At 39.2% G+C, this 288,358-nt stretch overlaps 7 protein-coding genes across 17 annotated transcripts; 4 read left to right on the top strand and 3 right to left on the bottom strand.

Annotated features, from left to right (window-relative positions):
* Nucleotides 1-109,500: 109,500 nt before the first annotated feature.
* On the bottom strand, nt 109,501-152,840 carry IFTAP (intraflagellar transport associated protein). 4 transcript variants are annotated; one of them, XM_015864233.2, is made up of 7 exons: nt 152,731-152,840; nt 143,472-143,629; nt 130,655-130,809; nt 129,159-129,230; nt 128,181-128,226; nt 121,372-121,502; nt 109,501-115,163 (listed from the first exon to the last, which is right to left on the bottom strand). In XM_015864233.2, exons 2-7 carry the CDS (start codon nt 143,572-143,574, stop codon nt 115,023-115,025), a joined length of 648 nt encoding a protein of 215 aa, XP_015719719.1. In that variant the 5' UTR covers nt 143,575-143,629; nt 152,731-152,840; the 3' UTR covers nt 109,501-115,022. The 4 variants fall into 4 exon arrangements, with proteins under 4 accessions (XP_015719719.1, XP_015719720.1, XP_015719721.1 ...); XM_015864234.2 differs by having other exon boundaries at nt 121,372-121,499; XM_015864235.2 differs by having other exon boundaries at nt 121,372-121,481.
* Nucleotides 152,542-156,318, top strand: RAG2 (recombination activating 2). Its single transcript, XM_015864232.2, has one exon. The coding sequence runs from the start codon at nt 152,988-152,990 to the stop codon at nt 154,701-154,703; it is 1,716 nt and encodes a 571-aa protein (XP_015719718.1). The 5' UTR covers nt 152,542-152,987; the 3' UTR covers nt 154,704-156,318.
* Nucleotides 156,319-162,484: 6,166 nt separating this feature from the next.
* Nucleotides 162,485-167,328, bottom strand: RAG1 (recombination activating 1). The gene has a single exon (XM_015864150.2). It carries the CDS (start codon nt 166,446-166,448, stop codon nt 163,338-163,340), a length of 3,111 nt encoding a protein of 1,036 aa, XP_015719636.1. The 5' UTR covers nt 166,449-167,328; the 3' UTR covers nt 162,485-163,337.
* A 5,494-nt stretch (nt 167,329-172,822) lies between these two features.
* On the top strand, nt 172,823-192,843 carry TRAF6 (TNF receptor associated factor 6). Of its 4 annotated transcripts, none has more exons than XM_015864210.2 (7): nt 172,823-172,935; nt 178,905-179,230; nt 184,042-184,192; nt 184,620-184,778; nt 185,251-185,322; nt 186,265-186,342; nt 188,246-192,843. In XM_015864210.2, exons 2-7 carry the CDS (start codon nt 178,935-178,937, stop codon nt 189,125-189,127), a joined length of 1,638 nt encoding a protein of 545 aa, XP_015719696.1. In that variant the 5' UTR covers nt 172,823-172,935; nt 178,905-178,934; the 3' UTR covers nt 189,128-192,843. The 4 variants fall into 4 exon arrangements, with proteins under 4 accessions (XP_015719696.1, XP_015719697.1, XP_015719695.1 ...); XM_015864211.2 differs by having other exon boundaries at nt 172,859-172,945; XM_015864209.2 differs by lacking the exon at nt 172,823-172,935 and adding an exon at nt 173,146-173,278.
* An 879-nt stretch (nt 192,844-193,722) lies between these two features.
* Nucleotides 193,723-245,107, top strand: PRR5L (proline rich 5 like). Of its 4 annotated transcripts, XM_032445096.1 has the most exons (11): nt 193,724-194,989; nt 195,378-195,455; nt 205,522-205,615; nt 218,445-218,719; nt 220,066-220,146; nt 223,294-223,342; nt 230,727-230,784; nt 233,961-234,052; nt 235,002-235,011; nt 239,656-239,796; nt 240,956-241,073. In XM_032445096.1, the coding sequence occupies exons 4-11, from the start codon at nt 218,550-218,552 to the stop codon at nt 240,964-240,966; spliced, it is 612 nt and encodes a 203-aa protein (XP_032300987.1). In that variant the 5' UTR covers nt 193,724-194,989; nt 195,378-195,455; nt 205,522-205,615; nt 218,445-218,549; the 3' UTR covers nt 240,967-241,073. The 4 variants fall into 4 exon arrangements, with proteins under 4 accessions (XP_032300986.1, XP_032300987.1, XP_015719703.1 ...); XM_032445095.1 differs by lacking the exon at nt 235,002-235,011 and having other exon boundaries at nt 193,723-194,989; nt 240,956-245,107; XM_015864217.2 differs by lacking the exons at nt 193,724-194,989; nt 195,378-195,455; nt 235,002-235,011 and adding an exon at nt 196,650-203,466 and having other exon boundaries at nt 240,956-245,107.
* A 9,813-nt stretch (nt 245,108-254,920) lies between these two features.
* Nucleotides 254,921-274,398, top strand: DYTN (dystrotelin). Its single transcript, XM_015864238.2, has 14 exons — nt 254,921-255,698; nt 257,226-257,300; nt 258,990-259,191; nt 260,229-260,314; nt 261,163-261,251; nt 261,929-262,000; nt 262,348-262,511; nt 263,385-263,496; nt 265,158-265,303; nt 265,996-266,164; nt 267,819-267,889; nt 269,491-269,650; nt 271,204-271,687; nt 272,256-274,398. The coding sequence occupies exons 1-14, from the start codon at nt 255,551-255,553 to the stop codon at nt 272,396-272,398; spliced, it is 2,121 nt and encodes a 706-aa protein (XP_015719724.1). The 5' UTR covers nt 254,921-255,550; the 3' UTR covers nt 272,399-274,398.
* Nucleotides 274,399-274,440: 42 nt separating this feature from the next.
* Nucleotides 274,441-280,602, bottom strand: LOC116653516 (protein FAM237A-like). 2 transcript variants are annotated; one of them, XM_032445097.1, is made up of 3 exons: nt 280,517-280,602; nt 277,871-278,286; nt 274,441-274,801 (listed from the first exon to the last, which is right to left on the bottom strand). In XM_032445097.1, the coding sequence occupies exons 2-3, from the start codon at nt 278,277-278,279 to the stop codon at nt 274,653-274,655; spliced, it is 558 nt and encodes a 185-aa protein (XP_032300988.1). In that variant the 5' UTR covers nt 278,280-278,286; nt 280,517-280,602; the 3' UTR covers nt 274,441-274,652. The 2 variants fall into 2 exon arrangements, with proteins under 2 accessions (XP_032300988.1, XP_032300989.1); XM_032445098.1 differs by lacking the exon at nt 280,517-280,602 and adding an exon at nt 280,143-280,456.
* Nucleotides 280,603-288,358: the final 7,756 nt, after the last annotated feature.

Genomic DNA, 288,358 nt, shown 5'->3' with positions numbered 1-288,358 from the left:
AGAATCTAAACATTTCTGTCCCCTTACAGAAGCACTTCAGCATGTTTTAAAATTATAAGAGGAACTGATGTGAAAATGTGCCCTTGCATCAGCTGCAGAAACACATCTCAGTGCTGAGTGGTATCCAATGGAACTATACAGCAAATAAGTGTCATTTAAGGGTGGCAGACACCTCTTCTCTTTAATTAGCATAAACCAAGTTCCTGTCTGATCCTATAACAAAGATTTACCTTTAAGAAATTTAAATTAATCATCTATTATTCATTACAACTCCATATAGATACTTTTAATTAGCCCATTTCCCCTTGTCTCTTCTCCTTTAAACTTCTCAACATGTTCTTGACGGAACAATTGGTCTTTATTAATGTCTGACAGCTTAGAGCTGCAGTGAGCTGTTTGCCAGATGTTTGAACTCTGGTGAACTGCTGTTCACTTGTCAGACTGGCAATGAGGAGCGAACAAATATCGCGCTATTCAGCCTCCATCCTGAGCTGCCAGAGAATTTCAAACAACTTCAAATGTCAGAGCCAAAGTATCTGCTGAGAAAGAATAGGGTATGTTCCTAAGGAGATCAGTGAGCCATGACTTTTCTAGAAAGGCAACTTGATTTTTTATTATCTTCTGTGCATATGTGACAGAGTAAAGGGCTAAAGCATCAGAGGAACCCATGCCACAGGGAGAAAGAGGCTTCAGAAGGACACAGTTTTCACAGATTCTCAAGTTCTTTATGGACTGTTAAGTAGAGCAGAGAATAGAAGTAAGCAGACTATTACAAAGCATCTCCAGACAGGGACATTTGACTCTGAAGCTGTTCATATCTGTGAGATGAAGGAGAGAGGTCCTCCATGAAGTATGAACATATTAATCACTTATTCAAGGAGAAGGAAAGAAACATGTTTCATTTCTCCTTTTTGTCATAATTTCTTTCTCAGTGTTAGACTAAAAAGAAGAGATAGATGCTAAAATGTGTCTCACCTTTTCCTTGAATAAGCCCTACATACATGCCTGCTGCACTGGCTGCAGGAGCACGGCTATATCCCACTAGCACATGCTTACTATGCCATGCAAGGAATGTCCTTCTGACTTAAGTGACCTCCACTGCCTACTAGAAGAAAACTTTTTGACTCCACACTCACATTTAAAAAACACCTCTTTTGAGAGCTGCATCTGTTCGAAAGCGCTGGCATTTTAATATACGGAAAAGAGTAGTGTGTTTTGGATAGTCCCTGGCTCCACATTTTATTGCAAACAACATTGAACATTGTGTGACATGTGGCCTTGGAAAACCTCAAAATTGTTTAAAAGATTCGAAACACAACAGTTTAATGTTGCTGTTCTGTAATAAAACTCTTGCATTACAGTTTTTACACTGCACTGAAGGATGCTTATATGGGCTTATATGGTAGCTGTCCCACAGGATGTTTTTGGAAACAATATGCACATCTCCTGAGGCTATGACAGTAAACACAAATTTTCATCAGTATTTAGCATTGATAGAAGTCCAAAGAATGTAAAATGGATTAAATATCTATGCTGGCTTTTTTTTCTTTGTTTGTTTGATTTGTTTGTTTGTTTTTTGTTGTTTTTTTTTTTTACTTTTTGGAAGATCTCTCTGCAGGATCCACATAAAACCATATTCTCTATTTCTGAATTTATTCCAGAGTAGAAGTCTATATAGCAAAAAAAGTAACAGCTCTTTTTACTTCTGTGTGCAAGTATATGAAAATAAAGGGAAGATGGGCAGATATTATAGAAAGGGCTCTGCAGAAGATTTTTTTATTGTCCAACTTTGTTCCTTAGTACAAATTAAGAATCTTTTGTATAGGAATCACATTATGCCATGTAAACTACAAACCTGAGAATATGGGAGCTGTAGAAAAGTATGGGGAGTGTAGACTTTAAGTATAACTGTAAACTTGAAGCAAATGGAACAAGGAAGATGGCTTAATTGTGATTACATGACTAGCACTTTGCTCTAGCTGCCAGTCTTAATATTTAAAGCAGGTGTAACATTTGGGAATATTTTTCATACAGCTTTGAAGGAACAAGAAGGATTAGCAGTAACCCCTTGTAATTCTGTCATGTCTAAAAGCCCAACCTGCAGAAAAGCAGAATAAGTGTGAAAAGACAGGGCTAAGACACATCTTTTCAGACTTTCACAATGAAATTAAATATGTATACATTTGAGTCCAGCATGTTTTCCACTGTGTTACTACTCAGTCCCCAGACCAATGTTTTTGAGCCCTCACTCTTCAGGCTTTATAAACCAACCACTAAAGCTACCTACAGATGTTTAAAGTGTCACTTATGGTGGATAAATTACTTTCACAGCTTTCTGAAAACATTCTGTGCTGTTTAACAGTGCATAAAATTCCATTCAGTTACATCAAATACCACTGAGAGGTTTTGCCTGTTTCCTCATAAAGTGGACTGCTACTATGAGCTCACTTAATCCTGTAAACTCAATTTTTTTAATTTCCCAAGTGATAACAAGAAAAATTGCAAATGATGCCACATTTCCACTCATCTTTTGTCATTATACCAGGCTCAATAAACTTGAGTTATCTTTTCCCAAGTTCTCTCTGAGCTGAAATATTATTTCCTTATTTGTAATTCACAGCTCCTCTTGAAATGAGCAATGGCATTTGCAGTTCTGAGCACCCAGAGTTTCGCATCATAATTCTCTGTTACTTTGTACTGATTCATTCATTTCCATTTCTGTCATGGCATTATTAAGTAAAAATAAATATTTTAAAAAATATATAATAATAATTAAAAATCCTCCATTTTTACCATTATTAAATTAAAGACAGATCTTTAAAAACATTTTTTCTCTCTTGCATAATGATTTGAAGCCTGGTTAGCAGCAAAACACAGCAGAGAGGAGATGTACCAGGGTAAATAAATCAGCAGACGGCATCTTCTTCTGAATTTTCCTCGATTTTTATTAGATGTCCTTTGGTACTTAAATTCGGTTATAATACATTGAACCTTGTTATCTGTGCTGTAATTGAAGGTCCCCCTACATATGTTCATAGCAAATCAGATGAAACTGTGTGTGGTAAATGAAGTAATTATGGTCTGCTTAGCTCAGTCTTGTTTTGATAGAGTTTAAAGGAGTTCAAAGACAATAATATGTTTTCCAAGGCTTCATTTGAAAGCAAAGAAAAAAATAGTTCTTTTTATCTAGTAGTTGTCCTGCAGCAATAGTAAAGGCAAAACTCAGCCTGTTTTTTCCTCAGTAATTATACCTATTATTTCAGATAGGGTTTGTGCATACAGTATACACTACACATTGAGAAAACTTGGGACTAATACTTCCTCTATATATTGAGAATTCAGATGTCTGAGATATTAAAGACTGTCTTCTGTGCTAAGGGATAGTGACAATAATTCAGCTTCGTTGACACTTCCTCCTAAAAAATAGCTGCAAAACATTCTGCTGAGTGTCATTATGAACATCACTACTTTTCTTTTATGTTCTTGTCTTATTACTAATGCATTTCCCTAGAACACTTTCTTGTACAGTTTTAGACTAGTGATAAACTGATGTCATCTTGGAAGCAAACCCCAGAAAATGTGTTGCGGATTAGAAAGTGACAGTAACTTGCCATTAACTTAACACCTTTGGACAATACAAAAATAAAATGAATAAACATGTAATTATGTTTGGGGATCTTATTAATGTTTTATATATCTTAATTGTGGGAGTCAAAGGGATGTGACCAAACTCTTTTCAGAGGTCTATGAGGACAGGAGAAGGGGAAATAGCCAAAAACTTGAGCATAGGAAGTTCCACACCAATATGCAAAGGAACTTTGGCATGGTAAGGGTGACACAGTACTGGAATGGGCTGCCCGGGGAGATAAAGTCTCCTTCTGTGGACATATTCAAGATCTGCCTGGATGCCTACCTGTGCAGCCTGCTGTAGAGAGTCTGCTGTGTCAGGGGGGTTGGACTCAATGATCTCTAGAGGTCCTTTTCAACCCCTACAATTCTGTGATTCTGTGATATACATTTATGCTATTTTCTCTACAACTTGAGAGAGTGCTTCATGGCTACTAGTATGCACATAAAGCATAAGTATTTATTATGTTTTATTTATTAACCTTCATCCTTCTCTTTCTTTCAGGCTTGTGTTATGTACAACCTCAACTATGCCTTCCATTTCAATCTTCATTAAAGTGATCTGCCACCAACCTGTAATGGTATAGAATGGTAAGGTAAGAGTGATGACTTTGTCAGCAATTACAGTCTGATTCTGAAGCTTATTTTCCACTGTGTTGCTAGAACCAGAAATGATATAAATGTGTTTGATTTCAGTAGGTGTGATAAGCAATTCAATATTTCAGCACAGTCGCCTAGGTAAGAGAATGTTTTAGGAATATTTCAAGTCAAAACACCTAAAAGTTTATTCCAAAACCAGATCAAGTGGAACACATTTGACCCACAAGCATGTCTAAGGCAAATAATACCTCTCACAGTTCTTTGTCTACAAAATATTTGCTTTTATATGGAAAAGCCTCTAATCCAGACTTCGGTACTGCATCTCCCTGTGAGAAGCATTGTGCTCTCTTTCTTTGGCTGTTTTGGCCAGAGTGAAAGTATGTTGTGCCTTAGTAAATAACAGAGTTGTTTTGCAAGTGGTAATTAGAGAAGCAATGGTATTAAAAATAAATAACTGGATAATTAGGATTATGTGATTACGTGACAAAAGTAAAAAATGAGCAAAAGTAGGATTGCTAGACCAATTAAAAAAAAAAAAAAAAAAAGCACTCTAGTGGTGGTCAGGGTTGATTTCTTTTAATCACATTTTGAGACATAGCTGCTTTGAGGATTTTGTGTCTCAGTTGCATCAGAGGCTGGGACAAAAGCGTCACTACAGGAGAAAAGACTTTGAAAACAATAAAATCTTAGGATTGGGAGCTAAAGGAAACCAAAAGCTGTAGGGAACAGTTATCAAGATGTATAAGAGTATACAAATCAGTCAGAATCTACATTAGAATACAGGAATATTTACACAACTAGCCCAACAGGCAATTGGGGTGATAAGGGAAGTTACACAGCAGAAAGTAATTAAATTACACCAGTTTAATTAGTTGAAATGTCAGCTAAAGGTAAAACTGTACATTACTTAAGTGAGTATGTCAACAACAACAACAACAATGGCTACAAGTAAATCAAGTAATAGAATTCACGGTAGTCTTTGATGAAGTCCTTTGTAAGACATGGAGTGACTTCAACACAAAAATCACCAGTGCAAAATCAGAGTGCTAAATCAGATCAGATGCATTCTGCCTTGAAATTACAAAACAAACTAGTTTGAGGATGAAAAGTGAACATTCAATATGACACTGAAAATTATTATAATTAGAATAACACAACTGATTTTCAACAATGGAAAGCACACACTACAACAATGTTTAATATACACAATATGTTTTCTACACTTATGTTAGACAAAAACTACAAAAAAACTGAGAACTTCAGGTGAACTCTAATCAACACATTAAATGGTCAGGAGAACATAATCTACCTCTATGCCATATCAAAAGTTAGTGCAAATCAATAGAAAAAGAAACATTTCAGAAAGTACTGTCGGAATGCATCTTGAACTTGAATAGTTTCTACATTAACTCTGTCTCCTTAGAAGAAAAAAAAAGGGATCAGTGAAGAAAGAATAGTGAGTCTCTGCTTATTCTGTTACCTGCTAAAAAAATAACTACACCAATAATACTAATTTAAGATAAAAGGATCAGGACTGAAAATAAAGCAGTAGTGACTTCATTGTGTTCATCAATGCTGTTACTTCATGTTAATATAGCTGGTGTTCAGTCTGATTATTCTACCTGGAGCAAAAACTTAAAAATAGGTGCATCCCAAGAGCAAACAATGTGATTTAAGTCACTGATAAGGTCTTGAATTAGTAAACTTCATAGGAGATTTATAGGATTTATATAGATCTATAGGAGAAGTCACATAGGAGGATTATGCATGAAAGAGTTGGTTGTTCTCAGGACTTTCATAATTCAGGCCACTTAGACCTAGCCACATGACACATGTTGCCAGCTTTCAGTATTTACACACTTTTAGCCATTATTATGGCCTTTTTCTATCTCCTAGTTATTATTTCACCGTATGTTGCTTGTGTCATGTGAAAGTTTGAATTGAAAGTTTTTTGCCTGTCAGCCGCAACTGCCTTTATATTACCTTGAATACAAGTGCACACTAATAGCAACAGAAGCAAACCATAGGTTTTTCTCAGCCGTTCTTGGTCTCTTCACTCTAGCTTTCATTTTAGCCTATACTTCCTGCCAATCTTAATGGCCACACTCTGGCACCAAGGGAAGAGAAAACCTGGCAGAGCAAGAAGCTGTAGGAGCCAGTTTACCAGCAGGGCAGAGAATCTGCTGCAGTTCTAATTGAAAAAAACAGCCTCATTTGGGCTTTTGCCTTCCCCATCACTCTCTCCCTCTCTGCTAGCTTCCTGTTAAGTTCTATTGTATTTCTCCAATGCAGTCATTATATTCTCTAGATATTTGATTTACATAATTGAAGCAGTCCAGCTTATTTTAGGAAAATTACAACTTTGTGGAAAAAAAATAAGTTATACAGTAATTATGGCAAAGATGTTCTGCTTTGTGTCAGACACAATGAAATTAGTGGGTTTAAAAATTAAGAACAAGGGTCTTTAAGCTCTCAGTGTCATTTTTAAAATAAGAATGAATACTGTTAAGAAACAGCTTTGCATGTTAATCACAGTGGCTGAGAACATTTCTTGCTAAAGATATATGATGTTCAAAATTATTAAAAAAATACTGAAGGAAGGAAATTGATTTTTATTTTATTTTATTTATTTACTGTAAAAATTACCCGTCATTCTGCAAGATAAGTTACAACCATATCTGGCCATTTAAGAAGACTATTGTATGAAAAGTCACCTACTATAGAAAAAGGAATATTGAGTGCAAGTTGATTTCAGCCAGGGTTTATGCAACATACTTTATATCAGGAAAGCAAGATTTTGAGTGCTTTGGTTCTCATTATTGCATAGTTCCTTTGCATGTAGGGTCCATTTCCAAAACAGAAGGTACTATAGCAACTGTCAAATATATGTAATGGAATAAGAAAGACAGATATTGAGAGTGGCTTGGTAACTACATCAGCCAGTTCCCTCAGGACTCTGGGATGCATATATTTGGGATCCACAGACTTACTGATGTTCAGGTTCTTCAGGTGGTCTTGAGCCTGATCTTCATGTGTAGTAAGAGGGACACTGATCCCCCCAGTGATCAAACCTTCTCACCCATTCACTCAAAGGATGTATGAAGAGCTGTTGCTAGTGAAGTTTGAGGCAAAAAGTTGTTGAGTACCTCAGCCTTCCTCTTGTCTGTTGTTAATAGCCTTGTCTATATTGCTCACTAGGAGGGTATGCCCTCCTGGATTTTTCCAGTTGATGTACTTTTAGAAGCCTTTCTTGTTCTTTTTTGCACCCCTTGCTATTTCCAGTTCCAGTTGGGCCTTCCTGAATCCATCCCTACATAGCCTAGCAGCATTCCTGTATTCCTTATAGGGCACCTGTTCCTGTTTACACTGTATGTTCATTTTCTTCTTGGTCTCCTGTTTGACCAGCAGATCCCAGTTCAGATATTAGTCTGGAACAAAGTCTTGCCTTTCTTTCCTGATTAGCTATACCTGGAGATGGAGAGCTCTTATGCCCTAAGGAAAGGTTTTTTTAAAGATCTCCCAGCTCTGCTCCACTCCCTCAGCCCTGAGAATAATTTCCCAGGGGTTCTTGTTGACTGACACCCTGAAGAGCTGAAATTTGGCTTGTCTTAAAATTTAGCACTCTGATTTTAGTCTCTATCTGTTTGGTATGTCACAGGTGCTCCACCTTTGTATGATCTCTGCAGCCTAGGCAGCCTTCAATCCTGTTGTCATTAATAGTTCACTCACACTGGTGAGCAACAAATCCAACATTGTGTCTCCTCCTAGTGGAGCTGTCTATTACTTGGCTCAAGAAATTATTTTCAATGCATTCCAGAATGTAAATGCTACCTTTTAAGCTGTTGTTAAAGTTGACACATTTTACATATTGTTGGCATTTCTTTTTTTTAACAGTTTTTGCTCCGCATGTAAAATCATCCTTGGTCCTGTTAACAAGCATCTTTCCAGCTTTTTGTTCTGTGATAGACCTGAAACTAGCATATTCCAGTTCATGTTTATCTTTCCCAGGCTCTGGAATGATAGACAGGTAGATTTTACTTTGATTAGGTAAATGACTCAAAAAGCGTCATCTCTTTCCCATAAGAAGGAAGGTGAATCCACTAGTTAAAATTGTTCACTGCTCCCACCAGACTTTTCTCCCTCCAGCTACAGTTTCCATCTTAAATCAGCCTGCACTCAAGCCATCTCATGAAGGCATTAGCAGAAATAGTTGGCCTCATGCACTGATCATTGAAAGCTCCATGTTATACTCAGTTAAGCATCAGAATTAATTCCACATTTGAGAAACTCTCTCAAAGAATATCCATATATTACATGGGGGTTTGAATGTCTCAGATGAACTGCCAATTAAAAACGTTCTGTTAATCACCACTGAATCTCATTAAAACTGTCTCCAAAGATGAGTCTAGAGGCTGGAAGGTCAGTTCATGTCAGACAGGAATTTTCATGTCATGTGCATATTCCTTCTGACATCAAAAGTGACACAGTCAGTAACATTGAACAGTACTGTGTATTATACTAGCATGGCATGCAGTAGCTACCACTTCCAGCAAAAAAGCTTCCTCTCTTCATTTCTGAAATTTTCATTGCAAAACCTGCTAAAAAATACAGTCTTGTAAGTAGTCTTCATCTGAATTAAAACACAAAACCCAAAACTAGAATGAAACTTAATTTCAAACACATTAATTCCTGCAAGTCTATATTTTACCTCCCTTATGACTCTCATTTCCTCTTGGAAAATGGATATATCTTCTATTGGGTTTTTCCCCACTTTTGACAGCAGAGGTGATTTTTGAGAGGTGTAGGAAAGTCTTTGTGCCAAACAGCACTCTGTTCTTTCAGTGGCTTTTAGGTGTCAAATTCAATCCAAACAACACAAATGGCTTTCAATGGTATTGGATACCTCTGTATCTAACTGTATGCAACATACTCAGCCTCGTATTGCCTGTTGTCTTTCTTTTCACCGTCAGCCATTCTGAAGCCTGTGAAGAACCGTCTGTCTGCAGACAGAGGTTACATATAAAATATACCAGAATCTAGCCTAAATATAATAACCCCATGTTTTTTTCCATTTAATACAATTTACGATTTATTTTATCTCCCATTTAATATGATTCAGTTATTTTTATGATGAATAATGCAATGTTCACCCTTTAATTATACCATTACCTAATTAGCTTATTGGCTAGACAAAGATGCTACATTTTAATTAATTAAGAAGAGACCGCATATCTGTCTGAAATGAAGGCCAAAAGGTGTTCTGCTCACAGCGGCTAAGCAGGCATCTGTTGACCTTACAGGTACTACTGCATAATGTACAAGCTGCAAAACACATGCCATTTCAGCACACTAATGCAATCACAAACTTAATGCAAATTGAATGGAATGGATTTGCTCCAAATAAAACCAAAGATGCTTTGTTTCGTACACACTCCGAGGCTTATAATATGCTGCAAGTTTTGAAATGTGTCTGGACAATAAATACAGTTCACTTGAAGGGCAGCACTCAGAAATGAATAACATGTGAAGAGAGATAGTAAAAGAAAAAAAAAAAAAAAAGACGAGGTAAAGCTGTTCACTTTTTCTCTCTGCCTGTAAGACCATAGAAACAAAGGTGGTACCTCAGGAATGGATTGCCTATGTGTCATGGCACCCTGTGCTACACATGTAATTTGGCACTATTTTATCCCAAAACAGCTAAGCTGTGGAAGTTAGTGTTTCCAGTTAGAATACATTAGGAAAAAAAAAATCAAACTCAAATAATTTACTAAAAAATATATCAACTGAAACTTTAGAAAAATAATGTTAAGGTACTGCTGAAAATTCAGTGTCACATGGCAGAAATAAGGATGCTCAGAATGACATGAAGGTTATAAAAGTAAACTTGGATTGGCTGAATACTATAGAATATTTACCAGCAGTATTAGTAAACTGTGTCCATTTCAATTTGAACATTGGTGACTGCAGCCAAAACAGAAACCATCACTCCTTAGCTAATGTCTTCTATTAACTATCAAGAGGAAGTAAATAGCAGATAGTTTGACCTCCACCACTGCACAACCTTGTCCTTGCTTGCCCTGCTAAACACTGATTTTGTTATTTGGACTAATAATTGATCCTGGAAATTAGTTTTTTCATTTCTCTATATGTAGGCTACTGAATATATTTGGGAAAATTCCACTGAACTGTTGTTCTCCTGGTGTACAGATATTCTTTTTCCTGATAATTCAATTAGCAAAATGCAAAGGCAGCATACGTTATAGATCAGCTTTTGTTATTAGTAGGTAGTGACAGATAACCTTATCCTGCCCTATTTGGTAAAAATTCATTTCATGCAAGTGTTGTGCACAGCGTACAGGCATCTACAATCAGTCTTAATGTATTTTATGTGAGTGGGTACAACCTGGTAACATATGGTTTAAGGCCTTTTTACATAACCTCCTTCTTGCTGATGCTTTTTGAAAATAGCTCAAGGGGGACAATCTGGCTTTGCTAGGAAGTAAGTGCTGCAGTTTGATACAAATCCTCATGTTTACCCCCTGAGCACTAAGCAGTTTGATTTCCTGTCTATCTAGTGTTGATTAGTGTTGCAAACTGAAAACAATGATAACACAACATTGCAGGAAAAAAAAGCTTCCAAACTAAAAGGGTTATTTATCCAAATTTACTCATCATGCATGCTGATGTCTCTTTTTACACTGATGTGACTTTATCAGCAGCAGTGCTGGGGGTAGGTGGCCTTTAATAAAGGTATAAGAAAGGATACCACTGTACAGTGTGTTACCTATCTAGCAATAAATTACAAGGGATGAAAGGCATGTCTGCATGTGATTCTTCTACCTGTAGAGCATACAGCACCTGATTGTGTGTATGTTTTTGAGCCAGATTACTTTTACAGATGCACTTACATAAATTGTGAAAGAATAATTATATTCTAAGAAACCTGAAGACTTCCTTATATCCTTTCTATCATCCCCTCTTTTGGGCTACTATTTCAGTACATCAATGTTTTCTTGATAGACTAGCAAATTTTAAGCTGTAATTTGGAAAACACTGTAAGTGCTTTTGCCCTTCCAGACTTTAAACTGTTTACTTGCTAGGAGTTTAGAAGCTGCCTAGCATTTAGGTTTGCTATCCAAAAGAAATCAGTGTCACTCAGCTAGGTGTTTGATTATAGGTCTTTTCGGTGTAGTAACCCATTCCCATGTGCAAAAGAGAAAACAAAAAGGAGTGCAGCAGGGCCACATGGCACCAACCTGGCCAAGGACCTTTATCTCATTTTGGGCATTACTTCCCTTCACTCTCTGATTTCAGACTGGTCTAACATTCTTGGTACTGCCTTTTAGCTTCAAGCTTTCAGCTTTAGTTCGCAGCACCTCCCTTTGAAACATCAGGTTCTTAAAAAAAAGGTGACCATTCACCTTCTGCTCTGTTTCTTTACAACACAAAGAAACCTTGAAACTTTAGATGCCAGAACAAGAAGAATGCTTTAATCTGAGCAGCATCTTCCACCAAGGTCTGAATGCTTATAAATCAGCAGCCCTGGCATTTACCATTAACACTTCTCAGTGTAAAACATCATTTCTATTTAACTTTCATACTATCAATGCCAGCAAAAATGCCCTTAAAAACATCTTTTGAGCCACAGCAAAGACAGTACTTTATTTCACAGCACAGTTTACTGGAGGCAATATGTGTTTCCCAGTTTTCAGCTTTCAGGTTACTGCAGTGAAGAAAATGAGTCTAAGTCTCCTTTAACAAATCCAGAATTGAAAAGCATTACAGATTTCTGATACAGTTAACATGCAGTGGTAATCAAAGCCACACGTGAAGTCACCACAGATCAGGGCCAGTATGGAGGTAATTTAGCATACAGATAATTTACAGGATTGTTGTATTTTACCACATATTTGGTTCAAGCCTATTTCCCTCAAGTTGTGTGCACAAGATGAAGGTGAAAATTACAGGATTTTTAAGGATTTAAATTTGATTTTTATTGTGTTAGGATTTATAATAGAATTCATTACCAAAATGATTCTCTGATTTGAATATTCTTATAATGGAGGGATTTCCTTCCAGCCACAAATCCACATGGCACCCATGTCCGCTCACAGCTGTAATATTAAATATTTATGAAGATTCTGTAATTCATAAAATGTGGTTCTCGTCAGTTAAATTTAAATTTTTGAATTAATTTGATAGTGGGAAATCCAAACTCCTAATGCTTAACAAGCTCTCCAACATGGTTAAAGTGAATTTTCCTCACTGAATCCAGACTTAGTGGAAAGTTTACATTATTAAATTCAACTAAGCTACCTGACAGGAAATTCAAATGTCTAAAATTCTGGAGCAAAATATTAATTACAACATGAGGGGCTTTGTACCTACCGTTTTTTTTTCATTTTCTTTTTTTTTTTAAAGAAAGCAATAATTAGGTCTACCTGACTAACCATTCCCCAGGTTCTTCGGTGCTAAAATAAGAGTATGCCTCAAAAGGAGTTGAAAAGATGTCTGCAGAAAGATGGAAAAAAGAGATTTCAGATGAAAGTTGCCATAGACAAACAAGTGGCTATTATTAATTGGTTTTTTCTGGTACAAAGACTTGTACCAATTGCGTTTGGAAACCTTTCTACTGAGCAAACTCCAAGCAAGCTACAAACTGACTCCAGTCATTGTTCATAGACTGAAACTATTCTCTTCTTCCATAATCAAAGGTAGTGCTGCCATGAGTCATAGCCTACCCTCTGACAGTTTCACTGGAAGGTAGTTTTGAAGAATGATGAGATTTTGACTTGCAACCATGCTTTAAAAACCTCTTAAACCATTCAGCCCCTCTTGGGATTCATCTTTCCTGCAATAAAGATGTGTTTCTAGTATTCAGATAATTATCTTGATATAGAAGCCAATTGGAAACAAAACATAGGTACCTTTTACTTTTAGTAGACTTTGAGCAGCTATATCAATATAAGAAACTACAGTTCCTTCCTTCAGCCAGGATTTTTATAGTTCACTATTTTGATGTAGGAAAGCATGTAAAAAGTTTGATGCAAAGGTAAGTTTTTACTTTTCTCCCGCAGAGACAGGGCTTTAGATGTTTTGTTGCTGTTGCTGTTACTAGGCCTTGATGAATATCATTCCACAACTCAAATGGATGATCAACCTGTCCTACTACAAATGTGAAAATAATTGGAATTATATTTTTCTAAAATCTTTCTAATGCCTGTAACCCCTCTAAGTCAGTAACTGAAAAATTCTCTAATGCTGTGTTGCCATGTTAATTAAAAGCAACATCATAGTATCTTTTCTCATATCTTTCCCTTCTCTTTTCAAAAGAAAATATGTAATGGTATGAAAGAACTAGGAGAGAAAAAAGGAAAAAAAAATGTTCAGGAAAAAAATAATGTATCCACTTGGCTAATATAGTACAGAAGAATTGCAACTCAACATTCAGATGTCATTAAGTATCAAAGGTAATATATAAATTATCTGGGACCAAAGCCATTTTATGTGTTTAGTAACCCTACAATCAGAGGACACACTACTTGAAACAATTCAGGTTTTTTTCCTTACTCTTCTCCTACAGTGTTCATCACCCCTATAGTTAGTGTAAACTACTTCAGTTGCCCTGAAAGTAGTTTTCTTTTCATGGAAACTGGAGGAGATACAAGGAGCACAATAACACTGCTTGATAGAGCTAATCTCAGTTATAGTTGTCACCATCATTAGCTATGCAGTTTCACCAGCCCGCATAACACACTCCTAAAAATCTGCACTAGCAGAGGTGATGCACAGTTTCAGAGCTGTTAGGTTGGCATCAATGCAGGGAAAATGCTGCTCGTGCTATCTCTCCTTCATCATCTCAAACAGATGAAAGTCAGATGGCATCAAATCCAGACTATGTGGTGGGTGTGGTGGGACAATCCAATCAAGATTGTCTATATCCTCCATGGTCTTCAAACTGCTTTGGGACCTAGAGTTATTGTGTTGCAAGAGAAAGTGTCTCCACTTTCCAGTCCTCCAATCCTCCAGTTGTTTTCTATGACACAACTCTGGAAGTTTGAGCCTTCAATTTAGTCAGTGTTACAATGTAGTGATCAGAGTTGAAGATTTGGTTCAGGTTCCAGCAAATCCAGCAGGATCATATCTTTCCTATCTTGAAAGGTAGTGTACATCAATTTACCTACTGAGGGCTATGTCTTGAATGTTTTCTTTGATGGGGAATTCACGTCGCCTCTCCATAGACTGCCATTGTGATTCCAGCTCCAAAATGTGTAACAACACATTTTGTCACCAGTAATGGTGTGATCCATGAAACTGCTACTTTCAGCCTCATAATTGTTCAATAGGTCATGACACACTTGCATACAGTTATTTCTGTTCCTGTCTGTGCATTCATGGGACCTACCTGGCACAATATGATATTCCAACACTGCAGCCATTATTTCCAACTAATTGAAGCTGATATTCAGCTCTGTACACAGTTCCCTCGTCATAATTTCTCAATTCTTGCAGATAAGCTGATCAAAATGCTCATCATTTCGTGATGTGACAGCTGTGCGTTGCCATGAGGAATGTGGCTTCTCTTTCATGTCAATGTCACCAATTTTGAAATGTGCCGCCCACTGCCTCACTGTGCTCACATCCACTCCTTGGTCTCTGTAAACACTCAGCAACTGTCAATGAATGTCAGTGTGTCCTTTTTTTTTACATGAAGGTATTCATTTCTACACCTTTGCTTCATACATACTATTTTGTCAGACTGCCCCTCCACTGACATCTGTTGCACAGCAACAGAATGTAATGGAGTATTGGTGAGAAGGTTCAACCTCTACTGCTATACCACTGACATCCACCTCTGATGTGGGCCAGCATTATAAAGTAGGAGGCACTACTTTTTGAGCAGTGCTTGTAATATCACAATAGACTGCCAAAATTTAAGCTAAAACATTTCCCTTCAGAACTGTCTAATAAAGAGATAACAAGTGATCATTCTGGAGAAAAGGGACAAGTATAAGTCGTAACAATTTTAAAAGAATATTTTCATTAATTATATTAGAACAAAAAAATGTGCTAATGAAATTCACTGCCAGTACTACTTGGGAGATAATGTCAATACAGAGAAAAATTGGAATATTGCAAAAAAACTGAAAGACCTATGGGACCCAAGTATGAGATAAAAGGACAGTACAAAGTCATGCATGTAGAAACAAAGAAGGATTTCTGCTATATACTTTTTGCTATATGCTAGAAATGCATTGTCTATAGATAACTGAGTGACAATGAGACACAAAACTGATTCATCCATAATAAAAGTAAAAGCTATCAAGACTGCTTTAGGACAAGTATTTCCAGTAGGATCACAGAAATTTTTTGCAGTAAAAGCACCAAGAGTCTCATTTATTAAATGCAGTTTTGGACACTGAGGTTAAAAAAAGACAAGCTCAATCTGAAGCAAATAATGAAAGACTAGGAGAGGGAAGAGATGGATGCTTCTGATTCTGGCTAGATTGGCTTGGATAAAACAAAAACAAGCAAGAACATTTCTAGCCAGCAGAAGAGTAAAACTCTGGAATAGCCTACTTTACTGATAGTAGCAGAAGTATTTTGCTGTCAGATAAAACTGGAAAATGTTTTGGATGGATTTTGAGACCGTGCCTATCCATAGTGGGAAATTCACATGAATCTGTGTGTCTGTTAGCAAAAACCAATGCGGGTAAAGCTTAATCTACACTGCAGTGCCACACATCTGTAAGAATAAGGACAAATTCATCCTTGCCTAAGAGGCAGCTGTTTCTGGCAACCTTCAAGCACCTGTGTTGAAGCTCTCACCCCCATTGAGCAGGCAGCAAAGCATGGGCACCTCCTGGCCTATTTCAGGCAAAAACAGCCTGGCCACTTCTTGTATATTCTTGTACTGACACGCACTGCCTGATTTTGCCTAAAGCAATCCAGGGGACTTCCCTGAAATACACTTCGCTTGCAGATCCCAGTGACTAGCAGCAAGATGTGGTAATTTCCTCCACCAACACAGGTGGATCTGAAACAAGATATTTTTCCCTATCTTGTTATACAGTTCTGCAGCACTGTACAGCTGCTTATTTTGGACCCAATTATATTGGTTTAAGCACATCTATGCTAATACAGTTCATTCCAACAAGGTTCTTAATTCTAATAGGGTTTGTGGTGATATAAATATTTCAGTAAAATACAGAATTCCTAATCTAAATGGTTATACTGGTATGAATTGTATCTGTAAATAAGGCCTAGAAGAATCAAGCACTATCAACTTACTGGATTTTCTTGTTCTGATGAGACCAAAGTGATGGTAATCACATAACACTAATGTCCTGACACAATTAGCAAACATGCTGAAATGAAAAAGAATTCACTTTAGTGCCCCTGAAAGCTTTACTGTAGTTAGCAAGTGTTCATTTTCATAATAATATAATTGCAGGGATGGGAAATTGCAGGTAATTACTGTTGTTGTGACCTTGATCCTTTGCTAATGAAATTAACGTAATTGATACCATTTTGATTCCTACTCATTTATGGGAAGCTTCAAAGTTTTTGAGGAGAGCAGCGAGGGCAAAAGGGATTTATTTATTTATTTATTCACATCTCAGCTATCATAGAGAAAATATTTCTTATTTCACTGAAGTTCTGTTTGAGGGTTGGGATTTTTCTCCTTCATTTTGTGGTGATGGCTGTTAAATCTTTACAGAGTTCTCTGACTGAGCAGCGTTGACAATCTTGACAATCAATGTTAATGAAAATGAAAAACATATCATTTTATTAGATCATTGATTGACATCTTCTTACTTTCTGAGCAGCCTTAGAGGATTAAGGAGTACCTCAGATATGAATTTCTTAAACAAGACAAAAATGCCTAAAAAGCATATCTGTCCATCTGTCTGTGTATAGGTTTGCCTTTTCACACAGAGAGTGGAAGGTCCACTGTTGTTAAAACAGCATGATGGCCTTATCTACAGGTCCTTACAACTCAGTAAGATGTAGGTCTTTAAATGCAGCCAGAAGTAAATGCATGTGGAAGAGCTTAAAGTCGGTACTAAGCATATCAATACTACACCCTGTCGAACTTTACAAATTCCCTCTTGTGACTACTTCATCTACCTGTTTTTACTGTTAGCCATTTTTACAGATTTTATGTTTTACAAACTATTCATTCAGTTTTTGAACCTACATAAAAATTCAGCATCCACCACAACTTAGAAAAATATTTGTTCACATTTCAAGTATATTTTTATTTACTCTCTGTCTTGAAAGTTCCACTCCACTTTCCCTAACTTCTGCATCAAAGGAAACAGAGAGGACCCTCTGGACCTCCTTGACATCACCTCAGCTAATGTTTTCTTCATATGTACAAAGATCAGAACCAAAGGCTGAGAACATTGACCTCCATGTCATAGTGACAACATACTCATGCCTGGAATAAAATATTAATTATTTGACTTTAAATTTTTTTCTTTCCTTTATCTCTGATTTTAGATTTCTTATTTCTTTTATGCCTTGCCTCTTCAGGTTAAGATCTTTTTCATCTTCATGACAGTTTTTTCCATTTCTCTGTCACAGTGTCAACAATAACACTGAATCTCCAATCTCCTGGAATGCTGATTCTTATAGACAGATCCCTTGACCTTACCTCACCAGATTACATGATTATAACACCTCAGGTGAAAGAAAATTGAGATCTATTTTGTACTGCCTATGTACTCATTCATTTGTTGTCAATGTGGATTCCTTCTCTTTAAAGGCTTTTTTTTGCCTTTTGCTGCAGCAAAAAAGCTCGTTTTTGTCGCTTTATTTCTCTTTGGCGAGCCTTCCTCGTAATATAAAACTGTTCAGAGATAGTCAAAACTCATATAGCCATGGAGATAGGTTAATTAAGGAACAAATGACAAAAGCATATTGGATGTACAAATAAACCTTAGTTGGCTACCTGCCCAAAACTCATCCTCTGAAATGTCAATGAATTCAGTGGGACTCCGACACATAATAGAGATCTGGCCTCCATTCTACGCATTTTCCAGAGGACTGATGTCAAGAAGGGTGCAGGAAACCAGACTAACCAACCTGCCAAGTTATCCCAGCATGAAATAATCATCGAACAATAAAAAGCTAATAACTTGTTCTTTGGTAGACAAGAAAGTCTTGCTCATTGTATCCAGTCAGTTTCTATGGGCTACTGTAAGTTCACTGGGGATCTTAAAATCTCAGTTAAACTGCCTGGTAAAAGTACTTTATAGTCCGTTACTTGTCCCTCTGCAAACAGATGCAACCATTTGAATATCTCAGGGACAAAAATCATTATTTTTCTCTTTATGTGTTCGTATTGTATGTATTTCCTTATAAATTGAGGAACATATAGGAGTATATTAGTGAGTAAATATGATTTTCCTATGTGTATATTTAAGTAACTGCATGTGTTTGCTCATCTGCATGCATATGTTCACAGTCTGAATTTGCAATCTTAGCCAGGCTTCCTTCTCTGCAATAGCTTACTTGCTGCATATGGAAAGGGTGCAGACAGAATGCACACATAATAATATTAATGCTAATTATCTTTTACTTCTAAGTTTCAATTGAAAATTGTTCCATAAACAGATGGAAAGCTCTGAAAATATCCTGAATACACACTCCAGCCCAAGGGAAGCATTTAAGAAAAAAAAAAAAAAAATCAAGAAAGAAAATAGTCACAACACATAGAATAGTAAAGCATTTGTAGACTTCCATCAAGTAAATAGTTAAAAATGAATTAACTTTTCAAAATGAAAGGTTATTAAATTGACTATACATTACTATGATGGCAGCCACATCCTTCTCCTGGTCTTGCTTTCTACCTTGTATCTGCTGAAAGTCTGTTTTAAGATCATCCTCAGTAAAATGTCACACAGACTCTGCTTTTTTCTGTCCTGTTAAGTTCCAACTCCTCGACTTTCTCAGCTCCCTTTTCTCCCCATGTTCCCACTGTTCTTTCACCTTCCTTCACTCCTCTCATTTCTATCAAAGCTAATAGGTTTTTGTCTTTCCCAACTCTTATTTCCAAGCCTTCTCCTGATCACCTCACATGCATTGAATTTTACCTTCTCCAAGCAATTTTTTGCAATTTTTTGCTCCAAGCAATTTATTGTCAAGCAGTATCCTTCTGCAGTTTCAGTGACCAAGATCAAACACAATCCTGTCAGCTCCACAGAGTGTTATTCTTCTCAGACAGCAGAATAGGCACAAGAATGGAGCTAGGTCTCCTTTTTGCATATTTGTTATTTTTTTTAAGGGTGCGCTGCAGAGCAGCGGTTGAATAGCACATGATAAGGGTCCAGCTTCCCAAAGCCCTCCCTTAGTCTCTGGCTCAGACTGAGTTCCCTTTGAAAAATTATGCTTCTGTTGACACACGTGGAAGATTTCCAAGAATCATTCTGAACTCAATCAGTTATAAATGGCAGCAGACTTTGGTTCCAATGAGTGCAAGCAAGTTTTAATTCATCTTGGAATTGTCACCATAAAATCATATTGTTAACAGAGGGATAAGATATGTCCTAAGTCTTGAGATGAGTGATCAGCACAAAAAAAAATTCAGCATAACAGACCTTGGAGATACAGCTGGATTTCTCACACATGCACGACATCAGCTAGTGCTCTTAAATCATGAGGTTTTATGGTACCCTCCTGAGCAAGAAGGTAAATCTACTGATCAGAATTGATTTGCTGCTGCCTTGTCACAGAAGAAAAATCTCAAATTATTTTGCTGCTGAAAATAGACAAAAGAGTAACTGCACTGATTTTCAATTAATTCTATGCTAACTGGAAAACAGCAAGAAATTTTGTTTTCAATGTATTTCAATCCATAATGTCTAGAGTTTCAACATGCCTCAGCTAAGACTGTATTAAAGGGTGATGTGGATTTTAATAGTTGCTATTACATAAAAAGAGGTGTGTGTGTGGGCACTGAGTCCTTACTCCATCTTACTCCATTCTGGCTGTGGGCAATTTATTTTTTGTCCTTTTGAGCATTTTTATACACATCAGGTATTAATGAAAATAAACTTCTTAGCTAATCTTACATTCCAACTGGGGTTTTTTTGGATTGTTTTGTTTTTTCGTGGTACAAATGTTTCCTGGTCTGCATGCACCTGCCAAGCAGCATGTTCTGAATTGATGGGAGAAAAACATGTCAGGTACTCCCTGATGGCTCTATGATCCCTGCATGTGCTGTTTGCCCAAGGCAGTATTCTTTATGTCAGCAAAAAAATGCCAAGCAATGGCTTTCAAGAGATGTGGAGCAAGAAGGAGGGTACAGTGTGAGCATTGCTATGTGTTTAAATATGCAAAGAGAATTGGGAAGAAGTACTTATGATTTTTACAATCTGAATTAGACAAATATGAAAAAATGGGTAGATGCCTCCAGGTTATTCTCCAGTTCTTATTCCGATATTAGAAACCTGTGCCTAGAGGACTCTAGACCCTTCTTGTAATAACAACTTCCTGATTGACACTGGACAAACTGCATGGATTTTTTTTTAGTGTTTACACAAATTAGCATTTTAAAATACCTCCACTGATGATATTTTGTCCATTTGTGTAGCAGCACTTAATCAATACTGTTATACCGTAGGATCCAAAACACTGTCACCTTCAAAATCCTTGCATAACTAGAGGCAAGGGACCAAACATTCAGCTCTGACTCCTTTCATATGCAGCTTAAATATGCATCTCCACAGTTAATTGCAGAGCTATCCAAAAGAGCCTGACCTGCCAAGCTAAATGCTGTAGAAAAATGTGACAAAAACCCAAATACTTCCCAGAGGACATGCGATGTGAGGTGAAATACAAGATATAAGCAAAAAGAAAAAGAAGTGACAGGAAATAAATCTCCAGGTAAAAGTGTAATCACTACCTGTGTTGTAAGTGGTTTATCATACCAGCTTCATGATTAAATTTAGAACAGAAACAGCTGCCAGCTAACTACATTCACTGCAGTTGTGTGTAAGAGCTGCTGCTACATATTCTTTGCAGTGTTTTGTCTGTTCCTTACCCTCCTGCATTTTACATTTTCCAAAATAAGAGTTCTGTGAACAGTGCGATGATACACAACATTATCATTCAGATTCATTATGCAACCAAATATTTGCATAAATTAGCAAATGATACAGACACATACTTTGCTTCAATTTTGATTTTGATTCTAACTGAGAGGCTTTTTCCAATGAAATATGGTCTTCTCTTTCTTTGCAGCTTTGCTCATAACATTTAGAAATGTGGTAGGCTTAAATTCCTGATGTTCTAAGAATGTTCACCTTGACGGCAGGACAAGGTCTTACGTTCTTATATATTCAGAGCCATGACACTAATCCGTATTCATGGAGAGAATAAAGCCCAAAAACATTATGAAAATTTAAAAAAAAAAAAAAAAAAGAGTGAGAGAGAGAGAAAAGGGGGAGGGAGATGTTTAATTTGAATCCATTCAGTAATTCTTCATCTATATGCTTGGCTTCTACTTACAACAATGCAAGGATGTGCAGAAACATTCCTTAAGAATTTTACATGCCATTTATACTAATCAGAATTAAAGTTCACTCGAATACTAACAATGTCTTTCTTCAGGAAGAGAAATAGCTAATAAAAGCCTATAGGAAGCGCATGAAAGTAAACAAACCCATTTTTAAAGCAACAAAATAGTTTTAGAAAATCTGAAAAATGAAACTGACTGTCATAAAACTGAGGATTTGCCTGCCACAAAACCTAACTTCCAGTTCGAATATGCTATTTAAATGACATCTATCTGCATTTTAATCCTTGTTTGAAAGTCTGCTGGCAGAATTAATAATTATGATCAAAACCCATGAAAGTCCATGCTAATGATAAGATAAAGAACTTACTCCCACCACCTACAGTGAGAAGCTAATCTTCCTCAGTGTCCTAATCCACTGACATACAGGTTTTGATCTGAAATAAGCTCTTAATAATGAACAATCTGGATATGAATATGATTCTGCTGAGCAGAAAATTGAAGATTAAAGAAGCTCTGTAGAAAAATTTCTCTCGTTCTTTCCTATTTCAAGGCTCCTTCTTTAGTGTATCCTCTCCCACTTTACCTACATGGGGAAAAAAAAAATGCAAAACACTTTTTTGACAGTTGCTGCCACCTTAAGGACATACACTGCCAGAGCTGGTGCAAGTAAGTGTCCAAAGTGTCTGACTTGCCAGGGCTTATGAAGGCACCACTTTGCATTTTTCTGAGATTAGGAAACAAAATCTGAAAGCTGACATTTCCTTCAATGCACAGGCTCTTTAATGGAGAGATGTCTGAAAGCCAAGTGTATTCTTTTGACACACAGTCAAGGAGCTTGGATTTGGCACTTAAGGGAGCCAGCTTCCTGCCTGTTCAGTTTAACAAAATTAATCTTTGCTTGCATGTACTTTACAAAGCACAGGGAGGCAAAACAAATTACAATTAATATTTATTTACTTCTGTATGAAACCTGCAAGCAGAGCAGAGGCATTCCTGCAGCTTAGCAGACATCTCAACACTACAACCAACTCCCTCAACAAGATAAGGAAGACTTGAATAAAACATGGAGGAGCAATGAATTTCAAAAGTTCTGAGTTTCGGAAGCAGCAGGCACCTCCATGTTTGGATGCCACAGATATTCCATGCCTGGAATACCTTGAGGGAAGGTATACCCTCATGGAAATTCACAGTGTGGAAAATCAGGGCTATTTTATTCTGTCTTTAATTGAGCATCCAGACTTTTCTGACAGGTGATCTTACTGATATCATCTGACCTGCAACTTAGTCTCTTCACTGGCATATCAGATATCTAAGGACAGTTTTTTGTTTTTTTGTTTGTTTGTTTGTTTTTTGTTTTTTTAAACAGTTTTGATTAAACAGGTATGTCCAGAAAATCAAAGATGCAAACATACCCCCAACCATACGGAACGCTAAACAGTTCAATGAGTCTTTGAAGTATAAATACATAAATGGAAGCATGTGTAGTTTAGTGATAGACACCCAGGGCCACCAGGGTGCAGGCAGGGCAGGAAGAAAAGCTCACCCTGTGCAGGTGAAGCAGCACAGGGCCTGATAGCCGTGGTGCAGACAGACGTCTCCTCCTGCAGTAGGGCTCACCACAGAATTGACCCCACAGCAAAGCAGGGGCCTGAGTGGGACTGCTGACAAGCAAAGCTTCTCTTCATAATTTTCAGATTAACATCAGATATTTTTTCAGCAGTTTATTGATGTAGTCTTAATTTAGTTTGTTTGAAGTCCTGTTGCAGAGATTTTAAAAATATCTTTTCTACAGCTTTTCTCAGCTTAGAGAGTGGTTTTTAAAATATCTACTGCAGACACTGGAGTGTGGTGTTTTTTCTTAAATGGCCATCTTCAAAGACTTTCAGTTTAATTTTAATCCTAAGGTGCTTTACTCTTCTGAAACTTTAGTAGGTTTGCTTTCCGAGAAGAATGATTGTTTAAAGTGCAATTTGCTCAGCTGAGTAAATTTGCATAGAAGTATTACCTACTACTGAGGCCTGCCTTGCTCCTCCTCTTTGGTTTCTGTCCCCCTATGACTTCTAAGAGGTGTTTGTTCACTATTTGCTGTAAATTTTCAATCTTTTGTGTGGTTAAATATGACTGCAAAAGTTTTTGTGAAATGCTAGTCTTGACTATAAAAGGAGTCTTTTCAAGCAGAGTACACATAGAATGGTTTTTTTAGCTCGTTGGTGTTTTTTTAGTTTCAGAAAATGCTAGATACGTTTTAACCCATGGGACTTATTCCTACAGACTGTGGGAAAGTGTTTTTATGCATGGTGAGAAGTTCCACCATTCAGTCATTCTTGACAATGAGGCTAGGGCACTTGAATGTAGACTTAGTGCGGGAATATAAATAGCAGGTAGGATGTATTTTTCCTTCACCTTGAACATGTGATTTAATCTGTGGTGCTCTCGAGCTATTCTTCTGTCCCTGAAAATATCCTTCCCCTAAGAACTGTGTAACTGAGGCAGGAATGGTTATCTATGAGATGTGTAGTGCTGAAGTATAGTTTAATTAAATCCAGCTGGAGCACCACATTTCAAAGCAGTGTCTTTTTGGTAGATCCATCTGTTGATGGAGTGGTAGATAAAGGCAAGTGAGTTCCTGCCTGAAAAGACAGGGGGGCTCTTTATGGGGTCCAGGATAGATCTGAGGTAGGTCAGCAACCCAGGCTGCCTGCACTGGGAGGGTATAGGGAGAGTTGAGGGCAGGCTGCCTTCTGCTGTGTACTGGCACTCTGGGCACAGGAGGGAGTGACTGTAGGAATTCATACATTACAAACCTGTTTCAGCTGTCTTAGCTTTGTTCAAATTGATTTCAAGCTATTCGTACCAATGGTAAGTGGTACTACATTAGGAAACCTTGAAGTAATGTTCTGCCCAGTACAAACAAACCCCCTAGGAATACATCCATAATGACTGTTTGGGACTTGTCTTTCTCTGAGGGATTACTTGTTTTTTTGTTTGCAGCAACTTGAAAAAGAAGCCAGGCTTGAAGTCTAGCCCAGAGCTTTCAGATAAGCTTTTCTAATAGTTCCCTAATTTACTAAATGCATCTTACTAAGTCATCCCCTAGTTGTTTATAAATGGAATTAATTAAAACTTGTAATAATCAATGGAATATGTAAGTATAGCATAAAACAAAGTAAAAAACTTGGGGAAGAAAAATAACTGTTTCAGGTGACAGAACAAAGGCTGAGTGTAGATCTCAGCAATTCTAGTTCACCACTGTATTTCAAGTTATGCAAATCATCAGCTAATGTGTTGTGATAATGCCCACTCACTTAAAACCTTCAGTTTTTCCAAGGAGCAGCTTGGAGAAGAAAAATCAGCTTTATTTTCAAATCAACATAAGAGTGAATTTGGAGGTTGAATTTCAAACAAGGAAATAAGTAAGGAAGAAAGTGTGAACAGGCAAGCAGTGTCAAACAGCAAGTGAATAAAAAAGCATAAGGGTAACGCCTGCCCATCAAAGAACTCTGTAGGGCATGGGAAGATCAGCATCAGTCACTCAGTGTTTGCCCAGTATAATGCAAGGGATGGCCATTAAGTCAGCAGGTGAACAGGGGAACTGAAAGGCTGAGACAAGTGCTGAGTTCTTTGATGCTCACTGCCCCTGTTGGGATCATGCAGATTGTCTTAAACCATTCTGTGAGAATATCAGCCAACTCAGCATGGCACTTGCTTCTGGCTCTTTACTTGAGAAATTTGGAGAGGGGAGAATGATACTTGTTTCTCTTCATTTTGAATTACAGACACGCAACGTTGAACATAGTATGCTGTGGATTACAAAAATACAGCACCAAAGGTGCTCTGCTATACTGCAGCCATAGCATATATTCAGGACTGAAGTCTCAGGAATGTATGGCTTGATTGCAGCTCTCTTAGCTTCTCTGTGCTGTTTAAGACACTAAAGTGGTGTTTTTTGAACAACTCAAATGTTCAGCTGAGAGTTCATGACATAAGCAATTCTGTCAGTTACACTGGGTAGTTAGCAAAAAGGATTGGGATACCTGTAACTGATATCTAAGTGACCTACCTAGACTTGTGGTTTTCCTAACTACGTTGAATAGTTATGGTAGTAGGCATATAAACAGATCAGATTATGGTGTTAATTCTATTAAATATCTCCATAGTTTTTAGGTGGTATGTTTTGAAAAGTAGTAGAATATTACATGAAAGACCAGATTTTCTGTGTCCAAACAGCATCATTGTGCTTAAATTATACCAGTTTTTGGGGAATGCTGAAGGAAAACAGTTTTGCATGAGGTTTTTTTATAAGCCACACTTGAAGCTTTGTTAAATGGCTGTGTGGATGTGTTCTGCCATGTTATTCCATCCTACCTAACATTGCTGCAGTGTAATGAAGAGGACCCTATCTGCAAAGCAGCCTGAAATGAAACAACTTTATCCAGTGAAACACCTACATCCAGAAGCTTTACTAAACTGCAGGCTGTCTTATTCTGGAACTGCAGGTGTGCTAAGCTGTGGAAGGCAGTGGTCTAGGCTTTAGCCCACAAGCCGCGTGGATACCTACAGTGTGTATGTATAAATCTAGCTGTAGAATTCTTCTTTCAATTTATTTCCAGAATTGGATGAATCTCATAAGGCTGTGTTTTATTTGAATAGAGCATTTGATTTTTGTTCTGTAGTACCTGTGAAAAATGAAAACATTGCCAGATATGATTTGAACTCCACAACTGTTAACTTTGCCTTATAAGGCCTTAGTGCAGACATAAACAAAAAGGCTAACCTTGCAAAACATTGATTGAAACTATATGTATAGATGTGGTGCTCAATGTTATTTGCTGGTGCTGAGTCCTGGCAATTGAAGCACAAAATGTTTCAAGAGATGTCATTTCTGTGGCAACATTGTCCTCTTGAGGAGAGGAAAACCATGAAGAAAAGTCAATGGTATTGACAGATCACTAGACTATGGAACTGATTTATTTAATTTTGCTTTAAAAAGCACCAGAATTATTCATACAGTTGTGGGGAAGAAGTTTACAAGTTCAGTCCGGTAGCACTCAGGAGCAGTATTCAGGCAACTTCAAGTTGCTTGGCCAAAGAAAAAAAATTGTGAAAGTGAAGAGTTCTGAGCACACTGTATAGACCTAGCTTTTAGTAAGAGGAAAAGAGAAATGCAGGGGAGACAGCAGTCTGGGCAGTGTTTTTCATGATGTGATTTGCATGCAAGCTAGAGCAGCATTAAAGCCAGGACTTTGACATGGAAGGAAGCAGTTGAGATTTGTTTGTTGTTTCTAGAAGAGAAAGTATTGCTCTAATTATGCAAGCATTTGCAAATACTGTTTGGAAGATGTCAGAATAGAATTTGAATCACTGGAGCTATTAACTGTAGTGCCAAGCAGTTTTCCTTACAGATGCTTGCACTACAAAGCTAACGCAGAAGTCCTTTAGTGAAAGCCAGGGCTCTTTGGAGAATGTCAAATCAGATTAGATCAGGATGGTTGTAGGGTCCTTATTTAAATGAATAGGAAATGTCTGTGAGTGTTGGCTACACGAACTGTATCAATTGTGTGTCTTCACAGACAAAATAGCTTTCTTTCAGCTTTCTTGCAGGGTCTGGTATTCTTCAGAATATCAGCAGCTATTTCAGTAGTACCAGATTGAGAAGTGGAAACACTTAATTTAGATCAAACATCATAGTAGTTTGTGATATAAATTTGAGGATAGTTTCTAGTCTAGACAACCTGCTGCGCTCCACCTTCTTGACCCTGTACAGCCAAGCCTTGAATTGCCTTCTAAATACCCTACTGATGTCAAATGTTCTAGCTGCACTGTTTTCAATGAAATGTATTTATAGCAGTGCTTTCCCTGGATGTGCTGAGAGTGCTGTGATCTAATTTCCTTATTGTAGGGTTATATGCAGCTTCAGACACAGGGTAAGAAGAATAAAACTCAAAATATTTCTATAATAAAACAGACTACAGATGAGTTACAGAAACTTGTCTTGCATAAACTGTTTTTCATACTTCAGAATCTGAAACAGAGTTCTGTAAATGCTTTTATAGTCCAAGAATGCTAACTTTATGAATATTCCAAACCTGAGGTTAAGAGTTGTAGGTACCAGGAGCCTGGATAATGCAACAACTAGTGGTGATATTTTAGGTTACTGAGAAACAGAGTCATGTTTCTGGTTTAATCTTGTTCATTTTGCATTTTTGTCAAAATTGTGTGAATCAAATTCACATCTGACCACCAAAAAAGGGGGGGGGGGCGGGGAGGTAAATGCTGAACCATATAATCTGAAGTAAAGACAAACTCAGACATACGCCACAAGCTTCATTATTTCTACAAGTACAACTATCTAAGGACTACAAGCAATTGCCTAGCTGAGAACAGTGACTTACAAGGCTGTTTCACACTGTTTCCTAGGCAATACTTACTCATCTGGAAAATAACTGCTTGTGAAGGCACTACACAGACTTCTGTTGGTTACTTCAATTGTAGAATGGTAACTGTTATGAGTGCTCTCAGATACTGCTGTTGCTCTTTATATTTAGACTAACTTGTGTCAGATTCTATCTAGTCAATGGAGTTAAACCCACACAAAAAAACCATGAGGTTGGGCACCAAACAATATTCATGCTGCAGCATCATTTTGAATGTAATTGGAAAAACAAAAATGTAGGCTAGGAAGATTTCCATGTTGGGTGGATTAGGGTACCATGCATATGGAAGATAATCCTATGGACAGCGTTCATCTCCAATGCAAGATGCGAACTGTTTGAAGGCTGATCATAAGTGATTAATAGATCTTGATTCTAGATCTTAATATCTATATGAGTGGGCCCTCAGGACAGACAAAGAAGCTACTTCATCTGCATTATATATCTTTCATGCGCTTTGTAAAATATGAGTAAAATTGTAAGCAACATTTTATTTCAAATATTACCCTTTTGGCATGGTTGAATTTTGGAAAAGGATGCTTTCTTGTTTTCCTTCTTGTTTGTATCACCTCTAGTAGAAAAGCTGCTTGATCACCTCTTTATCTTATGTTGTATGAGCTTCATTGGCTTTTCTTATTCTTTCCAATGTGCATATGTGATAGACACACTTGACCAGATGTGCTGTTGGAGGAAAACAGCTTTAGATGAGCAGCTGTTCCTTGGCTTCAGTGAAGTAGTGTGGATTTGTGGAAGATTTAGATTTTGTGAAGATTTGTGGATAGTGGAAGATTTAGGTTGGATGTTAGGGGAAGTTCTTTACCTAGGAGAGTGGTTAGGCTGGAAGAGCTGCCCAGGGCGGGCTTGTGTGGATGCCCCGTCCTTGGAGGTGTTCAAGACCAGGTTGGACATGGCCCTGGGCAACCTGATCTAGTAAAGGTGTATGTTTGGTGGCCCTGCTAGGCAGGGGGGTTGGAACTACATGATCCTTGAGGTCCCTTCCAACCTGGGTCATTCTGTGATTCTGTGATTTTAAGCAGTTAAATTTGTGTATGTTGGTACTCTTATCCAGGGGCTATCTAAGTTAACAATACAAATAATATCAATTTGTCATAAGATAATAGAAGAATATGGCTAGTGGTCATCAGGTGCCTCTGTGCTCATCATGACTGCTCATGTCTGTGGCAGTAATTAGAGATGGCAGCAGGAATTGTTTATCTCTTCTTGCATTGTGACAGCTCTTCAGGTGAGGTGGTTTGCATGAAATTGCCCTGGACAGTGACATATGAAGGCTATATTCAGTGCCCTTCATGTGATTAGGTTGCCAGATGTTCAAGGTTTTGAACATGTTTGTGACAATATATGTCTCCAAATGGATGTAGCCTTCTATACTTGCACACTGGAAAAAAGGGTTTTTCTTCAAGTACCCTGAGCTGGAATTAGGTGAGGGTTGGGAAATGAGATTACTTTCTCAAGGGTTAATGTGGCAGCACAAGTTTAAATGTACTCTGAATTTTTTGGCTAATAGCTGATACTTTTTTTAATGATTAGTTTTAAAATCCATCATTTAATTATTAGCTTGAAGGACACTGCAAATGAACGCCATAGGTACCACATTTACATGTTTAATTGGATTAGTCTCCTGACTTTCAGATTCTAGTAATTAATTTGTCTGGACATTTTTTCCAGATAGCTAAATGATTAATCGTTTGTATTTCAGTGCATGGATTCACATCTTACATTTTTACATTGAAGTATTAATTGTTCTTCATCAATATCGTTCTGCTGTTGCTGCATGACCTATCACTAGAGCAAACATTGGAGCAAGTAGGAGTTATTACTTAACATAACTATGCTTTAATTTTATGAGTTATTGAATATATTATATAAATGTTCATCAAATTATGAATTAGTTTCAGAATTTGATGCCTAATGTTGTGTGAGCAGAGTCAGTAAACAAACATTTCCTATGTTCAATTTTATTCATGTTTGATAGAGGTCATAGGTATTGGGGCAAAATTAGATGTGTTGATGTGGTTGTCATGATTGTATGTTGAAAGCCAACTGACTTCCAAATTTAACAGCCTGTGTTTCCTATTGGGCATCCCTTTTACATACATGGTTTTGTATGCTTATAATGTATCTCACAGAATGAATCCTTGATTCATTTGACTTCTGGCATGACAGTATCTCAATCTGTCATTTTCATTACTAATAAATACTGATATGTTTTCAGAACCTTCCATAACTTAGGCCACTTATCACCCATGATGCTTGTCAACTCGGGTCTGTGGTTGGAAGCAGCAGGTAGGAGGCAGGTCACATTTTGAAGACCAAGCAGCTGCTGTTAATTACATATTTACTGTGAGTCTTACAGGGGTGGTTTCTTATAAGAAAAAAGCTCTATTTTTAAACTAAAACCTTACTGTGTGAAAATATTTGTGCTTTTAACTATAGGAACTGCACTGATGTGAACTCCCAAATGCTGTTACACTATCCATAAGGCTACGAATTAGCAAAGCCATCAGTAAGTGACTACTGTATGGCTATTGCTGTAACTTGTTTTTATTTTAGAGTTCATTTCCTTGTAAATTTTTGTTAGTATGTTTTTCCACTAATAGTGTATACTTAGGATACAGTCATCCAAAATAATACTTGGCAGCTTCAATGGAGATGCCAGCTTTACCTCTCCCAAGTCTCTTCCAGGCCCTTTATGTCTCTGGGTAATTACATGAGTAAAACAGAAATGAAATCAACAGCTTGCATATTAGGAGTATATATTCAACAGACTAAATACTTCTCTGGCAAATATTAGGATTCTTTATCTAATTGTTTTTTACATTTATTATTGGTGAACAGGAGACAGACAATGGTGATGAGTCAAAACAGTTTGTTTTAATAGTGACAGAAAGGAAGATAATAGAACCCAAAGCATAGAACTTGAAAAATGATGTCTCTTCAGACACAATGAGGCCATAAGCTTTCCTAGCCAGATCTTAATTCTTTATTTAAAAAAAAAAAAAAAAAAAAAACACCTCAACATAAAACAAACATTAGACAGTCCCTCTGGCAAAAGGCCAAAGCTGAACTGCTAGAAGAATATGAGAAATCCTGTTACACAGGTTTCATGGGACTTCAGGCTTCAACTCTTAATATATTGCTATTTCCAAGTTCATTTCCTTAGGGGAGGGTTCTAGTGTCTTTACCAGTAGAAAATGCCTGTTTCAAAAAAGATTTGCAATGGATTTGATTCTCCACAATCATAACTGAACAAGATAATCCCTACAGGATATTTCAGGGCAAGAGCCATGACAACACACCCAAGAGCAGTGACTAACAGAAAATTCAACAGATATTAATAATCTCCTATTGCAGACATTACTATCTTATTCCACTTGCAAGGAAGTAAGGCAATGAGTCTGTATGAAGCAGTGCCAGCAGGGTATATAGGGATCCCTTTTTCATGATTTATCACTGAGCATGCCTATTAGGATTACTTGGTGTGCAAGTTCTTTCCTTTCATCTCTTGCTTCTGTAGCTGAACCTACTAGACCACATTGGCCCTTTCTTCTTTCAAGTGACACATTATAATTTCAGTTAAATACATCTGGAGTTGTTTTGTAAATGGAGACACTGGTCTAATGTGAGTGAAACTGCTCACTACCCCCAAATTCCACTAAGTTGGAGCATGAAGCAGAAAGGGAGCACTGCTGTGATGCTCTCAGCCTCCTTGGCAGAAGTAGTCCTAGGAAGGTCTGCCCTGCAGGGGAACTTTAACAAGCCTCTATATGCCACTTGCAGCAATTTCTCCTGGGTAAAGCAAGAAATGTGTGAGCATCAGAATGAGGATCACAATAATTGTACAGAAAGAAGCTGTGACCTCATCCTCTGAGTGTCCGTGCTCAAGCTCAAATTTTATTGCATTTTCATTTTTTATGGTGTCCCTTTTATTGCAGTAAAGCACATTGAAAGCTGGGCTGTGACTTGAAAAATCTGATTATTGTGGTTTATTGATAGAAATCATAAGTAGTCATGCCTGGACTGGTTCTGGGTTCAGAAAATGTATTCTAATTGATTTAACTTCCTAATTCCTCACTGATTCTGGAGGACTGTTAAGTATTTCAGGAAATACCTATTTAAATAACTGTTCTTAAGCAACAGAGTATAGAAAGCAGCTGTCAACTCCTTGAGTTCTGGGTTTGCTGAAGCAGGAGACTTGATGACCTCTTCAACAGGACTAAAGCAGGGCTTGGACTAGGTGGAGCAGAGAAACTGTAGGCTGAATATCATTTGTGAAGCAATGAATTGGCACTGGTTGGTGGCACACAAGTTCTCATTAACTTTAAAGAATGAGTTAATGATTTGAATATATTACTCCTTTGTTTCCCTCTTCAGGAGGGCAGTCTGCTGCTATGTGGACGTGAGAGTTAAACTATGTTGGAATCCTTAAGTAGTACTGCTCTGTTAGTTATCTAGCTATGCTTATTGGCTTGGGCACAATGCCATGCTGATGCGGCTGTGTTGCTTCCTATTACCAGGCATAGACCACTTGGCTCGCTACCTGTGGAATCTGGTACGCTCATGTAGATTTTAAGAGCTGCTTAAAATATATAAGAGGAAATGAACAGCACTGAATTCTTCAGACCCAGTCTGCTGTTTCAGTATTTTCTTCATTGCTTCCTTCAGTATTCATTCCTGGGTATTACATGGTTCTGCTGGGATAATCAAAAGGAAAAAAATCTGCTGCAATAAATACTATTTGCTTGAGTGAGAAGATGACTGAAATCTGTGTTACTGAAGTCCTTGTGTTTTGGGCATGCTTGGTATACTTCAAAGTTAGGGGTTGCAAAAACTTCTGAAATATTAGAAGATAAAAAGGATGTCTCAGCTTGGGATTTGTCTTGTACCAGCTGGAGGAAGATGAAGATTCTCTCCCTTGCACTCTCTCCCAAGCAGGCAACTTGGATCACTTCCTCATGCCTATGTGACCAATGGAAAAAGTTCAAAAGAGGTCCTCTAAGGACTTGGGCATGTCCTTGGTTACAATTACAGGTAGATGCATTAGAAAAAAAAAAAAAATCCCAGCTTAATGTATTTATGGCATCTTGATACTGTGCTCTCTGCTTTTTGTGTCTTCCAAATCTTGTATGCTGCAATGCACTGACTAAACCAAACTTTATTACCGTCAGCACTTCAGAATCAATATCATTGCAGAAGAGCAAGCTGAAATCCCCTGAGACTCACGAATCAGAACTTAAATTGTCAATTGGGTTATGATCCTGCATCCTCTGTAGTGGATGATACCTGATAATGACAAAAGAAGAGTACAGCTTGATTTATAACTACCAAAATGAATGAGCTTGCTGTGCTGACAGATCAGAAATGTTAATTCTGACCTGAAATGAGAGAGTATGACAGTGTGGCTAAGCCTCTTAAACATAACTTTTTCTCTTGTGAATTGCCTTTCACAAACAATGCATTTGTTTACTTGCTGATAAGATTTGTAACCTGAATCAATATTACTCCAGCCTTTGCTCGATGCAAGGATGTAAATACTAGTTACAACAGTGAATCACTTTCATGCTCAGAGCTCAAATAATATAAATTTATTAAGAGAATATGACCTTCACCATTTCAAACCTAATCCTACTCAGTTATGAGAATTGCATTTTGACAACTGTATGACCATCTGTCTGAAATGAGTGATGCGAGCTCCCTGTGCAGTCACTGAAGTTTAGTTCCTAGGCTACTATGAAAAACCATAGCTATTGAGCACTTCATTTCCCAGCCTCAGGAGATGGGAATTACTGCAAGTGGGCACTGAGCCCAGCCCCTGCCTTGCTCCTGCAGATGGGTTATACTCTTAAAGAACTGAGTCCTTGGCAAAGAAAGGAAGGACCTACAGTATAATATTATAAACCAAGGAATCATCTGCTGAATAGTGCAGAAATTGAGGACTTTGGTCATTGTAAAATCGTATCTATAGTATTTTTTCTGCATATATACCACTCAGTCTGCCTAGGTGCTTTTTGTTGTACAGTCTTTGGAAGGTATACTTTTGCATTTCTCTTTTCCTATACAATGTATCTGTCTCAGGTTAGATGTGATGATTTTATAGTTGGTTTATAACTGGATTTGAGAATTGTTGCAATTAGGTTGCACACATTACACCATTCCTAGATTAAACAACACTGAAAAGAAAGTATTTCCCCTTTTGCAGAATTCATCACATGCACAAAGCTCAGAGTTGTATAGGATACAAGAGAAATTTCCCTTTGTCTTTCTGTCCCTACAAGGTTTTTCTTGAATAATTTCTCCAGAACAATGTTGCTGTGCTGTGATTTGTGCACATAGCCGAGCTCCTACAAGAACACTGTATCTCTACCCTAAGGTGAGCAGAGAGCTATATACTTCACGCTTACACTTAAGGTTCAGTGCTGGTATTTTCACACATTATTAATGCGAGTCAGGAGAACTAAAACCTTGGATGACAGTGCTGTCCTCTTCTGTCCCTGTAAGCCCATAAGTTGCATGTAGTTTAGAAAGAAGCGAACACAAAAAGGCAAGAGCAATAATACACCAGAGAGCTGGAAACTGCAAAGACTGAGAACTTTTATATAAAGAGAAAATGAGTCTTCCACTGTAAGCCTTAATACAGACCAGCTTCATCCTATAAGAAAAGAACTATTGCTGGTGTGAGTTTCCATCCTTATTCCTTAGGGCTGGGTTATGAAGAAAGGTTACAATATACATCTATAAATAAGGAATGTTCTTTCTATCTGTATGCATTTGCTAGCATTATTTTATAGCTTAGTACAGAAAATATTTTCCTAATGATGAAAAACATGAAATTTGAAAATGTGTATACAGAACATTGGGTCACTCTGCTGGACTTTCCAGTGAGGTTGTGCCTGAAGAGTTAGACATGCAATAACTCATGAGGGGATGAAGAAGGAGAAAACTCATTAGGTTATTTCTACCCACAAAAAGTGTATTCTCCTAGCCTTCGCTTTACAGATCCTGATGGAAACTACAGTATGAAAATTAGGAGAGAGGACTGCAAAACCAAGTGGACAACATCCATCAGATCTGAGATGTCTGTCTTCCAAGATTTTCATCTCAGTGGTGTGGATCAACAGAATGAGGCAGAGGCTTGTTTCCACTGCAGGTAATGTTTGATCATTACCTGGGTGTTGCTTCTCACTTGAATCCTCACTGTACGTGAAAATCCTTGCCTGACGAAGCTTCAAATAGAGCTTGACTTTCTAATGTGATGGGTGCAGTGTATAGATGTAGTGACTGCAAACTGTTACTATCCAAGCACTGTCAGTAGCCCCAGTACTATTTTGCTGTGTGGTTATTTTCCTAGTTTATGGAACTAGCTTCATTTGATGTTCATGTGATGCCACAGACCCCAAAAAATACTCTCAAAGCTTTAACTGTGGTTCCTAACCAATGAACAAATTTAGAGCTTTGTTAGGTATTAGTGTTGACAGTCCTTAGGAAAAGGAAATCTTAAAGTATTTCATTAGTAAATTTAATTGCAACATAATACAAAATAGTGTAATCATAGATAATTCAATAATTCAGAGACCTCAGATCTTCTTGAATTTAATATTTAGCCTGGCTTCTCCATGTTCAAGTCTAACCTCTCAGGTAATATGAAGGGTAATGTGCAAAAGATTTGGAAAGATACTTAAAATTGTTTGCTTGGCACTCTGAGTGGCAACATCAACAGAGCTGTCAGGAGCAAAACAGGCCTAGATTTAACCATGCTTTTATCCAGACTTCATCATTCAGACTTCAGATTCTGAGGTCCAAATAGCACAAACTAACTTGTGGGAGGCTTAGTTTCCAAGGTTAAACTCAATTGGAGGGCTATGTGAGAAGTCGTCCTAATAAAAGTAATGGATCTCATTCTTTTATGGTAATGTTTTAAATCTTTATTCAGAAAGCTCACCCTGTAGGGGTATTCTATGTGCAAAGCCTTTTAAATGTTTTTATCTGATCTTTATTTTTTAAAAGAACCTTGCACTCTGTGCTGCTGTGTGTATTATATTTGATCAATGCTTTCCTTGTGCATGAAAGGCAGAAATTATATTTTTGTCATTTTATTATTGTAATCTGCTATGCTGTCAGAATGTAACACCAAAAAGTATTGTTATAACTTATATTTAAAACGACACTATTATTGATGGTTTAAGTTAATTTATTGCTGATGAAAAGTGTTAGACTGGCAGCATCAGGTCATAATCTAAGCCTTGCTCAGTTTACCCCCTCATTACTACTGAAATCCCAATGAATAATAATTGAATATATAGTGAGCAGTGCACTCAGTGCGTCTGGCTAGGGGCCATTATTCCCAATCTGGCTGATGGAAAGGTTATAGTTAACAACAGAAGGGATTTCCAGAGTTCTGCTCAGCATTCATCAAGTAATGTTAAATCAAGTTTCCTGACAGCATAGGTAAATGGTATCTGTCTTCTGTTATGCTGCATGCTTTGCAATTCTCTTTTCCCAAAAGAATTAATGAAGCCATACTGTAGGTGCATTTAAGAGGAGAGCTTGGTAGATGCATGGAAGAGGTCTGAATGGGCATCTGAAGAGGAAAATTGGATGGTTTAAAAACTCTATATGTACATAAAATCTTCCTTAGTAACTGCAAATGAAGTAAGCTTCTGACACTCAGTTCAGGTATTTTTTTGCCCATATGCAATTTGTCACTGTGGACAATCTCCTCAGGGAAGAAGTGATGATTGATAGTCTATAAATAATGCTGCTGATCTCTCAGATATGAAGATATGGATGGCTTGGTAAGCTAGGGACTGGCAAATATGCAATTCTTCAACATGGTCAAACCTAAATGTGTCCAGGATCAAACACACAACAACAAAAGGAAAATACACTATAGATTGTTCTGGGCAGCAGTGACAATGAGAAGCAGGGCAGTCCTTCAGGAAGTAATTGGCTGGTAGACAAACTTCTCTGAGATGCTGTGGCTGGAAGGGCTACTCTAATTCCTGTACTTGTTGGTAAGTGGGGTTCATTTCTCTGCTGACAGCAATGGTCTTGCTACAGAACTGCATTGATAGTTTGGAAAAAGTAATTCTTAAACAGTTGCTGACAATATTCCTTGCAATGTAGGTCTGAGTGTGCTCTCTGCTTACCTTGTTAAGTAAAGAACTTCAGAGCTGAACTTATCATGGTTAGTATGTATCCACATGTGAGGTAAAAATGGATACTACAGAGCTTTCTGCCCTAAGTAATGAAAGTTTTTCATTGAGGCTGGAAAAGTTCAGATGAATTATTCTTTTGGGTATTTATATTTGCAATAATAACATTTGGAAGAGAGTTCCATCTTTTGTAGATTTTTACATCTGCAGAAAACTTAGAGGCTAGATTTAGCTTTAATGTGTTTCTCTACTTCAAGAAGGAAATAAGTGATTACTCTGAGTTGTCTAGCTCAGAGGTTCAGAAGAAATGTCCATTTGTGGATTTGCAATTAAAGGACTTCTGAGTTTGCTGAGGATAAAAGAACTACTTAACTACAATTATAAAAATAAAACTGAGAAGAGGGAGAACAAATTAGTTTAAATAGAAGTTTTGATTTCATCATTGTATGCAAAATCAGGTAGTTGAACTTCATTTCTAACTGCTAGACTGTTAACATCTCTATTTTAGTTAATGTTTAGCTAACACATTCGTGGGGTTTTTGTGTACATCTGTCTACTCTGTGGAGTTGATCCCTGACCGCCAGTAATTTTTGTTGAGCCTTTTAATGTATTTGTCAATAACTTTCCAGCACTGGGATTCCCAGGAGCTAATGAGATATTCCATGCACACTCCCGTTCAATGGCATAATGCCTCCAGTTATGCAAACCAAAAGCACTCATTTGACTCTAATTAACTATTAAATAGTCCACTTCAGCTTTTCTAATCTTCTTGCTGTGCTCCTGCTGTTTCTTATACCCTCAGTTTTCAAAGAAAATTTACTGATATCCACTGATTTCTGCATATCTGTAAACAGTTTTTAATCAAATTGTCATCATGGACCAGAATTCCATTTATTTTACATGAACAAAACCAACCATTAACTACTTGCCGAAGGTTGTTTCCACCCACCCAGCCAGAGTCTATTGGCTTCATGGCACCATTTAATAAAATCTACAGCCCCATGATTGGAAACAAGCTTCTGAAATTCTTGTGCAACTCCTTAACAGATCCTGTTACCATTTGAGTCAGAGTTTTGCTCTTTTCAGTATGAACAGAATGAGTCCTTGTGGACAGTGTGCCTGTCTTATATAAAGTAACTGGATGCATTTGTCTCTGTGAGAAAAAATGTGCAATAAGAAGCGTGCTCCAAAAGATAACTTCATGGTGTTGTAAATTCCAGAGGAAACATGATGTGAATTCTTTCAACAGTTCTCTAAAAGAAAAGCTCAGAGTGAACACTTACTGTTCTAATGGTTTAATTAAGTTGAAAGATTAGCATGGTTTGTAGAATACTTTTTCTGTCTTTTAGAAAGAATAGTGAGCTAATAAAATCATTAATCTGCTGTGTGTGAATAGATGTTAAGGTCAGAGCACAGTGCCTGGCATCTGCACAGTGAATTCTTTGTGGCAAGTTCTTTTTCCTCTGAATGTCAGTTGGTTCTGTATGCAACTACATTCTTCAAGAGTCTTTTCTTTCATCTGATAAGATAGACTGCCACAGCTGTTCAATCAGGGATTTACACTGCAAGCCAGAAAAGCGCATCAGTACATTTAGAGATACAATTTGTTTTGTGGCCATCAACTGAACTGACTATGTACATGTGTAAAGTTAAGCTCCTGTCTTTCTGGATCAGAGCCTTAACAACACTCAGAAAAGCCTCTGCTCCATGACTATACTTTTATTAAACAGAAAGTAACTTAAGCCCTTTGAACACTCAGGTATTTCACTCTCCTCAAAGAGCAAGCAACAAAACAAAACTTATATGTAACAGCAGAAAGGATAAGTTCCTTTATTTCTTGGTTCCAAATGACTTTTTTTCTTTTTTCTTTTTTTTTTTTTTTTATGTGTGAAAATTTTAAATTAATGTGGTTTTCAGTGGGAAAAGTGGAAGGACTGCCTGACTTCTAGCCATCCTGCTGCCTCCAGGGAATCCAGAAAGGCAAACAAGGATCTTGTTCAGCTCCTAAGGGAAGCTGGCAGCTGGGAGCAGGATGCCCAGCTTGAGCACAGGCTATCAGAAGCATAAAGCAGAAGGGGAGAGAATGCCTTAAGGTTTGACTACACTTTGGCGGCAGATGGCACAGGAGATGGCAGGGACAGAGCTGTTGCTTCACCTTGTTCTTTCTCAGTTTATTTCCTCCGGACCCAATATGGCTAAGACCAGGTGCTGGGAGAAGTCCTGTATTCCTTTGCTGCACACTCCAAAAAGATGAGGTGCTGACCCAGGATTTTAAATGTCTGTATTGGATTTAGGAGATTAGAGATGCAGGCTGGGGAGAGGATATAAATCCTTGTGAGGATCTATTTGAGGACACAACTAAGCCCAAAGCAGTGGAGAGCCAAAACATTTTATTGAAGGTATTTCCTTTTTGTGAAGAGTCTTACAGTATCTTTACCTGATAAGGGACAGATGCTTCAGAATCAAATGTACTGAAACTTGGAAAGAGAAAATGTGGTGACCTGTTGAAAACCTTGCATTTCTTGTTGACTCACAACTAGGGCCTTTCCAGTTTTTTATTACAGTTCTTATTCAACAAAGTTGTTAGCCATTATGCCAAAGTAAAGAGTGACAGTTGTGAGTCCATACCAAAATATCTCATGTTTTCCAGCATTCTTCAATTCTTTATGCAAATTGACTGAGCTTTCTGAAGGAATAATTGGCTTGTGCTGCTTGTGTTTATAAACCCGAACTTAAGGTTTCTTCAGAGGAACTAATTTTTAATCTGTGAAGGATAATAAATAAATAAAACTGCTATTTAATGAACACCTGGCAAGTTCCTGGTGAAAGATGATGTATCAAAAATAGCTGTTTATTGATTTTTTTTTCAATTAATTGAAACAAAACAATGCACTCTTCTGGAGCAGTACAATATTTCACTAGATCTGATTCTATCCAAAAGCTTATACAGAATAAATTATGCTGTTAACAGCTTCCACAAAAAATAGTTCATAGCATTCTTTTTGCCCAAGCTACTTGTGGCAGGGAGGTAGGAGAGGATTTCCAAAGCTCTCCCTTTTGTCTTGCAGAATAAATTTCACCCTCGAGACTTACAGATTGTATTTTTTTCCCTGCATTTTATCACTTTGAACATATCCTAAAAACATCTGTGTTTCTCTAACTCTTACTTTACCTAATTAAGCAAATGCTCCTCCAGAAAAATGAGATCTCCTGCTGAGAAAATAAGCATACAATATAGCATTAAGCAACTGAATACATGCAGAAGTGGTCACAACAGCAATTCATAGGAATTGCATGTCCTTGCAGGATTTTGCTACAAGGTAGTGTTCTTTAAATTTTCCTGGCACTTAAAATGCTCACTTATTGTAACGAGCTTTTTATAATATGAAATCATTCATTTGTTCCTGAGACTTACTGGGAAGACTTTGGGCTGCAGCTAATGAATTGCTCCAGGCCCCAAAGCAGCATTTTAAATTAGTTGACTAAACTCAGGTATTCACATTTTCTGATTCTTATGCTGCCTTTTCACTTCAAGAAACACTTATATTCCTCTGTGTCCAACAATGCCTTCAAACCCTGCTGCATGCTGTCACTAAGCCTTGCTGCTAAGAGGTTAATTATGCTCCTCTTCAGGCTGGTTTGTGCTTATAGAGTTGTATCTTCATACAAGGTGAGTATTGTGTAGGCATTCCCTGGGCTACTCCCTGTCTTATCACTCCTGAGGAGGCTTGAAGTGACTTATATGCTGTGTCAGGGTAGCAGGCAGTGTTTGTGCCCTGTTGAGAGCATGAAATCCTCAGCTGTGAGGATGGTCAGCCCTGTCTGGTTTTGCCAGTCAACTAATTTTGCTCTTAACTTACAAGATGTGAACCATGGCGTTAAGGACGTTTTGCTGATTACAATCTTCCTCTAGGCACAGAACCTATAAATTGTCAAATCAAGCATATCGTTTGGTCTCAGCTGCCTTGGAGAAGCGTAGGAGAGGAAACTGAGCATTTCAGTCGTGTAATTTGTAGCCACAATGGCTGTAGAGTTTAAAGTCAGAGGCTTGGGTAAAACTGTACACAATTAGGTCTGCTAGTTGCTGGCAGTGCGTGTATTTGATATGCACTGCACAGAGCCTGTGGACATTGTGTTTTTTCAAATATCCTATTCAGAATCTATAATTAGCCATTTTCATAACAAAACTCTAATAGCCATTTTTTCCTTTTCATATTTTCTCAGGGGTATGAATAGCTACATTGACACTATGAAAGAATGTTCCATTTTTGCATATTTTGGTCAGTCTTAAACCAAATCAATTATTTCAAATCATTCTGAGTAGATCCTAATTTTATTTCCCGCTTGTCAAGTACATCAATCAGATGTGAAATTTTGGAACATATTTTCCTTTCTGGTGAGCTGTTTTGCAATTACCCTTCCTTTAAAGAACAAATTTCTGTACTGAAAATGGCTGTACATGCTAATGTCTTTCTGTCAGTAAAGAGGAATTATCTTATTCTTACCCATTTTTCAATTTTAACATACAAATTCTTTCGGTTAGAGCATACTGTATATAAAAAGGACAAGTGGTAATTTACCCTACAACAAGCTTGTGCTGTTTTGCAAAGCTAGACTGGATTATTTTTTTTTTCACCATTAGTTTTTAAAGCTCAGGAAGGCATACATTCCAAAAGTAGAAACTACAAAAGGCATTGCATTATATTTCTGTATGAAACCTGAATGCAAGAGAAATATGTCAATTGAGTAAGACACTTATGTATACACAAACCATCAATAAATCATGTTTTTCTCCAAGCTAAGCTAATTATCCAGGACTGTGCTAATTATCCAAGAGTCCATATATCTGAGAAAGCAAATCCATTGCTGCTCTTAAGGGTACATGACTTAACAAAATTTGTGATGCAAGCAGAGGCTTCTAACTCTAGTCCTTTCAGAAAGCCGGACTAATTGCAGTCAGTGGCAGCTGTAAAATACTTTAATCTAATAACCATTGAGAACTAAGAAATAATTTTATTTCCTTGCTTCTCCCCTCCTAGGATTTGATAGGCAAGTTTTTACTTCACAGTTTTTGCTAAAATTGTCAGGGTTTTGTCTAAGTCAGAGGCTGAGGCAATATCTCCAGATCTCCAGTAAACTCCATGTGATTATCTCTGTTCCAGAATCTTCATTCTGGGATAAGTGCTATATGTCTCAGTCTTTGTCATCCTTTGTGAAAATAAGATATGTAAAGTAAAAATTATTTTGTGGAGTAGGGCCTCGGAGTCCTGGAAGAATAACAGATCTGCAGTCTGTATTTCTTTGTGGGATTTGTGTTCTCTAATCACAGCTTTACATATTACGCAGGTCACATGTATCATGTAGTTGCATTGCTAGTGATCAGAGTGGGAGATTGAATGTTGTGCTCTGTGTCACCTCTGCAGCATCTCTAGGTGCCACTTGGAAGACATAACCTTTTGCAATTGCAAGGAAGAGATTGCCTGGGTTTGGCTCTAGCCATGCAGTTTACATGATCTGTAATAATACACAAAGCTTTATTTTTAGAAGCAGTTCTAGGAATAGCGTTTCCACATCAGTGTGTATGAAGGAACTGAGACACACAGAGAAATACGTGCAGCAGAGGGAAGTCTGGTTTTAGTGCTGGGGTTGATTTGGAGATTGCCTCCACTGCACTGAGCTGAGTGAGTGTGCAGTGTGCCAAGTGCTGCACAACCAGGAACCAGAACTGCTGGGTATAGAAGCTGAGGATTTCTTAAGTTCTGGTTGTCAGCAGTGTTACTCTTGAGTATTGTGAGAAGCCTGGTTACTGCAGTTAGGCCTTTTCTAGCTCCAGATAAGTCAGCTCAGGATGCAGATCAGATTTTTCAAAAGGAATAACATAAATGATCAAATCTTCTATCATCACCCAGTATCACCCAGTGGGGAGAAGTATGTTCTTTAACATTATGCTTTGACTTTGCCTTTCTCGCCTTCTTTTCCTTATGGTGACTTTTTAGGTTCTTACGTCATCTTGTGGGTGTTATAACATAACACAGCATCACGGAAGTGACAGCTAACCACTACCTCAACTTTCCATATGAGAAAAGGCAGAGAGCAGACTACAGATTTATCTGTGGAAATGCCAAAAACACTCATTTACGAGTATTTCATAATGAACAGATGGATGCCTGACTCTAACGAATATATATTGTCATTTACTGTGATGTTGTCTGTCACTAGAGATGACTTTCAGAGTTGTTCTGCTGCTGGTGTTTCCATTTGATTTCAGTAAACCTCAACTCTTTAAGCTGTTTTTCATCAAGTATAGCTTGTAATCAGCCTCAAGACTAGACTCATCACTGCCACTAGACTCATCAAAGTTTGTGTGGGGGTAAAAGAGTAGTAGACTCTTAACCTTTCACCCAGAGCAGTCTGCTCCTGGTGTAGCTTGAATAAGTAGGACAAAAAATTAATCTTTTGCCTGCTCAGCAAGCTAGCAGGTGATTTTGGTGATTTGGTAGCTGCGTAATAGATGTGTCCATCATGTATCTGTTGTTGTAGCTGTTATTCTTAACAAAGTCAAGAACCGACTTTATATATGGGTTGTTTTCTTTTCTGCTACATGTAATCACAAGGCTTGCCTGCTTTATTCTTGGAAGTTGCTCAGGGATAGCTCTTTTCTCCATTTTAGAGATGTAATCAAAGCACAAGCACACTTGGGTAAAAGCAAGGAACAGAGCTTTTGCTGGTGTGGGCCATGGTAAAATTAAAAACAAAAACAAAACCTTTTTTTCTCCATTTATAACTACAATATCTTTATAAATGTAACCATGCAATGTTACTTAATTTATGTAGTCATAGAAGAGACATCAGAACCAAAATTATAACCCAGGAGAAAATATTGCATCTTCTGTTATGTTAGCCCAAATTATGTTGTTAATCAGATATGAATGCTATCTACTTCTAGTTGAACAAGACAAGAAGTTGATGATTTGTGCTTACTGCCTTCTGTAAAGCTCTGCATTTGCACTGGATGATTCCCCATATTTCTCCCTCTGGTACCATGTACTGGAGTTCCATATTAAATGAAATTCATATGTTTGAACTTCCAAGGTATAAAATACTAAGTGAAAAATACAAGCTCCTTGTCCTCACTTCCTCCCACTGCTTTAACTTTCTTTTGCTTTTTAAAATTCTTTCTGTCTCTAATTCATAGACTCCAGTATGAAAGGTTCCTCCTAAATTCATCAGCTTTGTGACTTATCTGTGCTCTTGATGGTGTTTGTGCAGTTCAACTTTACTGATATCCACCTTCATGTATATAGATCTAAAGGATCTGAAGCACTTTACAGCCTACCAGCTAAATCCCAGATGATAGAAATCTTTCATCCTAGGAAAGCCTCCCTTCATTTGATTTGTATCCCTGCACATGACCTGGAGAGGAAGCTACTGCTATTAGTTGGATGGCAGCCGTGGGTGGGCAGGAAAACCTCAAGCTTCCTCTTTGCATCCATTCTCAGTTGCAGGGCTGTCTTTCTGCAGCAAAATATAGTAATAATCCTGAGAATGTAGTTAACTAAGCTGTCATTCTCAGTGCCGCCCTCGTACGTAAGCCATATGGTCCATTCTCTGCATCCCTTTCCCCTTCCTTTCTTTCACTGCACAAAAATAAGTGTTTTGGCCCAAGAGGGATTTTGTCCATTTCTTGTGCTGTGGGAATATGAGGCAGAAAGTTTAAAAAACAATAACATAAGAATACAAGGGATTCTTCAAACCCAGAAAAGAGAAAATATTTTGCAAGTATATGCAATTGTTTATGTATCGTTGCTTAAGTCACTGGTGGCAGTGGTATACCATAGGTTCTACATCATCCATCTCTGATGATGCAAAATGTGAAAGACGTGTTTAAGTAAGTAGCTGTGCACATGTAACACATGCAGAACAGCTGTGATTCTAACACAGCCCCAATTAATTTAATAGGGGAAAATTAATTCAGTTGTTAAATGTTCATGTGTTGGGGAAAAAAACTTTTACCATTTACATTGCAAATTTTATTTTGCTTTCATAGGGAAAAACTTGGAAATACTGAATGGCTTCAGTATAACAAAACATAAGCCCTATTGTCTAGGATTTTCTGTACTGAAAACCTCTACAAAATGCAGCCCAAGTCAGCAGAGATGGGAGCAGTGAACCATACCTCTCTATTTCTCTATATATACTTCAGCAGTATCTTTATTTTCACCCCAAAATTGAACAAGCAGATTTTTCCTCTTATCCTCCTTAAGTTAGAGGGCTAAAGTTTGCTTCCAAGGATATCTTAGACATGGGAGTGCTTTCACAGTCTGAAGTATGTGGAATTACAAGGCGGGGTTTTGCTTCTCATTTGACAAACACTGAATGCGTGCAGGAACTTTACCGAGCCAAATTGAACCTGACTAAGCTATTCATAGATGCTGTCATGAATCTGACTGTGAACTTCAAGAGAATGCTTCTGGTACCTTGTAAAGCTGTCCAAACAAGGCATTTGCTAAGTGGTGATTCTTTAGAGAACCACAAATATGTGTAAAAGGTGCCATAGCCTATTTACTTTGATACTGTGTAGTTACAGTGACATTCCTGTAATGATTTGAAGCACTGTTGTCAAATCAGTGAATGAAGAGAAAGAACAGCTCTGTGCTATATCCCTAACAGTTACTGACGATCTCACTGCCTGCCATCTGTCAAGTTTTGATATTAATACCATGAAATAAGACTTTTGGAATTACGCAATATTTATTGTTCCTTACAAGCAATCTTTTTTTGTCTTAGTGCCCCAGCAAGGTGGGAGCAGTGAGGGGAAAAGGAAGAGGAACAGCTGACCTGAAAAGCAGAGCCAAAGAGTTACTGCATTTTTGTTGGAATAAATCACCCTGACTCTGTGGCTATACTGGCAAATGCCAGAGTCTCAGATGCTGTCAGTCTGGTAAATAGCAAGAAGAAATGTTTGTGGACAGCTTTGGCTGCATTATTAAGAAAACTTATCTTGTAAAATAGATCTATTTTGTTAAGGGATGGTGTTGAGCTGCAGCTGTGCTGCAATTAGTCCACCTCCCCGGGTGGGAAGAATGAGCAAGGAAGGAACAAACATCTCATGTGGCAGGAATTTAGTCTGTGAAAATGCTGGAATGGTTGTTGAGTTGTATGGAGCTGGGGAGAGATTGCAGAGGTAGAGGAACAGTGTTGGTGGGAGTAAGCACTGGGAGTCTGTCATTTGCAAGATGATAAAAGAGAGCAGCCAGGCTGTCTGTGAGAAGGCTCAAGGGGTAGAGTGGGCTTTGGGAACAAAATGATCCCAATTCTCAAGTCTTCTAGAGCTGAAGGGCTCATAAGAGAAACCTGTGAGTATATGTTGCTGGTTAACAGAAGGAGCAGAGAAATAAGCTAGCTCTAGCTGAAGAGGCTGACAGCAAATTTGGGAGATTTAGTTTCAATAGATTGTCTGGTTTGTGTTTGAGGAGGGAAGGCATTCCTGTCAACTCAGCATTTTCTTTCTGTCTGGCCAGGTTGCAAGAGGCTCCATCTTTTCTGTGTTATCAATTCTAATTTTTCCCATTTAACAAGATTCTATAAAAAGTTTTCTTTTTGTTTTGGCTTTTTTTTTTTTTTTTTTTTTTTTTTTTTTTTTTTTTTTTTTTTTTTTTTTTTTTTTTTTTTTTTTTTTGCTCTTTTATTTCTTTTATTTCTTTCTTTTTCTTTTTTTATTTAATTGCTGAAATCCCATTTCTGGTATTCTCAGCTGCCTAGTAGGAGGTAGAAAGCTGTGACTGTCCACAGTCCCATTCGTGGTCTCAAGATCTAATGTAAGATGAAGATAGCTGCTCTTCTACCAAGTTTCAGAGATGTAATAAAGCTTCTAAAACCTGTTCTGTACTGATCTAAATGTGAAGGTGATGCAGAAGGATGCAACGGAGTTGTGGCATTCACAGTGGTTAGTAGCTTGAGGACTACTAGTAAGTGCAATTAAAATAACATAATCGGTGATTCTCCACTGGAAAAAAAAAATAGCTGCCCAGGAAGCTTATCCTCCAATTACTAGTGTGAAACAGAGTGTTGTAGTATAGGAATAGAATGAATGTGAAGCTGTGTATCAGCATAATGCTGTGACACATTCCTAGCCCGATTGTAACAGTCTATAGAATTTTATAGGTTAATTCCAGACCTGTTTAATGGAGAATGAACTGCTTATTTTTACCAGGAAATAAAAATTTGAAAATGATATTCTCATGGTTAGGAGTTAAAATGTGGCATCAATGTGATTTGTGTTCCACTGAGAGGGAGACTTGCATCAGTTCATTTAGTGTTTTTTCTCAAGGCACGGGCTAGAGCAAAGGATGCTGTAGCCACCAGGAATACAGAATGAAAACCATAGATTTGCAGTCTAATCATAACCGCAACAAATAATTTAAGCAGCAGAGCTGAAAGAAGTCTGGTATTATTTTTACCTAGGGGAAATGGATTTTGGTTTATAGCCTTTGGAAAGGAAAACATTAGGAAAATGTTAGGAGAGGCATTCTCTGTTTACCTTCACTTGTCCACGGTTACTGTTTCTGAAGACTGGTGTGCATTGTATATGTCAGACAGTGATACTTGAGAGCTGCTGCAGCAAGTAAAAAAGATCATTTATGATGTGTGTATATACAATTTAAGACTTTACTTGCTAGCAATCACAGAAATAAGCAACTAAACCTGTACTTGAAAACAAATGAAAAGTCTGTAGAATATTTTGTGCTGTTTATGATGACTTCATTCTGATTTGGAAAGTCTCAAGATCTGTGACAGTTATATTAAAAGAAAGTCATCAGCCTTTCAACTTGTTGGAACATCAGTGACTTGTCTTCTCTGACTACTAGAAGACTCTGCAGTTAAGCCTATATAAACTGATGACAGACTTGGGAGTTGTGCCTGCTTTTGAGTAAAACTGAAAAAGAAAGCACCTACATGATAAATTCAAGGTTAACAGAGCATGAGAAAAATATTTTTCCTTGTGTTAAATTATTTCATTAGACACTTGTTTATATTGTTAACTTCCTATCTGTGGTGCCTTTAAGTACTTGCATTAGTAGCAAATGGCCAGTTTAGGAGGACTTGAACTAAAAGTTTTCATTCTCCAACAGAAGAAAGAAAAAAAAAAAAAAGGAAGAAAAAAAAAAAAGCAACACTGAAAATAGTCTTTACAGTGCATTCTAACAAAAACAGCCCTCAATAAAATCAAAGGTATTACATGGAAACTGCAGATACATCATTAAGAACTTCAGTATCGACACAAATACTGCAATTAAAATGCTATGCAGACAATACAGAGAATACATTGAGAACCCATGTTCCCAATTTAAAAAAAAAAAAATTCTACTTATTTTACTCCAGAAATACATTCTGGGTCTAGAAAGTAAAACTCTACCTCTTCCACTGAGGTTGAATCAAAACTCATAGATAATAAGCCATTTATATCTGTAAATCAATAAGTAATATCAAACCAATATTTGATATAGCTTTGGTCAGTCTAGCCTGACTTTCATTTATACCAAGGAAAGGCAGTGATACTTTCAGTATGTGGAAACAATATCTTTTTGCTGATAAGTATCCATGTGCAGGATTAATAGCATGGTTCATCTTTCTCATTCAAGTAGCTATATAGAGCTACTATTATGTATGACTTAAATTTGGAATCGTCATTTGCAAAACTAAGGGTAGTTTTTCATGTCTGCCTTCAAATGTGCATCTCGGAAATGTGGAGTACAAAGAATGAGTTAAAAGGAGTCTAAACACTTCTTATTGATGTTAGCTTTAATAACAGAAGTATTTATTGCAATCCATAGCACAAAATAGAATGAAAGCTTAAGTTGAACTCTGAGATCTTCTCTGTTATGATACAAGCCTAACAAATAGGGGTTTTTTGCATATGATTTGTATTTTTCTTCATCTGCTAAATAGTAGTACACAGATCTGTCTGCTCACAAATCTAAAACATGCAGCAGAAGAGTGTAACCTGAATGTGGACCATATACATATACATGGGACCTGAGAGAGTACTTGAAGTGTAATAGTAAGTCTTGCTAGATAACCCAGAACCATTACCAGTGATCCTGAGTTTTGGTACAGACCAGGGAAGATTTCCTTTCTTCTCCATACTCGCTGCATGTTAGTCATCATATACCAAGAAATGGCAGGAAAGAACAGTGGATGCAAATATAAGTAGATATTAGCACTGAAACTACTGATTGTTTAAAAATGTATCATTTCTATGTGTTGTTTTTAATTTTAAAATGTATATATGCAGAACCAGTAACAGATGTGATAGCATAGATTGGTTTGGTGATACAATATTCTTCCCTAAGGCATTATGTTCTTCCTTTTCACCATTACAGAAAAGCAGCATTTCAGTGTGTGTGCATATAGCTGACCATATAGCATATAGGTAGACAAATGTTCATTTACATTTGTGAAATACTTCTTAAAAAGACACAGCAAGGATTCAAAATAGGGCTATTATCATAGAATCATTTGAATTGTAAAGGATACTTAAAGGTCATCCAATCCAACCTCCCTGCAGTGAACAGGGACACCTACTGTTAGATCAGGTGTTCACAGCATGGTCCAACCTGACCTTGAACATCTCCAGGGATGGGGCATCCTCTGCCTCTCTGGGCAGCCTGTGCCAGTCCTTCAGTGACAAAACAAGAGTCAGCAGGCAGAAGGTTTAAAACAGGGGCATTCCATCTGAATGCATGGAAATGTATTTTTTTATTACGCGTGGTTAAACACTAGCATGAATTACCTTGAAAGCCTGTGGAGTCTCTATCCTTTGAGGTATTCAAAATCTGATGGGACAGGATCCTGAGCAGGATCCTGAGCAACCTCCTGTTACTGGTTCTGCATGAAGTAGAGGAGTGTAGAATGAGGTTCTAAATGATTCTGTGGTTCTGTGAATATAATTATCTACACCTATGTATGTGTATGTATGTGTATCTTTTAAAGAGAAACAAAAAAAAATATCAGTGGTAGTGAAGAGATGCAATTGAATTATTCCCTTTCTCTCTCACACATGTGTGCACGCGCACACAAAATTGTGACCAAGGATAAATATTAGTAAGTGGCATTCTAAGAGGAGAAAAACACTCTCCAACCAGTTCTGTGCCAATTGACAAACTGAAGAATCCCAAAATGCTATTTTTCCTGCAAAAAGATGTACATGTACTTTAACCTTTCTTTCCAAAGAAAGAAAGGAAGAACTATGTATGAGTAATATTAATAAGATGACGTGTTGCACTAGTGACTTGATTGTGTGGATGGAGAGTCACATAAGAGCATCATAGATAACTTTCATTCCTAGTGATAGGATACTTACATACACAGTAGATTTCCATAACCTCTGTGCAGTTCTTGAGAGGGATGAACTTCCATTCAAATGCTGTAATCAGCAAGATGTGACCCTGTGAGCCCACAACTGCTTTTAGCTCAAAGTCTGTTGTTGAGAGGGCAAATAGCATAGCAAGAAAAGATTTTCTACATTGCAGCAATTGGTTGAAAATGTAATACTTCAAAGCAGAGCAGAGATGCAATCGTGCAGCAAGCTATTTAAAAAAATTTAATGAACCGTTTAAAATAAACTCATTGCAAGGTAATTTAACACCACCACTTTTACAATTAAATATACTATTTTAGCATGCAAATGCAGCACATTAATCGCATGTCAGGATAGAAAATGAAGTGAAACTGAGGGGATTCTGATACATGAAAGCCATCTCAGTAATTTCTCATCACTTCATGGCGCTCTTAAGCAGCATAATGAAAGAGTGAATTGATTTAAACAACACTTTGTTGGAGCAGTGGGGTTTGTGGAATTAAATTAACTTGATGGTTTGCTGTAAGAGCAGGCCTGCATGGCATTATGTTGTTCTTGAAATTAATTTCTTTTCGTCTCTAGAGTTATTTTTGTTTTGGTTTGAAGTTGATATTTTCTTTCTTATTTACTTCCACAACACTCACTAAGGAATTCTGTGCTCTTCTTTACAACATTCATCACTTCATTAAAGAGAATTTTTAAAAATGCTTATTCAGTTCCTCGTTATTGGGTTCTTGAAGATAGGAATCAGCAAGAATTCTGCAAGCAGTTTTGTTTCTTAAAAAATAATATACCATTCCCTATTTATGGTATGCATCTCTTTGTTATGGGATATGGTTCAGTGAAGGAAGGAAAGTAAGAATATTAAACAGAAAAACACAAATTCAACTTACACAGATCTACTGAAGAGAAAATTTCTCCTATAGCAAAGCACAATGGTTGTGGACAATTGTAGTAGGTGTTGCAGTAGATTGTAAGTCTAAGTGAGACTCCTGTATTTGTCTAGATGTGACTTTAGTTTAGTAAGGTACTGACAGCATTTAGAGAATGTAAAGCTCAGAGTGCTAAGAACCAGGTGATAAACAGTGTTATTTCCGTTGCCAGTATTCAGCTCATGCAACTTTTTATATTACAGTCTATGTCATACACTACTCCTTACTTTCCTGTGTGAAGCTCCCATTAATGCAAATAGAAGATATATGGGCAATTCCAAGGACCATAAATCACCAAGTGCCTTCCCCTTGAGATTGTAACTTCCAACGTATATTGTTTGGAGGTAGAGAGAGGCTAGGCAGGTCAGTTCTCAGGTTGAAAAGAATTTGCATTTGCTCTGAATAGAGAGCAATATTATGAGAAATGTCAGGATATGCTTGTGAGGAGTACACATAAGTACTTAATCCTGGTGTGGTTATTACTTGTATTATAAAAATAAACTGACCAAAATTGTTGCATTTAACAATGATTCTTAGGAATCTGACCTTTCACTGAGACTTGAAGATTTATTATTCCTAATGCTTCTGGAGAAGTAGATTTAACACTTGAGATGATAATGAGTATTACACCAATATTGCTGTTTCCTTAGCTCAATATCAAGTGTTTTTTTCTGAGTTTCTTCAATAAGGGCAGGCATTTCATGGAGTTCACAACCAAGTGCAAGGTCATGCACTTTCCTTAGTCTGGGAAATCTCAAGCACAAAAGGTCCCAGGAACAAACACAGACTCAAAGATGAATGGATTCAGAGTAACCTGAAGGGAAGGACTTAGGGTTGTTGATTGATGGAAAAATTCATCATGACCCGGCAGTGTGCTCCTGCAACCCAGAAAGCCAACTATAACCTGACTCTGTCAAAAGAAGCATGACCAGCAGGGCAAGTGAGGTCCTTCCTCTCTCTGCTGGCCATGTTTCTTTTGATGCAGCCCAGGATACGGTTGACTTTTAAACTGCAAACACACACAGATGTCTTGCATGAAACTTTTCATCCCCCCAGTACTTCTCTGTAGAGCAGTTCTTAGTGATTTCTTCTTCCAGTCTATATGCATATCTGGGATTGCACTGACCCAAATGCAACACCTTGTACTTAGCCTTATTGAATCTCTTTAGATTCCCATGGGTCCACTTCTCAAGCCTGTCCAGGTCCCTTTGGATGGCATCTCTCCCTTTTTATTGTACTGACTGCACCACTCAGTTTTGTGTTGTCAACAAATGATATTGATAATAATGAAGAACACAGTCCAGAAACTGATCCCTGCAGATGCCAATCATGACTGGTGTCTGCAGACACTGAGCCATTGACCACAAGCCTTTGGTTGTGAACATCCAACCAATTATGTGTCCACCAAATAATCCAGCCTTCAAATTCATCTCTCTCCAATTTAGTGATAAGAATGTGATGTGGCACCATGTCAAAGGCCAAGCACAAATCCTGTAAACACCAGTTGCCCTTCCTTCATTCACCAATGCTGTCATTCCAACATAGAAAGCTACTGGATTGGTCAGGCATGATCTTCCCTTGGTGAAGCCATGCTGGCTGTCTCAGATAACCTCCTTATCTTGCACAAGCCACATCATATTCTTCCTGAAGCTGTGTTCCACAATCATCTTAGACACAGACGTGAGACTTACCAGCCTGTAGTTCTCTGAGTCTTCCTTCCTTTCTCTTTTTCTTAATAATGGGAACGATGTTTCCCATCAAATATGATGGAGAGTTATTTGGAACCGTATCAGTCAGTTCCTTCAGGACCTTGGAATGTGCATTGTCTGACCCCATCTGCTTGTATGTGTTCAGTCTCAGGGGAAGGTCTCTGTCCATCTTTATTTTCTTTGTGTTTTCTATATGCTAGAATTATTAGGAAGATTCCTTCCCAAAATACCTTCATGTTATTAGCTTTGTACCTCAATAACAAGCAGCCTAATCATTCTTTTCTTTGTAGTTCTTGTTTTTAGACATTTCACTTTTCCCCAGAGGAGAATAAATGATTTTTGTCTCTCTGAGCTATGGAAGATGCTTTGTTTCTTTGCAGAGAACTTGCTTTGTCAGGAATGATCTCTAGAATTCATCAGAATAATCTAAGCAGCATGTAACAGAAGACCAGATGTTAATAGCCCCTAAATTGCCAAGCTCTCCTTTATATTATCACATTAGAAGCAAACAAATATGAGTTTATACCTCAAACCTTTTCTTAATGCACCTGCCTGGAAATGTCAGCTATTTTTAGCATCTTCTCAGTTCTCTCTGTAGCTCTACTTCAGGTATAATTCAGGTATAATGTGATATATTTATACCAGTAGTAAGCATTATTTATAAAGAAAAGATGCATTTACTGTCAGTGATCTGTTCTTCTTCCTGTAGATTCCATGCTCACAGATTTTGGCAGGGTTTTACTGAAGCACAGGAGACCAAGTGAGTTGCTGAACTCAAAAACAAGGGGTCAGTGGTTTTTTCCAAGATTAGTGCTCAAGACACTGCTGTGTTTATACACCAGGGACAATTATGGTTACATTAAGATAATGAGTTACAATTTTTTGAGTCATATTCTTGTAATAGATGTGCATCATTGGGTTTCAGTGGGTGTAATATGTTGAATCTGTGTATTCAATGATAGAATACAACCTGTGATTTATATGTATAAAATTTAATTAATAACCTCAACAGAACTATTTATTTATTTATTTATTTAAGTTTTAGTCTGTTGATTTCTGCATGGTTACACCAGAGGCAAAACTATCCCAGTGGGAACATTTAATTCAGACTAAATATTATAATTACTGTTCAGCAAAACATACAACTTACGTGTTAGTGATGATGTAAGGAACAGTTTTGAAGAAAGAGTTACCTTAGATCGTAAAGGTCATACTAAAGCAGATGAATAACCAGTGGCCACGCACTATGTTCAAGCTGGACATCAAGAACAAGTTTCTTCACTGAGAGGGTGGTTAGGCCCTTGAAGAGGTTACCTGGGGAAGTGACCACAACACTGAGCTTGATGGAGTTCAAGAAGCATCTGGACGATATTCTAAGTCATATGGTCTGAATTTTGGGTGGTCTTGTATGGAGCCAGGAGTTGGATGTGATGATCCTTATGGATCCTTTTCAACTGATATTCTGTGATTAAAGGTGCCAGTTGAAGAAGGATTCACTACCTCTCACGTAATCTGTTGAGATTTTTCAGTACGTCTTAGACTCTGTCAGGAGAGGAGTTCAGATTTTTCATAGGTTAGATTATTTTCATTTAAATATATGCAACTACTCAGAGAAATATTCATTTTAAACTGGGTATGTGAATCCCAAAATTGAGATTGCATTCACTATTAATGCTTATATATCATAGGATGGTATATACTAAAATCTCTATCATTATGTATTCTACAGAAAAATCAGGATTTTTTTAGACATTGTTAATGGTTAACTAGTTAGTGGCTGTTTTTCTCCAACTGTATTTGCAGGGTTTAAGGAGTTTTCTTAGTCAATAGCGTTATGTCAAGCATAATTTTGCAGTCAGTGAAATCCAGATATACTGTTCATGTCCACTGCTGCCCCATTCAATCTAGTAGCTGGGTAAAGGACATGGCTTTAATTCATAATAGTTTTTACTGTTCAGCAGTGGAGGTTTGCAATTACCAACATACATTCTTTAGTGAATTCTGCTTTAAAAATTTGTCATGGTCCTTTATTTTTCCACATAGAGCCTCTGCTTTAATAAGCGCACACTAACCAAGTAGAGACTTTTATGCAGATGTCACAGAATGAAACATTAGCAGCAACAAATTGTGTTAATGTTTACCTCAAACAGAGAACTAAGATGAGACTAAAGTGTAAGTTTGCTAAAACTGGAAGATGGAAATGGAATTTAAGTGGAATACAAGATTCTCCTCTAGTGTCCCACTTGAAAGATCTGATTTTATGCACTGTGAATCTTACTTCCATGCAATTCTTTGTTCTTCTATCAGCATTCTCTTCTTTCAGTATTGATTCAATTGCTCTTTTCCAAAATCATCTGTCATCTTTATATCTGCATATTCCATTCAAGTAGTAAAATCGAGTCAAGATACTAAATAAAGGTTATGCTATGGTATTGATGTAAATGTGTATGTAAAGCATTTATTTGTGCTGGAGCCATCAGTTCTGAACCAACCCTAGAACTAACTTTGAAACCTTGAGTATTAATACAAATATGAACAAGAATTTTTGTAAGTTTGAATTCACAGAATCACAGAATGACCCGGGTTGGAAGGGACCTCAAGGATCATGTAGTTCCAACCCCCCTGCCTAGCAGGGCCACCAAACATACACCTTTACTAGATCAGGTTGCCCAGGGCCCTGTCAAACCTGGTCTTGAACACCTCCAAGGATGGGGCATCCACAACCTCCCTGGGCAAATTTCAGAAATCAAATACGATGTGTGACTCTGGCAGACATTACCCTCTTACAGGAATGTCCTCATTTCAAAGGATTCTTTTAGGTCCTCATATGAAATTGTTGAGGGTATTAAATTAAGCCTTTAGGTATTAAGGAGTACCAGGTACGAAAAATACAGAGAAACCTAGGATTTTTCTGTGCTGGAACAGATCAATGAGCCATTTAATTTGTTATCCTTCTTACAGCAGTGGCCAGCACCAGACACTGTAGAAAAAGCCCTTCAGAGCATGTGTGCCTACAAAGGTCTGTTGAGACCTAATGTATCATGCCTGAGAACTGTAGGATAGCTAAATTATGGCTCAAGATTCCTTGGAAAAATGAAAAGTGCATCTTCAAAAGTTAAGACTCCCAGAGCTTTCTGGCATAATCATGGGGGGAAAAAAAAAAAAAAAAAAATTAAAAAATTGCAGAGGAATGTGACTCAGAGCAATATCTGATATCTGATATTGAATGCATCCATAAAATGCTTTCTGGTACTGTGATTTCAAATATTGGAGATCTGCAATGAATATAGGAAAGCCACCGTTTATTTGATTATAATTAAGCAGCATGATCTATACTAGCAACTGCAATAGCTATAAAGAAAGATCTCTGAAAAAGCCAATATTCTTGTGTGTCAGGTTTTAGGGTTATGAATTTCTGTTCTTTTTGTGGTGTTTTGTTTTTTTGTTTTTGGTACCTTTAAGCTTTTGCATAATGAGGCATAACACTATTATTTTTTTGATTTGATGACTTTTTCATCCTGTGTGAGTAGTCTTGCCTAGAACTGTAGTAAATATACTTAGAGGGTAAAGTCTGGTGAAACTATCAAGTTCTCTATTTGAGAATTTAAATTTATTTAAAACATTGACTTTTTCATTTAATCTTTCACTGCAAAGGGTTTACAGCTGATTTTACAACCTTGGGATGATTAATTTCCATGCAATTCTTTGTTCTTCTATCAGCGTTCTCTTCTTTCAATATTGATTCAATTGCTCTTTTCCAAAATCATCTGTCATCTTTCTATCTACATATTCCATTCAAATAGTAAAATCAAGTCAAGATACTGCCTTGTTGGCTTTGTTTATTGGAATATGCACCTGCAAGTCATTAATGAAAGATATAGTGCCTCTCAACACTGTTAATGTTGCCCCAGTTGATCATATGCTCTCTTTTCATCAATGTATCTGCAAGCTCTGCACACGTGTTATGATAGCACCTTCCCTTTTGGGGAAATCTCAGTAAATATTGTTATTGTCACTGAACAGTCGTTTCACTCAATTTAACAGGGCATGATGTGAGGCACACCCTTTGGACAAAAGTCTTAATGAGAGATACAAAGCAAACTAGCAGTGGGGGTAAAGCATATGTGACATTTTTAGAGTCAGTAATGTTTTTTATTTGTTCAGCTGCATCATTCTGCTTTTCTAGATTGGTGGAAGACTGAAGGGGGGAAAAAAAAAAAGTCAGTGCATTTGTGCATAAGGGGTATGGGGTACTCATAAAGGGGTAGCTCCTTTACGAGCTGTCAAATGGCACCAACTCATTGAACACTTTCTTTACTACTAGAGCTTACCTCTATGTAAGAGGGAGGTTCAGTAACCATAAATCATGTAGTTCCTGCTCCACACTCAGCACATGTCAGTGCAATTTACTCTTAGACTTTTTCAAGGCACTTACCTAGAGGAATCTGGTGCTTGATGCAAAATTTTGAGTAAATTCTATCTCAGCATTCTCCCTTTGCTTTCCATTTGCAGAGTTGCACAAACAAATCTTATGTTTCACTGGGAGAAAAGTATGAGATAAAGATTCCTTCTTCAAGTGTAGGTGGCTTCATTTTGTGTCCTGGGGATCCAGGTTGTGGTCAAGGACCACATGCAACAGTGAGTGATTATACAAATACTATCAGCTAAAGACAGTTGGCTTCAGGAGTACTTAACTGTCTTTTTTATGAGGCTTTCTGTGTATAGTGATAATGCTAGTTGGCTTTTCATATTTATATTTTACTGCCAACAAAACTGAATAGATAGCCATCATCTCTATACATGTGCAAAAGACATACTGTATTACCATTCACAAGGATGACAAGTTGAGACTCTTGTGCCATAAAGCAATGGATTATTGCGAACATATTAATAGTAGGATTTTCTAAGTACAGTGCTTCCTTCTAAGAAAATACTTTGTAACTCTGTATTTCCCCTTGTGTGTTAAAATAGATTTATTACTAACTCGGACTGTTTTTAATATCAAACAATTACATTAGGAAAAAAAAGCAGAAATAAATGTTGAAGCAAATAGATTAAGAAAATGTCCTCATGGTAATGATCAAAGCTTGCTTTATTTCTCCCAATAACCTTTATTAAAATTAATATTATTTACTTTTCACATGACACAAAGTCTATTTCCTTTAACAAGAAGGAATTATATTTATTGGTACTGAGATACCATGGCGATAGGCACGCCAGGGAGGCCAGTCTTGTTTTTTTCTGATTCCTAGTTGCAGCAGTAGTCATAGAAACACAGCACTGAAAAGGATGTGGAGTCCATTCTCCTACCCTCGCAGGCAATCACTGTATTCAATCCCATTCATCAGACCCCATTTTAAAAGTGGTTTCTTCTAATGAAGTCAATTAGGAGCAGAGATGGATGGACAGATTACATAGATAACTGCATATTAGCCTTTTCTGGGTTTAATCTATGCAATGCAAGGATCTTTTTTCTTCTTCTTTTTACCTGGAAGATCTCCAGAGTGCCCCTGCTTCCTCACTGAGTTGAGTTTCTTTATATAGAAAGAAAAGAATGGCAATAAAACCCTGAAATCCTCTGGGGGTCTGATAGGAAGAATGCATGCTTTAGAGGAAAGCAATTCCTGTGACATCTTTCCAGCCTAACAAAAAGATTATTTTGCCATTAAGTGATTTTTCTCTGTTGTTTTAGTAACAGCAACCATCAATCACATCACAGGAGTATAACAGACATAAAGAAAATCGTTTCCTTTCATACCTGTAATTGTGCTTCATTAATGAAAAATGAACAGCCTTTTCCATTTTCTCTATATTCTCTGTGAAATTCACTGACACAGAAAATTATACGGGAAAAGTGTTGGTTTGATTTAGAGAGGATTTGAGTTTTATGTTTCCAGATTTTCATGACCGAGGTAAAGTAAGCTCTTCCCCTTCTGGATGTTAAGCCGAACTACCAGCAAGGGATACCAGGGCCTTGGTATTTAGTCCTAGCATTGAGAAAGAGTTCATTATTCCATTTGCCTCAGTTTGACCGATTTTCTTGTCAGACTTTACATAGTTAGATTACAGATTTCTTGTAGCCTACTGTGTTTAGTAGTGCTTCTGAATTGCTGCCTAAGTTGACTCTTACAAGGAGACCAGCTATTCTAGAGTTCAATCAGAGTCTTTCCAGCAGGCCTGGGAAGGATTTCTCACTCCAGTTTCAAGATGCAGATCCCTCAAAGAGATGCAAAAAGACACTGCCATGGCAACATTGTAGATTTCATGCAGGAGGTTTGATTTCACCTTTTGTCAGAAAGCAATTACACGTTCATGTCAACATTTTCATCACTGAAAGTCTTAGTTAGGTTAAGTTCCAAGTGAGTAATTTTGCTTTCAAATTTAAGTCCTTTGCAATTATGGAGGTCACAAGCCACTCCTCTTGGACTCTGCCCAGAAGCAGGCATCTATTTTCAGTGTTGCAGACAATAAACTTAGGGGAACTAAAATGTCTTGGCACTTCACAAAATCAGTTTGGAGAAGATACTTGAAGTAGTTTTAGCAGGTGATCAGTAAAAGAGGAAATCTAGAGAACAGACATGGCTTTGGAAATCTGGATCTAACTATTCTTCAGATAAGAAGTTCTTAACCAATTAATCCTTATAATACACAATCACCAAATGTGAGTGCCAATTTCACTTCTCTAATCAATATTTTGTGTTCACTATTTTACCATTTTGTTTTCCTTTAGGTCATTATATTTGATTATTTTACATGGGATGTACTATTTTCGTTCTTGGGCTACTTTGAAAATCTGAGCTGCATTGTAATGATCAATTCTGAGTTTAAGAATGGTTTTTGGACACTTTCTTGCCTATTAGGCCAATTCTTTGGGTACAGCTACAGTTTGAAAATTCAATTTTTGTATGTTCTTTATAAAAATGATGTGGAGCTGCTGAAATAAAACTGTAAGTAAGCAAATATTTGTAAGCAACTTGTCAATTTGCAGCAAAATTAATTTCCTGCCACCATGAAATGCATTCCACAACATCAGACATTTTCCAAGATTGCTGTACAACTTCTCATAAGTATGTTAACTCACAGATGAGGGGAAAAAAAATGGAACAAGAAAGAAATAGAAGACAACAAATAGATGTGATCTCATGCAAGTAGGGTGTGAGTGCACATGATACTCAGAAGATTCAGACCACTTAATGACTTCTCAGTCTGTGGTCCTTCATGTTTATACCTTTAGCAAAGGGATGACTGTTCCTTCTTTTTGTACAGCTTTTCATTGTCTTGTTCTGTAACTTTGGAGATGGTCAATATCCTGCTGAAAAAGAACTAGATTGGAATGAGATCTAGGTATTTCTTCACAGATTTTTTGTTAGAGCATGATAGTTCTATTACTCCCCATTTGTGTGTGCACACATTCATGAGAAAACACAGGGGAGGTTAGAGTAAAATACTACTGCATAAGTTTCCATACCAGAAAGGAGGTAGGTATTCAATTTTAATGCAATTTTATCAGTATTTTTTTGTATCACATCATCTTCTAACAAGGTCTAGACCAGGTTTTAGAATCCAGAGCACAGCTTGAATTGTCTGAAACATCCCTAATGTAAGCCTGGAAGCAATGGCTGCACTGGTATTTCTGACATGAGTAATGTATACCTTACTCAATACATTAATAAGCTCTAGAGTTCTCCAAACCCCCAAATTAGGGAAGTCTATTTCTTTCCATCTTTTTTTTTTTTTAAAATAAATTTCTTTCATGTGTTTTCTGAACATACTTTAATTTCAAAATATAGTACGTCTTAGTTAGAAGACCTAACTCATGAACAGCAGGTTGTAAGTTCACATGTAGACACAGAGAACATATAGCAGCCCTTTCTCACGACACTTCCGGTGCATATTCTATATAATATATTTTTGCTAATGGATGCTCTTGTATTTTCATCTAAGTGGTAAATAATTTCTTAACTGCTTTTGGCTCTTGATCACTGATAGACTGACTGCTTTGTAGTTTCTTCCATTGAGTGTGTAGTAGTCTGTGTTGCACTAAGACATTTCTATTATACCACTGCAACCACAAACCTAAGAGGTAAAGGCACAGTGTCTTGTACAAAAGCTCATCTAGTATTTCTTTACTTCCACCCACTTCCCATAACAGCCTACAAATTTTATTGCTGCTTGTACCACAACCTTGCTACTGAAGTGAATTTGTTAACAGTTTTCACTGTCTTGTTTGCAAGATAAAGCCAATCAGTAAGCTACTATTAACCCAATTTATTTGCAAGAGGTATTTTCCAAGGAAGGAGAAATTACAGCAATTGTTCATCATTAATTTTGTTAATAGATGAGTGTTCATTTGTACTACCTTGTAAACAAGGCAGTGCATTATACAATAAGAATACTGCTGAACACAGGATGCTGTTTAATGTCCTCGTTTTATTAAGTGCACTCACAACATTTTCTAAGTCATGACTAATAAACTTGAGGCAAAGCTTGTTGTGAATTTAGAAGATCCGAGAAGAGTTTTGGAAACACTCCTGGATATTATATGTCTTCATCTATATCAGAACCAAAGCAAACCCAAAGCAACTTAGTGAGGCAACTAGCTTAGCAAAATTCTTTAAAAGTATTAAATACATATGAATACTGAAAAAAAGAACGTTTCTGTAGTTACACTAGGTAGGATAACATTACAAGGGCTATCAAAAAGTGTTTTCTCATGGGAATTACTTTTTATATGGAAAAGAGATGACAGGATATGGAGAAGGAGGAAGCCTAAGGAGAGCCTTGGAATGAAAAGAGGAGGTAGATTGTTGATGCATGTATCATGATGTATGAACATTATGAGGTAGGAATCTTGTCATAACTCTGGATAGTTCTTAAATAATCCATAGACATTTGCTTCATTGTTGTGTCTGTTATTTCTTCTATAAGCTGGAGTTTTTAACTAGTTCTTCTCCCCAGTTTTCCACATGATCACAAGGAGCTCACCCAAGCTATAGTGCAAGGAAATTCTGCCCACAGTGCTACTGTAGTCACTAGAGGAGTTCTCATTAAATGGCTGGATTAAATTTGCTGTTATGTATGCAGTGCAGAAAGCCCAGCAATGGCTGTTTACAAAGTTCTTCTTTCCAGCTGGATCTGTCTTTCTCATGACATCATGAATTTGCCATGGATTTATATGAGGACAACTACTGACATTAAAAGTTTGGTAGTCCTAGGTTTAGTCCTGTTACTGTTGAAATGAACACAAAAATCTCATGGATGTCCTGAATGTAGGATTATGATATATAACATGGGCAAGACCATCCTCCAGAGCTGTAGCAATATACCATGTTTTTTTGAGTACTTCAGTAATTCCCAGGCTGGTGGATCCCATTTTCAAAGTCAAGTTCTTGAGCTTTGTCACTGTGACACCTGTTAATGGAAAAAGTGGAGTTGTATGTCTGCTTTAGACTCTTCAACAAATTTTATCTCTGTACATCTTCCAGTATGAGAACTGGTCTCTTAGGAGACCATTTGACCACAAGGGAATACATGTACAATATGCTTTCTGTGACAAGAACTGAGAAAGATGATGGTTTATTACTGCTGGGTTCTGCAGAGCCTGGTCTGGGTAATATTGCGCTGCAGTATAGGTGACCTATTTTGTATTTTGGACACGTATATGTGCTCATTTGTCCTTGCTCTTGATGTAGTCTAACTACTTCATATATTCTTCTGATCCTGAAGTCACTGAAGTGACACTTTGTCATAAGATAAAATATCTTTCTTTTCAACTGTCTTAAGGAAAAATAATGACAGTGTTATATTTATTGGAACATAGATGTCAAATTAAATCAAATAGTTTGTCCAATGGTCACTAAATCTGTCATTTATTCTTTAGGCATTGAGGGAGACAGGAGAGGGGAAAAGACAGAGCAAAGCCAAATTGAATGAAGTCATATCAATATTAATGTTCTGCAGAAGTCAATGAAAACACATATTTGATTTTATGAGATTAGCAAATCATTGTACATACTGTTTGATACACAGTGTAGGAATGAAAGTAAAATAACCATTTACAAGAAGCTAAAATAACAGAACTGGATGCATGAAATGCAAGAGGGATAATTCAAAGCATAAGTGAGATTACTGAATGGTCTTGAGGAGGACAGCTAATGAATTTCTAATTCTATGATTAATACTATCTTTCCAATGGAGAAGAGAGTTAATTTCTTCCTTTTCTTGGAGTACTACCATTTACACTGTTTATGCTACCACTGCATTTCTTTGAAAGCCCATGGACTAGAGTACCCCTTTTCATTTGATTCTGATATCCATTGTACTTGTTATCCTGTTGGTAATATGGTATTTCAGTTTTAACATAGTCATTTCATCAAAAAGTCCAATACCCAAGGTGAAAATGAATTATACCATGGATCTATTCTCTTTTTTGCATGGAAGAGAGCAGAAAACTTTTAACTGTAACGTAGCAGCACCTGTGAGGAAAATGTTGTAGAGGATAAAGTATCTTATGAATGTAGAACCTCATCAGACTCTTCTTGCTGCTATTTTCCTATTCCAGTAGTGATGAGGAAATGCTATTAACTACTCCTGACAAGATTTCTCTTTTTTGAGGTTTTGAACAGTGTCAACATTTGTCAAAATATCTGTACTTAACATAAATGCTCAACAGGCTAAAATGAAACTGTTACATAAAGCCTTTATAAATAATACATTCTCCTTTAAATCTTTTAATTCGATTAAGGATGTAAAACAGACAAATCATGCAAATGTTATTCAATAACTAGTTTATATCTGCCAGAAAATATGGAAATCAAAGAGTTATACTTTAAAGCATTCTTACATCAGAGTTAATCAGCATTTTTAACTTGCAGATCACAAGCCTGCGTATATGAATTGACTGCTGTGCTAGGATATCGCATTAAAAATTCTTTTTGAATTTTAAAACAACTTGTCAACATGCATGTTCTAGTAGCGAGTGCATACAGTTACTTCAGTGCTTTCTCTGACGTTGCCCACTTCCTGTCAAACACAAGGGTAAATTTCTGTTGTGAAATAAAGCCACTATGTTTGAAATCATTTGTGAAATTATTAACAATAGTGGCCACTGCCAGACCATTCTACTTTGCATTTCTAAAGCTCTTTCTCTCCTCTGATCCCAAAGGGTTATTTTTACAAATGTGCATTAGTTCAGCCTCACAGCATATGGTCTCTGTGGCATTGTCAGTTCTATTAAAGACAACTAAAACATGGAGCTACAGGTCTGAGTGCTATGAGAATCAGCAGGGCTATTGTCCACAGCCAAGCGTTACAGGAATGTGACAAAAAGATGGGTTCATCAGGTGAGTTCATTCTCCTGGGACAATGCTGTGCCAAGTTTTCTTCCCCAAAAAGAGCAGAGTTATATAGAGTACTGCAGATGCACTGGGTAGCAGAGTTCTCTCTGGTAGCAATTTCATCTTTGATCAAGCAAGGAATCTGATTTCACATAGGTCTGGTTCTGAGGCACTTGCTAGTATGGGAGTGGGAACAGATGCTCAAAGTCACAAGGTCCCATTTATGTAGTAGGAGCACTCCAGATCTCTAGCATCCACGTTGTTTAGACAAGGAACATAAACATAGAAATTCTTGTCTTCCCTTTGAGAAAAGATCAAGGGAATTTTAAATGGCATTTGACAAGATAATGAAGTCAGGAAGCACTGTCCTCAGTTTGCAGTTTTACCCACGGGACAAAAAACTCCGTATCTGAAACTCCTTGTGCAGTATGGGGTTTATGTTGAGTATTTGAACTGGAGTCAGTTTTGCTACAGCACCTAACCAGCCCAGGAAATGAGATGGGTTGTATTTCTAAACCTTTCACCCTGCAGTTGGCAACAAATGGTATGTGTTGTCATAAATTGCTGCAGAGGGCACGCAGATGGTTTTTATTAGATGTCCACATCCCAGTCCCTTTTTAAGGTGCTAAGAAATCTAGTGTTGCCAGGAATCTATTGAACTTAAATGTTATGAATCATCCTATCTGAACACTTCTTTGGTACTCCTTTGGTACAAAAGCAATGGGAAACAAAGTATCCAAGTTCATAGCTAGACTGCTAGAAGACACCTTTTATGTGCACTTGAACTTGATGGCAAGAGCTGCCTGATTACCACAGAAAACACAGTTCTTGCTGGAAATGCATGTGGGTGATTGTGATCCTTCATTCCTTCAGGACATTGCCTTATTACAACACTGCAGCTTTGCTTGGTAATGTGTAAGTTTGTTCATCAGGTTAGCAAAAGACTTAGATGTCTCTAATTCATAGCAAGTCTTGGGTTGTATAATTTAAATTTCTTGCCTACAATACAGAGAAGATATTTCTCTCCTGAAGTGGAGTAATGACTGTGATGAAAGTCCATAAAATGCCCTGTAGGAAAGAAAATATCTGTTTAGACACATGTTTGTGTTAACAAACTGGAAGTAGAATTCAGTTTAAGCCATTTTAGAGCATAGGAAAGGCTTATGTTACATGAAACCCTCTGGGAAAGGATTGTTTTTGGTAACTGGCCATCTTCTGTTGTAAAGCAATTTAGCTTTGCAAGATTAATGAGAATGCTAAAGTACTGATAACAGTTCCTCTCCAAGATTTTTTTTCAGACACCTTGATCTCTGTCCTATTTGTGAAAATACATATGAAAAGTAATACTGATGCCATAGGCAGAAAGCAGCTATCTCTTTAATGCAGGTATGTACAAGCAAAATAACACTCATCAGAGCTTTGCAAAGATCAGCATTTCTTTCATGATGAGGACATCTATGGTTGAGAATGCAGCATGCTACCTTGTCAAAATTTAATGTAGGATTGTTCAACTGACTGAGGCGATGTCTGCATAGTTGTCCAAAATAGGACAGCATGCTTAGAAAGAAGCTGTCCTTGGACAATTTACAGGTTACAAGCAGTACTGTAAAACAGCTCTCATGTTAAAAAATAAGCTCAAAAAATTCTTTTGAAACATATCTTGTCTCTAAAATGCTGCGTTCTTGCTGTTGTGGAGCTAATGATCAAGTTCATGAAGAAGATCCTTCTACTCAGAAGCTGGTTGTAATTAGCTAGGTTTTCCCATGCTGTTAACTCACCAACAATAGTTTCATAGTGAGGTGGAGGCTGAAGTGAGGCAAATAGGCATAAAGAGCAGAGACAGGCTAGTATATATGTATCTCGCTCCAACTTACAGGAGGGAAAAGAGGTTCTTTGATATATGTATGCCCAGCGTGACATTAAGAAACAACAATGTGCATGCCAGCTATTCCAAAGTGACACTTCTTCAGGGACCACAGATTGAAGTTTGCACTAAACTTATAGTGCAAGAGCCATCTCCCTATTTGTCTGATCTCCCATAAGAAAGTGGGAAGCAACAGAAAATCTACATTAATAGTTTAAATGCCATCATCAATTTCTGTCTGAAGAACAAAAGGATATGCCTCCACTTTCTGGACACATTTATTTTGTAGGAATTCTACCATGTAGAAGTCATCTGACTTGATAAATTGTAATTGTTAAGGCATTGATAAGTCAGGCTACATAGTTTTTTAAATATATTTTAAAATAATGGAATCATAACTAAAAACAAAGTGCTCAAGAACTTCAGGAACAAAACAAGATCAGTTCTCGCCATTTTACCGGCTTGCTCAGAAAGTAATGATGAATGTTTGTGAAAACCAAATGATGGATGTGAGCACTGAGCCAATGGGTGTTGTATTTCAGAAGTGGAGACAGTGATAAGAGTTTTTTATGAGTGCAGCATGAAGGCTTTTGTTCACTGCTGGTGAAAATGCATAGCTAATGGTGGTGTCTGTTGAAAAATAGTTTTTTAGTAGCTGAGAATTTGTTCCATTATATAGTGTTATTGTGTTCTTTTGTATCTGTTCTAATTTCCATAGAGATAAATAGGGAACGTTACTTTTGAAGCAGCTTACATACATTAGGCAATGGCATAATAAAATATAAGTCTTGGTTTCATAAAAATGAATTAGATAGCTTTCCTCTTTAATCTATGGAAGTGTGAAAGAAATCGGTGTTAAGGGGCTGGGAGAGAGAGGGGACAGCTTCCTATCCACATCATCCTGTAATATGATGTTTATAGCAACAGGATTCTGAGTAAAATGAATAAAAGATAATTCAATGCATATGTCACTTCTGTATATGGTAAAGGCTTGATTTGATATTTATTTGAAGAAGGCTCCTGGTGATTGTCTATTGTCACAGTATTAGATGAGAAGAGAGAGAACGAGTGACTCTTTGAATGTGACTGCAGTAACAAGGAGAGCCTGCAGTCATGTCTTGTTAATTTACCAAGGAGAATGTCACATTTACATTTCAAATTATCCCACTGCATGACTCAAAACTTGCCAGGATTATCCCAAGTTTTAAACCATCAAGATTCAGGTTTTGTTGTTTACCACACTGTGTTAATCCTTCACTTCACCTTCCTTCCCTCCCTGCTGCCCCAGCATCAGAAAGGAGAAAGAGAGCCCTCTCCAGAAAATCTAACATTAAAGGGAGTTGTCAGTCCTGCTCAGTAATTATAAGACTGTTCCTCCAAAAGAGCAGGGTGAAATCTCATTTGTATTATTCTTCTACTTCCTCCCCCTTTCTGCCTCCTCTACACATGTCCTTGCAGGCAGGCATCATGAGTACATTTTCAGTGATGCACAGGGATTTAGCTTTGTGAATCCTATTACTGCTGTTGATTAGAACACATTAGCACAGACAGTTAAAAACATGTATCCTTTAATGTTCATCTGCTTATTCTAACTTCTTATCCATACACTGGGCCTGATTCTGATTTCTTACTGCTATTTATCTGTGTAGCAATAATGATGTGTAAGAATAATTCCTGACTTGAAACAAAGTAGTAAGAATAGAATTTGTCTCACCCTCCCTTCTGTGACATGCATACAAATACCACATCTCCTTCTTCATTATGCTGCTTGCTATCTTTTAGGACCTCTAAGGATCTTTTCCTACATCGTTCATTCACCAGTGGGCAATGCCACCAACAACAATTTCCACATCCATTTCCTAGGGACTTTTATTACACAACAATGTGGAAAAGAAACTTGGTCTTACAACTGCTATTTTGTTGACTTGACGGTAGAATTTCAGGACACGCCTTAAGTCGCAAAGTGTTCATGGCTCAGGTTTTCATCCTATAAAAATAAAGTGATTGTTCATGTATTTGTTTTTAATTAAAACACATCCAGTGACTTCCCATTAACAGAGAAGGACTTTGTTCTGAGATTGTCCCTCAGGAGTTCTCTTTCCTCCAAGTCTGTTTTTTACTGTCAGGGTGAGTTCAGCCTTTCCTGTAATTCTGCTCACATTTCTACAATGCCATATCTAAAATTGTGCCCAACTAAAGTGGAGCCAGACATTTGCATATCCTATCCATCCCAGTACTCTCTCAAGAAGAGTTCCTCTCAGACTCTCGGGGTAACTCCTGTCCTTACCTAGCTCCCACGTATCACCATCAACACTCAGTATAAGCCTCTTCCCTGAAGCTGGAGGAAGGCAACATCCACTACTGTTCTCTCTTAAACTTTGCTCAAAGGGTTTTTTACTAATTAAGTTTTACAGCACTTTTTATAAGTCAGGAAAAGGGAGATGGGTGAGTAGGGAAGGCAACCAGTCAAATGATGTGATGACAGCTTCAGTATACAGCAGTCAGCATGACAAGGCACAGCAACAGACTGTCCCTTTTTTTGCTACTTAGAAGTGTTTCCATGAGGGGAGAAAAAAAGAGATCCTGGTGTTCTTGTAAGTCTTCTGTATAAAATCTTACCCTTCCTATTCCTGCCCATTTCTCTGCCTTGTCACCAGGTCAGAACGCAGCCAAGGCAGGGCTTGGTGTGCTAGTATTTGATGTCCAAAGCTGAATTTACTGTTCATTTTTCCTGCTCTCAAATGCAGAAATTTCAGCACTATTAGGAAGATACTGTTAATACGATTGTTTGCTAATAAATGCTAAATACCATTCATGTTCTCTTACAAAGAAGCTCTACTTTTTAAGCTATTTTTCATCTAGTTGTTGTGCATCAGAACTTCTGATTGACTCCACAGGGAGTCAGTGCAGTCAAGCAGGGGGCATCACAGAGCTGTGAAGGTGAGAGAGGGGAACAGACTTTGTATTGGTCATTTTTAGCACTCCATGGAAGTACTTTTTTTTCAGTGGTTCTTTGTAAGCACAGATAGTTTTACAATGCTGTTTTTCAGCTGCCTGCTGAAATTTTAGTATTTAATTTCTTTCTTGTAAACTGTCATGTTAGCCCATGAGACAGAGAGTTACATGATTCTCTGAGGTTAATGGAAGGATCCAGCAAATTCACAGCATTAATGACTCAAGAAATAAAAGTGTAGAAAAATACCTAGCCCTGTATAAGCTGATTCACACCAATAAAATACGCAAGCCCAAGCTAAACTGATGATTCTGAATGAGGAGCAATTTTGAAAATGCTGGGATGAGAAAGGCCTGGGGTGCTTTAACAAGGTAAAAGCAGACCAAATTCTGACCTAACCCCATTTTTGCCCTGCACACACACCCCACGCTGCAGTGATGTCAGCATCTCTCAGTGCTCCAGGCTCTGGGTGGCTTCCAACAAGCAGAGGTTGTTTTTCCCATGGAGAGGGTGACACAAAGCAGGAGGGGACATGGTGTGATGTCAGGCAGAGAGAACATGAAGCAGTACCCCCATGAGCTCCAATAGCTTAAGGCAGTGGTACCACAGCTTCCAGCCCTCCTTCAAGCTGTGTTGTAATGTTATTGAAAATGGCAGAGAATACATGTTATGCTAGATCCCAAGCTGTTCTTTAGCCAGGAGCACTTCATGGAGCTGAAGATAATCGTTACTATTATTAAAGTAATAACTAGCTAATTAATTAGTCAGTCTCTAGATATGCCTCAAGATCATACTTACAGTACCTTCTCAGGACCACAGAGGCTTGTTGAAATGAACTTTGAATGTCTTTTGCAATATAATATGGACAAACAGGTTCCAGGGATTTAACACATGCTTTTCCACTTCAGTCTGTTGCTCTTGCAAGGCACTGCCCTGCACTGATGTCCCAACATACTCCACAGCACTGGGGTAATGGCTGTGCTTGTCTTTGTACAGTGTGCTTCTCAGCCACCCTCAGACTGCATAGATAAGGGCAGCAAGTGAGATGAATTAGCTGTGTTCTTACTCGAGAATCCTTTGAAATGAGGAATTACAGTGCAGGAGTAACAAAAAGGGGTTGATTTAATCCTCCCTTCAATAAACTGATCATTCTTGTAGATTTTGTTTGGAAAGTAGAAATAAACGTGTGGTCTTTTCGCCCAGCGTAACTAGATATATGCCAATAAAAGACATGTTCTCAAAATACACCAAACAATATATTTCATCTGTTTATGTAATTGATTGAAAGAAGACAAAATTGCCTAAAGACATGATCATATTTCATATGCAACGAAGGTCACTGTAGATGACAATTTTGTTGCAAATACTTAGAGACTAAACAGATATTTCAGCAATTTCCTTGTATTCACAAATGCTTGTTCTCAAATTCTGCTATGCATCACAGGAAATGAGAGATGTTCATTTCTTCAAGCATGTTTACCATGTAGGAGAAATTCAGTAGGAATATACAACTTCTCTTTTTTTCTGTTCCATTGTGCTCTTTATGAGGTAAATATTCAGAATACATTTATAGCTTAAGGGACCAATTTGTCTGAGATAGAGTAGTTGATTGCATTATTCTAAAGAAATAATATGTAGTATCTCAAAATAATTCCAGCAGGTTGTTCTCAGCTCACTAATGCATAATGTTCTTTTCGGAAAGAACAGCATTAGACTTGCACCAATCTGACATTCCATTTTTCATTGACACACTTCTTTCGGGCTTTTACTTAATGCATCTGTCCATCTATTTGTTAATACAACAGTATTTTTTCTGCAAATGAAATTCATTTAGTTTAATTTATTCTTTCCTATTAAATTTCAAAAAACGCGTAGTAGTGTTTCTGAGGATTTCATTTCCCTGGTCTACTTAGTGCACAATTAAATATTTTCTATGATGTAGTAAAAGAAAACTAGCTGGACTTCTTGAAAGTGTAGGGTGTAATTACGCGCTGTTTTATTCCTTTATGATAACCATCAAAAATTAAGAATTTGAGCATACCGATACGCTTGTAAAACATAGCTCACCTGAGAGAACATACTACCTGCTATACATACGGCGAAACTAAGTAATGAACAGGTTTATGTCAATTGTACTGCATAAGAAATGACTTTGGAAGAGCACTGCAAGTCACAGATAGCAGTTTGACTGAACTGACTAGAATTGCTAACTGCTGATGAAAAGGGAGGTTCGGTTCCACCATGTGAATCATACAGGACTGCAACTATGGCAAATTACTTATGTTACAAGGCTGGAAAACTGGCTTTTGAAATGTGAGAGGGTTATCGGTGAAGTCTAAGATTTGTTGGTTCCTGTGATAAAGAATAAGGGATAAACTTAATAACAAGAAAATCTGAACGATTTTCAAATTTTGAAGGAAATATGATCGGAAAATCATAGGTCAGAGTCTGCATTATCTATAAAAAGCTGTTAATTTTCATAACCTTACACAGCCCGTGTCAGATGATAATATTATAGACCTTTTATGTATGCCTAAATGGTGTTCTGCTGCTGTAGTATATTTTAAGGATTTGTAAATTTTTTTTACTCTTAAACTTAATCCTTTGAGGAAGAAAATATGTCCTAAAATTGTGTCTAGTCTACTCAGGAATGTCATGGATGGCACAACGCTGATCAACTCTTTTTAGATGATGTACAGCTATACCTGAAAAAAGGCCTGTAAAATAACATGGATTTCTTTAAGTTAGCCCTAGTGGAAGGGGTGCAAGCTAACATTGGGAGTAAAGAAATGCCTTATCTTACTTTTTTTTATTATTATTATTAGAATGTCTATTGCTTAATATTGTTGGGGGCTAGGGGGCACAGAAGCAGCCCACCAGCTGCTGTTACCTTCTCTTGCTTTCCACATCTGTTGGGAAGGGTACCACAATCCAGGTCCCAGGGGACAGGGCTCCTCTTAAACACTGTGCTGCTGGCAAAACAGTTTGAGGAAAATGAGCAACTGATAACAGCTACCTGCAAGGAGAAGAAATTCTGCCATTGTAATATGAATCCTTAGTCTGTGGCTCTTCAGGCCTTAAAACAGGTACTAGATACAAGTTGCTGCTACTATATTCAAAGTTATGAACCAGTACAGAGGCATTCTGTCCATTCGAGTGTATATTGTTGGCTTTTTTTTCATTTTTAATGAAACATAGTATGTTTTATACAGCAACAGTCTCTTTCTTCACCTTGCTTACTGCTAACATGAAGGTGAGCACTGGCTTTGATCCCTGTACTTGAGCCTGGCTTTTAGCAGAAGAGTCTTCTAGAGGGGATATAGTAATGCACACATGCAGTAGCAGCAAATATGGTATAATGAGCTAAATTCGATCTATAGTTGTGTTTTGCAGAAATACATTATTCTAACTTCCAAAATCCAAAGTATCTATCTATACAAAAATAACCAGTGCAAAATATTCCCTAAAAATAATCACAATGCTGGTAAGGCAGGTGACAGAGACAGCAGCTGCTGATCAGCACAGCCTGGCACACAGGTGCATTTTCAGCTGAAATCTTGATGATGGATTGATTATGTATAGGCTTGTTGTTGCTTTTGCAATCTCTTTACAAGGTGAACATGACCTTACATATCTATTGTTTGTGAATAAAACATCCTAAAAAGAATTTCTCAAACATATGCAGTATTCAGTTTTCCCCCATGGAGGAATCAATCCTTTTCAAAATTCTCACAGCCCAACTCACATCTGGTGTTGTAGCTTAATGACTTCTAGAGAAGCAAGCTAGTTTACACAGTTTAAAAAAAAAAAAAAAAAAAAAAAAACACAAAAAAAGCCTTCTGTCTCCACCCCCTCCCAAACAACTCAAGAGGCTCTCACTGGGTTGCTTAACAGAAAAATCAGCATAAATGCAATATACACTGAAGATTCGACTTTGTGAATTCTTAATAGGAAGTCTGGTTTGCTTGAGACATTGATTCCTTGGCAACGCTGACAATAAAGAAGCATTGCTGGTTTCTTGGGTACCTTCATTTGCAAGACCACATTTACTGTTTCAGGTTGTAGTGAATAGCTGAGTTTTGCCAGACATAGGGATAGCAGGGTTGCCTTCGAGTAGAAATTACGTGGATAGTAACAGGGGCATGGCACACTTATCTGTTCATCTGCAGTCCAGTTCTTATGAGAAGCAATAACCTCTGCTGCAGTCTCTAAATGTAATCATGATGCAAGCTAGGACAGGCAACTTTGCCAACCACTACTGCTTTTGCTATATCTGCCAGGCTAAGGAGACAGGGTGAAATTGTTGAAACTTTTTTATCTCAGTGAAACTCTGGGATTTTCTTTTTTTTCTTCTTCTTCATTTCTTTCATCTATGGTCTCTAGGGGAAAATAAACACAGAGGAAAAAAAACGCATATATTTGCAGTACAAACATTTTATCAGTGAAATAAGACAACACTGCTTTTACTTTCCTCCTAGTGCTTTTAGTAACTCCCTTTAGGCTAGTACTTTTCAGAGAAGGAACCTGCACAAAAAGGAACCTCCACAGCTTCATGAAGAGTAATAAATCTCTACTCTATGTGGATTTGTAAAATAGCTTAATTGATTGATGATCTGTCACTAATTGCCAAGATTTATTTGTCTTTTTGCGAGTTCAATTTCCTTAAAAGACAATAAAATAAAATAAAATAAAATAAAATAAAATAAAATAAAATAAAATAAAAATAAATCTCTGCAGAAATCTGATATTTCTTAGAATCACAGTCTCCCCTGGTATGTGTTTGAAGGTTGATGAGTAGTTTTGTCCCCAAGGTAAAATAAGGCTCTGGCTGCCTTCATCTTCTGAGCAGCCCAGCTTTATTTAGGGTATTACATTCTGTCTGATCACTTTCCAGAATACCTGAGGTTTTATTAGAAACAGTAAATGTAGATGAAATGTGAGGAGATTCCAATTAAGAAGTCTTCTGTGTTCTACTACTTGTATCTTAGCCAAAATGCTTCCACTGACATCTGTTTAATGGGTAACTTTCTGGTATGTGTGATCATATTTCATATTACAAAACAGTTGGAAAGCTCATGGTTATCATACCATGGGTCACACTTAAAATTGATTTAAGTTTTCAAAAATCAGTTTCAGCAGCTGGAGTAATTATTGACTCATTGCTGTCAGTCTGCCAAAAGGAACCAAATTGGGAGAGTAGATATCTTTCAAGAAAAAACTTTGGCCTTTCATGGATTGTTGGCTGAGTTCTTTCAGATGATTAATAATCCACTTGTTCTCATGAACATTTTGACATATTTGAAATAGCACAGTTTTGGCAAATATTTCCTTCTCTATTTCCCATGTTTAAACACAAGACAGAATGAAAAAGTATGGGGAAAAGCTAATACAATTGTAAAACTAATTATGTTCTCTGTTCTTTTTGTTGTTGTTCAGAAAAAAAGAAAAAGAACAAAGTACAGGTCTGCTACTGTGCGACATTCATGCCCAGCAAGTTTGAGAAAAAAATACTGTAAAAATCAGGAGATTTCACATTTGTCAGGAAAATGTTCTTGTTACTATCAGTACTATTGGTTCCTGTATATTCTTCTGCCTTTTGCTATTTAGTATTGATAGTGAAGAACAAAGGACAAATTAATCCCCAGAACTAAAGCAGTTTATTTTATTGGAAATAATAATAATAATAATAATAATAATAATAATAATACATTTTTAAAATCACAAGATTATTAACCAGACCTACTAATAATGCAGGCTGGGAAACCACAAAACTTTGTAGGTTACCCTAACAGCCTAGGATAAAAATACAAGACAAGAGAGGACTCAGTTTTTTAATTCTATATTTATCCTGCGAACAAGTCCTTTACCTCCTTTGTTTGATTTAATGAGTATTGTGAGTCCTTCTGTGTCCTTTAATGAAAAATGTCTTCAATACCTGATGGTATGTTATTCCTTTTCATACTGAGTACAAAGGCTGTTTATCTATCCATTTCAACTGTCTACTTGCAGAAGCTTGCCTAGGCAAGACTTTTTCCAATTACTTCAAACTAATTTTAACTTGTTCTCATGCTGATTACCTAGGTTTTTCCGAAAACAAGAATGCATTGTTAAACTGAAGTAACATGAATCCATTACCAAGTAGTGAAGATGTGACTACCAGTTTATCTGCATTTTTTATTATCACTGATCATGCTGGAAATGCTGTTTCCTATTGGTTTATTGTACTTCTAAGAACTTTCCTGGTTATGTGGGAGAAAAAAAAAAAAAAATACACTATTCCCTGTGCAGACACAGCTTAGCAATATGGAGAGCTCTAGGATATGGAGTCAATGAAGGCAGTCACTTCTAGATAGTAAAGCAGCTTACCATGAACTCTTCAGTGCCAAGTCTGAATGGAGTTATCCCTCCATAAATACAGTACCAAAAAGATCTGGGTCTGGCTTGATCCTGAAAATTAAGGAAGTGTAGCTTGCTCTCTAATAATCAGCTCACCAATACAGATGTTTAAAAAGAAAGAAGTTGCCACGTGAATGCATTTAGCAATAGAATGATAAGCATACTTGTCACTAGCTGAAGTAGTTCAGTTGTACTAGCCAATGCTGAAAAAGCCTTTAAGGTCCCTGAGTTAAAGACAGTGAATAATTGCAAAGTATGATTATATGTGATGAAGAAATGTTGTTATTATTATAAAAGCAAAAGACATTATTTTGCTGGTTGCTCCTCAGGAATGATGTATAATGTAGGACAGAAGCAGTGTCCCGATTTTGGTCTAGGACTTTCATGCCTCAGGATGCTTGTGTCATTTGATTATACAAAACAAGTTCACTGAAAAGGTTCCTGACAGTGGATATGAGTATCTTCACACATAATGATCAAAATTTGTGACCGTTTTCAGGCACAGATATGTAATATTCTTCATTGATATTATACTGGAGCAATTCCACAATAAGGTGTGTTAGGGTAGCAAGTTCCTTTAGATGTTCAAGAGCTTAGTATCTGCCATTCATTGTCTGTAATTACCTAGATTTTTGTTACCATTGCAGCCAAGAGCAATATGTAACCAAGCATTTCTGCTTATATGCAGTACAGTGAAAAAGTTCATAAAACAGATTCAGTAATAACAACAACATCATGTTTAAATTATAGTGACATGAATTACTTTGTAACACTTTAGAAACCTATAACCCACCAGGAGCTTAAAGGTCTATTATGGTTAATGAGGCTAGTAGATGCAGTACTATTACAGGAACAAATGAATAGATATATGAATCACAGGAACAGATTGCAGTCTTAATAATTTTTCTCATCTAAATTGAAACCAGTACTCCTGTACAGAACATCTATCTGAATGAAACAAACTGCTGTTTTAGGTGTTACATTATGGGCCAATATCTGGACATCTACCAAGTATTAAAGGACAGTTAAGAGATGAAGTCTTCCTCATGGGTTGATTCAGTATGGCTTGAAAGATGCTCAGTAGAAGTGTTGAGGATATATGCCTCTGGCTCCATTTTTTTCCATTTGAAATTAAAAGAAATAAAAGGGGAGAGGAGGGGGGCTAGAAATTATTCCTGCCACCTCTTTGTGTTCCCCTGTTGGAAAAGTTACTGCTGTGTTGCTGAAACTCTCTTCTAGATGCTATTTTTGATTGATACGACCTAAGAGTGCATCTCAGCATTCCAAATCAAGCATGGCCACACTCAGAACATCTCATCTAAGAAGCAAAATCTAATCTTGCTGCACACAAGGAGACCTCATTCTATCAAATGAGTGACACTTGGTTCCCTTACTGCCAAAGAAGGCCAATTTCACCCTCCTTACATACATATTCTGCACTTTATAAATGGTGCCAGACAGGAGGCTCTGACTGCTGATTCTTTCTAGGTCAGGAGAGCTGAATGTGGATTGGGGTTGCTGCTCGTGTCTCTTGGCTGTGCACAGTTCTCACGTAAACTATGAGGAGTCCTCTTGGAGCCAGGATTGCTTGGGGAAACTTGAGTTTTCTGAATGGCACTCTTTTCTGTCTCGTATACAGTTAAAGTGGAAAATGTGAAACCTTTGTATCAGTGCAATCTCCTTCAGTTCAAAGCTGAATACTGCCTCAGAAATACATCAAAGATGGACACAAGTTTATGTCGATAAAAAGATTGGATCACACCTGTTATCCTCTCTGTCCAGGATTGTTAATGGATATTAATTACATTTGGTCATTTTGAATCATAGGCCTTCTGTAAGACTGTAAAGATAAAGACAGATATTTTTCTTGTATTTTCAAAATGTCTACTGAATAATTTCAGGGTGTTGTATGCTTTCCTGTGTGCAAATAGAAGTTGTTGCGCAGCAAGAAAGTTGAAAGTAAGATCCTGACCTTATATTTTATTCAGTCAAGGAGCTAAAAGAGCAGGTGGCATGGATTCAATTATGCTTAAGTTTTATTGTCTGTGATTAAAAATGATACTGTACAACCAAAGACAATGCAAAGAAGGGCAAGAAAATGACACTGAAGAAGGATTATAAGCTAACACTTAGGAGAGGGAGTGATTGAGGAAACAAAATTAATTCTCCCTTGAAAAAAAAAAAAAAAAAGGACCCAGGGGAATATGTGCATAGTCTATAAATATTTCCAAGGAGATAATACAAATGAAAGAAGGAGATTATTAATGTTATCATAAGGTGGCTGAAAAAGAAGCAGTGTCCTAAATGTAAGACAGGAAAAGTCTGTAAGAACAAAGATAATAAATAATTAGGAAAAGGCAATCTTTGCAGGTTTACAGAGCTTTCTGGGTAATATCTTTAGTTGACAGGGTATCACAAAACTAATTCAAGTATGTCAATGGCCTCTGCTTTCCCTGTCACTATAACTGCAATTTCACCAACGAGATCTAGATTTAAACATCCCTTTCTAGCTTCAGGACAGCCCATGGCTCCTGTTGAGGTCAGAAGGGCTACCAGCTAGTCTACGCTGACATAGGTGCCCTAATAGTTAAAGTGGTGTAAATTCTCCTATAGCAACATTCCCCTGGCTCTCCAGAGCCAGCAAGGAGAGCTCCTTCACCATACAGCTTATTTTCCAGGAAGAAGTAGATACATCACAAACGTTGTCACTGAGCTACAAGAGTTTTTGTAAATGTGTGTCCCCCAGCCATGCCAGTGCTCTCCAAAGGCTCAGCTGCTCACATCACTTTGGCCACCTCATTTCCAGTTATTTTAGCAATATATCCTCTATTCCCGCCTCAACCAGCTCAAATACCTGTAAACCATAAGAGAAAGGGAGTCATAGATATTCCCTTATGGCTTCTTTAAAATATTGCATCTCTTTCCATTTCCTCCTAAAATTGGGTCTCTTGCAACCCTTCTCTTAAAAGTGTTTCAAATTAGCTGATTTTTCCTTTGTATTCATCCTCCTAAATTTTTTCACAGCTTCCACCCCAGACTGACCAGTAAAACTGCGTATGAGCAAGCGGAATTGGTGTCATGACATTCTGCTTTTATAGCAGTACTTTTGCTACCATTAATTGAGCTAGACAGGGCAGATCTAATCCTTTACTGAAGTCTGTGAAAAAACTCCCACTGACTTCAATAGGAGCTGTAACCAATGAGTGTCCTTGACACAGAATCCAAGGGCATTTATTTATCTACAGTCTTATCTGAATCAAAACCTCTGATTTCCAAAAAAAAAAAAAAAAAAAGAAAAGAAATATATACATATATTTGGAAGTTTTGAGGATAAGAGTGTGCATTTGTAGTATAATAATGTTTAAAAAAACATTAAGTAACTACTGAAAGCAAACAAATTACTATTGTGTGGAGGGAGATTTTCCTGCTAAATTACTGAATTTAAATAGAATCTAAAATCCATTGGAGGAAGCTGTAGTGAAGCTTTGTATCCTGGGTGAAAGATGTATTACAGAATTTCTGGTGTCAGGTTTTCTAGCGACTCTTTAACAGCATAAACAGAGAAATTCTCACTTCTTAGTTGTCAACAATATCAGTTGCTGTAAGTCAAAAACATAACTACATTCATTATTCTCTTCTGCTAAAGGCTTTCTGCCTCTTAGTAGTGTTACACCTAGAGGGTCCAAAGATTTTACTCCATTTCTGCAATGTCTGTGCTTCAGTGCTCACCCTAAGTTCATCATCAACCAATCCACAAATGCCAAATCATTTCCTCTAAGTAATGTCTCTCAGTTTCTTTTGTGTTTTGATGGTATTATTTTGCAAAGTATCTGTCTCCAGTACCTCACTAATGGAGAGGCATCTGCACAAGTCTGGAAGTGTTCAGGCAGCACAGCCAAGCCAGCTCAGTATTCCATGTCCAGTGCTCAGGCTGGGAAGGGGATAGGTGTGGATTGTCCCTGGGGTAGAGGCAACTCTCCCAGGAAATGCTCCTCCTGTAAACTTCAGGTATTCAAGGAGCCAGGGAGCAGGTATAAGGACCACAACCTCAGATTTGAGGTACATCAGTACAAACATCTCGTTTTGGTCACACAGGTTGTGGATCTGTGTTTAAAGCTCCTGGATGTTTCTGTTCTCCTGATGCTCACTGAGACTTAAGCACTGAAAGTTGATTTTTGCAAGTGATGTTAGGGCCTCACCTTTAAATGCTTTAAAATTTTCACTCTGACAATGCAAGACTCTTATTTCAAGCCCAAAAGGTAAAGAGTATGTGGAAACGTTATCTTACAGTACAAAGATATTTTCGTAATATCAGAAGAAAGCAGGTTTGTGTGTGCTTATGCCTTGAGCACGCTGCATGCAATACATAATGAATGTTTTCCATTAATTATTACTGTTATTCAAGTATATTTCTTTTTCCTTAAGAAAATAACACAGTTGCAGGAACCTGAAAATTGAAGTACAAATCTTTCCTGAGCATCAAGCTAGCTGGTGGTGTGGTGCTTTCTGTAGTAATTTGGTGTCACTCAGGCTATCCACTGCTATTTTTACTGTGTCAGTCTCTTCTTAAAATCACTTTTGAATGTGAGAGCACAGAAACTGCTCTACTTCAAGGACCAAAGCTTTTCCTTTATAATAAAAGAAACAAATAGTACAGAGAGCAGAGATGAAACTGCTTAATGAGTATGAAATTAAATTACTACTTTTTCATATTCTGGTCCCTAGAATTTTTTTACATTGTTTCTATTAAATATTTCCACTGTGATGTTGGCAATGAGAGTGCTTACAGATTTTATTTCTTTTAAATAAAGCCTTTTAAAGAGTATCCTACATCCTCATCGCATACACAATTATAATGTCTTGAGTAATAATTGTGCTGAGGAAAGAAAGGCTGCCAAAGGCAGATATTAAAAACTAGCAGTGTAATTTAAAGTCATTTTTAAAGAATATCTCCGGTTCCCCAGTTACTGTCTTTCCTTTTGTCTGTTTCACTTGCAAAAATGAGTTGATGTCTAATACTTAGGAAGCACAGCCTATGAGAAATAGCAAGTATCAATAGCAGCAATTATTTCTTTAGTAAATAACCAATTAAATCTGCTGTTAAATAACAATACTTTGCCCTGGTTTAATGCTTAAAATCCCAAAGTATTCTAACGTACTTTGCTAAACCAAGAAATACATGTTCATAGAATGACAGAATGGAGAGGGTTAGAAGGGACCTTTAAGATTATCTAGTACCAATCCCCCTGCTATAGGCAGGGACACCTCCCTCTAGACCAGGTACCCCACAGACCCATCCAGCCTGGCCTTGAATGCTCCCAGGGAAGGGGCATCCACAGCCTCTCTGGGCAACCAGCTCCAGAATTTCACCACCCTCACAGTAAAGAATATCTTCCTAATATCTAGTCTAAATTTACCCTCTTCCAGTTTAAAACCATTTCCCTTTGTCCTGTTGCTATATGCCAGTCTAAAAAGTCCCTCCCCATCTTTCCTGTAAGCCCCCTACAGGTACAGGAAGGCTGTAAAAGGCCTCCCCTCAAGCCTTCTCTAGGCTGAAGAGCCCCAGCTCTCTCAGCCTGCCCTCATAGTGGAGGTGCTTCAGCCCTCTGGTCACTTCTGTTGCTGAAGTCTGACAAAAAATGTGTTTGGTATGGGTTTGAAATTGTGATAATAAAAATCTATAGCATTTTCATCCACTGTCATTTCACTACAACTGTTAGACTATTTCAGGAACGTTTCAGATAATTTTAAGTAGCCGCACAATAGTGTGGATCTAGCCTGTCTGGTAAAGCTTCGATGTTTCAGTAATTTTGACTCAAACAGCACAGGGCTCAGTATGTGTCACAACAGCCTTTCCCAAATTCGATTTTTAGCCATATCAGTGTCATGACATTACATTTGTTGTTTCTACCCATCCTGAAGTTAAGAAGCAACAGCTAGCAAAACTGCAATTCTCCCCTTTCAGAAAGGATAAAATCCTGCTTTTTTTTTGTTGTTTTTTTTTTTTGCTTTCTCAGCTAGGGTGAAGGCAGTGGGTTTCAAAGTCACAGTATTATACAGTTGGAAAACCTGTCAGTGGCCCTGGGCTCCAGTGGAATGGCTTGGGAAATTGTTCCCTTTTGAGAGGAGAGGAAGAATACTTTTTCTGTTGGAGAGATTTTAAAAGAGATGATGAGTCCTTGAAGCTGCTCAGGGGGCTGGAATAGTTCATTCACCAGCATACTAATGTGCTCTGGAAAGACAGGAATAACTGAATGGGGAATTACTTTGCCCAGGAATCATCTGTGTGGTTCACACAGCAATTGTTTTACAGTGCACAGGCATAGTACACCCAGCAGCTTAGGACAAGGAGTAAAAAAGGATCCTACCTGCAGCTGAAAGAAGAAAGAGTCAATTAAAGGTTCTGATGCAGAGACGTGTTTAATCAGCAGCTGACATGCACTAGTGTGCATCTTTCCTTGCTTCTACTGAGGATTTAATTATTGGAAAGTAATTTGTTCCTTGTTGAGCACATGAGGTTAAAAACCTCAGTGTGTGACAATGGATGTAATGGCTAAAGTGACCATTAACCGTTTCCCTTATGAGTAAGTGAAATTCATTTTTTTCAGCAGTACAGCACACCCTAAACATTGTGCTTCCCTGGCAGGAAACAAAATTCTTTGGCAAATTTTGTATTGCGATAATTTGTATACCCACATTGAAATCCCAGTGACTGCAGTCTGGGGACTTAATGTCAAATTGCAATCACACAGTAAGAACACATTTTCACAGAGAGGATGTATTCACAGTCTCTAAAGGCCAGCCTTAAGATTTACCAATTTCATTTCTCAAAGGATGCTAGACAGAGATATTCCAACATCACACAGAAAGCAGCAACCTCCACTCTACATCCCTATCCATCTATATCCTCCTTAAAATCACTAGTATGTAGCAGCTTTAATATTATCTGAACACAAATGGGTTGCAAAATCATTTGCCAGTACAGCTTTGCGTGTGGCTATAATGCCCATTAAGTGCAGTGTTGTGACAATTTACATTCATTTCATTGATAACAGTGTGCTTTTTAGGCAGTAAATTTCTGCAGTAGTTGATTACTACCCCTCTGAGGTGGTTAATGAAGGTAATCAGACGGGCTTCTCCTGCATGATGTCACCCTAGGCATGTGATAGCCTCTCAGAACCTGACCGCCTGCCGTGTGCTGCTGCTTAATTAAGGATTCCTAGAGTGTTCAATATTCAACAGCTTGCAATATTTAAACTATCTGTTCCATCTTCTAATGCTCATCAATCATTAAAGAAGACAAAAAAGAAAGCAGCCCGATATGAAGGCAGCACTAGGTGGAATTTGGATTAACAGTCTTAATCCAAACAGGAGTGAGAGACTTTGAAATAGCCAGGAACAAGATGTCTGATTGCAAAATTTTAGGAGCATAAATTGTGGAGTTTGAGTTAATGAAGGAAAGCACTTTTCAAAGTCCAAGACAAAACCTCAACAATTCATGATGAAGCCTGTTTCCATAGGCATGTTTACACATAGTTTCCTATTGAAGGCTCCCAGTTGTGGCATTCTGTAGCTGTAAGCTGTATTTATGTGCAGTTCTGCTAATCCCTGGTCCCAGGGCTGCCTGAAGTCTGTAGAAACACTTTGTCTCTGTAGACAAGTCCTTGTAAATCTCTCCTTGTCGAAGGATTTAGTTCACTGATTGTCAGCCATGAGATACTTCATAAAACAACTCACAGAGGAATATAGCCTTCTGCTGCTGCCTTTTTACTGGCTAGGTTGTTACACTAGATAACCTTTTAATGACTGTATTCCATTCTAACTTGACTCCAGAGATAGAGGAAAAAAAGAAAGAAAAGCTCCTTCCTTAATTCTATGCATTTTTCACATTGTGTCTGCTGCAGCAAATTAGTCAAGATTGATCGGGGCAGGTTTGGTTGGTTGATTTGCTTTTTAATTCTGAAATACTGTCTTCTATGTTAGAAACCAACATGGAGCTCCCAAGAGAGCTGGGGGAATTCGGGAATTGTCAGGTTCACAGCTCCAACACCAGGCAATTTCTCATTTCTCAGAGCACCATCTCTCTTTAACCAGAGTATGCCCACTACACAGAAAGAACCATGTGCCAGCAAAATTAAACTCCTGGCGCTGAGAAACTAATTAAGCAGTATCGTTAGCAAAAAAAAACAGGCTATCATTGCTAAGGAGGAAGCTGGAAGTGATGACGATTGTCTGGCATGATATGAGAAAGTCAGACAGTGTCACTGTCTTGCTCCCAGGTCTGTAAGGTCACTCCTCAGTGTCAGACCAAGAACACACTATCTGAGGCATTATCAGAGGCTCAAATTTCACTCCTGATCTTGGCAAATGACTGGACACTTGAAGTGCAGCACTGGACATTATTACATAAGTCCAACTCTGGTAGAACTAAAACACAAACCCTATTAACAGGAGTGTCTACCTGACAGCTGATTATGATAGGAACATGTACCATAGTTAATGTTATCTGTTTGCTTGGCTTAGGTGATCAGACAAACTGGATGGTGATCATTCCCCTGAAGGAGTAAATGATTCATAAGGTCTAATATGGATTAATTTATATGTAAATCACTTGGTAATACTGCAGCTTCTGCTTCAAAACCTGTCTGCATTCAAGAAAGAAAAGTGCTTTTTTGAGACTACAGGAAGCTTTATAATTTAAAATTGTGTCACCCCTGTATTAAAAATCTGTCACAGAAGTCCATAGGTTCACTTTCTCTAATTCACAAGAGCTGTGATTCTCACCCTCACCTGGCCTACCTGCTTGATTAACGTTTTCCTCTGAAGACAAAATTGACAATCGATTAGCAATATTCATTTCCTTATGACCTATTGAGAATTAGTTGTTGTTTTAGCACACAGATGATTTTTAACACATAATTCACACCATGCATTCAGTCTTCAAATCACATGGTGGTTTTGGTTCCCAGACTGGTTAACCTAAGTTTAATGAGAAATCTTTGTACTTGTCCTACTAATCACTGAAGATAGTTCTGTTGCATGTGAGAATAAGAAATCATTCTGTTCAAAATGCCAGACATTTTAGGTGTGAATACTGCATTAATGTATGTGGTAATATTGGGGGTGGTTTTTCTTTAGTGCTTGTTTGTTAGATAGGCCTGATTAGGTGATGAAAGAATCCTATGCAAATGAATATGACTTAAGTGGAATTTAATCATAAGAATACTATACTTATTTTTTTTCCTCTTTTTTTTTTTTTTTTTTTACCTTTTTCCCTAATAGCCAATTTCTAGTTTTTGTGGGTAATGAAACATCTGCTTCTTGATCTGCTTCTCAAAGTAAACAAAGGACAGTATTAAACAAGCCTTGCAACAAAAACATGTTTTAAACTACAGGTGTCAAGTTTACAAGGAAGTACGATTTGAGTGTTTATAGTCTATTTTTAGTGCCTTAGAAAGTATAAAGGCTTATATAAATTGGAATGATTTGACTGAGTCTGGTGCCCTTTTAATTTCAGAAATCCACTTTGCCAGAATGCATTATTAATAGAGAATCTTGTGAAGATATTATTTAAAGCATCAGACTGAAGTATGTCCTTAAAAATTAGCCTCGGCATTTATTTAAGATGACTGGAAAAAGTCACTGTTCAGAAGTCATCTGTGTTTTACTATAGCTGTTCTCACTTATGGCTCCCTAGAAGTGTGGCTATTAGGTTCATTATGAAAGTGCTTTTTGGCACATTTAAAAGAAAGGAGTCACAGAACACAGTGGTCCACATTCAAAGTCCTGTCAGGCACCAGTGTCTGTAGGCCTGTTTTGCTTGCATTCTGATCAGCTGGTGAACAATGAAACATTTTTTCACAAGCACACTGATCTTCAAGGACTTATGGATATTTGTAGGTCACTCCAAAAGCAATGTATTCTATTTATTTCCATGGAAATGGATACAAACAGCACAATAACATTTTTTGATAGAGGAAATTCTCACCTATAAGACACTATTTTTTGACAGTCACCACTATTAGCTGCATTTTCTCCAGCAACGCACAGAAGCCTGCATGCCATGCACATAACAGTCTGCATGGCCACCCAGAACATGGCTTGTCTTACACGTCCCTTTTGCCACTGCTGAAACACCTCCTCTGTGTGCTCAAATCCACTGTTTGGTCTCTATAAATGTTCAGCAAGCATCAGTGAATGTCCACACACAAGCGCCTTTTTTCTGCATGGAGGTATTCAACAACACGCCTTTGCTTTGTATGCACTTCTGTGTCAGACTGCCCCTCTGCTGCCATCTGTCCCTTGACAACAAAACGTGTTGGAATATTGGCAGGAATATTCTGCCTCTACTGCCATACCACTGACATTCACCTCTAATACCATGGACCAGTATAATAAAATAGAAGGCATTACTTTCAGAGCAGCCCCTGTAGTCAGTACAGAACAGAGCCTCTAACCTAAAATGTGGCTTTAGATTTAGAACATATATACTAATTACTCCACCTTTCACAGGCATGGTAGACACAGTTTCATTCACTCCAGCTTCAAGTATTTGACAAAAGATAAGCCCCTCTTTAGCCTACACAAAGAAATGAGACATCTCTGGTGGTGTCAAACAGACAGAATTTCTATATTTCTGGTGACTATAAAATATGCCTGTAACTACTGTATTTCTAACTTAAGGCACTTAAATTGTCTAAGTGAGATGTGATGAATCTCAGCTGCTGTCCTTGTATTGTTGCTCAACAGGAGGAAAAGGGATGAGCTAATCCTAAAGAGGCTGTCTCAAGAGAACAGATTAAATTCCCAGGTCTGCTGCAGACTCCCCTGTGCCCAGGGAATTGCATTCCCTGGAGCAAACTGCATGACCAAGGACAGTTACTCGTTCACATTAATATAGCTGCGGTGCTGTAAGCACATCTTTGATTGCTGGGCGATGATTCCCACTGTAACCAGAGCTCAAAAGCAGCTTTTCTTTCCATTAGGAAGTGAAGTGGCACAAAAACAACATGATTAGAACTGGACTTGGCAATTGTTTTGGGGATGCATCTTCTGGGGAATGAGGGTAAAATATAGTCTGCAATACAGTCTGCTCTTACCAATGGGACCTATGGTTTCAATATCCACCACTGCTGTCATATATTTTCCTCTCCATTTCTCTTATCAAGAAGTCTGAGATAGTTTACCGACTAGGAGAGGCTCACATGTTCAGTGCAGGTGCTAGCTTCAGCTAAATGCCAATTTATACAGAACTTAAGTAATGAGGAAACATTACCTGAGCCAAGAACACAGGTATCTTGAATTTGATTAGAAGCTTAAGTGTCTCTGTGGATTAATTACCAGCGTTTCTTGTGCTGGATTTGGCAGAGACATTCTCTGAATAAAATAACCAGAAAAATCTTTCTTGCTAATAGTTTAACATCTCTGGTGTAATGTATTTCTCTCCTGCCCTCCCCCACTTCCATTTCTAAATCCCTTTAGCCTTACACTGTCATCCCTTCAGTTTTAAAAATGACTGGTCCTTCTGGCCAAGCCACTTCTCAAAATTTAGAGATGAAAGGAAGTCATGCTTCCATATTTTTTACTGCTTCTTTTTACCCACCTGTAAGTTATTTCCTTCTATCTTAATAACTGTGTAACTAAATCTCAGGATGTGGTAGAGATGACAGCTTTCCGCAGTGCTTCCCTGAGAGGGCAGCAAAATTCAAGGGCCTGGCCTGTTTTTCTGTCTTACCATTGTTCTGCAAAGCCAGAACTGGCTGCTGTGTATCTGAGGGTGTAGGCACGCTGCATCTCCAGCTTTCATCTGGCCTCAACCCCTCAGTCTGAGGGAGCAAATCTTAGCTGTGCTCACCGAGCATGCTAAGACTGAAGCATCCCATGAAGAAACCCTGCACAATGAAAAGCTGCTCACCCAAACAGTTTGCAGAATCCTTCTTATATGCCCATCTCTATGAAAACTGCCAGTCCTTATAAAAACTTCAGCCTATATGCACAAAAAACAAATCTTGCAGAAAAGTTTGTACACACAATGTAGACATACTTGCAATGAGTTGCATTGCAGCCTCATTTTTCCCTGTAATTCATTCATTTTCAAGCCTAGGACTTTGAAATACAACTTCTGAATAGCTCCACTGCAGAGCAGTTAATATTGGACATTTCTGTCACTTAATTTAATGCTACCAAGTCCTTCCCATTTCTCCACATTCACCTCTCACACACTGAGTGCCTCTCTCTCTTTCTCACTTCAGTCTTACGGCTTTTGAAATACACACCATTAAATGGAGAATGCCATAGGATTTACTCCTTGCAGTTTGTCCCTGAGGACTGTAGAAATGAAATTTTCAGTTTTATAGCAACTTGAGTTTGGTAGGCCCTCCATGTATCCTATGCTCCCCCTCACTTTTTGAGGGGAGAGAGGCACTTAAGGGTTCCACATCCTTCTCTTGTTTTTGGATAAGTAGAAGTCTCACAGTGCTGCTCAGCTGCACTAAATTCAGAGGGCTTTGCATTAATAAATAAAACAATGTATGGGAACAATATAGGCTATGTAGAGCTGAAATAAGGACTAGTGACACAGCTGTAAACTATTTGCTAACAGCAAGACAATAACATGAGATAGAATTGAAGTAAACCCTTCTGTGTTTCATGTCTGATTAAATTGGCCTATAGGGAGAGGTGTACAAAATATAATAAATCCTTAACTTTGCAGTGTATTATGACAAGAAGAAACTATGCCTCTTGGAGGAAGGCCAAATGATCTGTGTTTCCAAAATGAGAAGGCACTTCTTTGAAAGCCTTCGTTACTCAGACCTCAATATATGAATATATAGAAGTACAAAATGTTGTTTCAATAAAAAGCTGCACGGTGACAATAATGGAAAGATAGTAGTTGTAAATACCCAAAAGGTTATTTACAGGAAAAACTCACCCATATGGAAGCCTTCAGTCTGCTGGGAACCACTGAGACAATCTCCACCAAGGAGCAGACTCCAAGAGATGATGAAAAAATGACACTACTGGATAGAGACAATACTCAGCTACATAACATTAATTTTCAATGCAGTGACCACCATTAGCTATGCATTTTCTCCAGAAATGAAAAAGAGTTTTCATGTCACACTCGTAGCAATCTGTATGACTATTCAGAAAGTGGCTTGTCTTTCATGTCACTGCTGCCACTGCTGAAATCCAGTACCCACCACCTCAGTGTGCTCAGATCCACTGTTTGGTCTCCATAAATGTGCAGCATGCATACACAATTGTCTGTGGGTGCCATTTTTTTGCATGGAGGTATTCAATGAAACACCTTTGCTCTATCTGCACTTCCATGTCAGATGCCATTTTGTCAGACTGCCTCTCTGCTGCCATTTGTTGCATGGCACCAGAAGGTAGTGGAATGTTGGTGAGAAGATTCAGCCTTTTTTGCCATACCACCAACATCTGCCGCTGACATGGTGGGCCAACATCATAAGATAGGAGGCATTACTTTCAGAGCAGCCCTCATAGATATAGAGGAACACAGAGTCAATAGATCAACACTACCTAGTATTATCCACAAATCTGGAGCTGTTTTCTTTTTAGAAAAAGAAAAACCATCCCTAATGCACTCAGCTCCCATTTTCCTGACTTTACACTCAGTAGTGTAAGGACTGGAATGTTATTACCATCAAACACACATTTCTTTTTTTACTTTCTTTTTTTTTGGGGGGGGGGGGGAGGACAGGGGGTGTGGGGTGGGGAGGAGGATTTAAAAATGAAGTCTACTCATGAAAAGCAGAATACACTTCAAAATTTCTTTCTTTTTTTTTTTTTTTTTTGGTTGCGAGTGTTTCTGCTATTTATATCAGTGCATATGTCAGAAGTTGTTCCAAGTACATATTTTATGAAAGAGTGTGGTAGCTCCATTGCAAATTTGTTTGTTTTTTTTCTTTACTCTTTCTCACAGGCTAGAGTGCATAGTTCAGTGTAGGCTGAGAGTCAAAACCGATAGTGTTTGTTTATTTACAACTGGATGCCTCCTGATACTCTTTTATCTTTGACCCCAGACCTCGTATATTTGTAGGGCATCGGTTCACCCCTTTGATATGTCTTCATCTCTCTCAGGATGAAAGAGAAGTTGGCTGTGCAGGCTGGAGAGACAATAGACTCTGAATTTTGGCAAATGTCTCTCTTGCACTCCCAGGGAAGACTGTAATATATTCTGAGCCCTGGGGATGTCACAGGCTAAGCTATTCTGACAAATAAAACATAACAACAATCTGATGTGAATTTTATGAAGCCACTGCTAACATTCATCTTTCAGCTCCATGGAAACACACAGAAATATGGCATAGCTCCTTTCTGTCTGCTGAGGAATAATTAAAAAGTGTGAAAGGGATAAGAGGAGGAGGACAGGCTAGACTAAAGCTGTCTCTTTGAGACCTTCTGTGCCTGGGTGTCAGTGCGAGGGTAGGAAATATTTTGTGTGCACAGACAAAATAGTCCTGCTTTGTAGGCAGCAAATTTGATCTCTTAAGAGCTTATAAAGCAGCTCAGCTCAGAAAAAAAATAAGGATAAAAGTGAACTTTGTCATGGGAAAGATGAAGCTCAACAAACTACTGCTGTTATCTGGGGAACAAATAAGTTGAAATAACATTACGACTCACTTTCCCAGAATTGCCTCAACTATCTACTGCTGTACTGTGAACTTGAGAAGACTGCACAGCAAACCTGGGTTTGCAGAGCTGATTATCCAGGCAGTCAAAACATATTTGGTGAGGAAGATAATGACTTTTTAGAAGTAATCCATGTCGGTGTTTCTGCTTTCTGCTCCTAGGATTTTTACTTGGTGACAACTCTCTGCTTTCTGACACAAAGTTCACATTAGCTATCTGTGCATATTAATTCAATGTGATGGCAAAGCAAAGACCTAATTTTGATCCAACTTCATTGTTTCAAATCAGTTGTAACATCTTTGTGAGTGATGCTGCCCCAAGGCCCTTCACTCCCAGGGAGGAGGAGCTCAGTCTGGGGGACACTGAACACAGTACTCTCCTCCAGCAGCAGCAGGCTGCAGCTTGCATTCTCCCTCCTAATCTGTGCTCCTCTCGTCTCCCCAGTTCCCCTTGGGAATAAATAAATAACTAAATAAATAAAATGAAATGAAATAATATTTTAAAAAAAGAAAAACAGTAAAATTAAAGAAGCCCAGCTCTAGCTGATGTTGCTCTCTGCTTGATAAACATGTGCTTTGCCTATGCGATATGACAAATCTCCCAGGAACTGGTGTTGATCTTCTAAGCACAGTATAAAAATTTGCTTTATCTGCTTAATAATGTATCTAGATTTAACCTCTCCTTTGCAACAGACAAAATTAAACAGAGTAAATCTGTCTTGGGATATGAACCTATTATTAAAACAGATCTTCCAACTGTATTTTAAAATACTATTGTGTTCCTTGACACATTCACTTTCACATGCATTATGGAAAGCTAATGCATTATCTTGGCAATAAAAATGCATGGCCTTCTGAAATGAAAATACTGGATGAATGAATTCTGCTGGTTCTGTGTACAGCCTCAGTGCATTTCTCCTATGCCCTTATTTTGCAAGGATAAATAATAGAAATAGCCCCATGTTCAGCAGCTCATTTTGCAAGACGCACAAAGAGTAATAAACCAGTGGTGGATTTATCATCTCACAGACACCTCCCTATGCAGAAATACGTTGCGTTTATTTTTTCTTTGCATGTGTGTATGTATGTGTATGTGTATGTTACTTTCTTCCTTTCAAAGCAGCATATGAGATTCAGTGTGTTAAAATGCTTTCAGCTCTTCGCCATAAAAAAATGACAGATATCAGAAACCTCCTTAAATATGGTTCTCTCTGTTTCACAAGCTCTACTCTCAGTCTGCAGAAAGGATTAAGACATTTCAGCAGTACTGTTCCAGGCTGTGATTACCCAGGAAACTAGAAACAAGACACATTTGCTGTCTAATGTTCACTGCATCTGATCTTTTCAGATTCACTACTTCAATGCCTGTTGAGTTCTTATGTTTCAGTATGTGCCCTCGAGAGCCTTTAAATGAATTGAAAACATTAATGCAGCTAGGTAGGTAGCAGCTTCTGAAAGGGTATTAATGGCCTTGTATGTACATCTCCATACAAAGTTCTAGCTGACCTAAACAACCCACTTGACTCCCCAGATGTCAGGATAAATGGATACTGAATAAAAGACCAAGCGTATGATGCTTCTCTGAGCTATAACACTCATTTAAAGGCTAAGAAGCCTGGTTGTGTGAGAATCACTCATGCAGGCAAAGGCTAGCCTGGTTTTACTGCAGCCCTCTTCTCCTAAAGTAATGTGAGGTATTTGTCAGCAGATTTGCTTCCTTTTGCCATGTCAGTATAACCATTGGCTGATGTCCTAAGAGAGAGGGATAAAGAAAGAAGGCAATAAAAACAGAATGTCCTTCATAAAATTTCCTTTTTGTGCAGATCCTACTTCTTCATAGAATATTTCAATCTCTTCAATTTAATCCCAGAACTATTCAAAACAGTAATACAATATGGCTCAATTTCTGGCTGTAAGATAAACGTAATGAAAGCAAACTTATGAGCTGCGTAGAAGGAACACAGAGAATATTGGAATTCTGGATATGTTTGAACAGGAACAAAAGTGACTGAGGTATACAGTTCTCTCTCGGAGATTAATTCTGAGGAAAACGAAGAGAATTCATCTAGTAATAAAATATTTGCCTGAAATGATTTTCCCTTTTCTCAGCAGACAAAATAGACATAATATAGATAAAAGTTCACAAAATAGTTTTCTTTCAGTATTGTTCACTATAGATCCCCAAGAAACAGGAGGAAAAAAAATGGCAGCTATATCTCAAAGATCAGATGGGCCACAGACTGTGGAATACTACACAGATCTAGCAGGCAAAGATTCCACAGTGGATGCAGATTCACACTTGTAATGAACATGGATGAGCATAACGACATCAAAAGATTGTGCATCAGAAAATTAACACAGTTCATAAAGCTGTATCACTTATTGGTCAGCCAAACAAGGAAAAATCATAGTACATTTAGGGAATAGAAGGTAAAGGAAACTAGCACTTTTGCTCATTGTTAACCTCTATGACTGACATCCAGTTTCACAAAATGTGCAAAAAAAGAAGCCAGTACAAAATCCTTGTCACTCTATAATCAAACTCAGACCAAACCAAACCTAACTTGCTGATGAGAAATGAGTGCCTGATTATTAAAATGCAGCTCGTAAGCTCTGTCTTATTGCATGAATGCAGTTACTGATCTCATACTTACTTGGCTTGTCTGCGTGATAGTAGTCATGTGAGCAGGATGGCTCTCTGCCCTTTAACACAGTGTGGTGGCCAACTGGCTAAGTGTGCCAAAGAGAAAAAAGGAACAGCTCATCCACTGAGGCTGAGTATAAGCCACTAGAGAAACTGGAAACAATGCAAGGAAAACAGTCTTTTTGCCAAAGTAGCCTTAATCTTCCTCTAGATGATCCTGTTGTTTTGGAGCAAGATAGGCTGTCCGCAGGGGCCATGAGCCCTGTTTTGAGTGAGTACTCAAGCCAAACCTCCACAAAAAGCACAGTAAACGCAATAATGCAGCATGATTAAAAGTGATAGTATACATAGTACCTAGTCTGTTTGACAAAATGGAATAAAGAACAGAATATCAATCGACAAACATAAATAAAAGATACTGTATGGATTTTCATTTGTTAAATATATATGCCTTAATTCACTTCATATATGTTTCCCATGTTAACCCCAGTGTGAGTCAAGAGTGAATGGCCTTTCTTCTTTGAGTAGACTTATGTATCCTAAATATAAATAATAACCAGAGGAAAGAGCTTAAAACCAGTTAAGGAGTTATTCCAAGAGGACTTAGAAATAATTAGGTAAAGAAGTTTCTGTTAAAGTTAAAAATTCATTGTTCTTCAGTATTTTTCTTTTGAAAACTATCAGTCAGCATGGATATCATGAGGTTACTGTGGGGAAAAGAAATGAACTAGCAAATCTCTCCAGACTGCTGGATGAAAACAAAGCTTAGCACTGCTGTTAGTACAGTTTCTCCCTTGTGGAGTGAATAAACTTGAAAATTATGATTAGATATAATATAATATAATATAATTTTACACAACAAAAATAACAACAAAAGGCAAGAAAGAACGCATTGTTAAGAAAAAGCCAATTAATTCATTTTTTAAAAGCAAGTCGAAAGGTAGTATTCAGAGCATATTTATGAGGGATATGACTTCTCTTTACCTCTCATAAGCACACAAACTTTGAGATACACGATGTTAATGGCAATTGTGAGCACAGAATACATGTACTCCTTAATTCATGCATGGGGGGAAAAAAGGGAGTAAATGACTTTCACTGAAGAGACTTCTCCAAATCTTGGGCCCAGAAATGGGCTGCTTACCACTAGTCAGTGTGACTTTTATTCCTGTTAATCTCCATGAAAGCCAGTTAATTAGCTGCTGTTTTTCCTTTCCAATATCATCTAAGTCCCTAAAGGAAATACAAAGTAGAAGGTATGTTTTTTTCCACATGTATTTTTCTAATGATCATGCTCCTCATTTCATAGTCATACCTACATGTTTACATTAAAAAATATTTTCTATTTGCTTTCATCAAGTGTATGTTGTATATCAATGTATATCTAGTATATCTAGATATGTATATCTAGTTTAGCTGAACAAAATAATTAAAAGATCTAGAATGTCATCCTTCTCTAAACATGTTAATACAGAAACCTTCTAGGGAAATTGTGAACAAGCTGGTTAAAATGCAGACTACAGCTATTTTTAGTGAGTGAGAAATAAATAATTAATGTTTCCCCAGATGCATTTGCTAAAAACAGCCAACTTCCATTCCATAATATGCTGCTTTTGTTCTACATAAAACACTTACCTTTCAGCTTCTTATATGGGAAAGTAGTTCCTGTTGCCCACAGTCCTTTTTATCACCAGTTAAAATCAATAATCAACAAAGGCAGTATTTCTGTTCATTAGTGTTATCTCAATGTTTTATTTTGGTTTGTTTAATTTTTTTTAAATCACATATATGAAAAGTGGTTACGGTTTTGTGATTTCTGGTCTGAATTCCAAATGGAGAGGAATCAGTCAGACAATACTGCTCTATTTGTCCTTGCCTCTAAAGTTAGGGTATGTTTTCAATGTATTTGATTTATTCTAGATTAATATGAACTACAAAGATTTCCAGAACAAGGTATTGTGTATTTCGGTGTAGTAAGCAGCATCTGTTCTATCTCACAGAATGGCAGCTACCCCTGCAGACTGCACACTCCCATAAATTTAATGATGTATTCTACAAAAAAAAAACAGGTTTCTAGTGGTTATATATCTATAGACAGAGATTCATGGTGCTAGAAAAGCCCATTCAATCATCTAGTTGGACTTTCTATATATTGAGGTGCTCTTAAATTTTACACTGTAGCCCACGATGCAGGAGTGAGTACATAGTTAGTCATCTTTATCACCTATGGCAATTTGTAATGAGATTCAGAAACCACACTGGCAGGTCCTTCAGGGTGCACAGGAGGGACTGCCACCACCTCTGGGACAGAAGAAGGGCATCAACCAGAATGGATGTTTCTTCCTAAACCTTCTTCTTCAAGCTCATTTTTTTTCATAAATCTCTTGTTTTGACATAAAAATCTGTGTGTCCAGACTTTACAGTATTTGAAAAGATGTAAATGTAAAATCAAATATCCTTAGAATTGGAAGGTCTTTTAACAATCGTCAAGTCCATCTCCCCTGCAATGAACAGGGACATCTATAGCTAAATCAGGTTGCCCAAATGCTGGCCCAGCCTTGCCTTGAAAGTCTCCATGGATGGGCCTTCCACCACCTCTCTGGACAATCTGTTTCAGTGCCTCACCACCTTCACTGTAAAGGACTTCTTCCTTATATCCAACCTAAATCTCCTCTCTTTCAGTTTTCAACCATTTTCCCTTGTCCTATTGCAACAGTCCCTGCTGAAGAGCCTGTGCCCTTTTTTCTTACAACCCTCCTTTAAATACAGAAAGGCTGCTATCTGGTCACCTCAGAGCCTTCTCTTTTCCAATCTAAACAGCCCCACCTCTCTCAGTCCTCGTAGGAGAGATGTTCCATCCCTTGGATCATTTTTGTGGCCTCCTCTCTATATGCTCGAACAGGTCCACATCTCTATTGTACTGACAACTCCAGATCTGGATCAAGTACTATTACTTAGATTTGCTGAACACAGTCTTCAGAACTTTGATCTTGATTATCAAGCATAACTAGCCCACTCAAATGGCATGACCATCCCTACTACAGATGAATATCTGTGTACTTGAACTCAGAGATGAGCTATTAATTCACAGAGGTCCTTATATTAAATACATATGCCATATAAAACATACTGTCACCACAATGTCTTTTTCTTTCTACACTGCATTCATTTCCCTCTTTCATTAATCTTGCTTTCCAGATTGTTGGTTAAGTTAATATATTTGCACTTGGCTCATGCATTAATCTCTGCAAACTATGTGACATTTTGTGTACTGCATACCTTGTCATAAATTATTACTTCATAATATGTATCACTCTATATTTTTAACCACTCTAAAAGGTAAAGAAATGCATCAGCTACCAATGACTCACAAAATAACATTGACAGAAGGAAGCCATTCACAAGTGGAGAAATAATGAAGATTTCTTTCCAATCTAATGAGCATTAGTGAAAATATTTTAAAGTTCAGCAAGTTGTTTGAATTTTAATATACAAGTTTACTAGCACAACTCCTAAAGCTGGCCACGAATTCTAAGAAGGATAAGAAAATGTCACTGTGCTATGAGATAAGGAGTCATTTAATCTTCTCTGTCTTATTCCATCTTCCATTCAATTTTCTTTTATTAACACAAGAACAACAGGTTTCTCTAGGTCTTGAAGTATTCTTGTTTATTTCCCATTGCTGAAGTTCAGTTCTGCAGCGAAAAATCAACTAGCTGGGGGTTCACACAGTGCCTGTCATTCCTTTCAGCTGGCTAACGTGATATGGAACAAAAAGAAGAGCTCTTAATATATGCAGTAGGAAGATTAGATAGCCATCATCAGCTCATCACACACAAGGCATGGTGCTCCAGTCCCTCGTTACAAATTACCCTGGCATCACTGATCGTCCCTCTGAGATCTCACAGTTTGTCCTACTTGGGAAGATAAATTTCCCAGACTAACGCTGTGTTCCGGTAATATATAAATAAATCAACAAAAGCCTTTTTCCTATTGCTTTGATTAATTTGACACCCTTTAATCATCAAGCAAATGGAAAATTATATTCTTCCTCATAATCTTTTATCCAGACACACAGTGGTAAAAAGCAAGAGTTGCAAGCTAAAATATAAAGCCTTTGAGACATGAACAAAAGCCTTTTATTCTCATGATATTTGCAATGAAATGTGAAATACTCCTGTTAGGGACATGATGGTCAAGTGACTACACTCTTGTGTGTCTCCTTGTGCATCACACTATCTGAAGGCTTCATAGTCTCCCTTTTAGCAGAATTCCTACCAAAAAATGTTTTTGAATGAATTGAAACTGCAGAAATCTGCAGCTTGTGGGCTCAAAGGCAGTCATGTGGTTTCAAAGCAAATTATACATTTTTGTTAAGAGAGGGTGACTTGCACTAAATCAACAACTTTCTGTTTTAATTGTGAATTTTTAACTGCGGCGCTGTCAGGTTGGATCTTAGGAAAAAATTCTCCTCAGTAGTAGTGATAATTCATTGGAACAGGCAGCCTAGGGATATGGTGAACTCACCATTACTGGAAATGTGGAGATGTGTCACTGAGTGACATGGTCAGTGAGCATGGTGGTAATGACCAATGGTTGGACTAAATGGTATCTTAATGATTTTTCCAAACTCAATGATTCTGTAATTCTGTGAAAAACCCACTCAAATCATTGGGTAGTAAAAGAATGGAACATGAGGCATTCTGCTTTATCATTTCAGGTGCAAGTTCTGCAATACACTGCATGTTTTCGTGTGTTTGTAACAACACCAGGATACACCTACCTATCCAGGCAGATGTAGTTAAGTGGATGTGCAATTGAACAATACCAAGAAGCTTGAGCAGAGAAAGGTTAGTCCAAAAACACAAGTACAAATCAGTCCTTCCTGGAGACAGAAGACTGACTTACTACAGACTTGGAAAGCACTGTTTGCTCCAGCTTCCTTGATGAATTGTCCATTTGCCATCTTCCTGCATTTTCTCTAATAAGTTGATCTGATACACTGTCTAGGTGTGGGATAAATTTGACTTGCCCTTGCCTCTCACCAGTATTGGTTCAATGGCTTTTCATATGCTTGTTTCCATGAAGGAATGGCTGTCCTAAGAAAAGAAGATGTATTTCCTCCTTTTTGTGGTACAACTCTGGGAGGGGGGAAAAAAAAAGGAAACTTTGTTTTATTCTGTGGATTCTCCCACGTACATTTCTTTTTATCACAGAAGTCAATTATATCAGTTAATCATAAAGATTCTGGCAGCATTATGTGATGTATGTGTAGAGCAATATATAAATGTCAAATCTGGTTGCTGCAGGATAGAAAGGAAATGCTGTTTATGAATTTTGCTTTAGGAACTGAAAAGGCCAGAGTATTTCTAGGCTGGAGCTTACTAGCAACTTAAGTGCCCTTATCCCTGAAAGTCAGGCAACACACAAGCTGAAATCAGAGCTGTGACATTTGCAATTATATTTGGACAAATGCATGCACCTTCAGGGATAACATTTAAAGAAAAACTTAGACAATAGCCTTTTTTCTTCCTCTGTCTTCCAAATCTTTGGAACTGCAGAAGTCCTCCATTGCAGAGGTATGACCAAACCATTAATAAACAAAACAAACAGATACACAATTTTATCATATCATGGAAAAGTACTTCAATTTTTCCTTGTTGTTGTCCATGTTGCCTGCTAAGGGAAATTGCATTTTAAAGGCTGAGAACAGAAGGTTGAACTTGAAGCTGGGTGTATTTTTGCTACATTGACATTGTTTGTGTCCTCTTCCCACTCTTCTTTCTGGAAATCTGATGAGTTCCCATGAGAGCTAGTTATTGGCAAATCCCTCATGGGAATTTCCTTTCACCTCTATTACTGAATTTCATCTAATTCACGTTGATCCTATTCTCAAGGGAAATCTGTCCCTTCTTGTCATGGGTTACTTAGATTTACGTATGCCCGTGACAGGGGAAGCCACCCCGTGGGCCCCCCCCACCGGGGCCCGGAAAGGAGGGAGAAAAGGGGAATGGGATAAAAACAGCGGCAATCTAAGGAGGAAAAACTTATTTTACTAAATATGATATCGAAATACAAGATAACACAATATAATATAATTGAGGCTAACAAATCAAACAAAACAGAGAGAGAGAGTCCCCGAAAACCATGAGGCTTACTGTGAACTCTAGGTGACACGACTGGAACGCTTCCCACTCTCTGAGAAGTTCGAGAGAAGAAGGAGGGCACTCCAGCCTGGGAACAAGATTATATAGCGTCCTGGTCCCGTGACTTATCATTACCCCTGTTGTTCTCTGGGATATGTAGTCTTCTTCTGTGGACTGCACATTCAATAGAAGTATCCATACTTTACATGATGTGGAATACTGATAGCAAAATTACAAAATTACAAAACCATGACACTCCTGAATGATGTTCTGGCCCTTCTCTGTACTGAAAGCAGTTCCCAGTGCTGTCACCAGTAAATTTCTTAGTAGACACATCCTTTTTGTTTCACAGATATTAACAAAAGAAGAAATGGGATCATCATGCAGTGGGAAAGGAGTATGGAGGGGAATTCAAAACCACACCGCAGCCGTCAAACTAAAACCCAGTCTTGGTTTTCAGTACTGGCAACAGTGTTGAAGCTTGGTTGCTAATGGAGCTGAGGATCTTACAAATAAAATAGCTTCTAGGGAAGAAGCAATGCCCCAGTGATCTCAGTAAAGGGAATAATAAGCTGTGTATACCTGCTAGAAACCCAACATATTGAATCACAAGCTGAGCAGTAAGGATTTCTAATAAATTTTCCATTTGGAAAATATTGAATGTTTGGGGAAATAAAGATAATAGACATATGAAAGGGAGGCAAATTAATGCAGACCACTGCTGGTCTACATCTCTGACCTCAATAAAGTATTTCAGCTAGGGAAAGTTGGAGGAAAACTCGGGTCAGGTATTTTCTTTAGCATGAACTGATTTTCAAGATGATAGATTAATATGACTGGACAAAACATCTGTCACAGAACAGCATGGAAAATGCTGGAATATATTTTTAAGCATCTTGCAGGAGTTCTCTTCTACTGGTGCAGATTCCCAGAACCCCCAAAGCAAGCAGCTTCCACTGATTCCACTAAAGCATGAAATGGAACCGACCCAAAGACAATGCAGCTTCAAATGGTGTTTGCTACAAAATAGATTGCCTGCTGATTGCAGGGCAGTAGAAAAGAATAAACAGAAAGATAATCAGGACAGCAGAGTCATTCACTCTCCTGGCCATTTTCTATGCCTGTATCACTTCAGGTGAGGGGAAACTGGTTTTAGTAGTGAAGCAGGATGGGCAATTGCATTTCCACAGTTCTGTCTGACCTATAAGCGTTGTATTCTGTCCACATTTGCACAGATGAATGAGGAATCTGGCCCACTGCCACTACAAGAGCTTGTGTTATATCTGAAACCCACCCACTATATCCTTTCTACTTTCTTAATGAAACAGGACTTTTAATTCAGCAGCTGTATGTGAAGTTCACATATTTTCTGTGTGCTGTTCCCAAGAAGGAGAAAATATATGATGTAACGTGGATTCTGTTGTTTGTTTTCACAAAACCTTGACTGCATAAAATAGGAAAGCAAAGGTTCATGAGCTGTGAACTAACAATGAGCACTGAACATCACAGTCCCTGTAACTTTCTAGCCCTCAGTATTCTACAGCATCTGCCTTTACTATCTATAGCTACTGTATTTCTCTTCAGTATCTTTCCCTTGCTGAAATATTTCTGCTGCTCAGTGGAAGTAAATCTGCACTCTGAGAAGGCCTTGCTGGGCATCCTGGGGACTTGGTACCACAGCTATGAAAATGACATTCATATTGGCCTTTAAAAAAGATTGGTAGAAGGTGCTGTATGTGATCATCACGCCATTAATAGGAGATGCCAAAAGCAGTGTTTTGTTGTGTTGTTTTTTGGCTTTTTTTATCTTAATAGGTAATACACTAACTGATAAATGTTTCCCTTTTTTAGCACTTGAGACTAGGAAATTATTATTTTTCTCATATTCAATGGGAGAAAACAGCCAAAAGCCAACAGGTATTTTAAGGAGCATGTTTTGTAATGAATCTTCTTAATGCCTTTCTTTTTAAATTACAACTGCTCAGCTTAGTCATTTCTCTGCACTTTACAGATGACAATTTTTACAAAAGGGGTTTATCATTTTCTTACTAATAGTGTTTGAGTTTGTTTCTCATCAGTTCAAGCTCAGATTTAAAATAAAAGCAGAAAGCAGTGGGAAAACAAATTGCTCAGACATACAGGGTTGTGCATTTCCTTGCCTTCAGACTGTATGCACTCGCATGGAAACTCATCCCGACTGTTAATCTTCAGCAGCTCAGCCTGTGTACTAATGGGTACCGAAAATCACACAAAGTCATACAATCACCAAGCAGTATTTATGGAGGTGCTGAGCAAACGGGGACTTGGCAAAGCCTGATAGGGAGAAACAAAAGGAGAACAGCAGTGGCTGAAGGGCTGTGGGAGCTAATATCATTTTTCGGAGGCAGGGAAGATGGCAGGTAGATGATGAGATTCAAGGATTTGCAAGCATCGATCTGCACTAGGGAGACATTCATTGCTGTGGCCACCTCTTCCTCCCTTCTCTTGTAGAAAATTACTGACTGTAGAAATAATGATCATGAAGTAGGTTATGTTATGCACCTAAAAGGAAATTATATGGCTCTTATCTCTCCTCCCTGAATCCATTTTTAAGGCTTTTGTCCTGGTTGTTATACTCAGGGAAAGGAACAACCAACCTAGATACCAAACTCTTTTTTAGCAGCTATAGGCAAATTTCCATTCAGTTTTTTTCTACTATGGCTTAAGCTATACCTCTGGTGAATAAATAGAGAAGACATGAAATTGCAGGGCTCTTGATCTTCATCCTACAAATGGACAACTGAGTAAAGACTTCAGATGTTCAAACAAAGGCTTTATCAGTGCCACTGCTGTTATGATCAATTATTTCAGTACATGTTTGTGATTTCTATCCAGCTTTTAGTTACAGCAATCTTAGTGGGGATTTGACCTAAATTCTTGTTTAATCCTAATATTCCTAATATTTATTTATTTTTGTCTTAATATTCTATTTCTACTTATCTGAAGTTTTCCTCTTTTTTTCTTGTGCGGGTATGCATTGCACATGGAGATCAACCCACACACCGACCAATTTGAAGCGTGAATCTCAGTGGCTGGTTTAGTGTGGCTCACTTGGAATGCTTGTTCTAATATTTGGGGGTTTGTTTACATTCATGGCTAGTGGAATAGGAGCAGTTCCAGGACAGCACTATTATTTGCTAGCTGAAGAAACCAGCATTTTCCTTCCTGCAGGATAAGAAAGTGTTTTAAGCCCCTGCAGCTTTCCTCTTTGTCTGGGCCTCTCCTTCATGGCAAGGGAAGGAGACTTCATTGAGTGCTTTGGGGGTGCCTCCTGGGTGTGTTGCTCATGTCGCTGGATCTAGATTTGAGTCCAAGATCCTAGAGATATGGGTAACTGGAACAATCTGGTAGGGATTGATAACATGTCTAGGCCTGTAAGAGGCTGAAAAATTGAAAGAAAATACTCATTCCTTTTGTGTTGGTGAACTGGAAATCAGCTGAACCATGCCAGAAGCACAGGAAAGGGTTTATCTATCAAGGCACAGAGCTTGACACAGGCAGATGAAAAATAAGGGAAGTCCCTGGCTTGTGAAGGGAACCACTGGAATTGCAACAGCAGCATTAAAAGCAGGACAAACGAAAAGATGACAATTCAGAGACTTGAAGTGCTCTGAAGTCAGCATTGCCTTCATAGTGCAAGTCTTCTACTCATGTCTGCCTCTGAGGGGCCCCCCTGTCAGGCTGGAAGGAGCAACCAGGGCATACAGATCAACAGGGCTACAAGTCAACAGACCCATAGATGCACTGTGACCAGACTGTGTCAGTAGCAAGGGGCCCTGCAGCACCTGCAGCCATAGATGGCTGCTGAGCCAAAAAACTGCCTGGGATGTGCCCAAATCCCAGCCTGTCTTGCTCTTTGCAGCACACCCATTTCTCTGTAGCCACTCAGACAGGCTGATGTTTAGGCTAGAGATCTTTCTGAAAGCAGGAGCTCGTGGTTAGCATATTTGAATAGTAAAGCTTGCTTTTGGGAGGGAGAAACCTTTCAGTGTCGTGATGACACAGTTTCTGATGTCTGTGTGTGTGATGGGTGGAGTTGTTTTATTATCCGAAGCGTTCCTCTTGGGAAGGTACAGTTGATTTTATGGAATGAAACTAATTAGTCATATATTTTTCCTATACCAGTTGCACTCTTGCTGCAAAATTCAAATTGTTTCAGTGCTTAGGATGCATGAAAATAACACGTGAGGTAAAAAGAAAAATAATATATATTTTTCCTATACCTTATTCCTGTTTTAATAGAAAATACAATAAGTGCTACCACGTCCAAGTATAATATTCCCTGGGTAAAGCACCACTCCACTGCACCGAGCTATTTATTGCCTTGTAAATGACCGCCGGCTGTGCCAGGCTGCACAACAGCACAGAGGTGGTGCAACACTGCCACCGTGTGCTCTGCGGCGAGAAGGGCTCTGTTGTCAGTACTGTTCCCTCTACCCACGCCGTTTTGAAGAAATAAGAATAAAAGAGTAAGGGAGCAATTTCTCCCTCATAAAATACTTATTTTATTTGGGATTTAGGTACTGGAAAACAGTGGCCAGACCATCTGGAGCTGTTAGGTGATGCTCAGCAAGCCCCTTAGCAATTTTCTAACCCAGATTCCCAAACTGACACATGCATTTACTCTCACTCTTCCAATCTTTGTTCAAGAGAAAAACAGATTTAGTTGCTGCTTTTTTTTCTCTCCCTGTGTCAGCTTTCCCTTAAACCCTGCACACATCTGCTGGTCTCTAAGGAGAGTCCATCAGCCAGCTGCACACTTGGGATTGTGTTATTGCTCTGCTATACCCATGGGGCACAGCCTGAGTTATGAATTAATGGGCCCCGGCCTAAGTGGAAAATTCAAGCACTGAAATAGATCGATTCTTCCCCTCTCTCTCTCTCTCTTTTCTTTTTTTATTTTTATTTTTTTAAATAAAAATTCTGTGTATAATGTGTATAATATTTTTGCTGAGATCTCAAGGCATATTTCTTAGAGTGATCCAAAGGAGACAACATTCCAGTCATGTTATATATCATGGGACTGATGGGACACATCTGGTTGCTTTTACACCTCAATGAAGTTCTCAGTCTTTGACCCACCCTTCCATCTTTCAGAGGTGTTAGATCTTAGTTAACTGTGATGTTGACCCCAGCACCAGTAGAGGTCCCAAAATACCTATCTTTGACTTTCAACAAGAAGACAGTGTGCATTTTTTCTTGAGATGAGGTAGCTAAGCTTTAAAAATAGAACCTAAATGTGATCAAAATTCAGTAGTGTGAATACATGTTATATTTTTTTGCATCTTTTAACTAAGGAAGTATATGAACACATGGCACTTGTGATGACAGGAAATACATTTAAATAATGTGAAAGGAAAAATTATTTTTGCATAATCTCTTTTGATGGAACCTTAGACAGCTACATTGGCCCACTCGTGTCACAGATAGAAGAAGCAGATATGCATTCATGCAAACACAGAGAAAAACAAATACAATTCTTTTCTCAAATCCATTTGCTGACTGCACTCAGTCAGTCAGGTCTGACCACACAGTGATGGTCACAGGAGGTAGAGCAGGACCAGTGGGCAGCCAGCAGCCTGCTGGGACCTGGGAAGGGGCAGGCAAAGCATTAGCCATGAGTGGATGTGAAACCTATCCTGAAGGAAGTGAATCATTAATGAAGTAAGTGGTGCAAATCACATCTCTCTGCCTGCTGCCAGAGAATGTCATGCTGCTATTCTATTTGCTGGCTTTGCCATTCTAGACAATACTAAGTATTTTTACCAGTGCACAAGCCTAGAGAGTGCATCTGACCACTCTCTTTGCATACTGATGTTTGCCAGCCCAATTCTGTCACAATTCAAAATGTTAGTTATTAAATCCAAGATCTTTAATTAAATTAAATCTCTAAATAATGCAGAACTCACTAGCTCAGAACATACCAGTCCTGTGGTACAGCACTCACAGCCACAATTCATCAAGTCTAAAATTCATTTCCAGCTTGTATTCACTCTCACATTGCTGCAAGAAAGCTTCCTCTCCCATCCTGAATCTCTCCCAAACCTTAGCAGCTAGTTTCCTGTTATATACAGACCTTTCACCAGTTGGCACTTCTCTGAGAAATCAGAAAGAACAGAGAGCATGCAATGAGAGCACTGCTCCTCACTTGTACAGTTTTTCATTACTTGTGACCTTGGAATATTAGAAAAATGTGTGATGATCTATTATCTGAGTTCAGACCTCTATGAGTGAATTCATAAGATAGATCTTCTGGTAGTGGACTCTTTCCTTTATTATCCACCTGTTGGATATTTGCTTGTGCACTTCCAATTAAAAGATCCAGCAGACCCCGGTACAGAATCAGCTGTGCAGGCCACTGGCACCCACCAGGGAATGCACAGTGAACCAGTTGTAGTGGTTTAGCAGTACAAGAAAATGACTGTTATCAGAGTCAAATCAAGATATTTCTTAATATAAATTTTATTTCAAAAATATAATGTAGCAACATTAATGATAAAGGAACACATTATTTGTAAAAAAAAAAATTCTCATATTTTGAACACTTAAATTAATGGTATAGCTTAAAAATCTTATTCTCAGCAAATACAACAAATACAATTATTTTTGGTTAAGAGCTTGAGACAAACATTAATTTTAAGACTAAGCTCATGTATTCAGTGCTGCTACAGATTCACTACCAGTAGCTCATAGCTAAACAGCAGTTTGAGGACCACTTGTCAGCACATGACATAATCATTTCCACTTCTCATTTCAATCTATGACCAGCAGAAATTAGATGTGAAGCCTGAATATCCCCAAGCAAGGGCTGTGTTAGTGCTCAGGTGCTTGGTTCAGTCTCCCTCATGGGTACATGAGACTGAAATGTAGCTCAAATTTCTTCAAAATTATGACCAGAGGAAACATTTCAGACTCTTCACTGAAACTGGCTTTTTGTTTACTCCATTTAGACGCTAATATACATGAATGGCCCTAATAACTTCTACGCCACATGCTCTGCAATGAACAGATAATGGCGTCGACCCAGCAAGAGCATGACTCACTAAGCAAGCAATGCCCATTTTTAACAGGGCAAAAATGTCAGTGGAGGCCCACTTAATCATTCCATGATACAGTGTAGCACTGCTATGGCATGTATTAAATTAATTAAAAAGCTTTTCTTCCCATCAAAGGTATAATCGAGGCAATTTGCTTCCAAACATAATCAAGAAATGCAAGGAAAGTTTAGCAATATGAGCTATTTTTTCATGTGGAAAGTTAATTGATTTTCTATCATTTTTCCCCTGTGGGATTCAAATGAATCTTTACAAAAGTTGTTGTCCTCTTATGTGTAATTGGTCCGCTTGAACTTTAGAAGGTTACTTGAAACTAGGACAGCAAAGTACTTGCTTTTTAACCCCGCTTTGTAAGATATTGTATCAGCTATCATTTATAGGAAAAAAATAATAATAATAAAGACCTAGAGGCCACAGAAAATTCCAAAGTGCTTTAAAACAATATTTAAAACAAAGAAACTTCACTATGAAGTAGCAATCAGTTTCCTCTCTTACTGAATATATCAGCAAACATCTTTCCAAACATAAATATTGTAATATCTTAAAGAAGCAGACTTGTTTTCTCAGTGCAGGGCCCTAGAAGTAGAATTCCATCAGGTAAACAAAGGTTAGGGAAGCTAAACTGAAAACAAAACCAAACACTCAGTTAAACCAACAAGTGGTAAATGTTCTAGGCATTGATAGCCTGCTCTAGCCATCCCTTTGGGAAGGACAGGGTGAGGCGAGGTTACCCAGAAGCATGCTTTGGAAGGGAAAATGAGAAAAAAAAAAACAGCCAGCTCTGGGTAAGATGCAGTTCACTGGAAGTGAATGGAACATGCAATGCTATACAAGAGTACAACTACACAAGGTCACAGGGAAAGTCTTTATGTTGGGTGCGTTGGTTGACAGTGCTGCGATGGGATGATTTAAGAGGAATTTATAATGACCAAAAGACACATTTTGGAGTTCACTGAACTGAGTTTTGGTTCAAATTATTTCAACCAGTAGCACCTCCCTGATTTGGGTAACACAAATAAATGACAAAAATATGGGAAATGTGAACTTAAGTCAGTACAAGCCCATTCAGATTGACAAGAGGCCAACTAAAGGCATTTCAATGGCCTCTTCAGCTCTTGGCAAGCAGAAGGTTCCCCACTCCTGCTGAAAAATGTGGCAATGCCATATCCTGTTCTCTATGTATTGTATGATATTGATTGCAATATAGCATAGCATAGTTAAGATTTATAAGGGCAAGAAGAATAAAGAGTAGAAAAGGCATGCTCTGCGAATATTAAGTTGATGGCATTTTTGGATTCCAGAAAAAGCTTAGCCTTGTATTTTCCAAAATAAGATCAAGAGTGATGTCATTTACTTAGGCAAAGAGCTTAAAGCTGAGCCACAATGTCATGAGATAAAGCTACATGCAGATACAGGTTTTCTCAACCATACTAATGTGGTTCTGATCCAAAATTCCACTTAAAGTTTGCTTCTAAATTAAGCTTTTTTAAAAGCAGGGGGAAAAAGTCACTTCTGTTATCTTACTGTGCAATTTTAATGTAACTAAGCTTTTCAGAAAAGCAGAATATTTAAATAATATACCATTTCTCATTTGTGCAAATGCTGGCAGTGATGCTTTATAAATTGACTGTCCAGCCTGCATACAAATCAAGAGCTTGTAGAGATGCTCTGGAACTCAAACAGTCAGACTGAACCTGCATCAATACATCAAAGCAGTCTTTTTCAATTATAAGAACTGAAATCCCAAGTCTCAACAAGTAAAATTGAAATCCCAAGTCTTAACAAGTAAAATTCTTTCAGACATCAGCCATTCATTCTCATGTATACCAAGCCTTAGAGAGAAAATATTAATCAAATCCAGCTCCTGGCTGATGCAGTATACTGTTACTATAGCATATTCTCCAGTATTTTTTAATTGCCTTTAGCAAATGAGATCCACCAACTTCAGAATTACTTCCAGAGTTTAGCAGATACCAATTTCAGCAATCCTTCTAAACCTAACATCATTTCATTTTGTTCTTAATTCCATCACTTCTGTTCAGAGCACTCCATGGTATTTTTGTCCATAATTATCTTTGAAGGTTGACTTTGACCTGTTGGTTCTGGGGCAGCAAGTGAAAAGTATCAAAAGAGCAAAATGAAATTCTGAGGATTATGGGAGAATAAGCAATACTAGATAAACATTTATTCAAACATATTTGATCAGGGCTTAATACTGTCAACTGGGAAATGCCCTCAGCTGCAAGCACCTTGTAAAATACAGCCTGAGTGATACCATTACTCTTGGAATAATAGCCATCTGAATTTGGATGGGTGATTCACCAACATGTTCATAAATCTGGGTTTGGGTGTCTGAGAAAGAGTGTTATTCAGCCAACTCTTTTGATAACCTGGATTCTCATACTAATATTGCAAGAGAATGAAAAGCAAGACATGAAATGTCACATTCACAGGCAATATTTGGTTGTTCTGACAACCTCTCTTCCCATCAGCTCTTTTCTCCTTGCTCTCAGAAGGAAGATATCCACTGAGCCCTTATTTTTCTTTTTACAGTTTATGTTATTAATGTTCGTGCATGGCAAATAAATCTGCAGAATTCAAGAAGTGTTTCACAACCCCAAACAAAGAGCCTTAAACAGATCACAGTTTTGCTGCAGGAGATGCTACTCAGCTAGTGCTGGCTGTCAATATTTTTGACAGTCTGGATTTTGAAATATGTTAGTCAACAGAATCCTTGGTGGGCAGAGGAAATGACTTGCAAGAAGCTGACTTAAACAAAGGCAGTTTGGAATTAAATTCTCATTCAGTAAGCCGGCTGACCATTATTTGTATTTTACTGTTTGTTTTTGAAAGCTTTGCAAATGCTAAGACGGTGCGTGAAATGCTAACAGGGCTTTGATGTTTCCTGGCCCAGGCACCAGCCTCCCATCTATTTTGCAGTGAAATTTTATCCAACAGGAAAGCAGCTCACTGGATTAATGTAGTATCTTGTCAAGTGTAGGGAAGCCAGCTGTAAATCTCGTGGAGGAAAGACAAACAATAAGGAAGAGAGGATGAAAAAAAAAAATGTATTGCAACATTTCTCCCTCAAAGAACAAATGTACAAAATTCAGCAAATCTAACTGGCAGAGTTAACACTTCCAAGTAATCAGCAGAATTTGTCCTCTAGCTAACTTATCCTGAGGAGCATTAGCAACATAATAAATGAAGCCTCTTTCTAAGAATTATGTGTATTGTATTGCATATTACAAGGTTTTATACAAATGAACAGAAAAGCAGATGGATTCAAGAAAGCTTAGTGAATGTGAGGTTTACTTGCTGTAAGTACACACCTGCACTCCAGAAACAGTGCTGCCCAAGTACTCAACCACAGCAGCCACAAAAGAACAAATTCTGTTGTAACATGTGACATAATGAGGCTAAGGCCTTAATTTATGGTGTTAGAACTGCCACAAAATACACTGAAGAATCCCACACATTTTTTAATCTCATTTTAATTGCTCGAGAGATAACTGTTGTAAATCCACATGAATTACTGAATGACTACACTTATTTCTCAATTGTGTATTGAAAGGTTCTCAAGAATTTTATCAAGCCAACAAAGTATTTTAGTATAGTTTGCCCTCCTGAAAAATATCCTTTCCCATTTAATTCTACTCTTTAGAATACCATTATCTCCTTGTATAATGCAGTAATTCTAATTGTGTTCTCAAGTTCTGTTCATACAGGCAGGTCCCCAATTGCTTTGGAGTTTTTGTTTGTAGTCCAAACAAATGCTAAATGGTTGCTTGAGGAATGTTTGGTTAGAGATTTTTAAAGTAAAGTATCTACTTGCTCAAAGCTTGGGGATATTCAGATCAGGGAGGGCTTGGAATATACAGAGAGAGTTACTACAGCCTGGAAATCAGAGTGAAGGTAGATTTAGGGAGTTTGTTCAGATCTATCTTTGCTTATTATTTTGAAGCATGTTTATGTGGATACATGTTCTGAACTAGACACAACAGAGCACATAAAATTATAGATTGTTAATCAGGGGAATTTTATCATCTATCCTCTTTGGAAGTGCTATAAATGAGACAAATATTTCTGCATTTTCATAAGGCATTAAAATTGATTTCCATTTCAACTGTGGGGCACTGCAATTGCAAATAAACTAGCCTGTCTATACAAATGACAGTGCTTTCTAATACTTACTTTTCTTCCTGCAAACTTCTCATAAACAAGCAGTAAAATGATCTCCATTCTAACTCTATGGCTTTTCACAGCTTGTACACCTGCAGCACTGGCTTAGAGTACCTTGCCAGCAAAAAACAAGGCATCACTTCCAACTGCCAGCAGTTGCAAACTCACTGTTCTCATCACCTTCTCAGGAACCCTTAATACTCAGTATTCTGAGGTGAACTTAATCAGCACCATTTCAACCAAGAGAAAACTGTCAGCTCTGTTTTCCCAGGGGATAGGCAAACGTACCACCTGGGAGCACCCAGGAGGAGTGTGGGGAGGGCCTGTCCCTCCCAGCATGGTCCAGGACACATGCAGCACCTCAGACCCACCTGTGCCAACTGACACCTTGCCACAAGAAAGCACACTGTGGTGGGAATGCCCTGAGCTAGTGCAAGCAATCGGCTCTGCGGTGAAGGGAACTGGAGGCCAGTGAGATCCCTCATCGGGGGGTTCCTCACTTTGTACTGGGAGTTGTCTGAGTGAGCCCTGGTGGAGCTGCAGCCTGTGGAGGAGGGCTGTGAGACATCTCAGCACAGCCACAGCAAGCAAACAGGGTTAACGAACCCTTGCCTCAGCACTCTGAGTCATTGCCTTCCTATTTCCCCAGGTAGAGCTTACAGTCCTGAGTAAAGCCAACGGTAGGGAAGAACAGGATACAAATCAGCCTGCTATCCAAGTGCCCCACTGATACTGTGTGGCCACTGAAACACATCATGAAATGCATGAAGTTGCAGAATAATTAGGAATTTGAAGTTAGTATTCTCCTACAAATGGAGAGAATCCTCTTTTCTAACAAAGGACACCAGGCCACATTAAAACAAGTTTGAGATAAAGCTAAGTACATTTCTAACCCTCATCAAGATGCAGAGCAAAAGAATTTCAAAGGAAGTGGGAATGCTTAGTAGTTACATATATAATCAAGTTTCACTATTTGAACATGACTTGAAAATATATCTGATATTTTTATCAAAGCAAAAACAATGATCTAAGCAGACAATACTAGAGAAACACCAAAATGACTTGTGTAAAATTAGTAACAGAACAATTAAAGATATGCTTTTTACATTTAGTTTGCATTGTCTTTGCATTTGAATATTTTCTCATAAAGATAATGGTCTATATATTGCCTTGCATTCAGTAGAGTTAAATCAGCAATTGATTTGGTTTTGTATTCTTTCAGGTAAGAAAGCTGTAAATACCAGGATCCTGCCTGCTGTATGAACACAAATGGCCTCAGTGGAACCCTGCCAGTTTACAGCAGCAGAAAATCAAGGCCAGAGGATCAAAGGGTCTTTTCCAGAAGAGCAGGGATTTGTTTCCATGCCACCTTCTTCAAAAGGTTCTGAATTATCTGGTGAGTACTCTCCATACTGAAATTATTTTCTTTCAGTGGCAGTGTGTGTATATACAAGTATATATAATGATACCTTTGTGCATTAACAGAAATATATTTAGAACCATAATGATGTCTGAATCAGTCAGATCTGTCTGCATCGCTTTTCACGTCCTCAATTTTTATCTTATGCTTTCAAAACCATTATTTCATCAAGCAATTACTTTTCCTCTTACACCCACAAGGAGCAATTCAGAGCATTAATATCTAAGCTTGGACCATAACCATCCAAGGAAACAACCCTTAAGAATCTGACCCAGTGAAAGTAGTACTGACTTCTCATAAAACTCAGATTTCCTCCTCATGACTCAGGATCTATCAACACTGAAGTAGGAAACAGTCGCTTTCCTTCTGGTAACACCTCAGTAAGCAAAATGTCCACAGCTGATCAGGTCACTGTCTGAGATAGGTGCATATTTCTGCTGCACCTTAGACATCCATGAAGTCATGAACACAGAGGCATTAGAAAGTTCCGTCACACAGCCTTCATTTCCTATGAGTTCACCTAGCATCAGAGATTTTACATTTCAAATCCTTTCACTGAGTTAGAAAGCCAGGCCTGCTCCTGTATGGAAAACTGTTGATCACAGCCTGAACCTCTGATTAATCACCTGAGGCAATGAGTCAGATGCAGGAGCACAGGTGAAGGTGTGCTACCAGAAGGGGTGGAGCCTGGCTGCACCTCTCCCACATCTCATTTTAGGGCTGACTACCACTAAGGCAGGATCTCTTTTTGTGGAGCTCGTTCCTTTGTGGAGTTTACTGCAAACCATAAACAGGAAAGGAGGATGTACCTTACTATGCTGAAAGCCTAAAATAATAAAGAGCAAAATATATATATTATTCAGACTCTAAAACATCTCAGAAATATACATACAAATCCAGGTAACTAATGCCATGTATATGTATAAAATTTAAAATGCACATCAAGTATGATCTTTAAAATGATGATTTGAAAATGGAGAAAAGGAAAATAAGCCTTCTCTATGTAGTCAGTTAAAAGTTACAAGCCCAAAATAGCCATCAGTATGTCTAATAAAGCCGACATGTCACGCTTGAAAAAGGTAGCCTACATTGCCTAATCTCCACTGTGCTGGAGATTATCATATCTGTCATTGCTAACAAAGAGCAATAAGAGCAAAAAGTAACATAAATGTAAGTAAATTATCCTCATTTCTCTGCTTGGGATCAGTGTTACCAGAGAGTTCCCATTTTGTTGGGTGTTCTGCAGAAAAGTGTTTCTTTATATCTAATGGAACCATATAATGACTATACAGAATGACACTTATGGAGCTTAATAGGTACTCTGAACATTTGGTAAGAGAATCATATGCCTGTGAGAGAAGGAACTGAATGGCTGAATGTATCCCTCATGTACAGAAAAAGGCTGTTAATGAAATGAATAGGAAATACACTCAGTTTCCAGAGCTGATTTGGCCTGAAGATCATTAGGAACCCCTGGATAAGTTATCATTGATTATACTGACAACAGGACTCCAACACAACTTATCTACAGTTTTGTACTTCATACTTTTGTAGAAATGTATATACAAAGAGTGCTAAATTCATCATCCATTAGTCATTTGTAAAGCCACAAAAGCCCACCTTTACGGTTAATTCTTTGTTTTCAAAATAACAAACTGTACAGAGCTCTCTTAAACTAAATATTCTTTACTGCAGTAAGAACACACATTAAGGAAGCTGCATTTCCCGTTTCTCTGTTGATGCCCTCAAAGGCTGACCTTGCTATCTTTATAAAGCAGCTTTCTATTCCTCCTCCTGGATTTACTCTTGGATCTCTTCCAGAATTTATTTTTCACTTATCCCATTCTTTGTTCTTATAAGTTTCTGAGAGAGGAAGTATACAGTCTTTATCAAACTCCAGAGCTTGCTGAATTTCAGTGATGCTGAGTAGAAGTCATAAACCAGTACCCAGAATCATCTCAAAAAAAAAAAAAAAGTTAAATGTGACAGCCTCTCAATGCCAATGTCTTTAATGGATTAGATCACTGTGTTTCTTTCTGTCTGGATGGGTTTTTGTAGCACTATAAGTTCAATTGTCAGTAGTTACACAACAGCAATTTTGATCAACTCTTTCAAAAGAGTTTACAATTACCTGGCATATTTATGTCTCAGAAGATCTAAGGCAACTCAGAAGAAATAAAAAATATACCCCCAAATTTATTCACTGGTATAACTCCACATCTTTAAATCTTACAGTGACAGAGTCTATAGACCAACATGTCAGCTGCAAAAAGTTCTTTCAGCTCTACATTACTGAAAGAAATAAGCAAAGGCAGCTTTAGGACTAGCTTTAGGCTACTCAGTACCAAATATAAGCTAGAGTAGCCATGCCTGCTATTCTGAATCACACCAGCTTGTTTATGTCTCATGGAGCAATTATTCCAGCATGCCTAGAGGCTATATGGGCCTTACTCCAGTCAGGGATTTTACTTTATTATATTTATTTAACAAATGGGAATTTGTGGCTGTCATTTGAGACATCTTCCAGCTGCTTCATAGGACCTCAAAAACAACAAGGAAGCTGAGCAACAGTGAGGCCACTGATCTATGCAAAACTCCCTTTGGATGTAGGGACTGGCAGAGACCTCCTTAGCCAATCTGAATGCCTAAGTAAATCAGTGCACAAAATATAAAAAGATGGTAAACTCACTGCTGAAGGGCTACCATACAAGTGGCTTGGAGCAAGCACTGCCTTCCCATTCTGTGTTTTCATTCAGACTAAGACTAGGAGGCATACAGAAAGCCAATGTCAGGTTCCAAGGCACCTTGATGGAACACAGAAAATCCTGAGTGTGTAATTTACTTTCCACACAGATAAAAAGCATTTAGTAAGGGTACAAGAAGTTAGATTTATTCTCTAAAATGCTATTTCACCAGCATTGCACAGAATGCCATTCAGAGTGCATCTGATTTAGTCTTCAGCTTCTGCTGGACTTTACATCTGTCCCTTTTTCTTCTCTTCAGACAATTCTTTCATGGGCATCAGCTCAGCATCAGAGAACTTAGGGGTCAGTGCCACATTGTCATAATCAAATTCTTCATCAAGTAAGAATGGTTGAACATCATCTCCCAGCAGCTGTAATGAACAAAAAACAGATACATAAACAATACTGCTGCAAGTAATGATAAGGAAGATCAAAATATAAACTTCTAATTAATATTTAATTAAACTATTTTTCTGACTCCAGCACTCTCAGCTGATTAAGCTGTTTTTAAGTAAAAGAATAAATTCAATTATTCAATTTGACCTAATTTAAGCCATTTAATGTGCCCCATTTGTACTGTTCTGTATCTGAATGAATATCATTAGCTAATTTTGCTTGAGGCAAGGAATCTGAAAACCTTTGCACACATCTATTACAATTTTGCCGCTTGTAGAGACAGGGCTGTGGGGATATGGGTAAGTTATGTCCAGTGATGTTAAATTTCAAAGACAGATTCCATACCCTTAAAATTTGGGCTAGTATCACACAACACCTCAGTGTACATTCATCTGATACTAATGTAAAATGATGTCCAGAACACAGTTTCAGCAAAAAAAAAAAAGGCCTGGAATATGCAAAATGACACAATCAATGTTCATGCTATTATAATTTTCACCATCTCAGACATATGTAATTAGTTGGTTTGGATTTCTTGTGTAATGAACATAGAGCCTTACTGCACTTGCCAATATTTTCTCTGTTGACATATTGTTCAGCATTTCTGTACTGCTTCTCACTGAAATACCTTAGAATAAACTTTCTGCCTATAAAATAATGAACACAAATAACTACAGCAGGATGCCCACTCAAAAGGAACTGCAGGGAGCCACAGCCCAAAAGGTTTATAGTAAGCAGTTTCATAAAATGAGTTCCAGAAATACACAGGAGATACATCCTCACTGCCCAAACTGCACAGGAATATTCTTTATCCTTTTAGAAATTAATATAAAATATCTAGAAATTTCAGCTGTGACAGATAACTTATCTCCTCAAGAGCCCCATGTTTCAAAGTCTTATTTACTTCAGTAACAAATCAGCACAGCATTTAAAACACTTGTTTTTAAACACTGGATGAATCCCCTCTGAAGCTACTTATGTACATAGTAAAAAGAAATGCCTCCTATTTATAGCCTCAGAAGCTACAAAGAGCACAATAACAGTACTTGATAGAGCAAATACTCAGTTACAAAGGAATATGTTTCAACACAGTCACCACCACTAGTTCTGCATTTTCACCAATAATAAGAGCGTTCATGCTGCGCTCAAAATCTGCACCAGCAGAGGTGACCACTGTTCAGAATCACCACTGCTGAAACACCACCCACCGCCTCACTGTGCTCACATCCTCTGTTTGGTCTCCACAAGTGTTCAGCAATTATCAGAGAATGTCAGTGAGTACCATTTTTCCTACATGGAGAAATTCATTGACACACCTTCGCTTCGTATGCATTTCTATGTCAGACACCATTTTATGAGACTGCCTCTCTGCTGCCATCTATCACAACAACATGTAATGGAAGACTGGTGGGAAGGTTCAGTCTCTACTACTATGCCACCAGCAACTGTCTCTGATTTCTTGTGCCAATGTAATAAAGAAGGCATTACTTTCAGAGCAGCACATGTATTTGAAGTTAAGAATAGTCTTACTTGTTTTGCAAAATGCAAGAAAGAACATTCAGAATCTTATGGCCACTGCTCAATTTAGAAGACACAGTATCGACACAAGTTCAGTTAACATTCTGTCAGAAGCTGCAGTGACATAGTTCATGCCATTTAATAAATCACAGAAGTAGTACTAGGATTCCTCTCCAGTGGCAGGGCAACCAACAGACACAGCAGTGAATATCCTTTAAAGGATGCTTTATTAAGTAAACTCCAAAATTGTCTGACTGACCAAGAAATATTTTTCCAGTTTTATTAATCATCTACATTGTTTAATGTTCCATGGACCTAGCTTACATTGGCTTCCAAGACACTGGAGCACATAAATCATCTTAGATGCAGACCCATAGACACTGGCATTAACAAATAAGAAAAGAGAATTTTGTAAATAGAGTTAATAGAGTCCACAGTCTAACTCAGGTAAACCATCATTAACTTTTATAAAAAGACATGACATAAATATTTATATAAGACAAAGCCTGCAAACAAGCACTCTTTCATGTTAGGGATACAGTCAACTCCTTGACCTCCTCATCACATTTATGTCCAGTTTCTTTTTTTCCATAGGCAAATCCTCCTAAAATTCTGTATTGGTAAGGATACCAGTAGCTGGGTAATGACTGGTGACAGCAATTGCAATTCATTAGTGCTACATTAGCAATTTCAGTAGTACTCACCTATTCTTTGGGAAAACACAAAATACTTCTAAAATATGATGTAATATGCAAACAAATTTTTCTATTAGTTTGGTTGTAACAATATTTTTTACCACATCTAAAAGTAATTAAGCTTAATATAGTTAAAGTTGCAGTGTACCCTCGCAGGGATTCTACAAGAACAAATCTATCTTTTCTCTGTTTACAGAAACCATACAATCATTCACTGTGCCCTTGTATTGAACTTCGTATCAATCCAATAACATTTCATGCAAATGCAGATAAATACTGGAAAAACTTGTATAAAAAATCTCAAACCCAAAATGGTGCATGGAGATGGATGCCAAAGTAAACCATATCTGATTTCACTACTACCCATTTTTGTTACACATTCACTGCACACTGAAAAGTTTATTCACATTACGTATTTATCAGCGTGCTTCATTTCTCAAACAAGTACTCAAAGCAGTGAGGATTCTTTCTTTCTTCTTCTCCCAAGAAGCTATTCACTTCAAGCTTCTACACAGATAAGTAGTATAAATTTTTTATACTGCAAGCTGCAAATTTGATCTGTTTCAAAAGGAAGACATTTCACAACAGAACACAGAATCCTATGAGCTGATCAAGTTATTATCATGTTATTTTTTGCCTAAGGAGCTGAGAGAAATATATGAATTTCAGGTCTCTAATTTAACATCTAATTGAAATCTTTTTGAGAGCTCTCTGGGAATAGAATTCTGCTCTATTAGAAAACTGCCAGTTTGCTTAAGATTGCTGCCATGATTTACTCTCTGAAGAAAATAATTTTCATTTACAGTTCCCGCATGTCCAAATTAATGTTCATATTAATAACTAAAGTATTTTGCTGGAGGTTGCTTTACAAAGTAGTTTTGTAAATAAAATACATTAAAGTTAAGACTTTCAAAATAACTGACAACAGAGTTATTATTATTAATCTGTGTGGAGTTACAGTTAACTCAGCAGTTTGTCCCTGTCCTTCCAAAAACCTGTATTTTTATATAATTACAGCACTCCTAAAATCCACTTGCTGGAATTATGTGAAGGATGCACATACACCCTTGAGCTAGGGCCACTGGACAATAAATACATCATGGTCTGTTTTCCACTACTGCTTTATCACCCTGGACAACTCACTCAATCTCTGTCTTTACTGGTCTCTGAAAAGATACAGCTCTTCCATCTTCTTTCACTTAGTCAATCCTGTTTGAAGTTCTCTCTCAGTCTTAAGGGCTATCAGTAAAATCTCAAATCACAGGAAGTCAGTGTGACCTGCACTTCAGGTTTTAGATGCCGTCATTCCACAGATAAAATGATAAAAAGAGGCACAATAAATACTTTTTTGAATGCTCAAAATACTTTCTAGAATTCTCAAACTAAATGCTAACAATGGAGAATAGAAGGGCAGAATTCATCTTTCCTAATCTCAGACACAGAGAAGTTAAATTTCTAGATTAAAGTAGCCAACAAAGAACCAGCCTGACAGTCAGCCTCTGATATCAAACAGATATATTACATCTTAGGACAAATGCTGACAGCAAGTGGGATAAATCACTTTCTGGAGGTGCTCATCTCTTCCTCCTGACGACAGCACTAAATTAGGCTAAAAGCAGAGCTGAAGTCAGGTGAGATAAATCCCATTTTGAATGCATGTGAGCAGCGAGAGCATGAAAAATACACATTGAACTCAAGTCAAATATATGCAAAGGGAAAATAAGAACAAATAAAAACCTAGATATTAATACATAGAGTTAATTTTTAAAAAATATGAAAAAGATATACTACATAGAGATAAAGGAGAGAATAAATATCTGGGCAGAGGGAGTATATGTTCTATATAATATACGTCAATCATGAAAACAAACAATCATTGTTTCTGCTCTTTCACTTCAGATTGGTCTATGGAAGGTTATGTATACTGTGCTGTATATATTAAAGTTTGGAACATATATGTATGAAATATATATTGAATTTATAATACGTTTCTAAAACCAGCAAAATTGCTGACCAATATAAATAATTTCTTGCGTCATTCACTAAGCCATTATTTAATTATTAGGTGAGTTGTATGCTGGCTTTTAACAGAACTTCTTTTTGCACACTAAACTTTCCCTAGCAATAAATTCCACTGAAGTCCCTCACAAATAGGTCCACAGCAAGGAAATTCTCCTACATTGAAATAAGATTGTTTATTTTTCTTAGGAAATTGTTTCCCATTATATCCTGTGAAAACAAAATAGGTAGCCACATTCTGTTGCCTTTCCCTAGCAGAGCTGTTTTGTTGGGCAGAGAACAGTCATTTCAAAATGTTGCCAGGGTAAATCTTTTTCTTAAGCAGTCCTGCCATAAGCAATGCAAGACTTAATTTTCACAGCGATGACAATTTAAAGCACTGAGGGATTTTAAAATAGACCTGTTCAGTCCTGACAGTTCTAAAAATCAGGCCACATTTCTAATACCTAAGTGAAGGCACTAAAATGCACATAATCTAGGGAAAATACTGACTTCATTTTGAGAATTGTGTCAACTGGTACCAACCAAACACTTGTGAAAAAATTCATTAATGTAATAATAATACTCTATTTCCATTTCAAATCCACCTATTTCTGAAATTGAAGTGAATTCTGTGTGCGGTAGAATCTTCAGTTATTTTTCATGAATTATGTTAAAGAGTCACATGCAGTCATTTATGAATTCTGCAGTAACAACCCCCCTTCTTTGGTTTTATAAAGAAGTTATCAAATGAGCAAACTATAAAACCTCATACTAAGGGTTTTTGTGTGCCAATGGATATTTCTTAAGGCAAAAACTTTGAATTACATCAGTCCTTAGGGAAAAGTGCAAATATTTTTATTCACAGAACGGAATGCACCAGAGCTAGAAAGGTCATTTTAAAACATTTACTTTCTCCCAAAGCAGGCTTGTTCCTTACAGTGAAGAGTTTATTGCAAAGAACCAAACACAATTCAACTCAAGAAAGGAGGCACTATAGGCACTGTTATAGCATCAATCCTTCACTGGTCACATATCATTATCGTTTATGGTTTAAACCCCATGGGATATCAATAAACATATGATATCAAAACTGCCCCATTTTAACCGGCAGCGAGCTTCAGCTTCTATTACCATGATCAGGCAAGGGAAAAGAACTATGAAAAAAAAAAATTTCAATAGAAACATCCCCAAAAGCTAATGCTCACAATGACTGTTTGGATAGGAAGCTAAATGACTTAGAATAAGCCCGTGAGCAATCCACACCTTCTGTTCCACTTTGAAAAGTCCTGAAATTCTGAGAGAAAATGGCAATTGTAAATTAAAGCATGTATTGATTGTGTCTGATTAAGAGACTGAGATTCCATAATGCAAAGCTGTTCACACCAGTCATAGACAATACAAATCCTCAGCAGCATCATACTAGCACTTATTTCCAAAGGAACAAATCCCAATTCTGATCACAATATATCCTAAAACCTTTTTTGTTTTCAGTGTCACATTAAAGTGATCATTCACTACCTCACTGTTGCTAAAAAATGGCTCCCATATTCAGCTCAGTGAGAACTGAATGTTGTTTTAAGATTATGTGATCACTGGGATATTAAATGGCACATCACTCTTCGTAAGTTACCATTTGTTATAAGGTCAGAAATGCAAGAGTTTACTTGAATATTTTTTTAGTTAAACCGATTAAATATTAAAAAGACCACATACAGTTTGGAGCCTTGAAGTCCACATCTTGAAAATGCACGATAATGCAATAAGAAAACAACATTTTTTTATTCAATCATTTATCCCAATGCTTAACGTATCTAAGAATTTGCTTTTTATTCAAAAATTAATATTATTATTTTTTAACTCACAGAAGCTCTTCACAACCTCTCTGTTCTTGTGGAAATAACATTGGAAGCCAAGAGGTTAAAAAAAAAAACACAAAAAACAACAAACTAATAAAAATATGGCCTCATACCTCTTCTCCTTTGTTGTCCAGAGGCTGTGGAACTGAGGAGGTTCTGAGCTTCCGCTGAATGGGCTTTTCCAAAGGAGGTGTACAGCAAGTCTCTATCTCTTCCACCTCTCCTGGAAGAACAAATGACTCTGCTGAATAAAAAATAATTGATGTTAGCCTTCAATTCAATATATAAAATAGCAAAATCACATATAAATCCCATAGTACTTAAATGTAGAGAGAGGTTTTTTAGTTCAGTATAAGCGTAGTATACTGATCATTGCATAATATTAGGCAGCTACCTTGAGAACAGATACATACACTCCTGGGCTAAAATCTAGGTAATAAAATATACTGTACTATGGAAAAATCAAAGTTGATTAAGTAGATGGTTAGCTCTTCTTTCTTGAGGACACTGCTTAGAAATTCTGCTGCTAGACATGCCCAAACTCAGAGAAAACTTGTGATTAGATTTATGTCTTTCATAAAGAGGAAGTCCTGAGCAAACATACAAATAACAGACTGAATTATAGTCTTACTATTGATTACCTGGGCTATCTATTTCAACTCTCTTTTCCTAGAGTTTCACCATCTGTACATCGGGCATAAGGAATCTTTACAAACATCTGCTTTCATATTAATCTCCTGAAGTGTTAAGTAAGCAACACCTGATAGAAGCAATAATATTTCCCGTTATGATGCCAGATGACTCATGTCCAAGGATATTTTATGGAAGTTTGCCCATCCCTGAACTTTCCAATGAGAGGCACTTAAGAGGAGTTACACATATCTGGAACATGCAACCTTTCTATATTGGCAAGATTTGGACCACAGTTCACAAGTCTACAGACTTTCTGAATCAATTCTGCTTTCCACACTTACAGAAAATGTTCATACTGGGAATAGCGAGTTTGCTTTCTGTGACAGCTCAGAACAATATGCCTTAGGTTTAGAAATATCTTTTAACGTGAATCAGTCTCAGCCCTGCTACAGTACAGATGCATCCATCTTGTCTCCATAATGTTTTTATATGAAGAAACTTAAGGAAACCATATGTCTTGCAATTTAGTTGAAGGATTATGTAAATCAACCTACTATTTTTTCTGCCTGCCGTACAAATTTCTTTACAGCTTTATACCAGATTTTTGTGGCTTATTTTTCTCTTGAAATCTCAGAATAAACTTTCAAAGCATTGTTCAAATGTTAGTTAATGGAACCAATGAGAGGGCAGATTGATGCAGAGTGAAAAGGAAGAAGTGGCTATTAATCTCTACCTGCACACTTTCACCAGAGCAGAGTGGTTACAGACCTCTTATCTTCCCGTAAATCCACATTTGAAAATAAAGATTTCCTACCTAGGTATTCTTGAAAGGTACATAATGAATTTCTTCATTTACTTTTTTCTTCTAGCATCTCTATATATTTTCAAAGCCTATCCACTATCCAATTCAGACTTGTAAAGTAGAACATTCTTTAATAAAGAGTGGAATCTATTCCTTCTGGTATCTCATTCCTGGACTTGTGTGTTTTGCTTCATGATTCACAAATAAGTGGTTTTCAATTTTCATCTCTACCCTCTTGGTTGCTTATACCTATCTCCAGTCATCTACATGCTTTCGGTCCCTGTCCTCAGCATAGTATCTGATCTTATTCTGTATCAGTTATATGAGAAAGATTTCTGAACAAATTGGAAAGTAAAAATAAAATATACATACTATGGCTTCACGCACACACTAGAACTTCTTTTTTCAGTTTTTCATGAACCAGTGTCAAAATTATTTGTAGGACAGAAGTGAGAAGTGAATGGTCATTTAAAGGCAATGGCAACTTCTGCTATTGTTTCAAACTTGCACCCCTAATATATACCCTCCCTGAAGAGAGGAAAGCCTGGACACCAAGAGGTTTATATCACCTCCTGAGGTAACGCCCATTATTTCAGTACCAAGAGCAGCTTTTTCCTCACAACAGACCAGTCTGTGGAGAGAAGATGAAGAGGAAACACTTATGTAACTGCCTGGCAATGGCTCAAGAAGACATCTCTTAAAAATTGGGACAACAGAAGGAAATTTATTTTTGCTTTTAGCAAGAAGTGCTTGTCATACTCAGAATGTCAATTCCAATTTTTTAAGGCTCGTTAGTAATGCAAACAGTGTTTCAGATTTCCTTCAATCACCCCGTAAGAATGTGGTAATCAACCTTTGTTTGCCAGTAGACATGCCAGAAATGAGCTTTGTCTCTCTATCCTGGCTGCGTGACAGCATATGCAAGTCTAATCGGTAAATGCTGCTTTCCCTGATAATGTTTAATCAAGACACTCCTTCAGAGAGAAAAATTAGAGAGTTTTGACAGTACTCCTTCTCAATGGGAGCTCCCAAAGGAACTGTAGGCTATTGTAAGTTCTAGCCAGTACCTCACAGCTGATTTAGGTTGATGTTACAGCACTAGTGGATGATGATCCTAATTAAGCTGCTAATTATGTTCTCTGTGGAGGTGATTAATTAGCAACAGGAATGCCATGGATATTGCCAATGGCACTGTATATAAAGATAATTGAGAAGGCAGTGATATCAAAAATATGGGAAGACAATGAAGAATCATCTTCCTGGATGACATGGCAGCACTCTTCTACAATACTGCTCGAGTCCAGTGCAGTTTACCAGAACTGATTTGGAAGCCGAGAAATTCTCTTTAGCTCTTTTGCTCCGTGTGACTGGCTCACAGAAAGTGATTACTAACTAAATTTGCAAAGACTGCTAAATTGTTTTTTTAGATTCAGTTTGTACCATTGATGTTAATTATAAGTATAGGGAAAAAGTAATCTGTTGGCAGAAAACTGATCTGAACCCTCAGGAATGAAGAAGTTTGCAGTTATCTATCTTTACTGAGCCAAGTGATGCACAGCTATAGATAGGCCACTGCAGGCTTCACCACTTTCAGACACTACGTTTGGCAAAAATTCTGTTGATGGGAAGCTGAGGAGGAAGATAGTGCTAACAAAAAAAAAAAAAAAAAAAAAACTTAAAAGCTAAATTTTGCCTCCTCTCATCCTCAGGCTTCAGGCTGTTAGCCCCAAAGAGCTTTCTAGTGTGAAGTCATCCTGAGGCAGTGTTAAACGGGTTGCAGAGATGAGAGGAGATAAAAAGGAACAGATTCGTAGGTTGGGTGGAGCCCAATACTTAAAAAACAAAAAACAAAAAAAAAAACATCCACAGAACTCTGAATCTTGTTCCTTAAGATGATAAAATAAAAAATAAGTTCAAAATACAAATGGGAACGCACAGATTATGGAAAATAAAATAATGCCAAATATTGCACAGAGAACTGTTTAGTTAAATAATCACAGTCATTCAGGTTCTCCTTGTTTTCTATGGGGCAGCAGAAAATGCGGACCATGAAAAGACAAGCTGTGTATCCTTACTCACACATTTAATCAGCTCTTTTTTAATATTCTCCTGTATTTAAAGAAGGCTACACTCAAGGTCCCTAGACACGCTTCTCACATACTTAGCATTTTGTATAAATACTACCTACTATTATTACCTAAGTATCCTTTGAGCCCTACAGCAAGTGATTTGTCACCCATCCTGGAAAGGAATTTTGTTGCCAAAACACAGGTACTAGGCATTCTCCATCTGTCCCTGGAGAAAGCCTCATCATTTCTATTGTTGCCTTAAGCTACTTACAGATTAAATTCAAAGAGAAAAAGCAATTAAGCAGTCCACCATACGCATGCTGTCGCTCCACTATGGGTTAAAGCTATGATCTAGGGCAGCAATTTTCCTTTGCCAATCCTCATTTGCTGAGCCAAAGATTCACAGTGAAAAAGTACTGCCTTGCTTTCAGGCTTGCAGCCCAATGCTGTCTAATGAAAACAGCTACAGTGAATTTGCATACTGACTAAATATAAGGGCTACTTCTCATATCAGAAGCAGCTGTGTTCACACTGTAAAAGATACCTGGCTTAGCAAAATAATAAATAAGTAGCAGAATGATTCATAGAATCATAGAACAGTTTGGGTTGGAAGGGACCTTTAAGACCATCTAGTTCCAGCCCCCTGCTATAGGCAGGGACACCTCTCCTTCTAGACCAGACTGTTCACAGCCCCATCCAGCCTGGCCTTGAATGCTTCCAGGGAGGGGGCATCCATAACCTTGCTGGGCAACCTGTGCCAATGTCTCACCACCCTCACAATGTAGAGAGGCAGAATCACCTCCCTCGACCTGCTGGTCATGCTTCTCTTGATGCAACTCAGGATATAGTTGACCTTCTGGGCTGCAAGCACAAAGTGATTCTCACAGAACATCCTCCAGAAGGCACTTGGCTGTTTTAACACCTATTTTCTACCCTGCTTTTCACACCTTCAGCTTTGAGCCAATTCTCCTTAAGTGTGAATATTTATTGCACTAATGTACAATTGCTAACTCAGCTAAATTATCTGCCCTTAAAGTTAAATGAAGTACAGAGATGCTGAACAGTTGCCAATATCAAGTAGAGATAAAAGCTTGCTGTAATTATATTAGAAAGGTATATTTTTCACTGGGTGTCCTAGCTTGTTCTGCCAGTATGAGCTCATTTGTCTGACATAAAGGTGGCAACATTTAAAGAGATCAGCAACAGAATGCCTTTCATATTTGATTCACGCTTAGCCTTACTTATAAATTAATTGGAGTCCTTCAGAATTAATCCTTTATTAGAGTGGCCATTAGTGATATTTTATATTCATTATGGCAAACAAGAGTAGCAAATACCATTTTACATTTTATTTTGCATGTTGTTGCTGTTATAGAAATGAGGTTACAGATCTCTCTTCATGAAGCCTATCAAGTGGATTTTAAGAGAACTACCAAACTACAAGGTCTATTTTCTGCATGATGATTTAGGAGTTAAGGGGGTCTTTTATGTTGTTTTGTTGTGGGTTGTTTTTTGGTTTTTTTTGACTGAACAACCATCCTCCATTGAAGCCTTGGGCAAGAACCAGGCTGTGCATTTCTGAGGTATAAGTTTTGTTGCTGTTTACTCTCCTTACAGAGCATAGACAGAATAATTAGCTTCTCACTGTGCAATATTGCAATGTTATAAAATACAATCTAAATGCTTAATGTCATTAGTCGGCACTCTTGATTGCTTAGGAGATGATGCAGCTGCTTTCTGCACAGAAGCAGTTTGTGCAGTGAGGGCTGTCTTGTGGGAAGGGTTGAGGACAGCAAATACTGAAACCCTAATCAAATGTCAAGTTGGAAAAAACCAAACTAGTAGTTAGCATAGTGATAATCTGAAGTAGTGGTGATATGATAATAGCTTTTATTATGGTTTATTGTTACCATTAAAAGCCATAACTGAAAAATTTTCCCAAGTTAGTTTGTATGAAGTTGTATTCAGACAGTACAAGCAGATGATCTTTTTTGTAATTTTCATCTTGTTCAAATGCAGTGTGTTTTACGAGAAGGCTTCTAAATGTATGGGATTAGCATTTACTCCTGCAAACTGAAAGGCTCGTGGACAAGACAAAGGTCTGCAATGGTCCAGAAAGTGGACTCCAAATTCTTTCAGTTCTTTTTCATCACCACCCTGCTTGCTGGGGACTGTTGGGCTTATTTCTCATCTTCCAATTTGTGGCCTGCTTTGAACTAGAGATATCTGATGACACTCCTACTAAACTAGATATAGAGAATCCTTATTTCATCAGTGAAATGCAAATAAAGGCTTCCACCAGTGAGTCCCAGTTTTAATAGATATGATAATTGAAGATAAACACAGAACAATGAGAACAATTTTCTAAAAGGGGGGAAAATGGGGAGAAGAACAATGCACAGAAAATAAGTTTTCCATTTCTGTACCTGACACAGGTCACCAATCTCACTCTCCCTTTTCTACTATGCCCAGTTTAAAGAAAGATTGTAATAAACCTGACTTAGGCTGGTTTATTGTTTTCTCGTGAGTTACAACCAAGCTCTAAATATTCATCATTTCAAAGTCTGTAAGCCCTCTGACTTCATAAGGATTCTGCACATACAGAAAGAGAAGACTAATCAAAGTTAATGGATTAGACAGACTAATTACAGTAACAACTAAGGACCAAAGTCTTCTCTGTCACAGCATCTTCCAGTGATCTTAAGCAAAACTTTTAAACTGTATGGCTTGGTTTCTTTGTGCAGTCACAAGTATAGATAAGGAAAATCACCAGAAGGTGTTCCATTTTGGTAGAAGTTAAGACCACGCAAGTACATGTAATAGACAAATAACTGCAAACATAATATTTCTATATGCTTTTCAGTGTCAGGAGAGTTAATTTTTTATAGTCATAATGTAGCAGTTCAAAACAATTCAAAATGCTTATAGTTTGAATTCTTAAAGAAGTTCACTGTGCATTAAAGGTAATTCTCATTCATTTTAAGCCCAGGATGAAATCACTATAATGAGTAGGGAAAACATTTTCATTAAATATTTCCACTTCATAGGATTCTCTCTTAGCACCCAATTTACTTCGTGGGTTACACTTTGTAATTAAAATAATTTCTATACAAAACAGAGGAATAGGAAAATGTAGGAAAGTTGCCACAGAAAGTTGGAAAACCTTGAAAAAAAATCACTGCCTACCTGGCAGCTTAATGTCTCGTCTTACAGAGAGAACATAAATACATTAATCTGGTGAATATGGGAAATTGGGAATATTTTCTAGCAATGGAAGAATGGAGGGAAAATATAATTTTTATGAGATAAACTGTTCTGCTAAATAATGTTTCAGAGTCAATAAATAGAATAAAAAGTAATGTCCATACATGTGAATCCAAAGACAATGATTGTGAATATGAAGAGGAATAAAACCTACCACCGCATGGCCCTCCATCTATGTCTGTTTCTAAGTAATGGTCCACCTGCAGTGAAAAAAAATATATATATGAAGTGGAAAACAGATCAAATTCCTTTCAGTACAAACTACCGAAAGGCAGAAAAGCATTAAATTGTCTTCTTCATCACCTAGATTCTCCTCTGTATTTTTCCAAGAAAGAATATGATTTTATTTTTTTTCAATGTGAGACACAAAGGAAAAACTTCTAAGTGTAAACAAAGGATTGCAGCTGTTGCATACTGACTACAGCGAAAGGAGCTCAAGCTGAAGAGCAACCTTTTCAAAAACTTGGTAGGAAGATGGAGAAGTAAAATATTTTCAAAGAAGAATGCTATTCTGCGGATTCGCAAAGGCACTACATATGACACGGGCACAGCTTAAACTGGAAACAAAGCACACTTGATCTTTCCATATTTGATATTAATATTGAGCTGAATGGAAAATGAAAAAGCTATGAATTATGAAAATCTTAGTGCTTCAGCTTTGGACATACCACTACTGTTTTTATCAGGCTGATACCCGCTGAAAACAGTCCACACTGTAGAACAAGTATCACAAAAAGAGTTGTTTGGTATTCAGGGTAGCACTCTGAATACACACAAATGTGAGAGTCAAAGAGCTTTCCCAGCCCATCTGTAAACAGTGTTACAACAAAGGATTTCTTTACTATGCACAGTAGAGTCTTCTGTGTTTCTGTGCAGTAATCAGGGCTGCTCTTAGATCATTTTTTTCCAAACTGATTTGGCACTATTGTGTTACACAACCTTTATACTTTAATAGCACATGTTCATTAACACTTGGAAAAGAAATCTGGAGGATGATGGTCTCATTCTTCTTTCTCACAGATGTGAAAGAAATACACTGGCAAGCTGCAAATGCTTTGTTTGTACATAAAGCAAAATTCAGTGACGTTCAACTCATAATCTCCAGTTTGAAGAAAATGAAACGAAACCTCACCTGAGCTCGTTCAGATAGACTGAGGCCATTTCCATCAGAGCCACCAGTTTTCCAGGTCTCATTTATGACCTTCTGTAGATAGATGTGCAGAAATATGCATGAAACAGAACCAAAGCAATAGTCAAGTTTATTTATACCCTTCCTGATTTACACACACAGATTCTTGAGAGTGATTAAAACTGATTAAAACTTTTATAAAGTGAATGCAGTGCTGCTGAAAATAGAATGCATGTAGGTAATCCTTTGAAATTCCACATGGGACCAGACTGAATTAGTATAAGTAATCACACTATGCCAAAAAAAAGCAACATTTGGAATAGAAGCATTGTTTACAAATGCAGTCTTTCCCCTTCTTTCCTCAAGGGAGGTTTAAAGGTTACTGTGGCCAACTTAATGTATTAAAGTTTCTTCCCACTACTATTCTAGCGGCTTTTCTGATGCATTTTACTACTACTGTATTTGTTTCTAAAACTGCTAGTGTGACAAAAATGTGGCATCATGGCTGAAACTTTATTTGCTGTAGCAACAAGGACCAGTATTAAGATTTTCCTTAACATAAAGGATAATGGAAGCTTCACACTGCTTTACAGGGCAGAAAAACAATTCAAAGTGGCTAAAAGAAGAGACCTAAAGGCCATCTATAACAGTGAAGCAACCATACTCTTCATGAGATCAGTGGCAAAAAGATTTTTGTCATTTTTGTTATACAATCAGCTGATAGAATGTGACTGTTTAAAAAGCCTTGCTTGATTCTACCTCAAAGGCATGTGTTAGTAAAGAGAAAAATGACAGCTTTTTCTCTTTGACTGAGGCCCAGCAGCGCCATCTTTTGAAGTCACTGAAGTGTGCTGCTCTGTACATTGCACAAAATGACCTTCTACTTCATTTCTAATAAGAAGCTTAATGAATGGAATTTTCTATTACAGGCAAGATTGCAGCTTGATTTTTTGTTATTCATGAAGGACGGTAGAAGTTCTTAAGAAGTAGACTCAGATTTCCACTTTGCTCTCTCAAGATGATGTCTGTGGTTTTCCTGTCCCTACACATTCCTAATCTCACAGGTCTCCAAAGATTAAAAAGACCTCTGGCCTGCCTAATATTTACTTTAGGCAGCTGAAGCAACAGGATTCTGTATTTTCTAAAATCCTCAAGCAAAGTAAATCTGTGCATGCTGGTATCCACACACTCAAGTCTTTTGCCAAACCTTATCATTAAATGCAGTTTTGAGTGAAAGCCTAACAATGTTCTTTGCGGGGCTCCTTATTTATTAGTCAGATTAGGACAGCTTTGCAGTAGAGAAAATGCCACTGTCAAATGTGATCCCTGCAGGTGCTTCTGTAAGCATTACACACTTGGGTAGTATTTTAAATATTTGCCTCAGATGGGATAATGCCATCAGCATCTAACATTTAGACAGTATATCTCTCATTATTTTTATTTCTTTTAATCTTTTTGAAACTGATGCTTGTCCACACAGACAAATGTTAACTTCCTACCTTATTCTCATTTGGAGTCTGTGGTGGGAAAGACACGAGCTTTTCTTTGCTTCTTTCAGATAAACCATCCTTTTTATCTCCATATGAGATCTCAGAAGCAGAAAACGATTTTCTTAAGGACTTTTTACGTCCTTGGATTGTCTTCCTCTCTTCTTCTGCAAGGAGAATCATATTACATCAGTTAATATAACGGCACCATCCACGATAAAGAAAAGCATATGATTTTCACTAGACGTTATACCAGCTTCTTTCAAATATTCACTTCTCATCTTATGCTCAGAACTTTCGTGTGCATGATATACATCTGCTTTGCAATCTTTATCATAAAGCTGAATATGCAGTTTGAACTCCCAGTGAATAAAGTATGACCTATTCCTTGATACAGAAAAATTCATTGTTGAAAAAGTTACAGTATGTAGAAAACTTTACATACCTTCATATACCTATCTATCTGATAGGTTACCAAGAACAGGAAAATGCTCTGAATTTATTATCTATTGCTGTAATTATCTGATCCAAAAATTCTTGTATTTTCTACCTCAGTATCTTGCTATCGCCCTGTTTATACTCATGAATAGCCCAAACACATGCTCCTGTATGTGCATCCCAACCATTAGAGCAAACATCCATGTTGTCTGGTATAGAAGTCAGCCCTGGCAATTCATTTTTTATAGCTGTTACTGACACCAGCTGTGGTCTACCCAGGTCCACAATCTGCAAAGTTCTTGGGTTTCCACATGCACCATTGCCAGAACCTCCACCAGACCAGGACTATGTGATGAGATGCAGTGACAGGTTGTATAAGCTATTATCACTTTAAAGTTTGTAGAAAGAGGACAGCACACAATTTGCCACCAGAAAGGTAGAGCCCCAGATCGTAATCTGATAAAAGGTTTCTGCTTAGAAAGATGTACAATCCTAAAAGGATGAGAAAGCAAACTTCAGGGTCTGGCTTCCTACGCTGTCTTTGACACTGAGCAAAGAACTGCTCTCTTTATCACAAACCATATCTAGCTTCTGTATCTTTATTTAGTAATACACCTCATTTGAGCTGAGACCTTTAGGTACTGCTGCTTTCAGTGTTTAAAACCTACACTAGCAACCTGACTGGCCAGGAACAATTTTGCAGAGAAGATTTGTTTCCGTGATCAGACTAATAAACAGCCACATGCCAGTGGCATTTAATTGTCAAAAGTTGAGGTTCTGAAATTAAAGACTAAATATAGATGTTTTAGAAGGCTTTCTTCTTTTAGGGGATTCTTCAGACTGGAAAAAAATTTTGACATTGTACTGACAGAAGACTGGGATACCTTCTCTATGTTTCTTCTATACATCAATAGTGGCTAATTGGGCCCATGGTGAAAATAAGAAAGTATTCCGAAATATAAGTGAGTCAGCAATAGTTTCTGATACCTTTCATACCTTTTAAAATGCCATGTACAACAGAAGGAATGACAGGACAACTCCTACTTCTTCTGTCCATCCTACCAGACAGGTCTCTGTGGCACAGAACAGCCAGCAAAAATTATGACACAGCAGTGACATCATGGATGGAACCTCCACAGTGCAGAGTGCAGCTGAGAGCTGACTAGAGATCAAGACAAGCATATGCATGGAAGTTTGGATTTCTAAACTCACACTGAATGTTTGCCCACAAAGTAGCTAAAAAAAAATACGAATTGTAGCCAAAATAAAACTGCCTGACTTTTTGTTTAATAAATAAATAAATAAAAATCCACTATAAAATATGGAGAACCAGGTGAACTTTGCACTATGTGGGAAAAAAAAATGTGGATTTTAACCAAGTTTCTTGGGTTTCGTTTGAAAAGTCTACTCCATAAGAATAAGAAACACTGCAGTACATTTCTAAAGCAAAATTACATGTTATAGGCATTAAAGTAATTCTTGCAGAGAGCCTTAATGATGCCCTTGGGGTTAGTACATTCAGCCATCCACTTTCCCACAGACTTATTAATCCCCACAGACAGCTCTGTGCTGCAGTTACTATGACACACAGAAAGGGCTGACATTCTGGGCATAACCTTATGTCCGTACTTATAAGAGTCAGGTTCATAAAAAAGTAAATTGCACCAGATCAGAACAGCCTTGCAAACAGGTTTTAAAACTCAACCACAGATGGATCCTCTGAATAATTCCTAAATCCCTGGTCTCTTGATATGACATCTGGCTTCTCCTTGCTTTTTTAGCAAGTGTTTTCCTAAAACAATATTTGGAAACAGCACTACATATGGGCAATGTCTTCTTCCTACACATTCTCTTTTTCAGGCCATGGAAATGAAGCTGTGTTACATCAGAACACTCTTTCAAACTCTTGACAGGTTAAAGTGATCACCCACTATTTGAAGATATTGTCATCCCACTTTACAGGAAGAACGTGATTAGCGACTCAAAAAGCTTCAGTCTTTTGTTGTTACAGTGGTTCATCCTGTTTTATACCAAGAACTGAAAAGTTTAATATTAAAATCTGACAAACCACAAGAGCATATTAATGTCTTTATGCAGTCAAACACGTGTATCCACACCATAACAATAGGAATTGAGGAGCCGATATCCAAACTGCACATTTAAGGGCTTTTATATATGAAAACCAGAAGAAAGCTTCTGGAAGCAATATACATTTCTCAGCAGAATTAACAGAGGCAAAAGGCATCATCAACTTTAATGTTCAGCATCACAATTCATACACCAGTAGGCTGTGAATAAACTTACGTATAGAATCATAGAATATCCCAAATTGGAAGGAACCCATAAGGATCATTGAGTACAGTCTCCACCCAGCACCACCAAAAAACAGGCTATAAATCTGACACTGTCCAAACACTTCTTGAACTCTGGCAACCTGGGGCTGTGATTACTGTCCTGTGGAGCCTGTTCCAATGCCCAACCACTCTTTCAGTGAAGAACCTGAATAAGCCCACATCTATCTCGGGTGCCACTGTAATCATTCTTTTGGGCAACAATCCTCCTCAAAAGCACAGATCCTGAATACTCCAAATAAAAGCATATCATTTAACATCGGAAGACCTAGGACAAATAATTTTCGTTAGTTACAATTAAGCAGTCCGCAAACTTATTTTATGACTTATTTTATGTTTTCTGGACAGCTGAGCTATTGTCACAGACAAAAAGTGCATTCACAGTATTTGTGTGCCATTCATTTACTTCAGACTACCCAGAACAGTGCTCATTTTCCAAAGCAGTTAGCCATAAGCTGCTGTTAGACACATTATTTTTTGTTAAGACCACCAGCATTGTTGAGTTACATAACATTAAACATTATATTTGATGAAACATTTACAACTGCAATGTGACACTAGATTAATGACTGCAAGGGGAAAAAAAAATTTTACAAGGACAAGAAAAAAACACAAAGAGATTGTTATATGCTTCCTCAGTAAGAGTATCAGCTATGCACCCATGTACATAATAAGGCTATGCCACATGAGCAAGCAGGGAGTGGGAGAATCAAACATAATGTTCCACACACAGTGTGCCTCAGGGCAGATGAGATCCACTCTTCAGATGACTACTGATACCTGTAGTTTCTCAACACATGCACCACATTACTGGCTCTCTTTAAGCAGTAAGTTATTATCTTAAAAAATACATTTAAAACAACACAAATTGTTCTAAATCTAAAGAAATTGGCAATTTGCAGAGAAATAGCTTTATTCGACAGTATTCTGAATTCCAGCAATTTCTTTCCTTACTTTTGAAAGAGAATGGAAAGGAAAGCAGGTCACATTCAAGCCAGTGAGAGGCTTGCTTAGCCTCCCCTCTTCTCCCCCCCTTGGCTAAGTGATAATTGACTCATTATTCACGGCAAAGACCCAAATGTGTACAGCACTAGCTATTCATAGAATCATAGAATTGTTTGAGTTGGAAGGAACCTTTAAAGGTCATTTGGTCCAGCTCCCCTGCAATGAACATGTACACTAGAACAGGTGCTCACAGCCCTATTCAACCTGACCTTGAATGTCTTCAAGGATGGGACTTCCACCACATCTCTGGGCAACCTGTGTCATCACCCTTATTGTAAAAAAACATCTCTCTTCTACCCAGTCCAAGACTCCCCTACTTTTGCTTAAAACCATTTCCTTTTGTCCTGTTACAACCCATTCTGATAACAGAATGTCCTCTTCTTTCTCATGGCCCACTCCACCAACCTCCCCCATTCCCCCTCCCCCCCCTCCCCTTTCCCCCCTCCCCTTTAGATACTATGTTTAAAAAAAAAAAATAAAAGATACAAACATAACAAAAAACAGCTGATGTTTGAAAGGGTTCAGTGGAAGGGTTCATATATTCACTCTGCAGACAGCTTTTCAATTTTACTTTCTAGAAATTCCATTGTCACTACCTTAACAATGAAATAACGAACAAGCCTAGGTCTCTAGAAAAGCAAATCTCAGCCTCTTAAGAGCAATACCCATCATTGTCACTGAGAAGTATGTTGCAGGCTTCAGTAACATTTCTATCAGAAAGAACATCAGGTTGATACATTCTTTCTGTCCAGCGTCTATCCTCTATATTGCTTAAAATTATCTTTGTCTTTCAATTTGGAAGGGAATCTTTTGAAAATGTCCACTGATCACCCATATATTTCAAAGAATAATGGGGTCACTTACCACAAAGCCAGAGAAGAGAGCTATCAGGATTATCAGGAAAAACTTTCTGTCAGTGAAACCTATGAGATGAAATATTAGCCCCAGCCCCAGAAGAATGATAAAAGTCCCTTGGTTTGAAACATTTCAAAGCAAGACCAGAAACAGCGATCAATACTGCAGAGTACCTGGCCTGAGATAACACACCAGAATAACAATATAGGATACCAAGTATTTCACCCCTTCAATTCAATTGATTGATTCCAAAAATGTTTATAAAATTTGGATGAGAATAGGGCCCCTTTTAACTATTAGGAAAAAAAGCTAATGCAGCAAAGTTCCAGTTTGCCTTTTTGTCCTCAAAGTATTGGACAGCATAAGGCTTGTCAATCCCTCAAATCCCTTCAAAGTTACGCTTTGATGCAACCCCCGGGATACAAATAATGCAGTGTCTTTGTGCAGGGCTCCTGAACAAGAAGTAATTTACTCACAGTAGCATGATAATGGTCTTGTACAGAGGTCAAGAGTACAAATTTCAATTTTATTTATTATCTCAAACACATCAGCAAACAGACACGCATAAAGCATAAACAAACTGAAATGTTTCCATAAACTATCACTCTGGGATTTTCAAACCAGGAAAACAGCATAGAAATACCTACACTTACCTGTTAGCAACTATGCATACGGCTTTATGGTGCTGAAGTAATTTACCCTAAATGCCAAGCCATACAGGAAAGAAACAGATTTAAAGCCTGAAAATCCAATTTGTTGGGAGGATAATTTTTAAAGCTTAGTTTTTTGCTGTTGTTTTTTGTTTGTTTTGTTCTGTAATTGAATCAAACCAGCTCCCAGATATAACTCTGCAGTACCTTAATCAAAATATGCAGCCTCCCCCTGCTTGTATATCGCACAGCCAAGCACAGAACTTGGTGTTTTATTTTAGTTTCTTAACCATGGAAATCTGCTTCGATTTACATTCTTGAGCTATCTTCCTTTTCCCATGTATTTAAATACATAAATCATTGTAAATTAGTGCAGAATTTGTCCAACTTACTTTGACAAGCAAAAAGCCCTACTACTCCATATAGTGAATACCTCAAGGATCTCAGAATTAGGCACGTATTTGCCTGTTCCAGGACAATGGAAGTGCCTAAACAGTTATCTAATGCTGTTTTCAGAGCACTGCGGTGTCCTGCCTAATCTGCTGCCACCCAAAAAGGCAGTGGATTTTCCATAGACACTGTAGCATATCTGCCAGCCGTGGGCATCTGAATTATCTAACTCCTAGATACCAAATTGCTGAAGTCCTATTCAAATCTTTCACAGCTAAAACTCTCACTGATTTCAATGACACCAATCCCATAGCAACACTAAAAGCAGAACTCCTCTGTCAAAGTTACTCAATCTGTGAAGCTGAGAAAATAACAACTTACTGCACTTTCAAGACACGTTATGAATATTAATTTGCACACTGAGGCAAGTATGTCAAACATCATTGTCTTCCATTTCTGCATTTCTCCTCCTATTTGATTAACAGGGAGTTTTATGCTGCTGGTTCCCCTTTCCCTCAGTGCAGCCTTGCACCAGTGTAATGGATGTCTATGGAACTCTCTTCTTATTATGCCAGAACAGAGTTCAGTCAGTATAGCCCTTTCCCTTACATGCTTGATCTTACCCTCATTAAATCACAGATGGTCAGCCAAAAGCACCATTTCCCTGTATTTTTTTGTTTGTTTGTTTCATTTAAAAGATCAAAGATATAGCCTTGATACTTTGCTCACCAATACCAGTGTTCTAATGAAAGTTCACAATGCCACACTGAGCAACTGAAGGAACTGGGTCTGCTTAGTCTGGGGAAGAGGAAGCTGAGAGAAGACCTTACTGCTCTCTCCAAATACCTGAAAAGGGCTAACACCATTAGTGGGGTTGGTCTCTTCTCACTGGTGACAAGTGACAGGACAAGAGGAAATGGCCTCAAGTTGTGCCAAGGTTGTATATCAGAAAAAACCTCTTTACAGAAAGGGTAGTTAAACACTGGAATAGGCTTCCCAGAGAGGTGGTTGAGTCACTGTCCCTAGATGTGTTTAAAAACCGTTTGGATGTGGTGCTCAGATACATGATTTAGCAGAGGGTTGTTATTTAGGGTAGTATGGGTAAGTTGTGGTTGGACTCAGCAATCTTCAAGGTCTTTTCCAACCTGAGCAATTCTATGATTCTGTGTCCTCAGCTAGGATAATATTCTGTAGACTGGGACAAGTAACATGTAATCTCTTAAGTACCGATTATTACTTCTAACTGTCATTTTTGCATATTTTACTTTAACAAATATATTTTTAAAAATTAAAAAAAAAAAAAAATTAAAGAAAAAAATTTAAAAAAAGGCATGGAAGGAATTTCTGTATCCATTTCTTCCAGGGAAAGAAGAATGACTGTTGTTTACATCAAGTATATTTCAGCCACCCACACATCTGCTTTAGCTTAATGCATAGAAATACTTCTTCATAACTTAATCAGCTCTTCATTTTCAAAAGTTCAACTGTTCTTTTACTACATCAGTATCTCTCCACTTCTCCTTAATGACATGTATATGCTGTGTTTTTATGTACTGTTTATCTGTATCAATATCTATGTCTCTGTTGGGTTTTAGTTATTGTCAGTGTTAGAAGAGTGGCAGTATTTCCTGTTTATACCATATTCATCCAAGCTGATCATTTTAAAACATGCATTATTCTTCCACAGATCAACAGTGCTGTTTCCAGATAGCTTCTACATTTGAATACTGTAATGCCATTAGTTAAGCAACAGAACAAATGGGCATTTGAGCACCTCAGCAGCATCCATGAACAAAATTCTGCTTCTTCCAACAGGTAATGACCAACTGTAATCTTTAAAATTTTCAGAAAACCATGACAGAGTTTTTAGAGCAGATTCTTGGCTGCTATTAACCAGCTCAGTTCTAGTAAGGGAGATATACCTCTTAATATCTGCCAGGACCATGAGGTGTCTACCATTACCAAGTAGTGCCAGTGCACTAGACCTGATTCTTTACTTCAGACAGGGGGTTTCTGCTGTGAAGGAAAAACATGTTCTCAAAGGCACAATCTTTAGCTACAGTACGTTGAGAGTGTATCATTATGTAAGAAATTGAAGGTTTTTTCCTGAAGCTGATAAAGGTGGGAATGCTTCTGATGGCTTCAGTAAATCTACACCATCCTTTTCTGAGTGCAGAGAATGTTACTGCTCAGAAACTGTGTTTGAGGAGTAGCTTGGGAAAATTTGAATTTGACAGTAGCTAACAGGAGAATTCTCATGCAGTATACAGGAACTTCACACTTCTAAGCCATCCTTGGAATGTCAGCTAAAAGATACAGAATGTATTTAGAATTATTTCTACACTTTGGGGGAGCGGGGGATTGATTGTTCTGCAGTCTAATAAATCAGAACAGAATTAGTTTTAAAAACCTTCTGTGTAATTGCATTCTAGGAGAATTCAGCACAAGTAGATAAGTAGATAAGCACTGTAAGGAACAAGGCAACCAGACATAATTAAAGCATCTGACATCCACAAAAGGGGTTCCTTTTTTAACAAGTAATATCCATAAAGAGATTGCAGCAGGTAAGAACAAACTTCAAAAGAATCACAGATCCCAAGTATTTTTAAAAATCCTTGATTTTGGACATTACCATTGAAAAATTATCTTTGGAGTGGCCTGCTTTTTAAAAAAGGCAAATAGATACTTCTTTGAAAGTAGGCATTTCTATGTGATCTCATACTGGACACAGGAAAGAAATATATATATATATGGAAAGTTCAACACTAAATATAATTTGAGGCCACAGTTACTGTATCTAGTTGTCCTGTCAAGCCCTTATATGGCTCTCATCTCTGATGTTTGCTTTGTGCTATTTCTTCATCTAGAAAAAGAGAGCTAACAGTATTTCTTCACCTCACTGGAGTGTCATGACACTTAGCCAACAGCTGCATTTAGCACACTTTGATGCCTTTCAAGGCAAGGTGAAAAGGTAGAGCAAGGGTTCATTCTGTGTTATCATTTTATATAGCATAACAGAATTCAACCAGGGCCAATATACCGCTAGAGGCTGAAATGTGTACCAAAACATCAACAGCAAAACTACTAGATATTTTCCTTCCTTATATTCCAGAATGATAACAAAAATGACGCAAGTTATGCATAGAATAAAAACACATCTTTCTCCATCTGAAAATCTTTAAAAATTGTTCAGTAAGAGGCATCACAGGAAAGAAAAAGTTGCCATTAGGGAAGCACCACTGTCCACGGGCTGTCTAATTTTCAGGGAGTCAGAGTGCTCCATCTTTATCAGATGCTGCCAGTGAGCTGCTGTGCTCAGTAATTTCCCCTCTTTATGCCTTATTTTATCCATCTATACAATGGAAATGAAGTATTTTACATAGCAAGCACCACTGAGATCTAAGGGCAATAAATATCCATAAAACAGATCCCCCATTACTATTTCAAAAATTATACATTGTGCTTGCATCTCTCTCTCTCTTTTCTCCACATTTAAGGGCTCTGTATGGTATTTGATTCTACACTACATTGAATGAAGGTTACAGAGATGGCTACTACATTTATGATCAATAGAAAACTGCAGATTTTTTCTCCCAACCCATTCTTTCCAATGATCCAACAAAACACATCAATAAAGAGCTCTGAATTGATGCTGTTTCCCTATTTCATGCCCTGTTTAAGTTCCCTGGGGATGACAGATTAATTTAATTAGTTTTATTGAACTGCCTAGTTGCTTTTATTGGCAAATCCACTCATACAAAGAAGGCTGCAAATTTCTCTTGGGGTTATCATTGTCCTACTGGTCCTTTTTTTTTTTAAATTAAAGTGAATTTACTGTCATTTCCTATATAGTTTTCTGCTATGTTTTCTGTGGTTGGACTCAAATTTGTAAAGTGCCTTTGCTGACACTTATGTTGGAAGTTTAAAAGTGTTGTTTTTTCTTATCACGGTTAACAAAAAAAAGGAAGCAGACAGCTACCATCAAATGGACTGTGAACTAAATACATCAAGAGCTTTCACTGGGGATTTAAATTAATTTGATCACAACACAGAATATAGCTCTTGCATGCCACCTGGAAGCAGAGAAATTGTCAGCCACTGTCCAACTTCCACTGCCCGACAGCCTGCTGTGTCCAGAAGCATTAAAAGAGCAGCAGTGAGGCTAGGAAGTATACATCCAAGGTTCAGTTTACTTGGAAATGGGTCTGATCAAAACCCTCAGACCTCAACACTGAGCCAAGTAGGGTGAAGTACCTGAAATAGAGCAAACATAACAACAGCAATGGACTGTACTTAATTCCAGTGGTCAAGCAGACAAGAGCATGGAGAAACTGTGAATCAGTCCTTGAGTTTGGCTAAGAATTTTATTCTAGCAACAGCTTCTTATTCTATCAGCTGACTGATTCAGGATTATATATATATTTCTATCTATACAATATATATGACACTTCTAAATATTATGCAATTAAAATCCATCAAGTTCTGTTGGATAATATATTTTTTAAATGCTCAGCTCAGGGCTCTTACATATCATTTAAGCAAGTTAATTCATGTTCTATCATTATTAGATCTGGTAAAAGTGAAGGAAAAGCCTTAGAATAGAATTTATTGTCTATTAGTCTATAAAATTTTGCCACATCAGCAAGCACACTTTAAAACAAATAGACCATGAGTCACTGTTTTTTTAACAATGCCATAATGAGGAAGACTAAATTCCTGTATCAAAGATACGATTTTACAGTCCCATTAAGTTTAAATCACATATGTATCACTAAATAAATTACACAGGTTTTAGAAGGACCTTATTTTGACTCCAAATTTTGTTCCATTCAAGCTGAAAGGAGTATTTTCTCAAATATCATGATGAGGAATTTTATCTCTTTTCATAGTATACAGAGAAGCCAAAGGTAATTTCACACTCAGACATAAAAGGAAAGCACTCTAAGCATAAGATTTCCTTTAATAGGATGTTAGGAACCCTTACAAATCCAGTGAAAGCCAGGCTTGCAATAATTCATTAATATTTGGTTCACCATATTTACAAGAATTGAAGTGTTCTGTCAGAAGAAGACTCTAATGTGTTCACAAGGGCCTAGTCTAGGCTTATGTTTACAGTCTCAAAGGGATCTGTCCAGATAGCCCAGAGCAGTCAATGATGCTTGGATTTTGTACTCATGGTATATATTTTTTTCAATTTTATTGAGTGTAAATTTAACTAATGAAGAGAAATCACACACTAGTTAGAGAACCCACTTCTTATGAGATGCTTGCAAAAGTAATGAAGAAACCCTTGGTGAAAATATCCCTGCAACCCAACGAGGGAGATAGTACAAATTTATGTACAAGTGAAAGTCACCTTATACAAATACGGTACTCTGAAATCAGTGGAATCCAATCAGTTCTATTTGTTTCTTCTGTTTGCAATGTTACAACCTAATTTACAAACATAACTGAATAGGTTTGGTTATTTGTGTACACAAACATATCTCTATATCTAATGAGGCAGGACTACAAATTCTATTGCTAATGCTCATTGTAGGAAGATGCAGAGTGTGAATCTACACTATTATCAGGCCAAATTCAGAAAGATAATCTGTAAATGGCCAGATTTTGTTTGACAGTGACCACAAATGCACCTCCACAGTGAGTATCTCAGCTTATGACATGAAAGTGAACATTTCTGGAGCCTATTAACAGATAGTCTTCTTAAGCTATTATGGTTCCTTTTTTTTTTCTTTTTTCTTTTTTTTGAATTGTTTTTTAAAAGACAAATGACTTATTTCTCAAGTGCAAAATTGAGAAACTAAGAATGTGATGCTTTGCAGAATGTTTTTCCACTGTTCTGATGCTAAAATGCCTTTGCCTTAAGTGGAATTTCTACAGGTCATTAGTTTATAATGCAAACCAGCACCTTCGGGTATTTTTAAAGGAAAATGAAGACAGTAGAAAAACAACCTGAACTATTTTGTTTACACCACCATAGGAAGCTACATTTCTAAGCATTTGATTCAGTTAAAACTCTACCTTTGATATACAGAGTTTTAGTGGCAGATGCTGTAGTGACAGTGAAAGTGACTGAAATACACGCTGAAGCTTTTTGCAAGTAGCATCATGATATGAAGCATGCTTCTAAGATAGGACCTATCCCCAGAGCATCAATCATATATAAAGAAGACCAGAAGCTAATTTTCAGTCCTCTTATCTCATCCCCCAGTGCCTCCTTTCTCTTCTATTTTTTATTGGGAGGAGAGACAGAAGGCTGCCACAAGATTATTTCTGAGGCAGTTTTGACTCCCCCACTGGTTTTCTGCTCAGTGCCTGTGACTGACACTTAGTTCTGCCTGAAGGACAAGTACAGGACAGACTTCTGAGTGCTAGTCAATTGAGCATGCCTCATGGTGTAATTGGAAAACACAGTACTTCCACAGTAAGATGAGGATATCATCCTCAGTGCAAAGGTGTAGTAAAGAGAATTATAACTGAGTAATATGTAACTCTCAGTTATTTTTATTGCGCCTGAAGGAATGGCCAGAATAAGTGAACCTAAGCTACAGAATTTGGGTCCAATTCTAAACTTCCTTTAGCTCAGCAATGCTCAGATAAAAATTAAGCTCCACCTTTTATTTTACCTGTAAAGCAGAAGACCTTTTCAGTCTAATTACCCTAACATGATATTCCTTCATTCAAGTTACTTGTAGAGCCAGTTTTGTGCTTACCATAACATAGCACAGAAAGCCAGCATTATTAAAACAATGAAACTATCCAAGCTGCACACATCTTAGGCCACTATGTACTACAAAGTATTCTTCTTAGCTGCTTCTTTTATGCGTAGTTTCCTAGCAAAATGACACGGGACTTGTGTAAGGAAAGCCTAGCCTTCCACATACTGCCCCCCACAATGTTCCTAAATAAAGTAAAACACAATTAACCACCTTGTGAGGCCCTACCTCAGCAGTGTGTGAACCAGACTAAGGAAAGCTGTCATTAGAGATTTCACTGCTGTTAGGAGAAATAAAAACATCAGAAGGATTTGCCTAAGGTCACAAAGCTGAACTCTAAATACTACTGCTGCACTCCTTACCAATCTTTTACCATCTTTTCAGGCTGCAATTTCTGTTGGGAGACTTGGGATGTACATACCTTTCAAAAGATAAGTGAATGTGCTTAGAAACTCTTCGTATGTCTGCTCATGGCTATTAATAAATTGATCAAGGATGCAGTTGTTTATCAGTTGTTCTCCCATAATCCACACCTTGCCAGTCAAATAGGTATATCTGGGTTAGCAGACTTCTCTTCTCCTGCAATTAAAAAAAAAAAAAAAAAAAAAAAAAAAGAGCATATGTGACTGTAGGCAGCAAACATATGAACTGAAGAGTCCCTAACCATTTATAACCCCTACAATGTCATTTTTTTCTTCACTCCTTGTGAAGTCCCAGTCTCTTCAGTTGGACTACATACCACATTTCCCCTGAACTCAAGGGCATGTAGTAACTTAAAGTACAAAGAGAAAAAGTGTGAAGATGTATGCCTGAAATTTATGTTCTTGGGTAATATGGGCCACATAAGAGCCAGGTTCTCTAAGCAGGGTTCCTTCCCCTCACTTTGAGTTGTTAGTCTTCAAATCTGTCAGACCCCTGCCTTCTTTGCAGAAACAGTGACACCACTCACTAACTTGTTGTTGAATCTTGCAAGTAGGACACCTGTACGCTCAACACTTGGACCAAATCCATCATTTTGCAGGTGCACTACTCACTGTATCATCAAAGCCACAGCACCCAGATTTCATACAGCACGTGAATCACAATGTACACGTGCACGCTGAGGCAGTGTACGGGACAAGGAGAGTGTGATAGAGCTGGGCAGCTGTATAGAATAGCAAGAACCCTGTCTTGAGAAGGGAAGAAATGCCAAAAGGTGCAGAAACACTATGTTGTATTTTCTTAACTTGTATAAATACAATTTAACAGCTATGTGATATTAAATAGTTGATAATGTTACTAATAGTAATGTACAAGTAGGACCAGAGTGCCAGCAGTAGGAAGCCACAGGTGGGGGCATGGACACACACAGCTGCCACTCTCCCACAGTCTCAACCTAATTAGAAAATTGAAACAACCAGTTTGCAGACACAAATGTAATAAGGATACAAGAATGCATTATAAGAATGCACCTATTGCTTGATTTTCACACATTCCCATGCTTCTTCCCTCAATTTACCACAGCATTAGAAAGCATCTTTTGGGAATGAAACCTCAGTTCTTCAGCAAAACTTCAAATCTAACTTCAAATACACTAAGGAAGGGCTGCCAACTTGATTTTATACTTAATAGCATCAAGCAAGAATTGTTCCAAGCCCAGAATGAAAATAAAGCATCATTTCTAATGACAAACTCTAATTCTGCTGGATTGCCAGCTTGTAAAGAAAGCAAATGTTCCAAAGATGTGGAAACATCTGCATGCCCACATGACCTGAAGCTGGAGTTCACTAATGTTCTGCCAAAAGCAAACACGTATTACTCTGTGGACTGGCCAAGAAGAATATCATTTACCAGACTCTCAGAGTGGTTTATGCAAATTATGGTGGTTTCAGAGGGAAGCAATGCCATTCTATTCCTCATTATTGTTCAGTTATTACAGACATTATTTGAGGTAAATTTCATTACATGAAACACTGCAGTGATTTGGAAGGCCAGTGTCAAAGGAAAAAATATACATACATATATTTAATACGGTAATAACAAATTCTTGTTTTTCTCTGGCATCAATGATCTCCAAGCCCTTATAAATACTAATGAAATAAACACCACAATAGTCCCATGACGCACAACAAGCACATATTATACCCAATCACAGATGAGAAAAACTGAGTCACAGAGAGTTTAACTGACTTATTAACAAATCAGAGGAAGGCTGGCATCAAAGATTTCTTTACTCTAAAGCGCTCTAGTAAGAGTGAAAATTGATAAGCCACTTCAGGGGGGACATTTGTATAATGAACCAAGCTGGATGGCAGCTTTCTCAGTGAATGCTGTATTCTGCAGCCACCCAGACACTCGGTCATGCCTGAGACTAAGCACCCAGATCAGGCATCTGCATTTTGCTATAGCTCAGCTCTTACCCTCCTGCTCAGCCTCTGCTTTCTATAGAACTTGAGAAACCACTTCAAGTTTTAACATCCTGTGCTGGTCAAGCTGTGGAGGAGCAATAGTACAATAAGACCCTGGAGGAATACCAGCTTTTGGTCATTATCGTTAGCTAGTGTGTAGTGCTGAATTCAACTTGACAAAGTTTCAGCCATATTAGAATAGTGAAAACCAGAACATCAACCTCATGAAAAATCCAGTGTTGGATGTTGTTGGAATATAATCCAATATTTAATACCTGAAATCTCCAGATATAGGCTAAAAAGGAAGTTATCCCTAAAGGTTTTAAACATACATTACACTGATCCTATGCATTTTCATCTAGCATGTAGTTCAATATGCATGTATTGGGAAAAGCTTCACTAGAAAAGTAATCTTCTTTAAAAAATAGTGGAGAAAATGCCCTGGATAGTTCAAGCATGGATGAAGATGGGCAGCATTCTTTACCGAAATACAGACCAAATTTTTGTCCAAGACAAAACAGCACATCCAGAGTAGATCTGCTACAGCCAAAATAGTTACTGTTGCCTGACACTTGTATATGACAGCTGCTACCAACTGTGTCAATACCATTCATCGTTGTTGAGGAAATAAGTTATAATTCATATTTCTTTATTTCTTCTGCAGGGAGAGGATCAGATGTCTTTGCCTCACTTTCCTTGACACTTGAGTTAGTTTGATGCCCTTTAGGAGAAAAAAGGAAAGTTTTGGTTTCAGTGGTAGTTACTCTCCGTCTGAACAATGTAGTCCTTTCATTCTTAGATGTGAGAGTGCATCCAGTTTTTAAATAGTGGGTTTATTACAATCCATTACTGTAAGTTAAAATAGCCTATGTTATTTTTTCTCCCTCCTGAGAGTCTTCTGGTCAGTCTGCTTTCAATTGTTTACACTGCAAATCTTCTCTGCAGCTGACACATTGTGCAGTTCGTTTAAAAACGGCCCAATAATAAAATAGGTGGGAAACTGCAGAAAACTGAAGTGAATGAAAATGAAAATACAAAAGCATTGATAGGTTGAGCTCAATTTCTAAACATCTCGTAATGGTATCATCCATCCTAACCACATGTTCAACTTCAGGAATGTGAACTCCAAATGCTAACATCTGTGCTTTTATTTAGGCTGGTAGAATAAGACTGTGCAGTTCTTCAAAGTAATTGAAAATAGGTGGAACATGCAGGTATAGCTTCTCTCTGTTGGTTGGCTGAAGGAGTGTTCTGAGAGAACCTAAGCTTGCATCTGGACCTGAAAGGTTCTTCTTACCCGTGGTATCCTGATTCTGTAGTCTTAATTAACAGCTCTGTAGCTGTGCAAGAAAAGATGAAATCTGTGTTGGATTATTACTTCTGTATTCCATTTTTCTATTTATTTCTTGGTTTAGATTGTTATTTAACACAACTGTGACATTCTCATAAAAGCAATGGAGATAAAATAAACAGATGGATGCCAAAACTACAAGTAGGGTTTTCTCCCCTCTTTTCCAATACAGAATTTATTAAAATACGAATAATTCAGTGAACTCAGGTTACATAATATATTCTCTGTGTTTTTTCTGGCTCTGAATAGTTAAGTTTGGACTCAAATATTAGTAAGAGATTCATTTAAGCAGCAACTATTATTTCTTCTTTTCACATCTCAATCCTGCTCGTTCATCCAAATTACTATAATGAGGTTTCTTGAGGCGATCATTCATTTAGTCTTGCTGATCATCAGCAGATTGTGCAAAATCAATTTTGTTTCTCAAAATACAGTCCTCTTCACAGCAGTTTAAGCCAAACCAGAAATCTCTGCATTGAATCACAGAGCAGATCAAGTGAATATTAGCATGATTTCAATTACGCAGTTATTAGTTCCATCAAACAATTTTTAAAGTGCAGTGGAATATGGTTTTCCTGCATTTTTGAGTACTCCAGTACTTCTGGCAAAGCTCAGTCAGGTTGCCACGCTATGAAAATGCCCTACCAAAAGTAATTCTCAATTAAAATAAGGGTATTCAGAAATACACATAGATCACTTGTGGGCTCGTGGAAATTATCCCTACATACACCTGAGCTCAAGATTTTATAAACTATGTACAAATCAGATAAAATACAAATGTATTATTTTTACATCTTACATGCTGTTACCATTGGACTGTGCCTGATCTTTTCCTCATGTACAGCCAGTACGGGAAACAATTTGTCACAACTAACCTTTTCCAAAGGAGTCTCTAATACTTAAGATCTAACTAACACCTCATAAATGCAATCTTACCCTTTTACAACCCACAATACAGAACAAAGGAGCAAACATTTCTCTAGCAGCTCTCATCCACAAAGGTTTCATATACCAATCTGCACTAGAAAGAGCTTAAATTTAGAGACTCTTTTGACCTGGATACTTCAGCAAGGAGGCATGGAAAGTTGCAACCTCAGCATGTCCTTGAATGTTCTTGGTTTCATATGGACACAACACAAGCATCTCAGGATGACACTTCAAAAGTGGGCCAAGGGAAAGGAGTGATCCTGCGGGCTCTTGACCGCACTGAGAAAGGCAGAAAACATTTTTAGTGGTGCAGAACAGAAGGTTACCCACTCTCCAGAAGGCAGTCAGCTGTTTCCTTGCTGGCTAAACAGCTGCAGAGCTACAGTTGCAGAAGAAAACCTCCTGCCCACAGTCCTGCCCTACTTCTCTTCCCCCCACCCATCCACCTTGACAGCAGAAACCCCTGGCCACCGCCAGCTGCAGGGCAACCCAACCACAGGAATGTGCTGGAAACAAAAGTTTCAATTACAAGGCACAAAAACTTTCAAATGATGCTTCTTGCAGCACCTCTCAATTCAGTGTGATCTGCAGCAGCTAATCCTATTTAAATCAGCTGGATGTTTGCCACTGCCTTCAGCAGGAGAAGGTCTTAAGGGCACACATATAATGCATCAGCAATTTGCTTGAATGGAAGCTGCATCTGCTTATGTAAGTGCATTACCAAGCCTCAGAGTCGACCTTCCTGACGGTCAAAAACACACGCCTCTCACACACAGCTTGCAGAGGGTTTTACAGGATATGTAAGGGCTTTAATTGCAAGAAAGCACGCTGATCCTGCTCAGTTTCAGTGCTATTATGTTAGTACCATACAAGATCAGAGGATTTAGGCTTTTGTTACTGTGGAGTTGGGTTTTTTTCTTGGCTGTTTATTATTATTATTATTATTATTACTACTACTACTTTATGACTTTCCAATTGCTTCACAAGTGATAAGCACTTTAAAGACCACATAGAGAGCTTTGACAAAGGGCAACATCTCCTGTGCCCAAACACTTCTGAAGCACAGTAGCCACCATCCCCCGGAGTGTGATCTTCCAGGATGTTACCATCAAAGCACAGCTGAATGTAATCAGATGTTTTAAACCAGGTCTACAAATAAAGCCCTGTCACTCATCTATCACTGTTTACTGATGGTTTTGGAAGAGAAAGAACACTGAAAACTCTAAGACACTGGACTGCCTTCTTTCCTCTACAGGCTTGAGCCCTGAGTTTTGGCTATGTATTTAGCCACACATTTGCATCCTGGATGGTTACTTCCACAAACAAGAAGGATGGCATCCTCTATCTTGACTCCCTGAAGTGTGTTGCTGTAACCCATGGAGAGACATTTTCAATCCTGGGATGGAAGTTGACTGGCAGATAATATACTGACAGGTGTGGAAATATCTCGGTGCAACTTGGAATGACTTGGGACAAAGATGTAATTATATATTACCTAATTAAGTGTAGTAGGAGAAAACGAAGTGAAACAAAGCATCTCCATGACAATGAGCAACCCGCTGAAAAGATAGTATGTCAACGTTATTAAAATAGAAAACTGTGAAGAAGTCTATTGATTCATTTTCACCTTGGTTCTCTGCCAAATAATTTCAAGTTGCAAACCCTAGATATTCCTGCTGTGAACTGCACAGTTCTGAACATGATTTTTCTGCCTTGTAGATACATTATTCCAAAGCCAACAGCTGCCTGCAGATCTTCCAAAGCAGTTTGTCACTGACAGTAACAGAAGACCATTTCGGACTGACCACATCCTCATCCAAGACCAACATGATGTTGCCAACAAACTTTAATTTCTCTGTCTTCTCATCCACAGTAATTGGAAAAAGAACTTCTAGAGATAAGACACATCGAGTAGCAGAAGGAGAATAAAATGAATATAAAATGTTAAACAAGAGAAGGTTGGATTTTATCTTAAATATTTGTCACTCTTCTATCAGTAGGTCTTTTGATCTCAGATCCAAACAAGGGTTAGACTATGTGAAGCGCTCAATATGAATCTGTCAAATATCATCGGAGCACAACTGAAAATACAAATACATCTGATGTGAATACCCTTAAGTTATGGGCAAAGCTAAGTTCTTTGGCTCTTAACTCTGCAGTACAGTTTCCTTCGCTCTTTGTTTTGCTGCAGAAGTAATAGGCCCAAGTGGACAATACAGGGCACAATGCCTTAGAACTGCTATATTTCAAATGAGATACTCTACCACATCCTATCTGCATTACAGTTTTTCAGTGTCTCCAGATGATTTTTCACAAACATTGGTTGTGTTTGCTTTCCTGTACAAACCAAATTCCATTACAAGCTGTTCTTGTTTCTATTCTTGCTGCAGTTTCAAATGGGAGATGAGGCATTTCTAAAATACTGTGTGACAGATGTTGGAACTCAGGAGTGAGTGAAATAGGTTCAAGGAAACAGAAGCAAGGAGCTATGAAGAGTGAATTGTTTTCTAGGTTCTTCAGTTTACTTGCTATGCTATGTTATATAAGTGGTTTATCCTCTGTGCCCCAGCACTGCTGGCTGCTGAAAGAATATGTTACCATAGGACTTTACAGAGCCTAACTTGAAGAAAAGCTCTGTGAATCTGATGAAAAATGCCACAGAAGGGAGCAAAGTTTTCATTCTTTAAGATCTAATCAGAGGATCACTGACTTCAATGGGATTCAGACTGAAAATGTAGTCAATCCTCAATCATTCTTTTACTACACACTGAAATTAGTACACCTTTGAGCACACATAAAAATTACTTCAGCTTGTATTTTACACTAAACTGGCAGCAAAAAATTCCAAAAAAGATCACAAGCTTGATGGGTTAAGCAGAGTAAAGAATTAAACTACAAAGAAGTACACACTCCAAGCTTTAACAGTTGTTCAACTCGTTCAGCTGCAAAGAGTTAAAGCTCCCAGAGGCTGGTGGGTTTCTTGTTGTGCCATCTGAAGACAAGAGAGGAAAGGTAAAAAAAAAAAGAGAGAGAAAAATAAAACAGTCACAGCCAGTTAGCCACAGTAGACTGAGTTCTCAGGAACACATCTGCAAATTGAGCAGATAGATTCCCATCCATGCCACAAGCCCCTGTGCTGTCAGAGAAGATTCCTCACAGTGCTCACATTTGAATCTCAATTACATAGAAAGATTTTGGAGGACACAAAAGCACTCCAACAGCCAGGTACGTCTGCCTTACTGTTTTACCCCGAGCAAACTTGGTTGATACACTTAAGAAATGTTTAAAATACTATTTCTCAAAACAGTTCCTTTCTTAATCCTCTTTGTGGAGTACTTCAAAGCTCTGCAGGTGTCTGGATATTATTTCGATTGTGAAGAATTTGGAAGGAGTACTTGCTCGCAGTTTTGCAAAAGGAGAGACCCTGCAGATCAGACAGAGGAAAAGAAAAAATATATAATATTGCAAGACAAATTTAAACGTACTGTAGATAACTGTGTTGCTGCCAAGTTACAAATAATTACAAACTAATGACAGAGTTTGATGGTCAGCAAGAGGCATTTACCAACTAAGACTCCATGCTATCATGCAATCTGTTTTCTCTCCATGTCTAATCAGTGCTATTCAAATACCTAATTTTATGACTGAAAGGTGCTTGTGGTTTGCTGCAGTTCATAAGATCTAATCATTTACTACTTGGCAACATTCCAATTACTGTGAAATTAACATGAATACGGGTGTTGTTTTGGGTTTTTTTATGTCATGTTAGTAACAGCTTAGAGGTGGAAATCAGCACAGCCCAAGATCGGCCACACAACGTGAACGTGCTACAAATAGCACAAACAACCTGGAAAGACAAAACAATCCCAGCAAGGGCCTAAGGAGCTACTTCTGTCACTGAATCCAGGATAAAGATTCTCTCCTTCACTTACTGAACTGCTTACTTATTTAAAGGCCAAGGAATACTAAGCAAGTGACAAGGAAGGAGTGCTTTTAAGTATGTTTTATTTAACCTGCACATTCTGTCTGTCCATCAATCTAATTTTAGTTACTTTCATTGGTCTTTTCCCTACTCTATTTCCAACAGTTTCTCTGGATAGTATATACTTAAGAACTCAAAACTGCCAAAACAACAGTTAAACTGTTTGCCATTTTTAATGCTCCTTTGATTTCAAATACAAACCAGTTGGAAAATGCCGTAATCCTAACTTACTGGTGTGCTCGTGGCATCCTTAGTGTGGAAGTTCAATTACTTTACTAACGACCGTAAAAACAAAGAAGCTACATAACTGCACAATATGAAAGGCAGGAAATACAACCAAGGAAACCCAAATGTGTGCGTACTCCTCTAAAGAGACCATTTTTTGAATAGCTGTAAGAAACAAGCAGCAAAGATTTCTGTTTAGCATCTCATCTGAATGTAAACAATTTGGCAAATATCTCTTTATACAAATAATAACAAAAACATCCTCAGAACAGGTTGCTGCTTCACTGTGATATTTGAGTGATACCACAATATGCAAAAAAGAAATTTGATTCTTTCTTTTTCTTTTTTTCTTTTTTTTTTTTTTTTTCAATTGACAATAGTACGGGCTCTGTGTTCGCGTGTTCCCTCCCATGTGCTATGGCCCAAGCACATCTGGGAAGGCTCATTTACATGCAAAAGCAAGGGGCAGTCAGCCCATCGATCCTAAACAAAGCCAGGCAGCATGCGGGCACCAACATGGTTAGAAACACGGCTGGGCCCGACTGCTCCTACATGTCTTCAACTAAACTTGATGTTTGCCTTGTATTCACGCACGGTGTTCAGTTTAAAGAGGCCGGTCCCACGACCCTGGCTGTTCGGGAAGCCCAGCCGAGCCCAGCTAAGCACCGCGGGGCCTGCGCCCCCCCCAAACCGCTCCCAGCGCTGCAGACCCCGTACAAAGCACCCGCCTTCCGTCAGCGCTCGGGGGCGGGTCCGCCCGCTGACGGCAGCGATACGGAAAGGTCCCGGCCCATTCGGCCCCACTCACCAGCCGCGGACCCCCGTCGCACCCGGGGCGGCCTCGCCTCGGAAACGAGCCTCGTAGAGCAGCCGAAGGAAAACTACCGGCCCCAGCAGGCCCCGGGGCCGGCGTTTCCATGGGAGCCCCGGGCCCTGTGTGTGGCCTTTACTGCGCTGCTCGAATGGAAGCAGTAACTCTGGCCCAACAGCCACGAGCACAAGCATTATGCTTATAAATATTTCCAGGTTCTTTATAAAATTCCGCAGAACTGGCATGCAGATTAAATGATGAGAGAACTGACGCACAATTTTAATGCCATTTATTCCAGCAGATACTCGCACAGAGTGTTAAAAACATCTTTCCTTTGTGTTGTTTGCCTCAGATATCACAAGATGACCCGACCAGCAGATGCAATGTCACTGCAGATGGTATCGGCTGTCAGCAATTCATCCTTGCTTCAGCCAGGTTCTTCCCTGCTGAATTTTGATGGGCATGTCTTCTTTTTTGGGCAGAAAGGATGGCCGAAGAGATCCTGTCCCACGGGTGTTTTCTTCCTTGATATAAAGCAGAATGAGCTCAAAATGAAACCTGCTGCCTTCTCTAGGGATTCCTGTTACCTTCCCCCACTCCGCTACCCAGCTATTTGCACACATAGAGTTAGCGGGGAGTCCGATAAGCACCAGTACATCATTCATGGTGGGAAAACACCTAACAATGATCTTTCTGATAAGGTTTACATTATGAATATGGTAAACAAAACTACCAAGAAAACCACATTTCAATGCATTGAGAAAGATCTAGATGGAGATGTCCCTGAAGCTAGATACGGACATACAATTAATGTAGTTCATAGCCGGGGAAAAAGCATGATTGTTGTATTTGGAGGTAGATCATATATTCCTCTTGCACAGAGAACTACTGAAAAATGGAACAGTGTAGTTGACTGTTTGCCATCTGTGTTTCTTATTGATTTTGAGTTTGGATGCTGTACATCATATGTACTTCCAGAGCTTCAAGATGGACTTTCCTTCCATGTTTCAGTTGCCAGGGATGATACAATCTACATTTTGGGAGGCCACTCACTTCAAAATAACACCCGGCCTCCCAGCCTATACAAGCTAAAAGTTGATCTCCCACTGGGCAGCCCAGCTGTGACCTGCTCTATCTTGCCAGGGGGAATATCTGTGTCAAGTGGTATTGTGACTCAGACTGGTGATACTGAATTTGTCCTTGTTGGGGGCTACCAGTCTGACAACCAGAAACGGATGATCTGTAACACTATAGTTTTGGAAGATAATAAAATAGAGATTGTTGAAAGGGCGAGCCCAGACTGGACACCCGATATTAAACACTGTAGGATGTGGTTTGGCTGTGATATGGGCAAAGGGTCTGTATTGTTGGGCATTCCTGGGGCCAACAAACAGTTGATCTCAGATGCAAACTACTTTTACATTTTGAGATGCAACAGAGCAGAAGAGGATGAAGAGGAAGAACTGACAGCACAGGCATGCAGCCAGGCATCTACTGAAGACCAAGGAGACTCCACTCCATTTGAAGATTCCGAAGAGTTTTCTTTTAGTGCTGAAGCCAGTAGCTTTGATTTTGATGACACTGATACTTACAATGAAGATGATGAAGAAGATGAATCAGAAACAGGGTACTGGATCGTCTGCTGTGCCAGCTGCAATATTGACATTAATACCTGGGTGCCTTTCTATTCAACAGAACTCAACAAGCCGGCAATGATCTTGTGTTCCAGTGGGTCTGGCCATTGGGTTCATGCACAGTGCATGGATCTGTCAGAGAGAATGCTTCTACGGCTCTCAGAAGCAAATGTCAAGTACTTCTGCAATGAGCATGTTGACCTTAATAAAGGGCTGCAAACTCCCAAAAAGACGGTGCATCTAAAAAAGCAACCCATGAAACGACTGCACAAAAAGAAAACCATGAAGTTAACCACACCAGTGAAAAAGTCTTTTCTTCGGAGATTATTTGAATAGATTTGTACCATTGATTTGTATTCAGCTGGGAGACTAAAACAGCTAGCAATGGTTGAAACAAAATGGGTTCCTCAGGTTCCTACTGATCATTTTATTAAGTTGATATCATCTCAGTATTTCAGTTATATTTCAAAGCTTATGAATGGTTTTTGTTTCTTATGTATGTTTTTGTAATGTCCACATGGGAAGCTCATCACAGAGGGCATTGTATAAACACACAGATATTGGTAACTCCTGTTGTATTTTTTACAGTAGTATAACTTACTCTCCGGTCATTCCCAATAAATGTGGTAGAACTGCTTGTAGGAAAAGACGATATCTCGTGTACTCAGTGGTGTTAGCATCTGCCAGTAAACAAAGACCATATTGCCCATTTTATTTGTTCTTTTTAATCTTAGTGAGTAATTCTAGTAATATTTGGCCTAATTTATTACTGCCTGACTCCAATTTTATGTTAGTGTAATAAGCTAAAATTAGACTAATTAATCTGTTTTTAAATTGAAGTGATTTTTAAGTCCCTTGTGTCAGAAACAATGAAATATTCAGACACTGAGGGTCAGTTTTCTTCAGGGACTTTCATTATAGAGATCTTTCTTTTCAAGCATTTAATTCTGGATAATTCATTTTTTTACTTTGAAAGGTACTGAATGGTGATGTGTCAGTTTTGGCCAGCATTAAGGATTATCACCTGACAGTAAGAATTAAATTGAGTGTGTAAACCACCGTGCTCAACAACTGCCTTGCATTTGTATTTTTTAAAATTTATTAGTTGGATAATGAAGTTTGTAATAAAAATGAATGGGTTATTTTCACCTATTCTTGGCATAAATCAAACACTGAAAATCTCAAAGTCTAGGAGAGGACAGTATGTGTGCTTGGGAGGTCCATCTAAAGTCTGTAAGGGGTCTGGCTTCACAGCTGCCACATGCTGTGAGCTGCCATTGACTTTAGAAGTTCCTTCTGATGAATAGGACTTTTATCATTTACTCCAGGTCTTCCCTTGCATGTTTCTTTCTCTGCTCCTGCAGGGTGATTGGGTAGAGTGTGACAGTATGAAAGTGCAAGCTGTTGCTCAGGGTGACTCATTGCAGTGTTGAGGGTGAAAACAAATGCAGCTAGCTGCTCAGAGCATGGGGGCAAGACTGGATCCAGATTGAAAAGGACATTGTCAAGGCTGAGTAGCCCAAGAGTTTACTAACTTGTTGTGGAATCTTTTATCGGCTATCTGCAAGCCTCATCATTTTTTACTCCATTTTTTATTTTTATTACTGTTCCAAACATCTTTTCAAGAAATCGATACCATCCATTCAACATTTGTGAGCTAACACTAATAGCTCAGTATTCACAGTCCAGTTCTTGTGCTGGAGTCCTGAATAACAAGGAAAAGCAGCAGGAGCAGCTGTCAGCCATCTGATCAGTATGTGCAGACCCTGAGCAGCCACCCCTTTCAAAAGCAGCAATGTGTTCCCATCAGCACAAATTGTATGCGCAGTTCTCCCTTTGACACCTTCACGAGTCAACAGTAGAGGATAGCAAAGGGTAACAAGACAAAATTTCTATTTCCAGACACTTATATTCTGATGGAGGTTATATAGTGTGGGTAGAATTTGTAAGTGGGAAGTAGATCATACTGAGACTTGTTTCATCCATTTTTACATTAGTGTAAATCCATAGATTTAAATGATAGTTTCCTCTTTCCTCAAAATATACACAGAATAAATAAGGCTGTATGTTTTTCAAAGGAGTAAGTGAAAGTTAGAGCCATGTAAAGTCCCTTTAAGCTGCTGAATTTCGATAGACAATATCCTCTTTTGTTGGTTAGTCATAGGTATTACTCAGCCAAATTGTCATTAAAATATACATTCAGCACACGTTACAAACTTCATTTACATCAATAACAAACAGTCTCCACATTAAAATTCTAGAACATCATCACAACACTGACAGGAGGATAATAGATGCACACAACAGAAATCCACCCCTCATCCCTCCACCACTGTACAGCAGTGAAGGACTCCTCACAATTACTTTCAGTCCCTGGCAATAGCCAGTTTGCGTTTTGCCTGTTACCCAGTTGCTATTGATATCTCAAATTCCTGAGGAGCCACACTGGGCAACAAATTTGTTTGGTCTATGGCTTTTTTAAATGTATGTGTCACTTCATAAGAAGGGAGAAATCACTTAGTCAAACCATGTCCCAGCCTTGCAGTGAAGGGTAGTAGAACAAGCATTAAATCACATCTCAGAGTTACTGCTGGAAGAGTAAATCATAGGTAAAGTAAAAGATAAAATTCCTAAGGACTCAGGCATAAGGAAGTGTGTGACCAGTGACCTGTAAATGAAAATGTTTCACGTAGCATTCAAGGTTGCAGAAAATGTTTAATTATTTGATAATTCTGATGAAGCTTTTGAGGCATGTACTTGTTAGAGCATTGATTGTCTTTAAAACCAGCTAATCAATATGTTTCTTTCTCATGCAAGGTAGAATTCGAGGATAAAATTAAGCAGATTCGAGTGCAGAGCTAAATCCCTATTGTGTCTGCATCCTACTGACCTGTGTGCTTTGTAACCACAACAAGCAGCATCAGAGTTCCCAGTCACATTTTAGTGTTGCTGTTGTTATCATCAGCATATAATGGTATATGGTTTTCCTGCTTGTGGAAGGTACTTAAATGCTGAAGTGTCTAATTAATCTACAGGAAAGACACAGCACAAACTTTAGTGGTAGCACTAAAACGTGTCATAGTTCAGAGTGACTCATTGCACCAAAAGACCATTGAGAAGAGTGAAAATACTGCCACTGGGAGCCCAAAGCAAAAGGAAAAGATTTGTGCTCAGATTGAAAAGGAATCTTTAAGGTTATTTACTACTAGATTTAGTGCAGTGCACACAGAAGGACTTGCTTAATTGTTGTAAGGATTGGAGACTCTGGCTCCATATTTGATACCTACCCTCTCCCATTTCAAGCAAGACTAACTTCTGAGAAGAGCTTGAGAAAATGCCTGTTTTGTGCCTGTATTTGGGTTTTGGAAATCGTCCCTCTTTAATAAAAAATCAAGATAAACATTGTAAAAGTCTTCTGATTTCTCAAAGCATGCATTAGCCACTGCAATATATGCAGATCCACCTTTTTGTTGGTACTTATTGTGATTTCTCTTGTTCAAAATGCCCATCTTAAGAGGAAGAGCTGGGCACTGAAAATACAGCAGTTTCACCTTTTGACATCTCTGCTGGTGTTGCTAGAAAAACTGCTAATTAAATCCTTTCTAAAGAGTCTTTTGGGACTATGGGCAGTATTAAGCTTATGAAGAAGGTAGAAAAGCTCCTGTACTAAAGAGTTGGAGCTGATCATTTCTTTGAAAATTATGCTATATTCGGTCACCTGAAACAGCAGTTTGAAGAACAGTGGTGGTAGACCTCATTACTCTTCATCTGATTCTGATTCTAGTGAGAATACACAGGAAGTAAATTTCAGTCAGTTATTATGGCCTGTAGGGAGAGGGAGGTGACTGTCCCCTCTACTCTACCCTTGTAAGTCCCCATTTGGAGCACTGCATCTAAACTTGGGACCCCCAGTACAGGAGGGATGCAGAGCTGTTGGAGTGGGTCCAGAGGAGGGCCAAAAAGATGAAAGGGTTGAAGCACCTCTCATGTGGAGAAAGGTTGAGGGAGCTGGGCTGGTTTAGCTTGGAGAAGAGAAGGTTCCAGAGAGACATTATGCAGCCTTCCTATACTTGAAGGGAGCTTACAAGCAGGAAGATAACTGGATGTTCACATGGTCTGGTAGTGATAGGACAAGGGGGAATGGTTTTAAACTAAAACAGGGTAGATGTAGGTTAAATGTTAGGAAGAATTTTTTTACTCAGAGGGTGGTGAGACACTGGAACAGGTTGTCCGGGGAGGTTGTGGGTGCCTCTTCCCTGGATGCATTCAAGACCAGGTTGGATGGTGCCTTGGGCAGCCTAATCTAGCAGCTGGCAACCCTGCCTGTGTTGGGGGGTTGGAACTAGATGGTCTTTAAAGTCTCCTCCAAACTAAGCCATTTTGTGATTCTATGGTCATTAATTTAGGAATAAAAGAATGAAATCATCACATTTTACCAGAAAACTGTCTGGGGGGATTGGTTTTGTTTTTGTTTTACTCTGTAAATGAGTTCCATTTTTTCCATCCAGGAATTTTTATTTATTGTCAGCTGAGAGAATTAAGTTGGTTATATAAAGTCTAGAAATTAGGTACCTAATTACCTGGTTGCATCAGGAAATCAGGTAGCTAATAATGTAAATGCTCAATTTGCTCAGCATTAATTCCATCCAGGCTAGTTGGTTTATGTAGGTTACTTGACCCTGAGATATCAATGGAAGGAAAGAAAGACTTTCCTATTTGGAGTAAAGGAAAACTAAAAATCATGAACTTAAAGATAGATCCAAACTAACCTTTGCAGGGGCAAAATCTATGATGAGACAAGAGTTGATGCAAAGAATGCACAGAAGTCAGTAAAGAGGCTTAGCGCAGTAACATGGACATAATAGTCAAGGCTGATTTTTAACAAGTACTGGGGTGGTGTTTGTAAATGAAGCAAAAGTTTTTTTCTACAGACTAAATACAGCTGGTTTTACTTTCCTGTCAAACAGCTGCCTGTGGGAAAAGGTGCAGAAAGGGCTGTTTAGATGTGTGGAGCAATCTTCACTTTTGTTAACCTGGTGACCTCAGAACAGGGCTGGAATCCCAGCTGAAGGCTCTGGGTATTAGAACAGTCCAAATCAAAAAGCAGGCACAATCTAAATGAAAAGTGAGACTGTTATCACAACCTTATGTGCGCAGGCAAAAAACTATAAAGAAACACAAATTCAGAAATTTAAATACTTATAAAACCTTTATTTGAAACAAGCATTACAAGTAAAGAAACTAAAACAATAAGAAAAAGTAAAATGATGAAGCTGTGCTGTGAGACAGCACGCAGAACTAGGTGCAGTGAGAAGCTGGGATACTGTAAATATCTAAAGTTTGTGTCTGAATTACCTGAGTACAAGTCAAAGCTGGATTGCTTAGAGTCAATAGAATTATTCCAATGAAGAAAAAACTTGTGAGACCACAGTCAAGACTTCTCTTATATTCACATCATTTCATAACAAGGCAACTCATAATCTGAAGCCCTTGAATAAAACTAACAAAACAAGATACATAATGTCATTGTATAAAGAATGCAGTCAATACAGTTTCAAAAAAGAAAAAGAAAAGCATTCACCTTGGAGTAATTGCTGACAGATTTTTACCAAGTATTAGCATAGAAAAAGAAAATGTGAAGGTTTGAGAGAGTACCACGAATAAAAGTGTCTCCACTTTTCTAAAGCCTCTTCAAAACCAAAAAGCTTAACAATAGGCTGAGTAAACAAATGATGCACCTGTCTGTAGTCAAAATGTGTTTTCTCTGGGATGCATGCCTGTGTGCATGCAGCATTGTTATTTTATTCCTGTTTACAAAGCTCCACTTGCAGGTACCTACCCTTTCAGTTTTGTTTGTTTTAATGAGTTCAGAACTCTCAAAGAGTCTCTTGATTTATGCAGAATGTTAACAATGAGGAAAAACAAAGATTAAAGTAGATTCAAGCCTAAAGAAAAGAAAAAATTAATGCTCGCCCGTGTCAATCATTCTGCCCATAGTTGGCAGGATGTGAAATGTGTTTTGGGGGCTCCATAGTATTTCACAAAAGAATACTTCCTTATCATCCTCCCTGCCTGTGTCCCAGTCCATGCACTGTTCAGCCTGATGAGTTCATGAGTTCATTGTGAGAAATCAGACATATATGGATGAGATGTACTCAGCTCATTTAAATGGAGTGGGACAAATTGCTTGCTCCTATGTAAGCAGCATGTTAAAATTAATTTGGAATTTGAAAATGTCAGTGGAGTCACTGAGATTACGTGTGCAAAATGACTGAAGTCTGGCTTGTCTCTGCAGTGGTATGTATGCAGTGCAAGAAACAGGCTGGGATGACTTGTGGGTGAAATTCACTCTTGTGCAAAAGCAACATATGCCGCTTAAACAAGGTGAAAATCACCATGAGCTCAGTTAGGACTATTAAACTCGACCTTAGGCTATTCAAGCAAAGGAAGAATGAAAACTAAGGTAATACAATTGCCCTAAATAGGCACACAATGGGGGGGGGGGGGAACTGTGCAACTATTTGCATAATGAAATATAGTGTACTAAAAATACAAAGCGTGTCTGCATTTACTGCTAAAGGATATTCTTTGCCATACAGCTGATACTCATACTCCACAGGAAACAGTTGTACTTGTCTGAACTTATTAGTAAAAAATGTTACTTATGTAAACCTGGCATTTATGCTCAATGGGAAGTACTTGTTTTATTCAAGGAACTGGAAGAAATAATTTTATTTAGAAATGAACACTCAGTAAGTGCAGATGTACATGGTAAACCATAAAAAAGACTGCTGCTTATATGACTCCTTAGAAGATAAAATGTAAGAAAAAGACACTATTGCTAGCCTCAAATTTTGACATAATGTTAAAATATATTTAAAGAAACCCTATTAAAACTAAATCCTAAATTACAAAATACCTTAGAAAATTGATTTAAAATAATAATAAAAAAAGACATAATCAGAATATCATTAATTTTTATACTTGTTTCTAATGCTTAGCTCTACTTCTTCATAGTCCATAAATAACAAATACCAGACTCTCAAAGATTTAGTAAATAACAAGAGCAAGATGTTACTAACAGAAACCTCAGACCAGTAGTCCTTTAAGTTTGTTGTTCCCTTACATTCACAAACCAACTCCTGCCACATTAAAATAAAAACAAAAAGCATTGCTTTTTTTGATCCATGCTTTTGATTGTTTGTGCACTTAATCTTGTTTCTGAAGTATTTCTTCAGACACAATCATGCCCTTGCTACAGGTGCTAATGTGAAAGGTTAGGCAATTTAGGGATATCTCAGATATTTCTGAGTATATTTCTTGCCTGTATCATTGAATAAAATCCACATTATTTAAACATTTAATTTTTGTTACATGTAAGCTACCACTAAATGCTTACATTATGTATGCATGCATGCATTCAGTGGTCAAGTCACACTTGAATTTAAGCTTGCATTTGAACACTGCTGAATAAAGACTTGTTCATTTGCACTGGTGATGTGTCCAGAAATAATTTAGTTTCCAAACCTCATGGTTTATACACATTAATTTTTAAATCCTTTTATCTGTTTAAACCAACATTATCCACAAGAATTACTGGTGCAACCTCATCTGATCTGAGCAGCCTTTAGTCGTGTAGCAATGACACTTCAGAAAGGCAAATACTACCAATATAATGGTGCTCCTGATAGAGTTCAAAATATGAGGAATGCTAACTAAATATTGTTGTAATAATGTAAAATACACTACACGGTAATTTCAAGGCAGCACATTGTTCTTTTCCCTATACCTTTATATAAACTATCCTTGAGGTTAATAAACATCATTCTTGACATCTTATATATCTAGAAAATGAAATAAGTGACATGTCCTGAAAGAGAAAAAGCTCAGTATTGGATAGTGTTAGAGCATATCAGAAATGGTAGGGGAACAATTTAACGGAGAAGATCGGAACACCGACATGTACCCGATAAAGTTAACATCCACCTCCTGAGAAATGGGACTGCTATGACTTTTTGTTATCTGGTGAAACTGTGGGCTTGCATTCAATGACATTTTAGTGGTGACTTCAGTAAGGCCAGGAATTTACCTGGTAAGATTAAACTGGTACAAAGTGTACTACATACTGAAGTCAGCATCAAAATCTGAAATTTGTATTAAGCAACAAGCTGCATAGCAGAGCTTAAATGTATTTTGTATAGTGAGATAAACACAAGACACTGTAATGCTAATTTAGGAGCACAAGCACAGGTTTACATTTTAGAGTAAATGCACTACAATAAAAATATCCTAAAAAAATCATAGCTACCTTTCTTTTATCTTCATATAGTAAATTAGCATGCTGATACCACCACCTTCTCCTAAGCAGAACTACAACCTAAACATTAAATGTTGTAAATGTCTGAGATCAAAGTTTGTATCTTTAGTCAGTATATTGTGTAAAAATACCCAAACTTTGTCCATCCCAAAGCAATTACCTAACTGTCTCACTACCAAATCTTGACTTATAAAAGCCAAAGAGCCATCAGTAAAATAATCAAATCCTCTTGAAAAGTAAATAGCAAAATAGCCTATAAAATGCAAACAGAACAAATATCCATGCTCAGTTTTTCAGCCAGTGTCATAACTTTCCAGTATTATATTCATTCCAAAATACTGCTCTATATAAAATCTTGTTTACTCTGTCTTCCTCACTTATAACCAACACTCTGAGACCAAAATAAATTTATGGTCCTTCTCTGCAATTTGTTTCAACTTCCTTCTTGCATAACAACAGGTAAACCCATTGCTGCATTGCTTCTGTTCAAAGCTTCCAACAGACAAGGCATTTCATTAAACTCCCCTCAGCACCTTTAAAAGGGAGTATTAAAATGAAAGCTTCAGCCTTCCCTGTACCTCTACAGGCCTGAAAAGGAAGCTATCTCCACTCAGAAAGACTATCACAAACCCAACACCAAATGTATTTTACATTTAGAGTTCCACTGAATCATTGCTTTCCAAAGAGATTTCTGGTGGCAAAGAATCACCTAATCCATCATCTGGATCAATCACAAAGCCTTGGCTTTTTAACATTTTATGAGCATTCATGAACTTCTGGAGGTACTTAGAGGTATATAGCCAGTGATGCTTTAAGACATCCTCCATTTCATAGAATTTGGACTGCCTGGCATTCATTTTTCGGAACCTCCTAAACAGTTTGTTCCCAGACTCATTTCCCTCACTTGCCCAAGCACCAATGGACCCATCTCTTTCAATGATTTCAGGTACATGAGCAAGGGTTTTGTGGAAGTAATTGGTAATCTTGCCCTCATATCTATATTTAAACTTTGTAGACAGAAGCTCTGCAAAACGCTGTGAATTGTAGCTGTACTGGCACAGCAATTCTGGACACTCTTTGGCAGGGCATGAAGATCGCCATACTGGTTTCATTTTCAGATAAAGGTCCATTAGTTCTTTTAGGGCTTCATGCCTTTCCTCACACTTTATTAATTCACATACTGCCTCTACTGTCTCTTTGGACATAAGCTTTCTGGCAAAGTTCCCACTCATCCTCATCATAGGTTTTAATTTCATCTTCTTCCTGAGATGTTTGTCAAGAGTCAACTGCCACCTCTTCCTCTCCTCTTTAGATGCATCAGGATTCTTATAGACTTCACCAATCTCCATCTGGAAAATCCTGTAAAATTCTGTTGCGTTGCCAATGTCACAGTGCAATGCATCTATGGAAGGAACAGTCTCTATAAAAGGTTTGGCCGAAACACCCTTTACTCTGTCACGGAGCTCATCAACAGATTCGTGATATGGGTTGGACCTCCATATTTCATATCGCTCCAGATTTTCAGCATGGCTTCTGGTGATAGAGTGGAAGACCAAATTCTGGGAGGCCTCCAGACGGGTCGCATCACAGAGGGTACAGATATAAGTGGAACCTGAGGCCTCCAGCCCTTCCACTTCCCTTACAAGTTTCTCATCATAGCCTGTACCTCGAAAAATGAATTTGAATGTTCTCAGAATGCCTCCCATTTCAAGAAGCAGTTCGCTGTTCTTCATAGCCTCTCTTTCTGCTATGAGAGGGCTCAGGATTGCTGTCAGAGTTTCATGGTCTGATTCATCAGCCAGCATAAGGCACAAGGGTTTGCAACACAACTCTGAATTGGGCTTTACTTCTTCAAAGATCCTTATCCTTTCATTCCCATGGTCTATAGCAATGTTCATGACTGTAAATGAAAAGCGTACAGCCTTCTCTGGGACAGCAGGACCACTTCCATGCTTCTCACTGACATCTCCCATTCCGTCACAGCACTCTTTTACTACCACATTGAAGGGACCATTCAAATAGTCATCCAGGTTTTTTGCCTTCATGCCCTCCAAGATTTCTTCCTCCATGTCCTTTAAAGCAGAAACCAAGGCTGTATCATATCGAAATCTTTTTGCAATTGTGTCTATTGGGTAGTCGTCAATCGAGAGGGGTAGTCCTGATAGTCCATCTATAATTCCCACTTCTGTGTTAGTGGATACATTTTTCAAGGGAGGTTTCCATTCAAAAGGATGATAACCTGGTAAGAGGGCTTTCTCAGCAGTGCGAAGAGCATGCAGTGGCTGGAAGATTTGCCTCCCAGTGACAGCTTTTACAGTTCGGTACATTTTGTGATATTGGCTACAGCTGAGAAATGTGTTGATTCGGATTGCCAGGCAAACAGCAGGATGAAGACCAGATCCTCTGCCTTGCATTATAGCCTCCAATTCATCTGCTTGCTTGTGTTCATTTTTTGCTCTTAAAGCTAGCAGAAACAAAGTCATGCATACAGCCTTTATATCACCACCCTCTTCTTTCTCAGCAAAAGCCTTGACTTGACGTTTCAGTTCTCTCAGACGATGTTTCTGAGCTCTTCTGGTCAATGACAGAAGATGCAGCCTTGGTCGGCCACCTTTATTTACAGGGTTATAGAGCAATTTGTCTTTCATCTCCCTGTGGTTAGAGAAGTGTTGACCATATTTTCCGTGTGAGATCTCTTCATCACATTCTGGTACAGGGCATCTTATGCTCAGGCTATCAAGGATGTTCAGGAAAGATTTCACAGGGGTTACCAGATCAGTAGGGAAGCAAGGATACCAGCAGGAGGGGCAATAGCTGTCCATGACTTTGATACAACTGAGAATGCAAGTTCTGCAAAACAAGTGTCTACATGTTGTTTCCACTGGGTCTGCCAAAATATGCTCACAGATCTGGCAAGAGATGGATTTAATGAAATCTGCTGGATAATCAACTGCAAGCAGCTTGGTGCTGAGATGTCTGTTCTTGCAGTTGGTAATCTCTTTCATTACATTTTTGTTATTTATCAGCGCTTGGTTCTTCATGCCTCTGTCAACTCGAGCACGTTCTGCAGTGATCTTCACACGCTTGCCATGCTGTCCATTGGGTGGTTGGCTTTTTCTCTTGAATCCCCGACTGGGCGTGTGGCACACTTTGCAGTTTGCAGAGTGAGGCTGCCACTCCATTGTGCTGTTCCTAGGAAAATAAACTTCACAGGGAGTATTACTGAATTTCCTGTGGATAATGCTCCAGCAGTTGTGACAAAATCGAGTGGGATGGATAGTGTCAACATCCCCTCTCACATCAATCTTAAAAACTTTTGCAATAAGATCTGGCCAAGAGGTTGCTTTTTTCTCTTTCTTTCTCAGAAGCCACAGAGTTTCATCATCTACTGGTCCATGGACTGGATGAGTTCTCTTGTAGCAATCAGTTTTAAACGAAGCTCCACAGATGCGGCAAAGATGCTTTAGGTTGTTCTGGTGAGCTGCATTGTCTTGTATTTGCATGTCGTTGACATCTTTCTCACGTGCCTGCATACTGCCCATGAAGTCCATCTGTGTCAGAATTACCTTTTCTCCTCTTGGAACTTCTTCATCTTTATGCAGTATGTTGTTTTTGTCTGTAGAAGCTACTTCTTGTTCTTGATTCTTGCTTATGCATTGGTTTTTATCAGAAGGTGCTTTTTGAAATGGTCTCACTTTAAACAGCTTAAATTTCCACTCCGAAAATTTTGCATGTGGATGCTGAATCTCTTCAGGCAGGTCCATTTGTGATGTTATCGATATCTCCAGTGTGGCAGAAACCAAATCACCTGAGAAAGAAGCAGCAAGTTAGCTTATGTTCCAAAATGAGAAATAGTGCCGGTGCCTGAGCATGTGCTCTTAATACAATAACTTTAATCACTTTAACTGAGAAATGCTTTTTAAGTTCCTTTGCCCAAGACACCTACAAACTGAGAGATCCAAATGTGGCTATCCACACAGTACCTCAGAGAAGTACTTGGTTGTGTTTTGACTTTGATCACGGGACATCCATAGTCTGTCATACCACCAATGCATACTGCATACACCCACTAATCATCAGGTCATAATTTCCCAATCTGCCACTTTCTTCTTATAACTGATTTTGCAGTAAGTAAAGCTATGACAGACAGCAGAATTATGTTCAGAAAGCGTGGCAAGTTCTTCGTATGAAACTGAACAAGATTGGTGGCTTCAAGACATATTTTTTTCTGTCTTGTGCTGTATTATTTAAATCACTTGAGACTACTGCTGTCACACCACTTTTTGGTCCTTGATTCTGACCTGAAGTGTCTAATGCATGCCTATGCCTTCCTACATAGGCAGAGCAGCACACGCCAATTGGTCCCTATGCAGACTTTATTCAGACCTCAATTTTGTAAGATACTTTAGTATACGGATGCTGAATGTGAGTGGTTTCATTAAAGCTGTAGGAGCGTAAACTCTGTTGATGTAAAGTGCAATGGTTCCCTGGACTCTAAAGGAGATATGGCAATTTATACTCACTGCATATTTGCTCTAGAGAGAATATTTATACATTTCAAGTTAGTCATATGTTTAAGTGCCCTGCTGAGAACTCTGTTTGTAAGGATTACTGATACTGGAAAGCTGAAAATGTCTGTTCAAATTTGACCCCAATTGTAGCTTTCATAGAGATGCAACCAAAAGTAATATCAGTGTGGTTGCCATGGGAATATGGTGCTGTATAAAAATAAATAGAAGAGTTTCACCTCAAACACTGAAACTTTGTGCTACTGCATTAGATATAGAAAAAAAAAATCACATAGAAACAAATATAGAAGTGACTAACGTATACTTGCTTATCTGACAACGAGAAGTGCAGAAAGTGAAAAAACAGCAAAGAGAAGATTAAACTGTGATCCCTGATTGTTTCACTTATTTAACTCTTGTTTTACTGTTCCGATTGGGATGAATTAAAAAAGAAAATTATAATAATAGAAAAACTATACATTAAGACTATGTACTTCAAACTGGAAATTCCATTGGTATGCTTTGATTTCTTTGATTATATCTCCCCCTTAGCTAGTCACTAAAATTGCTGGAAATCTCAGTTCTGTGTCTATGTGGAAAGTGTTCCTTATATGAAATATATCCATGCCACGATCTGGTGATGCTCAGGGTGTTTCTGAGATTGTTATATTGATAACCTTTCAATAAAGCAAAATCACTGTACAAACTTTGAGAGCCTGCTGGGAAAGGACTGCATGCTTTGATAAAGTTATAGATCCAGAATGACAAACCAGTCTTCTCAGCTTTCCTTAAGAGCAGTGTTTAGCTTCGAAATTGTTCATTAGGCCTTGGCAACCAAAGTTAACATTTATTTTCTTTCTACTTTCTCTTCATTTCATCCTACTGAGAACAAGCTGCCCATACCTATGTCCCCATCTGCCTGCGTTGCTCGGTCCAGCTGCCCGTGCTGCTGAACATCGCGAGCTGCACTGCAGCCCCCTGCTGTCCACAGCCGAAACAGCCTGGCAACGTGCTTGCTTGTGCTCTGCTGCTAGTAGATCTGTGATCCTCTGCTGTGCCCAGATGAATTCAGATCATTACTACTGCCCACTTCCTTGGCTGCATCCTGTGGCAGAGGTAGTAAAACCTATCCACTGAGCAATAACCTATTTGCCCCTGAATCGTCTTGCATTCCTACAGATACATGCTCTATTACCTGCAGCACTGGCTGCCCTGTGCTGTCTGCAGACCTCTTTGTGTGAAAGGAAATTTGTGTAATTTCACCATCTCCAGCTGCAATTTCAGAATGCCTCAACACATACACAATGCTTATTTAGGGCAATACCTAGTTCATTGTAAATAAACAGCCAACACTGAGTACATTTAAAGCAAAATATTTAATACTCTCCACCCTCAGCTATCCCTTAGACTATGTGCCACCTTGGTGCCTTACTGATCTCCAAAACTATTAATTACCAACTCTAATGAAGCTTTACCTTCACTAAAGAAAATCTGAACAATCTTTTATTTTTCTTTTCTTTTTTTTCTCTCTTTCATTGAACATTCCTTTGAAGAAATGAATGATAAAGAACCCCCTAAGGTCCTGGCCTTAGCCTCCTGCAGGAGATAGTAGCAGCCAACAGGCTACTCATCAGACACTTTAAATGGCCTGGCTGCCAGGCAGTAGAGTTTCAAGCAGCTCTCCTGGGAAAGGTAGAAATATCCCCAGTGCTAGGAATATTTCCTGCTAGATTTGCCTTTGGTATGTTATTCTAGTTGTGGGTCACAGTGAACAATCCTTCTCACTGTTTATCCCACTCAGATTCTTACAGAGTGAACCCCAGCCGTGAACCCCAGCCATGGTTATTTAATCAACTCTTGACAGCTGTATTCAGTATCATCTCTTTTTACCTTGAAAAGGGAAAAGAAATCCCTTTTCTTCCCAGCTCGCAATATTTCATACATTTCTGAAGAAAAGCAAGACTGTGATATTCTTAGTCATGTCAAGGAAGACCTTGCTTTATGAACAGACTCACTGCACGTATTGAATGAAATTGACTTGCACATTAAAACAGGAAAATGAATCAACATTCAGATGTCCTACAAGCATTTGAGTTGCTGTCATTATTTCAGCCAGCCTACCTTTAGCTCCCTGTCAGTGTGCAGAGCTGCTGTTATGTCTGTTCAGTTTGCTCAACATGTCAAGCTTGCTTGCTCTCCCGTGTGCTCTTGCTCTTTCTTTGTCCCCTCTGCTTTTTAAAGACACTGCAGTGCTGTTTATCTCACTTATCCCTGTGCCTCTGAGCTCCCAGTACCACTTTGGTGCAAACCACAGGTTACTTCAACTAAACACAATGCAGAACTCTCAAATCCAGGTGGCACCTGGCAATTTATGAGGCTTAACCACAAAATTCATAAAAACAAGGTCTTCTTGTGTGAGACTCTAGGGCTCTGAGATAAGTATGCAGCCTCTCTGAGGAGCACCTGCAGTGTTAGGACAACGTTTTGCATTTTGCTTTCTTGTTTCTAGCTTCAGAGCTGGTTTCCTCACTGTCAGCTATCAGAGAGAAGAACCTGGTGTCTGGTCACACTACAGTCACACACCGAAGCTGTTTCACTGAAGGCCAGGCTGTGTTAACAACAGCCAGGCCACTGGGGTCTGGGACCACAAAATTTCTTTTCTTCTGATCTCAGTATCTCACTTTCAGAGATATTACCTTCCCGATGGCATCCTGAAGATCCTCGACAGGACAAGAAATTAACAATATAAAAGCTAGTTCTGCATTCTGAGTAACTGGTCGATAGTACACCAGGCATAGGCAAGTGTCCACAGATGGTGGGCAGTGAAGTTCAGAGCTCACACTCAGTTTTGACTAAGCAAGTATGTCTCAGAAACTCACTCCAAGTGAAAACAAATTCTGTTACACAAGAGCACCCTGAAGGATTTTGGTCTCCCCAGAAAATATCATGCAACAAAATGTAATGATCCACCAAGCCCTCCCAAAGTGAACATATGCTCACACCCCAGAAGCGGGAGTTTGCAGTAGCAACACTTGCTATAGGTAAAAATGATGAGAGGATTCCCTCCTATTATCAGCTTTGATCTTGTAGAACAACAGTTTCTTACTGTTCTAATAAGATGACAAGTTGTAGAGAAGTGAAGCTAGACCTGGGTCAGTCACTGATTTCACAGTACGTGTCACAGGAGATGCCAGTACCTCCTCAGTAACTAAGTGCAATTATTTGTGCCAAAACAAGCAATGTAACGACAAAGAAAACAAGGTTTGGTAGCAAACCCTGATACACTTGGTCAGATTGTGACCAAAATCTCAGTCCTGCTCTAGAAACAAGTGCATGTGAGCATCAGGACAAGGTGGAGCAGAAATCACAGTAGTTGCCCCCAGGCCAAGGCAGGTTAGACTAAGGTTGTCCTGACTCTGGTGCTTGCTCTCCAGTGAGAAGGTGTCATTGCCCAGCTGTAAGCATGGCATTTCTGCTCTCTCCATCTTGCCAGGACTTCCTCACAACACGCCTGCCTTTACTGTCCCCTCACTAGCATTTGGAGAGGCCTTTTCAAAAAGATATCAGGTCACACTGCAACACTAGATATCAATCAAAATAACTCTCTGCAGGCTCATGCTGGTTTCCTCCCTTATCTTGAAACAGCAGATGCAGCTCGCTGACAATATGCACTGAGGGATCAGGGGCTCTCAGAGAAGTAGCTTAGCACATCTATCCCCCTGTGGCACTCATTCAAAACCTCACCCAGGCAGCTGCCCACCGGCCCCATTCCCTGTGAGACTGAGGTCTGGTTTGAACAGCACCGGATGAGAGCAATCTGATCATCAGCACAGCCAGATGAGCATATGTAAGCAGTCACACACTTTACTTCCAGCGTACTTGGGAAATCACCTTGAAAAAAAATGTTTTCTGGGAGGGATACTACAGGAAAATAAGTTTTTTCTCCAGCTGAAACAGCTTTGAGTGTGTTTTATGTGCGTATGAACATAATTGCTCAACGTTTTGAACTGCTCAGTAAGTGCTGGAAAGTCTTTTCCCTGTGCAGCTGGCGCCACCATGTGGAGAAAAGCATTTATACATCATTTTATGTTGCAGTATGGACACGGGTACATGACCATTGGACAAGTCTGCCAAAACACATGAATATTTGGGAACTGCGCTGACCAAAAGATATTTCATTTACATTTGGGATAAAAACTTCTGTGTTTCTTGTGTTCCTGTCTAATCAAAATGAACTGGACATCCATGCTTTGACTAGCTAACATATGACTAAAAATGGTGGGATTTTGCCGCAGAAAGCACCATTGAAACATATCTCTTTTATACATTTTCTCATTTAACAGATGATGAAAATAACATGTAGTTTTCCCACTCCACAGGGAATAAGGATGGCTCTGCAGTTCAGCCAGTTGTCCAGCCAAGGGTCACAAAGTTGGTTAAATTATTCTTAATATAACTATTTGTTTCTTGTGGTATGTCAGAAGACCTGGGAAAAAAAAAAAAAAAAAAAAAAAAAAGTAACAAATAATCTGATGGCCAAAAGTGACACTCAGAAGGCCGGATTCAGGGCCTCCAAAGGATGGAACATCTCCCATGTGAGGACAGGTGGAGAGAGCTAGGGCTGTTCAAACTGAAGAATAAGAGGCTCAAAGAAGACCTGACAATGGCCTTTCAGTGTCTAAAGAAAGGCTGTAAGAAAGCCTTAAGAAAGAAAGGACAGACTCCTTAGCAGGGTCTGCTATGACACAACAAAGGGAAATGTTTTCAAACAAAAAGAAGATTTAAACTAGATAGGAAAAATACATCTTTTACAGTAAGGGTGGTGAGGTACTGGCACAGGTTTCCCAGGGAGATTGTGGAAGCCCCATCCTTGGAGACAACAAAGGTCAGGATGGATGGGGCTGTGAGCACCTGAATGCACCTCTACTGCAGGTATCCCTGTTCATTGCAGAGGAGTTGGACTAGATGACCTTTAAAGGTCAACTCAAAACAATTTATGATTCTATAGTTTAGTGGGCAATATTGGCCTCCTGCCCACATCAGCTGGTGTTCAGGATGGACAGGCAGTTTTGACAAGCCCAGGAGTGTTCCATGGACCAGTACTTCACTAAGATCTGGGCCCCGGATCAGGGAGTAGTGCTCCCTGAGTTAACACGCTCTAGGCTTGGGTACTTGCCAAGGACAGGCACAGATGCACACAGTGAAATTCCCCCATCTGTGTTTAGGGAAACGAAGCTGTGTTTGCATTCGTGCCGTCCTAGTTTTTCACTTCCTTAGAGCCACCCACTGTCACACGCTACTGGGAAAAGCCAACATCCCCACTGCCGCAGGTAGCACTATGTCCTTAAGCAAGCCTGGCCACGGCACCGAGGGGCTGCTACCAACAAATAGCTCGTACAGCGCAGGTGCCACAAAGATTTAACTGAAAAGCTCCGATGCTTCTAGGCTGCAACGCATTGTTTCCAGTTGGGATGGCTTTCCCTAATCACGTCACGCCCTGTCCAATCAATGCTTCCTGCACCTGCTCTCCTATCAGCACTGTTATCTTTCACATCACGCCGCACTTCGGCGTGCTTTGATCCTTCCATTGGCGGCCGGAGCGGAAGGAGGAGCAGCGCCCCAGGCCTCGGGCTGGTGACCCCACCGGGCCGGCAGGAGGCGCTGCAGCGGGTTCGGGCCCAGACGGCCGCCGCCCCGGCTCGTCCCGAGGAGAAGGCGGAAGCGGCGCCCGGCGAGGCTGGCGGTGAGTGGCGGCTGGTGCTGAGGTTACGGCGGACCGGGGCCGACGAGGGCGCCGCGCGGTTGCATCCCGCTGTGGGACACCGGTAGCTTGAGAGCGCGGTGCTCGGGGCCTGCGGGACGGGGCTCTGGGCGTTGTGGGGCGGCGTGAGTTCGGCTGGTCCTCAGCCAGAGTGCGCTCCGTCACTCGGGCTTCGCCAGCGGGAGCCGCGGTGCTGAAGGAGGGCGGCTCCGTGGCTGGGGCACGTCGGGCTGAACGTCGGGCTGAGCTCCGCCGAAACCGAAAGTGAGCCCCGTGCCGGGGCAGCGCGCAGCTGGGGGCTGGGCCCGGGCCGCTGGGCCGGCAGGTACGTGGTGGGGCCGCGCTCAGCGCTGGGTTCTGTGGGGCCTGGAGGGGTGGGCGCCGCTTTTCTGGCTGTGAAACGGAGACAATCGGTTAAGGGACCTGGTGTGACAAGGAGCTGGAAGGCTCTGTAATAGGGCCCGGCGGGAATCATTGTTTCTGAAACTAAGAGCCTCCCTCTTATGTTAGAGGCTGGCAGATCTTCACGTTTATAGCACACTTATGAGTACAAGTAGGAAGTTACGATTGCAGTAGAGCTTTCCATCTGTGTGTAACTGGTTTAGAGTGGTAACTGTGAATCTTCTCAGGCTTCTCTCCTCTGTAGGTGAGAGGATAGTGTTCTAATTATACCCCTTATGCCCAGCAGTTTGGGCTCACTGAAAGTAGCTCTGTCTTCTGAGGAGTTCTGGAGGCCGAAGGCTGTTGCTATTGGCAGGGAAGCCATGAGCCACCAGCTGTGTTAGCACCTGCAGCTGAATGGTATCACCTTCCTAATTACAAAGGGGACAGAAAAACAGCCCCACAGCCCACTGCTATCAAAAAAGGAGTCCCAGAAGTCTGTTGATTAAAGCAAGTAGGTGACTTCTTTCCTGGCAGGTATTGCTCTGGGTATAGCTTGGGGTGCTGTATCTCCTCCAGCTTTTCCAAGTACCTGGAGAGCTGCAGAGCTCCGGCAGGCTCTGCTGTATGAGAAGTCGAGGTGTGCAAGTGGTGGTTTGAGGTTTGTAGTGCTCTAGCATTGCAATGCTGCTTTCTGTTTTGAAGGTTTGGTGCTATATTTAAGAAAACATATTCAGTAAATACTAGAACCTCGGGGTGAGAAAATGGCTGAGATAAATGTGCTTTTTCTTCACTTGTTGGACTTCCATGACTTTAACATGTGAGTAGGGGTAACTTTTGCATCTCTGCAGCACATGTTAAATAAGCAAGTATAAAAAGTTGGTCTGTGGAAAACTAAGGGTGCAAGATTCTGAGTATAAGGCACATCAAAAAGAAAAGTGAACGTGGGGCAGAGTGGAAAGGGGAAATGCCTGAGCTGTTTCAGAATGTGTGCTCAGTTCACTGCTTATTTTCCCGATGTCTCAAACCATTTTACAAATGCTAGCTACAAGCAGACTGCTAACAAGCATCAACAGATGTAGATGATAATAAAATCCAGTTTGGAGGCTCTGCAGAAATGATGCTTGTTCTTAGCCATATTTTTTCCTGCCTTTTCTTGAAGTACTTTCTGTCCTAATGTTTGCTTTGACCCTGCTGTGGCAGCATCTGAGCAGAACCCTTGCAGGTTTTTAGAAGAAACCAGAAGTTGTTTTTCACAGTTTTGAGTTCTGCATGAATCTCCTGTTGCTTTTACTTGACTTGCCATTTGATAGCTTTGGAATGAAAGTGTTTTATAGGTATTAATTAAAATAAGCTTGTGTAATTGTATGTGTTTTGCCAACTTGGAGCCACGGTGTTGATAGTTGTACACCTAACAATGCAAATACTGCTTATCAGTTGTCAGACCATTGATTAATCTGCCTGGGAGTTGCAAGTATTGCTTCATAAACAAATCAGCCAGAGTCACTCTGCTGGTCTGACCCAGAAATCTGTATGACTCATGCATCTGTATGTACAGAACTGTTCTTAACGGGCCAGAAGAAGAAAAAAAGCAAAGTTTTGCCTGCGGTTTGTTTGCATGACACTGAAGGCATTGCCCTCTGCTGACTTCGTCCCAACTGAGCTGAAAGCAGTTTCATTAGGTTTACAACTTCAAGTAAGGAAAGGGAATTGGAAGAGCCTTCTCTGCTGATTTTCTTGGCTACTTGATAGGAATCTTCTTGGAAAGGTCATGCTGAAATTAATTGTTTTCAATATTTAGTAAATAATACTCAACATTTTCTGTATCATCATTTGTAAGTTCCCTGTTTAGCAGGTCCTCTGTGCTTGCCAAATGTGGAGATACCATCTCACGTTTTGGGTAAGCAGGGTACGATGCCTAGTCTTTTCCCCTCCTGTTACCCCAATGAGTGTAATTTTGCAGGCAGTTGGAAGGTATCTCATGTACAATGTAGCCTTTGATTTAGGAAGCCTGTGGCTCTTTGCTGGAACAAGATAATCTGTAAAAGTCCTGACTAAACTCCATGATACTGTGGGACTTCACGAGTCAGACTGCAGAGCTTCATTGCGCACAATAATTTAAGGTATGGAAGGCTTCTAGTTCTGTTTTGAAATTGTTTATGTGAATCATAATGTGCGTTATGCTTGCAGGAGTTTGCCTCTCTGACTTGACTGTGTTGTCACGGATTAACCTTATTGCTTTGTAATGCAACAATGTAAATAGCAATGCAGAGCATGTTCCGTGCTGAAGAGAGGTTTCATTATGATTTATTTAGAAAAGCAGCGTGGGGGCTCCATAGCCCTACCTGTGTCCGGTCTGCTTTGGGGTCTTGAGAGTTGAATCATTACAGATGGAGCATTCTGGAGTCCTGTAGCATAAATAATGATCAGACAGCCTGACGGTACTGGTTAGCCTGGAAAGCACCTTCTTGTCTTCTGTCAAACAATACAAAGTTGTGGCATTACAGGGGAAAAAAGAACACCTTTGGTGGCCCAGGGATTTGTGGTGCCTGGTGTGTGCAAGCTAAAACCTGCTGTCTCTCTGCCCAGTGAGTGTGATGGGACTTCCCAGTGCTGGGAAATGGTGTTTCAGCTGCACTGGCAAATGTAGAGCTTGGGTTTTCTCTGACTGAGAAACTTCATGCTAACCAGGACTGGAATTGCCCTTGTGGTGCTCTGGTTTAACTTCAGTTGTTCCTCAAAGTGAAGGCTGTTAGGTTGATTACCAGGGTACTTAATGTGTTATGCTACTGATATCAGTAAACTGGACGGACTTAAAAGGTTTTGGTATAGACAAGATAAAAGAAAATATCTTTTTTTAATATAGTTACATTTGTTTGAAACTTCTGCAGGACAAAATGTGCAACAAGAGGGCATTCATATTACAGCCCTGAATGACTGTGCAGGAATTGTTTTCAGCTGTGAAGAGGTAATTAGGCTTTGACTAATCTGAGAGAGGGCTGAGTGGGCTTTGGTTAGGAAACCTGTGCCCCATGCCCATAAATGCATGGGGAGGACAGAATTTCCTCCCAGGTGAAATGAGTGAATGAAGTGAAAATGAGCAGAGCAGAAGGAGGAATCCTATTACACATTTTATGAAAAACATGAGCAAAACTCAAGATCTGCCTCTTAATCACCCTATTTAAATTTCCTCCTCTTTACAGGTTGGGAAATTTGGGCACAAGCAGATAATGAGATTCGCGCTTCTTCTTTGCTCACCCTTTGGTCATATACAGACCAAAGTCTCCATGTGGGAGCAGAGTGTATCACTGAACAGGGGGATTTTTGTGAGGCTGGGATGTTGGCTGGTTGCACTGACTCATGCACTAGAATGACTCTGGTGTAGGATTTCTGTTTCCATAGACTCAATGTACATACCTGCTCTGACTGTAGAAAGAGACAAGCAAGAAACATCACTTGCACAGTTATTAAATCTACGGCTGTTGAGATTTTTGAGTAAGATGATGTGATCTTCCTTACAAGAACAGTATTTCAAACAGTATGTTTTATTCTGGAAGCCTCCTAAGGGAAGAGTAGCTCACTCTACAATTAACGTGACAACTGAACTGGGGTAAAGCTGTGATATTTTCCTCCTCATGACTTCCTGAATTCCTTTGTGATGTTGCTGAAGGATTTGTGTTCCTTTTCCCTTAATCTCACTGAATATCCCCCTGTGGTATGGAATAATGTGAGGTTTTTCCACTCCCATACTGGCTTGTGGATTCTAACTTTGCGTAGGCACCTTCACATTCCATTGGCCCAACTTAATTCCTGTGCTTTTTTTCCCACGAAATGTGGACTCATCATCCTCTGCCACAACACTTACATAAAAGTTATGAAGGCTGCTGTGTTAGATAATGTATAGGGATAATACACAAGGACGGAGAAAAGGAGTAAAGGAGTGAACTTTACCCCTTGGATGCAGCTCCAGGCAGCTGTGTGCTGGGATGGCTTCTGCATGAAGTAAGCAGTCTGGCTGCTTCACGCCTGTCCTGGGTGCTGCTTTGAGACTCTGTACCATAATGCTGTCGTGGCTGTGCCAGGAGCACTGCTCTCAGATGCTGTTTGCACTGTGCTTCAGTGAAATGGGAAGTATTGCACAACAGAAGTAGTTACGTTTTGATTCTAACCCTAACCTGTATATAATGTGTATAACCTGTATATGCAACCTGCTAATTTTGCCTGTTGGACTGCTGGCCTTTTTTTTCTTTTTCTTTTTTTTTTTTTTGTAGATCTACCTTCAGTTTCTTTCTGTCTGAATACATGGAGGAAAAATAGCTCTTATACTGTTAACATGATGGTGTTGCAATAGTTAAGGCTATCATCATGCAGGTGGCCTAAGGCGCGTGTCTGTAACAATGTGTGTGTTCACAGGCTTCTAGCTGAGGCTTCTTATGATCAGCATTTCTGTTGATGGAGTCTTTAGGTGTCATGTAGTAAGTGCCCAAATAAAATAATCTATGTCTCATCCTCCCTTTATCTGTGAATGCTGTTAAAATGTCTTGTGATGCTCTAGTTCTGATAAAGACAAGAAGTTCCATGCTCTGAGCTTGTGGTTAGGTTAACCCTCACTCTGCATCCTCGCTGCCCCTGGATGCTGTAGCAGTGATACACGCCAACAGTCCTTGCAGCCCAGCTGTGAGCTGATCCTTATTTTTCCACCCTGAATGTGCTGCAAATGATGTGATAGTCTTGCAGTGAACACAGGGGGACGGGGATGTTTTTTAAAATACAGGCCTGGCCATGTCATGCACTCCTCCTCAGGGAAATGTGATTTTTATCTGACATTCTTACAGCACTGTCACTTGCCCTCCCTCCCACCTATACCGGAAGAGGGACGGCAGAGCACAAAACCTGTTTGAGCACTGCTGGCTGGTAAATAACATTCTGAGCTGCAGAACTATTAGCCTTATCTTCTGCACAGCTTCTTACTCAATTTCAAGTCCTCCTGACAGTTCTGAAGTACTATCAGCAATACTGTGCATTTGCATTTCGTTTGTGGCACCTCCTTTGCTCTGTGTGGCTGCCCAGACCTACCTTTTATCTGTGCATTTGCACCTAAACTGAATTGAAACCTGTACTGCAAATCTCTGTATACAGAAAATATTAAATAACATCTGTCAGTGCAAGGAAAATATGGAGCTGAAATATTGCTGCACTCCATTACAGGGCTTTTTGTGGAAACTCTTTGAGTGCTGTAAAAGAAAATAGTGCCATAGGAAGAGAGGCTTTTCTCAGTAGGCGCAGCAAGGAGAGGCAGTGTTTACAGAAATCAAGTAGTCAGATGAATCAAGTGGCAGGGATGTGCGTGTGTGTGTCAGTTTTTCAAGTGACAGGATGCTCTGCTCCTCCTTATGTGTTATGAGGTGAGTATGAAAAGGTACGTCATGGAGAAACAAAGCCAGTGGTTGTGTGGAGAACCAAATCTGTAGCACTGCTCCAGTGCCTGTGGCCACAGCTGAATCTTTTCCAAGATCTCTCCTTCCAGTCATGAATATTTTAAATTAACACATCTTTGTGTCACCTTGCAGGGCGTTCTTTGCGGCACTTGACCTGCTGCTATGAGCCTGCTGCACAGTGATAACAGCTGTGGAGCCCGAGACATGGATGGCGGCTGCTGTGCAGCCATGGCCAGCGCTTGCAGCGGGGGAGCAAAAGAAGACAGCGTGAGCGTCAGCAGTGGGACAGGCAACCCGTCCAGCTCCTTCACAGAGGAGACACAGGGGTACGATGTGGAGTTCGACCCACCCTTGGAAAGTAAATATGAGTGTCCCATCTGTCTGATGGCCCTTCGGGAAGCAGTGCAGACGCCATGTGGTCACCGTTTCTGCAAAGGCTGCATTGTCAAATCAATAAGGTAAAGGCAAACTTATGGAAACTGTTGTTAAGAAGTCACTTGACTGAGCAGATATTCATTAAAAATAATGACTTATTTGGAGGATTCAGACACAGTTACTAGGTCCCCTCTTCAGCCCAGGATTGTAAACCTTGTCTTCTACCTCTGAGTGTTTAGGTAACCACAAGCGGCTACTGACAGCGTGGTTTCTTGGCGCAGATGTGGCAATTTGTGCTTTCAGTTCTCCCCTTGCAATGTGCTTCCTTGTAGGACTGTAGAACATAATGAGGAAATTGTCTGGAACAAAGAGTTGAGAGAGGAAACTGCTGTATGGAGGGATGGGAGAGAACTATGGAGGCAAGAATAGGCTGAACTTGTAATGCTGAGTGCTTGAAAAGGGAAGGGAAGGCAGAGAGCATGCTGACTTGTAGACTGTACTTCCCTCAAATGTGGAGTACGGTCATCACTGTCCCACCTATACCAGTGAGTATTAAACAACATTGATAGAAAGTTAGATATTGCTATATTTTAATTCATTACCCAAGCCAGGTTTCTTACTTGTGGATCAGTCCCTTAGCTCAAATGTCAAGGTGATTTAGTAGGAGTATTAAGTGTGTGACCCACATATGGAATTGGTTAATTTCCCAAATTACTTTGCATGCCTTTGTGCATAAAATAAGACTGTCTTCAATGTTACTTTAAAATGTATTTTAATTTTCTGTGTACAGTTGTTTTTAGCATGCAAAATAGGCAATACTTTCTTGTTTGGCTTTCTATACTTTATAGTTTTGTTTGTTTGTTTTTTATCCATAGCTCATCATTTTTAGCTCACTAAATTAATAGCATGCCAGCAACAATGTTCTCTGAAGGCATTATTTTATGGGCTTCTCTGTAGTTTCTGCATTGGTTGATACTAATGTATTTCTTCACAATGTCCCTTTTAGATGGAGGAGGAAACTATTGGAGCTCAGTAAAAGATGAACCTAATTCATCAGCATTCCCTACTTATGACAGCAGAAGGGCAGGTTATTCTCTAGAGAACCTGAAACTCTGTTTGCAGCTCAGCTTTTTAACATGAGTTTCATCAGCATTTCTGAGGAAAGGATGCAAGTTCATTATCCAGAAAATGCAGAGTATCAAAGTTGTTCACACATGAAAAGTGACTCCCCTGTGTGTGCTGCAGTGGAGGCTCAGAGATGCTCAGTTCTCCAGTAGCCTTGCCATGAAATCACCCCATTTCATTGGTCTCTTCCCTCATTTGCTACGTTGCTACTTCTGGAGAAAGGAAAAAATAAGTCAGATATTAACCATCTGCATTACTCAATGTCGTTCATGTCAGCCAAGAGCATGGAAGAAAGCAAAAATGAAACTAAACCTGTCAGTTTTAACTCTAGGTATCCATGTATGTACCCAGTTTTCTATGTATAATCAGGTGGCTTCAATTTCTGGCCTTTGCTTCACATGTTTAATCATTAATTATTTCAAGTGGTTGTGATGCATAAATCCATGTGTGATTGTAAGCATCAATTTAGACCCGTACTAATAGAAGCTGCTACATTGTGGAATTCCTTATTTCTTGTCTTTTTATCCTGTGCTTTCTGGTGCTTGTTTTGCAGTAGTTTTTATATTCTTCATTAACTTGGGAATTGCTGGAAGAACCAAAAGATAAGAAATCTGGAAGCCTTTGAACGGGAGGATGTTGCCTACATTAGTCAGTACTTAGTGTTAGAAATCTTTATTCACCAGTCATTTCAAAGATAATCATATTAAAGTTACCAAAACTGGGTCTCTTCTCTCCAGTCTTTTCTATCTTCTGTAGTGATCCTGTTTTCTAATCTTCCTGCTGCAGAGCTACGTAGATGGCCACTGGTAGAACTGACCATTGTGTTTAGTGAGGAACTGCAGTAAGCTTGTGTTCAGAACAGAGCATCTCATAACAGGTAGAGGAACTTTTCTTAAACCTCAGGTGTAGGAAATGGTTTCTCTTCTGTTAATTAACAGAGTATCTGTTCTGCTCAAAGGTTTGGATCTATAAACAATAACCGGAGGTTTTTCCTTTCTGTATGCTTTTTTTCCCTGTTGTACTTAATCTCTGAAATTACTACTGGCGATTTCAGTGAATGCTAAGCAAGAGTGGTGAGCATTCCTTGTCTTGGAGGCTATAGATCATCACTGTGATATTTCAGATGTTTCGATAACAGTAAATGTTTTCCCTCATTCCCCACCAGCATCTGTCTTTGGGATTCAGAGAACACTTCTGAAAGCAGAGCCAGGAAGAAGTGCCAGACTGTTCTGAGGTGTTGAATTGGGATGCATAGACTTAGCTATTGATTTGGACTGTCACTGTAGTATCCACAGTCCAACAGTTATTTGGAGTTTGTGGTGTCTGCAATACAGTATTAATGGATGTCATTGAGAAGTTTGTATAGAATTTAAAGGGACTGGAAAGTGATTTTTACTTTGAGTGCTGTTTTTTTCATTAAGTGATAATCTTTCATCTCTGCTTCCTTGCTGTACAGTCTGAGTGAGCACTGAGGATTAAGTGATACAAGGTGGTTGGACAGGTAGTTGTTGAGCAGATGCTTCTTGTGACGTAGACAACAGTTGTAGTTGCCCATGTTGAAGAAACTACCTGCAGCTCAAAAAAATTGTATCAAAAGAATAAGGGGGAGGAGAGCTTTTAAGCGCTGAAGTCTTAGATCTTGTAATGTTAAGGGGCACGGTTACACCAGATGGATTTGATCACAGTAAGCATTTGTTTCCCAGCAAACCTTGGCAGCCTGAAGTGCCTTAAAGTGCAGTGAGTCACAATAGTGAAGAAGCTTATCTGCTTTAGTAACTACAAATAATAGTTTACAAACATTGCTGCCTACAAAGTAGTTAAGAAATTTTAGGAAAACTAAATTCAGATGCAATAGCTAATTAAACTTCATTTTATTCTCCTCCTTCGTTGTATGCCAAAGCAACTTAGGGCTTGTAGTGGGGCTCGCCAAATTTCAGAACTGTCTTTATCAGATCAGTGAATTACAAGCTGAGAAAGGGCAGCAGTGAAAGCTTTGGGTGCTAGCAGTTCATTAGATAACTCACGTGGCTCCTATTAAAATATACACAGACTGCTTTGCGTCTAAGCTAAACCAACTAGTTGCTAATCACAGAGCAGATATTTCTTCAAGCTAAGTTATTTCTACCTTTTTATAGAAAATGCCATTTGTTCTTAACTTTACTCTTAAACTGCTTCTTATTTAAACAAGAGATCTGGTAATTGTTATCTATAATGAATATGTTCTTATCTTTCGTGTGTGGAAGTCAAGCTGCTGCTGTACCAGCAGGCCTACCAAACTACCACTGCACGGCATTAAGCGAGGTGTTTGTGACCAAGCTGTCAAAAAAGTGACTGCCTGTAGATTGTGTGTGATGTGGGGGAACACTTCTGGTCTGTGATAAAGATCAACGTGTTGCTAAGGGAGCTGTGAAATGAAGCGGCTTGCTAGGTGTTGTCTTTTTTCCATTTGCTTATGAGCGTGATGGTCAGACTTGTGGAGAGCAACTCTTGTAAGCCAAACCTAGGAAAGGAAGTTCATTGTCATTTTCTAAACTCTGATTGTTACCCTCCACTTCCTCTGGCAGCATTACTGATGAAGTGCTGACCAATTATTTCCTTTTCCAGCAAAGAACACAAATTCTCTCCTGTCCTCCAAAGCACGTGGGGTTCTACTTCCCCTCACACTTGCAAGCAGTAATAACAAACTGGCCTTTGATCTTAGCACCACAAGTGTGCTCTTACATTTTCCCACCCCGTGGGTTTTTCCATATTATTGCTATTTCCAGTTGAGGAAAAAAATAGAATCATAAAACATCCCAAGCTAAAAGGGACCCACAAGGATCAACGAGTCCTACTCCTGGTTTTGCACAGGACCACCCAAAACTCAAACCCTATGTGGTTGTCCAAATACTCCTTGAACTGTGGCAGCTTGGGGCTTAGACCACAGCCCTGGGAGCCCATTCCAGTGCCTGACCTCCCTCTAATGAAGAATCTTTTGCTGATATCCAACCTGACCCTCCCCAAACGCAGCTCCATGCAAGCAGTCAGAGCCTTATGAAGTGTTAACAGGCTGTGAGTTTCCTTGTGCAAGTTGCATGAACCAATGCTCCACCATTGGACTCCAGAGTTCCACCAAAGCAAAGTTAGCAAAGACTGCCTGGTCATAAAGGCTTCAGGTACAATATGCAAATCCAGCACTGTTTTCATAGTTCTTGGTAACTTCTGTGTCAGGAGTTCTTTACACACGTTGCTGTATAAATACATAAATTGAAGGGTGCCCAACTTACTGAATGGTTGTACAAAAAAGCAGAAATAGCTCTTCAGAAAGTTCCAGATTAACTTATTTCACAGAAAAAAATTGCTTTCTATCCCAGCAATGATCTCCTTGGCTGCTCATAAAGTGAGAAAGGAAGAGAATGCCTAGCAATTTCTAAAGGACTGTTTTGGAATAGTGTGAGATACTCACAGAAACAAGGTCAAAAGTTCTTGTGTTCTCTGCATCCTCTGCAAGCTTATTTGCAGGGTATCTCTCATGTCATTTGGGCAGTTAAAAGCTACTGAGTTAGAACAGCTCTGTGATCTCAATAGTACTACATCAAATGAAACTTTATGCTGTCAGTTTTTCTAACCGATGTAGTATAATTTCTAGTAACTGTCACATAAATGCCTTTATTTTCCAGGACTTTCTTCACGTGTTGTTACCTGGCTGTTAATGTCTTGGTAGCATAAAAATATTTTAAATTAAGGGCAAAAGAAACTCAATCATTTTCCTTTCTTTCTGGCACTGTAGAGATGCGGGGCACAAATGTCCAGTGGACAATGAAATTCTACTTGAAAATCAACTCTTTCCAGACAACTTTGCTAAGCGGGAAATCCTTTCATTAACGGTTAAGTGTCCCAACAAGGGCTGCAGTATGAAGATGGAGCTGAGGCATTTAGAGGTGAGAATTAGTTCTGACAATACAGAACCTTGTTTTTATGGATGAGAAGTTCAGACTAACATAAGGGGTCATACCTGTTCATACTGATTCCAATCATTCAAGCCTATCACTGCACATTTGGTTTTGTTCTGCTGAGCATATAGTTGTAATTAGGTGATTCTCAAAAAAAAAAAAAAAAAAAAAAAAAAAAACAACCCATGGAGTAAAGGAAAAAACAAGAAGCTGAGTATGAAAGCTTTCAATATGTGAAGTCCTGATCTTGGCCATAGAACATGGACATGTCATTGGTAAAGTGCATATAGGGGTCTTCTTGGAAAGAAAGAGGAAGGGTTGCTGTTAGTTCTTCTTGTGCTTTGCCTTATCTGAAAAGCAGGTGACAAATCAGCACTTGTTTTCAGTATCAAATCTCTCTTTTGTCCTTGCTCAGGAGCATCAGATGAATTGTGATTTCACCACTGTGGAATGCCCACAGTGCCAAGGAGCCTTTCAGAAGAACCACCTCAAAGAGCACATGACACAGGAGTGTCCGCGGCGTCAAGTCTGCTGTCCAAACTGTGCCACATCTATGGCTTATGAAGATAAAGAGGTACTTAGCAGGAGTCTTTCAGCCTCCATTCATATGGGTTTGCTCATAAAATGTGACATCAGGTCTTGTAGAAAGAAAAAAAGCTTTGGTTTAGAGGAGTTCTAGGTGAGAAGCTCTGAACACCAAGGCATTTATCTGGGAACCCTGAAGTGTGAAAAGATGTCTAACAGCTGTTGCTTTTCGGCCTCCTCATCAGATAGGGGCAGTACCTACTGGCAAGTAATATACACAACAGTATCCCACCCTTACAGTTTGTATACCTGGCAGAAAGGATCAGGAAGTGATCTTCTGAGGATACCTGCTGCGAAGACATGAGAACAGGATCACTTCAAAGTTTTTCTCCTAGCTCTGCTTTTTTAACTTTTTTTCTCAGTTGCATTCAGCTTTAAAATGTCTCATCAGAAGTGATTAGCATTCTTTTAAATTGCGTAATGTTATTAATTTGTTTTCTTCTACTGCTGTTTGTTAACAGCTTCATGACCAAACCTGCCCTCTTGCCAATGTATTCTGTGAATATTGCAACACAATGCTCATCAGGCAGCAGGTAAGAAACTACATTTTTTTTGTATGTGCTTTATCCAGGCCTGATGCTTTGTACTTAGAAATGCAGGTGTTCTCTGCAGAGTATCAGCAAATATATTAAGTAAATACAAGCATGTTTGTCCTCAAGGTAGCTGTGCTGCAGCCACTTCTTTACAGAACAGCTTTTGTGTTTTTCACAATCTCAAATGAAATCTGGAGAAATGGTTTCTCTCCTGGCTGTTAAATCTCTCCCCATCTCTAAAAAAAGTTGCATCCGCTGCAGGTGTAATACTGATTTAAGTGCTGTTAAAAGGCAAGCATCACTTCAGATTAAATAATGAACTGTGAAACTATGTAACAAGAGAATGCAAAAAAATGGGTTAATAGATGACCTGTATTGAGCTTATGAACAGTCTTTGGCCTGAGAAACCTGAAATTATCCTTTGTTCTAGTTAGGGGTTGCAGGGCCTCATCTGAAGCTGTTCAGCTTTTTGGGGTGAGGATGAACAGGGAGAATTTGGAGCAATAACTGGGTCTGTAAGACAGGGACTGTAAGGAAGATTGAGGTAATGTGGTCTTATTGAAGATAATGAGGAAGAGAACACAGCTATTTATAAGTATATGTAAATAGTGCTTCAGAAAGGAAAGTAGTGGACTGTGATCTAGCTTGAGTATAGGCTGAAAACAAAAGGCTTGTGCTCAAGAGAGGAACTCTTAACACTGTCTGATGCGTGATAAGTATTAAGTCAGTGAAATAGTGAAGTACGTGTAAGGAGGATGTTGAATTTTTATTGTTAGCTACACACTCTTGTTTAACATTTGGCTATTTATCAAATAAACACTATGAGAATAAACTGATTTTTATTTCAAGTACATGTACTAAAGTAGGGCTAGCTGAGCTTTTACAGTGTTATAAAGAGAATATTCCTGTTGGGAAAACTCATTTCAAATCTGATTTTTTTAGATGCCTAACCATTACGATAATGACTGTCCTACTGCCCCAGTACCATGTTTCTACAGTGCCTTTGGGTGTCCTGAAAAGGTAAGCCTTGTCAGAAGCATGAGCTGCAGGTATTTTGCATGGCTGATTGTCTGTTCCTACTGTCTCATCTACCAACCCAAATTTTCAGTGATTGATGGAGTTTGGAGGCATTCTAATTCTAAAACATTTGCATGTAGATCCAGTGTCTTTCAAAAGCCTTTCTCAAGTTTAGAGAACTTGCATGATGTACCTGATGAATGTATCTTATTTCATGAATGTATTCTCAACTTTATACCAGAGAAGTAACTTCAAACATTTCTTACAAAGTTCTGACCAGATACAGTTATAATTTGTCAGGTTTGGTTAAAAAAAAAAAAAAAAAAAAGAGACTTAAATGTTTTAAATATGATTAAATTCCAAAACTACATGATCTGGTGTCAGTGGTCTATGGGCTGGTTCTGTGACTAGCAGGGAGAGAGGATGCACAGACTCATACCCTGGAAATGGGGAATAATAGCATGACTTGAGTTGGAAGGGATCATCAAGCTCTAACACCCTGCTTGTAGGCAGGGCTGCCAACCTCCAGATATAATACTAGACCCAGCTGCCCAAGGCCCCATCCAACCTGGCCTTGAACACCTCCAGGGACAGGGCAGCCTGTTCCAGCACCTCACCTACTTGATAAAGAACTTCCCCCTAACATTCAACCTAAATCTTCCCTCCTTCAACTTAAAACCATTTCCCCTTGTCCTGCCATTATTTACCCTTTCAAAGAACTGACTCCTGTTTATAGTCTCCCTTTAGGTACTAGAAGGCTGCAATAATGTCACCCTGCAGCCTTCTCTGCTCCAGGCTGAGCAGGCCTGGCTCCCTCAGCCTGTCTTCATAGGGGAGGTGCTCCAGCCCTCTGATCATCTTTGTGGCCCTCTGGAACCTCTCCAACAGCTCTTTGTCTTTTTTGTACGGGGGCCCCAGATCAGGAGGCAGTATTCCAGATTGGGCCTCATGAGGGCAGAGTAGAGAGGGAAAATCACCTCCCTGTCCCTGCTGACAACTAAAAAGGGGAAAGGGTATGGAGATGGGCCTAAAAACAAAACAGCAGCAACAATCAGAGGAGAAACCAGCTAATATACTAAATAAAATATCAGAATGCAAGCTAATACACTATGATACAATGTTATACAATATAATTAGAACTGAAGCTAATAAATCAAATAAAATGAGAATGTCTGAAGGCCTTACACACTTAGTGCTGAGGTGAGGTGTCTAGCCAGGCCAAGCAGAAGGGGAAAAGGAGCCACCTTGTGGTATGTGAATGGTTTTATCTTTCCCTCTAAACAGTAAACAGCACAGTCATCTGGGGGATGTAGTTTGTAGTTGTTCTTCTCTTCTGAATACCAGGTACCTAGAACTATCCACGATCCATAGAATTGGAGCATTAACTCTTTAACTCCTGGTGCACTATATGATGTTATGATGTGAAATAATGATAATAAAAACCATAAAGCCACGACAGCTGGATATTTTTATTTCTTGTTGTGCAATTACTCTGAAAATTAACCTTCTCATCCTCTTGCCATCAGTTCTCAAAGGTCTTCATCATCTGGTACCAGAGAGCTGTTTCTGCAAGTCTACAAAGGAAATGCAATGCTGATTTAGCACACAGATACTTGTTTGTTGCTGATGCTTTTTCACTAGCTGTATATTTTGTCAAACAGCATTTGTCCCTTGATGTTTGAATGTATTTTTTTCATTTATTGTAACTGGTTTTGAATTTGAAGCCCTCTGTTGGTACTCACTTCACCTTTGCTGGTTTGGCTAATCATTTGTCTTTCACTTGCATTCTGTTTTTTTCTCTTATTACAGGACTTGTTTGATTTTTATTTATGTTTCTTCTTAGCACCACATTTAGGGTGTGATCAGTGTGTGATAGATTCTTACTGCTATGTCTCTTAACTCCTAGATGCAGAGGAACGAACTGGCACGACACATGCAGGAATTCACTCAGGTTCACATGAGAATGATGGCTCAGAGCATTCAAAGTATCAGTGTTACTGCTACAAACCCTGTACCCTTTATCAACGGTCTACCGTTTGAGCCTGCCCTCTTCTCCCACGTGACACGTGCCCCATATAGTTGTAATCCAGAAGTTGAAAACTTTAAAGAAACTATTCAGCAATTGGAAGGTCGTCTGGTGAGACAAGATCACCAAATCAGAGAACTCATTGCAAAGATGGAGACACAGAACACTCACATGGCAGAACTCAAACGTACTATCCGAGATTTGGAGGGAAAGATTACTGAAATGGAGGCACAACAATGTAATGGTATTTACATCTGGAAGATCGAGAACTTCAGTGGACTTCAGAAAGCCCAGGAAGAAGAAAGACCTGTTGTGATGCACAGTCCTGGCTTCTATACTGGAAAACCTGGCTACAAGCTGTGTTTGCGCCTGCATATCCAGTTACCAAATGCTCAGCGGTGTGCTAATTTTATATCTCTGTTTGTCCACACGATGCAAGGAGAATATGACAGCCATCTGCCTTGGCCTTTCCAAGGCACTATACGACTTTCTATTTTGGATCAATCGGAAGGCCCTGAAAGGCAGAATCATGAAGAAGTGATGGAAGCCAAGCCAGAGTTACTAGCCTTCCAGAGACCAACAATTCCCCGTAATCCGAAAGGTTTTGGTTATGTGACTTTCATGCACCTGCAAACTTTGAAGCAAAGAACCTTTGTAAAGGATGATACCCTCCTGGTGCGCTGTGAAGTTCTAACACGTCTCGACTTAAACAGCCTTCGCAGGGAAGGATTTCAAGCTCGCAGTACCGATGGAGCTGCGTAACCAAGTCTTAAGCGGATTCATGGAGCCCTGGTCATACTCCTCCACCACAGATACATGCACGCTCCATTGTCCATATAGACTGAATGAATAAGATTGTAAATGCCACCACAGTTGATCTTCACCTGAATAGCTCTATGAGGTCACATGTTTGAATACTAGCAATTGTTCTCTATTAAAGTCGTAAGCTCTTCTGTAGCAAGCTAACTAAAAGTGTGGTTAATCAAAACTGCCTACAAGAAAATCCTACTGAAGTACAATCCTACTGAAGTACCTATGCATTTCTGTTTGGCAAGTGTGAGCCATATCAGAAAAGACCTGTAAATCTTTGCAGCTCAGTGCTTTGGAGTAGATTCTGCAGCAGGGAAATCATACGTAGGTAAATTAATAAAGATGAGGGCTGGGCTTTTTTTTCATGGAGTTTGGGAAAGCTTTGTCTTGAATGAGATGGTTTCTATATTGACTTACCTAGGATTTTTAATTGACTATGCTTCTCTTGAAATCTGAAGTCAAGTTAAGGCTTTGACGTAACAAGGTGAGATGCTTTGACCCTTTGCTACAGTTAGAAGTTGTGCATCAGTATCAGGTTGATAGTAGAATTTCTGAAGGCAGGTGGTTGTGTTGTGAGGAAGGCTAAGAGAGCCAAGCTCTTAGAAATATTTGTAAGATGGTCCTAAAGTGCTACTCCCCATTGCTCTCTGATCCAGACTTTCCTAAGTGTGTGTATGTGATGTGTGTTCCAGGCCCAGAATCTTAATTATTGTCACTAGAGGTAAGTGTAGCATTAGACTGAGAGGTGTTGTCAGGAGGTGGGTAGGTACATGAGCAGAGGTATACAGTAACCAGGCAAGGTTGCAGAATTTGTTGTTTTATTTTGTTGTTGTTGAAGCCTACATTTGAAGCACTGTTGAACTTGGGATCTGCATCTGAGTCATCCCTTCCCTTGACATTCTGGGTAATATTAACTATGTAATCTCTTAATACTCAGTGGACAGCTGGCCACATCAGCTTACAGCTGTTGTGGCCATTTCCTGTCCCATTAGACAATAGGACCTTGCGCCTCCTTAACACTTTGGGAGAGAAGAAAAGCCTATTAATTAGTGTGAAGGAAAACCTGCAGTCCTGTTTGTACTCAGGAAAAAAACCTGTCTTCCGTAACAGCTCTTTAACCAAACACTAAGTTCACTGGTTCAAGGATTCATGAGCTTCCTCATGTTACATGTGTTGCTGTTTCCTCTACTTTTTATTTATATGCCATATAAATCCTAGTTTTGACCAGTCAAAGCAGAACAGGTAAGTTCACTGGTGCTAATAATTTACCATAGTACTGATAAAGCATGGATCTTTTCCTTCAGAAACAGCAAAGAGAAGTCTTCCTCCCTAACTGAAGTGTACGGCCTAAGGCAGAGTAAAGCAGTAAGCCGTACTGGAGCATCTCTTTTCCATTATTTCTGGGGAAAAAAAAAAAAAAGTTGTGAAATAGGGTCAGGACTCAGGATGCTGCAACTTAAAAGGCACTGAAAAGCAGCCCAAGTATGTGGCCCCTTCAAAGCAACCTCAAGGGGATCATCATTGGGAAAGTGCATGCAAGTGCGTATACTTAATAAACACGGGACTAAGGAACAAAAACTAAAGTACGGTGATAGGGGAGATTTCTTCACCTCCTTGTAGGAGCTTAGAAATTGCAGGCCTCTACCTTTACCGGTTTGTTCAGCTGGATGCAATGAACCAATTCATTTTGCAGATAGAGCCTAATAACTGCAGAGAGATTGTTCAGTTAAGTGTTGTTGCTGCTGAATGCTGAACTTCTGGCGAATTGTGACAGTCGCAAGTGACTTAGTATATTTGTTGTATTTGGAGGACAAGTTATATCTTATATTACTCAGTAACAGGAAAAGTTCCATGCTTTACATCTGTCTATTTAAACCTCTTAAGTCAATTTCATACTGCATAGTCTCATCCCACCATCTGAATTCTTTAACTGGGGACACAGTGGAACCAGTGGTGGTAGTTCAGCCATTCTCACTGACAAGCTTTTAGTACATGTAACAGTACTCAGATCTGCAGTAGCCAGAAGACAATTCTTTACGCTTCACAGCAGTTCTGTAGTCCTTTTTGAACTGTTTGTTACCCATCATTTTCCAAGATACTCAAACATCACCGTTCTCCTCTTTCTGGGTGGGTTGGTGGAGAAAGGCAGAAGAAGGACTGCTAAGTAGTAGCAGGAAGCAGCTCTCAGTTCCTTACCCTGGTGATGTTAACAAAAGGGCCCTGTCTGCTCTAAGAGTTTATAACAAAGACTCACTAAGTGCATTAATACTTTCCGTTTGAAGCTTTGTGTAGGAAACTTTCAACTACAACAAACTGAATTCTTGCTTTGAGCCTTTCCTGCTACATTAGGTATAGTTCTGCTTCAGGAGGAAACTCAGTGTGGTGGCAGGTTCAGATGTTTAAATGATTCAGGTTAACACTGTACAATAGCACAACCCAATAGCAAATAGAAAGCACAATAGAAAGCATGTATTGACCATGTAAGTAGGAATGCTGGAGTCACTGCTGCTATTCTACTCATTTCTGCTTTGTTATTATCAAGTAGAATTCTGAGTGATGCCAAGTTACCATAATGCCAGAGTTTTACCGAAGCTTTGACAGCTAATGTGCTAAATATTAATTACTTCTGCCCTGAAGGAGAAATGTTAATGAAACATTAACTTATGTATTAGTTCCATTCCCTCATTCTTTCCCCACCTTTAACTGCAGTTCCAGTGCTTTCTCTTTCAAATAAGAGCAGCATCTGCAGCCAATGGAAAAACTGAAGAGTCTGGATTGATCCCATCTCACTGTACTTGTCATGACTCTGACCCTTTATTCACACTTTCCTAAGGTTAGTACAAAGGTGCTCGGTTTCCATATGGAAATAGTCTTAATTAAATAGCCTTTTTTTTTTTTTTCCAACCTTAAGAATTTGATCATCTATTTTAAGAAATCTTTATGGTGGGGTGGGCTGAGAACTCCTTTAAAAATGGAAGCAGAATAGCGGGCAGCCTTGAGAGTCATACCTGAAACAAACAAAAATAGGAGTATTCAGTCAGTTTCCTGTCTAGTTCTTTCAGGAATTAGGTTCTCTACCTTTCTGCCACTCGTGATGCTTTGTGGCATTATCGGATCTCAAGGTGTTTCAGTACGGGGCTTAGCTTCTTTGTCTTCTGAATTTCTGTCATCTTGAATGTGCTTCAAGTCAGACTCTTAGTACATGTATTTGCAAAGCTGCTATGGCACATTTTCCAGTTGTAATATATTGCAGATGTGTTCTCTTTTTGCCTCTGAATGTCTTCCCCTGCAGGGCAGGGAAAAATGTACTGAAAATGTTGGTATGTGATGTATATATGTGGGAGCTCAGATAGCATGAGCTACCTTGTGAAGTGGTCTCATGTTATGCCTGTTTGTGTTTGCTGGCGAGGGCTTCAACTCGCTAATGAAAGAAATCAGGGTGGCCTTTCTGCTCTTCTCTAGAGAGACTCTCATCATCAAGTACCTTAATGATAGATGCAAGAGATTATTCTGGGGTCAGTGTTAAAAGTTTGTATTGGTTTCCATTTGAACAGAATTTAAGGTACTCTTGTTCCTTTTAAAGTATCAATAGATTAATATATTTTGTAATTAATACACAGCTATATTTCTGACAGGATTTTTTTAAAAAATAAAGTAATTAAACCATGTGTTGTATGTTACATCTTTATTCAAAGGGAGAGCTGTATAAAGCATCAGCTGCCCTGGAACTTGGTTCTCTCTCTGTCTTGTGGGTTTTGGTTGGCTGTGTTATATAATACGTGATATCCATCACTGTAAGTCAAAAATGCTGTATGTATTTCAATAGGAAAGGATTGTTGTTGTTTATTAAGGGCAGTGGCAGCTTTAGTCACTGTTAGAATGTATTGAAAGAAAGTTGTTTGGTGATGGTCCTGCAATGTAAGCGTTGAGAACCATTTAACACGGCCACCTGTTTGGCCACAGGAAAGGACAGACGGATGGGCTGAACTGGGGGTAACAGAGAATAACTGGGGACCAGTAGGGGATATCCAGGGACAACATGAAAACTGAAAGACAGAGGTGCAGCACAGTACAGATGGTATTTTTGCTAGAAATAAACTGTTGACAGACTATTCTACCTGCTAACTTATTTTTCTATATTATAAGGCTCCCAAATATCACTGTCACTGACAATCAGCTCCTACCACTGTAGTACTTGAGAGAATCTTGATGCTCAGCAGACTGTTGGAACTCAGCCCTGCTGTGCTGTCCAGAACTCTTGTGAATACGACCAAGTTATGGCAACTAATCTGAGAAAGAAAACCAATTAACCCAGAAATAATGCTATAACACAATTTCCCTTCACTCTTATTAATTTTCATGCTTATTCACAGCTAGTTTGTGTCTCTCCAAAACAACACGATGCTTTCCATACTGTAAACAAATACATGAGATTCAATTTTATACTGCTATTGTAACACAAAGCCCTTGAATGCCAGAGATGCTCGTGGTGGCAGCGCAAGCACGTACAGAACATGAAAAAAATTACTGAGCAGCAGGCTGAACAGCTAGATATGCTCAGTAAGAAATGATGAACTTCAGCTTCCTATCAACTAAACACAGTTTCCCATGGCTCTCATTTTATGCCCGTAACCTGCTGTAAGACTGACAAGAACAGCAGAATCACAACATTCAAGCTTTCCCTCAGGCTGGCACTCGCCGACACGGTTTGTCCCTCGCCTCTCGCCGTAGCTCTCGCGAGGCTGGCGGAGGGCGGCTGGGTGTCATGGCGCTGTGGTGAGCGAGGTAACCGCTCTTGGACCCGGAGCCCTGTCAAGGAGCGGGGCTGGAGGTGGGAGGATGGCTCTCCTTCTCTGCCGGGCGGCCTTTTGGTCGCGGCAGCGGTCGGAGGATGAGGTGGCACCCGGCGTGTGAGTAACGTGCGGGAGGCCAATGGAATCTTCTGCAGATCCGTTCCCGTCTGCGGTTTTTTCCCCATGTTTTTCCGTAGCGGTATAACTTAAGAGCCTGTGTCAGTTCCACTTGACTTACGTCAGTGATTTTATGTTCTTTTTCCAGGCCGTTTTCCAATGGTAGGGTTTGCTCAGATCCCCGATCCTGAGTTAGCATTTCACACCGATGTGCAAGCCGCTGGCAAAGATGAATAATAAGATGGGTTACCTGCTGAATGCTGCCAGGTGCTTGTGTAGGTGCAGCCCCGTGCCCAGACCATTGGCTGCTACAAACAGGCGTGTTGTATGGAGTGGCAGGCACTGGGATTGCCTGGAGAATGTGAACTGCAGGAAGTTGTTTCTAAATACTTTTCTCTCTCTATGTGGATCACCTCCGATTTCTGTCTCAAAAGGCAGATGTTTTTGGCACAGGTGATGAAGTACAGCAGGAAAAAAGTAGAGAGGCTGTGGTGAGCAAGCAGGCTCCACAAAGCTCCTTGGAACTTGAGAGGTTGGAGGGCGACGTGCAGAACTTCAGAGCGAAGGCAGTGCTGGATCAAAATGAACAGTTCTTTAACAGACTATAAGTGTGCCTGTCCTAGCGATGTACTGGATTTGGCCTCAGAGTCTGCTGTCTCCACTAAGCAGTTCACAAACTGTTTAACTACCGTTTGGAAGCTCCTGAGAAACATCAGAAGACCAGCGGCACTATGAGAAGCAGCTCATCTTTGAGAACTCGGCCTTTGTCAGGCTTTGTCAGCAGCTGCTGTGGGACTCCAGAAGGATGACACGGGGTGACCTGGTGTTCAGTCTGCACGCTGTGGTGAACCTCCGTGTTCCTCAGAACACTCTCTTAGTCCAGACTTTGTTGAGGGTGTTCCAGGTAAGCATCAAAATCCCTCATGGATGTTTGGGCTGAAACACCGGGGTTAGTTTTTGGAGGGTGTACAACATCAGGGAGGGAGGCTTGGGTTACATCTCTGGTTTAGTCTGATGTTCAGAGGAAATGGGGCTCCCTTAGTCTGTACGCACATTTAGTTTCCTTCATTTTTTTTTAACCACTGCCTAATTTCACTTGTGTAACTGAGAGAAGTCTGAAAAATTGTTACCCTTTCCAAATGAAGTAGGAGACTGTGGAGATCAGTGGAGACTTAAGCTTATGAACTGACTTCTGATGGGAAGACAGGATGACAGGTACAAACTAAGAGGTTTTCTTTTCAGAAATTGTTACTGGTCTGAAGTAATGTAGCATTGTTAAACTCCTTTAACAGGAAAAGCTCAATCAACTGGATAGCCGCTGTATGTCAGCTTTGGCAACTACGCTAGCTGGGATGGATGAAGACAAGAATGTGAGTGCTCTTCAAGCTGGATTACAGTGAGAAAAATATCTTACACATGTTATTAGTATTTAAATCTTGTTTGAATACGTGTGTTTTAAAAATCACAGAGGGAATGTCCATGCATAAAAGATGCATTGTGGTTTTAGGATCTAGATGTTGCATGAGATAAGGGCAGTGCAAGACAGTGATTTTTGGCACTGTATTTTCAGTTCTAAGCAGGAAGGCTGCTGGTAGGGTAGGATGTTAGACTACTCTGCAGCACTGCATATTCTGACTGGATCTCCATCACTGTGTTTTGTTTTGGTCTGGTTCCCTGACATGCCTCTGTTTTACCTGTGTGTAAAAAGGAGGAAATAAATCTGGTTTAAATTATGAAGTATTTTGATTTATCATGATGAGAAATACTGTTCAACAGCCAGGGGCTATTTCCTTTAATTTAGTAAGGAAAAATTAAGATGAAAACGAGTTTTGATTTTGTCTGTCTGTGACTGCAGCAAAGCTTTCTGGCGAGTGCTTAATCAGAATAACTTCTTTGATTGTATGGCAAATTAAGACACCTCCTTTGGTACCAGATATAGTTACACAACTGCAGATATCTGGCCAAAGGGTATGGTATTGGCAACCGGGGCATAATCCAGTACAAGCAGTAGTATTGACCCAATATAAGAATACGGCCTGTATTATGCCTTGGAATGCAGACCTTCCCCTCCTAGTACCTTTGAAACATTTGTACTATTCTCCCTGAGTCTCTGAGCCTCTAGGACCACCAGAGGATGATTCGTTTGGGACTGATGAAACGCAGATAGACTTGCACCTCAAGATGGCTTGTCTCCAATGGCACCTATCAAGCACTGGCCCACGGAAGACTGCGAACACCCATCAAATCATCACTCAAATTATATCAACATCTATTGCAACGGGAAATTGTATCAGCATCACATTGGATCTCTGTAATAAGGAAAAACTCACCTAATCATTGGTTCACACAGTGAAGGGGTGGAGTGTATGGGAAATTGGTAATCACAGCCTGAACCTCTGATTAATCAGCTGAGCCAAGTGTCAGGTCAGCTGTGGGAGCACAGGTGAGAGTAATGTAGCTGTGCCCCTGAAGGGGTGGAGCTTGACTCCACCTCCTCTAGACCTCATTTAAGGGCTGACCACCACTAAGGCAGCATCTCTTGGAGATCACTCCTTGGTGGAGATTGCCTCAGTGGTTCCCAGCAGACCGAAGGCTTCCATATGGGTGAGTTTTTCCTGTAAATAACCTTTTGGGTATTTATAACTACTATCTTTTCATTATTGTCACAGTACACACAGTTTTCCAGAAGTGAATAAATGGATTAATCTGTATTCAATATTTGCTAGAAAGATAAACAGCTGCCAGTGAGAACCTGACCAAAGAACAGACTTGATTAATGAGAGAGACGTTATTTGTACCCAAGAGAGCAATAGGCTTGTTGATACTGTTTGTCCCAACATACTTTTACATTAGGGGCAGAATAACATCTCTGGCTTTTATTCTGAATTTGCTGTTCTTCTTGCAAGCTGAATGTTCAGTACAAACTTAAGTATCCTCTTCTAAGATTAAATCTTGTGCCAGAGTCCCCCCAAAATGTCTACTTTTTAGAAACCAGTCAGTAATGTCCCTGATTATAGAGGACTTTCATCTAAAGCACATTAAAATCAACTAGACTTCATTGGACTTTGAATCAAAGGCCTATCAAGCAACTGTCATTTATTCTGAATCCTATGCCCAGTAAGTAAATGACCCTAACTTTCCTAATAACTATTTGGTGTCAGAGGTGTAATGCTTTCACCACAGAACAAAGAATTTCTTCTTTCAGAAGGAAAGTGTAAGCTTTGGGTTGAAGTTGAATTATAGCACAATCATAATTTGTGCCATTTGTTGTAAGAGGGGGGGAAAAAAAAAACACGATTAAGCTTTTTTTTTTGCTTTTTTTTTCTCCCTCCTTTATGTCTCCATTTTTCTTGTTTCAAGATTCTGTGTCCCCGCTAAGAGTTTGAACCCCATTCAGAGCCAGTTCTGGTAAAAGGGAACAAGAAACACCATGGAAAAAATGCTTTGGTAAACATTAGATGATATGTGTAGAAAAATATGGTGTCAATTACAGAAAAATACACTGCATTTTCAGAAGTCCATACTAGAATTTTGTTTGCCCATTAAGCAGAAAGAAACAAGAAGCATAATTCCTTTAATATCTCAATTTATTCAAGTTTTATTCAACTAGGGAAGAAAAGTCTTTGTAAAAAATAATGATAATGATAATTTTAAAGCCCTCTTTCCTTCCTGGCACAGGAAATGTAAAAATAGGAATGGTTTATTTCCAATTCCTGTGAAAAGAGGTGAAAATCTCTTTTTTTTTTTTTCTTATACCCTCTCATTTAGTTCTGAAAAGACAAATATAGTGCCCTAATCAGTGTCAGCTATAAATATGCTTATTTGCTCTGTTTGAAGTGACATATAAAACACTAACGTACACAGAGATGCTATCTTGGTTTGCAAGATTGCCATCACATGCTCCAAAACTGTGACGAATCAATTTGTGTGCTGTGAACCACTATCCATCCATAAAACATATGAGCTTTCAGTGAAATACTCGATGACTTCTGACTACTGGAAGTCAGTTAGCGTTATCAGTACTGCAGTGAAAATGACTGTAAATATAACATGTAACATTATTTTTTTTTCCCAAAAATAATACAGTTTTATTAGCTAGATGTCAAATACATAATTGCTAAACACCAGCAGTATGGAATATGCTCCACAGACTTCTTACTCCTTTCTTCTTTTTTTTTCATAAAACTCCTTGTCCTGTTAGTAACAAAAACTTGATTACTGCTTTTCTTCTAGCCCAGGTTTGTTCTGAGGTATTGATTCCCTGATGCAAACTTCCCGTGCCCCACCTCTCTGTTCTCTTGGTCATCTTACTTTTAAATCTATAGCTTGAAAATGAATATCTTAGATTTTCAGATGTCCAAGAGAAGCTTCATTTTCAGGACCAAAGAGACTTATAATCCAAATAGATATGTCTCAAATACTGCGCAGCTTGAACCCATGTGTCTTAAAGCAGGAGCCTTAGATTCTAAAATTCTCCTTCCCCTGTATTCATGGACAGCTCTTCCATTTCTCAAGATAAAGGGGCAGGAGAGACGTTTTGGGCCTCATATGTGACTTGACTATAGAAGCAGTCGGATTTGGGGGGGCTTGAGGAAAAGATGAATCTCTCCCAAATGCTAAGGCCAACTCTCCTGTCATCTAGTGCAGGGAGATTTCTTCCAGAATACTTTCTCGGTTGTGTCCTGCAGCGTGTATTCATCTCCTTCTGCAAATATGATCTACATAATTAGCTGGAACTGAGTCAACAGCGCCAGACTAGGGCACAGGATACAGGAGGATTTTATTACGAGTTAGGTTTCCTGGAGGGAAGTCCAGTTAAAGAGGAGACTCACATTCTCCTTAGTCTATTGTTCAGTCCAACTTGGACCTGGCTTCTCCTGTTTATTTATTCAGACAGCTCACCACCTTGCATACCATTCCATATGTGTACTGTAAACACTGGCAAATCACTGTAGTGGTAAAAATATGTTGCAGCTATGACTGTCCACATCTTCCTAAGGTCAGCTGCTAATCGTGGTTCCTTCTGCCCTCTCTTCCCTTTTGACAGGCTAATGCAAGTAGGTACATGCTTGCAGTCTGTATCCTGTGCACAAAGACTTTCATTCCCCTGAGCGCTGAAGTATACTGGAACTTTCATCAGATGAAAAAATACCTTTCTGTCAGCAAAATGTTTCCTTCAGGGGCAGTGGGGGTGACAGAAGAATTCATTGCTTAACCTTCTGTATTTTTTGCAGAGGAAGACTTCATTATTTATTTATATATCTGGCTTGCTTTTATATTCTGTGTTGGAAAAAAGAAAAGGAAGGGGGGCTGGGGGGGAACACAATATGGTATCAGATTATAGTTTGTTAGAATCAGCTTAATTGACTTTTGCACTTCAGGCTGTGAGTACATATTTAGCAACAGCCCAGTTATGTCCCTATACCTCCTCCCAGGACTAGGTGCCATCCTTGTGGTATGGAATTTTCCTCAGCAAGGTACCTATCCTTCACAGACTTTGGATAGTGTGGATGTGAAAATGAATTCAGGTATGTTTGCTATTGCGAAGGAGTGATTGAAGAGCAACAGACATTCCTTGCTAGCTTTAATTTAGCTAATACAGGTAAAAATAGTGGTGGCGACCCATTCTGGCGTATAATATTTTACATTGCCTACAAACTGAACTCAGTCTAATTGGGATCCCTGCTTGCCTGCCGGAGTTGAGATTTATGCACTCAGGTTGCTAGTTTTCAGTTTCTTGTAACAACAGAAAAATTAGACTAACCAAGAATCTGTTTCGTGTAAAACTAGCTTATGAGCAGGTTGGTCATTCACAGTGAAAATGGATCTACTTGATAACAAACATACAAATGCATTTGCTTTTGCCTTTCACTTCAAAAATCCTATGCGCAGACTTGAACATCATCCCTTCCATGCAGATGAACCCCACATACTGGATGCAGTTCACCACAATGTCCTTTTGTAAGACATGTTCCCCAGCTGCAGGTGAGCATCAGTTTGATGCCCTCTGCAAATATGTTCCACCTGACAGACCTGCTGGCCTGTGATATAATGTAGTATAGCTTAGACGCTGCTTTATTAATGTCTCATAGAAGGTATTTATTCCACAGTTTGGGACTGTGCCTTTTGTTAGTCATGACCTTGGCGGATGTCCCTTCTGTTGCAGAGAGAGGATATGAGTGAGGGCATGCTCAGGGCGTGATACACTTGGCATTGGTGAGTGATAAACCAGAATTACTGATTAATTGGCATGGTTTTGTCACTTTGATTTCACGTTTCAGCAAGGTGTGAAAATGATGGGGAAGGGAGGGAGGCTATTCTGTTGATTGTTTTTTAGAAGTGAAGCCTGAGTGTTTGTTGGCCTTGTATCTGCTCTAGTGAGTGAACACACACAGAAAAACCAAAAAACTTGGGACTCCTTTATGAATGATTGAAATTCCAGTCTTGCCTGGCACAAGAGTAAGTTTCACATAAAGAACTGTCTCTGTGGAGGGTTTTTGAAAAGCAATCAAAAATCTGAAAGACTAAGAAAAATTCTAAGAATTGGAGATGTGACAAACCACAATGCCCAGCTTCATCTTGGCACAGTTAGGATATGAGTCTGATCCACAACATGTACAGTCCTAGACAGATTCCACAGCTGATATTCAAACACCCTTATAAGCTCTCTGTGGGAGAATGTGTCTGTACACACAGCCATTTGGCCATTTCACAGTGTTGCTCATAAGCAGTGTGAACACACATGTGTGGGGTTCTCTAGTTAATTACATTTATAGTGGTGATCGTGAGCTGACTTCTACAAGTGCATAGGCCATTTTTGATTGTGAAATACTATCACATGCAGACTTCACCTTCATTTAAGCAAAGTAGTACTTTTATCACCTTATATCTTCTTCTCAGCCTCTTTACTTCAAACATAGAATATAGCCTCACTCATTACTTATGATCCACACCGAGCCATTATAATCACTTCTAGTGCAACTCGTCATTTTCTTCTTACCTTCTGACCAAATCATTTTTTGTGCCAGTCAGACCAGGAGGTGAATGTGTCCTGCTGTGTCTACATAGATTCATTAAATTCAGCTGGCTCTGAGGACTACATAAAACCATGTTGAATAGGGTTAGACATTTTAAAGGGGAAAACTTTCTGACTGTGAGAACTCCCCACAGTAGTGGCTTTTACCACATCAGAATGATTCTGCCTCAGCCATTTCGTACCCACAGAATGTAACATGGTCAGCAAGTAAGATGTGGGAAGTTAAAAAAAATAAAGTAAACCAAAAACCAGTGGATGAATCACAGCAAGATGGGTTGAATAGAGAAAGACGTATTAGAAGCCTCTTGTAACTAGAACTGGGCAATCTGACATCCATTTACCAAGAAGAGTCATCTAACACCTACTGATTCACTTGTTTTGCTGTAAGGTAAATGCCTTGTACCAAATGCCTTATACCACGTGCATACTTTTTTGGGTGTGCAGCTCTGATACGGAATGTAACCTAAAGTTGTTGCCAGCAGATAGCTGATACATGAAATATCAGGCTTCCTCACAGCTGGTAACTGAGCCATTGGTCACCTTGCCAAAACTACCACTGCGGTGACCTCTATACAGACACAGCCAACAGACTGTAAATTAAGCGGGAAGCTGAGTCAGTGATATTTGTAGCCATGTTCTTTGTGGTTATGAGTGAGTCTTCGCTCATATCATTTTTGAAGGCTGGAGGAAGAGGTATCATGGTAATTTTGATATGAAGTGACAACTCAGGCTGAGATGTGGGATAAATAAGGAGAGTATTTGTCAGAAGCTACTAAAAGCATCTGGAAAGTTTAAGCATTGCCTGAATATGAAGACCTAGAGAAAGAAAGGCATGAGTCAGATTGGCAGGAGGAGCCATATCTTACATATATTATGCTATAAAATGGAAAAAAAGAAGTGCTAAGATTGGAGAGTATAAAAATGAATTGGTAATTAATTTCTTGTGCATGTGTTTTAAATTTTCTGGAGACAAGATGAAGGAGAAGAAAAGCAACCGAAACACAAAGTTCTCCCTTAAAAAGATACAGTGATAAGGCAAAAAAGTAGGTAGGAGAACACAAAGCACACTGGAATTTTGCAAGAGAATGGCTGTGGATGGCACATTGGAGATCATGGGAACCAAACTGAGGATTGATTGAAAGGTATTTGGAAAATTTGGCATACCACCCTGAGGTCTAGCGTATAGAAATGAGGATGGATGTTGAAGGTTGTAAGTAATTAATTTAAACATTCTGTGTACTGACCTTTGGGATGAAAGCCAAGAGGGAGAAGAGGCAGATAGAGGTGCTAGAGAGACAAAGTCGGGAGATGTGAAAAATTAAAGCAGGATAATGGAAGGAAGGGTTTATTGTGCTTTCTTGTCCCCTTTGGAAATTTATATTATGGTTTCTAGCAGAGGTCAGTATAAAGAAGGCTGGTTGCCACTGCCTTTGCTTGACTAAAGAAAGCTGGTTGCTGTTTCTTTTGCCTGGCTATGATTTGTGACTGTAAAACATCACACACAAACATGCTTTAGTTCTTTTCTTCATTTAGATCTTCTCTCCCGGAGGGCTAGTTTGTTTGTCTTCTCCCTCGGTGGTTTGCCACTGACGTGACAAACAGCACTCTATGCGGGAGAAACACAAGCATTAGAAACACAGAAATTAGAGATGGAAAATTCCACTGCAAAAGATCAACTAGCCCACTGTGCTTTGTAAGCCAAGGCATAAACAATAGTATTGGACTTATTTAAAATACCACAAGAAGTGCCCCTGAGCAACTTCTCCACCAGGTGATGGATCTTATAGCCTAATCATCGCAACAGTGCTCATCCTAATCTTTGTCATTTTGTCCTGTTTTCTCGTTCTTCACAATAGTAGTGCTCTCACTTTTGCATACCTCATTTGTTCCACTCTCATGGTGCCTTATTCCAACTCTAATTTTCTCAGCTTTGCATCTTATACCTCATGCACAGCACAACCAGCCATGTTTAGCTCTTTCAGCTCACAGGACAGTGTCTCTAAATCAGTACTTAAAACTTCTACTTTTAAAATTCGAATTCCTATATATGTGCTAATGTCTTTCTGATGAGATTTTTAGGACTGAATGCAATATTCTATTGGGGTAAATGAGAACTGTTAGGTCATGACCTGAACCAGTGATTGAGTGCCTGTTGAAGGGGCATTGCCAGCCCTGAAAGCACAGGTGCAAACAATTTACTGATATGACTGGAAGGGTCCACCTGTGCAACTCAGGGTCTACTCTTCCCTGACCTCACTTAAGGGCTGTCAGCTGAGAGGGGATCACTTCAGCTTGAAGACTACATCCTGTAGAAGTTTCCAGTGAGCACTGATCCTTGGAAAGGGGTAAGTCATTCCTTTTTTATTGTGACTGCTGTGTTTCTGGGGTGATCCAAAATTGGTTAAAGGTAACAATATCTTCTGCCTCCTATCCTTATGTGAGATTGCACTACAGTACCACTGACAGAGGTCTTTGTTATAATTCCCACTTATGAAGTATACTCTTTGATTGTAGTTGTTTGTTCCTGCTAATTTGCCTGTTGTCTCATCTTATGGATGTGACTGATTTACTGTGTGCTCTCCTGTTGTTTTAGGTGCCTTTGGTGTTATAAGGAGGGTGAGAACCCTCCTTATGAATGAGTAGCTTTTGATTTATTTCTCTATGAATATAAAATATGTTTCCCCCACTCAATCCCCCAGTGGAATTGCAGTTTCCTGAACCTCGTTTTTGCCAGAGCTTTGATTTGTAAAACTAATGAAGTTCTCTCAACCCTGCAACTTGGAGACATTTTCTTCCCTTTCCCTTCCTGAGCTTGAAATCATCATTGGAATTTTCAACTAAGGAGGAAAAAAAAAGTCTTTGCAGGAGTTGTTTAAGCTTTGTAGCATCTCAAGTACACAGAATTATCTCCTCAGGCTGTAAAGAGGAAGGTGAAAAGAACTGCTGAACAACTTTTGCAGTGTCTGAACCTTGGATAGGAGGTTACAGTTCACAGCTTATTCTCAGCCATCTGCTCCATACTCTTTAAGTTAACCTCAAGTGTAGATTTTCCCTAACCCTTCTCTATTAAAACCATCCACTTAAGTTGGTTTTTTTGTTTGTTTTTCTTTTTTTTTAAAAAACTGTTTGCTTGTGTGCACTCTCTTTCTTTTGCTCATTTGACAGCTAGCAAATATCTGCTATCCCAGCAGATGGAAAGGGAAAGAGATCTTTGGACAAAATAAGAACAGTTTGAAAGATGGTGACTACTTAACGTGGTTCAGCTGCAGCTCTCAGCCCCTTGAAAATTAGTGCCAGAATTAGGAATGCTCTTCAGGCATTACAGTTCTCCTCATTGCCCTGCCATGCTGCGTGCATTTTGTTGTTTGTTTGCTTTTTTTCTTTTTATTCTCAGAACTCATTTCTGAGAAGCATATGGTATTGAAGACCTGTCAGATCACACAGACAAAGCGAAGGCTTTATGCCATGGATTCTTCCCATCATCAAGTGCATTATAAAACAAGCCAATTAAAGGTCACATTTGTTAGTCACAACTCTTGTGGTTTGGCTCTTAGTGAGCAGCAGGACGTGTGTGTGCTCAAGGCTGTCGTGCAGTCAAGTGCTGCAGAGAGGATGTGTGGTGTCAGAGCAGAGTGTCAAAAACAAAATTAAGGCTGTAGCTATTTCTCACATATCCGTTCAATATAAGCACTTGTAGCAGCATCTTTGATGTTGTCAATTTGCGTGCTTTTTAGTTCTTTTAGACAATGCTGCATAGCTGAGTAAGGCCAAAGAGGCAATTCCTTGCACACAAACCAGATAGCAGTCTGTAGCACTTGTTGGCTCCAATGCTAAGAGCACGTGTTTGTGAGTTATCGCTTGTCTCTGGTTTCTGAAGAAAGTTCTGTGCTTCCTACATTCTTCTTGGTGATCTCACTGAAGCTAAAAGTAAAAAATGGAGCTGCTGAAGGTCACATTCCTCATCCGTCAATCTTACAGATAACCCTTCTCAATAGATTTTTTTTTTTTTAACTGCAACTCTGGTAAGCTTTAGGGCAGAATTTACCTAACTGTGGAAGTTAGGTGTGTTGCAAAAGGTGCTGCCTTAACCAATCAGCTGAGGCATACAGACTTCTCCAAAGGGTAATTTCTCCTAACGTAACACAGCTGTCTGACCCAGGTGAGATGAATTAGCTTTGAACATGCCTCTCTCCCCGCTAAAGAAGCCCAGACAAACTATGTTGATTACAAGAGGCTTTATGTGCTGTCCTATAGCCAGAGTGTTAGGTAAGATGAAATTCTACTGGAAGACTTTCATCTTCCTTTTGTGGGCTAATGTTTCTACTTGTCTCTCGTCTGTTCTTGCTATATATTCAATCTTCCCAGCCCTGTTACTGACAAGGACTCTGTCCTTTCCACAGAGCTCCTTCCTAAAGATGCAGTTACAAGGGGGACCCACCTTCTTCCCAGCACAGTGGCAGCAAATTTCTTCAGCTCCTTCTTTCATTTCCTCCAGTAAGTAGTCCATCCATAAAACAGGATGGTCATAGTAAGTTTGTGTTGTGGGAATGATGTCTTGAACTTGAGACCCACTGGTCTGGTGGGCAGCTCTCTTCTAAACCTTAGGTTACAGACTTCTGCGTGTTTAGGTATCTATCTCACACCTGATTCATTCTCAGGTTTACATTTGTAACCATATGGGTTTAAATTTGGGGAAAGATACTGGCTCCTGTTTTTTGTTGATTTTCTTTTTTTTAAGCTGAAGACAGAACTTGCTGTGTTTGTGTAATGTTAGAAGCTGAGACCTGCTCTATGGTTTGTACTGGTTTGACCTGAATGCTTCTCCCAAAACTTGCCTGTTTTTTCTTGCCATGTTTCTCTCAGAGCACAGCACTGACCAGGTATATCAAGTCTCCATTTGCTAATGTGTAACCTTTTTTGAATTTTTTTGCTGGCTCACAAAGAACATATCAAGCATGACAAATCACTTGAGCCTTGCTTCTCCAGTCGCCTTGCTTCTTTAATTTCCTGGCTAGATTGTGAACCACAGCTTGGAGACCACCACTCTGACTCTGCTTTTGCCGTCACTGAGGGATTAGCAAACATTGGCTTGAAAAGTGGATGCAGAACTAGTGGCAGCGTGTGCTTTCAATTGTTAGTAGGTTACCAGATAAACTAAAATTGTGTGTGCTGGAATAGTTATCAATGGTCATCATATACTTCGTCTTTCTGGGACAGGAAACGAGTTTCTCTGTGCATTCATAGACTGCAAGTTCCAGGTACTGATTTTGTGTTCTTAAGAGTAAATCCTTATTTGCATTCCCCTAGCAGTAAGAATAGGCAGTAGGTTAGGGTTACAGTGCCCTCAGTGAGGCTTTGTTTTAAACATCTAGATTTGGAAAAGGAGAAACAGAACCACATGCAGCAAGTCATGTCCCCTGAGCTCTTTAGGGCCACCTCCAGCACAGCTCAGCATCAGATCCCAGTATGACCTGATGTGAGAACACAGCACTTCTAGGGCAGCAGTAACTTTTCTGGTGCTTGGACCAGACTCGACTCAGTTGTAAAACTAGGATTTTTCTTAAAACCAGAGCTTTACCAGGAACCAGCAGTCCTGTGTGCTCATGAATTCCTAGAATTCTCTTAAGCACTCAAAATGGCTGTTTTGCCAACATAAATGTCTTCTTCCTGCGCTTCAAGGTCTCAGCTCCTTCAATGGAGCTTCAAGTAGCTCTTCACACTTTGGCGTGACTGCCTGATGGTACTCTGATATGCGACTGCAACTCCTTGTGGCTTTTTAATCTCTTGAAGGTTTCAGCAGCTTCCTGTCCAATACTTGCAGCAGAAAGTGACAGCTGAACACCGGCACGGGGCTGCGGCTGTCGGAGCGTCCTTGAACCGTAAGGTTAACGTAAAACCCGCGCTAGCTTTAAGGGGCAAATCCAGCGCACCCGCGCCGCGCGTTGATGGGCCGCGAGGAGCAGTCCGTGTAACGCGGTGCTGAGGGCTCCGCCGGCTCGGGCTGGCGGCGGCCGGGCTGGGGCCGGTAGCAGCCTCAACATCCCCGTCCTGTTGGGGTCAAGGGCCTCCGAGCTCCCGCAGCGTATCCCGTCGTTTGCTTTCTGTAACGGCCGGAGGAATTTATTCTTCCCGACCCACCGAGTCGGGGCGGGATCGGTAGCCGGGGGAGCAGCTCCCGTAGCCCCGGGGCGGCTCGGCTCGGCCGCCTTTGTCTGCGCTGGGAGGAGCCAGCGAAAGGCAGATCGTAAAAACAAGGGCTGGCCGAGAGCCAGGAAGTGTGGAATCCTGGCCGGGTGGTGGCAAATTTCGCCAGATCGCGGCCAGAGGCAGCGCGTCCTTCAGCCCGCAGCGGGGCGACGGCGAGAGCGGAGCGGAGCTGAGCAAGGAGCGGAGCAGCGGGCGCGGAGCAGCGGCGTTCGCTGCCGCCCTCCCCGCAGAGCGGAGGCGGTGAGTGCGAAGGGAGATCCGGGCCGGGCTGCCGGGGAGGGGGCTCCGCCACCGGAGAGTGGGGCTGGTGCGGGAGGTGCGGCCGCGAGGATGTGCGCGGGGCGGCCCGCGGAAGGCACGGGGCTCAGCCTCCGGTTTATGTGCCGGCATAAATCCCGAGCAAGTTTTCCATTTAAAAATATTAAAAATAGATCCTCCCGTTCCATAGTGCAGCCGAGTGAGTCATTTCCAAACCGAGTGTGTCCGCCTTCCCCCTCAGGGGACACAATAATTCTGAAACCGAGGGCGAAGGGAAGGAGGCTTTTCCCCTCCGCTAAACAGACCGAATTTACACGTAGCCGCTGCGAGAGGAGACAAAAGCCGCAAGCGGCGGGCTGCCTGCTTAAAGCAGCGCGGTGCGGCTTCGTCCCTTTCTCTCCTCGCCCCGCGGTGATGCCACCGCGTTCCCCTGCGAGGCTCTGGGACGCTCGCAGCCGCGTGGGCAAACCCCACTGTTTTGTTCCTTCAGCTGTCAGACCCGTCCCCTGTCACCCCTGTGGGACGTCAGCCACAGCCGTGGGTCACGCCAGCAGTGACCGACGCCTCTCCTGGCTGCTTGTGCTGAGAAGCGCCTTCTAAAACGCGGTTATTTTTCTCTGCCTTTCCCGGTCATATGATGATTTGTTCATGCAAGCAGGCTGTCTCGAGCGGAGGGACTTTTTGTTTGTCAGCAACAAGTGTTGAGCGTATTTATAGACAATGCTGCAATTCTGTGTTGTGGAGGGTTTCATTTATGCAGAGCTCAGAGCTACACGGATCTGCATCCGAGAGCTATTTACATCTTTCTTATGATGCTGTATGTACACACATATTCACAGTGTATGTCCATGGCTCTTATTTCACAGCGAGGCAGCATGCCTTAGGTACAGAAGCTGATGTGCAGGCTGTGTTTTTCTTCTAAAGCAGAAGCTGCTGTTCAGCTGTGAGGTAGTCCCTAATGATGTAGATGGACTAGCAGAGACAAGACCTGATAAACTGCCCATCTTTTACATTTGGACACACCTAGCTGGGGGCAGAGTCCTGCCGTTTTGACCCCTAGGAAGAATTAAGTTAGCACTCTGGCAACAGAAATGACCTATAGCTGAAAATATGTGCAGTAAGTTATGCCAGCTATTTCACAGCCTTGTGAAGGATGTGAAGTTTGAGAGCAAGATCTGTGTGTGGTAGCAACCCAAGCCTAATGCTGTTTCTTGGTAAGTAGAGAACTGTGATGTAAAAACCGCTTGCATTCTCTTTTTGCTGTTTAGATTCAGTTTCTTCTATTAATGCTATTTATATATTTTACAGCCAGGGGAGGCTGCTGTGATTTATTGACTTGTCACATAGGGTGCAGGGTACTCAGACATTCCTGCAGTCTGCAGTGTTTCTTTTAGCTGTAACGTGTAGGAGATTCATCCACTTAAAAGTGCCTTTAAAGCACCAGACTGGGGGGGAATAAAGTAGACATCAATCTTTTGTGTTCCAGAACACAAGAAAAAGCAGACATAGCATCCCATGAAAATGAAAACTTGCTTGTAACTTAAGATATATTATGCTCACTTCATAGTTAATGTATGGTGTTGTTGCTAAGTATTTAGCGCTGTGGGCTTCTGTAACATCCTGGAGGGCGGAAAACACTTCAACTAGAATCCAAAACCAGCTCTTTTTGGTGAAACTTGAAAGAAATTTATCCAGAGGTCTGTTATTCTGTAGTTGTCTCTGCAGTTGTCCTGAATCTCTGACTGACGTAGCTGTCAAGTTGCACTGAGACCTACACCAAAGGTTTGCAGTGCTGGAAGTGGGCAGGGATGTTCAAGAAGACAGTTCCATGTGGGACTATTATTTTCTATGTCAATTTAGCAGCAGTGTTTCCTTTTGGTAGTTTTACAGCAGGCTTCAGGTGGCAATTCAGTTGCATCTCACGTTTATCTTCAGCCTTTACAATTATCCATTTAGATACTTAGATGAAGTTCTCTGTAATTATTTTCTTGCAGTATATTTACAGGCTGTCTGATAACTGCTCAGATTCTGATAAGACTTCCAACGTTCACTTTCAAAGCTCATCTGGAATGCAGGTAACATCTACTGACTCCTCAATTCCACTTGGAAGAACTTAAATTCCTTGCATTTCTAGCGATGATGGGCACAGAATAGATGTGATAGTTCTCACTTAAAGTGAGAAATTAATAAAGGTAGCTTCCATTCCTTATGGAAGGAATAGAGGCCTGAGACTTGAGTAGATCATTGAAAGCTTGGAAGTAGCAAGTAAGCACTAAATGCGTACCTTTTGTACTCACTCAATGTGTTCAGCTTCATGTTACTTTTCCAGGCCTTTGTAGGCTTTTTTTGTTGTTTCTTGCACACATAATGTATGGCCTTTTGTCCTCACTGTTTCTGCTGGTGTGAATTCGAGCATAAATATACATTGATTGACTGTGTGCTGGACTCCAGAGCTTATTCAGCAGGGCGTAACAACCTGTTCTTCCATTAGATAGAAGTAAGTGTAACTCAGAGTGTGGAAGACTGTACTGAAGACTTTGGCAAACACCCTGTAATACCAGAGGTGGCCGAGGCTGGGCTACCATGTAAATCAAGCTACTCAACTGCTGTGTTTTGTAGTCGTAGGTTTCAATCTAAGGAGTGTATTTCTGTTTTTAATAATAACAATAGGAAATGTGAAAACAAGAAGGGGGGGGAAAGAGAAAAAGGAATATGTATGAAGTGCAAGAAAACACAAAGATGATAGCCATTCTACTTGCAGTGTTCTGAAAGTACAGTTATCCCTTCCTGCACATGTGAAACCCAGAGGGAGCACTCCAGTTCTGCTGCTCGTGTAACCACTGAATATGACCAGTTTATTTGGTGAGAAGCTACATCTTTTTTTTTTATTATTATTTTTTATTTTTCACACACAGCTTCTCCACCTGCTAAGCAAAACTCCTCTGATCCCTGCAGACTGCTCAATGTACTTTGTAACTTGCTTTGAAAGAGTTAACACAAGCATTTCCTGGATTTTGTGGCAAATGCTACTGGGGAGTTATTGGAAACAGGTTGAAGCTGCTGAAAGTTTAGTTCATGTGTTTGAAAACACACTTGTCATTTCCATCTTAAAGCCTTTTGTACCGTAAAAAGTCCAATAGCTTACTCATGCTGTTGTCATTCTAGTGATGCATTCTTGGCTTGTTTCGCTCCATCCAGGAGAGGTGCCCTAACTGGTGCATCTGCTAAATGCTATTCCAAACAGTGGAAGGAAATTATTATTTATGTGTGTTTTTTTTTTCTGGTGGAAAGTGTTCTTGTGCTGAGGCTTGTTCCAGTGTAGTTGTGCTCATTAAAAGACATTCTGGTAGTCAACAGAGCTTAAGACTTGAAGACATCAAAATGAAGTTAACCAGAACTGATGGGCAGCTTTAGGTACTGAACCCCTTAGATTGCTATTTTGCTATTAAATCAGTTGTGTTTTTAGGCTGTAATAGTTTGAGGTTTTTCATGTGTGTGTATATAATCTTTATCTCTTTATTCTCATTTAACTGGCTTGCACTGTGCCAGTGCCATCTTCATGCTTTGTTCTATAGGGAAATGTCTTCATGTTTGTATGATTGTGAATTAGTCTTCCTTCTAACCTTCCATGAACTCCAAAAGGGCTGCAGTGGTCTCTGAATTACAGAGAAACATCTCATCCCAGGATGGGATATAGGCAAAAGTGTGGGGGTTTTTATGTTGTTTTTTTTCCCCGCTCAATCTGGCTACAGTTTCACTTTGAGTTTCAGGTTTACTTTAACCTCAAGAACTCAAAGCACAACTAAGTGGAAACCACTGAATTTCTTTTCTGTTGCCATGTAGCTCTGCTACTAAAGCCCAGTTAGAGAGATCCTTCTGTTTATTAATTTGTTTGGGATATGTAACAAATAAAGGCAAGATTCCCAGCTGGGGGAAGAAAGTATGCAGAAGGAGTTTAGTGTGTAGATGTAATTTAGGGGAAGTGAGATCTTGTTTTGGGTAGCTAAAGAATAGTAGTAAAATTGTCAGATATATGGGTGCATATCAGAGGGTTGACATGGTACTGGGGAGGGCTCTATTCCCGTATTCTGTAAGAGCTCTCTTTTTTTTTTTTTTATCCCTAATATGCTTCATCTCCATAGTTAACAACTAGTTGAATTAGGGATAGGTGGAGATTCAACACTTTAAGATTACTTATAGGCCTCAAAGTTTGTGCCTTCATAGTGGATAGCCCAGTAAAATAATAATAATAATAAAAAAGTTGGCACCTTTTGGTATTGAGCTACCTTTGAAAAGAAGAATAAGGAATAATCTGATCTGCCTCTTTACAGCTCAATGGAATTCTTTTAAAGGGCTTCATTAAAGGAGCTTAGAGGCGTATTTTTGTTTCAGTTTTTTTTTGGTGGGTAGGATCCTGGCTTGGGAGGTGGAAGACCTGAGTGAGTCATCTTGCTGGCTTTGCAGCTTCATTTCCTCAGCCAGAAAATGGAGATAATGATTTTTCACTCTCTTTATTAATAATCCTCCTAGAGCTCTTGATGAAAAAAGCATTTTGCAGGGCTGATCAACCCATCCACATGGGGCTGAACATGCATGGTCTGCCTCAGGGCTTTCTCCTATTGTGGGATGGGTGGGCTGGAGGTGTGGAGCGGGCAAGTGTCCCTTCAACACTTGGCATTGTGTGCATTGGGGGCAGCCAGGGAATGGCAGGAGGTGTGTGGTGGGGCTGCAGGTAATGTGCTTTAGCTGGCTGAAGCCCTGTGTTTACCAGCTGGCATGGAGTGTGCACTGAGAGACTGAGGGATCAACTTGTTTTCTTCTGTTGGACAGCCCGGTGAGGTGCTGGTGGAGCATGTTCCTTCCTCTTGCACAGATCCTGTTCCCAAGTGGAGGTATGGTCTGCAGTCCTGGACTGTAGCTTAAGCAGAGGGTTTTCTTGTTGTTTGTTTATTTTTTTTAATAACAATGTTTTTGAGCTGATTTTGTCACTGGGATTTCAGAAACAAGGGGCAATTATATGCAGGGGGGATGGGGGAAGAAGCTCTTTCCTGAAGGCTGTAACATGAATCAATCCTACTGATGAAACTGCCAGACCGAAATGCTGGCCTTGCACCATTCCATTTATCTTTCTGACCTTGGATGGTCTCTTAGAAAGGACTGTGCCCCTACTAGTAGCATACGCACATCTGAAGGTGTTCTGCTCCTTGTGCGAGTGGCTGCTCCTTTGACAAAGTATCTGTACTTTGCCTCCCTGGTTTGTGAATTGATCCAGAATATGAAGGCCAATGTTGATGTTCTTGTTGTTCTCGATGGGTTGTGTGTTAGAAACTAAAGCCGTCATGAGTCAGATTTCCAAAGTTGTGAAAGAGTAGAAAGATAAGGGGTTTAGGAAGAGCTATGCCTTGAGATTGGGCCCCAGCCTGCCCTCAAACTATTGCTGAGACTCTTGATTTCAGTAACTCTAATGTATGTAAGATATGGCTTCTGATCACGCTATCCAGGAAGGAAATATTTTTAGTTATGGAATAACTAATGCATTTTTCTTAAACTTATGCTTGTTTCATACTCAAAATCATTACAAAAAAATAAAAATCTGTCACATGATGCAGAATCCAGACTCACAGGTCATCAATGTCACAGTTGCATAGAGTATACAAAGAAGTAGAAAATGGGCAAACATATCTTTTTTTATGAAGACACTAGTTTTCTACCACTAAAAATGTTCATATGGCAAGACATCTCTTATACCTGGATAATCTCTCATTCTTTGTTGTGGTATTTCAGGAGATCTGGGGAATATTTATTTGGATGAATGGAGCCTCATGTGGTTTCCCTCCTCACCTTCCCTGCATTGCCATCTGGTTTGAAGTTGCTTTTTGGTGTGAATGTGAAGTGGTACCACTGCAAGTTACCCTCTAAAAAGCAAAAGTAGTTGTAGTTTTTGGTGCCCCGCTGCTTGCATTGGCGGCTGTTGCTCTAAACCAGACATCAGTGACCATTTAAAATGGTCTCTTTCTTTGTTGAAGGGGGCTTTTTGTTTGTTTGGCTCAGGATTACTGAGAAGATCCCTGATTTGGAGGAAGTGCTGCCAACTTTTTCTATAGGTTATTCTCTCTTCAGCAGAGACTAAACTAGGTGTATTGGCAGATCTTGATTTTATTTTTTTTTTAATTTATTTTTTTTTCCACCAGTCACAGGTGCTTTGGTCTGTTGGAAGGAAAAAGTCATTTCATTAAATCACTTTATAGTGGTTTCTCTGTTTATTTTCATGGCTAGCAGAAAGCCAATGGATAAAAGAATCCTAGTTTGACTGTATGGTTTTTATATCTATATCCACAAGTATTTGCTGGAAAAAGATTTGTCTCCTTGATTGATTCTTCTGTTGAAAGATTCCAATTAATCTATATAGTGTTTACTCAGATATGACGAATTAGAAGTGGATAAAATTACATTGTTGTCAGATTGACTCGCAGTCCAGCTCTACACCCCCAATTTTCAGCGCTATCTTCTAACTTTCAGTTATTTGCATGTTTGAAGACCTGGGTTTTGTACAGGTAATATCTACCTTGTTTGATGGACAAAATAAGAACAGATTGAAAGAACAGATTGAATATCTACATTGATTTGAGCTGATAATCACAAGTAAATGGGGGGAAAAAACGATCAAGAGAAGAGGAGGAAGAACAATAAACACATCTCTCCTTGAGTTAAAACAAGCTTGCCAAAAAGAGAAATGCAGGGTCATTAGGTGAGAGAAGTGCGGGCTGTCCTCTGTAATCAAGCAAACAACTTGGCTCTGTTGCCTCCCCAAGTGTTTCCCCGGTGGTTGGAGCACATGGCAGTGGGAGATTATGTTGTTGTGGCGCTATCTCCTGTGCTAGATCTGAGTTTTAGCCTCCAGCTCTTCTTCTCTTTAATGATTGATGATAAGAGAGAGGGTACAGCTTGGTGGCTGCAACCACTGGCATACTGCTGCCTTTCTTCTCTCTGTGGTTGATAAATAGTAGGATTGTAATCATTAGATGTAGGTTTTGTTTTATAGTCTTCTAAAACAATTTAATCTTGGGAAGAGGAGATGTGAAGGAGTTTGGACTGAAGGCCTCTGGGGGAAGAATATTTGTGTAAATCTTCAAGACATTTCAGGGCATATTAAAGAGAAAAACTGTTCTATAATGTGTTCAGTGCTTTGCATAACGCTTCTCATTCCCACTAGCTGAAATAGCCCTAAAACCACAAGGGTTTCTGACTAACCTATATTAATAACTCTCCAGGCACAAGGGTAGTTTCCCTCAGGGAAAGAAAAAAATGAGAAAAAATTGCAGACTACTGAATGCATAACATGGACATTACTGACAAACTGCTGATGGAGCTCTCCTGCAGAAACAAAGCAGTGTTTACAAGGGTGTCTTGTTCTTGGTATAACTTCCAGTGGGAACAGAAAATCTGATCTGAAGGAGCTGTGGAGATGGAGTGCTTTGCAGCTATTGCAGAACAATTATGTAAGACTGGGGTCTGGTTTGAGGGCTTTGTTTTATGTTCTGATGCATGGGATTTGCAAAATGCAAATACATCATGCCAGAAGTAATTTTCCAGCACATGCTCTCTTACCTCTGGCTTTTTGAATCTCTGAAAATAGTTTTAAGTAGGCTGTGGGGATGGTTATTCTCACAGACCTTGGTATTTCAGTTCTGATAACACAATAATCAGTTGTACTTGATACTCTTCTGGTGGCTAGCTTGTATTGAAAGGAAGCATGCTATAACTGCTGTGTAACAGCTACCTTTTTAGGTAAACTAGGAGAAGTTGCTTTCTCTGAATCCTGTAGAAGTGAAACTCAGACTCTGGATTTGGCCTAAAAGCTGATGATCTTTTCTTAAATCCCTGATGAAAATCTAAAATAAAGTTATCTTAGTCTGCAATCCCACTTCAGTACTATGGGATTGGGGTGGAAAAAAATGGGGAAGAGGATCATCTTACATGCTCATCACAGACAGGACCTTGTTATTATCTGTCTGGGTAACTTTAGCAAGGGTTAAGGAAAACAATGTATCTGTTTCCAGGAGCAGAAGCAAGCATATTCCCTTGGTAAGAAGGAAGCGTTCAGGAAATTTGTCATGGGGCCCTGTGTTCTGCTGCTGTGGAATCAGGCTCGTAAAACCAAAGACCAAGTCTGGGAGAGACCTTTGTGATGGCATTGTTTTACCTTTGTGCAGTATGTGCAAAAGGACTTCCTATGCAAAATTTAAGTATCTGTATATTAAGTTACAAAGCTTGTTCTCCTTACTTGCACTTCTGAATTTAAACTTTCCCCATGCAACTTAACAAGTTAATACAAATACAGCTTTATAGAAGGCTTTTATTGCTGGGGATAAGGTACTGTATGCAGTTACAGTGCTTGGAGCACTGACAGGAGGGTTAAAGGTTAGCACAGGCATCTTAACCACCACTTTCTAGACCTGTTAACTGTCTATGCCTGATCTAAAGTAACACTTCTCATTATATGGTTCTGAAGAACTTCTGTTCTCTTCCCTGTACAAAAATTGTTGAAAGAGTAGTTTTAGTTTATTGCTGGGTGAAGTCAGCTGTCACTCATTCAGCTCTTCTCACTGTCAGCTTTGGGACTTGATGGTGGCAAATATTGGTACAATTACTTGTTTTGTAAGAGAAATATCTGTTATGCTGATTCTGCCCCCCAGGTACCTCTCAGTGTGTCATGAGTGAAGTCTGCCCTCAGCTCTCCGAGGTGCTGCAGCTTTTCTCTTCTGACAGTTTCTGATGTGGTTAGTATTGCCAGTAGAGAAATTGCTAGGAGATTGAAAACACTGGGCAGTGAAGCTGTTTAGGGGCCTGGAGAACGGGCCTTATGAGGAGAGGCTGAGGGACTTGGGATTGTTCCCTCTGGAGAAGAAGAGGCTCAAGGGTGACCTTATTTCCCTCCACAATTACTTGAAAGGAGGTTGTGGTGAGGTGGGAGTCAGCCTCCTCTCCTATGTAACTAGAGATAGGACTAGAGGGAATGGTCTCAAGTTGCACCGGGGGAGATTCATGTTAGATGTTAGGAAATACTACTTCTCAATGAGAGTGGTCAGGCACTGGGATAGGCTGCCTAAGGAGGTGGTGGAGTCACTATCCCTGAAGGTGTTCAAGAAACATTTAGATGTTGTATTGAGGGACATGGTTTAGTGGGAGATATTGGTGATAGGTGGGTGGTTGGGCTAGATGATCTCTGGAGGTCTTTTTCAACCTTGGTGATTCTGTGTGGGCAGTGTAAAATGAACAGAATACTGTTTCAAGAGGCAAACAGAAGACAGCGATTTGGTTCTATTATTTTTTTTAAAATTTATTCTTTATTTGTAAATGTTATAGTGGTGTGTGTTTTTTCTAATTGGTGCAGACCAGCTGCCCAACCTGTAGCTTGCTGTCCTTTCTGGTAATGTCTGTTAAACACATGTTAGGGCTCAGCTTTCTTCATGAATGTCTTGCCTTTGTCATCTCTAGAGACAGCAGAGTTGTCTAAAGATCTGTCTGAACTGCATTCAGCTCATGAGTGGATGTTAGGTGTATTTATTTCTTGAATAGTAATAATAGTTCCATGTATTTTGTGTCCTGCAAGCAGGGTGTTTGCTCTGTGTTTTTCCCCTGTAACACCATTGGTGGCAGGGCCTTGGTGTTTGCAGCAGAGCTGAGGGCTTGCTTAGGCCTCCTTGGCTGACCAGAACAAGGCAAGGAGGAGGCAGGTGATAAGCTGAATGTAAAGCAGGGCTGGCTGGGTGGCAAGAGAGCTGCTCTTCTACATGTCAAATGGTTAGTTAAGGTTTGCAGAGTGTGAAGAATTTCCTGGAGCTGAGCACTAGCTAAATTAGAAGCACGGTGCAAATACACAGTATAGCTCTAGCTGATCATATCTTTTTTTCACCTCATGCTGCAGATGTCGTGGAAAAGAGAAGGCTTTGCTTTACATCTTCTATGTGCGGTTTGGTTATACAGCTATTTTTTTTTCCCATCTCTTTTTTCTCTGACATCTCTGTTCTTCAAACTGCCAACTGAATCTGCTGCTTGTACTTGTCTGAAGTGGGAAGATTCTGAAGTGCAGCAGCTTTGCCAGAGCTTTTTTTTGTGGTTTTTATCCAAGTTGATTCTAACTTACTCTGTTTCTGTGGTTCACTTGGGGCTACATATTCATCTACATGGAGATGATGATCAGAAGGGAAAGTACAAGAATTTTGTATACAGACAGCAATTGGCTCCCTATAAAATGAAAATTAACCAACCCAAACAGTCCTGCTAACTCTCAAAATATGTGTTTGTCAGAGCTCTCTTGCAGAAGCTCCTTACAGTAACTATTATTAATAAGCTGATAATGAGTTTTATTCTCTTGCATAATGCTTCTGGAAAAAAAGCATAGGGTATGTCTGTTTGTCTTTTCTTTTGTTGATCAAATTTTGCCTCCCTTTTCTTTGTTCTGGTGAAATATTTCTCTCCAGTTTCTCTTACTTTATCTTAGCTGAACAGCAACTCTATTTGAAGGTATTTGTAAAGTGCCTCTGGGAATGGCTTAGACACCTCTGTTCTTGCATCTCTGCTAACTGAAATGGGAAGAGAAACCACACTTGTTTTTCTGGCTGGCTGTGTTGCGTCATTCTTTAAGGGGGGAAAAGCTGCTGCTGTTGAAGAGTTCCTGAAGATTTGCCCAAGTTTGTTCTTAGTGTGATAGGCTATTTTCTGTCCTCCCCTTTCTGTCTTGCTCTTCTTCTTTCTCTACACTTTCCAGTTTCTTTATTTTTATTGCAAGTCAGTATCACAGCCTCATGTGGTGGGGAACTGCTAGTCTGAGACTAATTGTTCACTTTCACTGCAGGCTGAGTCCTTGGATTTGAAGTCTTGTTGATGCCTGTGAGGATAGGTACCTGGGCCTTCAAGAGAAGAGGCTTTCTGATAGATCCACTCCACTCCGTTCAGGCCTATGACTGGGGGTTTCACCATAGCACCATCCTTTGCTCTCCAGTTGCACAAGATGGGTTCATTCAGAAGGCCCCGACCTCGCTTCATGAGCTCTCCAGTGCTCAGTGACCTGCCACGTTTCCAGGCAGCTCGGCAGGCCCTGCAGCTCAGCTCCAACTCAGCGTGGAACAGGTGAGCAGCACCTACAGTGTGGGACTGATCTTTGTACTTCAGGCTATTTATGGCTAAGCTTGATTATCTATAAGCCTGAATGAGTTTTTGGCATGCCTGAGGTTTGCAGGCATTCTAACCTTCTGCAGAGGTGACAATCGGACTTAGTAATTTTTGGCCAGTTTCTTTTTTTTTTAGTCTATGTTTTTTCAGAGGTACTGTCTTGAAGTAAGACAGAATTGATCCATATTCACAGTTCCACTTTTTCAGTATGTTTTAGGAAAACTATTAGTGTAACAAAGGTCAGTTTCTTAATGCATAGCAGGAATTTATTTGCATATTATGAAGCTTTTATCAGAAGAACTCAACTGTGGTAACTACTAAGCTTGTGGCTCCTACTTCTAATAGAGTTTCATACTGACAGTCAAATCCTGTCTGCAGTGCATATCATGCAGCAATGACCACTGGAAAAATGATGCGTAGGGTGAAGATGGCCTGCTGCAACTAAAATCAGGTGTTCCCACCTTTCTGCCATCTTGCACCATCTTTGTGCTCTGCAGACCCCTTTCTCTTGCTAAACTAGTTCTTCTTACTCATGTCACACAAATGTAGCCCAGCAAATGCATAATGTTGTTACGCTAGGATAGAAAGCTGAGGTTACTGAAGTGCACAAGTGCAGAGCGTGTTTACAGAAGAGAACATCTATCAAGCAAATGGCATCTCCTCTTGTTGGCTGTGGCAAGCTGTTACAGCTGCTAAATCATTCTGTCACTTCAGGACTTCCTCTGCACTGAAAAAGAAAAGTATATCAGAAAAGTATTACAGTATCCGGCAACAGCTGTTGCCACACCTTATATGTGTTAACAAGGCTTGAAGATGGGCCTGATTGATGCTGGCTGCAGAAGGTCTTCCAGCACAGCCAGTTGTTGCCAACTGGATGGCTCAGCTGGTCCTGTCAGCATCTCTGGGTAATGCAATGTGGTGTGTTTCGCAGATGTTGCTAAGAATCTGTGTGTCCTTATAGCTAACAGCAAACAGCACATATCAGAGATTCCTCAACCAGTTCTTTTTTAAAGGTGTATCTCCTGTGAATGTGTTCTTCGTGAAAAGTGTCCTGGTGATAACTTTCCTTTGCTTACTCTGAGTGCAATTTAAGATTAGTTCTGCTCTGTCTCCCATGGGAGATATAGGTAAACAAGAGTTATGATTTTGAGGGACAAAAAGTGGAAGTATTTAAGTGCAATTAACCTTTCCCACTCCATTTTAACCACTCAGCTTTTGGTGAGTATCTCATGTTGCTCTGTGCTTAAATCATACTGGCAGCTATTATTTATGGATGTTGTACTGTCTCATTTCTTTTTTGGCAGTGTTCAAACAGCAGTGATAAATGTGTTTAAAGGGGGAGGCTTGCAGAACAATGAACTTTATACCCTCAATGAAAATATCAGGTAAGTTGCTGAAATGCATGTGGAAGGGGTTTTTGTTGCTGCTTGTTTGGTTTTTCCTTGCCTTTGTTCCCAAGAAGAAATGCAGCAAGAGGAGACTGGTGGGAGAAATATGGATGGGTAGGAGAGAACTTAAGCATGTATATTAAAGTTCAGGCTGGTTTGAAGGGTATTTGGGATTCTAGATAACGTTTCATTGATTTATGTGGAGCTTTGACAAATAAAGAATATTTATTGACTTAGACTACAAGGATTTTGTCCCCTTCTATGGGATTTTCCTCTTAGGCCTTTTTCCCTCCCCCATTTCTTTAAGAGCATTCATAACAGTAGTAATGTTTTCAGTCACAGTTTTTCTCTAAAATCAAGCTTCTCAGAACCATAGAGCATTTAAACAACAACAACAAAAAAAAAAAACCACAGTAAAATACAGCATTTCACATAGAAGTTTTATAGTGATTTCAGAAGAAGACCAGAAAATACTAACTCAGAAGATTAACAAAACCCTAGAAGTCTAATAGTGGTGATAGAAGTATTGTTATTTATTATTATTATTATTATTATTTTATTTTAAGCAAGTCTGTGGTTTCAGTCTGATTACTTGGAAACTTCAGTTAATGATAGATAGGATTATAGGGCAAGTACAGAGCAGTTGATTCCAAGTGCTGCTATGAGGAATATTGACAGTTGACAACTGTAGTTCCTTATTCCTCCTCTTACTCACTACATCCATATTCATCCATCATGAATGTTGTCATATAGGTCTCAACTTCCACATTTGTATGCTTACCCCATCCCTATTGTGTTTTTGCTGTGTGCCAAATCAAGTGGTTGCTGAAGCCAAGAACATACTGAGCAGCAAACTACCCTTTTCCCTACTGTCAAAATAAATGCAGGACATGAGCCTCTGTCCTACTTGATCTGGTCCCAAGGTAAAAGCTTCATAAAGTTGCAATGTCTTATGCTTTAACAGTATTTAAATGTGCTCAAGGCAGAAATCCTCAAGTTAAATTTAAGTACTTGAAGCAGTATTAATTCTCTATGGGATGAGGATTTCTGTATGTGAAAGGGAAAAACAAATGTCGTAAGCCTTTGGAAACACCCTAACCCACAGCCCGTAGCGTACTTGAAGACTGGCTTTGGGTTTTGTGACTTGCCTCCTAGGCTGCTGCTCATTGCAGTGGCTTCAGCCTACTTTCCTGAACTGGTGCAAGCCCGTAATCCTTCCCTGCTTTTTAATCTGGAGAGAATAGCCCCTTTGGATGGGGTTGGCCCCTGTGGCTGGATCGTGCTCTGCTAGAGTCAGTCTGGACTGTCAAGAGCTGGGTGTAAAACAAGAAATTCTTTGTGAAATTTGTATGCTTTGTGCACTTAGTGTACAAAGTGATGGTGGTGGGAGGGGAAGAAAGCTTTTTCACTTACAGGCAGCACTTGGAAGCTCTCACCTTGAAATAAATGTTCCTACAGGTGCCCTCGGCATTGCTCACATCTCAGAATGTTACTTTCCAAACAGGCTATTTTAACATTCAAGCCGTTCATCAAATTAGTCTAAGGAGCAAAAGGCATGCAAGTGCTTGCATGTTTGCATATGCATCTGTAGCTTTGCACCTGTGATTCTTGATATAGCACTCAACTAAACATTGGTGCAGCATGTATGAGGTTTCTGGCCTGACGCTGGGCAAGAAACCAAGCCCATCAGACAGCTATGTCTTTTGTGCCATTAGATTGACCTGGTGCATTGTCATCCCTTGTATTTCTCCACTCAGCTCATCAGTGGAAGTTAGCAATGCAGTGTTCTAGTAGCTACAGACTCTGCACAGTGCTTAACTGTTTGACAGTGGGAGATGAGGACAGTTTTAAACTTGGGCAGTAATGACAGAGTTAGGAGATGAGTAGCTGGTAACTTCTTGTTCTGGATTACTCTCACCAAGTCTCTGTCTTGCTGTGATTTGATAACAACTCACAGTTTTGTTTTGTTTTTTTAATTGCTCTGAAAGTTGTTATAGCAAGAGGAAGTGTCAGAAACGCCAATGAGAGATGGAATATAGGACACAAGGAGTGGCCTGGTCACAGTTAGGAGAACCCATCAGGTTCTCTTTGGAGTGTATGCTTTTGTTTGCAGGGGTGGGTGGGATGGTCCACTTGAGAGAGCAAATGTCCTGCTAGGGCTGGCAAATTAGCTAATAAAAAGCCCTCGGGATTCTCTGAAGCCAGTAGAAGAACAGCTCACAAACCAGCCCTCAAGGACTTATCTGCTCTCTCCATCTTGCAGAAATAAAAATGTACTTCGAGATGGGTGGGGTGAGTGTAACTCATCTGAGAAAGATGTAAAGGTACCTCTGTGCTTTCTGAATAAATGTGGAAGTTTTGCAGAGTGCTTGGTGAGGAAGATTGCAGTCAAGATCTATGTTCACCAAAGAGTTGAGAAAAGAGCTGTAGCTTCTTAGTAAGAACCCAGCCTGAGAGCTGGATGTCCCAAATGCTATTTTTGAGCACTTTTGATGATACTTAACTTTGGTGAAAAGCCAGACTCTTAAACCAGCCAGATTTAAAATCCAGCCATCTTTAATCAGAAGTATATGTTGAGTGGCTTCTGCTTGCACGTATGTAAACATCATCTTACTAAATTTCTACAAATGTTTTCATGAGAAATATGCTTTGCTTTCTGGTTTTTGGTTTTTATGCAATAGCCATGGGGAAGCCACAGCTGCTGCTTGCGTGTTTACCTCATAGCTTCTCTACTTATTCTCCCACCTTCTACTTCCAAGAGAAAAGGAAGTACTGCAGTGGGGAGAGATGCTATTTTCAATGCAATTTAAGGTGATTTTCATTAAGGAAATATCAGAAAAAAGATGAACTTCAAACTAAATAAGAACTTCTAAATTATTTTCCAGCTTCTTATATGTTCAGGGATGTGAATGTGGTTTATCTGTTTGTTCCAGGTGAAGGGCTTATAAACAGGGAATCTTTCTTCATAATTTTAAAGTTGTTTTTGTAGGCATTGGTAGAATATATACTTAAATGTAAAAGAAATCTAATTGTTGCTGAAAAGACACACGTGCAACTTTGATATGACTGGTAGTGAAGTGTGAATCTTGAAAGAAATGACCAGCAATGGCTGTTACTTCACGAATGCATTCCTTCTGTCTACAGGCGGCTGCTGAAGAGTGAACTGGGATCCTTCATCACCGATTACTTTCAGGTACTACGTGATTTACTTGCTCACTTCTTGAGATTTGGTCTTTTCAGCTTTTTAGCGTATAGGAGTCCTTTTTACAAGCATTTATCTGACAAGTTTCATTCTTGTTTTGCCATGAAAGGTCATGGAGGTACAGAGTATCTTTTAATGTGGCACATATAGCTCTGAAAGTAACTGTTTATGGGCATATATGCTAAATTAGGGGTAGTCTTCTTTTGCGCTTAAGAAGCGCTACCAGCAGCCTGCCAAAAATCAAGGGATTCACTTGAACTTTTAAAAAAGAGGGGGCACCTTCTTTCTTTTTTGCTTGTTTCACTGATATTGAGATTTCTGGACTAGGTTTTCTGAAACAGGGACTAGTAAAGGGGAAGAGAAAATATACGAGCTTTCTGTTTTGGGGGGGTGTGGATAAGGAAGTCCCTATCAGCAGGAAATCGACCTGGTTACTGTTTGTTTCTAGAATATAGATGCAATCTGTAGAAAAGCAAAAGGTGAAGGATTAGGGAAGATGCGATCAATCAAAGATCTGTTATTGTGTTGTACTGATGTAGTCCAGATAGACCAAGGCAGAAGATGATTTTGAGAGAACACCAATGGTTTTTGGTATTGCAAGCTTTTCAGCATAGTGCTGATCTAAAAAGATGGAGGTTACTGAAAACAAGGGATGTTTCTGTTGTTGGTTTTATTCCTTTTGAGTGAGTGAGAGAATTTCAGCCCTTTCTGAAGTGGCTGGTGCTGCTGTGTGCTGTGCCAACAGTTTCAAAGGGGGGAGGTGGAAAGTGTTGTTTCCTATCAGTATTAGATTACTCGACTTAAAAAAGAAAAAAAAAAAATCCCCACTTTACTATCAAGTGAGAAGCAAACTCTGCCCGGGTAGTAATTTTGTTTCACTTATTTAGTCCCTGTCTGTACAGCTTTCTTACTGGAAAGAAGCAGCTCTTGGTGTTAAGTGTTTCCTAGAAGGGGAGCACAGCAGAAAAGGGGTGAACCTGTAGTATAAACTCATAAAGCTGCTGGAAATCTGTTGCTACTCTAGCTGGCTTGAAAGTGGGCACTCAAAACTTTGCAGCTAAACATATGTGAAAAATGGAACTTAGATAAAGCTTTGTCAAGAGCCCATATACCATTGTGTTAGGCATGGCACAATGGTCTGGAAAAGGTAGAGAGTTTCCAGAGGCAGCTTCATGCCTTTGTAAGGCTGAGCAGAGCACTGAGCTACATGTGTCTCTGAGGTGTGTGGGGTGCTGAAGACTGGCTTTGAAGATTCAGTGTGTGTGCTGGGGAAGGCCTGACTGGCTTCCAGAGCTGAACAAGATGCAGCGGCATCGTGTCACTGCACAAGACAGGCCAAAGATGCCTGGAGACAATGCTGATGGTGGATTTTGGTGTGATGATCTCTTCTTCCAGGTCTTATAGATCTCCTGCCTGTTGTGATTATGCCAGCACCAATGGTGTTAGTCGCTCCTTCTTAGATCTTCTAGTTGCAGAGATAAGGTTGGAAGACATGGATTATGTTATGATCTGTTCACTACTGCCAGTTGGACCTGCACTGTGTTTCTGTTAGCAAGCAGAGGTTACCTGACCCCTTCCTGGGAGGGGGAACTGATCGCCAGCACTGCTTCCCTTAAAAGCAGATGTGAGAATGTGCTCTTTCACCCTGATGGCAGGGCTGTACTACTTCATTTGAAGGTTGCGATTGCAACGTATATATTCAGCACTGCTGTGGCCTTTGCCTCAGAGAGCTTGCAGTGCAAGGGTTAGACTGCAGTATGTTCTGAATTTGTTTTTGTCTGCTTGCATTTGTACGAATATCTCAGTGTATATGCAGTGGTTCAGCTGCTGTTCTCTCACTGAATTCTGGGACTAAATCTTATTTTGGGGGGGATTTCTTAAACTCAACTTTAAAAAAAAAAAAAAAATAAACGAAACAAAACTTTATCTGTCAGACTAAGCCTGAAGCAAAACTCTCGGTGATGGCAAGCCGTGAGACAAGCACTGTGAGATAAAGGCTGTTATAGGAAATGATCTCTTTTTCCCTGCTGTGAGTTAAGATGAGCGTTTCTGATTCTAGACTGACAGTGTATGCCAGTGGTAAACGTTACTGTTCCCTCTGAATGTCTTTACTCAAAAATTCCAGGGCCATGGAATGGGGAAAGACTGTTCATGTGACAGAAAAGGGCTGACAAAATTGTTTTATTTGTCTGTGGATTCAGTTTCACTGTTGATGCCAGCTGACTTAAAGCTATGTTGCTCCACTAAATGACTTGGCTGAAAAAGAAAGGGGAAAGAAAAAGATTTCAAGTTTATGGTTGGGTTGACTGCCCCACTGGTCATGTGCTCATCCCCTCTAACAAGAGGGAGGTGATGGGAACACATCACCGGGATGAGGAGGGGAGTGGAGAAGCTTATTTTGGCACAAACTTTTTCTGAGTCTCTTAAAGCCCTTTTGAGAAGTTATTCTGAGAACTGAATTTACTGTTAAGTTGAAATAAAACCTGAAGGATCTGCTGTCATTTGTAGCCTGACAGTTTTAAATATCCTAGCAGCAATTAGAGCCACTAATTGGTTCATATTTGTATGTGACAAATCGGCTTAAATGGTTTCCATTTCCTACGCTGCAGCACTTGTAACAGGAGCCACTAAGATCATTTTGGTAAATAATTGCATTATGTGTACTTTATAGCCATACAGAGAGACCATTTTTTTCTAACCACTGAATGTTTAAGAGTAAAATTGAGCAAAGCAGCTTTTGTGATCAACTTGAGTTGATTACTCACAAATAATTTTCACCAGCTCCCATGAAAATTACCAGGTTTTAGCTACTGACGTTGCTAAAGGAATGTTTAGGGAACTGATGGGGTTTAAGCGCTCTTTCTCTGTGACCGAACCTTCGTCATACCAGAGTCTGGTTTGTGTTTGAAAGAGAGATGTAATTCCTACAAGGGCTTTGGTAGAAAGTCAGATGTTTCATTCTGAAGGAGATTAGTGTTTATAAATCTGCTGCTTTAGCAACCCGATTAGATATACAAGTCTTATCCTTGGATCAGAGTTTGAGTGCAAATGCCAGATAGCTGGGATTCAGAATACTCAGTATTTGTCGCTGATTTGCCTTAATTGCTCCAGGTTTTCCAGCATTGAATTTATCCACAACCTGATACAATAGCTTCCTGCTGCATGTTGCACCCTGTCTGCTCAGTAGCTCTGCAGAGCTCCGTCTGCTCTCACTGCTGGGTTAGCTGGCTGGTGGGTTAGCAAGCCACAGGCAGGGATCCTGTGTTAAGAAGCCAGTGTCTGGAGGAACATGGTAAACTGGAACTGCTCTGGGGCAGCTGTAAGACCTTTCAAGTATGCTCCCTTCGTGCTGTTTGATAGCTATGTTTGTGAAGAATATTTCTGAAGCATAAAACTAATGAGTGCTACCTGATGCATTATCTTTCTGATTCTGTGTGTGTATCGTGAAAGCAAACCTCTGGAGATGAGCTGTTTCTTTTCACTCTCTGGGGCTTGTTAATCTTGAAACTCACAGAGGAAAATGGAAACATTAGCTGTTTCATAGCTAACCGCTTTAGCAGAACTGCCCGGTTTGTGCACGTTAACACCAAACTGCCTCCTCCCATGGTAGAGACCCCATCCCTTCCCCACCACAACCACCCTGAGCCATGCATAGGAGTGACATGCAGACCTGAAGCCCATTGGTTCTGGTGCCAGAAGTTGTGGCTGATGGGTGACCAGCTGGGTAGAGGTGCTTGCTTGCTTCAGTGAGAGCTCTGACATCTCAGAAGTAGAAAGCTGTTACATAACTCCTATCCTGTTGCAGTGTGTGTGCTCAGGGAGGGTAGGGAGCCCTGACTCAGGGTTAGGCCCAGCTTTCTGCCTATGCAAAATCACGCAAACCACAGTGCACAAGACTCACGTTGCTGGCGTGTCAAAGTCAAAATAACAAGATCAGAGTGGATAAGTGCAAAACTAAGCAGCATCAGCCCAAGCCCTAATCCAAGCCAAAATGGGTTTTTCTGCCGTTGTTACTGTTAAGAGTTCAGTCAGTGGGGAGCATGTCCATCCCTGTTCTGGCCAGTTGTGCAGGGGGGATGCATGTACTTGTGCTTTGCTTAAATCCCTGTTTTTTCTGTGGCCAGGACTCTGCTTTGTACAGTGTCTCTTTTGGTATTTTTTTTTCCTTGAAAGTGCTAACAGCAGAAAACTGTGTGTACTGCTCTGTCCTGCCCAGTTACACAGAACACTGATGTGTGTGATGCTTCCCTTCCCAGTGTCAGGCTTCTGCCTTTGCCCATTTCAGAGAAAGGCAGAAAACGGTGGTGTGGGTGCTGAAGTGGCTATTGCTGCTCAGCGAGGGCACCGTTCACACTCCCTGTTGGACCTCCTTTGTGCCCATGGCTGGAGTGGTGCTGCCTGTGAGGGAAAGGGATGCCTCCACTCCTGGGTGATCTTTGGGGCTCAGCCATGCCCTGCAGCTGTCCTGTGGGGCAGGCTGCTCTTTGCTATTGTACCTCCATCTTCAATGGCTGAGAGTTCTTCTTCAGGCAGGCCTGCTGATTATTTCTGCTTCATCTGGTGCTTTCCAGGAACTGAGGTGGCATGGCACAACCTCAGAGATTTCAGCTTTGTTAGCATATGGGGTCTGGTCCGGTTCAGCCCCTGGCCTATGAGCCCAGTGCAGTAGCCAGTCCTAGGTGGCTGTGGTAGGAGATGCCTACTTTCAGACCTCTGCTCTGTGGATGTGCCTGATTCACTGGTTGTTACTGCTCAGAACTTCCTGCGGGGCTGTCCCCAGGCAGGCTCGATGTGAGGCCATGCTTGTGGTAGCAGAGCTGTGTAGGCACAGCCACGTGGGATTTTCCTGTAGCTGCTGCCAAGTGGGGGCATTGCGGTCTGGGTCATGGCAGAGCTGCCTACTCGTCTGCCTGCTCTGCCCTTCTCCTTACTCCTTCTGCTTCACTTTCTCTCTTCATGTGGGGTTTCTTCTTTTAGTCTGGATTTTGAGCAAGGCTGTCTCTAGCAGAGTATTTTTAGATATTCATTTTTTTCCTCTTGCTGCTTGTTTTCTACATAGGATCAAAATGTTTTCTGTGTTTCTATTACTTTTCCCCTCTTCCTAGAAAGAAAATGAAAAATGGGGGAGGGGTGAATGCTTTGGGTTGAAATTCTGCAGCTTGTTGAGCTTTGCATTTTTAAAACAGTGCCAGAATTAGGCAGGTGTTTGTGTGCAGCTGGCATCCTAACTAGCAACTTGTTAGAAAATACCCGGTATTTTTGCAAATTAACATCAGACCATCCTGGAAACAGTGGTGGTGAGTTTGCATTGCACAGGGCGTTTCTGTGACCAGGCACCTGCACCTCCCCCGAGCAATGTCTCATTTGTTTCTGGTTAAGTCAGCTGGGTTTGCTTGGGCTCCTCATGCTGTGCCATCAGGCGCTTTGGCTGATTTTGGTCAGAGCTTAGCATGACCCCATGCAGGCTCAACTTTTTCAGATGAATGCATCCTTCAAGCTTGCTTGGTGCAAGTCTCTACTTGATTCCCCTTGTAAAAAATAAGATATTTTCTTTTCTCCTCTCAGCCCTGTGCTTCTTGTTTTGCCTCTGGCATCCAGGGATAAAGCAGTAATGAAACCTGTAACATAGGCAAAGTCTGATACAGACCTTTGCTGTGGCTGCCCCTATTACATTGTATTGATTTGTCAGCAAACCATGAAGGATTTTTTTTTCATATAACTTCCTTACCTGTCCTGCTTGATCTGAGGGGAAAAAAATTGTTTGAGTTGAATCAATTGCTAGGACTGCAACCTGGGCAGAAAAGAAAAAAAATCTGAGGAGATGATTGAAGCATCTGTGGTCACTACATGGTGTGGAGTTGAACTTTTTTCTTAGAAGCTCTAAGAATAAGACTGTGTAATGTAGGATGTGGGAACAGATACATTCACAAAAGCATTAAAACAGGAAAAAATTACTCTGATCTGGGGATATCAAGAGTCCGGAAAAGCACACTTCTTTTTGGAAGAACTTGATGACTTCTTGAGCTGGTGTCAGCAGCTGGTGGCAGTGGGGCTGGTGCTGCTGGAGCTGCAGGGACTAGAGCAAACCAGGCTGGGAGGCACACAGCCTGAGACCTGGGAACTCGCTGTCTCTAGCATTGTGGAGCGCTCTGCTGGCATCTTTGACTGTATTTAGTCATTTGTGAATGGATTCAGAAGGTCACATGCAGAAGTCCTTAGGGCTCTTGTCTCCACACAGTTGTCTGTGTATGGAAAGGCAATTTTGGCATGTTCCTGTGCCAAACAGGAATGTTTAGGTCAGTTCTGATTCCTGTGCTGGAATTGTGTGCTGTTGGATAGTAGGCTATGGTAAAATTTTGTAGTTTGACTGGACAGTGTGTGGGTAGGATTGTTTCTGTACTGTGCCAAAGTTAGCAAAGGTTAGTCTTGTGACTTGCATTGGCAATTCAAATAATTTCATTCTGTATTTTGATCTAAAATGCTCTGTTTCCATTGTGTAACTAATTTAAAAGAAACCTAAATACTATATTACTTTGAGAATAAGACTACACTAAATATTTTTGGGCTTGAATTCTGGTGGAAAGGATAAAAGATTACTGCTAGTAGGACTAAATTAGCTTAAAACAAACATGACCATTGACTCTTCTAAATATTGCACAGCATTTACAAGAGAGTGTTATTGCTACTGCCATGAATGGCAATTCTTCCATCCTGTTGTGACTGAACTCTGGGTACAAGCTGGGGGACTCCGCAACAATACAGTGCAGCAAGAGATGGGATGTATGGGGTGGGGGAGACCTGCAGGCTCAGTTCAATATTGGCTCTTGTAGTAGGATGGATGCAGAGGTGGACCTCTCTCTTGGCTTGCACAGGCTCATGCTGTTACCTGTTTGTGTACACTGTGACCAAACAAGGCTGGTACGTGGTTACAGAGGAAAGCAGGTCTGACATCCAAAGCAGCAGCACAGGGGCAGGTTTGTGGTACAGCAGGAGGTGATGTGGCAGGATATTGTAGAGGCAGTATCCCATGGGGGCAAAAATAGATATCTATTGCTTCTCAGCTGCTGAAGCAGTTGAGACATGCAACTTTGACCTGGTTTCCCATGAAAGGTCTTCCTCTGCACTTTTAGACAAATGTTTTGAGTATGTGCTGGGTCTGTTGCATTCATCCATCAGATGAATGAGGGGGTGATGAGTGTGCAGAACTTGCAGTAAGACCATGTCTAGTGGCAGTGCTTTGAACAAGTTCTGTGGCATGACTGATTTTCAGCTATATATAAAGTGAGCAACATCTGAAAAGAGCACACATATTCTTCCATATTTATTTTGAATAATAGAAAAGGCAAATACATGTCTCTCTCTTCTCTTTTGGCAGAACCAGCTTCTTGCGAAAGGCTTGCTGTTCATAGAGGAGAAGGTTAAGCTGTGTGAAGGCAAGTACAGTAAGAAACCCATTTTGGAGTGGAGTCCTTGTGGGCCATTTCAAGTCATGCTTTGATGTTTGGCTGGAGGAGATGATTCACACAGCTGAAAAGTATACAGCCATTTCTGGTACTACCTGAGAGGATTACACAAACTTTTGGAGCCAGGTTGCACTGCAGACTGTGTATTCCTTATGTCTGGAGGGCTGTTTGCAGAACCGTGTGGCTGCAGTATTCCTGCCAGCCGTGGCTTCACCATTAGAGTAGTAGTGTGGGTCTTGGGTGGCACTGGAACCTGGGCTTAATGGGCTTCTAGAGTGGATGTGAACCCTGTGTTGAAACTGTGCTAAGAGTCCTCTGCCTTTTATTTCTGAATGTGATTTGCAGCTCTATAGTCTGGCTGTTTGGACTCTTGGAAGCATGATTTTAGTTACAGCAATTCTGTGTCATTATGCTTTTGAGAGCTGAGCTAACAGGTCTTGTGTTAATGTAAAGAGAAGATGGTCATATGGATGGGATTGAAATTCTTCAGGAAAGAAGCTAACCATTCATAAAGATCTGTTCAAACCACTGGGTTTGATGCCTGCTGCCTCAGAGCCTGTGGACCAAGGCCAGCTTGGAGCAGCAAGGCTCAGGGGTAGCTGCTGGGGGAGTTAGTCTTGTTATTAATGGTTTGCTCAAGCAGACAGTGCTGGCTGAAGCACACGTCTTTATTCAAAACTAGGCTACCATTTGATTTGACCCAGTTTTGTAGCCTGTAGGGAAGATCTCTTGCTAATCATCAGCTTACTGTATCTGGGTCATTAAATGCCAGTAGACACTTCTAATCCTGTGTCATTGTTCGTGCTGGATTCTTCTGCACTGTTCTTCATGAAGTGACTTGTCCATCTGACCAGCATGCTGTGGGACTGAGTGGACCTTGATGATGGAGATGTGCAGTTGCCAGCCCTCTGCTTGGTGTGTGCTTCTTCAGCACAGACTCTATGATGGACAGGGAAGAAAGGCAGATTATGTACTACTCATGAACATGGGTATCTGCCATGCTGCTGCCAGCTCTTCAAACTAGACACTGTATGGCTTATCACAGTCTGATCTCTTGGTGTTTTTTTTTTTTGTTTTGGTTTGGTTTTTTTGGGTTTTTTTTTTTCTGTTTATTCATATTAAATTATTCAAATTTCTGCTTTAGCATGAGGAAAAGTGAGCTGCAGTCTACCCCAAACTGAGAGCAGGTGGGGGAGTAGTTTTTGTGGGATGAAATTTCCCAGGCAGGCTCCAGATCCTCCTTGCTATGCTTTGTTTTTTTTCCCACCATTGGAAGCAACCCTGGAGCCACTGCACCCATGCAGGCTGGCATCTCTGCATGAGATGACTCATGACCACTTTTCCTTCATAACATGTAGACTTGTTCCAGGTCCTGTGGTCACAGCAACAAGAACTTCTTGTACACATTCTCTGTTAATTCTGTCTTCCTGGAAAATTTCTCCTGTCCCAGTACTCAAAGATGGAATCATGTTTGTGCTGCAGGGCATGGCAATGTTTTACTGTGTCTGGTTTTTCTAACCTCAGTCTCATATTTTCATGTTACTTTTCTTGATATACTCTATCAGACTCTTTTTCAGTGCCTGTAGGATTTATGAGTTCTTGAAGAAACTAGCTACTCTCCATTCTCCTTCAGAAGGAAAAGGCATTTCATTTCTGGTTCCACACAAACAAGTTACAGTCCTGGGGTGGAGATAGAGGGAGGGAAGAAGTTCATCTGTTTCCTGTTGTCTTTTTCACTTACGGCTGGCAGTTTCAGGCAGTGGGTATCTGTTATGGAGGTGCTGGGTAGGTCTTATGTCCTCCACTTCTGAAGCTGGTGACATAACTGAGATACTTCCCTCTCAGCACTCTCACAGCCAGTGAAGTCTCTGCTTGAAAGGAAACATCTGCAGAACCTGGTCCTGCTGACTCTTCCCTCTGACTGGGCTATAAGCAACATGACCAACGGGCAACCTACTGGGGAAAGCCCATGTGGGAGTCTCCAGATGGGGAAAACACATGAATACATAGTGATAGGGCTCCCCTTAGATGCAATTTTATTGTTTTCCTGTTCCTCACTTAAGCTTGAGGCTGAGACTTTGAAGCTGCCTGGAGCAGCTGTTTTCGTCTACTTCTTTTTCAATCTTGACTACTTGAGAGCTCCTCCATATGAGGAAATGTGAAGAAGTATCCTGGGAAATGAATTTGTCAGAAACTTGTATTATTAAACATGGGTTGGAATTTGCTCCTGGAATTTCTAGGGGTTGCATCTAAAACTCAAAAAAAAGCTTGGCAGAACATTGGCACTTGGGATGGGAAACATCCCCTTAAAAGCTCAGAGGTTTTGGGCCTAAGTGCTGAGAAACATACATCTCTTCAAGTCTATAAAAATAATTTAGTGTCTATTTGAACTATTATGTTCAGTAAGGCATTTTTTCTGCTAATAACATGTTTTTGATCGCAGTTGTATTCTTGTTACGGGAGTCATGAGTTGCATAGCATAGTCTGCCTTCATTTGAAATATCCACTTATGCTTGGGGTTGTGTGTTGGAGTCAGACTCACATGAGGGCTAACCACAAGTGGATTTCACTCAGGTTCCTTCCAATTTGCCACGTTTGAGAGGAGAAGCCTTGAGAGGAGCGCCGTGGCTTTGTGGCCTGCCAGAGTTGTGGGTTCCTGCAAGAGTTCATGACTTCTGTGTCTGTTCTTGAGGGCAGTCAGATGCTGGAGATGGCTCTGCTCTTACAAAAGGTTTCTCTGACTCAATGGCTGCAGGACAGCTGATACTGGCTGTGACCTCCCAGCTTCCATGTGCAGCTGCTAGCACGCAGCTAGGCTCCTGTAACAGTTTAGTAACTGTGAGCTGTCAAGTTACACAGTCCTTTACTTGGAGTTAGTCTCCTTTCAAAGAAATGCTTTGCTGTTTTGTTGGAGCTTTTGCATGGAGCCTGTTCTCTTTGCATAAGTGACAGCGGTTTATGATTACAACCTTGTGTCTCTGCCAGTTTAGGCAAAGCTTAGCTGACCTATGTCACTTTCTGTGAGGAAACTGAATGTGACTTTGTATCTCTTACTTGGGGAAGTAGAGAGTAGTGGAACGCTTCAACTTGATTTCAGTATCTCTGTTGCTAAAGCTATTTCTCACTCCCTGTCTCTGTTTTTGTAGGTGAGGATCGCATTGACATCCTGTCTGAAATTTGGGATCACTACTTTACAGAAACTCTTCCTACACTCCAGGCAATATTCTACCCAGTCCAGGTAATCTTCATTAAAGTAACTGCAGTGTCTGCTAACAGCACAGGGAAATGTCTGTTTCAGAAGAACTGGCTAGTGGCTAAGCAGATCTCAAAACCTTGAAGCTAAATCTGAAAGGAAGAAATCTGAAAGGAAGTAGCCTTTGCTCAGATCTTCCTTAGTTTTTAAGGAGGACTGCTAAAATCTATCGGGCAGGCACAGTCTTCCGAGCTTTTATTTCCCTTTGTCTACCCTCTGTCTGTGCTTAGCTAAGCTTGCACACCTAAATTATTGAATTATTTGTCTAGATTGAAGCTCTGGACCATTTACTAAAGGTAGGTTTTTCCATTTCTAAATATTTGGAACTCTGCTGACGGTGCTGACAGTTTACCTTCAGGGAAGGAAATCTGAAGATCAGATCATGAGCAAATGTGTCTTACTCATCCAAACGACTTTTGAAGTGTTTATGTACAAGCTGTGTTTTTGGAAAATCCTCAGTTCACATTTTTACAGCTTTGATAAAGGGGCAAGTAAATCTCTAAGGACAAGTGAACAACTTGTGTAAGACTTCTTTATGCTGGGTATCCCATCAGAATTGTTGGGCTCTATCAGTTTTTCATATAGCTTTGGTCAAAGTTTCTGTATGAGGAATCTGGATACCCTCCAAGGCTATTTTGATCTTATGTCCTGTCAGAGAAGCAAAAATGTACTTTGAGTAGACTGACATTCTGAGAAAGGCTGGCTGCCTTCTCTTGATTTTTTTGGCTGTTCCATGAGATGTGTTTTCTGGGAAAGCACCTTTTCTTTTAGTAATATTCCCTTTGTTTTGTTTGAAGGGCAGCATGTAAAGCTCAAAGTTGGCCATCTTCCTCTAATCCTATTCAATTTAGCATCTCCTAAAAGTGCAGAGGCCTTCTATAAAGACAAACACTAACCTTTTTACTGTGTTTATTTTATTCTTTCCTTGCTGCAGAAGCTTAAAGGTAGGTGTTTGGCAGCTAAAACTGCATGATTCCAATAAGCTCCTTTTCTCTCCCTTTGCAACTAACTCACTGTCATGGAGTGGTGTCATCTATTTATGTATCTGTTTGTCTGCTCTGCAGCTATCTGTGCACTGTAGAACTGAGCTAACTGTGTTATGTGATACCTATAAATGCTAATAATTCTTATGCTTACTAGAAAGATTTGCTTCAGTACAAAAACTACTGCACAGCAGTTGCAGCCTTTGGAATTTGGTAGTGATTAAACTGACTATGGGATGCTGAGATTCTTTGAATTAGCAACTTCTTTAGTGTTCATCTTGTTGCACAACTTACGTCAAAGGCCTTTCACAGCAGCTGCTAGGGAATCATTGTCGTTTCATAGATCAAGAACTGAAACGTAACAGACTGCATATTTAAAACTTTGCGAACATGTATGTCCTATGTACAGCTATGGATTTGACTCCACTGGATATGTTTAAAAACCTGACTCTAAGTGAGCTATCCTAGGCTACAATTACAGGAGTTGCTGGTGCAGCAAGGAACTAATGAATTTTGCTCTTATCCTGAGCTAGTGCCCTGATTACAAGCTTGTTTTTTTCCTATGAATAAGGAACTGTATGTGCCTATTTATCTGGTGTATTACCAAATATAAGGAGAGGTTATCTAGCAAATCTTTTTCGCCAAGCTGCTGTTATTCATGCACTACTCCAATAGCTGAGAAAGTCTGTGTGCTGTTGATTCTTCAGTATTTGAAACTCTTGTGTGACTTCCTGTGATCCCAGCAGCTGACCACTCCAAATCAAAGACAGCCAGCCAAATGCCTGAGCATGTTACCAGTGGCGGTAACCAGAAGTAACTTTGTATCTCAACTAAGTTTGAACCTGAGGCTCATAGCTGTTGAAGAAGTATGACCTTTAAGCAGCCAAGGGGGCTAAATTGCTGTACAGGGGAAAACTATGTAAACAGGTCACTGACTTTAGTATAATTGCAGCTGTTGATGTAACCACTTGGTGTGGAAAAAGAATAGCAAGTCTTGTTTTGTTTGGCACAGTGAGATATTTGCATTTTGAAATGAGATATGAAATTAATGGGACTAAACTGCATGATATTAAATAAAAAGTGTGCAGCTGCTGAAATACAGCTTGGAGATAAAAATGAGCCAGGCTGTTCTACACCTTGATGTTTCTAAGCACTCAGTGATGGTTTAAAAACAGTAAAGTACTTTTACAGTGGCTGTGCTGCCTGCCACCGCACTGGCTTTAGGTCTGTCATGGGGTTATCCCTAGGTCTGTGATGGGGGGGCACAGGGCCTGGGAAAAGGGCCGGGGGAGAGACAGGATAAGGAGAGACAAAGGAGTGAAGGAATACATACATATACATGTACCTAGATACATATATATATACATGGAGTCACTGACTGCACTCCCTGAGCATCAAATTCCCTTGTGGCACACACTGGATGTCCCCATTCTTCTTCATCCCCCAGTAAATGCACCCAGGTCACTGTGCAAAAACGTGGAGAGGTTTGCCCTTTTCAGAAGCTGGAAGGACTCAAACCACTTTACCAACGTGCTCTTTACATGTACTACAGGGACTTTATCTTCCTCTACAGTATGTAGGGAACTGGATCATGTAGGACCATCTTGATTGACCTATTCTCTAGCGTTGACCAGGCAGGTGGCTTTGGCCAAATGCTTCTCCCGTTGTTTAAATGTTCCACCCCCTGTTGCTTTCAACATGGTTTTTAACAACCTATTGTAGCATTTGATCTTACCAGAGGCTGGTGCATGATAGGGAATATGATAAACCCACTCGGTGTTATGTTCTCTGGCCCAAATATCCACAAGTAAATTTTTGAAATGAGCCCCATTCTCTGACTCGGTTCTTTCTGGAGTGCCATGTCACACAGGACTTGTTTCTTGAGACCCAGTAAGGTGTTTTGGGTGGTAGCCTGGGGTACTGCATATATTTCAAGCCACCTCTAGGATTCCTGGACAGCCAAGGTTCCCCATCTGAGCTTGTGTAATCAATGCAATCCAGGTTGCATCAATAGCATGATGGGTGGAGGGAACCTGTCCTTTAAACATCCAGTTTATTACTGGCAAGCGAGGTGCTAGAAGGAGCTGAACCTCTGTCCCAATTACTTCAGAAGCAGCCTGATCCCCCTCATATGCTGCTAGGATCTCCTTTTTGGTTGCAGTGTAACACTCTTTGAACCCCCTGCACGCTCGACTCCAAAATCTCAGCGATTGGCCTCAGGTCTCTCCTGAGCCTCTTTGCCACAGGCTCCAAGTGGGGCCCTTCTTTCCAGCAGCAGTGCAGAGGATGTTCTTTATTTCTTGTCCTGTCTTTACTGGCCCCAGGGCCATGGCATGGGCTATCTCCTGTTTAATCTGTTCAGATGCCTGCTGCTGTTCAGGACCACAGACAGAATTGTTCTTCTTTGCATCACCTGGTAGTTTGGGATGTGCATCCTCCAGAAGCTCACTACACCCAGAAAAGACTGTCTTTTTACAGTAATGTAAAAAGCATGGCCTCTTACACTTTCTTGCTAGTTGCTCCAACTAGTAGTTGTAGTTGTGTAGTGGTGATTTTGTCAATCATGTCTCCTGGGATGTGACAAATCAGCTTGTGAATGGGGAGCAAGGAATCCCTGTTGGTGCGGTACTGCCCTCTGTGCACCATTTTCCTAGCAATTGGTACCTGCTACTATTTTCCTGTAGTAACCCCTCAACAGACAGGTCTTCTGACAGGCCAGACAAGACAGACAGCTGCTTAATGCTGTCTGTATCTACAGCAGCTATTCCAAAAGCCCATTGGTATCCCTTGGGATCCTTGACATGCCCCCTTTTAAGATAATCTATACCGAGTATGCATGGAGCACCCTGTCCGGTCACTATAGGATGCTTCTGCTTCAGGTTCATCACTATTAATCACCAGGGACAATTCCTCCCACATGCCCTCCTGACTCTTCTCCATTTTATCTAGTCCTTCTGCCATTTGGCAGATGGCTGATATAGAGGCATGGGATGATGGTAATTTTTGTTGCAAGTTTTGAAGTATAAGAATCAGTTCAAAAATTGGGGGTCTTCTGTCTAGGTTATCCTTAGGTCTGTTACAGGGGGGCACAGGCCCTGGGAAAAAGAAAAAAAAGAAAAAAAAAAGAAAGAAAGAAAGAAAGAAGGAAAGAAAAAAAAGAAAAGACAAAGGAGTGAAGGAAAAGAAATGGGTTTGCCTTATGGCTGGCTGGCCCTGGGACATGTGCTTTGGTAAAGGCAGAAGGGTGGAGAGCCGGCAGATGGTTCTAACAATGAGAAAACACAATGGGAATTGACTAAATGTAACCAAATCAAAGAAAACGACAGAGACGAGTACCCAAAGTAGGAGTCAAACCACGACAGTGCAAGGGCAGGCCAGAGGCAGAGAATGGCTGGGGTCTGGTCCAGAGTCTCACCCCACTTCCTCCTTGTGCTGAGTCCTCTGGGGATGTTGCCCCTCTCCTCTGGGAACCCAAAATGTCCCAAGTGCTGGTAACACAGAACCAGAACGTGAACTCTTTAACTGCCACTGTTCAGCATGATGTCCTGATGTGGAATACCAACAACAGAAATCACAAAACCACAACAAGGTCATATTTACATACTGATTATGCTGTTAATTGTGACATTAAAACCATTATGAATTAATGATTAACTGGTGTTAATTCCTTCCAGCTAAATATTTGCCTCAGTGAGTATGTTATGGATACTATAAAATTGTTACAAAATGGTCTGCAGGTCAGAGATTAACGTGCTGGGGAGAACAAGGAAAACGTTGGGCTGGGAAGTAGGCAGGGCTGGGAGGAAACTTTCTGCTGTTAAATGGGGCGAGATAAACTTACATGTACCTTAAGCCTAGCAGAAGGAAATGTAGTAACACACTAGAATGCTCAATGGGGTCCAAGGATGTCTACTGTGCTAAGAAACAGAACCATGTCTTGACTTGTTACACTTTCTCACTTGTTGATGTTAAAGGACACAGCACTCCTTGTGGTGGAAATCAAAGCTGTTGCCTTCTTTCTGTCTAGTTGCTTTTTAAATGATGTTGGTACGAGCAGTCCAACTAGCTTTGTTCTAGCCTAAATCCTAAAATCTATAGTTGACTGCATTGTGGATTTTTGTCTTACCAGTCAGGTCTGAAGTGCAGGTTTTGAGCAGACATACACAGAACAGAGGTGTACACTTGATTAAGGAATATTCTTTGCCAGGCTCTTTCCCTACCAAATCCTTAGCACTTTCTCAGCTCCAAGCATCAAAAGTACCAGCTGCATCCATCCTGGGCTTCAGGTGTCTGTGACCAGATTGGCTGTCAGTTGGGTTTTATGAACATGTGGTCTGGTGAAATACTGGCCCATTTTTGGCTTTACTCCAACCCTAACAACACGTAACATAAGATGTTACTCCTTTCAGAACTTATGTATGTGGGACTGAGAGACTGGGTAAGAAGCTATCACTGCCAGAAGTCCTCACACTGAGCAGCTGGGGGTGCTTCACCACAGCAGTGATGGGTAGGATAGGCCTGTTCCATCTATGTATATACATGTGTTGGTGTGGTGTTCCCATGTTCCTTTACCAACTCCTGAGTTTTGCTTTCTTTGTTTTCTAGGGTCAGGAGTTGACCATCCGTCAGATTGCTCTTCTTGGCTTCAGGGACTTGGTCTTGCTAAAAGTGCACTTGGAAGAAATTCTGCCTCTGGTCCAGACAAAGCTTCCAGCTTCCATTGTCCAGATGCTGTTAATTCTACAGGTGGGGAGCTTCTGCTTTTTCTTCTTGTACTCCATTTGAGACTCTTGTCCTCACCAAACTGATGCAAACTTTAGAAAAGAGAGTGGGGAGGGCAGTGGGTGTGATGGAGGGGAAGGAAGATACGTGTTCTTATGTGAGAGTGCTAACTGTAAAAATGAAAGCTGAATTTGAATGGTTAATGTCCTGAGCTTTCTGGAAGTTGCTAAGGATAGATCTGTGAAAGGGCCAAATTCTGCTCTTATGTGTTTGCAGACTTCTTGTGAGGACTGTCTTTTATAATCAGGCCTGAAGAGAACAGCATCTCTGTCTTCCATGTAGGACCTGCGTGGACAAGTTTACCATTTTTTTATAAAAAATGCTCAGCCTGATAGTCCTGAAAAATACCATAATCCAGGTGGCTATTTGGGCTCCTCTCACTTTAATTTCTCTTCAGATATACCTTAAGATGTGTGATGGGGAATAAACCTTGAAGTATGCATGATCAAAGTTGCAAAGTAGCTAAGCTGGTACTTCAGTGTGAGTTCTCACTCAGTTCGGATCTCCCCTGTGACCCAGGCTGTAATAACAGGAAATTCTAGAGTGCTAGCTCAATTTACATAAAATATCTTAATAGAACGAGTCTGGGGGCAAAGAGAATCTCAAAGTAACACATCTGAGAAAGAAAAGCCTACTGAGGGCTTGCAGCAAGCTAGTCTGGGGACACTTTCTGAAATTACAGTTAAATTGCTTAGAGTTAGCTACAATCTTTCCTAACTATGAGCTGAACTTGAGAGGGTGCTCCTCCTGCAAGCCTGTCTTAAGAAAAGGGCAGGGCTTTGCCCAAGCTGTGGTAAGGCATTTCCACAGAGATATTTCTTGGCAGAACTGCCTTGGTATAGCTGTACTGCTGTATTTATCCTGTGTAAATCTCATGTTACTGTAGCTTGTACCTTCCTATCCTTTGGTCATTAAAAACAAGTCCCTTGTCAGTCTGCTGACTATGACTTGAACAGGGAGGCTGGTATGAACAGCATGTAAACCTCTATTTTGGCTTTTCAGCTGTGTTCCTTTCAGGGTTGTACTGATATGGTTGTGACATTCCAGAGGCAAGATATTTGGCAGACCTTAGCAGAACCTTACTACAAATGGGTAATAATGGCTTTTCACATTTAAATTTCAGAGTGTCCATGAGCCCGATGGCCCCAGTGAGAGCTACCTACAGCTGGAAGAGTTGGTCAAGCAGGTGGTGTCACCATACTTGGGTTTGTGTGAGGACCACAGCTTCTCTGGTAGCACCTGCTTGCTTGGTAAGACATGCAGTAGCATATGGAAGCTCTTTCAAACACTTTGTGTGGTACTAAGGTTGGCTAATAGGACACAGTGCACATCTGTACATTTAAGGTGAGACTTATGCTTTCTGTCTGTAACAAACTCCCAGCCTGTATGGTGCTGGGATAGTGTGAAGTGTAACTGCCTGAGCTATACTGAGTTTCCTAGCTAGCCTGGATTCCTGCCAGCTGAGCAAAGTATTGGTGTCATAAAACCAAAAATAAAAATAAAAAAAAACACGTGAACTGGCGTTGTAAAGTTCATGTGCCTTTTAAATCATTGTACTTCCTTTGGTTTTTAGCTGTCATTTATTTGTGTGTGTTTTCAAGGTGGCCTTTTGCCCCTGCTCCACCCTATGCTGAGCAAGGAGAAGTAACTCTTCTTTGCATTACACAGTGGAGACAAAAAGGGCAGCATCTTTCTGCAAGTAATCTTGTTGTTTTCAAAGTGCTTCTATGGTGGTGGTTTCATCTAATAATTGCTACTTTTCACCAGATTTCTTTCTCTCTTCTGCCCTCCTTCTTTCTGTCACCTATTTTACTTTCTTAGAGCCAGTGTTTTCTCTCACTAGGCAGCTGGTAGTGACACAGTCCCAGCAGGCTCCCTGCTATACAGTGGCTCTGTGGTACCTTTCTGTTGGACTCTGGATGTGCTTGAATTTTCAATAAGTGCTGTGGAGTCCAAACTACACTCTAGAACACAGCCCTCAAGTTGCATTGGCGTTGAGAAATGTAATTGAGGAAGATGATGGTCACAGCTGCATTCACATAAGGCTTTGGCCTTCAAGGCTGCAGTATGTTAAACTTGACTTAAGCTGAGAGGAGAGCAGCAGGAATAGATGTGAAAGAAAGAGAACAGATCAGCTTTCGGAGGTGACTTGGGGAGGGCAACCTCTCCAGCCAAAGTGACAGATCACAAAGTCTAGGTGGAGCAAGGGTAAGCAATCCGCTTTGCACAGCCTGATTTGGATACCAGATGCCGTGGCCTGTTTCATTCTGAGCTCTGTAGTTTGCCCTGCTTTGTTAAAGCACAGTTACTTCAGCTGAATTATATTTCTTTCACTGTGCTTGTTATTCTCTTGTCCGCTCTTCTTGCTTCCTCTGTGTGAATTCGCCACTACCTGCATTGTAAGGACAGTGTGTGCCAAAGGGGTCCAGTTTTCTCAGAAATAATGTTTAAATTATTAATACAGGGGAAAAAAAATATTCACGCTATTCGCTCTGTGTACTGAACCTAGCGTCACTGCTGAACTGAGTTTGCCTCCAAAATAATCCCTTAAAAGCTCTTCCCAGTTTATGTTTCTGACTGTAGCACAGCAAATCAGAACTTTTTGGTTTTAGTTAAACTATGCATGATGGTTCCTTTAAGAGAGCTTCTTTTCTGGCTGTTGGTAACAGACCATCCATTATAGGTGAAGTGACCTTCTTTCCACTTGAAGCCCATGAGAACACACAAGCTAATCTTTGAGTTCTCATCCGGCTCTTTTGTCTTCCATGCCATGATGTGGTTGTGGTTCAGCCGCTGCGCGTGCTGGATCATAGCTCTGCGCAATGGGGTTTGGAAACATTAAACTGAGATGCCTTTCTCCATAGAGGACTACTCCAAGTAGGATTTCAAATGGGAAGGGTCATAGGAAAAGGTCGCAGTGTTTTATTTCAGCACTCTGCTGCTTTGTTCTTCTCCCTGTCTCAGATTTTGTCTTTCTGGATGGATTTCTGTGCATTACAGTTCTTATGGCAACTTGATGCGGTGTATATGTAGCATTGTTACTGTGTTCCAGTGGTGAGGCAGTGTCCTGCTGCATGAGAAGATAAGCACAACACCTAGGGAGAGACAAAGGATAGGTGGCTTGCAGAAAACAGACTGCAGTCTGATGCTCCTTAGCCATCAGTTCACAGCTGGAGGTTATGCAAGAGTTGCAGACTGTTCTTAATTTCCCAGAGGACTGTGGTTGCTTGATAGAGCAAAGGGGGGAAAGTAAAGCAATAAATGTATGCTCAGAGTTCATCCTAACTTTTTTTTCCTGACTGCCATAAATAATTTTACTTCAGTTTCACAGCAATCATCTGTGGATGGTCATCCCTCACTTGAAGAGAGGAAACTGGGATCAATTCTCTACATTTCTCTGTTTCGGTACCTGACCAGTGATGTGTTACCTATTTCTACAACAAACCTGAAAACCTCCACTGAAGAAAGATCCACAACTTTTCTGTGTGATTACTTGCAGCCCTTATTCTTGGCATTAGATTGCATTGCTTAATGTCTTTAGAATGTCTGCTGCTTCTGTGGGGAGAAAATAAGTGCAAGACCTCTTGTTGCTTGCCCAGTTATCCAATCTATATTTAATAGGTACAGCTTCAGGCTAAATATTTGGTGGCAAGAGAAGGAAGAATTCTGTCTTCTTCCATTGAGTCCTACCAACTATGCTGTCTGTTTCCAACATGTTTCTGTGGAATCTCATCAATTTCACTGTGACAGCCGGAGACAGGGCCATCCCCCAGTGCTGTAAAATCAGATAACACCCATGGCTGAGATAAAATTTCAGCCCTCTGGCCTTTAACTTATTTCATGCTCCCATCACCTTCCTCCTCTCCCCTCTGTCCTAACTTCTGTGGAATTTTATGGTCAGAGTTTGACTCTGACAAAGGTCTGGGTTATCAAACATGCTGAGATACTTAACCAGCTGTGTTTCTAAGTCCACCAGTGAAATGCTGCCAATATCTTGTTCCTAGTGCTTCTGCTGAGCTGTGCGTCAAGAGCTATGCAGGGAGCTGCCTTCTGGATAGTGAACAGCTTGGAGCCTGGATCCAAGCAGAAGCCACTGAAGTGTCAGAATAGATATTCACAAACTTCAGGTTCTTCACTGGGGAGGTCTGGTTGTACTCTTTCAAATTAAATGTTTGGAAAGCATAGGTGCGGGAAGTGCTTTTCCTCAGGTAAATGAAGTGTTTGGCTAATGTGTCAGCAAAGAGCTTTGCATCATATTTTAGTAGAAGTGGAGATTAAAATCTGGCTCCTGTAATGCACAAGTGACCTGAGTGTCTCCTTCAGAAATAGAAATAATGACTTGAGAGCTCTGCCTACTTAACATAGAATCCATCATAGAATCATAGAATTGCTCAGGTTGGAAGAGACCTTAAAGATCATCAAGTCCAACCACAACCTAACCATAGTACCCTAAAATGTGTGGGTGACAGTGCCTTCAGGGGAGCTGGAGGGGTGTTTCAGGTCCCTGCAATGTGTTGGGGAGCACACTTGAATCTTGGAGGTTGGCAATGTGTGGTTGTTTCTAATCTATTTGAGGTATCTAACCATCACTTCAGATACAAACCCTTTTCTAACATTAAAAGAGAGACTTGCCTTGCCAAGAAAGCTCTCTAAATACTACCCTTTTCTCTTCTCTAGCAACTGACATTCCTGACTGGCCAAAGCAAATTTCAACTGCTGATCCCTTTCTTAGACAAATCTTCCCACAACTCATTTCTTCTTCATAATGGCAGGCACTGCTCTGCTAATTGCTGTAGTATTTAGGACATTGTATTTAATGGACACTCAAGAGTTCTAGAGGTATGATCTAAGGCTAGTGGAGTAGGGAATCAGAGGGAACTGGAACATGAACTTCTGGATTATTCTTAATTTCTAAAATAGCATTTGCTTGGCTCCTTTTTAGCATCTGCCTTTGCCATTCTCTGTCTCAATCGTTTGACTATAGCAGAATAGAAGGGAAGAGGAAGAGGTAAAGCTTAGTTTTCCCTGATTTAAAACATGCACTAGGAATAAACTTTGATTGACATCAGAAGCCATGAGAGCATGGGTCTGTGTGCAGTGTGGATGCACGCACACTGGAAACTGACTGTGTGATTTGGGTGAGCTGTGGCTGTGCAGTGGCAGTTTGGGCCCCAGCTCACATTGGATGCACGTCTGCCCTGTCTGTGGACGTTGTGCAATCTGATCTCTGCTTAGTTCTGGGCTGAGATGAAGTGTGTCTTCTGTCTTTGGGGTTTGTCTGTGTTTGGTTCTTTAGTTCCGTTTGGTCCGAGTTAGTTCTTTTGTTTTGTTTTTTGTGATTGTGTGCTGTATTGCTTTCCTTTTCCTTTGCTGTGAGCGGCTTGTTGTTTTGGATGTGGTCTTGTTCGTTGTTGTTAGTGCTGACTTTTATACCGGGTGATTTTACATTGTGTTCTCGCCTTTTTTGTTGGTTTTTTGGTTTTTTTTTTCTGTTTGGTTTGGATGCCTTGGTCGTTTTCTCAGGTGTTTTGGGTCTGCTCGTCGGTGTGTGTTTGTACAGTTTGCTGTGTGTCCAGATTTTCTCACGTATTGCGTTTGTGGGCGTTGGTTGTGATTGATAGTGGTTTTTTGGTTGGTTTTCATATTGCTGCTGTGTTCGTGGTGCGCTTTTTCTGTCTTTTGTTTCAGAATTCTTTTTTGTAGCAGAGTTCTATGTTTTTTGCAGTGTTTGTTGTTTTTTTTTTTTGGATGGTTTGTATTCTTTTGTGGAGCACTTTTATTTTATTGTTTTTTTCAGTTTTTTTTCTTTTCTTGTTTTTTTTTTTCTCGGTTCCTCTGTCTTGGGTTTTTTCTCTTCTCTGTAATTCCATGCTCTTAGTTGCAGTTCTTTTTTAGGTTATTATTTTTTTTTATTTAGTGTTCTTGAGGCCTTTGCTGTGTTTTTTATTTTCATGTTTGTTTTGTCTTTTTGGTGGGGGCTTGAAGTTGTGCCTGTTTCATTTTCTCGTGTTTTTCCTTTATTCGTGTTCTATTTTTACAGCCTGTTTGCTTCTCTTTGTTGATGTGTTTGTGTTGTTCTGCTGTGGTGGTTCCCGCTGTTGTTGTTTGTTGTGGGATTGCTGGTTTTGTTTCCCTTGCTTTGTCTTTTTCTGATGTTCAGCGCTGTGGCTTTGTTTTTTTGGGCTGCGGTGGTTTTTTATGTCCTTTGTTGAATTTGATTTACAATAGGTAAGTACTAGACAGATTTTTTTTTATTTATTTATTTTTTCTGTATGTGTTACTGACTTCTCTAGGTTTGTGTTTTTTTGTTCTTTGTCTTGTGTCTCTAGTGGTGTTTGTGTTTTCAGGTTTTTTTTTTTGTTAGTACTGTGCGTTTGTTTTCTGTTTTTCTTATTTATTCAGTTTTTTAAAGCTGTTTCGTAGTTTTTGGTGGTGTGTGTTTTTCTTTTTTTTTTGTTACTTTTTTTTTGCTTTGTATTTTTGTGGATAGTCTGCTTTATGATGTGATGGGCTTCTGGCTTTTGGATTTGATGTCTTGTGTTTCTGGGAAGTTTTTGAAATGCCCCTCGTGGTTTCTCTTTGTGTTGTCTGTGTTTTTTATTGCCTGTCTACCCGCTTGGACCCGGTTTTGTCTCTTTCCTTTTGGTCGTTTTTTTCTTCTTTTTTTTCTTGCTGCGTGGTGTTTCTCTATCTTTTGTTGCAGTGGTGGTGGACTGATTTGTTGCTCTCGCGTGGCGCTGATTTTGTAGGTCCTTGGGCTTGGCTTTGCAGCTCTGCCAGTGTGGTGTGGTGCTTCTTGTGTTTAGTGGTTTGGCGGTATTTCTTTTGTTCTTTACTGGTATTGTGCCTAGCAGGGATTTTGGTGTATGGCTGGATTCTTATGTAAGACAGTCATGGTTATCGTTGATTCTGGCGGTCATGACTTGTGTCTCTTCCTTTTGCCTGGTTTCTGCTGCTTGTTGTGTTCTCTTGAGCCCTTTTTTGTTGGCGGTTCTTTTGTGGGTTCGGGTGCTTTGCGTTCGGCCTCGTCTGAGTTGATTTTCACTTTTGTCTTCTCTTGGTTTTTGTTCGGTGGTGCTCTTGTGTGCTACTCTGGCTACATTCTTCTGTGGGCTTTGTTGGCCCACCCGGCTTTTTTGTTTTTTGCTCCTGGTTTTGTTCTGGCTTTGTGTGTTCTCATGTTTCTTTGGGTTCGCTTTTCTGCCTTTTTTTCGTTGTGTTCTTTTGTTGTTTGTTGGTCGTTGTACTAGGCTGCTGGTTTCTTGGTTTTGTTGGTTGCGAGGTTGTTTCTTTGTGTTTATTTTGTGTAGGTTCTTTTACTTTTGTTTTCTATTTTTTTGGGTCTCTTGTTTGTTTCTTTTTCTTTTTTCTGTTATGTGCTTGTTTTTTTCTTTTTTTTTTTTTTTTTTTTTTTTGCTTTTTTTTTGGTTTCGTTGGAGTTTGAGTTTTTTTTTTTAGTTTCTGCGGTTGGTGATTTTTGCGGTTTTGCTTTTTTTCTTTTGTGGTTTGATTTCGGTTTGTTACCGGTTTCATTTTGGTTAATGCTCTGTTGTTGTGGCTTGTGAGTTGGTCTTTTTTGTTTTTTTTTTTTTGGTTTTGGTTTGCTGATTCTTTCTTCGCCCTTGTTGTGGTGGTTTTTTTTTTGCCCATGTTTTTCTTGTGCTGGTTTTTGGTGGAGTGCCTGGTGCGTTCCTCCAGTGTGCTTTATTTCTTTTCTGTAATGTCCTTTTTGTTTTTTTTATTTTTTAAGCTGTAGGGTTGTTGTTTTTCCGTGAGAGTAGATTTCGTCCTTAGTGTCCCAGTGTTTGTCTTTAGTTTGTTGTTTGTGTTTTGGTGTGGTTCTGGTGCAGTTACAGGCTTCTTCTAATTTGGTGCGTTTAGTCTTGTCATTGCTGTGCGTTTGTTTTGTGATCGTGCTTAATGTGTTTGTGTAGTTTTTCTTTCTTGTGTGGGTCGGTTGGGGTTTCCTGCAGGGCTTGTTTTCTGTGTTGCTGTGGTGTTCCCTGCTGGTGCCTGGGTCGTTGTGCTGGAGTTAGGCATTTCTGCACAGACTGGGGCGGTTTTTTGCCGCTTATTTTTGGATTTGTTCTGGGTTGTGGTTTTGTTTTTCTGATTGTATGCTTTTTTTGCGATGTATGGGTGCGTTGTTGTATTCTTTGTTTTTGTTTGTGTTTTTACTGTTGGTGTTGGGTATAGGTGTGTTTTCCCCGTGTGTTGCTGTATTTGGTTCTGAGTTTTTGCTTCTGTTGGGTCGTATTTATGTTTTTGGATGAGTCGTCTGTTGTCTTGTTCCGCAGATTTGCGAGTGTAATTTCAGTTTTCTTGGTGAACTGTAATGTTTGCTTTCCTGTGTTCTTCCGTTTTTGTTGTGGCTTTAATGTTCTCTTTACTGGTTTTCCGTGCTGGTGTTTTTGTCTTCATTTTGTTTTTTCTTGAGAGTGGTTCTGTGCGTTGAGATGTGTCTTTTGGGTGTGTTTTTGCTGCGCGTGTCTTTTGCTGTGGTGCCGTCGTTCTTTTAGCACGGTTTTTTTCTTTGACTTGGTGTTCTTTTGGTTTTGTTTTCTTTGCTGGTTATTTGTCCTTTATGTTTGTTTTACTACTTTGCTTTGGTTAACTCTTGAATTATGACAAGTTCCGTCTTTTTGTCTGTGTCTTTGATGGTGTTGTTTTGTTTTTTGTTGTTTGTAGTTTTTGTTTTCCTTTTATGTTGGTTTGCTGTTGTTTTCTTTTTGTTTGCGTTTGTTGAGTGGTCGTGTTTTTGTTGGCATTTGTATTGTTTTGTTGATTTATTTGGTTGTGCTTTTTGTCTGGTAGGTAGGCTGTGTGTGTGGTTGCAGGGCTGGGGAGATTCCTGCTGGCGTTGCTTTGAGTGGATTTTGGGTTTTTTTGTTGTCTTCTTTTTCCTCAATTTTTCTGTTTGTGTTTCCGTGTTGGTTTCTTATTTTGTGTCTTTTTCTTTTTATCTGAGTCTCAGTTTATTCGTGGGGGTGTGTTGATCGTGCGTGGTTTTGTGTTGTTTGTTTTACAGTGTTTTTGCTGTCTTCCTTGTCGTTTCCTTTTTTTTTTCTATTTGTTTCATGGGATTGGCGGCTCCTTCTTCTATGAACTTGGTCCTGATTTTTTTTCTGGCGTACTCTTGGTTGATTTTTTGGCTCATAGGGTGCCTGTCTTTTTTTTTAGTTTATTGTTTTTTGTTTTATCTTTTTTCATCATTTATTTGTTTTATTTTGATTTTTTTCCTGTTATTCTTGCGTAAATTTTTTTGGAGCCATTCTTTACTGCTTTTTTCTCTCCTTTTGTTTGGATGTTTCATGTAGGGAGAATTAAAGCTGGTGGCTTTACTTTTTAAATTGGAGTTCACTGTTTTTTTTTTTCTCCTTGTTGTTCTTCTTTTAGTTTGTGTTTTGTGTGTGTTTGCTTGATTTTTAAGCGTTTGTTTTGTTCGTGTCTGTCTTGCTTCCCTCTTTGTTTCGTTAATGCTACTGCTGCGGCACTCTCGGTGGGTGTGGGTCGTGTCTTTCCCTTTTTGTTGTTGTGTTTGTTGGTGGTTTTTTTTCAGATCTTTCCCTTTTGCCTTTTTTCTCCTTTTTGGTTTGGTTTCTTATGGGTTTCCCTTTTCCTGATTCCTTCCTTTTTCCGTAGCCGCTGTTACCTGACGTTTCCTGTTTTTTTTTGTAGTATTAGTTGGATGTGGTCCGTTTTCTCCTTTTCTGCTCTTGCTTTTTCCAGGGTTTGTTTGCTGCCTTTTTTTTTTCTCTTGCCGGCTTATTGGTTTATTTTTTCTTTTGTGTTTTGTTGTGGATTTCACTTGTGGGTGGTGTTAGGTGTTTTTAAAGGGGGGAGTGGTGGTTCCTGTTCTTAGGAGCTGCTGGCACTCTGTTTTCTTTCTTTTTTTCCTTTGTTTCTTTTTGCTGTGTGTTGTTGGTTTTGTGTCCTCCTTTTGGTTTTTGTGCTTTTGTGTCTCGTGGATTTTTCTTTGTTTTTTTTTGTTATGTGTTTGTATCTTGTTTGTTTTGGTTTCTTTTTCCTTTCCTTGTTCCTTTTCCTGTCTTTTTGGTGAGGTTCCCAGGTCTCTTGTTTTTCGCATGCTTTTGTGCTGTTACAGCCATTTCTTTCTACATCCAAATCCCACTGCCCCTTTTCCTGGCTAGGTTTGTTGTTGTTTTGTTGTTGTTTTTTTTTTTTTTTTGTTTTGTTTTTTGTCTCCCCTTTTTTGTTTTGTCTTTCTTTCTACTGTTTTTGTTCCTTTCCTTGTGGTGTGTTCTGTAGCAGTGATTGGCTTCATTTCGTGAGTGGCTGTGTAACTTTGCGTCTATTTTTGGTTTGATGTTTTTCTTTTTGTGGGGATCTCTGCGTTTTTTTTATCTTTGTTTGTTTCTCGGCAAGGGGCTTGCGACGCTTGGTGCTTTTGCTGCTCTTTTCGGTGTTTTGTTGTGGTTCTTGTTGTTGTTTCGCTTGGTGCAGCCCGGTGATTCCGAGTTCTTTTGGATTGTCCTTTTCTTTGTGCTTTCTTTTTTTGTTTTTTTTGTTTTCTAGAGGCGTGCTTTTCCTGTGGCTGTTTTTGCTGCTTTGTTGTGAACCACTGCTGGCAACTAATGTTTTAGTTCTGACTTTCTTTTCTGACATTAGCATCATGGGCAACAGTATTGAAAAATGATCTAAGTGCTCTGCCTATCTCCCTGCTTGCTTAATTATTTTTGGAAATCAACTTTTGTACTGCTTTGTAATGCTTTTGCTTTTTGTTTTTACAGAGATGGAAACTTCTCCTACTGACTAGGTTTAGCAAGAGTTGTCTTCAGAAGAAAATGGTGAAAATTCTCATGCTACCTGCTTGTTTTTTTTGGTCTACACCTTCTCTGCAGAGCATGACAAGTGGGATGAGGTAAGGGGGTGGTATTGCTTTTTATTGCTATTTTTGATTGCTTTTATTGTGTTGTCTTGATCTGAATTTTTGTGATCGGTGCGTGGAGCATATGTTGAGTGTTTTGTGGTTGTTTGTCTTAGTGTGTTGAGCAAGGCAGCACTTGTACTTTCTTTTATTTGTCTAGTGTTTGTTTTTTTTCCAACTTTTTTAGTTGCCTGCTGTTTTTACTCTGCTCCCTTTTATTGTGTGGTTTTTTCGTCTTTTGATGACTTTGAGCAAAGTTTTTGTGTCGTGTTGCTTTTGTTGCTGTGCATTCTTGCCTGTTCTGGTGTTTGTTGTTTGTGATCCTTTGTTCTTGTGTGTGTTTGTTTGTAGTTAGGCCTGTGTTATTTTAAAGGTCTGGTTTTGACTGCATGGCTGTTTTTGTTGAGCTGCTGCTTTTTGTGTCTATTATTTTGTTTCGTTAGTGTTATGGGGTCTGTTGGTGTGTTTTAGTTCGGGCATGCAATTGTTTCTGTTCTTTTCTAGTCTGGGTCGTTGCTGGTTTGCTTCCCTTTTTTTTTTTTTGTGATTTTTTTATTTTTATTTTTTAATTTAATCATAGTATCATTAGAGATTGAGATTTTTTTTTCACTATTAGAGCCTGCAAATCTGCACAATTATGCTATCTTGAGCTCATGATTTGATATTCATTTCTTAAAGGTGTCTCTTAGGTTAATACCATCTTGTTGCAGATTGTCACTTAGTCTTTTAAGTGATTTTTTTCTTACATGTCGTTTGCTCATGAAATCTTCGCAATTGTTAGCTGGATTTGTGTGTGGAGCTTGTTCTTCTTGTGCAGTTTTTTGGACCAATTATTTGTGTGTTACGCAAGTTTTTCTTTGTTCCAGTTTTTTTCAGTTGGAGTTTCCCTTGGAGTTTTGGGGGGCTGGGGTTTTGGGGGTTTTTGAGTTAGGGGGTTAGGATTCTTTATTTTCTTTTGGAATTGTTTTCCGGGGAATTGTTTTTTGGACTTTTTTGCTTGTAAATTTGTTTGGTTTTTTGGGGGATCTTGGGGGCGGTTTTCTTGGGGGCTTTTGGGGGCGAGGGCTGGTACCAGTAGTTTTTACAAACTGCACTTGATTTGTTTCTTATTCTAAGACAGGAACTTCTGTAAAATGTATTTAAGTTTATGTTTTTCTATATGGAATATGATCTCGTAGTCTTTGTAATATTTGAATTCTTTTCTTCTTTCTGTGGAGATAATAGTTCAAACTGTGCATTTCAAGCACAAGCAATGCAAAGCTGTTAATGAGAAATATATTGCAGAAAGGTTTTGTTTCTAAGCAGACTTACTGGGCTTCTGAGTTACTGCCTGAGAACCACAAAGAATTTCACCTCCATGTTTTATAGGAGAATGAGAAAACAAATGTCTTTGATGTCTCTTACATCCTAAATTACTCTAATTAGTTGTTATGAACTAATTTGTAGTAATTAATTAGTGGCCTTCAAGGATATTCAGTTCTTTACTCAGGGAAACAGAATTGAAACTGAAGTTTCTTGGCTTTTTCTTGGGGCTGCATGAAAGAATAAAAATAATAGGACAGGTAAAATATGATAATATATTCAAAGTTGATTGTATCACGTTAGACTTAGTCATATATTGACAAATGTGGGTTTTCTTTGAGTAGTAAGTAATTTCTTGTGCACGTTTTCTCAGAGGTTACTGCTGGGGCTGTGTATGCAGGACATTCATAGCTTTGATGAATTCTGTATTGAGAAATGCGTTCTACATTGAGATGTATTTGAAAATGGACCTTCAGATTAATGGATGTATCTAAAAAATGTTATATATATTCTCCATATTTGGGTTTGCTGAAGAGTGTGTAAGCTTTCTGTGTAATTCAAATGTTCCTTATTCTAGGATGTTAAGACTAGGGCTTACTACTTTTTCCCTTTGTGTTGTTGCACCAATTGTTACAGCCCTCTTTCTGCCTTACTGTTTCAGCTTCCACCTTTTTTTTCCTCTCTATAGCAACACTGTTTCTCTGCAGCTGGGAGACTCTTCGCAAAGGCCCCTCAGTTGAAAAATATTGCACTCCAGTGATAAGAAAAATTGGCTTTGAAAGAAAGATCAAAGAAGTTTTACCTTGAATTATTTAAGATATTTATTACTAATTAATTAGTGTTTTCTGTTTTGACTGCTTAGACAATTACCTGATGCTTTGATCTGGGCTGTTGCTAAGCATTTGTTGAGAACAGCATTCATCTAAAAGCAAAACCTTTAGAACTATGTCTTGAAGTCAACTTTTAAGTGCTACAAAACTACTGTACTTCTCTGAAGGTGTTTTCTGCCCTATGGGCTTTTAGCAGCTAGCTGAGATAAAGGTAAGCGCTGTTACTCTATTTACGAAGAGACAGTAATTTTAGCTTTTGAGCACAACGTGGAATGTTTTCACCCTTTTAAGGAAACAGAGTTAACTGTAGTCTATTTTATGCATATTTAAAATGTTGCTTATACGTTGTCTGACTGATTTCAAAAGAAGGAAGGCGATCAAGTCAATAGATCTGTTGAGAGATTTCTGCCTTACTTGACATGATTTGTCTTTCTCTGTATTTTAACTTAATTGTGCAGAATGTTTACAAATGCATTTTATTTGCTAAAGAACATATTCTAAGAATCTGTATAGACATACAAAACATATAGGTAGTTAAGCATATTGCTTTTCTTCTACTTTACAGTAGGATGCCAGAGTAAGGCTATTCTCATTCTGCACTTAACAATAGTGGAGTTAATGGGATTTGAATTTATAATTATAATTTTTTTTTCCTGTACATTTGTAGCTAATCTTACAGTTCTTTTTTGGTTTATGGGATTGCTCGTAACTATCAGTAAAGGGCAAATACATCCAAAAACACTGGCTGAAATAGTTATCTGCGACCATTATTAATTCAGATGTGATATTTTAGTAGATGGATCATCTTTTTCCTTCATATGGTATTTATCATGAGGTAGATATGCTAACAGTGGAGTAGGTCCAACTCATTTCAGTCGAATAGTCCTACTGCAGTCAAGAGCTTCCTATCTGTAGAGTTTTGTATACTAAAATAAAGACTATATATGTTAATAATGTCTTTCATAAATGGGCATAGCACATCTGACATTATGATGTTGCATCATGACCACTAGTTGAGTAAAACACTTAAGCACGTACTTGACTTTGGTACCTTCCTTGAGGACCAGAGTACAAATGTATAATGTATTTATCTATATAAGTAATTTATAGAGTAAGCATTTCACTGTACTGGATGGAGAGCTCATTATCCTATGTAAGTATCAAGTGCTAATATATTATGCACACTGTTGAACTCAGTGAAGGCAATGGAGCTCTTCTTATTAGAGTGAGTAAACTGAATTACAATATAGGTGAGTTTAGGCTTGCATTTTTATATTCATCTTCTTGTTTTATTTTACATACCTTTGGTAGAGAGACAAAAGGAGGAAAAAAGAGGCAAGTTATATTTTTGTCCATCTGTCATTTATCAGACATGTAGAGTTTAGGTTGCTACATGTGGGTTGTATTTAATTCATTGCTTAGAATCTTTTGATTTCAGTGATTTCCCTACATTGATTTTTCTGTCAAAGTATGCGGAGGCATACAATGCTGCACCCATTTTAGAAGTAATTGCATAAGCAAAGTTGCATGCCTATGCAAATGTTGGGCAGAACTGCAGTCTTGCAGAACTCAAGGTTGAATCCAAGCTGTAAACCTTGCTAAAGGAAGAAGGCAGTGATGCCGAAAAAGGAACAGTGGTGCTTCTTTCAAAGAGGGACTTCAATAAAAATGGTGGCATTGTACTCTTTAATACGGAAGTAATAAAAGCAAGTCTGAATCCCATCATTTTAAATATTTACAGGATATTTAGAGACTGATACATAAAGTTGCAAATTTTGCCAATTATGATGAAGAACAATATATTTATGATAGATTTAATGATTATAGATCTTTATACTTCATAATTGACCAATATTCTATCATGTTTCTGGCAAATGATCAGTGACTCACTGCAAAATATCAGTAAGTGTCAAACAGTAAAAACCTGGGTAAGTTTTGTTTTAATACTGAATTTATTGCTTAGGCTTCAGATAGTTTTCAATTATTTAATTTTTATTTCTACTGAGTTTCCATTTCTTTTTTACTGTAATCTCTCTCTATATATATGTATATAAATATGTATATATACATAGCCTTTAGTATCTTCAGTAACTTAGTCCTGTTACATCTAGCATTTTTCAAGTGTGATTCTAGCTGACAGTTTCTATACTATATTCAAATTTATATTTTTATGTTTAAAAATATAATGTAGTTTAAAGTGTTAAAGACAAAAGGTCTGACAGGAAAATTTGTTTCTGTTATTATCAGTGACGCAACTACTTTTGCATTCAGGGATGTGTTAGGAATAGATTCATGCTTAAGCTTCCTTTTTCGCTTCATTCTGAGGTCAAAAAAGGAATACTGTCAGCTTAGTTGAACACTTTGGTTTGAAAATTTTATAACATAGACTCACAAGCAATTGCAATCACTGGATCTTGAGAGAGCCGTCTGGTGTAAAGGTATACTTTAGCTATCTTGAAATTATACAGTATGGACTATGTGGTAATCCTATATGTAAACACTGAACTCCTGGATAGTCAAAGATCTCATTTCCTGTTCTTCAACTACTTTGGAAACAGTTTTCTCCTTTATGTAATTTTGCAGTTAGTAAAGATGCCCCTACTTTATCTTGAGCAGAGGTCGCCAGATTTCTGGTGTTTTTCCACACCTGATGCCATATCTACTTTGTTGTTTTATATAATTCTGTTTAATTTCATCTATGAAATGCATTCAGTACGTTTTTCAGATTGTAAGGTTTTATTGGAATGGTTCAATATGCCTCAATTATGTAACTCTGCACTTTGATTTGTTTCATTATAGAATGTCCAATGCCATCTGCTCACTTAAAATGAATCCAGACTTGCAGGGTAAGGATTTTTCTCATTTCTTACCAACTTTTCTCAGGAGATATTTCTGTGTCTGTTTATATAGAGACTACTGAATTGTAATGAAGTCACACAATTCTCAGAATCTCTGTGCTATAAAACCTAACTGACAAATTACATGGCTACATTGCCATGCCTGTTTTTAGATCTGTCATGTCACCTTCCCTGCCATTACCACCTTGATTCATGGAATGATCAAACATGCAAGGGTTACATTTCCAAATATGTAGTATATATATATATTCTCTTCATGTGTTCTAGAATAGGCATGAAGGATGGCTGTACACTCCCAATTCAAGTATAAAATTGTAGGTAATATCTCATCTGCTACACAGCAAGTAGTGCACAATACAAAATTAAAGGTAATCAGCTGGAGATGTCAAGAAACTTTTCCTGTACATGTAGGAATTCTTCTGTCTGCATCTCAACAAAAGTCATTTATTCATCTTAAAGTAGTATTTGACTCTCTGCAAAATGATTGCATGCTGGTTTTCTGTCCAAGGGGAAAGTTCCATCCTTATGAGAAATGTGTTTAGTTCTGTCCTGCCAAGTTGTCTCTCATACGTAATAAGCCTGATGTATTTTTATATTTAATTTTATTTACTTATTTGTTTATTTATTTATTTGCTGTTGACTTGTATGCTCTTGCAAGTTAATTATGAATTACTGCACACAGATTGGCCCATTTCCATACTTAACAGGTAGAGAGTTACATAAATTATTTCTGCTCTGTTATGCATTTTATTTACTGCTTATGCTATTGTGATCAGCCTTTTTGTTGTTGTTCTTGTGCAGCTCTAGATATGTGTGTAAAGAAGCAGGCATAAGTCAAGTTCTGAAACCCTTACTTTCCTCTCATACTTTAGTGAATTGGAAGAGCTGAAATAATGTAAGGGTATATGATTTAACTGAGCAACTTGAGTGGAATGACTAAGCAGAGATGTCAAAAGCTGGTTGCTTTGGTAAGCTGCTTATCTGACGAGACAATTCCAGATGTTGATCTTGGCAGAAAATTTGTTTAATGCTTCAAACAAAAGACATCCAAAACAATAACCCCGCTGTACAGACTAATGAACTGTTCCATGCAGAAAAGCATCTCTACTCTGATCAAGAATGTCTTTTGCCTAGAAATATTTCAGTATGATCCTAGATAGAAGTGCACATACTGCATGTCCATTTTTCTGAGACTTAATTCCTGAAGAGGCATACGTGCTTTGTCTATTAATACTATTTTTCTGACTCATCATGCCACTGGCAATAAGACCATTTTCCTCACAAAGCTATGGGAAAAAGACTGTTTTCATGTTTATCAAATTTGTCAGAATTTCCCTTGAAAAAAATTGTTGTGAGTTTTGACCAGGTCAAAATTTAATTATTTCTGTCTTTTTTGTTGTTTGTTTGTTTTGGTTTATGTTGTGGGGTTTTTTTTCTTGTTGTTGTTTTTGGTTGTGTTCTTTTGTTGTTGTTGTTTTTTAATTAACTACTCTACTGTGTTGTTTCTTTTCACAGAGGCTTTCAATGACATTCAGAGCTCTGTCTACAGAACAGCCCTAAAACTACGCTCACTACAAAGTCTGTGCCAGTGTTAGTAGATGAAGAAAATTATGTGCTTTGACAGGAAGAGGAATCTGTAAAAATTCTGTGTTGCTGTCACCTTGAGTTATTACACTACTTTCCTCTCTCATTTTCCACCTGAAAAATTCATAGTGCACTATAAACACCTAAGAGCTAGATAGTTCACAAATCAGTTTTTTCCCTGTTTGAATATACATTGGAATACATGAGAAAAATTCTAAATGTATGAGAGAACTGAGGTGTTATTTCTATCAACATTGTTATGTAGACATCGCTGGCAATTAAGGAATCTTTATATTATCTGTAGGAGTTGAGTTATAGGTGATCAAAAATGTGTTTACAGGCACTAGAAGTATTAATGAGAATTACTATACTCCAACAAGATTAATATTATGTGCATATATTATAATGTTACAAGTATTAATTAGAAACATTGTAAGTATTAATGAGAACAAACCAAAATATGACAGGCAGAAATCCCCAGCCTAGCCCTCATTCTCTCTGGCTTTGAAGTAAGAATTCTGTGTAAGCAAATGGAACAAAGCCAGGGGTACCTAGTTTGCTTTGAAATAACTGGATCTAAATTCCGTGCTGAGACAGAATTCATAGAAATCTTGAATTTTCCTCTGTTAACAGTCTGTTGCTGAAAATGTAGTTATTACAAGTGAGATGTTTAGGGGAGTGTCAAAAGACATCTAGTTTGTTGGTTGTGGCCATGTATTAGTTTGTGTTTGCTCTTCTGTGAACATATGCAGCTGGATTTCAGCCCTGATATGCTACATCTACCTGGTGCTGTGTCACAGAATGGAGGTGCTAACTCACAGAGGCACTGGTTTTCATTAGCTCTGTTGCTTAGACCTCCATGTTGCCTCAGCACTCATAGCAGCTACTTCAGTTAACTTCTTTTTTAACACTGGTGACCAGAATTGCACACAGGTAGGGCTTCACCAATGTCTTGCACTGATACTTTCAGTCTTCAGTGAAAAGAATAATGGTGACATATTCTAAGGTCTTCCCTCTTTCGTCAGGAGCCTTATTTTATTGAGAGTGATGAGAGATGAATACATGCATATACTCCAGACTTTCATTCTTGATTCTAATTAATCATCCCTCTGTTGTACTGGATGTGACTTTTAAGCAGTCATAGTTCATTCTTCCCACTGGTTATTAGTTATGATACATTTTATAGTATAACATATAAGCAACTTTCTTGGCCAAAGTATGTTATTTCTCTTTGTATCTGAAATGAGAAAAAACCCTACTTTTGAAGTATGCATTGATTCCACAGTGCTAGTGGAACTTTATATTGTAGTACAAAATGGTGCACAAAACTGGAGTATCTCTCACTAAACATACAATGAAATGTAGGACTACAAACCAGTTTGCAGTTACTGTGCTGTTTTCATTTATAATTTGCACGCAGTTAATTATATTATTTTCCTTCCCCTCCTAACTATTTCAAAACCATCTTCAGGGAATTTTAGTTGAGCCATTCTATCCTTACAGCCTCACAAGTTGTGCTGTATCCCTAAACCCAGCAGTTTATTTCTTTTTTGTGTCGAGTACTATGTTAGACTTAATTGTCTAGACTTACCTAAAGCAGGTACTTTCAATTAAAAAATGCTAAAAAAAGAAGTCCAGCTTCCACTCAAGAGAAGGCAGGAATCCTCATTTGTTTCTTCCTTTGTTTTCCCACAGTGGATTTGATTGACGTTTCTCTGATTCAGCACATCTTATCAAGTGAACAGAGGAAGAGGGAAAAGCATATTTCTCTGAAAGTGCAGCAGCTCTCTGGAATCCTGAAGGAGCTGTTTGAAAGAGCGAGGCTGGAAAAACCAGGCCAGGTAGATCCAAGAGCCGCCGAATTTACACTGAGCCTGCTAGAAGCCATGTATGACAGGTGAGAGAGAGCACAAGTATAAACCCATCACAAAGTACTGAAGTACTGCTAGATCAAATCTATTTCTACCATTCTTATATCACCTTTGTATTAAACTCTTCCACGATGATGGTATTTTCTTTAAGTTAGGCACAATATATTTCAGATACAGAAAGGTGGGGCGCAAGCATTAGCAGAGAAACAGTGGAAAGGTAGTTCCAAGAAGTTCAGATATCTGCCTGCCTATACTAGATTCTTCTGTGAACATCACTGTACAAAGAGAGACTCTTCACTTGACAACCAGGGTTTTATGATACACTTCAGAATAAAAATCCATATTTGCCTTTGTATATGCACGGGTCAAGACTTTACCGGTCACTTCGCATTGTTAATTTTTCTCCAGTTTATTCACAAAGAATATGGATTAATTAATTAACTGCAGAATCGGTTCATTACTGTATCAGATTTAAAAGAAAAGCCTTAGTTCATTGTTGAGTTATTCCCTTTTTCATCAGAGCAAAGCTTTTGACTGAGAATGTGGTTAAGATACAGATGTTCTGCAGCATTCCGTATTGAAATACTGTTAATCATATGATTACTACTATTTAAGATCCCATGTTATTAATTTTTTGTACATACAAAATCAATTAAGTCTAAGAATAAACAGATGTATTTCAAAGCAAAGCTGAAAACATCAAGTGCATTTTATAATTTTCTTGCTTCAAGTACCACCTCAGGAAAATTGTTTAGAAGAATCTCCTTAATGGGACTATCTTGTTTTTTTCCCCTGTTTTACAAGGACAGTATATTACTTTCTTTATAAGAATAGAATTATGTTTCAATTAGAATGTGAGGTCTTTTAAGGAAACACTGTATTTTTAAGATTGCATGGTATCTTGAACATTGTAGTCACGTTCAGTTACAGTCCTAAACATAAAATATCACTACAGTGCTACAACTGCTGTGTACATACAAAAGAATATGAATGTTGAAGTTATCTTACAGTGTAACTATTTGTGTTTTTGGTGTATGTAATGTAACTGATTTTATTTTTCTAGGTCTGGAACAGGTTATATCAGAACTAGATCTGCTGCAGCTTCCCTAATTGCCCTTTCAAGGGACACTCTGCTTGCTAAATACAGAGGTGGGAAATGTACAGTTTTATATACTGTGTAAAATACTGAATATTGAGAAAATACTGGGGTTTTTTTTTTGTTTTGTTTTATTTTATACTTTAAAGGAGTAAAAATCTGATGCAGAAAGTAAATTATGTTGTAGGAAAAGGCTGATGCAGAAAAGTTCTTTTTCATCAGTGTTCATATTCATCTCTGCAGAAATGGTCAGAGCTCAGTAGTGAAGACCAAGTTGTGTTTGCTGAGAAGAAAAAAACAGAAACCTCTTATTTTAAATTTCACTAGAGCAGAAAACAAATGTGTAAATTTGATCCAAGAAGTCATTAGAGATCTTTTAAATATCAGACAAAAAACTCTTGAAGAATTATAAAAGGTAAAGCTAGCCCACTGCACAGAGCAGCGCAAAGGCTTCCACCTGAATTAAATGCTCAAGATGGAGAAGAAATGAACTGCGAGAGACGTATTGGCTACATATTCTCCCATTGCTTATTATGCATTTTCTTTCAAATTACTTGTCATTGTCAATTCACAATTTAAACAGGGCATATTTAACTGTGTTTCTTGCAGCCATGAAAATGAGCTTCACGTTTCCTCCATCCTTCCAGTTTTAGCTGTTAAGGATAATAAGTTGCTATAATTTCATTCTTAATTTGCTTTCCTCCTCTTTTTCCTTTCTTTGTTGGGGAAAGTACCGTCAGCAGTCACCCAGTGCCTGCTAGATTTGACAATTCAAGGAGAGTTGTTTTTAGAGGTTTGCTTGATACTTTGTAATAATCATGCGGATATTTTGAGAATAAGTAGCTAGAAGACTCTTCCAGCTTTATTAGGATTCTAGTTTCCTTTCTTTGATCGTTTCCAGCTTTTTTTCAGTTTTATGCTGTTCCTGATGGGAAGAAGGCCTTGATTACCCGCAGTGCTCTGAGAGGCCTGCTAACAGACTTGAATCAGGTAATGCCACTGCAGTGCTTTTAGGTAACAAATCTCAAAGAAGAAATTCTAATCCAAAAGAAGAACATACTTTGTTGATGCTTCCTGTGTTTGATTCTATTATGGCACTGATGTCAGCAGGACACTCTGTGGACTTTGGGATCTGCCATACAAAATAGGTAAAATAATCAAATTCAGTAGCTATTCTTAGTCTGAATAATGTCTGGCATTGGTATCTATGTGTATTCATTTTGCCTGAGCTTAAAGGTTGCGGGAACTGCTGCATGCAGCCGTTGCTAAAGCAGTTTCAAACTCCAGATGTTTACACTTGCTGGCATAGCGTGCAGTTGCAGAATAATACCTTAGCATGCAAGTATTTCTAGCTGAACTGGTGCTAAAAATGGGGTCTTAAAACAGTCCTGAGTTTTAAACCTACTGTCCTTCAGTATCCTAATGTGGTAACATAGTGTACTGATCCATTGGAATAAGCACGCTGGAAACAAGTCATTCTGACACGTGTTGAACTCTGACACTGTGCACTGATGGTAGGAATCTGAGTAGCTTTTCTTGAGAACAGTATGTCAAATGGCATTTCTGAAAGGTGCTTTGCCACCAGTGTGCTGCCACCATCTCTGCTGAGTGTGATGGGAGCATCTGTTTTTTATTGAGGTGCTTCTAAGCCTTTCTTCTCCATGCAGATCCCAGCCATTGTAGGAGAAGGCTGCACTTTGTCTTGTGTGGAAATTGCTACTCAGAGCTGTTTCCATGGGGTGAGTGAAATTCAGATGTCCCAGGACATTACTTTGAATGCTGGTGATAGATTAAGATCGGAAGTGTAACACCATGTGGCATATACCAGTATATACACTTAAGAAGCAGGGCTGTTCGTCATTCTCGCAATACAGAGGGAGTGATATCTATGGAAATAAAGATGCTCAGTAAGGTACTACCAAAGACTTGCATTTATTCTAAACCTTTTAAACCCAGTAGTATTTTATATGAATGAAAAAAATCTCTGCTAGCAGAGTCCAATATAAGAACTTCTATTAAGAACCTTAGATAAGACACTAGTTGTTTTCAAGGAAATGGCTGAACTTGAGATGTATATTTTTTCCAGGTTCTGAATTCAGGAATTGTTGAAGAAAAATTCCTGTCTTGGCTGAAATCGTGTCCTGCTCTTCTGCAATGGCTCCCTACGTGTTACAGATTATCAGCCACAGAAATGGTTTCTCACCACATTAGATGTAGAGTCTGCAAGACTTTCCCCATTACAGGCCACAGGTGGTATGTCAGTAACTACTGTAACTACTACAGTATCCACCTAGAAAGTACTTACTTTGTGTACTCTGCAGGCGTAAACTACTATATTAAGCAATAGACATGGGACATAACAAATCAGATGTGGGAAAGAAAGGACTATCCCAGGCTCCAGCCTGGCTCAGGCTTTCAACCAGTTTCACTTCATTTCACTGGCAGAGGCATTATTATGGACACTTACAGAAAGTAAACTTGAGGATCAGCGTTAAATCCAAGAATTTAACTTCTGTATCTCATTTTGTAGTTCTTTATCCCATAATCAGCTGGGCATATTAACTGACTAGTTAAGTTAGCCATCCTATGACCTTATTCATCTAAGTAAAAATGCCTCCTGATTAAAAAATAGACATTACCTATGGACCAGAATGCATAGAGCAGCGTTTTACTGCTACTGTCTTCTCACTGACAGCAAGTTTAGAGGGTATGTGTTTATTTTTTAAAATTTTTACAAAGTTACAAATTCTACATGAATAATGTAGTAACCTTACAGTTCAACGAGAGCAGCAGATAGAGGTAAGCTATAAGAAACATGCAGATGTCACCGTATTTTCAAAAGTGATACTAGAACAACTGTTTGTTTGGGGTTTTTTTGGACTGAATTTCATTGCAGCAAATTAATAATACCAAAGATCATGACTGGGTTCTGGAGATTACTCCATTGTCACGTGCACAAGATAACTCTTGCTATTCAGAAAATGCAGGTGAAAATCTTTATTATAACTTAGGTGCTTCTCTGCATTTTAGAATGCAGGGATGTGAATTTCTAGTAGTCAGGCTCACTTACATTGAGTTCTCAGTTGCAAGAAAGTAACTTAATCCTTTTCTTTACTTTTACAGGTATCGCTGTCTGAAGTGCCTGAATTTTGACCTTTGCCAGGACTGCTTTTTCACCGGCCGTCTCAGCAAACCACATAAGAGTTCACATCCTGTTGTGGAACACTGTGTGCAGGTAAAGTCCTACTCTCCTGTTCTGGTTTTTCATATGGACAATTAGACAGTAGATTCTTGAGCTAAACTGATTATAAAATTACGTATATATTAGCCATGGTACCCATGAGGTATTAGGATTTATTTATCTGAGAACAGTAAGTCAGGGAAAAGAAAAAGACTTCTAACTTAAGAAATGTTGTGTTCTGAAATAACTGAATAGACCCATGGAATGTCAGAGTGCAAGTCCTCTTCCCAGGGAGATGTTTGGTTAATATCATCATTAAAAATAATGTAGAGATGTCCATTCCTCCAAATATCCTTCCTTATGCTCCATGAGAAAACAGAACAATCAAATGACAACTTATGTCCTCATGCAGAGATTTCTATTAGGGACATTAAATTGAATGGGGAATGCATGGGAACATGTTAATGTCAAAGCAGAAGAAGAGCAGGAGGGATGTGTCAAAGTCAGGAAACAATACAAGCTAGATTCAGCGAGCTCATAGCCCTTCCATACACGCAGCTTCTCAGGACACTCAGATTAGGAAAATAAAAAACAGCCTGAAACAAGGGACAAAGCCATTTGAAGATAATAATGTGAAGGTAAGGGACAAGACTTGTGGCTATAAGGCATCCAAGACAGAAGACAGCAAATAAATCCTCATGACCCACAGAACTGAGCAGAGGTGGAGAGATGAAAGATCACAATTCCAAAAGGAATTAAAGTTGCATCCAAAAAACAGCACAGTGCAAGTAACCCAGGAGTCTGAAGGAGAATTAGCGTCTCTTTTCCTCCATGTCAGTGTAACTCACTGTAGTCATACTATGTGGATACGTACACCTTCACAGTAAAGAATTTCTTCCAGAATAAAATATCTCATCTAAATCAACCCTCTTCCAGTTTTTCTTTCTTTCCTTTTTGTGAAACATATAAGAATTGCTAGTGAGTTCTTCTTCCCATGCATTCTACTCTTAGTAGTGCTTAGTCAATTAAATTTTCACGTTGCCTTAACTGAGGTGTGGGATGCAGATACATTTGAAGTGTCAGCACTTTTTCCTTACTGTGCTGCCACCTTGTGGTAATATTACCATTGAGAAATGACTGGGATGCATGCTGTATGTTTTCTTCTGTTTTCCTTTTCAGTCTGTTAAGTCTTTCCCAGTGTTCTGCACCAGTCATTTTCTGGGAAATAATTGGTTTGTGCCCTGCCATAATAAAGTCGTGGGGCACGGTTGTTTTACCTGACACTGCTGAGAGAATTGGAAGTATGGTTTTCATTATACTATACAAGAGGAGGATGTGAAACACTAAAGGCTGTATATATTAACACTTCATACCAATTTAAAAATTACTTTTTTTCTATTGTTCAAAAGAGAATTTATGAACTAGTTGGACAGAATTCTTGTGATTTGCTGAAACACTGTGATAAACATTTCCAAGCTGCTTCAGTTTGGCCCAGGCAGGGTATTTGTTTACGTACAAGAATTGGAGCTGATCTTGCCTGTGGCCCTGCATCATCATCTACTTCATCTCCACATCTCAGACAGCAGCCTCAGAACTATTCAACTGTTGAACAGCTGGAACTTTACACATCTTACCTTTGCCTTGGGCTGTGCCTACTTTTGGGCAGCACCTATTTGGAAACTCACTCCCTTCTCTGTAATCTCATATTCCAACAGATGTCAGCAAAGGCAAATGCAAAGCACTTTCTTTACACTGTCAGAAACAACCTGTTTCAAGTCTGCTGCAGAAGAAAGGAGGCTCAGGGAAGGAAAGTTTTGGAGATAACAGAGGAGAAGCATTTCTCTACTCACAAAAAGATTCAGTGAGTTTGTTTTAAATTATTTTTTCTCTCTGAATAAAGTGTCAGGCTGTAGGACTTGATTGAGTTCTTTAAGTGACTTTGTTATGACAGACTGTCATGATTTTCCCATAAACACCTGTAAACATAAATGGGAAGTTACTGCACATGATTCTGTTGCTTAACTATGATTACTATTGTTTAATCCTTCTGTGAGCAATCAAGATTCCTCTGTGATTCTCAGTGGGTTTTTGCTTACCTTATGCTTGGATAGCAGTTAGTGAAAAAGAAGCATTTGAGGGTGTCATTATAGGTGTTGCTGTGTGTCTGATAGGTATCTAGGCTTTTCCCAGCATGGAAAAACCTGCACAGAAGGCTATCTGGCCCTTTGCTATTGTTTCATCATTGAATTTCCCAATATATTTAGCTCTTGATTAATACCTAATGTGAAAAGTAGAAGTAGCAAATTGCACTGATGCTAAATGGAAGGAGAGAAGAATCTGATGTTGAGGTTCTGTTAAAAGAGTGGAATTTTTGAGGAATTTCATTCTTTCAGCTAAAAATCTGCCAGTGGGCATGGCCAGGCCATACCTCTTTCTTAGTCAATAGCACAGCTGTTCATCTGCCTACAGTACATTAGTTTTTTCTTGATCATCCAAGGTACCAAAACCATATAAAGCTTGTTCTTCACTCAGCGTTTCTTTGTTGGTATGCAGTCCCCCAGCAGAACTCAGTGCTTCACCGTTCTCTAGATGTGAAAACCTATCTCTCCCAGTGAACAACCCTATTCTGGAATCACCCAAGTTTATATCAAAAAACAGAACTGTACTGCACAAGAATGACAATAACAGCAAGATACTGGAGCAAGGCAAGACAAAAATTGAGGTTAGTGAGACATCAAGGTGTAATAGAACTAAAGCTTGAAGGAAGACCTACTGTGTTAACTATCTAATTGATGTCTAAGTACAAATGCAAAAGAAATGTGATGGACAGCTTCACCTTTCTGTGACAAATGAGGGAACTGAAAACTTAGTGAACAAGATCAGTGACTAATTCCTTGACTTCTATGACTTTTGGAAGCATCTGTAGGAATATTTGCTTTAACTTTTTTTTTTTTAAACTTTCAAGTTGTCTTGGAGTATCATCTTAAAGACTAGTTATTAATACAGCTCAATCTCTATTATATCTCAATTGTGACAGCAAAAAATGCCATCATAAGCATTGAGTAAAGGCATCTTAATTCTTAATAGTCTTAGATTTTTGTCTTTGTCAGTGTAGCAATAAAAGAGGACAGTATGGGCCCTTTTTAAGGGTCAAGTAGCATCCACTCCAACTGAAATAGCTCACGCATAACAGCTTTCCACCAATCTATTTCTAGGTTTCCTGCACAGAAGCAATACTATAGGAATGGAAAGGACAATGTAAATAAAAATAAGTACATAGCAGTTCTGTGTTTCTATATTTAAGAGGTTCATAGTTCTGCCCTTACTTGGAAAATATGGAACACTGGGTTGTGTTCAAACCAGTTTGTCTCATCTACTCATTCTGTTCTTCCCAGAAGCCAAGAGTGCAGTAACTGCAAACTACCCTGCACGTGTCAGATCACTTCCTTGACTGCTACTCCTGTGCTTCTCCTTTTGAAGTAGGACTGTCTTTTAGGTCTCTGCCCAGCATGAGATATAATGCTAGCAAGCAAAAATCCACAGTAGCAATTGTGAGCAGAAAATGCTTAAGCATGTTGTTTTGATGGTTCACACACGTTATTTCAGAAGACAGTGAAACACAATTATATTGGTACTCTATCAAATGCATTACTGTCTTGTTGAATTTTCCTTTGTGTGGAATTATTTTGGAGTATTTTAATACTGATTTCCAACAGTAGTGCAGATTGTTTAAAAGTATGCAGACTGTAAATCCTATGCAAGGTAACTTCTAAAAGAGTCCATAAACTTGAAGGTCCTATGGTCCCAACTACAGACAACTCATAATAACCTGGTTGCCCAGATTCTAGCCCAGCTCATGCCATGCATCTAAAGCAGCTTATCTGGAAAACCTTTATCTCTATGACTTCCAGAACTACTGTTCTCCATGGCCCAGAGATTACTATTTGCACCCAAAGATCAGAAGTTTTTCCTCTCCCTTCTACATCCAATTTGTCTTCCTACATTTCCTTATCCCAAAACAGCAGCGTGACTTGGGAGAGACTGATCTCAAATCAGAATGTTTCATTTTTCGGGATTGTCAAAGAATTAGGTTTTGTTCTGATTGGAGAGAAAACATATTCTGAAACACTCAGAATATGTCATATAATGAATAATTTGTCATATACTGAACAAGTCTTCCAGTCCATTTTGGCAGTCATTAGAAATACATTGATGTATTTATTGGTTGCAGTCAGTTGACTGAGAAATTAACTAGTAAATCCCTAAAACAGAGCAAATCCCCCAGTCACCATGCCAGTTTATAACAATTTGTAAAGAAAATGAAATTTTATTGTTGATAATTTTAAGAACAGATATTTTTCTGTTTTTTATTTTAGGCAATTTCATCTTTTGAAGCAGATGTGTTAAAAATGCATGATTCCATCAAAAGTATTCACAAAAAGAACAGGTAGGTAAATGTAGTATTTCAGTGACAAATGACTTCTGGGCAATTGCTGTGGTTTAACCTGTTAGATGGCTCAGTACCACACACACGTTCACTCACTTCCCCTCACCCTCAGTGGGATGCAGGAGAGAATTGGATAAAGCATAAAACTCATAAATTGAAATAAAGACAGTAAAGTAGGGCAGAAAAAGGAGGATAAATGATAGTACTATACAAAAGATGCACAGTGCAATAACTCACCACCTCCTAAATCCAGAACACAATGCCGTAGCAGCTAGTAGGAAGAAAATGAACTCTATTCCAGCCAAAACCAGGACAGCAATACAGTGAATGATTTTGAGATTTTAAATAATTTCCTCTCAAATAGGGATGAATGAAAAAACTCAGCAACAGAAGTTGCAAGTGAAGATCGCTGGAAAAAGTTCCAGGCAAAGAAAAGCTCTCTGACCTAAAGCTTATTGTAACCGGCTGAATGAATTACATTACACATGGGAAGCTTTTTGTTCTTATTTGTGGACCAGCTTACAACATTTATGTGTCTGCTCATAGAGCTGAACTCTGAGGTAGTTTAAGGCAGACATTAATTTACTGTGAAGGCCTATTAAATGCTTTAATAGGGGACAAAAAGGTAACAATAAATTAAGTGCTGTAACTTGTCCCTTTCTGACAATTTGTGCACAATTTCAGTGAAGCTGATGTTGCTTTTGTCCGTGTAAGCCAATGAATGTACAAAAGAAAGTGAGTCAGATGAACTTCTGGATATAACTAAATGAGACAGATAACTATTTTGGCTGGGTAATACAAGGCAGTTGGCTTATTACTGCATCATTAACCAATTTTTCTATCTATCTTCACCTCAGCCGTGAGATAGGCAGAATTGTTTTTCTGCCCAGACTACTCAGAGAAAGCCCACTTCTAGACCTAAGACAGTTTTAACAGTCTGCGCTCCGTGTAAGGAGTTTCTCAATCTTCCCTGTGTGTGAGGGAGCGAAGCTTCCGATCACAAAAGCGTCAGTANTAGTTCTAACATTCTGTGCTCTGTGTAAAGAGTTTCTAAACCTTCCCTGCATGTGAGGGAGTGAAGCTTCTGGTCACAAAAGCATCAGTATCATTTTAAGGGAAAGTGGCTCACACAGGGATAATTGGTATTGTCAGTCATGCTTTACAGAATGCCAGGAGCAAGAAAAGATACAATTAGAGAGGGAAATGCTGCTTTTTTCCTTATGATACCTAGAGAAAAAGGATGCAAATCTTTTGCAGATCAGATATTTGCCTTAAGAATTGCCAGAGAAGTTTGTTCCTAGACAGAGGGACTGATCTTTTTATTGCAGCTGTCTTTATAGGAATGGTAAACTCCAAGATGCAAGTCTCCATCTTGGCTGCACTTCCACTCAGCTTGTGTCTTTCCTTGAGTACATTCCTGTTCTTGGTAATTCTCTGTATACAGCCCAGTTCCTGAAGTCTGTCATCTCAGCCAGAAACTGAACTGACAAAGAGAAGAAAGTTTGCTCTACAGCTTTGGCTCTTTCCCACAATCGGAAATGTGTGTGTGTGGATGGGGAAATGGATCTAGCAATATTCCCATGCTCCTGTCTCCCTGAAAGGTACATGAAGAAGCAGCTGAATAAATGGAAGCACAACATACAATTTCTTCATAACTACCAGGAGAACAAAAGCTTCAAAATAGAGGCAAAACTCCAAAACCTGAGAGTATGTCATGAAAACCTGCAAATGGAGCTGCATAAAATGAGACAAGAACTAAAGGTATAGTGATAAAATTAATGAAGAATCTTATCAGCTATGGGCAATTACTGAGTACTAACTACTACTTTTCTTGCAGACCAGTTCCCTTGCATCTATTTCACGCATTCTCTGCTTACCTGCTTGGTCAGTTGCACTTTTTGTCTTCATAGAGAGCAGATAGACTCTTTGTAGCAGAGATTTTCTTCTCATTCTAAACATTTTTAGTACCTAGTATGGATAGACATGTCTGGGATGTTTAGCTAATATTGTGTAAGGCAAAATAATACAAAAGATGGCATACAATCCAAGAGGTTAACTATAGGAAAAACTCACCAATATAGATGCCTTCAGCCTGGCTGGAAAATGCTGAGGCTGGTTATCCAAGCACCACAGAGGAACAGGCCCCAAGAGATGCTGCCTTAGTGGTGGTCAGCCCTTAAATGAAGTCTAGGAGAGGTGGAGTCAAGCTCCACCCCTTCGGGGAGCACAGCTACATTACTCTGACCTGTGCTCCCACAGCTGACCCAACACTTGCCTCAGCTGATTAATCAGAGGTTCAGGCTGTGATTACCAGTTTTCCATACATATTGCAATGAAGATAAAGAGGAAGAATTCCAGTAAGAGTGGGAAAACGATTTCCAGCAGAAGTATTACATATATTTCATAGCAGTTGTTCACTTAGAGAGGAATTCTATATAGGCACAGAATAAATAAAATTCTGTTCTATCATTTCTAATTGTTGTCTTGTACTGGGATGTAATGCAGACATCCTAGATTTTATTTTATTTTTTTTCTTTTCAGTTCTATTAACTTTTGCTCATTTGAACTATCACTGAGGTTCTAAAAAGATTCTGTGTTACAGGGAACTCATACATTTTTGACACTGCAGCTTTTTGCAGTATTTTCTGTCATGCAAATTTTAGAGTGGTTTTCAGGTCAATCTTACAGGATACAAGACACATCTGCAGTGCATGCTTTTATGGCATGTGCACATGGAGTCCAGTAGGACCTTGCATGTCACCATTTTGTGTGCATGCTGTGACACTGTCCTGTCCACAGCAGGCAGGATTGGCTGCACACATGCAGTTAGGTGCCCAGTGTATGCATCGGTAGTTCAGTGATCATGCAACAATGGTGTTTGCCATCCTGATACAGTATAGAAAATTCCAAATAGAATTGTAGCACCAAAGCTAGCCTGGTTTTGTAATTGTGTGTGTCAGTGGTTGTGAGGTGTTTGATATGTGCTTCACTGCATACGTTTTTTTCTCTTAGTTTAATTCTTTTAGATAGCTAGTCTTGGAGCATTATTATCTTCAATTTTCATTGGCATTAAAGCATTAGAGTACTCAGATTGGCATTGTGGGGAAAAAATGGCCACATAGATTTATCCATACTCAAAGTTTTATTTCACTGCAAGCAATCACTTTATATGTAACAACTGTTGGTTAAAGTGCACCAGAAACTGAATATATTATTCTGACTCCAAATGACTTTTCCCACCTATTTTAGTATTACCAATGCACAAAAATATCAGTTATTTTCATTATATATTTTCTATGTTTTGTCTACTGTAGACAGTGTTACAGTCAACAGCACATCCTTCATTTTCACTCTGCCAGAATGTGATGCCAAGAGATCAGCATGTTCTTCAGGAAAGCAAAATGCAGGGTGGATTAAATCCTGTTCAAATAAAGTCCATTTCCAGAACAAGTTCAGATCGGAAAGCTTTGAATCACCTCAACTCTGCAAATAGAATACAGGTTTTAGAGTCATCTGAGGCTCCTGCTGCAGTGGACTTCATGTTCTCAGAAGACCTGGTGAAGTCAGTGACCTCACAGAGTGACATAGTTTGTATGGGACAGTTTAAAAAAATAGATGATAATCCAACACATCTACCTGAATTGATAGAAAATGATGACAGCGGCGTCATAAGGAATACAGCTCTTGCTTCTGCTGCAATACAGATAGCATCTGATAAGAAAGAATTCTGTGATGAAGTGGAACTGCAGCGGCTAGTGATAAAATTGATGAATGCATTATCTCTTCAAGCCCAACCAGGTGTGAGTTCTCTCTGTTATCTAGATGCTGTCTTCTCACTTTCATCCAATTTGCTTTATAAATCACTCGTAGTCATTTAACTCTCAGAAGAAATTCGGAATCTTGCCCTTACCATTATAAAAGTACTGCATTGCTGTAAGGTACATTATAGGTATACTGTAAGATGCAGAACTTACTCCTTTAAGATAGACTATAGCCTCTAATATTTTAGTAATTTTAAAACAGCATGTAAGAGGAAGTCGGTCTCAGCAGTCAACTGAGGAGCAAACTCACACTGATGAGGGCACCAGAGGTCTTTTCTGTTGTCAACTAATGCTCTGACACTGTAACTCTTGCTCTAGTCCCAGACAAACTTTCAGCAGTACAAAATGCATTTGTGATCAGCAGTAATACTACAGCAAAACTTTGTTCAACACTCGTGATGATAATGAGGATATAATGAGGAGAGTGACATAAAAAGCTGCTGCTTATACAGAATTATCTATTATTAGAGACTTATGAAGAATATTTTAGAGCTGTGGTGGTAACCCAGTTTTCTGAAAGACCTAAAATCTGCTCTTCTTTTCAGATCAACAGTCAGCTTTGAAGCAGCATTTCTTCTCTACAGCTGAACACGTTTGCAGATCCTTCTCTGATCTCATCAGCCAGATAACTACCAGCTCGGAAGTGATAGAAAATGATGTTCACCTCGCAGCTCCACTGAACTATTGAAGATAATTAAAGTCATGTCACACTCTTCAAAGTATCTCAGATGTTGCACTGTAGTAACTGAGCCTAACAGATTTCTGCATTTAACAACTTTACCAGGAATCATAAATAATATTAGAGAATAATATTCCTTTTCCATTAGTAGTTTCTAACTCCTGTGCAGTAGATACAGGGGCAATTGATTAAAATGAGTATAACATCACTAATGCTGCTCTGGCTTTCACAACTGTCCTGTTCTGTACACTCTTTTCATTGCTATATAACTGATAACAAATTATGTTTCAGAAAAATTTTTTTTTCTCCCAATAAAAATGGCTTGAGGCAGGTGGTTTCAGTGATATGTTGTCTATCGAGTCTTTTTATCTTAGTTAAACTGGAAGGAATGAATTCTTAACTGTCAGACATCTCAGGACTCAATAGTCACATCATTCCAATCTGAGAAATACTGAAATACATAAAATACTTAAATACTTAAAATACTGAGAAATATTTAAAGGAAAAAACAGTTTTGAACATTTAAAGGAATTTGGTTGCTCTAGATGAGCTGTTGCATTATGGATTGATATATATGTATTTATGTTGGTATAGAACAGTTAATAAGAATGTGATGTCTAATACAGAATGGTTAATAAGAATTTAATGTTACATACAGCATCTAAAATGTGCAAGAAGTCATTTTTAATTGGTTGCCAGCACTGTACAAATCTAAACCTTCCAGAGTGTTAAAAATATTTATAAAGCCTGTACATACACATATAGGAGTGCAGCTGCCTACGTAAGTAAGCACGCAGGCACTGCATGGGAGTTTGGAAGCAGATGATTAGCTAATGGTAGTAGATTGAACTTGTAGACAAACTACAAAGGATTTATTAAACCTAAGCAACAAGTAGGCTGGGATTTGAATAAGGAATATGCTAGACAAAAGAAATAGTGCTTTGGCCCATTCATACTTTAGTCTAGGTTAATTTCTTATAGCAATGAGTAAATGAAAGCCTTGGAAAGAACTTAGTTCATTCTTAGGAGGAAAAATAATAGGAATTCATTGTTTTTCTTTCATCATTCCTCTTTAGAAGGAATGTGTAAAATTTAGATGTGCTAGCCTCTTCCCTGAGGGTGCAGTGGAACAGAGTCTTTCACATTCTTTAGTTTAACTTAAAGCATTTATCTAATCTCACTGAATTTGGGAGGCTTCTTGAGGTTTGCTGTCTGCTTTTGTAAATCAGGATCCCATCCAATGGGACAATGAATAACGTTCGTTTTCTTCAGGTTTAGTAGCCATTTCAAGATTTCATTTACACATTTTTTCTACTTGAACTTACTCCTATAAATTGCTAAACACCCAAAATGCTTCTGCAAATGAGTTTTGATTTGGATATTTTGTGAAGAAAAGAACAAATATTGCCATATGCTTAAGGAAAGAAGCTTTGAGCAACTAAATGGACCTGCCTTAGAAAGCTGAATTTTGTGTTTGCATACATCCAGTATATCAATGATATAAAAATCAATAATATAATAGATAATAATAATATCAAATTGCCTGTGAGAGTAATAACAGTCAGAGGAAACTGACTTGGTTACAAACAGCTTGCAAATTAAAAGAAAGAAGCAGTTTTAAGTCATGCATGAGAAATCCTTTGTTGAAATACTTTGTAAGAATTTGTTACGTTTTAGGAAGCACTTGTATAACTAGAAATCTAAGGAAATACCATGAATATGTCCTATGAAAGCAAACAGAGGAGCTGGTGAGACCTGCCAACGTCTTTCATTAAACATCAAGGTCTTGGGAAAATATTTGTAATATATAAAATATTTGTAATATATAAAATATTTGTAATATGTCTTTCAGCAGTGGTTGCTTTGTATGTGTGTGTAGCTACGTGTACAGTAGCAGCAATGGTGGATGTTTTGGGCAACTTCCTGTTTTGTTTGTCTATGCTTCGTTAGAGGATTAGTGTTTTCCTGCTTTAGCACTCAAAAGAAAATAGTTTGAGTAAGTCACATGCATTACATAAAGCCTGATATACATACAGATTGAAGCAGGCAACTGCTTATAAACCATGCAGTTTATTAGGGAGACAAAATTCATAGGCACTTAAGAAAAAAACAAAACAAAAACAAAACAACAACCCAGAAGTTAAATCAGATACAGTACTAGTTATAGGCATTTGTCCACCTGTAAATTCACATTACTGAGACTTAAAATGCAAAAAGAAAAGAGAAACAGTTAAAAAAAATAAATACAAATTGTGTTCTTGGATTAAATATGTTGTTTCTTCTTTTCCCCGAGCTCTCCAATGATTCTTCCAAGTAACGTAGATCTACTTTTATGCTTGTGTTTTTTTATTAAATCTTCAAACAAGTCTCTCTTCCTCAGAACTGGTGACCTCTGAATATGAGCGAACATCCCTGAAAAGTGATATTAAAATACACATAAGTAATCCATTTCAAAATGACAAAGAGCTACTGAGTGCTCAGTTTCCCACATCTGTGTCTCCTCTATCTTTAGCTGTTACCTTCCCAATATTCTCAATAGTAACTACGTGTTCTGGCCCCAGACCTCTCATTTTGGTGATAGTTCTCTCTCCATTTGTAAGCTGCCTTTCATTGACAAACTGCTCTGGCCTTTCCCTTTATCACAGGCCTTCCTTCTTAGCCTTCCTATGGAACTTTTTCACTTCTAATTAGCAGAGTTAGAGCAGTTGCTGTTGGACTCCACACAATCTTACAAACTCATTGGCTTGCTGCTAGCCTTTCTGCATAACAAATGAGATCTCTCTTGCTATTTAGTAGCAAGTTTACTATTTCCTTGAGGAATTATAGAATATTTTCTTAGGAAAAATCTCCAAGAACAGAGTGGCTTTATTAATTTTAGAGATAATAGTCTTCTGAAAAAGCAACTGATCGACACAGTATATGTTTACTTACCAGACCTTAAATGCTTAATACAGCAATCTTTACCTCACTGCTCTCCTTAAAACCCTAGTGGAACTTGAACAGATTGCATTTGTCCCTGGCAGCTGGGCTATGTGCAAGAGCTCATCTGAGCCTGGTTACTTTCACCTGTGAGGGAAGTGGTATAAAGCCATGGTCATTTTGAGTGAGGAGGTAGTGGAGAAACTGCTGAGTGAGGAGGAGAGAAGCAGAGTTTTCTCGAATTTATAATCTTTGATTATTTATGTTGGTGTTGTGCTACGTGTCTTCTTGAAGAGGATATTGTACAGCAGCTCTTCATTGAGATGTAAGTACAATAGCTTTATTTTCCTTGTGTGGTTTTTGGGTTTTTTGGTGGTTTTTTTTTTTGTTTGTTTGTTTGTTTTGTTGGTGGTGGTGGTTATTTTGGTGTTGGTTTTTTTTTTTTTTTTTAGGTTTTATTTTGGCTCTTTGAAAGCTGTTGTAACTATGATGTATCTAACTACTCTGTTGTAATGCATTAAGTGACTTTTTGAAACCTAGTTTTTTTTTATAGTAGTTTGAATTTTGGGAAAGGAAGAGAATTGTTGATTAAAGATACCTTGGTCAGATAACTAAAGGATTTTCCGCACTTAATTTAGAGGTGGCTGGTGCTTCTCTGTAGACTGCTCAGGGAGTTTTTATGCAGTTAGTTTAAGCAGGTTTTCACAAAATGGGGGTAGTTTGTCAGATAATTCTAATACAGCTCTTCTGATTTTTTTGTTATGTTTTTTGTAGATTGTGTATCAAGTTTAGGGTATCTCTAGGCCTATTGGTAACTACAATCAAGCGCTTAGCTGAGCTGGTTCAGAAGATGGTGTTTAAAACTGTAAGCCTGAAACTGAGCTACTTCTACCAGTGTCTTAGTACACAGTCAGACAGATTTGTTTCCCCAAAAGGCAGAGCTTGAAGAACTGTGGAGGTGCTTCTTGCAAGCTTTCCTAAAGACTTTCCTAGTTTCTTTGGCTTTGCAGGTTTTTCTGTTTTTCTTAGACAAGTTTAGTTCCTGCTGCTCCCTGCTATTGAAAGTTGTGATAATCTTTAAGGTCCCTTCTGGCCCAAGTCATTTTCTGGTTCTGGTTCATTCGATTTTTACAATGATCTCATGGGATTTATCTTCTAGTTCAGAAATCAGGCATGATGACAATAATAATACTTTAACACCAGCATTTCTATGCCATGTCCAGATCTATCTTTTTTTCTAGTTCAGTATGTGTGAAGAACTGCAATGTATGTAAAGTAGTACAGATTATCAGATTATTCCTGATTTATGACAGTTTGCTTGTCAAAAAAAAAAAAAGCATTTTTAATGAACACTTAAGATGAATAAGATGAAAAAAATCAAATAAAGATGTTATCAACAGTTGTAGAAGGAGCAGCACTAGTTGACTCTTCTAAAACTGGCCTACTGAAACCAATTCATGTAGAAGCTGAATGGAGAGCACAAGGCGATTCAAATGCAGTTAATGCTACTCTCTGAGATAAGAAACGAGGTTTGTACACATCTTTGCACATAATAATTAGTAATTCAATTTCTCATCACTTTCTAAGGTGTGATTTGTCTCTGCAATTATTAACATTTGATTTCTGGTTTCACTGAGCAAGCTGGTAGGGTCAGGGGCTACAGAGATTAAAACAGCTGGTTTTGTTAAGAAACTTGGAGACCTGAATGAGAGGTTAGATAGCTCCTCAAAGAAATAAAATCTAGTCTGATGCTGCTAGAAGCTGCCTGCTTCCAACTGATGATAATCAATTGTGCAGTGAAACCAGACCATCTGGTTGTGATTTACAAAAGAAAAAAGTCAAAGAATGAGAGGGAAGAGGGGAGGGAGGAGTATGTGTTTCTCTTAAAGCGTGAATATTTAGTAGTATCTTAAGATCCCTCTGTATAAGAGTAAATAAAAGTTGGTATTCATCACAAAACAAAAAATTGTACTGCAAAAGACACCATGCTGTTTCTCTTAATCTTAACTGCTAGTCTTCAAGACTATGCTGTATTTTTCCACTGGGAATAGGGAAGCTAAGTGATATGCTACCTTTTGTGGATCCTACTGTGAAGTATCAGCTTTTGCCTTACTGCCTATGGAGATTCTTACTTTGAGTCTGTGGATTCTGCTCTCAGCTAGGGAACCTGGAGATAAGGAATTGCAGCACTTCAGTGTCATAGATCCTGTTCTTCCTGAAACTATAGCTGTGTCTGAAAGCTGAAGAATATCTTTGTTCAGTGGCTGAGCTGCTGTCTTTGTTTGAATCCTCCAATGTTTTATTTTCTACCCCCTTCTGCCTTTTTTACCCAACACTCATAAAATGGAACTCTGATGACAGCTTTTAAGTCTACATTACTAGGAAATCAAGTTTTTACTGTGATCACTTCAAACTTAAGTGTAGTTTTACGTTGGATTGGTGGGTGAGTTGTGCAGCACTATCAACTGTCTGTGTGCTATTACCACACAGCAATATAAGTCTGCATTTTCTTCCTTTTCTAGACTGTTTACTGTCTGTGAGATATATTAAAGGAGTAGTAACCTCGGTTTCTCCCTGTGAACTGAGAAGCCAGGGTAGTGATCCTCTGTTGAGCTTCTGCAAGCTGTCTTCTTCCTAGGCCGTGGGTTCTGGAGAGCACACAGTCCACATAGATATCCCAGAATAGCTGAGCCAGGTCCCAGAACAGAGCCCCATGTTTCAAGTTTTCTGATGATTTCAGGAAGATCATGAAGTCCCAAAAGCCACTGACAGAGTCAGAAATGTGAGGCTTCCTCATCTCCAGTAAGACAGCTGAGGAGGATTCCCAGCACTGAGGGTCTGCTCGCCCAAGAGCCAGTGGATCAATCTGGCTATGGCAGAGGGAAGGTGTCAGGCAGAACATTCCCATGACCAGCAGAAAGTAGGTGAGCTTCATGTTGCAGTGGATCCTCCCCCTGTTACCAAAATCCATTGTGTCACTGAAACATAGCAAAAGCAATATAACTTAAACTTACTGCCGTTAGATTCAGGAACAGAGCCCTGTACTATGCATTAAATGTTGATAGTAGTTTATCTGTTCTTTTAAAATCCTGATATGTTTTATCATATAAATGCAGTGGAGTTACATTATTCTGTGCTGCAGAAGCATGTGTTAAAACTGTCAGTTTTTCTCACACCCCGTGATAAACTCATTTATCTCCAAGTTCTTTGTATTGAAAGCTTTTGAGATATTTGCAGATCTTTAACCCTTAAACTTTTCCAGTTAAGATCAATTCATTTTTGTCTTTTAAAAGTCTCACTTTTCTCGAAGTCCTTTGAAACAGTCTGCAGACTCCCAGGGATATGCAGTTGCAGGCAGGAAACTATTGAAAGCGTGTTCTAAGGAATTAATGGTAGTTTGCAAAATCATCCATTGACTGGGGGTGTTTTACCTGCTAAAATGCAGAATGATTCTGAAAAGAAGGTATAGCAAAGCCGTAGTACAGCATCTTTGAATAATAACTCTTAGGGGTAATAAAGACCCAGTAGTCTCCATCAGAGTTCATCTATACCACCTGCTTCTATTGTGTATTTTCTAATATGTTTCTAGTGTTGTTTCTGTTGTGGAACAAGTTTGGGGTTTATTGTAATTTAGATCACGGTGTGTGCAGAACATACTGTTTGTAGAAACCAGCTTCTGAGATATTTTTAGCATGAACAATTCTGTTTAAAAGCAACAGCTCAGCATAAATGTTGTGGTCTTGGTTTGATTGTTTGGAGATGGTAACTGGTGGTGTGTGGGGTTGAGGTTTTTTGCTTTCAATGAAGAAGGGAGAAGCTACTTCTCTTAACCAGCTTAACTTAATCAGTGACTCTTCCATGAGTGCTCATCAAAAACAAAAAGCAGTATCTTTCTACTCTGTGAAAAAAAGATGTTGAAGACAGGATGTGTGCACGGAGGGATTGAGTGTGTGAATGCAGCCTGTGTGGAAGACCAGAGCAGGCCAAGCTGCTTTACTTGAGCATGTAGTATTGCAGGTCTAAAGGGCTCTTCTGTGATTTCAGTCCTGACAGTGATGTTCTTCTCTAGCACCCTGCATGGTTCCATGGTCAGGTTCTGGGAACTATTTGACAGTAAGCAGTTGGAGAGCGACATCTATATCCAGTTTGATTTAGGATCCCATGAGAAATGTTGACTTGACAGCCTTAGATCCTAAACTTGCATTTAATGAAGAGGGATAGAACACATTTCTCATGCTGTTTGGACAGTTGTTAGTAACAGGACTGACCTTGTGCAGCTACCAGGATTTTCAGAAGCATAATTCTCTGTACCCTACTGCTCAAAGCAGGTTAATTGGACTTAATTAACTTAGCTTAGTAATATTATCTTTAACAAAAACTTGAAAGAAACTTTGTTTAGAATAACTTGAGGAAACTTAAGCAAATATTTCAGACTAAGGAGTTATACAAAAATTGATTAGCTGTCATTTGGGCAGGGGCTGTGTCACTGGCTACTTTGCCTTTTCCTCCCCCCAGACCCCTTTTGGAAAGTTTCTGAGTTACAGAGCTGGGCAAGACAAGACTCTGGGCTCATCAAAATGAAAAAATAAACACCAAACAACAACATAACAAAACAAACCAAAAGGGGCTGCTGCAGGTAGGGAGCTGGGAGGCTGTGCTGTGGGCAGCACTGAGTAGGGCTGGTACCCAGCCCTGCTGCCCCTCGCGTGATGGCTGAACTTGAGGAGCGTTTGTCAGCCAGCCTTCTAGTAGCCTTCTGCAAGCCTCGGGATTTGTTTCGGCAGCCAGGAGCTGGAGACGTGCTCAGAAAATAGCATTTTCATTAGTGCCTTACCTATGCTCATGGTGAGTTCTGCATTCCAGCTTTTAGGATCAGTCTGTCCATAATTTTTTTCACGTGTGTGTGCTGTTGTGGCTCTTTTCTTTTTTTTTTTTTTTTCCTCCTCTCTAACTGCCCCACCATCCTGCCTCACATAACGAACAGCGCCGTACAATAAAGGAGGAAAAAACAAAAAACTAGCTCGTTGGTTATCACCGTTCCCCTTGGTTGGAGTTCCCAGTTAGGACCATTCACCCGATCCCGGAGCTTAAAGACGCCGCAGACGGTAGCGGGGAGCAGAGTCCGAGGGGACCGCCCGCGGGTTCCCCCCGCCCCAGCCCTGCCCGGCCGCCCCGCGCCCCCCGCCCGCCGCCGCCCGCAGCCCTTACCTCGGCGCTCCGGCGTGCAGGGAGGGCCGGGCAGGGCGCTTTCCGTGCCCGCCGCCGCGCTCCTTAAGAAGCCGGGGCGGGCATCCCGGCGTACTTTCTACGTCAGAAGACTGGGAAAAGCCCCCACCCCCAGAGCCCTAGCCGCCGTTCCTGGACACTCAGCGCTAATTCCCTCTCCCCTCCCCCACGACGAGAAAATGGGCCGCTTCCCTTAGCCCTGCTATAAGGTGCGCTCCGCTCGTCTGCCCCGCTGGAAGGGGCTGTCGGTGAAGAACGGTCTCTGAGCTGTTACTTGCCCAAACGGCAGCGCTCTCCTTGTCTCCTCTCCCAGCAGTGATATACTGAGGAAAAGGAGGAGGTCCCCATGATGGAGCTCCAGTTTTCTGGATTTTAAACCAGCTGAGAAGTTGGCCTAAAACAGTGGGTTTTTTCCTTTCTGTTATTTATCTGTATGTTTATAATTTGTGTATTTCTGTGAATTTAGATACATGAACAGAGAAGTATGTTCTTTTCCTAACTCATGATTTTACAATGTCTTCATAAGAATAAACAGTTATTCTTCTGGTACTTCCGAGTAGTGAGAAAACACCCGACCTGAGCCAATAGTTAACCATGATGTAGGACTTTGGCTAATTTGCAGATGTTCCAATTATTTTTTTCAAGAAGTGTGGAGTTGGGAATGAGGGAATGGGCAGCACCAAATGCTACCAGAGACCTCAAGAGGAAGTGAAGAGTGCAGTACCCTGCCTTTGAGACACAGAATCCTAGAATGGCCTGGGTTGAAAAGGACCATAGCGATCATCTAGTTTCAACCCTCCTGCTGTGTGCAACGTCACCAACCACTGGACCAGGCTGCCCAGAGCCACATCCTATGTTGATTTTCCTTGCCCTTCTTCATAATTTGGTGAGTTATGGGTAGGTATGGGGGGTAAGGGGGGAAAGTTTGGAGGGGAGAAGAAGGTACTATGTGGAGCCCCCTTAGCCAAGTGGAAGAACTGAGTAACAAGTATGGTTTCTCATTGCCTTTGTGTGTGAGGATTGAGCCAGTCAAGAGAAAATAGAAAGCCCTGCTGTAAGACATGGGTGTTGTGATGCAACTTGTAGGCAGCTCCAAAGTAGGAAGGGTTCTGATGCTGCTCGTGTTTATTGTTGGCCTGGGCACAGGAGGACAGAGTAGCATAGGACTAAGATGCTGTAGAAATATTTTTTACTTGCTGTTGCTATATCTGTGGTGAAGTACTCTGGAGGGCCGAACTCTTTGCTGTGGAATGTAAAGCAAAAGGCTACAAACAGTAAAAGAAAATGCAGATTGTTTCTTGAGAGTTGATATGTTTCTGCCAAGCTGGAACCTTTCTGGATTCATTGTTAAGAAATGAGTTTATTTAGTTGAGCTCCCTTCCAGGGAGCACTTTATCTAGTTTTGGATCAAGGACAATATTGGTTTCCCTCCATTCAGAGTCTTTCAGATAGACTCGAGGGGGCTGAACTAGGTGTTCTAAGGGAAAAGAGAGTCACTGCTCAGGGGAAATACTGCTACAGATAAAATACTTGGCTCCACAGATACTTCCTGAGCCTACTGTGCTCTGTTCCCTCTGAACCTGAGCACTCACATTCTATTTCTGGGAAAGATGCTTTTGTTAATTGGATTCATCACCTCAACCTTCTAGCAGGGAAGAAATGTAGAACTGAATTAGATGGCAAACCATTCCATGAGCTCTCAGTAAAGCTTTCTGTGCCCTTTTTAGGCTATGAATAACCTTTATTTCCCTGTACTGCAGGATGTATTCCCCTGACTGGCCATGTTCATGTCTTTAGTGGATCTCCATATCTTATGAATAAATTTAATTCAGATAGTCTGTAGGTCGTATCCAGAGTCATTTACAAAAGGAGACTTTTATCAATAAAAGTTTCTTCTTAAATGCACAGCTGAGGGAGATATTTCAGATCCTTTAACACTACAGAAATCATGTTTTCTTTTTGTTTTCTACCAGGAAAAGTACCAAAATAAAATGTAAGCTAAAATGGTCAGACTATAGGAGTAGGGAGTAAGAACAGTTGAATGGCATCTCGTGGATATCTCTGTTTAGAATGGAGTAAGGGTGTGAACAACTACGTACAGTGCTTCTCCCTTCTTCCATTTGCTCCCTGCAAGCCCTCCAGTGTGGTTTAGCACTGACAGCTAACAGACAAGGCCTTCTAGTTGCTTGAGCAATGTAAGCATTTTTACAGATTTTTAGCAAATTGCATTCAGCACTGAGACTGGGAGGCAGCAAAGCGTGATGGTCCTCATGCTGCATCCTTGCCTGTAGTTCCTATGAGCAGTCACATGTAAAGCCAGTATTAAATTTTATAAGATGATGTTGTCTCAAACACGTCTCATTGGTTAGATGAGAAATTAAGAAATACTTTTAGCTGAAATGTCATGTTTTGTTGCTCTGAGTTCCTTATTGTCCAAACTTTGTATGAAATCCAGCCAAGCGACAGCAAATGCAAAACTTGTGATTCTTTGGGATTCCCCTCTCATAAGTTCTGTTGGTTTTTAATACATGGAAGAGATTTCCTTGCCCCCTGCTCTCTTTCAAAATCTTCAAAGGCAAAATGGGGCTCTGACTCCCACTTATACCTTTGCAAATTCTCTTTTAAGCAGGAGATAAAAACTGGCTCCCTGACAAACATAACTAAGAGCTTCTTGGAAATGAAATACTTATGCTCAATCCAACGTCTGTTTGTGAGTATTTTTTATTAATTTTTAAAATGTTATTTAGAGGGCTTCAAGTCAGGACATGGAGTTTCACTACTGCCTGGTAAAGGACAGTGAAAGTCTCTGAATACAGAACTTGTTTGAAAAGTTGAGTGACTGTTTCAATAAATTAATCTCTGCTAGAAGGTGAAATAGTGAGGAGCCTGTGTCCTATTAGCAGGAGACTGAGATTCCGGAAATGGAAAGAAGGGCAAAAGTGGAAAAAATTCTTCATCCAATGATTTGCTCACACCTACATCCCTTCTGCAACTTGATAAATAGCCTGTATCAGTTCTAGTGTTGTATCAAGGAATGGTACTTAAGCTTTTCAATGTGAAGTGCCTCTCTTTTTTTTTTTTTTTTTTTTCCCTGTCTTGTATTTGCTTTCAAAAGCTGGACAAACATACCTGCCAACCAGATCAGAAGGCTGATGGTCCTGCCTGTGGCAAGAGGGTTGGATGAGGTGATACTTGGGCTCCCTTTCAACACACACCTTCCTGTGATTCTATTCTATGATTATTTACAGAGGACTGTGCTGGCTCTGCTTGGTTGATTAGCTCTATGTACAAAGAAATAACTTGTTTGCGGCATGCAAGTATCACAAAGACGCATTATCTTCTAGCCTTTCCAGTTAAGGAATAAAGGGCATATTATAATGTCCTGTTGAGTTCTGTAGGTATGTGTTCCACTATACCTATAGCATTGCATGAAGTAGGGAGTGCCTAAAGAAACCTGAAGATGATGTGTAATCAAGCTGAGAAGGCCACGTACCTGTACTTGCTGACAGTTATAAACTGAGGTCTCATTCTATCCCTCTGAAGCGAACTGCCAAGCAAGTTGCTTACAGTAAATGGTTAATGTGACCACTGAAAATTTTCCTTTATAAAGGTGCGGAGGGCGTTGCTGTAATTGAGTCTGAGACCTGTTCTAGCTAAAGCCAGCAGCCAAATTCCCAGGGTGGATTCTATCCCATCCGAGGATTTTTATTGGAATAATTTTGAAGTTGATTCTTCACTACTGGTAGGTGTACTGCAGTACTGGTCTTATCTGTGGAGTTTCTTTATGTCCAACTCATTTTTTGCAGTAATATTTTATCTTTGATTTCATAATAATCTCATTCTTTCTGCTCAGCTGGGTCCTCTGGATACAGCAAAGCTCTTTCAGTTTTGTGCAGTCTGGCAGATCACACCAGGGACTTTGCCTTCCCATTGCCCTGTGTTGCAAGGTCATTATTTAAAGCCATTAGCAGGACAAGACTGAGGGACAGTAGGGACACAGCCTAGTCATTCTTCTAAGTGCAAGTGTCCCGTAACCATCCATGAGATAATACATTTGTCCTCTCTGGCAGCAAATGACGTGGGCTGGGATCCCCTGTATCTAGTTTTTAAGCTGTTGTCTTAGAAGTCATATTCCTCATCAACTCCCTCGTTTCTCTTGTCATGCAAGCTGGTGGATTGAATCTGCAGGCATCGTGTTTCACAACCCCAGTGCTCCTACTGGTCCTCTGAAGTCTCTGATGAAATGGCCCACAGAAAGGGCAGGAGACAACAGCTCGTGGTGTGGACACTTGGCTTGAAGCTCATCAGTTATTAGCATCAGGTCATGAGTTGTGGGGTTTTTTTCTAGCCAAGGCTTTGAAGGTCTCCACAGGTGAAATTACAGCAGTCTCACTAGCTACCTGTTTCAGTGCTGTGCAGTGCTGCCAGTGGAAACTTTTTTTCCTACTATTTAGATTGAGTTTCCTACTCTGTTGCTCTACTGCCCTACTGTAACTCTACCAAGAAAAACTTGTATCTGTCTTTCTAGTTATTTGAAGAGAAACTCCAAGAAATTATTAGATCATTAGTTGCCTTTGTAAAAACAAACAAACAAAAAAAACCCTGCACCAGCAGATGTGACCTTCTGTTACCACTGCTGAAACGCACCACCCATTGCCTCACTGTGCTCACATACATTGTTTGGTCTCCACAAATATTCAGCAAGTGTTGATGTGTGTCATTGGTGCCATCTTTTCCACGCAGGGGACTTTGGAGACAGAACTATGCTTCATACACATTTCCTTGGCAGAAATCACTTTGTCAGACTTCCCCTCTGCTGCTATCTCTCAGATGGCAACAAGATATAATGGAATATTGGTAGGAAGGTTCAATCTCTACTGCCATACCGCAAATATCCGCCTCTGACACTGTGCCTGAAGAATAAAATAGGAGGCGTTACCTTCAGAGCAGCCCTCATGGCACCAAAGAATGTCTTGATATAGGATGCTAAATGCAAATAACTTTTGTAAAGGATGTGACAGTGACTATCCAATATTTCACCTCAGAAACACACTGCCATGCAGCTTGGTGGCTGTCACTCACCTTGCAGCATGGCACTCCCATGGTCAGCCAGGTGTGATAGTAGGAGGCTGCCTGCTTGGCTGTGAGGCTGTTTAAGGCAACTGGTCTGCAAGAAGGAACTGGAGGCAGGAGAGCAGATTTCTAAGGGCCAGTTGGGGGGGGGTGGGGGGGAGAGTTGTCACAGGAGGCTCTGTGTAAGAACCAAGATATTTTGTTTTTGTACAAAAGGATGAACTCAGCTTTCTTTTGTTGCCTGGTGTGACCCGCAAATAATCTGCTTTATTACGTGTTTTGCTGCCAGTTCTAGCCTAGGGTTCTTTGGCAGTCATAAAGTACTTGCATCACCCTAACCCAGAAATGCCTTATCCATATTGCTACTGCTGCTGTCTGAGGAAGATGGCTGTTTCCATACAACATCTGGTTAGAAATACCCATACGTTGTCTGATGTAAGTTACTGGCAAGGATATTCCTTAGTAACTTTCCAAGTGAAGTGGTACATTCTCTGACTAAAACAGATACATTCTCAAGGAGCGGTGTGATAGAGGCATTCATAGAGTACGCTGCACCTTAGACATGCTTAATGAAAGATAGAACAGGAGAGGAAAAACCTTGTTAAATCAGAGTAGTCTCTCCAATTGCTCAAGAGCTGATTTAAAGATTTAAGAATTACTTTGAATGCCTAGATGCAGGCCTGTCAGAACCATGTTGGGCAGCTATCTCTGCATAAATCAGAGCTCTCCGGTCTAGATGCTGAAGGTCATGTCTGAGTAAGATGTCTTCTGTTTTATTATTATTCAGAGTGGAGAATATCCAGCCAAGTCATAGGAAGGAAAACTGATGCAAAATACGAATCTTTTGTCTACCTGTCCAGCCCTCTGTTCCAACAGCATGCAGGCAGAATTCTGCTATGCAAGGAAATTGTTTCTTTTTTTTTTCCTCTCTGAATAATGTGGTTTTTTGAGTCTAGAGTTCAAAGCTTCATTGTTAAACAAAGGACTATTAAAAAGTCTTTAATTTCCTGAAGCTTATAGTGAATGATGGAGGGTACTATAATAGTTCCAGTTTCTTGGAACTGCTTTTTCATTACACAGAAATCCCAGTCAAGCATGTATTGTCTGTAAACTATGTTATTGTTAATGGCAACTTCAAAATGGAACAAGTTTTGCAATAGCAACGTAGGGTTCGGATGTACCTGAAAGGAAATAAGGGAAAGATGAATGACTTGAGAACAAACAGGCTTGCTTGTGCACTTTGTCTGCATTCATCTGATTTCTTTGTCAACCTGCCCTGCTCCAAGCGTAGTACAATGAGGGCATAGATCTGGGGATGAAACAGATGGACAGAATATGTCAAATGCCTACATAAATGTATGAGAGCAATACTAAGGTTTAGACTGTGGTGCTTGTTTATAAGTGACTTGAGCTTTCTCCTTCAAAGTGCTGATCTGTACTACTTAAGGCTATTGCAAGCATTGCTACAGCAAGTTCTGAACTTGCACAAAAATCTATTCTTACAGCCATGGATTTCTGAACAGATTTTTAGTTGTTGTTTCTTTGTTATTGGTGGTATAATAGGCTGAATGCCCCCTTTCTAGATAGAATTCTGGAAATTAATAAAATAAGAGCTTAGGATAAACATCTGTTTAGGTTGTTTTTCTTATCAAAGTTTTATAAGCCTATGCTATTTCTAATTAAATGTAACGTGATAGAGTATAAACATCTGTCCACATTCTTTGCTAACAAATTGGTGAAGAGCTGAGTTCTTCTGTAAGGAAGTTTTTTCTTTCTTGTTTTTTTTTTTTTGTCAGCTTGTTGTTGTTGTTGTTGGTTTTGTATTTTTTTTTTTACTCTAATTGAGAGAAACTTTTCTGAAGAAAGAACTTCTAGGTCCTTCTTTGACACAGTTTGCTCCCCAAGCTACACTGTATCAGGTGGTGCAAAAAGACAGATGCTGTCAGGAAAAAATGTGGCTTGGGTTTTTACTTTTTCTTAATAGAAAAAGTCAAAACTACCCATATGCCTGTATGCTTAATTCAAAAAGTTTAATGCACTCATTAAACTTCATATGTTGTGAGCAGTTTGTTAAATGTCATCTTTTCAGATGCAGGTAACCCTGTAACAACGGTACTGGGACAGTTTTTGCCTGTTTCGGGTGACCTGGATCAAACAAAGAGGTAAAGCAGCTTTATTCTTGCCATGTATTAAGAAGAGTATAAACTTTCCTTCTCATAAAATAGCTTCTTGTGTCTAATATCAGGAGGTAACAATTGTATGCGTTTTCTTAGGACAGTTTAGCTAGTTCAGACAGGTTAGTTTTACAGTCCTTGGTGCTTTCTGTGTTCAAATTCTCCAATTTGAGAATGTCAATAATAACAGGACTAGAAGTGCACTTTTCCGAGAGAAACATAAAATCCAATTTTTCAAACTTGAATTTGGTATTTATATAAGTTACACTATTTCTGAGAACTGTTCTACAGCTCTTTTGAGAGCTGAAGGAAAATACATTGACTTATACCAGACAGAGAATATTTTCTTCCAGTAGGATTCCTTACACTTTTTCTTGACTAGGACTTAATAGTCAGTGAGTCTTCATAATTTTTTCAGCTATTATTTGCTAAAGGAGTGGTAGAACCGTATTTCAATTTATTTTTAATAATGGAAACAGAAGACTAAAAATCTTTGTGAGTGTTTGATTTCTCTCCTTACTTCCAGCAGAGCTGGTAGCAAAAATCATTCAAGTCTTTACCTGTTAACTTCTGATTA

The sequence above is a fragment of the Coturnix japonica genome, chromosome 5 (assembly GCF_001577835.2).
Source record: "Coturnix japonica isolate 7356 chromosome 5, Coturnix japonica 2.1, whole genome shotgun sequence".
NCBI lineage: Eukaryota > Metazoa > Chordata > Aves > Galliformes > Phasianidae > Coturnix > Coturnix japonica.
The sequence above is the reverse complement of the archived record's forward strand: the minus strand, read 5'-3'. Positions and strand labels throughout refer to the sequence as shown.

Excerpts from the sequence above, each read along its gene's own strand:
- TRAF6 (XM_015864210.2), top strand. The coding sequence starts at position 178,935 with ATGAGCCTGCTGCACAGTGATAACAGCTGTGGAGCCCGAGACATGGAT. Across the intron at positions 184,779-185,250 it reads TGGCTTATGAAGATAAAGAG|CTTCATGACCAAACCTGCCC; the intron begins GTACTTAGCAGG and ends GTTTGTTAACAG. Across the intron at positions 186,343-188,245 it reads CCTTTGGGTGTCCTGAAAAG|ATGCAGAGGAACGAACTGGC; the intron begins GTAAGCCTTGTC and ends CTTAACTCCTAG.
- LOC116653516 (XM_032445097.1), bottom strand. The coding sequence starts at position 278,279 with ATGGATTTTGGTAACAGGGGGAGGATCCACTGCAACATGAAGCTCACC. Across the intron at positions 274,802-277,870 it reads GTTCACAGGGAGAAACCGAG|GGATGTTCGCTCATATTCAG; the intron begins GTTACTACTCCT and ends ATCACTTTTCAG.
- IFTAP (XM_015864233.2), bottom strand. The coding sequence starts at position 143,574 with ATGGGAGAACAACTGATAAACAACTGCATCCTTGATCAATTTATTAAT. Across the intron at positions 129,231-130,654 it reads AGACTCCAAATGAGAATAAG|AAGGTCATAAATGAGACCTG; the intron begins GTAGGAAGTTAA and ends ATCTATCTACAG. Across the intron at positions 128,227-129,158 it reads GTCTATCTGAACGAGCTCAG|GTGGACCATTACTTAGAAAC; the intron begins GTGAGGTTTCGT and ends TTTTCACTGCAG.
- PRR5L (XM_032445095.1), top strand. The coding sequence starts at position 218,550 with ATGACTGGGGGTTTCACCATAGCACCATCCTTTGCTCTCCAGTTGCAC. Across the intron at positions 230,785-233,960 it reads GAAGGTTAAGCTGTGTGAAG|GTGAGGATCGCATTGACATC; the intron begins GCAAGTACAGTA and ends CTGTTTTTGTAG. Across the intron at positions 234,053-239,655 it reads CAATATTCTACCCAGTCCAG|GGTCAGGAGTTGACCATCCG; the intron begins GTAATCTTCATT and ends TTTGTTTTCTAG.
- DYTN (XM_015864238.2), top strand. The coding sequence starts at position 255,551 with ATGAAATGCATTCAGTACGTTTTTCAGATTGTAAGGTTTTATTGGAAT. Across the intron at positions 255,699-257,225 it reads AATGAATCCAGACTTGCAGG|AGGCTTTCAATGACATTCAG; the intron begins GTAAGGATTTTT and ends TTCTTTTCACAG. Across the intron at positions 263,497-265,157 it reads TTGTGGAACACTGTGTGCAG|ATGTCAGCAAAGGCAAATGC; the intron begins GTAAAGTCCTAC and ends ATATTCCAACAG.
- RAG2 (XM_015864232.2), top strand. The coding sequence starts at position 152,988 with ATGATGAGAGAACTGACGCACAATTTTAATGCCATTTATTCCAGCAGA.
- RAG1 (XM_015864150.2), bottom strand. The coding sequence starts at position 166,448 with ATGGACCTGCCTGAAGAGATTCAGCATCCACATGCAAAATTTTCGGAG.